At 35.7% G+C, this 254,339-nt stretch overlaps 1 protein-coding gene across 1 annotated transcript; it reads left to right on the top strand.

The window, feature by feature from the left end:
- The first annotated feature begins 36,673 nt into the window (after nucleotides 1-36,673).
- On the top strand, nucleotides 36,674-232,081 carry LOC128640692 (mucin-12-like). Its single transcript, XM_053693121.1, has 101 exons — nucleotides 36,674-36,713; nucleotides 36,888-36,939; nucleotides 37,237-37,303; nucleotides 37,850-38,114; nucleotides 39,232-39,283; nucleotides 39,582-39,648; nucleotides 40,193-40,457; nucleotides 41,574-41,625; nucleotides 41,923-41,989; nucleotides 42,534-42,798; nucleotides 43,914-43,965; nucleotides 44,263-44,329; nucleotides 44,872-45,136; nucleotides 46,252-46,303; nucleotides 46,601-46,667; nucleotides 47,210-47,474; nucleotides 48,563-48,614; nucleotides 48,912-48,978; nucleotides 49,524-49,788; nucleotides 50,905-50,956; nucleotides 51,254-51,320; nucleotides 51,865-52,129; nucleotides 53,246-53,297; nucleotides 53,595-53,661; nucleotides 54,206-54,470; nucleotides 55,586-55,637; nucleotides 55,935-56,001; nucleotides 56,912-57,176; nucleotides 58,294-58,345; nucleotides 58,643-58,709; nucleotides 59,256-59,520; nucleotides 60,637-60,688; nucleotides 60,986-61,052; nucleotides 61,597-61,861; nucleotides 62,868-62,919; nucleotides 63,217-63,283; nucleotides 63,831-64,095; nucleotides 65,456-65,507; nucleotides 65,790-65,856; nucleotides 65,968-66,232; nucleotides 72,496-72,547; nucleotides 91,080-91,146; nucleotides 91,262-91,526; nucleotides 95,746-95,797; nucleotides 96,150-96,216; nucleotides 96,336-96,576; nucleotides 108,529-108,580; nucleotides 108,875-108,941; nucleotides 109,055-109,295; nucleotides 111,528-111,579; nucleotides 111,781-111,847; nucleotides 112,218-112,476; nucleotides 117,451-117,502; nucleotides 117,608-117,674; nucleotides 117,757-124,903; nucleotides 132,182-132,233; nucleotides 132,326-132,392; nucleotides 146,256-146,508; nucleotides 147,034-147,085; nucleotides 147,213-147,279; nucleotides 150,054-150,312; nucleotides 151,830-151,881; nucleotides 151,975-152,041; nucleotides 156,655-156,916; nucleotides 159,654-159,705; nucleotides 159,781-159,847; nucleotides 159,968-160,190; nucleotides 160,807-160,833; nucleotides 162,598-162,633; nucleotides 164,119-164,170; nucleotides 164,300-164,366; nucleotides 164,490-164,715; nucleotides 166,265-166,291; nucleotides 168,112-168,147; nucleotides 168,692-168,743; nucleotides 168,872-168,938; nucleotides 169,062-169,287; nucleotides 182,924-182,959; nucleotides 183,902-183,953; nucleotides 184,567-184,633; nucleotides 184,742-184,970; nucleotides 185,060-185,089; nucleotides 191,178-191,213; nucleotides 192,477-192,528; nucleotides 194,024-194,090; nucleotides 194,194-194,422; nucleotides 203,139-203,171; nucleotides 204,174-204,203; nucleotides 204,417-204,449; nucleotides 205,784-205,816; nucleotides 206,979-207,008; nucleotides 207,222-207,254; nucleotides 208,992-209,021; nucleotides 212,492-212,524; nucleotides 213,270-213,321; nucleotides 217,406-217,472; nucleotides 217,562-217,787; nucleotides 217,886-217,912; nucleotides 220,421-220,486; nucleotides 229,176-229,202; nucleotides 231,866-232,081. Exons 1-101 carry the CDS (start codon nucleotides 36,674-36,676, stop codon nucleotides 231,886-231,888), a joined length of 17,610 nt encoding a protein of 5,869 aa, XP_053549096.1. The 3' UTR covers nucleotides 231,889-232,081.
- Nucleotides 232,082-254,339: the final 22,258 nt, after the last annotated feature.

Genomic DNA, 254,339 nt, shown 5'->3' with positions numbered 1-254,339 from the left:
ATATTAAGCTCTTTACTTCAAAATTGAATCCGACATATATATTAACTTTTGTGCTGAACACTTACAGGTAACTTGTCTTTATATAAAGAGTATATAAATCCAAAAAAGACACCATGATAAAAACAACTTTTCAAATATTGTAGATCCTAAAAGTAATGCAAACATTTTCAAAACATGATTTAAAACTGGAAAACTGATTAAATGACTTCTACAGACAAAAAAAGGTTCAATGTACAAAACTGTAGAAATATCTACATTTCTAACCTTCATTTAGTCTAATCATTTTAAAATTTAAGTTATATAAGACGCCTTTTCTTGTTATTCTAGTTCAATCTCCATGTGACATGGCAGCCAGACATATACCTGATCCAGTTGCAATGTAAGTTATTTTTGTTAAGTCTTTCTTTCTAAGAAAAAAGATTATTAAATAAAAACAATACTCTAATAGATTTATTTTAGAAGTGAAATATTTTGGCATAAAATTAAGTTAAAGTAACCAAAATGATGATATTAAAATTAAATTTTCTATTATCATATAGGTTGCAAAATGTTATTAAAGAAAGTTTGTGAATTTTAAAAATATTTAAAGATATTTTAATATTAAATGTTTTAAATACGTTATATTGTGGTGATCATTGAAATTGACAACACAGTTCACTTTTCTTCTTTAGAGTCATGTGCCCAGCAGATGTCTGAAAAACAAAGGTCAAGTTTGGGGAACTAATATCTACACCGACGTAAGAAAAAATCCTGAATCACTAAACCAAATTAAATTTAGTTCTTTACAAGTCATGGTAAACTCTCCCCCTTTTTAATAACAGATTCTGAATTTTATTGACATTTTAGATGGAGTTTTAGTCATCAATTGTAATAAATGTACTATAATCTTTTGTAAATATAGATATGATATTTAAATTTAATGCGCTCCACCGCCTACTTTAAAAGTACATTTTTTTTGTGAGCTAAAACTTTGATTTCTTCTCCAATCAGTGCACTAGCTACAAAAAAATGCCATATTGAGACCGCTGACTGACAACAATTCAAACCATAGCTTTCAGAAAAATTTAATTTTGAAGTAGATGGCGGAGCAAGGGGCATTTGAATTTCATATCTAAATTAAAAAAGCAAGTTTAGCGCATCTTCATTACAACTATGAATGAAACTCCATCTAAAATATCATTAACATTCCAGATCAGATTTTAAAACAAGGCGAGTTTACCATCACTTTAACAACAGAAGATAGTTCTCACTTTATGAGTATTATTTTTCCATAGGACTCATCAATTTGCCGAGCTGGAATCCATTTAGGAGTAATCACAGATGAAGGAGGAGCTATGATAATGGAGAAAAAGCCAGGTCAAGACAGCTATGAGGAATCAATAAGAAATGGAGTGAAAACAACTAGATGGACGTTGGACTGCTTCATTTGTACTCCGTACATTAAGATTCAACACCAAGCAAGAAACCAGAATCTTCTGAAGAAGTTCCTGATGTCCCAACTACATCACTCAACAACCACCCTCACTCTGCCATCAGGTATTTTTCATTAGATCTATGGTGTTGATTGAAAAGTAGATTGAATGTATTTATTAAATAATCTCCTCATGTAGCACCTTAAAAAAGCCTTCACAACTAAGACCACAAAAGTTGATGTTCCTTTAATTCAGTCCTACTTTAGTTTCTCTTTTAATAATAAGATTAGTTACACAGGCTTGATTGAAATTTACTAAAATATTTATGATCTTATTTGTTATTTTTGTGTTGCTGTTTTGTTTTTATTGGAAATAGAAGTCATTTAAGCTCACTCCCAATGTTTAAAAATACAAATATGAATATGGTTATTGAAGTATTTTAGCTAATTGAAAGTTCATTGTATAATTTCTATTAAATAAAAACAAACTGCCTTTAATAGCATGTAATGTAGGAATGCTCAATATACTTTTACAAAGAAAACTATAGATTTATCAAGACAGCCACAAAGATTTTCTATACGTTAATACTAATGAATTTAGAAAATCTGAAACTCACATAAATAGCTATTGGAAAATTATGGTTTAGAATATTGATATTAAATTGTGCCTTTGCAGTATTCATGGGGTGTTAACATGTTTTGAATGCATTTGAAAACCTTTTATGGATTTGGACTGTTAATAATCAACATCCTTGATCTATTTAAAAAGTGATCCTCCTATGTCCTAAGCTTGATGAATATTGGGTCAAAGTTTTCAATCATATAGAACTCGTCCTGGGGAAACCCCTACAGAACAGCCCAAGCGCGCTTTTATACCTTTCATTGCCCGAACTACCTTGCAAAGCAAACAGGGCCCTATTGCTGGTTATGCTCAATGGAGCCAAACTACTGATCCCCAAACACTGGAAATCCAGCACCACGCCATCCTTCCAGGAATGGCAAGCTCAAGTAGACACACTTCTATACCTAGAGAGATACCATCACCTCCGACAAGGGACCGTAGACACACACGAGATGATGCTGGAGAGCTGGGCAGCACATAAATGACATAAATGACATACATAAATGACATGAATGACGGACAGAGTGAGACAGGACAGACTGCATCTTAGCCCCCCGACCCCCCCCCTCCTCCCCCACGCCGTCTTCCTCTCCACCCTCCCCCGTCACCTCTCCCCCCCCCCACAGGTCAAACGCAAGCGAGCCTTAAACAACACTAAACAGTGGGCACACAACATGAAGCAGTCCTGACCCGCACAAACCTCTTTAATCGGCCCAATGAAGACAGGACCCCCCCCTTTCCCCCCCTTTTTTGCTTCCTCTTACCTTTCATCAGCTGGTGACCCTATTATATGCTTGCATAACTTGGTGGGAAAAAACATCGAGCACTAGGGACGCAGCACTGATGGACTCTTGGACTCTTATCACTTAAGTGCTCATTGAACTGTGCTCTAACCCCTTGGCTATTACAGACCACCTATCAGTGAACTGATTAACAATCCCGCAAGCCCGGGGGCACCAGCGCTAATGTCATATATTTCTTATCTTCTAATATCTTAAACAACTTTGTAACTACATTTACTTTGGAACGACTGGAAAGCTTGTAAACATTTGAATTTTCTTTAATAAAGCTCTTTTGAAAACAAAAACAAAAAAAAAAAACAAAAAAAAGTGATCCTCCTTTTTTCATGCTGCGTTTCTTTCAAAAAAATACCCAGAACATGTTAATACTCAAATGTTTTCACAAGCTAACTTCAACTGGTAATCAACACGAGATGTTTCCCTGATTTAATAAAGTAAATTCAAAATATTAAGCTCTTTACTTCAAAATTGAATCAGACATAACATTAACTTTTGTGTTGAACACTTACAGGTATCTTGTCTTTACATAAAGATGTATATAAATCCAAGTAAAGACACCATGATAAAAACAACTTTTCAAATATTGTAGATCCTAAAAGTAATGCAAACATTTTCAAAACATGATTTAAACTGGAAAACTGGTTAAATTACTTCTTTTTTTTTAAATATAATTTTTATTGCAGTTTACAATTACAGAAAAAAAAAAGAAACATGAGCAAGGAACAGCATTCATGAAGCAAGTAATACAATAATCAGTAGTCTCACAAAAACCATATTGACAATATACAGACTCTTTTGTTTCTTACTCTGTAAAAAACCTAAACCTAAAAAAAAAAAAAAAAAAAAGAAAAAAAAAAAAAAAAAAAAGGGAGTAACTCCCTAGCTCTCTACCCCCATCCTCAGAAAAAATGTTGTCTCCAAAATTCGGGATATCTATCTGAGAGTATCAGTTGTAAAAAGTCCGGTGACTTACGAAAATATCCTAGTAGCTGTAGTTGAACCTCTCTAGGCTGGCCCATGATTACTTTGTCCCATTTTTGTAGATAGTTTTTTAATTTTTTTTCCTCGAATATTAGTGGATCATATTGTTCTATCACCATTTGGTGTTGAATATTACCTACCACAGACGCTATAGTAGGGGCATTCTTGTTCTTCCATACTTTTAAAATCAATTGTCTAACTAATAAAATTACAGTATTAATCAGGGATTTATTCTGAGTCTGGTCATGGACCAGAAAAAAGATAGATAGCGGGCTGAGCAATACCTTATCGGGCAAAAATCTATTTAACCAGTATTCCACTTGTTTCCATAGTTTAGTGATTTTTGGACATGTATAAAAAGCATGGAATAGGTCAGCCAGGGGAAATTTGCATCTATAACATGCCATCTCCCCTTTCCATTTACCCATTCTGCTGGGGGTTAGGTAGGCTCTATTCAAGAGTTTCAGGTGTGATTCTCTTATTGCCATGTTATTAGAAAAGTTGTTTATCCTATTTAAGCTTATTTGGAAGAGGTCTGAATCTATTTCAGGAATGTCTAGTTTCCAAATACAGACAAGACTGTCTACCCTTGCCTCTGCCTCCTTAAGTATTAGTAGTCTATAAATGGGTGCAATGGAGTGATCCCCTCTAGAGAATCTTCTAATAATAGTATCCAATGGACCTAATTTCCAGCAGTCTCCTCCCGGATTTTTCTGATTGTAATAAAAGTGTCTAATCTGTAGATATGCAAAGAAAGATCTCCTATCTAAATTAAACTCGTTACTTAAGGATTCAAATGTTCTTATATGGTTGGAGACCGGATCTACCATTTGAATCAGGTAGTTCAGATTATCTGCTGACCATTTTCTAAAGGCCGCAGATGTACAGCCACTTTCAAATTCCGGATTTCCTCTGATAGGTAAGAATTTGGAGAGTATGATTTACCTCCAGAGACTTACAAATCTTATGCCATGCTATAATTACATTGTTTATTGTATATTTTAATGTAGGTTCTGGTAGCTTTATATGGTGGGAGACGTGTAACAGTGCTTTGAGAGCATAGGGAAATATTATGTTCTCCTCTATCTCCCTGCTAGTGACATAGTTGGCTGTGTTAGCCAATCCAAGGCGATCCTAGCAAAACATGCCAGATTATAATTTACCAGGTTCGGAAAAGCGAATCCTCCCATATCTTTAGGATGCATTAATCTCGAAAGTGCAATTCGCGTTTTTTTGGGAGCCCAGAGAAAGCGAGAGCAAGCTGAGTTAAATTTTTGTATGTCTCCCTTACGTATAAATGTAGGAATGTTTTGTATAACAAATAAAATTTTGGGAAGTGTTCGCATTTTAATTAGTGCTATCCTTGCCGAAAGTGTAAGGGGGAGTCTACTCCAATTCTGCATCTCGGCTAGACATTTCTTCCATATATAGAGAAAAATTTATATCATACCAATCTTCTGGATTTCTCGAGAGATTTATTCCTAGATATTTGATATATTTATCAGTTAATTTAAAGGGATTCTCTAGAAGACTATTTTTATTTTTAATTATCCATAGGATCTCAGATTTATTAAGATTTATTTTATACCCAGCAAATTTACTAAATCTCTAGAGTGTCTACTAGACTGGAATATTTTTGCTTGAGTTCCTTATGAAAAATAAATGTCGTCAGCATATAGTGATAGTACCACCTTATACTGTTTGATCTTAATGCCCTCCAATATTTCTCTACTCTTGATAGCAAGGGGTTCAATAGCTAGATCAAACAGTAAGGGTGAAAGGGGACATCCCTGTCTTGTTCCTTTACAAAGAGTTATAGGGGGAGAGAGTATTATTTATGCTAAGGTATGAGATTGGATTCTGATATAATATGGAGATATAATTATAAAAATTGCCTTTAAATCCAAAATTATTTAGGGTGGTTAATAAATGATCCCATAGGACAGAGTCAAAGGCTTTTTCTGCATCAACCGTTAATATAGCGAAATCTTGTTTTGTGCCTGACCCTGTCCTATGGGATGATAGTATATATTCAATTATCGTCATAACTTTTCTTATATTTTTCTGCGCCGTTCTACCTGGAATAAACCCAGTTTGATCTGGGTGAATAACGTCTCCTATGATCTTTTTTAAGCGACAGCTAATATATTTGCCAAGATTTTATAGTCGCTATTAAGAAGCGAGATTGGTCTATATGAATCCATAGAATTAGGGTCCTTATCCTTTTTTAGGATAAGAGTAATATTAGATGCAGTAAAGGTTTGAGCGGGCTTAAGATGTAAAAGAAAGTAGTTATTGAATAGCTTGGTCAAAGTTGGGGCTATCTCCTCCAAAAGTATTTTATAAAATTCGATCGGCAATTGATCAGGACCTGGAGCTTTCCCTAGGACTGACTCGTTAACGGCCTTAAGCACCTCCTCTAATGTGATCTGATTGTTCATTTCGGTCAGCTGAGCATCAGATATTTTTGGGATTTTAATACTATTCCAGAACCTGTTTTTTGCCTCCTGATTGACTTTAACAGGGGAGTATATCTTTTGAAAAAATGAATAAAATTGCCTAATAATATCCTTTGGAGCTGTATATTTTTTATCCTCCGCTATAATTGACCCTATGTAATTATTTTTTTTCTTACTTTTGGAGATATTTGCGAGCATTTTTGCTGATTTTGGGGAGAAGGTGCCATATGTGGCTTTATATTTGGCATCTTCTTGTAACTGATTTTGGATTAGGAATACTTCCCTTTCTTTTTTAGCCTTCTGATAGATAGTCCAGTTATCGCTATTTGGGCTGTCGATATATTTTATAAATTTATTTTTAAGATAATTCGTTAATTGAAGTTCCCTAGCTCTTAGCTTTCTTTTTCTCTTAACCATATAAGCCTTTATCTCGCCTCTGAGAAAGGCCTTAGCGGCCTCCCAGAATATTTCTGTTTTAGAATATTCGTTATTTAATAGCATAGTCCCTCCATTTTTGAATTAACCAATTTCTGAAATGCATATTAGTACATAAAGGAGGGAAAAAAAACTTGGCATATAGACTGTCTCTTTTATTCCCCAACTGGATAGACATAGAAATAATGGCATGGTCTGATAGAACTATGTTTTTAATATCTGTCTTAATTTCTAAATGTAAGAGCCTTTCCGTCACCAAAAACATATCTATTCTCGAAAATGTACGAAATGTTTTAGATTCACATGTAAACATTTTATCGTCCGGGTGTTGGATTCTCCATATATCCCTTAATTTAAGACCTTTTAGAAAGGAGGTCAGTATCTTGGCTTCTTTCCTAGATCTATATGAACCACTAGTCCTCAGTCTATCCAGTTGGGGACGAAAACACTATTGAAGTCCCCACCTATAATTATTGAGCGTCTATTGATTTAATTAATTTTGAATATAATCTATCCCAAAAATCTGGCTTACATTCGTTTGGTGCATATAAATTGCATAGCACATAGCGGCAGTCATTGATCTCTATTTCTAAAATTAGATATCTACCCTCCACATCTCTTTCTTGGGATATTAGCTGGAAGTCTAAATCCTTACTGAAAATACATGCCACTCCTCTCTTTCTTTTTACTGCTGGGGTTGCAATCACCTCCCCAATCCAACCTATTCTGAGTTTCTCTGCTCACATAAATAGCTATTGGAAAATTATGGTTTAGACTATTGATATTAAATTGTGCCTTTGCAGTATTCATGGGGTGTTAACATGTTGTGAATGCATTTGAAAACCTTATATGGATTTGGACTGTTAATAATCAACATCATTGATCTATTTAAAAAGTGATCCTCCTTTTTTCATGCTGCGTTTCTTTAAAAAAAATACCCAGAATATGTTAATACTCAATTTTTTTCACAAGCTAACTTCAACTGGTAATCAACACGAGATGTTTCCCTGATTTAATAAAGTAAATTCAAAAATATTAAGCTTTTTACTTCAAAATTGAATCAGACATAACATTAACTTTTGTGTTGAACACTTACAGGTATCTTGTCTTTACATAAAGATGTATATAAATCCAAGTAAAGACACCATGATAAAAACAACTTTTCAAATATTGTAGATCCTAAAAGTAATGCAAACATTTTCAAAACATGATTTAAACTGGAAAACTGGTTAAATGACTTCTACAGACAAAAAAAGTTTTCAATGTACAGAAACTGTAGAAATATCTACATTTCTCACCTTCATTTAGTCTAATCATTTTAAAATGTAAGTTATATAAGACGCCTTTTCTTGTTATTCTAGTTCAATCTCCATGTGACATGGCAGCCAGACAGATACCTGATCCAGTTGCAATGTAAGTTATTTTTGTTAAGTCTTTTCTTTCTAAGAAAAAAGATTATAAATAAACACAATACTCTAATAGATTTATTTTAGAAGTGAAATATGTTTGGCATAAAATTAAGTTAAAGTAACCAAAATGATGATATTAAAATTCAAATTTTCTATTATCATTTAGGTTGCAAAATGTTATTAAAGAAAGTTTGTGAATTTTAAAAATATTTAAAGATAATATTAATAGTAAATGTTTTAAATATGTTGATATTTGTGGTGATCATTGAAATTGACAACACAGTTCACTTTTCTTCTTTAGAGTCATGTGCCCAGCAGGATGTCTGAACAACAAAGGCCAAGTTTGGGGAACTAATATCTACACAGACGTAAGAAAAAAATCCTGAATCACTAAACCAGATTAAATTTAGTTCTTTACAAGTCATGGTAAACTCTCCCCTTTTTAAAAACAGATTCAGAATTTTATTGACATTTTAGATGGAGTTTTAGTCATCAATTGTAATAAAGATGCACTATAATCTTTTTTTAAATAGAGATATGATATTTAAATTTAATGCGCTCCGCCGCCTACTTTAAAAGTACATTTTTTGTGAGCTAAAACTTTGATTTGTTCTCCAATCAGTGCACTAGCTGCAAAAAAAAGTGCCATATTGGGAGACCGCTGACTGACAACAATTCAAACCATAAGCTTTCAGAAAAATTTAATTTTGAAGTAGATGGCGGAGCAAGGGGCATTTGAATTTCATATCTAAATTAAAAAGCAAGTTATAGCGCATCTTCATTACAACTAATGAATGAAACTCCATCTAAAATATCACTAACATTCCAGATCAGATTTTAAAACAAGGCGAGTTTACCATCACTTTAACAACAGAAGATATGTTCTCACTTTATGAGTATTATTTTTCCATAGGACTCATCAATTTGCCGAGCTGGAATCCATTTAGGAGTAATCACAGATGAAGGAGGAGCTATGATAATGGAGAAAAAGCCAGGTCAAGACAGCTATGAGGAATCTATAAGAAATGGAGTGAAAACAACTAGGTATGGACGTTGGACTGCTTCATTTGTACTCCGTACATTAGATTCAACACCAAGCAAGAAACCAGAATCTTCTGAAGAAGTTCCTGATGTACCAATTACATCTACTCAACAACCACCCTCACGTCTGCCATCAGGTATTTTTCATTAGATCTATGGTGTTGATTGAAAAGCAGATTGAATGTATTTATTAAATAATCTCCCATGTAGCACCATAAAAAAAGCCTTCACACCTAAAGACCACAAAAGTTGATGTTCCTTTTATTCCAGTCCTACTTTAGTTCTCTTTTAAACTAATAAGATTAGTTACACAGGCTTGATTGAAATTTACTAAAATATTTATGATCTTATTTGTTATTTGTGTGTTGCTGTTTTGTTTTATTTGGAAATAGAAGTCATTTAAGCTCACTCCCAATGTTTAAAAATACAAATATGAGATATGGTAATTGAAGTATTTTATGCTAATTGAAAGTTCATTGTATAATTTCTATTAAATAAAAACAAACTGCCTTTAATAGCATGTAATGTTGGAATTCTCAATATACTTTTACAAAGAAAACTATAGATTAATCAAGACAGCTGATTTTCTATACGTTAATACTAATGAATTTTGAAAATCTGAAAACTCACATAAATAGCTATTGGAAAATTATGGTTTAGAATATTGATATTAAATTGTGCCTTTGCAGTATTCATGGGGTGTTAACATGTTGTGAATGCATTTGAAAACCTTTTATGGATTTGGACTGTTAATAATCAACATCCTTGATCTATTTAAAAAGTGATCCTCCTTTTTTCATGCTGCGTTTCTTTAAAAAAAATACCCAGAACATGTTAATACTCAAATGTTTTCACAAGCTAACTTCAACTGGTAATCAACACGAGATGTTTCCCTGATTTAATAAAGTAAATTCAAAAATATTAAGCTCTTTACTTCAAAATTGAATCAGACATAACATTAACTTTTGTGTTGAACACTTACAGGTATCTTGTCTTTACATAAAGATGTATATAAATCCAAGTAAAGACACCATGATAAAAACAACTTTTCAAATTTTGTAGATCCTAAAAGTAATGCAAACATTTTCAAAACATGATTTAAACTGGAAAACTGGTTAAATGACTTCAGAAGACAAAAAAAGTTTTCAATGTACAGAAACTGTAGAAATATCTACATTTCTCACCTTCATTTAGTCTAATCATTTTAAAATGTAAGTTATATAAGACGCCTTTTCTTGTTATTCTAGTTCAATCTCCATGTGACATGGCAGCCAGACAGATACCTGATCCAGTTGCAATGTAAGTTATTTTTGTTAAGTCTTTTCTTTCTAAGAAAAAAGATTATAAATAAAAACAATACTCTAATAGATTTATTTTAGAAGTGAAATATGTTTGGCATAAAATTAAGTTAAAGTAACCAAAATGATGATATTAAAATTCAAATTTTCTATTATCATATAGGTTGCAAAATGTTATTAAAGAAAGTTTGTGAATTTTAAAAATATTTAAAGATAATATTAATAGTAAATGTTTTAAATATGTTGATATTTGTGGTGATCATTGAAATTGACAACACAGTTCACTTTTCTTCTTTAGAGTCATGTGCCCAGCAGGATGTCTGAACAACAAAGGCCAAGTTTGGGGAACTAATATCTACACAGACGTAAGAAAAAAATCCTGAATCACTAAACCAGATTAAATTTAGTTCTTTACAAGTCATGGTAAACTCTCCCCTTTTTAAAAACAGATTCAGAATTTTATTGACATTTTAGATGGAGTTTTAGTCATCAATTGTAATAAAGATGCACTATAATCTTTTTTTAAATATAGATATGATATTTAAATTTAATGCGCTCCGCCGCCTACTTTAAAAGTACATTTTTTGTGAGCTAAAACTTTGATTTGTTCTCCAATCAGTGCACTAGCTACAAAAAAAAGTGCCATATTGGGAGACCGCTGACTGACAACAATTCAAACCATAAGCTTTCAGAAAAATTTAATTTTGAAGTAGATGGCGGAGCAAGGGGCATTTGAATTTCATATCTAAATTAAAAAGCAAGTTATAGCGCATCTTCATTACAACTAATGAATGAAACTCCATCTAAAATATCACTAACATTCCAGATCAGATTTTAAAACAAGGCGAGTTTACCATCACTTTAACAACAGAAGATATGTTCTCACTTTATGAGTATTATTTTTCCATAGGACTCATCAATTTGCCGAGCTGGAATCCATTTAGGAGTAATCACAGATGAAGGAGGAGCTATGATAATGGAGAAAAAGCCAGGTCAAGACAGCTATGAGGAATCTATAAGAAATGGAGTGAAAACAACTAGGTATGGACGTTGGACTGCTTCATTTGTACTCCGTACATTAGATTCAACACCAAGCAAGAAACCAGAATCTTCTGAAGAAGTTCCTGATGTACCAACTACATCTACTCAACAACCACCCTCACGTCTGCCATCAGGTATTTTTCATTAGATCTATGGTGTTGATTGAAAAGCGGATTGAATGTATTTATTAAATAATCTCCCATGTAGCACCATAAAAAAGCCTTCACACCTAAAGACCACAAAAGTTGATGTTCCTTTAATTCCAGTCCTACTTTAGTTCTCTTTTAAACTAATAAGATTAGTTACACAGGCTTGATTGAAATTTACTAAAATATTTTTGATCGTTTTTGTTATTTTTGTGTTGCTGTTTTGTTTTATTTGGAAATAGAAGTCATTTAAGCTCACTCCCAATGTTTAAAAATACAAATATGAGATATGGTAATTGACGTATTTTATGCTAATTGAAAGTTCATTGTATAATTTCTTTTACATAAAAACAAACTGCCTTTAATAGCATGTAATATAGGAATGCTCAATATACTTTTACAAAGAAAACTATAGATTTATCAAGACAGCCACAAAGATTTTCTATACGTTAATACTAATGAATTTAGAAAATCTGAAAACTCACATAAATAGCTATTGGAAAATTATGGTTTAGAATATTGATATTAAATTGTGCCTTTGCAGTATTCATGGGGTGTTAACATGTTGTGTATGCATTTGAAAACCTTTTATGGATTTGGACTGTTAATAATCAACATCCTTGATCTATTTAAAAAGTGATCCTCCTTTTTTCATGCTGCGTTTCTTTAAAAAAAATACCCAGAACATGTTAATACTCAAATGTTTTCACAAGCTAACTTCAACTGGTAATCAACACGAGATGTTTCCCTTATTTAATAAAGTAAATTCAAAAATATTAAGCTCTTTACTTCAAAATTGAATCAGACATAACATTAACTTTTGTGTTGAACCCTTACAGGTATCTTGTCTTTACATAAAGATGTATATAAATCCAAGTAAAGACACCATGATAAAAACAACTTTTCAAATATTGTAGATCCTAAAAGTAATGCAAACATTTTCAAAACACGATTTAAACTGGAAAACTGGTTAAATGACTTCTACAGAAAAAAAAAGTTTTCAATGTACAGAAACTGTAGAAATATCTACATTTCTAACCTTCATTTAGTCTAATCATTTTAAAATTTAAGATATATAAGACGCCTTTTCTTGTTATTCTAGTTCAATCTCCATGTGACATGGCAGCCAGACAGATACCTGATCCAGTTGCAATGTAAGTTATTTTTGTTAAGTCTTTTCTTTCTAAGAAAAAAGATTATAAATAAACACAATACTCTAATAGATTTATTTTAAAAGTGAAATATGTTTGGCATAAAATTAAGTTAAAGTAACCAAAATGATGATATTAAAATTCAAATTTTCTATTATCATATAGGTTGCAAAATGTTATTAAAGAAAGTTTGTGAATTTTAAAAATATTTAAAGATAATATTAATAGTAAATGTTTTAAATATGTTGATATTTGTGGTGATCATTGAAATTGACAACACAGTTCACTTTTCTTCTTTAGAGTCATGTGCCCAGCAGGATGTCTGAAAAACAAAGGCCAAGTTTGGGGAACTAATATCTACACAGACGTAAGAAAAAAATCCTGAATCACTAAACCAGATTAAATTTAGTTCTTTACAAGTCATGGTAAACTCTCCCCTTTTTAAAAACAGATTCAGAATTTTATTGACATTTTAGATGGAGTTTTAGTCATCAATTGTAATAAAGATGCACTATAATCTTTTTTTAAATATAGATATGATATTTAAATTTAATGCGCTCCGCCGCCTACTTTAAAAGTACATTTTTTGTGAGCTAAAACTTTGATTTGTTCTCCAATCAGTGCACTAGCTACAAAAAAAAGTGCCATATTGGGAGACCGCTGACTGACAACAATTCAAACCATAAGCTTTCAGAAAAATTTAATTTTGAAGTAGATGGCGGAGCAAGGGGCATTTGAATTTCATATCTAAATTAAAAAGCAAGTTATAGCGCATCTTCATTACAACTAATGAATGAAACTCCATCTAAAATATCACTAGCATTCCAGATCAGATTTTAAAACAAGGCGAGTTTACCATCACTTTAACAACAGAAGATATGTTCTCACTTTATGAGTATTATTTTTCCATAGGACTCATCAATTTGCCGAGCTGGAATCCATTTAGGAGTAATCACAGATGAAGGAGGAGCTATGATAATGGAGAAAAAGCCAGGTCAAGACAGCTATGAGGAATCTATAAGAAATGGAGTGAAAACAACTAGGTATGGACGTTGGACTGCTTCATTTGTACTCCGTACATTAGATTCAACACCAAGCAAGAAACCAGAATCTTCTGAAGAAGTTCCTGATGTACCAACTACATCTACTCAACAACCACCCTCACGTCTGCCATCAGGTATTTTTCATTAGATCTATGGTGTTGATTAAAAAGCAGATTGAATGTATTTATTAAATAATCTCCCATGTAGCACCATAAAAAAGCCTTCACACCTAAAGACCACAAAAGTTGATGTTCCTTTTATTCCAGTCCTACTTTAGTTCTCTTTTAAACTAATAAGATTAGTTACACAGGCTTGATTGAAATTTACTAAAATATTTATGATCTTATTTGTTATTTGTGTGTTGCTGTTTTGTTTTATTTGGAAATAGAAGTCATTTAAGCTCACTCCCAATGTTTAAAAATACAAATATGAGATATGGTAATTGAAGTATTTTATGATAATTGAAAGTTCATTGTATAATTTCTATTAAATAAAAACAAACTGCCTTTAATAGCATGTAATGTTGGAATTCTCAATATACTTTTACAAAGAAAACTATAGATTAATCAAGACAGCTGATTTTCTATACGTTAATACTAATGAATTTAGAAAATCTGAAAACTCACATAAATAGCTATTGGAAAATTATGGTTTAGACTATTGATATTAAATTGTGCCTTTGCAGTATTCATGGGGTGTTAACATGTTGTGAATGCATTTGAAAACCTTATATGGATTTGGACTGTTAATAATCAACATCATTGATCTATTTAAAAAGTGATCCTCCTTTTTTCATGCTGCGTTTCTTTAAAAAAAATACCCAGAACATGTTAATACTCAAATGTTTTCACAAGCTAACTTCAACTGGTAATCAACACGAGATGTTTCCCTGATTTAATAAAGTAAATTCAAAAATATTAAGCTCTTTACTTCAAAATTGAATCAGACATAACATTAACTTTTGTGTTGAACACATACAGGTATCTTGTCTTTACATAAAGATGTATATAAATCCAAGTAAAGACACCATGATAAAAACAACTTTTCAAATTTTGTAGATCCTAAAAGTAATGCAAACATTTTCAAAACATGATTTAAACTGGAAAACTGGTTAAATGACTTCAGAAGACAAAAAAAGTTTTCAATGTACAGAAACTGTAGAAATATCTACATTTCTCACCTTCATTTAGTCTAATCATTTTAAAATTTAAGATATATAAGACGTCTTTTCTTGTTATTCTAGTTCAATCTCCATGTGACATGGCAGCCAGACAGATACCTGATCCAGTTGCAATGTAAGTTATTTTTGTTAAGTCTTTTCTTTCTAAGAAAAAAGATTATAAATAAACACAATACTCTAATAGATTTATTTTAAAAGTGAAATATGTTTGGCATAAAATTAAGTTAAAGTAACCAAAATGATGATATTAAAATTCAAATTTTCTATTATCATATAGGTTGCAAAATGTTATTAAAGAAAGTTTGTGAATTTTAAAAATATTTAAAGATAATATTAATAGTAAATGTTTTAAATATGTTGATATTTGTGGTGATCATTGAAATTGACAACACAGTTCACTTTTCTTCTTTAGAGTCATGTGCCCAGCAGGATGTCTGAAAAACAAAGGCCAAGTTTGGGGAACTAATATCTACACAGACGTAAGAAAAAAATCCTGAATCACTAAACCAGATTAAATTTAGTTCTTTATAAGTTATGGTAAACTCTCCCCTTTTTAAAAACAGATTCAGAATTTTATTGACATTTTAGATGGAGTTTTAGTCATCAATTGTAATAAAGATGCACTATAATCTTTTTTTAAATATAGATATGATATTTAAATTTAATGCGCTCCGCCGCCTACTTTAAAAGTACATTTTTTGTGAGCTAAAACTTTGATTTGTTCTCCAATCAGTGCACTAGCTGCAAAAAAAAGTGCCATATTGGGAGACCGCTGACTGACAACAATTCAAACCATAAGCTTTCAGAAAAATTTAATTTTGAAGTAGATGGCGGAGCAAGGGGCATTTGAATTTCATATCTAAATTAAAAAGCAAGTTATAGCGCATCTTCATTACAACTAATGAATGAAACTCCATCTAAAATATCATTAACATTCCAGATCAGATTTTAAAACAAGGCGAGTTTACCATCACTTTAACAACAGAAGATATGTTCTCACTTTATGAGTATTATTTTTCCATAGGACTCATCAATTTGCCGAGCTGGAATCCATTTAGGAGTAATCACAGATGAAGGAGGAGCTATGATAATGGAGAAAAAGCCAGGTCAAGACAGCTATGAGGAATCTATAAGAAATGGAGTGAAAACAACTAGGTATGGACGTTGGACTGCTTCATTTGTACTCCGTACATTAGATTCAACACCAAGCAAGAAACCAGAATCTTCTGAAGAAGTTCCTGATGTACCAACTACATCTACTCAACAACCACCCTCACGTCTGCCATCAGGTATTTTTCATTAGATCTATGGTGTTGATTGAAAAGCGGATTGAATGTATTTATTAAATAATCTCCCATGTAGCACCATAAAAAAGCCTTCACACCTAAAGACCACAAAAGTTGATGTTCCTTTTATTCCAGTCCTACTTTAGTTCTCTTTTAAACTAATAAGATTAGTTACACAGGCTTGATTGAAATTTACTAAAATATTTATGATCTTATTTGTTATTTTTGTGTTGCTGTTTTGTTTTATTTGGAAATAGAAGTCATTTAAGCTCACTCCCAATGTTTAAAAATACAAATATGAGATATGGTAATTGAAGTATTTTATGCTAATTGAAAGTTCATTGTATAATTTCTATTAAATAAAAACAAACTGCCTTTAATAGCATGTAATGTTGGAATTCTCAATATACTTTTACAAAGAAAACTATAGATTAATCAAGACAGCTGATTTTCTATACGTTAATACTAATGAATTTAGAAAATCTGAAAACTCACATAAATAGCTATTGGAAAATTATGGTTTAGAATATTGATATTAAATTGTGCCTTTGCAGTATTCATGGGGTGTTAACATGTTGTGAATGCATTTGAAAACCTTTTATGGATTTGGACTGTTAATAATCAACATCCTTGATCTATTTAAAAAGTGATCCTCCTTTTTTCATGCTGCGTTTCTTTAAAAAAAATACCCAGAACATGTTAATACTCAAATGTTTTCACAAGCTAACTTCAACTGGTAATCAACACGAGATGTTTCCCTGATTTAATAAAGTAAATTCAAAAATATTAAGCTCTTTACTTCAAAATTGAATCAGACATAACATTAACTTTTGTGTTGAACACTTACAGGTATTTTGTCTTTACATAAAGATGTATATAAATCCAAGTAAAGACACCATGATAAAAACAACTTTTCAAATTTTGTAGATACTAAAAGTAATGCAAACATTTTCAAAAAATTATTTAAACTGGAAAACTGGTTAAATGACTTCTACAGACAAAAAAAGGTTTCAATGTACAGAAACTGTAGAAATATCTACATTTCTCACCTTCGTTTAGTCTAATCATTTTAAAATTTAAGATATATAAGACGCCTTTTCTTGTTATTCTAGTTCAATCTCCATGTGACATGGCAGCCAGACAGATACCTGATCCAGTTGCAATGTAAGTTATTTTTGTTAAGTCTTTTCTTTCTAAGAAAAAAGATTATAAATAAAAACAATACTCTAATAGATTTATTTTAGAAGTGAAATATGTTTGGCATAAAATTAAGTTAAAGTAACCAAAATGATGATATTAAAATTCAAATTTTCTATTATCATATAGGTTGCAAAATGTTATTAAAGAAAGTTTGTGAATTTTAAAAATATTTAAAGATATTATTAATAGTAAATGTTTTAAATATGTTGATAGTTGTGGTGATCATTGAAATTGACAACACAGTTCACTTTTCTTCTTTAGAGTCATGTGCCCAGCAGGATGTCTGAAAAACAAAGGCCAAGTTTGGGGAACTAATATCTACACAGACGTAAGAAAAAAATCCTGAATCACTAAACCAGATTAAATTTAGTTCTTTATAAGTTATGGTAAACTCTCCCCTTTTTAAAAACAGATTCAGAATTTTATTGACATTTTAGATGGAGTTTTAGTCATCAATTGTAATAAAGATGCACTATAATCTTTTTTTAAATATAGATATGATATTTAAATTTAATGCGCTCCGCCGCCTACTTTAAAAGTACATTTTTTGTGAGCTAAAACTTTGATTTGTTCTCCAATCAGTGCACTAGCTACAAAAAAAGTGCCATATTGGGAGACCGCTGACTGACAACAATTCAAACCATAAGCTTTCAGAAAAATTTAATTTTGAAGTAGATGGCGGAGCAAGGGGCATTTGAATTTCATATCTAAATTAAAAAGCAAGTTATAGCGCATCTTCATTACAACTAATGAATGAAACTCCATCTAAAATATCACTAACATTCCAGATCAGATTTTAAAACAAGGCGAGTTTACCATCACTTTAACAACAGAAGATATGTTCTCACTTTATGAGTATTATTTTTCCATAGGACTCATCAATTTGCCGAGCTGGAATCCATTTAGGAGTAATCACAGATGAAGGAGGAGCTATGATAATGGAGAAAAAGCCAGGTCAAGACAGCTATGAGGAATCTATAAGAAATGGAGTGAAAACAACTAGGTATGGACGTTGGACTGCTTCATTTGTACTCCGTACATTAGATTCAACACCAAGCAAGAAACCAGAATCTTCTGAAGAAGTTCCTGATGTACCAACTACATCTACTCAACAACCACCCTCACGTCTGCCATCAGGTATTTTTCATTAGATCTATGGTGTTGATTGAAAAGCGGATTGAATGTATTTATTAAATAATCTCCCATGTAGCACCATAAAAAAGCCTTCACACCTAAAGACCACAAAAGTTGATGTTCCTTTAATTCCAGTCCTACTTTAGTTCTCTTTTAAACTAATAAGATTAGTTACACAGGCTTGATTGAAATTTACTAAAATATTTTTGATCGTTTTTGTTATTTTTGTGTTGCTGTTTTGTTTTATTTGGAAATAGAAGTCATTTAAGCTCACTCCCAATGTTTAAAAATACAAATATGAGATATGGTAATTGACGTATTTTATGCTAATTGAAAGTTCATTGTATAATTTCTATTACATAAAAACAAACTGCCTTTAATAGCATGTAATATAGGAATGCTCAATATACTTTTACAAAGAAAACTATAGATTTATCAAGACAGCCACAAAGATTTTCTATACGTTAATACTAATGAATTTAGAAAATCTGAAAACTCACATAAATAGCTATTGGAAAATTATGGTTTAGAATATTGATATTAAATTGTGCCTTTGCAGTATTCATGGGGTGTTAACATGTTGTGTATGCATTTGAAAACCTTTTATGGATTTGGACTGTTAATAATCAACATCCTTGATCTATTTAAAAAGTGATCCTCCTTTTTTCATGCTGCGTTTCTTTAAAAAAAATACCCAGAACATGTTAATACTCAAATGTTTTCACAAGCTAACTTCAACTGGTAATCAACACGAGATGTTTCCCTGATTTAATAAAGTAAATTCAAAAATATTAAGCTCTTTACTTCAAAATTGAATCAGACATAACATTAACTTTTGTGTTGAACACTTACAGGTATCTTGTCTTTACATAAAGATGTATATAAATCCAAGTAAAGACACCATGATAAAAACAACTTTTCAAATATTGTAGATCCTAAAAGTAATGCAAACATTTTCAAAACATGATTTAAACTGGAAAACTGGTTAAATGACTTCTACAGACAAAAAAAGTTTTCAATGTACAGAAACTGTAGAAATATCTACATTTCTCACCTTCATTTAGTCTAATCATTTTAAAATTTAAGATATATAAGACGCCTTTTCTTGTTATTCTAGTTCAATCTCCATGTGACATGGCAGCCAGACAGATACCTGATCCAGTTGCAATGTAAGTTATTTTTGTTAAGTCTTTTCTTTCTAAGAAAAAAGATTATAAATAAACACAATACTCTAATAGATTTATTTTAGAAGTGAAATATGTTTGGCATAAAATTAAGTTAAAGTAACCAAAATGATGATATTAAAATTCAAATTTTCTATTATCATATAGGTTGCAAAATGTTATTAAAGAAAGTTTGTGAATTTTAAAAATATTTAAAGATAATATTAATAGTAAATGTTTTAAATATGTTGATATTTGTGGTGATCATTGAAATTGACAACACAGTTCACTTTTCTTCTTTAGAGTCATGTGCCCAGCAGGATGTCTGAAAAACAAAGGCCAAGTTTGGGGAACTAATATCTACACAGACGTAAGAAAAAAATCCTGAATCACTAAACCAGATTAAATTTAGTTCTTTATAAGTTATGGTAAACTCTCCCCTTTTTAAAAACAGATTCAGAATTTTATTGACATTTTAGATGGAGTTTTAGTCATCAATTGTAATAAAGATGCACTATAATCTTTTTTTAAATATAGATATGATATTTAAATTTAATGCGCTCCGCCGCCTACTTTAAAAGTACATTTTTTGTGAGCTAAAACTTTGATTTGTTCTCCAATCAGTGCACTAGCTGCAAAAAAAAGTGCCATATTGGGAGACCGCTGACTGACAACAATTCAAACCATAAGCTTTCAGAAAAATTTAATTTTGAAGTAGATGGCGGAGCAAGGGGCATTTGAATTTCATATCTAAATTAAAAAGCAAGTTATAGCGCATCTTCATTACAACTAATGAATGAAACTCCATCTAAAATATCACTAACATTCCAGATCAGATTTTAAAACAAGGCGAGTTTACCATCACTTTAACAACAGAAGATATGTTCTCACTTTATGAGTATTATTTTTCCATAGGACTCATCAATTTGCCGAGCTGGAATCCATTTAGGAGTAATCACAGATGAAGGAGGAGCTATGATAATGGAGAAAAAGCCAGGTCAAGACAGCTATGAGGAATCTATAAGAAATGGAGTGAAAACAACTAGGTATGGACGTTGGACTGCTTCATTTGTACTGCCGTACATTAGATTCAACACCAAGCAAGAAACCAGAATCTTCTGAAGAAGTTCCTGATGTACCAACTACATCTACTCAACAACCACCCTCACGTCTGTCATCAGGTATTTTTCATTAGATCTATGGTGTTGATTGAAAAGCAGATTGAATGTATTTATTAAATAATCTCCCATGTAGCACCATAAAAAAAGCCTTCACACCTAAAGACCACAAAAGTTGATGTTCCTTTTATTCCAGTCCTACTTTAGTTCTCTTTTAAACTAATAAGATTAGTTACACAGGCTTGATTGAAATTTACTAAAATATTTATGATCTTATTTGTTATTTGTGTGTTGCTGTTTTGTTTTATTTGGAAATAGAAGTCATTTAAGCTCACTCCCAATGTTTAAAAATACAAATATGAGATATGGTAATTGAAGTATTTTATGATAATTGAAAGTTCATTGTATAATTTCTATTAAATAAAAACAAACTGCCTTTAATAGCATGTAATGTTGGAATTCTCAATATACTTTTACAAAGAAAACTATAGATTAATCAAGACAGCTGATTTTCTATACGTTAATACTAATGAATTTAGAAAATCTGAAAACTCACATAAATAGCTATTGGAAAATTATGGTTTAGACTATTGATATTAAATTGTGCCTTTGCAGTATTCATGGGGTGTTAACATGTTGTGAATGCATTTGAAAACCTTATATGGATTTGGACTGTTAATAATCAACATCCTTGATCTATTTAAAAAGTGATCCTCCTTTTTTCATGCTGCGTTTCTTTAAAAAAAATACCCAGAACATGTTAATACTCAAATGTTTTCACAAGCTAACTTCAACTGGTAATCAACACGAGATGTTTCCCTGATTTAATAAAGTAAATTCAAAAATATTAAGCTTTTTACTTCAAAATTGAATCAGACATAACATTAACTTTTGTGTTGAACACTTACAGGTATCTTGTCTTTACATAAAGATGTATATAAATCCAAGTAAAGACACCATGATAAAAACAACTTTTCAAATATTGTAGATCCTAAAAGTAATGCAAACATTTTCAAAACATGATTTAAACTGGAAAACTGGTTAAATGACTTCTACAGACAAAAAAAGTTTTCAATGTACAGAAACTGTAGAAATATCTACATTTCTCACCTTCATTTAGTCTAATCATTTTAAAATGTAAGTTATATAAGACGCCTTTTCTTGTTATTCTAGTTCAATCTCCATGTGACATGGCAGCCAGACAGATACCTGATCCAGTTGCAATGTAAGTTATTTTTGTTAAGTCTTTTCTTTCTAAGAAAAAAGATTATAAATAAAAACAATACTCTAATAGATTTATTTTAGAAGTGAAATATGTTTGGCATAAAATTAAGTTAAAGTAACCAAAATGATGATATTAAAATTCAAATTTTCTATTATCATATAGGTTGCAAAATGTTATTAAAGAAAGTTTGTGAATTTTAAAAATAATTAAAGATATTATTAATAGTAAATGTTTTAAATATGTTGATATTTGTGGTGATCATTGAAATTGACAACACAGTTCACTTTTCTTCTTTAGAGTCATGTGCCCAGCAGGATGTCTGAAAAACAAAGGCCAAGTTTGGGGAACTAATATCTACACAGACGTAAGAAAAAAATCCTGAATCACTAAACCAGATTAAATTTAGTTCTTTACAAGTCATGATAAACTCTCCCCTTTTTAAAAACAGATTCAGAATTTTATTGACATTTTAGATGGAGTTTTCGTCATCAATTGTAATAAAGATGCACTATAATCTTTTTGTAAATATAGATATGATATTTAAATTTAATGCGCTCCGCCGCCTACTTTAAAAGTACATTTTTTGTGAGCTAAAACTTTGATTTGTTCTCCAATCAGTGCACTAGCTACAAAAAAAGTGCCATATTGGGAGACCGCTGACTGACAACAATTCAAACCATAAGCTTTCAGAAAAATTTAATTTTGAAGTAGATGGCGGAGCAAGGGGCATTTGAATTTCATATCTAAATTAAAAAGCAAGTTATAGCGCATCTTCATTACAACTAATGAATGAAACTCCATCTAAAATATCATTAACATTCCAGATCAGATTTTAAAACAAGGCGAGTTTACCATCACTTTAACAACAGAAGATATGTTCTCACTTTATGAGTATTATTTTTCCATAGGACTCATCAATTTGCCGAGCTGGAATCCATTTAGGAGTAATCACAGATGAAGGAGGAGCTATGATAATGGAGAAAAAGCCAGGTCAAGACAGCTATGAGGAATCTATAAGAAATGGAGTGAAAACAACTAGGTATGGACGTTGGACTGCTTCATTTGTACTGCGTACATTAGATTCAACACCAAGCAAGAAACCAGAATCTTCTGAAGAAGTTCCTGATGTCCCAACTACATCTACTCAACAACCACCCTCACGTCTGCCATCAGGTATTTTTCATTAGATCTATGGTGTTGATTAAAAAGCAGATTGAATGTATTTATTAAATAATCTCCCATGTAGCACCATAAAAAAGCCTTCACACCTAAAGACCACAAAAGTTGATGTTCCTTTTATTCCAGTCCTACTTTAGTTCTCTTTTAAACTAATAAGATTAGTTACACAGGCTTGATTGAAATTTACTAAAATATTTATGATCTTATTTGTTATTTGTGTGTTGCTGTTTTGTTTTATTTGGAAATAGAAGTCATTTAAGCTCACTCCCAATGTTTAAAAATACAAATATGAGATATGGTAATTGAAGTATTTTATGCTAATTGAAAGTTCATTGTATAATTTCTATTAAATAAAAACAAACTGCCTTTAATGGCATGTAATGTTGGAATTCTCAATATACTTTTACAAAGAAAACTATAGATTAATCAAGACAGCAAGATTTTCTATACGTTAATACTAATGAATTTAGAAAATCTGAAAACTCACATAAATAGCTATTGGAAAATTATGGTTTAGAATATTGATATTAAATTGTGCCTTTGCAGTATTCATGGGGTGTTAACATGTTGTGTATGCATTTGAAAACCTTTTATGGATTTGGACTGTTAATAATCAACATCCTTGATCTATTTAAAAAGTGATCCTCCTTTTTTCATGCTGCGTTTCTTTAAAAAAAATACCCAGAACATGTTAATACTCAAATGTTTTCACAAGCTAACTTCAACTGGTAATCAACACGAGATGTTTCCCTGATTTAATAAAGTAAATTCAAAAATATTAAGCTCTTTACTTCAAAATTGAATCAGACATAACATTAACTTTTGTGTTGAACACTTACAGGTATCTTGTCTTTACATAAAGATGTTTATAAATCCAAGTAAAGACACCATGATAAAAACAACTTTTCAAATATTGTAGATCCTAAAAGTAATGCAAACATTTTCAAAACATGATTTAAACTGGAAAACTGGTTAAATGACTTCTACAGCAAAAAAAAGTTTTCAATGTACAGAAACTGTAGAAATATCTACATTTCTCACCTTCATTTAGTCTAATCATTTTAAAATGTAAGTTATATAAGACGCCTTTTCTTGTTATTCTAGTTCAATCTCCATGTGACATGGCAGCCAGACAGATACCTGATCCAGTTGCAATGTAAGTTATTTTTGTTAAGTCTTTTCTTTCTAAGAAAAAAGATTATAAATAAACACAATACTCTAATAGATTTATTTTAAAAGTGAAATATGTTTGGCATAAAATTAAGTTAAAGTAACCAAAATGATGATATTAAAATTCAAATTTTCTATTATCATATAGGTTGCAAAATGTTATTAAAGAAAGTTTGTGAATTTTAAAAATATTTAAAGATAATATTAATAGTAAATTTTTTAAATATGTTGATATTTGTGGTGATCATTGAAATTGACAACACAGTTCACTTTTCTTCTTTAGAGTCATGTGCCCAGCAGGATGTCTGAAAAACAAAGGCCAAGTTTGGGGAACTAATATCTACACAGACGTAAGAAAAAAATCCTGAATCACTAAACCAGATTAAATTTAGTTCTTTATAAGTCATGTTAAACTCTCCCCTTTTTAAAAACAGATTCAGAATTTTATTGACATTTTAGATGGAGTTTTAGTCATCAATTGTAATAAAGATGCACTATAATCTTTTTTTAAATATAGATATGATATTTAAATTTAATGCGCTCCGCCGCCTACTTTAAAAGTACATTTTTTGTGAGCTAAAACTTTGATTTGTTCTCCAATCAGTGCACTAGCTACAAAAAAAAGTGCCATATTGGGAGACCGCTGACTGACAACAATTCAAACCATAAGCTTTCAGAAAAATTTAATTTTGAAGTAGATGGCGGAGCAAGGGGCATTTGAATTTCATATCTAAATTAAAAAGCAAGTTATAGCGCATCTTCATTACAACTAATGAATGAAACTCCATCTAAAATATCACTAACATTCCAGATCAGATTTTAAAACAAGGCGAGTTTACCATCACTTTAACAACAGAAGATATGTTCTCACTTTATGAGTATTATTTTTCCATAGGACTCATCAATTTGCCGAGCTGGAATCCATTTAGGAGTAATCACAGATGAAGGAGGAGCTATGATAATGGAGAAAAAGCCAGGTCAAGACAGCTATGAGGAATCTATAAGAAATGGAGTGAAAACAACTAGGTATGGACGTTGGACTGCTTCATTTGTACTGCGTACATTAGATTCAACACCAAGCAAGAAACCAGAATCTTCTGAAGAAGTTCCTGATGTCCCAACTACATCTACTCAACAACCACCCTCACGTCTGCCATCAGGTATTTTTCATTAGATCTATGGTGTTGATTGAAAAGCAGATTGAATGTATTTATTAAATAATCTCCCATGTAGCACCATAAAAAAGCCTTCACACCTAAAGACCACAAAAGTTGATGTTCCTTTTATTCCAGTCCTACTTTAGTTCTCTTTTAAACTAATAAGATTAGTTACACAGGCTTGATTGAAATTTACTAAAATATTTATGATCTTTTTTGTTATTTTTGTGTTGCTGTTTGGTTTTATTTGGAAATAGAAGTCATTTAAGCTCACTCCCAATGTTTAAAAATACAAATATGAGATATGGTAATTGACGTATTTTATGCTAATTGAAAGTTCATTGTATAATTTCTATTACATAAAAACAAACTGCCTTTAATAGCTTGTAATGTAGGAATTCTCAATATACTTTTACAAAGAAAACTATAGATTAATCAAGACAGCTGATTTTCTATACGTTAATACTAATGAATTTAGAAAATCTGAAAACTCACATAAATAGCTATTGGAAAATTAGGGTTTAGAATATTGATATTAAATTGTGCCTTTGCAGTATTCATGGGGTGTTAACATGTTGTGAATGCATTTGAAAACCTTATATGGATTTGGACTGTTAATAATCAACATCCTTGATCTATTTAAAAAGTGATCCTCCTTTTTTCATGCTGCGTTTCTTTAAAAAAAATACCCAGAACATGTTAATACTCAAATGTTTTCACAAGCTAACTTCAACTGGTAATCAACACGAGATGTTTCCCTGATTTAATAAAGTAAATTCAAAAATATTAAGCTCTTTACTTCAAAATTGAATCAGACATAACATTAACTTTTGTGTTGAACACTTACAGGTATCTTGTCTTTACATAAAGATGTTTATAAATCCAAGTAAAGACACCATGATAAAAACAACTTTTCAAATATTGTAGATCCTAAAAGTAATGCAAACATTTTCAAAACATGATTTAAACTGGAAAACTGGTTAAATGACTTCTACAGACAAAAAAAGTTTTCAATGTACAGAAACTGTAGAAATATCTACATTTCTCACCTTCATTTAGTCTAATCATTTTAAAATTTAAGTTATATAAGACGCCTTTTCTTGTTATTCTAGTTCAATCTCCATGTGACATGGCAGCCAGACAGATACCTGATCCAGTTGCAATGTAAGTTATTTTTGTTAAGTCTTTTCTTTCTAAGAAAAAAGATTATAAATAAACACAATACTCTAATAGATTTATTTTAGAAGTGAAATATGTTTGGCATAAAATTAAGTTAAAGTAACCAAAATGATGATATTAAAATTCAAATTTTCTATTATCATATAGGTTGCAAAATGTTATTAAAGAAAGTTTGTGAATTTTAAAAATATTTAAAGATATTATTAATAGTAAATGTTTTAAATATGTTGATATTTGTGGTGATCATTGAAATTAACAACACAGTTCACTTTTCTTCTTTAGAGTCATGTGCCCAGCAGGATGTCTGAAAAACAAAGGCCAAGTTTGGGGAACTAATATCTACACAGACGTAAGAAAAAAATCCTGAATCACTAAACCAGATTAAATTTAGTTCTTTACAAGTCATGGTAAACTCTCCCCTTTTTAAAAACAGATTCAGAATGTTATTGACATTTTAGATGGAGTTTTAGTCATCAATTGTAATAAAGATGCACTATAATCTTTTTTTAAATATAGATATGATATTTAAATTTAATGCGCTCCGCCGCCTACTTTAAAAGTACATTTTTTTGTGAGCTAAAACTTTGATTTGTTCTCCAATCAGTGCACTAGCTACAAAAAAAGTGCCATATTGGGAGACCGCTGACTGACAACAATTCAAACCATAAGCTTTCAGAAAAATGTAATTGTGAAGTAGATGGCGGAGCAAAGGGCATTTGAATTTCATATCTAAATTAAAAAGCAAGTTATAGCACATTTTCATTACAACTAATGAATGAAACTCCATCTAAAATATCACTAACATTCCAGATCAGATTTTAAAACAAGGCGAGTTTACCATCACTTTAACAACAGAAGATATGTTCTCACTTTATGAGTATTATTTTTCCATAGGACTCATCAATTTGCCGAGCTGGAATCCATTTAGGAGTAATCACAGATGAAGGAGGAGCTATGATAATGGAGAAAAAGCCAGGTCAAGACAGCTATGAGGAATCTATAAGAAATGGAGTGAAAACAACTAGGTATGGACGTTGGACTGCTTCATTTGTACTGCGTACATTAGATTCAACACCAAGCAAGAAACCAGAATCTTCTGAAGAAGTTCCTGATGTCCCAACTACATCTACTCAACAACCACCCTCACGTCTGCCATCAGGTATTTTTCATTAGATCTATGGTGTTGATTGAAAAGCAGATTGAATGTATTTATTAAATAATCTCCCATGTAGCACCATAAAAAAAGCCTTCACACCTAAAGACCACAAAAGTTGATGTTCCTTTTATTCCAGTCCTACTTTAGTTCTCTTTTAAACTAATAACATTAGTTACACAGGCTTGGTTGAAATTTACTAAAATATTTATGATCTTATTTGTTATTTGTGTGTTGCTGTTTTGTTTTATTTGGAAATAGAAGTCATTTAAGCTCACTCCCAATGTTCAAAAATACAAATATGAGATATGGTAATTGAAGTATTTTATGCTAATTGAAAGTTCATTGTATAATTTCTATTAAATAAAAACAAACTGCCTTTAATAGCATGTAATGTAGGAATGCTCAATACACTTTTACAAAGAAAACTATAGATTAATCAAGACAGCTGATTTTCTATACGTTAATACTAATGAATTTAGAAAATCTGAAAACTCACATAAATAGCTATTGGAAAATTATGGTTTAGAATATTGATATTAAATTGTGCCTTTGCAGTATTCATGGGGTGTTAACATGTTGTGAATGCATTTGAAAACCTTATATGGATTTGGACTGTTAATAATCAACATCCTTGATCTATTTAAAAAGTTATCCTCCTTTTTCATGCTGCGTTTCTTTAAAAAAAATACCCAGAACATGTTAATACTCAAATGTTTTCACAAGCTAACTTCAACTGGTAATCAACACGAGATGTTTCCCTGATTTAATAAAGTAAATTCAAAAATATTAAGCTCTTTACTTCAAAATTGAATCCGACATAATATTAACTTTTGTGCTGAACACTTACAGGTAACTTGTCTTTATATAAAGATGTATATAAATCCAAGTAAAGACACCATGATAAAAACAACTTTTCAAATATTGTAGATCCTAAAAGTAATGCAAACATTTTCAAAACATGATTTAAACTGGAAAACTGGTTAAATGACTTCTACAGACAAAAAAAGGTTTCAATGTACAAAAACTGTAGAAATATCTACATTTCTAACCTTCATTTAGTCTAATCATTTTAAAATTTAAGTTATATAAGACGCCTTTTCTTGTTATTCTAGTTCAATCTCCATGTGACATGGCAGCCAGACAGATACCTGATCCAGTTGCAATGTAAGTTATTTTTGTTAAGTCTTTTCTTTCTAAGAAAAAAGATTATAAATAAAAACAATACTCTAATAGATTTATTTTAGAAGTGAAATATGTTTGGCATAAAATTAAGTTAAAGTAACCAAAATGATGATATTAAAATTCAAATTTTCTATTATCATATAGGTTGCAAAATGTTATTAAAGAAAGTTTGTGAATTTTAAAAATATTTAAAGATATTATTAATATTAAATGTTTTAAATACGTTGATATTTGTGGTGATCATTGAAATTGACAACACAGTTCACTTTTCTTCTTTAGAGTCATGTGCCCAGCAGGATGTCTGAAAAACAAAGGTCAAGTTTGGGGAACTAATATCTACACCGACGTAAGAAAAAAATCCTGAATCACTAAACCAAATTAAATTTAGTTCTTTACAAGTCATGGTAAACTCTCCCCTTTTTAATAACAGATTCTGAATTTTATTGACATTTTAGATGGAGTTTTAGTCATCAATTGTAATAAAGATGTACTATAATCTTTTTGTAAATATAGATATGATATTTAAATTTAATGCGCTCCACCGCCTACTTTAAAAGTACATTTTTTTGTGAGCTAAAACTTTGATTTCTTCTCCAATCAGTGCACTAGCTACAAAAAAAGTGCCATATTGGGAGACCGCTGACTGACAACAATTCAAACCATAAGCTTTCAGAAAAATTTAATTTTGAAGTAGATGGCGGAGCAAGGGGCATTTGAATTTCATATCTAAATTAAAAAGCAAGTTATAGCGCATCTTCATTACAACTAATGAATGAAACTCCATCTAAAATATCATTAACATTCCAGATCAGATTTTAAAACAAGGCGAGTTTACCATCACTTTAACAACAGAAGATATGTTCTCACTTTATGAGTATTATTTTTCCATAGGACTCATCAATTTGCCGAGCTGGAATCCATTTAGGAGTAATCACAGATGAAGGAGGAGCTATGATAATGGAGAAAAAGCCAGGTCAAGACAGCTATGAGGAATCAATAAGAAATGGAGTGAAAACAACTAGGTATGGACGTTGGACTGCTTCATTTGTACTCCGTACATTAGATTCAACACCAAGCAAGAAACCAGAATCTTCTGAAGAAGTTCCTGATGTCCCAACTACATCTACTCAACAACCACCCTCACGTCTGCCATCAGGTATTTTTCATTAGATCTATGGTGTTGATTGAAAAGCAGATTGAATGTATTTATTAAATAATCTCCCATGTAGCACCTTAAAAAAAGCCTTCACAACTAAAGACCACAAAAGTTGATGTTCCTTTAATTCCAGTCCTACTTTAGTTCTCTTTTAAGCTAATAAGATTAGTTACACAGGCTTGATTGAAATTTACTAAAATATTTATGATCTTATTTGTTATTTTTGTGTTGCTGTTTTGTTTTATTTGGAAATAGAAGTCATTTAAGCTCACTCCCAATGTTTAAAAATACAAATATGAGATATGGTTATTGAAGTATTTTATGCTAATTGAAAGTTCATTGTATAATTTCTATTAAATAAAAACAAACTGCCTTTAATAGCATGTAATGTAGGAATGCTCAATATACTTTTACAAAGAAAACTATAGATTTATCAAGACAGCCACAAAGATTTTCTATACGTTAATACTAATGAATTTAGAAAATCTGAAAACTCACATAAATAGCTATTGGAAAATTATGGTTTAGAATATTGATATTAAATTGTGCCTTTGCAGTATTCATGGGGTGTTAACATGTTTTGAATGCATTTGAAAACCTTTTATGGATTTGGACTGTTAATAATCAACATCCTTGATCTATTTAAAAAGTGATCCTCCTATGTCCTAAGCTTGATGAATATTGGGTCAAAGTTTTCAATCATATAGAACTCGTCCTGGGGAAACCCCTACAGAACAGCCCAAGCGCGCTTTTATACCTTTCATTGCCCGAACTACCTTGCAAAGCAAACAGGGCCCTATTGCTGGTTATGCTCAATGGAGCCAAACTACTGATCCCCAAACACTGGAAATCCAGCACCACGCCATCCTTCCAGGAATGGCAAGCTCAAGTAGACACACTTCTATACCTAGAGAGATACCATCACCTCCGACAAGGGACCGTAGACACACACGAGATGATGCTGGAGAGCTGGGCAGCACATAAATGACATAAATGACATACATAAATGACATGAATGACGGACAGAGTGAGACAGGACAGACTGCATCTTAGCCCCCCGACCCCCCCCCCTCCTCCCCCACGCCGTCTTCCTCTCCACCCTCCCCCGTCACCTCTCCCCCCCCCCCCACAGGTCAAACGCAAGCGAGCCTTAAACAACACTAAACAGTGGGCACACAACATGAAGCAGTCCTGACCCGCACAAACCTCTTTAATCGGCCCAATGAAGACAGGACCCCCCCCTTTCCCCCCCCTTTTTTGCTTCCTCTTACCTTTCATCAGCTGGTGACCCTATTATATGCTTGCATAACTTGGTGGGAAAAAACATCGAGCACTAGGGACGCAGCACTGATGGACTCTTGGACTCTTATCACTTAAGTGCTCATTGAACTGTGCTCTAACCCCTTGGCTATTACAGACCACCTATCAGTGAACTGATTAACAATCCCGCAAGCCCGGGGGCACCAGCGCTAATGTCATATATTTCTTATCTTCTAATATCTTAAACAACTTTGTAACTACATTTACTTTGGAACGACTGGAAAGCTTGTAAACATTTGAATTTTCTTTAATAAAGCTCTTTTGAAAACAAAAAAAAAAAAAACAAAAAAAAAAAAGTGATCCTCCTTTTTTCATGCTGCGTTTCTTTCAAAAAAATACCCAGAACATGTTAATACTCAAATGTTTTCACAAGCTAACTTCAACTGGTAATCAACATGAGATGTTTCCCTGATTTAATAAAGTAAATTCAAAAATATTAAGCTCTTTACTTCAAAATTGAATCAGACATAACATTAACTTTTGTGTTGAACACTTACAGGTATCTTGTCTTTACATAAAGATGTATATAAATCCAAGTAAAGACACCATGATAAAAACAACTTTTCAAATATTGTAGATCCTAAAAGTAATGCAAACATTTTCAAAACATGATTTAAACTGGAAAACTGGTTAAATTACTTCTTTTTTTTTAAATATAATTTTTATAGCGGTTTACAATTACAGAAAGAAAAAAGAAACATGAGCAAGGAACAGCATTCATGAAGCAAAGTAATACAATAATCATAGTAGTCTCACAAAAACCATATTGACAATATACAGACTCTTTTGTTTCTTACTCTGTAAAAAACCTAAACCTAAAAAAAAAAAAAAGAGAGAGAGAGAAGAAAAAAAAAAAAAAAAGGGAGTAACTCCCTAGCTCTCTACCCCCATCCTCAGAAAATATGTTGTCTCCAAAATTCGGGATATCTATCTGAGAGTATCAGTTGTAAAAAGTGCGGTGACTTACGAAAATATCCTAGTATCTGTAGTTGAACCTCTCTAGGCTGGCCCATGATTACTTTGTCCCATTTTTGTAGATAGTTTTTTAATTTGTTTTCCTCGAATATTAGTGGATCATATTGTTCTATCACCATTTGGTGTTGAATATTACCTACCACAGACGCTATAGTAGGGGCATTCTTGTTCTTCCATACTTTTAAAATCAATTGTCTAACTAATAAAATTACAGTATTAATCAGGGATTTATTCTGAGTCTGGTCATGGACCAGAAAAAAGATAGATAGAGGGCTAAGCAATACCTTATCGGGCAAAAATCTATTTAGCCAGTATTCCACTTGTTTCCATAGTTTAGTGATTTTTGGACATGTATAAAAAGCATGGAATAGGTCAGCCAGGGGAAAATTGCATCTATAACATGCCATCTCCCCTTTCCATTTACCCATTCTGCTGGGGGTTAGGTAGGCTCTATTCAAGAGTTTCAGGTGTGATTCTCTTATTGCCATGTTATTAGAAAAGTTGTTTATCCTATTTAAACTTATTTGAAAGAGGTCTGAATCTATTTCCGGAATGTCTAGTTTCCAAATACAGACAAGACTGTCTACCCTTGCCTCTGCCTCCTTAAGTATTAGTAGTCTATAAATGGGTGCAATGGAGTGATCCCCTCTAGAGAATCTTCTAATAATAGTATCCAATGGACCTAATTTCCAGCAGTCTCCTCCCGGAATTTTCTGATTATAATAAAAGTGTCTAATCTGTAGATATGCAAAGAAAGATCTCCTCTCTAAGTTAAACTCGTTACTTAAGGATTCAAATGTTCTTATATGGTTGGAGACCGGATCTACCATTTGAATCAGGTAGTTCAGATTATCTGCTGACCATTTTCTAAAGGCCGCAGATGTACAGCCACTTTCAAATTCTGGATTTCCTCTGATAGGTAGGAATTTGGAGAGAGTATGATTTACCTCCAGTGACTTACAAATCTTATGCCATGCTATAATTACATTGTTTATTGTATATTTTAATGTAGGTTCTGGTAGCTTTATATGATGGGAGACGTGTAACAGTGCTTTAAGAGCATATGGAAATATTATGTTCTCCTCTATCTCCCTGCTAGTGACATAATTGGCTGTAGTTAGTCAATCCAGGGCGATCCTAGCAAAACATGCCAGATTATAATTTACCAGGTTCGGAAAAGCGAATCCTCCCATATCTTTAGGATGCATTAATCTCGAAAGTGCAATTCGCGTTTTTTTGGGAGCCCAAAGAAAGCGAGAGCAAGCTGAGTTAAATTTTTGTATGTCTCCCTTACGTATAAATGTGGGAATGTTTTGTATAACAAATAAAATTTTGGGAAGTGTTCGCATTTTAATTAGTGCTATCCTTGCCGAAAGTGTAAGGGGGAGTCTACTCCAATTCTGCATCTCGTCTAGACATTTCTTCCATATATAAGAGAAATTTATATCATACCAATCTTCTGGATTTCTCGAGAGATTTATTCCTAGATATTTGATATATTTATCAGTTAATTTAAAGGGATTCTCTAGAAGACTATTTTTATTTTTAATTATCCATAGGATCTCAGATTTATTAAGATTTATTTTATACCCAGCGAATTTACTAAACTCTACTAGAGTGTCTACTAGAACTGGAATATTTTTGCTTGAGTTCCTTATGAAAAATAAGATGTCGTCGGCATATAGTGATAGTACCACCTTATACTGTTTGATCTTAATGCCCTCCAATATTTCTCTACTCTTGATAGCAAGGGGTTCAATAGCTAGATCAAACAGTAAAGGTGAAAGGGTACATCCCTGTCTTGTTCCTTTACAAAGAGTTATAGGGGGAGTAGAGAGTATTATTTATGCTAAGGTATGAGATTGGATTCTGATATAATATGGAGATATAATTATAAAAATTGCCTTTAAATCCAAAATTATTTAAGGTGGTTAATAAATGATCCCATAGGACAGAGTCAAAGGCTTTTTCTGCATCAACCGTTAATATAGCGAAATCTTGTTTTGTGCCTGACCCTGTCCTATGGGATGCTAGTATATATTCAATTATCGTCATAACTTTTCTTATATTTTTCTGCGCCGTTCTACCTGGAATAAACCCAGTTTGATCTGGGTGAATAACGTCTCCTATGATCTTTTTTAAGCGAACAGCTAATATATTTCCCAAGATTTTATAGTCGCTATTAAGAAGCGAGATTGGTCTATATGAATCCATCGAATTAGGGTCCTTATCCTTTTTTAGGATAAGAGTAATATTAGATGCAGTAAAGGTTTGTGCGGGCTTAAGATGTAAAAGAAAGTAGTTATTGAAAAGCTTGGTCAAAGTTGGGGCTATCTCCTCCAAAAGTATTTTATAAAATTCGATCGGCAATTGATCAGGACATGGAGCTTTCCCTAGGACTGACTCATAACGGCCTTAAGCACCTCCTCTAATGTGATCTGATTGTTCATTTCGGTCAGCTGAGCATCAGATATTTTTGGGATTTTAATACTATTCCAGAACCTGTTTTTTGCCTCCTGATTGACTTTAACAGGGGAGTATATCTTTTGAAAAAATGAATAGAATTGCCTAATATCCTTTGGAGCTGTATATTTTTTATCCTCCGCTATAATAGACCCTATGTAATTATTTTTTTTCTTACTTTTGGAGATATTTGCAAGCATTTTTGCTGATTTTGGGGAGAAGGTGCCATATGTGGCTTTATATTTGGCATCTTCTTGTAACTGATTTTGGATTAAAAATACTTCCCTTTCTTTTTTAGCCTTCTGATAGATAGTCCAGTTATCACTATTTGGGCTGTCGATATATTTTATAAATTTATTTTTAAGATAATTTGTTAATTGAAGTTCCCTAGCTCTTAGCTTTCTTTTTCTCTTAACCATATAAGCCTTTATCTCGCCTCTAAGAAAGGCCTTAGCGGCCTCCCAGAATATTTCTGTTTTAGGAGAATATTCATTATTTAGAGTAGCATAGTCCCTCCATTTTTGAATTAACCAATTTCTGAAATGCATATTAGAGTACATAAAGGAGTGGAAAAAAAACTTGGCATATAGGCTGTCTCTTTTATTCCCCAACTGGATAGACATAGAAATAATGGCATGGTCTGATAGAACTATGTTTTTAATATCTGTCTTAATTTCTAAATGTAAGAGCCTTTCCGTCACCAAAAACATATCTATTCTCGAAAAAGTACAAAATGTTTTAGATTCACATGTAAACATTTTATCATCCGGGTGTTGGATTCTCCATATATCCCTTAATTGAAGACCTTTTAGAATGGAAGTCAGTATCTTAGCTTCTTTCCTAGATCTATATGAACCACTAGTCCTCAGTCTATCCAGTTGGGGAACGAAAACACTATTGAAGTCCCCACCTACAATTAGTTGAGCGTCTATTGATTTAATTAATTTTGAATATAATCTAACCCAGAAATCTGGCTTACATTCGTTTGGTGCATATAAATTGCATAGCACATAGCGGCAGTCATTGATCTCTATTTCTAAAATTAGATATCTACCCTCCAAATCTCTTTCTTGGGATATTAGCTGGAAGTCTAAATCCTTACTGAAAATACATGCCACTCCTCTCTTTCTTTTTACTGCTGGGGTTGCAATCACCTCCCCAATCCAAACTATTCTGAGTTTCTCTGCTCACATAAATAGTTATTGGAAAATTATGGTTTAGAATATTGATATTAAATTGTGCCTTTGCAGTATTCATGGGGTGTTAATGTGTTGTGAATGCATTTGAAAACCTTATATGGATTTGGACTGTTAATAATCAACATCCTTGATCTATTTAAAAAGTGATCCTCCTTTTTTCATGCTGTGTTTCTTTAAAAAAAATACCCAGAACATGTTAATACTCAAATGTTTTCACAAGCTAACCTCAACTGGTAATCAACACAAGATGTTTCCCTGATTTAATAAAGTAAATTTAAAAATATTAAGCTCTTTACTTCAAAATTAAATCAGACATAACAATAAATTTTGTGTTGAACACTTACAGGTATCTTGTCTTTACATAAAGATGTATATAAATCCAAGTAAAGACACCATGATAAAAACAACTTTTTCAAATATTGTAGATCCTAAAAGTAATGCAAACATTTTCAAAACATTATTTAAACTGGAAAACTGGTTAAATGACTTCTACAGACAAAAAAGTTTCAATGAACAGAAACTGTAGAAATATCTACATTTCTAACCTTCATTTAGTCTAATCATTTTAAAATTTAAGTTATATAAGACGCCTTTTCTTGTTATTCTAGTTCAATCTCCATGTGACATGGCAGCCAGACAGATACCTGATCCAGTTGCAATGTAAGTTATTTTTGTTAAGTCTTTTCTTTCTAAGAAAAAAGATTATAAATAAACACAATACTCTAATAGATTTATTTTAGAAGTGAAATATGTTTGGCATAAAATTAAGTTAAAGTAACCAAAATGATGATATTAAAATTCAAATTTTCTATTATTATATAGGTTGCAAAATGTTATTAAAGAAAGTTTGTAAATTTTAAAAATATTTGAAGATATTATTAATAGTAAATGTTTTAAATATGTTGATATTTGTGGTGATCATTGAAATTGACAACACAGTTCACTTTTCTTCTTTAGAGTCATGTGCCCAGCAGGATGTCTGAAAAACAAAGGCAAAGTTTGGGGAACTAATATCTACACAGACGTAAGAAAAAAATCCTGAATCACTAAACCAGATTAAATTTAGTTCTTTACAAGTGATGGTAAACTCTCCCCTTTTTAAAAACAGATTCAGAATTTTATTGACATTTTAGATGGAGTTTTAGTCATCAATTGTAATAAAGATGCACTATAATCTTTTTTTAAATATAGATATGATATTTAAATTTAATGCGCTCTGCCTGCCTACTTTAAAAGTACATTTTTTTGTGAGCTAAAACTTTGATTTGTTCTCCAATCAGTGCACTTGCTAAAAAAAAAGTGCCATATTGGGAGACCGCTGACTGACAACAATTCAAACCATAAGCTTTCAGAAAAATTTAATTTTGAAGTAGATGGCGGAGCAAGGGGCATTTGAATTTCATATCTAAATTAAAAAGCTATTTGTAGCGCATCTTCATTACAACTATTGAATGAAACTCCATCTAAAATATCATTAACATTCCAGATCAGATTTTAAAACAAGGCGAGTTTACCATCACTTTAACAACAGAAGATATGTTCTCACTTTATGAGTATTATTTGTCCATAGGACTCATCAATTTGCAGAGCTGGAATCCATTTAGGAGTAATCACAGATGAAGGAGGAGCTATGATAATGGAGAAAAAGCCAGGTCAAGACAGCTATGAGGAATCTATAAGAAATGGAGTGAAAACAACTAGGTATGGAAGTTGGACTGCTTCATTTGTACTCCGTACATTAGATTCAACACCAAGCAAGAAACCAGAATCTTCTGAAGAAGTTCCTGATGTCCCAACTACATCTACTCAACAACCACCCTCACGTCTGCCATCAGGTATTTTTCATTAGATCTATGGTGTTGATTGAAAAGCAGATTGAATGTATTTATTAAATAATCTCCCATTTAGCACCATAAAAAAAAGCCTTCACACCTAAAGACCACAAATGTTGATGTTCCTTTAATTCCAGTCCTACTTTAGTTCTCTTTTAAACTAATAAGATTAGTTACACAGGCTTGATTGAAATTTACTAAAACATTTATGATCTTATTTGTTATTTCTGTGTTGCTGTTTTGTTTTATTTGGAAATAGAAGTCATTTAAGCTCACTCCCAATGTTTAAAAATACAAATATGAGATATGGTAATTGAAGTATTTTATGCTAATTGAAAGTTCATTGTATAATTCCTATTAAATAAAAACAAACTGCCTTTAATAGCATGTAATGTAGGAATGCTCAATATACTTTTACAAAGAAAACTATAGATTAATCAAGACAGCCACAAAGATTTTCTATACGTTAATACTAATGAATTTAGAAAATCTGAAAACTCACATAAATAGTTATTGGAAAATTATGGTTTAGAATATTGATATTAAATTGTGCCTTTGCAGTATTCATGGGGTGTTAACACGTTGTGAATGTATTTGAAAACCTTATATGGATTTGGACTGTTAATAATCAACATCCTTGATCTATTTAAAAAGTGATCCTCCTTTTTTCATGCTGCGTTTCTTTCAAAAAAATACCCAGAACATGTTAATACTCAAATGTTTTCACAAGCTAACTTCAACTGGTAATCAACAAGAGATGTTTCCCTGATATAATAACGTAAATTCAAAAATATTAAGCACTTTACTTCAAAATTAAATCAGACATAACATTAACTTTTGTGTTGAACACTTACAGGTATCTTGTCTTTACATAAAATTGTATAAAAATCCAAGTAAAGACACCATGATAAAAACAACTTTTTCAAATATTGTAGATCCTAAAAGTAATGCAAACATTTTCAAAACATTATTTAAACTGGAAAACTGGTTAAATGACTTCTACAGACAAAAAAAGTTTTCAATGTACAGAAACTGTAGAAATATCTACGTTTCTAACCTTCATTTAGTCTAATCATTTTAAAATTTAAGTTATATAAGATGCCTTTTCTTGATATTCTAGTTCAATCTCCATGTGACATGGCAGCCAGACAGATACCTGATCCAGTTGCAATGTAAGTTATTTTTGTTAAGTCTTTTCTTTCTAAGAAAAAAATATTATAAATAAAAACAATACTCTAATAGATTTATTTTAGAAGTGAAATATGTTTGGCATAAAATTAAGTTAATGTAACCAAAATGATGATATTAAAATTCAAATTTTCTATTATCATATAGGTTGCAAAATGTTATTAAAGAAAGTTGGTCAATTTTAAAAGAGTTTAAAGATATTATTAATAGTAAATGTTTTAAATATGTTGATATTTGTGGTGATCATTGAAATTGACAACACAGTTCACTTTTCTTCTTTAGAGTCATGTGCCCAGCAGGATGTCTGAAAAACAAAGGCCAAGTTTGGGGAACTAATATCTACACAGACGTAAGAAAAAAATCCAGAATCACTAAACCAGATTAAATTTAGTTCTTTACAAGTTATGGTAAACTCTCCCCTTTTTAAAAACAGATTCAGAATTTTATTGACATTTTAGATGGAGTTTTAGTCATCAATTGTAATAAAGATGCACTATAATCTTTTTTTAAATATAGATATGATATTTAAATTTAATGCGCTCCGCCGCCTACTTTAAAAGTACATTTTTCTGTGAGCTAAACTTTGATTTGTTCTCCAATCAGTGCACTAGCTACAAAAAAAGTGCCATATTGGGAGACTGCTGACTGACAACAATTCAAACCATAAGCTTTAAGAAAAATTTAATTTTGAAGTAGATGGTAGAGCAAGGGGCATTTGAATTTCATATCTAAATTAAAAAGCAAGTTATAGCGCATCTTCATTACAACTAATGAATGAAACTCCATCTAAAATATCACTAACATTCCAGATCAGATTTTAAAACAAGGCGAGTTTACCATCACTTTAACAACAGAAGATATGTTCTCCCTTTATGAGTATTATTTTTCCATAGGACTCATCAATTTGCAGAGCTGGAATCCATTTAGGAGTAATCACAGATGAAGGAGGCGCTATGATAATGGAGAAAAAGCCAGGTCAAGACAACTATGAGGAATCTATAAGAAATGGAGTGAAAACAACTAGGTATGGACATTGGACTGCTTCATTTGTACTCCGTACATTAGATTCATCACCAAGCAAGAAACCAGAATCTTCTGAAGAAGTTCCTGATGTCCCAACTACATCTACTCAACAACCACCCTCACGTCTGCCATCAGGTATTTTTCATTAGATCTATGGTGTTGATTGAAAAGCAGATTGAATGTATTTATTAAATAATCTCCCATGTAGCACCATAAGAAAAGCCTTCACACCTAAAGACCACAAAAGTTGATGTTCCTTTAATTCCAGTCCTACTATAGTTCTCTTTTAAACTAATAAGATTAGTTACACAGGCTTGATTGAAATTTACTAAAATATTTATGATCTTATTTGTTATTTTTGTGTTGCTGTTTTGTTTTATTTGGAAATAGAAGTCATTTAAGCTCACTTCCAATGTTTAAAAATACAAATATGAGATATGGTAATTGAAGTATTTTATGCTAATTGAAAGTTCATTGTATAATTCCTATTAAATAAAAACAAACTGCCTTTAATAGCATGTAATGTAGGAATGCTCAATATACTTTTACAAAGAAAACTATAGATTAATCAAGACAGCCACAAAGATTTTCTATACGTTAATACTAATGAATTTAGAAAATCTGAAAACTCACATAAATAGTTATTGGAAAATTATGGTTTAGAATATTGATATTAAATTGTGCCTTTGCAGTATTCATGGGGTGTTAATGTGTTGTGAATGCATTTGAAAACCTTATATGGATTTGGACTGTTAATAATCAACATACTTGATCTATTTAAAAAGTGATCCTCCTTTTTTCATGCTGCGTTTCTTTAAAAAAAATACCCAGAACATGTTAATACTCAAATGTTTTCACAAGCTAACTTCAACTGGTAATTAACACGAGATGTTTCCCTGATTTAATAAAGTAAATTCAAAAATATTAAGCTCTTTACTTCAAAATTGAAGCAGACATAACATTAACTTTTGTGTTGAACACATACAGGTATCTTGTCTTTACATAAAGATGTATATAAATCCAAGTAAAGACACCATGATAAAAACAACTTTTTCAAATATTGTAGATCCTAAAAGTAATGCAAACATTTTCAAAACATTATTTAAACTGGAAAATTGGTTAAATGACTTCTACAGACAAAAAAGTTTTCAATGTACAGAAACTGTAGAAATATCTACATTTCTAACCTTCATTTAGTCTAATCATTTTAAAAATTTAAGTTATATAAGACGCCTTTTCTTGATATTCTAGTTCAATCTCCATGTGACATGGCAGCCAGACAGATACCTGATCCAGTTGCAATGTAAGTTATTTTTGTTAAGTCTTTTCTTTCTAAGAAAAAAGATTATAAATAAAAACAATACTCTAATAAATTTATTTTAGAAGTGATATATGTTTGGCATAAAATTAAGTTAAAGTAACCAAAATGATGATATCAAAATTAAAATTTTCTATTATCATATAGGTTGCAAAATGTTATTAAAGAAAGTTGGTCAATTTTAAAAGTATTTAAAGATATTATTAATATTAAATGTTTTAAATATGTTGATATTTGTGGTGATCATTGAAATTGACAACACAGTTCACTTTTCTTCTTTAGAGTCATGTGCCCCGCAGGATGTCTGAAAAACAAAGGCCAAGTTTGGGGAACTAATATCTACACAGACGTAAGAAAAAAATCCTGAATCACTAAACCAGATTAAATTTAGTTCTTTACAAGTCATGGTAAACTCTCCCCTTTTTAAAAACAGATTCAGAATTTTATTGACATTTTAGATGGAGTTTTAGTCATCAATTGTAATAAAGATGTACTATAATCTTTTTGTAAATATAGATATGATATTTAAATTTAATGCGCTTCACCGCCTACTTTAAAAGTACATTTTTCTGTGAGCTAAACTTTGATTTGTTCTCCAATCAGTGCACTAGCTACAAAAAAAGTGCCATATTGGGAGACTGCTGACTGACAACAATTCAAACCATAAGCTTTAAGAAAAATTTAATTTTGAAGTAGATGGTAGAGCAAGGGGCATTTGAATTTCATATCTAAATTAAAAAGCAAGTTATAGCGCATCTTCATTACAACTAATGAATGAAACTCCATCTAAAATATCACTAACATTCCAGATCAGATTTTAAAACAAGGGGAGTTTACCATCACTTTAACAACAGAAGATATGTTCTCCCTTTATGAGTATTATTTTTCCATAGGACTCATCAATTTGCCGAGCTGGAATCCATTTAGGAGTAATCACAGATGAAGGAGGAGCTATGATAATGGAGAAAAAGCCAGGTCAAGACAACTATGAGGAATCTATAAGAAATGGAGTGAAAACAACTAGGTATGGACATTGGACTGCTTCATTTGTACTCCGTACATTAGATTCATCACCAAGCAAGAAACCAGAATCTTCTGAAGAAGTTCCTGATGTCCCAACTACATCTACTCAACAACCACCCTCACGTCTGCCATCAGGTATTTTTCATTAGATCTATGGTGTTGATTGAAAAGCAAATTGAATGTATTTATTAAATAATCTCCCATGTAGCACCATAAGAAAAGCCTTCACACCTAAAGACCACAAAAGTTGATGTTCCTTTAATTCCAGTCCTACTATAGTTCTCTTTTAAACTAATAAGATTAGTTACACAGGCTTGATTGAAATTTACTAAAATATTTATGATCTTATTTGTTATTTTTGTGTTGCTGTTTTGTTTTATTTGGAAATAGAAGTCATTTAAGCTCACTCCCAATGTTTAAAAATACAAATATGAGATATGGTAATTGAAGTATTTTATGCTAATTGAAAGTTCATTGTATAATTCCTATTAAATAAAAACAAACTGCCTTTAATAGCATGTAATGTAGGAATGCTCAATATACTTTTACAAAGAAAACTATAGATTAATCAAGACAGCCACAAAGATTTTCTATACGTTAATACTAATGAATTTAGAAAATCTGAAAACTCACATAAATAGTTATTGGAAAATTATGGTTTAGAATATTGATATTAAATTGTGCCTTTGCAGTATTCATGGGGTGTTAATGTGTTGTGAATGCATTTGAAAACCTTATATGGATTTGGACTGTTAATAATCAACATACTTGATCTATTTAAAAAGTGATCCTCCTTTTTTCATGCTGCGTTTCTTTAAAAAAAAACCCAGAACATGTTAATACTCAAATGTTTTCACAAGCTAACTTCAACTGGTAATCAACACGAGATGTTTCCCTGATTTAATAAAGTAAATTCAAAAATATTAAGCTCTTTACTTCAAAATTGAAGCAGACATAACATTAACTTTTGTGTTGAACACATACAGGTATCTTGTCTTTACATAAAGATGTATATAAATCCAAGTAAAGACACCATGATAAAAACAACTTTTTCAAATATTGTAGATCCTAAAAGTAATGCAAACATTTTCAAAACATTATTTAAACTGGAAAATTGGTTAAATGACTTCTACAGACAAAAAAGTTTTCAATGTACAGAAACTGTAGAAATATCTACATTTCTAACCTTCATTTAGTCTAATCATTTTAAAAATTTAAGTTATATAAGACGCCTTTTCTTGATATTCTAGTTCAATCTCCATGTGACATGGCAGCCAGACAGATACCTGATCCAGTTGCAATGTAAGTTATTTTTGTTAAGTCTTTTCTTTCTAAGAAAAAAGATTATAAATAAAAACAATACTCTAATAGATTTATTTTAGAAGTGATATATGTTTGGCATAAAATTAAGTTAAAGTAACCAAAATGATGATATCAAAATTCAAATTTTCTATTATCATATAGGTTGCAAAATGTTATTAAAGAAAGTTGGTCAATTTTAAAAGTATTTAAAGATATTATTAATATTAAATGTTTTAAATATGTTGATATTTGTGGTGATCATTGAAATTGACAACACAGTTCACTTTTCTTCTTTAGAGTCATGTGCCCAGCAGGATGTCTGAAAAACAAAGGCCAAGTTTGGGGAACTAATATCTACACAGACGTAAGAAAAAAATCCTGAATCACTAAACCAGATTAAATTTAGTTCTTTACAAGTCATGGTAAACTCTCCCCTTTTTAAAAACAGATTCAGAATTTTATTGACATTTTAGATGGAGTTTAATCATCAATTGTAATAAAGATGCACTATAATCTTTTTTTAAATATAGATATGATATTTAACTTTAATGCGCTCCGCCGCCTACTTTAAAAGTACATTTTTCTGTGAGCTAAAACTTTGATTTGTTCTCCAATCAGTGCACTAGCTACAAAAAAAGTGCCATATTGGGAGACCGCTGACTGACAACAATTCAAACCATAAGCTTTCAGAAAATTTAATTTTGAAGTAGATGGTGGAGCAAGGGGCATTTGAATTTAATATCTAAATTAAAAGCAAGTTATAGAGCATCTTCATTACAACTAATGAATAAAACTCCATCTAAAATATCACTAACATTCCAGATCAGATTTTAAAACAAGGCAAGTTTACCATCACTTTAACAACAGAAGATATGTTCTCACTTTATGAGTATTATTTTTCCATAGGACTCATCAATTTGCCGAGCTGGAATCCATTTAGGAGTAATCACAGATGAAGGAGGAGCTATGATAATGGAGAAAAAGCCAGGTCAAGACAACTATGAGGAATCTATAAGAAATGGAGTGAAAACAACTAGGTATGGACGTTGGACTTCTTCATTTGTACTCCGTACATTAGATTCATCACCAAGCAAGAAACCAGAATCTTCTGAAGAAGTTCCTGATGTCTCAACTACATCTACTCAACAACCACCCTCACGTCTGCCGTCAGGTATTTTTCATTAGATCTATGGTGTTGATTGAAAAGCAGATTGAATGTATTTATTAAATAATCTCCCATGTAGCACCATAAAAAAAGCCTTCACACCTAAAGACCACAAAAGTTGATGTTCCTTTAATTCCAGTCCTACTTTATTTCTCTTTTAAACTAATAAGATTAGTTACACAGGCTTGATTGAAATTTACTAAAATATTTATGATCTTATTATTTATTTTTGTGTTGCTGTTTTGTTTTATTTGGAAATAGAAGTCATTTAAGCTCACTCCCAATGTTTAAAAATACAAATATGAGATATGGTAATTGAAGTATTTTATGCTAATTGAAAGTTCATTGTATAATTCCTATTAAATAAAAACAAACTGCCTTTAATAGCATGTAATGTAGGATTGCTCAATATACTTTTACAAAGAAAACTATAGATTAATCAAGACAGCCACAAAGATTTTCTATACGTTATACTAATGAATTTAGAAAATCTGAAAACTCACATAAATAGTTATTGGAAAATTATGGTTTAGAATATTGATATTAAATTGTGCCTTTGCAGTATTCATGGGGTGTTAATGTGTTGTGAATGCATTTGAAAACCTTATATGGATTTGGACTGTTAATAATCAACATACTTGATCTATTTAAAAAGTGATCCTCCTTTTTTCATGCTGCGTTTCTTTAAAAAAAAAACCCAGAACATGTTAATACTCAAATGTTTTCACAAGCTAACTTCAACTGGTAATCAACACGAGATGTTTCCCTGATTTAATAAAGTAAATTCAAAAATATTAAGCTCTTTACTTCAAAATTGAAGCAGACATAACATTAACTTTTGTGTTGAACACATACAGGTATCTTGTCTTTACATAAAGATGTATATAAATCCAAGTAAAGACACCATGATAAAAACAACTTTTTCAAATATTGTAGATCCTAAAAGTAATGCAAACATTTTCAAAACATTATTTAAACTGGAAAATTGGTTAAATGACTTCTACAGACAAAAAAGTTTTCAATGTACAGAAACTGTAGAAATATCTACATTTCTAACCTTCATTTAGTCTAATCATTTTAAAAATTTAAGTTATATAAGACGCCTTTTCTTGATATTCTAGTTCAATCTCCATGTGACATGGCAGCCAGACAGATACCTGATCCAGTTGCAATGTAAGTTATTTTTGTTAAGTCTTTTCTTTCTAAGAAAAAAGATTATAAATAAAAACAATACTCTAATAGATTTATTTTAGAAGTGATATATGTTTGGCATAAAATTAAGTTAAAGTAACCAAAATGATGATATCAAAATTCAAATTTTCTATTATCATATAGGTTGCAAAATGTTATTAAAGAAAGTTGGTCAATTTTAAAAGTATTTAAAGATATTATTAATATTAAATGTTTTAAATATGTTGATATTTGTGGTGATCATTGAAATTGACAACACAGTTCACTTTTCTTCTTTAGAGTCATGTGCCCCGCAGGATGTCTGAAAAACAAAGGCCAAGTTTGGGGAACTAATATCTACACAGATGTAAGAAAAAATCCCCGAATCACTAAACCAGATTAAATTTAGTTCTTTACAAGTCATGGTAAACTCTCCCCTTTTTAAAAACAGATTCAGAATTTTATTGACATTTTAGATGGAGTTTAATCATCAATTGTAATAAAGATGCACTATAATCTTTTTTTAAATATAGATATGATATTTAACTTTAATGCGCTCCGCCGCCTACTTTAAAAGTACATTTTTCTGTGAGCTAAAACTTTGATTTGTTCTCCAATCAGTGCACTAGCTACAAAAAAAGTGCCATATTGGGAGACCGCTGACTGACAACAATTCATACCATAAGCTTTCAGAAAATTTAATTTTGAAGTAGATGGTGGAGCAAGGGGCATTTGAATTTAATATCTAAATTAAAAGCAAGTTATAGAGCATCTTCATTACAACTAATGAATAAAACTCCATCTAAAATATCACTAACATTCCAGATCAGATTTTAAAACAAGGCAAGTTTACCATCACTTTAACAACAGAAGATATGTTCTCACTTTATGAGTATTATTTTTCCATAGGACTCATCAATTTGCCGAGCTGGAATCCATTTAGGAGTAATCACAGATGAAGGAGGAGCTATGATAATGGAGAAAAAGCCAGGTCAAGACAACTATGAGGAATCTATAAGAAATGGAGTGAAAACAACTAGGTATGGACGTTGGACTTCTTCATTTGTACTCCGTACATTAGATTCATCACCAAGCAAGAAACCAGAATCTTCTGAAGAAGTTCCTGATGTCCCAACTACATCTACTCAACAACCACCCTCACGTCTGCCATCAGGTATTTTTCATTAGATCTATGGTGTTGATTGAAAAGCAGATTGAATGTATTTATTAAATAATCTCCCATGTAGCACCATAAAAAAAGCCTTCACACCTAAAGACCACAAAAGTTGATGTTCCTTTAATTCCAGTCCTACTTTATTTCTCTTTTAAACTAATAAGATTAGTTACACAGGCTTGATTGAAATTTACTAAAATATTTATGATCTTATTATTTATTTTTGTGTTGCTGTTTTGTTTTATTTGGAAATAGAAGTCATTTAAGCTCACTTCCAATGTTTAAAAATACAAATATGAGATATGGTAATTGAAGTATTTTATGCTAATTGAAAGTTCATTGTATAATTCCTATTAAATAAAAACAAACTGCCTTTAATAGCATGTAATGTAGGATTGCTCAATATACTTTTACAAAGAAAACTATAGATTAATCAAGACAGCCACAAAGATTTTCTATACGTTATACTAATGAATTTAGAAAATCTGAAAACTCACATAAATAGTTATTGGAAAATTATGGTTTAGAATATTGATATTAAATTGTGCCTTTGCAGTATTCATGGGGTGTTAACACGTTGTGAATGCATTTGAAAACCTTATATGGATTTGGACTGTTAATAATCAACATCCTTGATCTATTTAAAAAGTGATCCTCCTTTTTTCATGCTGCGTTTCTTTCAAAAAAATACCCATAATATGTTAATACTCAAATGTTTTCACAAGCTAACTTCAACTGGTAATCAACACGAGATGTTTCCCTGATTTAATAACATAAATTCAAAAATATTAAGCTCTTTACTTCTAAAATTAAATCAGACATAACATTAACTTTTGTGTTGAACACTTAGAGGTATCTTGTCTTTACATAAAGATGTATATAAATCCAAGTAAAGACACCATGATAAAAACATTGATGCAAACATTTTCAAAACATTATTTAAACTGGAAAACTGGTTAAATGACTTCTACAGACAAAAAAAGTTTTCAATGTACAGAAACTGTAGAAATATCTACGTTTCTAACCTTCATTTAGTCTAATCATTTTAAAATTTAAGTTATATAAGACGCCTTTTCTTGTTATTCTAGTTCAATCTCCATGTGACATGGCAGCCAGACAGATACCTGATCCAGTTGCAATGTAAGTTATTTTTGTTAAGTCTTTTCTTTCTAAGAAAAAAGATTATAAATAAAAACAATACTCTAATAGATTTATTTTTGAAGTGAAATATGTTTGGCATAAAATTAAATTAAAGTAACCAAAATGACGACATTAAAATTCAAATTTTATATTATCATATAGGTTGCAAAATGTTATTAAAGAACGTTGGTCAATTTTAAAAGTATTTAAAGATATTATTAATAGTAAATGTTTTAAATATGTTGATATTTGTGGTGATCATTGAAATTGACAACACAGTTCACTTTTCTTCTTTAGAGTCATGTGCCCCGCAGGATGTCTGAAAAACAAAGGCCAAGTTTGGGGAACTAATATCTACACAGACGTAAGAAAAAAAATCCTGAATCACTAAACCAGATTAAATTTAGTTCTTTACAAGTCATGGTAAACTCTCCCCTTTTTAAAAACAGATTCAGAATTTTATTGACATTTTAGATGGAGTTTTAGTCATCAATTGTAATAAAGATGCACTATAATCTTTTTTTAAATATAGATATGATATTTAAATTTAATGCACTCCGCCGCCTACTTTAAAAGTACATTTTTCTGTGAGCTAAAACTTTGATTTGTTCTCCAATCAGTGCACTAGCTACAAAAAAAGTGCCATATTGGGAGACCGCTGACTGACAACAATTCAAACCATAAGCTTTCAGAAAATTTAATTTTAAAGTAGATGGTGGAGCAAGGGGCATTTGAATTTAATATCTAAATTAAAAAGCAAGTTATAGAGCATCTTCATTACAACTAATGAATGAAACTCCATCTAAAATATCACTAACATTCCAGATCAGATTTTAAAACAAGGCGAGTTTACCATCACTTTAACAACAGAAGATATGTTCTCACTTTATGAGTATTATTTTTCCATAGGACTCATCAATTTGCAGAGCTGGAATCCATTTAGGAGTAATCACAGATGAAGGAGGAGCTATGATAATGGAGAAAAAGCCAGGTCAAGACAACTATGAGGAATCTATAAGAAATGGAGTGAAAACAACTAGGTATGGACGTTGGACTGCTTCATTTGTACTCCGTACATTAGATTCATCACCAAGCAAGAAACCAGAATCTTCTGAAGAAGTTCCTGATGTCCCAACTACATCTACTCAACAACCACCCTCACGTCTGCCATCAGGTATTTTTCATTAGATCTATGGTGTTGATTGAAAAGCAGATTGAATGTATTTATTAAATAATCTCCCATGTAGCACCATAAAAAAAGCCTTCACACCTAAAGACCACAAAAGTTGATGTTCCTTTAATTCCAGTCCTACTTTAGTTCTCTTTTAAACTAATAAGATTAGTTACACAGGCTTGATTGAAATTTTCTAAAATATTTATGATCTTATTATTTATTTTTGTGTTGCTGTTTTGTTTTATTTGGAAATAGAAGTCATTTAAGCTCACTCCCAATGTTTAAAAATACAAATATGAGATATTGTAATTGAAGTATTTTATGCTAATTGAAAGTTCATTGTATAATTCCTATTAAATAAAAACAAACTGCCTTTAATAGCATGTAATGTAGGAATGCTCAATATACTTTTACAAAGAAAACTATAGATTAATCAAGACAGCCACAAAGATTTTCTATACGTTAATACTAATGAATTTAGAAAATCTGAAAACTCACATAAATAGTTATTGGAAAATTATGGTTTAGAATATTGATATTAAATTGTGCCTTTGCAGTATTCATGGGGTGTTAACACGTTGTGAATGCATTTGAAAACCTTATATGGATTTGGACTGTTAATAATCAACATCCTTGATCTATTTAAAAAGTGATCCTCCTTTTTTCATGCTGCGTTTCTTTCAAAAAAATACCCATAACATGTTAATACTCAAATGTTTTCACAAGGTAACTTCAACTGGTAATCAACACGAGATGTTTCCCTGATTTAATAACATCAATTCAAAAATATTAAGCTCTTTACTTCAAAATTAAATCAGACATAACATTAACTTTTGTGTTGAACACTTACAGGTATCTTTTCTTTACATAAAGATGTATATAAATCCAAGTAAAGACACCATGATAAAAACAACTTTTTCAAATATTGTAGATCCTAAAAGTAATGCAAACATTTTCAAAACATTATTTAAACTGGAAAACTGGTTAAATGACTTCTACAGACAAAAAAAGTTTTCAATGTACAGAAACTGTAGAAATATCTATGTTTCTAACCTTCATTTAGTCTAATCATTTTAAAATTTAAGTTATATAAGACGCCTTTTCTTGTTATTCTAGTTCAATCTCCATGTGACATGGCAGCCAGACAGATACCTGATCCAGTTGCAATGTAAGTTATTTTTGTTAAGTCTTTTCTTTCTAAGAAAAAAGATTATAAATAAAAACAATACTCTAATAGATTTATTTTAGAAGTGAAATATGTTTGGCACAAAATTAAGTTAAAGTAACCAAAATGATGATATTAAAATTCAAATTTTCTATTATCATATAGGTTGCAAAATGTTATTAAAGAAAGTTAGTCAATTTTAAAAGTACTTAAAGATATTATTAATAGTAAATGTTTTAAATATGTTGATATTTGTGGTGATCATTGAAATTGACAACACAGTTCACTTTTCTTCTTTAGAGTCATGTGCCCAGCAGGATGTCTGAAAAACAAAGGCCAAGTTTGGGGAACTAATATCTACACAGATGTAAGAAAAAATCCCCGAATCACTAAACCAGATTAAATTTAGTTATTTAGAAGTTATGGTAAACTCTCCCCTTTTAAAAAACAGATTCAGAATTTTATTGACATTTTAGATGGAGTTTTAGTCATCAATTGTAATAAAGATGCACTATAATCTTTTTTTAAATATAGATATGATATTTAAATTTAATGCGCTCCGCCGCCTACTTTAAAAGTACATTTATCTGTGAGCTAAAACTTTGATTTGTTCTCCAATCAGTGCACTAGCTACAAAAAAGTGCCATATTGGGAGACTGCTGACTGACAACAATTCAAACCATAAGCTTTCAGAAAAATTTAATTTTGAAGTAGATGGTAGAGCAAGGGGCATTTGAATTTCATATCTAAATTAAAAAGCAAGTTATAGCGCATCTTCATTACAACTAATGAATGAAACTCCATCTAAAATATCACTAACATTCCAGATCAGATTTTAAAACAAGGCGAGTTTACCATCACTTTAACAACAGAAGATATGTTCTCACTTTATGAGTATTATTTTTCCATAGGACTCATCAATTTGCCGAGCTGGTATCCATTTAGGAGTAATCACAGATGAAGGAGGAGCTATGATAATGGAGAAAAAGCCAGGTCAAGACAGCTATGAGGAATCTATAAGAAATGGAGTGAAAACAACTAGGTATGGACGTTGGACTGCTTCATTTGTACTCCGTACATTAGATCCATCACCAAGCAAGAAACCAGAATCTTCTGAAGAAGTTCCTGATGTCCCAACTACATCTACTCAACAACCACCCTCACGTCTGCCATCAGGTATTTTTCATTAGATCTATGGTGTTGATTGAAAAGCAGATTGAATGTATTTATTAAATAATCTCCCATGTAGCACCATAAGAAAAGCCTTAACACCTAAAGACCACAAAAGTTGATGTTCCTATAATTCCAGTCCTACTTTAGTTCTCTTTTAAACTAATAAGATTAGTTACACAGGCTTGATTGAAATTTACTAAAATATTTATGATCTTATTTGTTATTTTTGTGTTGCTGTTTTGTTTTATTTGGAAATAGAAGTCATTTAAACTCACTCCCAATGTTTAAAAATACAAATATGAGATATGGTAATTGAAGTATTTTATGCTAATTGAAAGTTCATTGTATAATTCCTATTAAATAAAAACAAACTGCCTTTAATAGCATGTAATGTAGGAATGCTCAATATACTTTTACAAAGAAAACTATAGATTAATCAAGACAGCCACAAAGATTTTCTATACGTTAATACTAATGAATTTAGAAAATCTGAAAACTCACATAAATAGTTATTGGAAAATTATGGTTTAGAATATTGATATTAAATTGTGCCTTTGCAGTATTCATGGGGTGTTAACGTGTTGTGAATGTATTTGATAACCTTATATGGATTTGGACTGTTAATAATCAACATCCTTGATCTATTTAAAAAGTGATCCTCCTTTTTTCATGCTGCGTTTCTTTCAAAAAAATACCCATAACATGTTAATACTCAAATGTTTTCACAAGCTAACTTCAACTGGTAATCAACACGAGATGTTTCCCTGATATAATAACGTAAATTCAAAAATATTAAGCTCTTTACTTCAAACTTAAATCAGACATAACATTAACTTTTGTGTTGAACACTTACAGGTATCTTGTCTTTACATAAAATTGTATATAAATCCAAGTAAAGACACCATGATAAAAACAACTTTTTCAAATATTGTAGATCCTAAAAGTAATGCAAACATTTTCAAAACATTATTTAAACTGGAAAACTGGTTAAATGACTTCTACAGACAAAACAAGTTTTCAATGTACAGAAACTGTAGAAATATCTACGTTTCTAACCTTCATTTAGTCTAATCATTTTAAAATTTAAGTTATATAAGACGCCTTTTCTTGATATTCTAGTTCAATCTCCATGTGACATGGCAGCCAGACAGATACCTGATCCAGTTGCAATGTAAGTTATTTTTGTTAAGTCTTTTCTTTCTAAGAAAAAAGATTATAAATAAAAACAATACTCTAATAGATTTATTTTAGAAGTGAAATATGTTTGGCATAAAATTAAGTTAATGTAACCAAAATGATGATATTAAAATTCAAATTTTCTATTATCATATAGGTTGCAAAATGTTATTAAAGAAAGTTGGTCAATTTTAAAAGAGTTTAAAGATATTATTAATAGTAAATGTTTTAAATATGTTGATATTTGTGGTGATCATTGAAATTGACAACACAGTTCACTTTTCTTCTTTAGAGTCATGTGCCCAGCAGGATGTCTGAAAAACAAAGGCCAAGTTTGGGGAACTAATATCTACACAGACGTAAGAAAAAAATCCAGAATCACTAAACCAGATTAAATTTAGTTCTTTACAAGTCATGGTAAACTCTCCCCTTTTTAAAAACAGATTCAGAATTTTATTGACATTTTAGATGGAGTTTTAGTCATCAATTGTAATAAAGATGCACTATAATCTTTTTTTAAATATAGATATGATATTTAAATTTAATGCGCTCCGCCGCCTACTTTAAAAGTACATTTTTCTGTGAGCTAAACTTTGATTTGTTCTCCAATCAGTGCACTAGCTACAAAAAAAGTGCCATATTGGGAGACTGCTGACTGACAACAATTCAAACCATAAGCTTTCAGAAAAATTTTATTTTGAAGTAGATGGTAGAGCAAGGGGCATTTGAATTTCATATCTAAATTAAAAAGCAAGTTATAGCGCATCTTCATTACAACTAATGAATGAAACTCCATCTAAAATATCACTAACATTCCAGATCAGATTTTAAAACAAGGCGAGTTTACCATCACTTTAACAACAGAAGATATGTTCTCACTTTATGAGTATTATTTTTCCATAGGACTCATCAATTTGCCGAGCTGGAATCCATTTAGGAGTAATCACAGATGAAGGAGGAGCTATGATAATGGAGAAAAAGCCTGGTCAAGACAACTATGAGGAATCTATAAGAAATGGAGTGAAAACAACTAGGTATGGACATTGGACTGCTTCATTTGTACTTCGTACATTAGATTCATCACCAAGCAAGAAACCAGAATCTTCTGAAGAAGTTCCTGATGTCCCAACTACATCTACTCAACAACCACCCTCACGTCTGCCATCAGGTATTTTTCATTAGATCTATGGTGTTGATTGAAAAGCAGATTGAATGTATTTATTAAATAATCTCCCATGTAGCACCATAAGAAAAGCCTTCACACCTAAAGACCACAAAAGTTGATGTTCCTTTAATTCCAGTCCTACTATAGTTCTCTTTTAAACTAATAAGATTAGTTACACAGGCTTGATTGAAATTTACTAAAATATTTATGATCTTATTTGTTATTTTTGTGTTGCTGTTTTGTTTTATTTGGAAATAGAAGTCATTTAAGCTCACTCCCAATGTTTAAAAATACAAATATGAGATATGGTAATTGAAGTATTTTATGCTAATTGAAAGTTCATTGTATAATTCCTATTAAATAAAAACAAACTGCCTTTAATAGCATGTAATGTAGGAATGCTCAATATACTTTTACAAAGAAAACTATAGATTAATCAAGACAGCCACAAAGATTTTCTATACGTTAATACTAATGAATTTAGAAAATCTGAAAACTCACATAAATAGTTATTGGAAAATTATGGTTTAGAATATTGATATTAAATTGTGCCTTTGCAGTATTCATGGGGTGTTAACATGTTGTGAATGCATTTGAAAACCTTATATGGATTTGGACTGTTAATAATCAACATCCTTGATCTATTTAAAAAGTGATCCTCCTTTTTTCATGCTGCGTTTCTTTAAAAAAAATACCCAGAACATGTTAATACTCAAATGTTTTCACAAGCTAACTTCAACTGGTAATCAACACGAGATGTTTCCCTGATTAATAAAGTAAATTCAAAAATATTAAGCTCTTTACTTCAAAACTGAATCAGACATAACATTAACTTTTGTGTTGAACACTTACAGGTATCTTGTCTTTACATAAAGATGTATATAAATCCAAGTAAAGACACCATGATAAAAACAACTTTTTCAAATATTGTAGATCCTAAAAGTAATGCAAACATTTTCAAAACATTATTTAAACTGGAAAATTGGTTAAATGACTTCTACAGACAAAAAAAGTTTTCAATGTACAGAAACTGTAGAAATATCTACATTTCTAACCTTCATTTAGTCTAATCATTTTAAAATTTAAGTTATATAAGACGCCTTTTCTTGATATTCTAGTTCAATCTCCATGTGACATGGCAGCCAGACAGATACCTGATCCAGTTGCAATGTAAGTTATTTTTGTTAAGTCTTTTCTTTCTAAGAAAAAAGATTATAAATAAAAACAATACTCTAATAGATTTATTTTAGAAGTGAAATATGTTTGGCATAAAATTAAGTTAAAGTAACCAAAATGATGATATTAAAATTCAAATTTTCTATTATCATATAGGTTGCAAAATGTTATTAAAGAAAGTTGGTCAATTTTAAAAGTATTTAAAGATATTATTAATAATCAATGTTTTAAACATGTTGATATTTGTGGTGATCATTGAAATTCACAACACAGTTCACTTTTCGTCTTTAGAGTCATGTGCCCAGCAGGATGTCTGAAAAATAAAGGCCAAGTTTGGGGAACTAATATCTACACAGACGTAAGAAAAAATCCTGAATCCCTAAACCAGATTAAATTTAGTTCTTTACAAGTCATGGTAAACTCTCCCCTTTTTAAAAACAGATTCAGAATTTTATTGACATTTTAGATGGAGTTTAGCAGGCCCATTTATCAAGCTCCGTATGGAGCTTGAAGGGCCGTGTTTATGGCGAGTCTTCAGACTCGCCAGAAACACAACTTATGAAGCAGCGGTCAAAAGACCGCTGCTCCAAAAACCAGTCCGCCTGCTCTGAACAGGCGGACAGGAATCGCCAGACATCAACCCGATCGAATACGATCGGGTTGATTGACAGCTCCCTGCTGGCGGCCGATTGGCCGCGAGTCAGCAGGGGGCGGCGTTGCACCAGCAGCTCTTGTGAGCTGCTGGTGCAATGTTAAATGCGGAGAGCGTATTGATCTCCGCATTTAGCGAGGTCTTGCGGACCTGATCAGGTCCGCAAGACCTTTGATAAATGGGCCTGTTAGTCATCAATTGTAATAAAGATGCACTATAATCTTTTTTTAAATATAGATATGATATTTAAATTTAATGCGCTCCGCCGCCTACTTTAAAAGTACATTTTTCTGTGAGCTAAAACTTTGATTTGTTCTCCAATCAGTGCACTAGCTACAAAAAAAAGTGCCATATTGGGAGACCGCTGACTGACAACAATTCAAACCATAAGCTTTCGGAAAAATGTAATTTTGAAGTTGATGGTGGAGCAAGGGGCATTTGAATGTCATATCTAAATTAAAAAGCAAGTTATAGCGCATCTTCATTACAACTAATGAATGAAACTCCATCTAAAATATCACTAACATTCCAGATCAGATTTTAAAACAAGGTGAGTTTACCATCACTTTAACAACAGAAGATATGTTCTCACTTTATGAGTATTATTTTTCCATAGGACTCATCAATTTGCCGAGCTGGAATCCATTTAGGAGTAATCACAGATGAAGGAGGAGCTATGATAATGGAGAAAAAGCCAGGTCAAGACAACTATGAGGAATCTATAAGAAATGGAGTGAAAACAACTAGGTTTGGACGTTGGACTGCTTCATTTGTACTCCGTACATTAGATTCATCACCACGCAAGAAACCAGAATCTTCTGAAAAAGTTCCTGATGTCCCAACTACATCTACTCAACAACCACCCTCACGTCTGCCATCAGGTATTTTTCATTAGATCTATGGTGTTGATTGAAAAGCAGATTGAATGTATTTATTAAATAATCTCCTATGTAGCACCATAAAAAAAGCCTCCACACCTAAAGACCACAAAAGTTGATGTTCCTTTAATTCCAATCCTACTTTAGTTCTCTTTTAAACTAATAAGATTAGTTACACAGGCTTGATTGAAATTTACTAAAATATTTATGATCTTATTTGTTATTTTTGTGTTGCTGTTTTGTTTTATTTGGAAATAGAAGTCATTTAAGCTCACTCCCAATGTTTAAAAATACAAATATGAGATATGGTAATTGAAGTATTTTATGCTAATTGAAAGTTCATTGTATAATTCCTATTAAATAAAAACAAACTGCCTTTAATAGCATGTAATGTAGGAATGCTCAATATACTTTTACAAAGAAAACTATAGATTAATCAAGACATCCACAAAGATTTTCTATACGTTAATACTAATGAATTTAGAAAATCTGAAAACTCACATAAATTGTTATTGGAAAATTATGGTTTAGAATATTGATATTAAATTGTGCCTTTGCAGTATTCATGGGGTGTTAACGTGTTGTGAATGCATTTGAAAACCTTATATGGATTTGGACTGTTAATAATCAACATTCTAGATCTATTTAAAAAGGGATCCTCCTTTTTTTCATGCTGCGTTTCTTTAAAAAAAATACCCAGAACATGTTAATACTCAAATGTTTTCACAAGCTAACTTCAACTGGTAATCAACACGAGATGTTTCCCTGATTCAATAAAGTAAATTCAAAAATATTAAGCTCTTTACTTCAAAACTGAATCAGACATAACATTAACTTTTGTGTTGAACACTTACAGGTATCTTGTCTTTACATAAAGATGTATATAAATCCAAGTAAAGACGCCATGATAGAAACAACTTTTTCAAATATTGTACATCCTAAAAGTAATGCAAACATTTTTAAAACATTATTTAAACTGGAAAACTGGTTAAATGACTTCTACAGACAAAAAAAGTTTTCAATGTACAGAAACTGTAGAAATATCTTTATTTCTAACCTTCATTTAGTCTAATCATTTAAAAATTTAAGTTATATAAGACGCCTTTTCTTGTTATTCTAGTTCAATCTCCATGTGACATGGCAGCCAGACAGATACCTGATCCAGTTGCAATGTAAGTTATTTTTGTTAAGTCTTTTCTTTCTAAGAAAAAAGATTATAAATAAAAACAATACTCTAATAGATTTATTTTAGAAGTGAAATATGTTTGGCATAAAATTAAGTTAAAGTAACCAAAATGATGATATTAAAATTCAAATTTTCTATTATCATATAGGTTGCAAAATGTTATTAAAGAAAGTTGGTCAATTTTAAAAGTATTTAAAGATATTATTAATAATAAATGTTTTAAACATGTTGATATTTGTGGTGATCATTGAAATTGACAACACAGTTCACTTTTCGTCTTTAGAGTCATGTGCCCAGCAGGATGTCTGAAAAATAAAGGCCAAGTTTGGGGAACTAATATCTACACAGACGTAAGAAAAAATCCTGAATCCCTAAACCAGATTAAATTTAGTTCTTTACAAGTCATGGTAAACTCTCCCCTTTTTAAAAACAGATTCAGAATTTTATTGACATTTTAGATGGAGTTTTAGTCATCAATTGTAATAAAGATGCACTATAATCTTTTTTTAAATATAGATATGATATTTAAATTTAATGCGCTCCGCCGCCTACTTTAAAAGTACATTTTTTTGTGAGCTAAAACTTTGATTTGTTCTCCAATCAGTGCACTAGTTACAAAAAAAAAGTGCCATATTGGGAGACTGCTGACTGACAACAATTCAAACCATAAGCTTTCGGAAAAATGTAATTTTGAAGTAGATGGTGGAGCAAGGGGCATTTGAATTTCATATCTAAATTAAAAAGCAAGTTATAGCGCATCTTCATTACAACTAATGAATGAAACTCCATCTAAAATATCACTAACATTCCAGATCAGATTTTAAAACAAGGCGAGTTTACCATCACTTTAACAACAGAAGATATGTTCTCACTTTATGAGTATTATTTTTCCATAGGACTCATCAATTTGCCGAGCTGGAATCCATTTAGGAGTAATCACAGATGAAGGAGGAGCTATGATAATGGAGAAAAAGCCAGGTCAAGACAACTATGAGGAATCTATAAGAAATGGAGTGAAAACAACTAGGTTTGGACGTTGGACTGCTTCATTTGTACTCCGTACATTAGATTCATCACCAAGCAAGAAACCAGAATCTTCTGAAAAAGTTCCTGATGTCCCAGCTACATCTACTCAACAACCACCCTCACGTCTGCCATCAGGTATTTTTCATTAGATCTATGGTGTTGATTGAAAAGCAGATTGAATGTATTTATTAAATAATCTCCTATGTAGCACCATAAAAAAAGCCTCCACACCTAAAGACCACAAAAGTTGATGTTCCTTTTATTCCAGTCCTACTTTAGTTCTATTTTAAACTAATAAGATTAGTTACAAAGGCTTGATTGAAATTTACTAAAATATTTATGATCTTATTTGTTATTTTTGTGTTGCTGTTTGGTTTTATTTGGAAATAGAAAACATTTAAGCTAACTCCAAATGTTTAAAAATACAAATATGAGATATGGTAATTGAAGTATTTTATGCTAATTGAAAGTTCATTGTATAATTTCTATTAAATAAAAACAAACTGCCTTTAATAGCATGTAATGTAGGAATGCTCAATATACTTTTACAAAGAAAACTATAGATTAATCAAGACAGCCACAAAGATTTTCTATACGTTAATACTAATGAATTTAGAAAAACTGAAAACTCACATAAATAGTTATTGGAAAATGATGGTTTAGAATATTGATATTAAATTGTGCATTTGCAGTATTCATGGGGTGTTAACATGTTGTGAATGCATTTGAAAACCTTATATGGATTTGGACTGTTAATAATCAACATCCTTGATCTATTTAAAAAGTGATCCTCCTTTTTTCATGCTGCGTTTCTTTCAAAAAAATACCCAGAACATGTTAATACTCAAATGTTTTCACAAGCTAACTTCAACTGGTAATCAACACAAGATGTTTCCCTGATTTAATAACGTAAATTCAAAAATATTAAGCTCTTTACTTCAAAATTAAATCAGACATAACATTAACTTTTGTGTTGAACACTTACAGGTATCTTGTCTTTACATAAAATTGTATATAAATCCAAGTAAAGACACCATGATAAAAACAACTTTTTCAAATATTGTAGATCCTAAAAGTAATGCAAACATTTTCAAAACATTATTTAAACTGGAAAACTGGTTAAATGACTTCTACAGACAAAAAAAGTTTTCAATGTACAGAAACTGTAGAAATATCTACGTTTCTAACCTTCATTTAGTCTAATCATTTTAAAATGTAAGTTATATAAGACGCCTTTTCTTGATATTCTAGTTCATTCTCCATGTGACATGGCAGCCAGACAGATACCTGATCCAGTTGCAATGTAAGTTATTTTTGTTAAGTCTTTTCTTTCTAAGAAAAAATATTATAAATAAAAACAATACTCTAATAGATTTATTTTAGAAGTGAAATATGTTTGGCATAAAATTAAGTTAATGTAACCAAAATGATGATATTAAAATTCAAATTTTCTATTATCATATAGGTTGCAAAATGTTATTAAAGAAAGTTGGTCAATTTTAAAAGAGTTTAAAGATATTATTAATAGTAAATGTTTTAAATATGTTGATATTTGTGGTGATCATTGAAATTGACAACACAGTTCACTTTTCTTCTTTAGAGTCATGTGCCCAGCAGGATGTCTGAAAAACAAAGGCCAAGTTTGGGGAACTAATATCTACACAGACGTAAGAAAAAAATCCAGAATAACTAAACCAGATTAAATTTAGTTCTTTACAAGTCATGGTAAACTCTCCCCTTTTTAAAAACAGATTCAGAATTTTATTGACATTTTAGATGGAGTTTTAGTCATCAATTGTAATAAAGATGCACTATAATCTTTTTTTAAATATAGATATGATATTTAAATTTAATGTGCTCCGCCGCCTACTTTAAAAGTACATTTTTCTGTGAGCTAAAACTTTGATTTGTTCTCCAATCAGTGCACTAGCTACAAAAAAAGTGCCATATTGGGAAACCGCTGACTGACAACAATTCAAACCATAAGCTTTCAGAAAATTTAATTTTGAAGTAGATAGTGGAGCAAGGGGCATTTGAATTTAATATCTAAATTAAAAAGCAAGTTATAGAGCATCTTCATTACAACTAATGAATGAAACTCCATCTAAAATATCACTAACATTCCAGATCAGATTTTAAAACAAGGCAAGTTTACCATCACTTTAACAACAGAAGATATGTTCTCACTTTATGAGTATTATTTTTCCATAGGACTCATCAATTTGCCGAGCTGGAATCCATTTAGGAGTAATCACAGATGAAGGAGGAGCTATGATAATGGAGAAAAAGCCAGGTCAAGACAACTATGAGGAATCTATAAGAAATGGAGTGAAAACAACTAGGTATGGACGTTGGACTGCTTCATTTGTACTCCGTACATTAGATTCATCACCAAGCAAGAAACCAGAATCTTCTGAAGAAGTTCCTGATGTCCCAACTACATCTACTCAACAACCACCCTCACGTCTGCCATCAGGTATTTTTCATTAGATCTATGGTGTTGATTGAAAAGCAGATTGAATGTATTTATTAAATAATCTCCCATGTAGCACCATAAAAAAGCCTTCACACCTAAAGACCACAAAAGTTGATGTTCCTTTAATTCCAGTCCTATTATAGTTCTCTTTTAAACTAATAAGATTAGTTACACAGGCTTGATTGAAATTTACTAAAATATTTATGATCTTATTATTTATTTTTGTGTTGCTGTTTTGTTTTATTTGGAAATAGAAGTAATTTAAGCTCACTCCCAATGTTTAAAAATACAAATATGAGATATGGTAATTGAAGTATTTTATTCTAATTGAAAGTTCATTGTATAATTCCTATTAAATAAAAACAAACTGCCTTTAATAGCATGTAATGTAGGAATGCTCAATATACTTTTACAAAGAAAACTATAGATTAATCAAGACAGCCACAAAGATTTTCTATACGTTAATACTAATGAATTTAGAAAATCTGAAAACTCACATAAATAGTTATTGGAAAATTATGCTTTAGAATATTGATATTAAATTGTGCCTTTACAGTATTCATGGGGTGTTAACGTGTTGTGAATGCATTTGAAAACCTTATATGGATTTGGACTGTTAATAATCAACATCCTTGATCTATTTAAAAAGTGATCCTCCTTTTTTCATGCTGCGTTTCTTTAAAAAAAATACCCAGAACATGTTAATACTCAAATGTTTTCACAAGCTAACTTCAACTGGTAATCAACACGAGATGTTTCCCTGATTTAATAAAGTAAATTCAAATATATTAAGCTCTTTACTTTAAAATTGAATCAGACATAACATTAACTTTTGTGTTGAACACTTAGAGGTATCTTGTCTTTACATAAAGATGTATATAAATCCAAGTAAAGACACCATGATAAAAACAACTTTTTCAAATATTGTAGATCCTAAAAGTAATGCAAACATTTTCAAAACATTATTTAAACTGGAAAATTGGTTAAATGACTTCTGTTATTCTAGTTCAATCTCCATGTGACATGGCAGCCAGACAGATACCTGATCCAGTTGCAATGTAAGTTATTTTTGTTAAGTCTTTTCTTTCTAAGAAAAAGGATTATAAATATAAACAATACTCTAATAGATTTATTTTAGAAGTGAAATATGTTTGGCATAAAATTAAGTTAAAGTAACCAAAATGATGATATTAAAATTCAAATTTTCTATTATCATATAGGTTGCAAAATGTTATTAAAGAAAGTTGGTCACTTTTAAAAGTATTTAAAGATATTATTAATAGTAAATGTTTTAAATATGTTGATATTTGTGGTGATCATTGAAATTGACAACACAGTTCACTTTTCTTCTTTAGAGTCATGTGCCCAGCAGGATGTCTGAAAAACAAAGGCCAAGTTTGGGGAACTAATATCTACACAGACGTAAGAAAAAAATCCCGAATCACTAAACCAGATTAAATTTAGTTCTTTACAAGTCATGGTAAACTCTCCCCTTTTTAAAAACAGATTCAGAATTTTATTGACATTTTAGATGGAGTTTTAGTCATCAATTGTAATAAAGATGCACTATAATCTTTTTTTAAATATAGATATGATATTTAAATTTCCTGTGCTCCGCCGCCTGCTTTAAAAGTACATTTTTCTGTGAGCTAAAAGTTGTTTTTTGTTCTCCAATCAGTGCACTAGCTACAAAAAAAAGTGCCATATTGGGAGACCGCTGACTGACAACAATTCAAACCATAGGCCTTCAGAAAAATTTACTTTTGAAGTAGATGGTGGAGCAAGGGGCATTTGAATTACATATCTAACTTAAAAAGAAAGTTATAGCGCATCTTCATTACAACTATTGAATGAAACTCCATCTAAAATATCACTAACATTCCAGATCAGATTTTAAAACGAGGCGAGTTTACCATAACTTTAACAACAGAAGACATGTTCTCACTTTATGAGTATTATTTTTTCATAGGACTCATCAATTTGCGGAGCTGGAATCCACTCAGGAGTAATCACAGATGAAGGAGGAGCTATGATTATGGAGAAAAAGCCAGGTCAAGACAACTATGAGGAATCTATAAGAAATGGAGTGAAAACAACTAGGTATGGACGTTGGACTGCTTCATTTGTACTCCGTACATTAGATTCATCACCAACCAAGAAAGCAGAATCTTCTGAAGAAGTTCCTGATGTCCCAACTACATCTACTCAGCTGCCACCCTCACGTCTGCCATCAGGTATTTTTAATTGGATCTATGGTGTCGATTGAAAGCAAATTGAGTGTATTTATTAAATAATCCTACATGTGGCACTTTGAAAAAAGTCTTTAGACATAAAGAAAACAAGAGTTGATGTTCCTTTAATTTCAGTCCTACGTTAGTTCTCTTATAAAATAATAAGCTTAGTTAGAAAAGCTTGATTGAAATCTCCTGGGAATTTTTTGACCTTGTTTGTTATTTGTGTGTTGATGTTTTGTTTTATTTGGAATTAGAAGTCATTTAAGCTCACTCCCAATGTTCAAAAATACAAATATGAGATATGGTAATTAAATTGATTTTTTATGCAAATTAAAAGTTCATTGTATAATTTCTATTAAAACAACAAACTGTCTTTAATTGCAAGTAATGTAGGAATGCTAATTATTCTTTTACAAAGAAAACTATAGATTAATCAAGACAACCATAACAAAATTCTTCATATTAATGCTAATACATTTAGAAAATCTGAAAACCCACATAAACAGCTATTGGAAAATTGTGTCTTTACAGAATTCAAGGGGTGTTAACATGTTGTGAATACATTTGAAAACCTTATATGGATTTGGACTAATTTTAATTAACATCTTTGATCTATTTAAAAACGTTTTCCTTTTTTTAATGCTGCATTTCTTTAAATAATACCCAGAACATGTTAATACTCAAATGTTTTCACAAGCTAACTTCAACTGGTTATAAGCACAAGATTGTTCCCTGATTTAATAAAGAAAGTAAACTCAAAACTATTAACTTGTTTACATCAAAACTGAATCAAACATAGCATTAACTTTTGTGTTGAACACTTACAGGTATCTTGTCTTTACATAAAGAATCATATAAATCCAAGTAAAGACATCATGATAAAAATAAAGAAATTATTTTTGTAGATCTTGAAAGTAATACAAACATTTTCAAAATATTATTTAAACTGAAAAACTGGGAGGTGGAAAACTGAGGATTAGTATTTGATATTTTGTATTCTAGTCTACAGGTGCTACTTAGATAGTCGTCTACAATATTGTGCTTTACTTTATTTTACATTTCTGTACCTATTTGCTCATATGTCATTTCACTTTTATGAAACATATTGCCCGTTTATTTTTGTTATTTCACAATGGGATTCCTGTATGTTTATTTTTAATCCTCAATAAAAAAATATTAATAAAAAAAATAAACTGAAAAACTCTTCAAATGATTTCTACAAATAAGATTTTTGAACACTCTAAAAAAGTTTTCAATGTACAGAAACTGTTGAAATATATTGTAATCTACATTTCTAACCTGCATTTATTGTAATTATTTTAAAATATGTTATATAAGACGCCTTTTCATGTTATTCTAGTTCCATCTCCATGTGACATGGCAGCCAGACAGATACCTGATCCAGTTGCAATGTAAGTTATTTTTCGTAAGTCTTTTCTTTCTAAGAAAAATTATATTAAATAAAAACAATACTCTTATAGATTTATTTTAAAAGTGAAATATGTTTGGCATAAAATTAAGTTAAAGTAAACAAAATGATGCTGTTACAAATTTAAATCTTCTATAATCATTATTAAATTAAATAGGTCGATTTTAAAAGTATTCAAAGATATTATTAATAGAAAATATTTTAAATATTTTCACATTTGTGGTGATCATAGAAAATGACAACGCAGTTTATTTTTCTTCTTTAGAGTCATGTGCCCAGCAGGATGTCTGAAAAACAAAGGACAAGTTTGGGGAACTAATATCTACAAAGACGTAAGAGACAATCCCAATTCAGTTAACCACTTTAGAAACTCTTACCACTCATGACCTGAGCATAAACAACAGAAGACATGTTCTCACTTTGTCAGTATTATTTTCCCATAGGACTCATCAATTTGCCGAGCTGGAATCCACTCAGGAGTAATCACAGATGAAGGAGGAGCTATAATAATTGAGAAGAAGCCAGGTGAAGACAACTATGAGGAATCTATAAGAAATGGAGTGAAAACAACTAGGTATGGACGTTGGACTGCTTCATTTGTACTCCGTACATTAGATTCATCACCAAGCAAGAAACCAGAATCTTCTGAAGAAGTTCCCAATGTCCCAACTACATCTACTCAACAACCACCCTCACGTCTGCCATCAGGTATTTTTCATTGAATCTGTGGTGTTGATTGAAAAACAGATTGGATGTTTTTATTAAATAATCTCCCATGTGGCACTATAAAAAAGTCTTTAGACATAAAGACCACAAGAGTTTATGTACCTTTAATTCCAGTCCTACTTTAGTTCTCTTATAAAATAATAAGATTAGTTACACAGGCTTGATTGAAATCTCCTGGAAATTTTATGAACTTAAATATGTAAATATGAGATATGGTAATTAACCCCTTAATGACCACAGCACTTTTCCATTTTCTGTCCGTTTGGGACCAAGGCTATTTTTACATTTTTGTGGTGTTTGTGTTTAGCTGTAATTTTCCTCTTATTCATTTACTGTACCCACACATATTATATACCGTTTTTCTCGCCATTAAATGGACTTTCTAAAGATACCATTATTTTTATCATATCTTATAATTTACTATAAACAAATTATAAAATATGAGGAAAAATTAAAAAAAATAAACACTTTTTCTAACTTTGACCCCCAAAATCAGTTACATATCTACAACCACCAAAAAACACCTATGCTAAATAGTTTCTAAATTTTGTCCTGAGTTTAGAAATACCCAATGTTTACATGTTCTTTGCTTTTTTTGCCAGTTATAGGGCCATAAATACAAGTAGCACTTTGCTATTTCCAAACCATTTTTTTTTTTCAAAATTAGCGCTAGTTACATTAGAACACTGATATCTTTTAGGAATCTCTGAATATTCATTGACATGTATATATTTTTTTTTAGTAGACAACCCAAAGTATTGATCTAGGCCCATTTTGGTATATTTTATGCCACCATTTCACCGCCAAATGCGATCAAATAAAAAAAATCGTTCACTTTTTCACAAATTTTTTCACAAACTTTAGGTTTCTCACTGAAATTATTTACAAACAGCTTGTGCAATTATGGCACAAATGGTTGTAAATTCTTCTCTGGGATCCCCTTTGTTCAGAAATAGCAGACTTATATGGCTTTGGTGTTGCTTTTTGGTAATTAGAATGCCACTAAATGCCACTGCGCACCACACGTGTATTATGCCCAGCAGTGTAGGGGTTAATTAGGGAGCATGTAGGGAGCTTTTTGGGGTAATTTTAGCTTTAGTGTAGTGTAGTAGACAACCCCAAGTATTGATCTAGGCCCATTTTGGTATATTTCATGCCACCATTTCACCGCCAAATGCGATCAAATAAAAAAAAAAGTTAAATTTTTCACAATTTTAGGTTTCTCACTGAAATCATTTACAAACAGCTTGTGCAGTTATGGCACAAATGGTTGTAAATGCTTCTCTGGGATCCCCTTTGTTCAGAAATAGCATATTTGGCATATATGGCTTTGGCGTTGCTTTTTGGTATTTAGAAGGCCGCTAAATGCCGCTGCGCATCACACGTGTATTATGGCTAGCAGTGATGGGGTTAATTAGGTAGCTTGTAGGGAGCTTGCAGGGTTAATATTAGATTTAATGTAGAGCTCAGCCTCCCACCTGAAACATCAGACCCCCTGATCCCTCCCAAACAGCTCTCTTCCCTCCCCCACCCCACAATTGTCCCCGCCATCTTAAGTACTGGCAGAAAGTCTGCCAGTACTAAAATAAAATCTATATATTTTTTTTATTATTATTTTTAAGCATATTTACATATGCTGCTGTTTACGATCCCCCCTTAGCCCCCAACCTCACTGATCCCCCCCAAACAGCTCTATAACCCTCCCACTCTAACTTAATGGGCGCCATCTTGGGTACTGGCAGCTGTCTGCCAGTACCCAGTTTAGAAGAAAAAATGGGTTTTTTTTTACATTTGTTAAACGTTTCTGTAGTGTAGCTTCCCCCCACACAAAACCAACCCCCCACCCCTCAACGATCACTTTTTGTGCTTTTGCACAAACAAGATTAGGCCACTTTTATTAAAACATTTTCCGTAGTGTAGCGGTTCCCACCTGCTCCCGCCACCCTCCGTGCGCGCCCCCGACGGTCCCGCCCCCGATCCCGCCCCCATGACGTCACGCGGCACACCGATGGCCGCCCACCCGCCTCCGAAGTCGGCTCCCACCCACCAACGAAACCGGCCATCGATGTCCGGTGCAGAGAGGGCCACAGAGTGGCTCTCTCTGCATCGGATGGCCATGTGAGGTTATTGCAGGATGCCTCCATATCGAGGCATCACTGCAATAACCGGAAAGCAGCTGGAAGCGAGCAGGATCGCTTCCAGCTCCTTTCCACACCGAGGACGTGCAGGGTACGTCCTCAGGCGTTAACTGCCTTTTTTTGAGGATGTACCCTGCACGTCCTCGGTCATTAAGGGGTTAAAGTGTTTTTTATGCTAATTAAATGTTTATTGTATAATTTCTATAAAATAAAAATGAACTGCCTTTAATAGCATGTAACGTATGAATGCTCAATATACTTTTACAAATAAAACTATAGATTAATCAAGACAGCCATAAAAAAAATCTGCACAATAATGCTTATAAATTAAAAAAATCTGAAAACTCACATAAACAGCTATTGGAAAATTATGGTTTACAATATTGATATTAAATTGTTCCTTTGCAGTATTCAAAGGGTGTTAACATGTGAATGCATTTGAAAACCTTATATGGATTTGGACTTTTATTAATCAACATCCTTGATCTATTTAAAAACGTTTTCCTTTTTTTTTCATGCTGCATTTCTTTAAAAAATACCCAGAACATATTATTACTGAAATGTTTTCACAAACTAACTTCAACTGGTAATAAACAGGAGATTTTTTCCTTAATTTAATAAAGAAAGTATATTGAAACATATTAAGGCCTAGATTTAGAGTTTGGCGGTAGCCGTGAAAACCAGCGTTAGAGGCTCCTAACGCTGGTTTTAGGCTACCGCCGGTATTTGGAGTCAGTCAAAAAAGGGTCTAACGCTCACTTTTCAGCCGCGACTTTTCCATACCGCAGATCCCCTTACGTCAATTGTATCCTATCTTTTCAATGGGATCTTTCTAACTCCGGTATTTAGAGTCGTGGCTGAAGTGGGCGTTAGAAATCTAACGACTAAACTCCAGCCGCAGAAAAAAGTCAGGAGTTAAGAGCTTTTTGGGCTAACGCCGGTTCATAAAGCTCTTAACTACTGTACTCTAAAGTACACTAACACCCATAAACTACCTATGTACCCCTAAACCGAGGTCCCCCCACATCGCCGCCACTCGATTAAATTTTTTTAACCCCTAATCTGCCGACCGCCACCTACGTTATACTTATGTACCCCTAATCTGCTGCCCCTAACACCGCCGACCCCTGTATTATATTTATTAACCCCTAACCTGCCCCCCACAACGTCGCCGCCAGCTACCTAAATAATTAACCCCTAATCTGCCGACCGCAAAGCGCCGCCACCTACATTATAGCTATGTTCCCCTAATCTGCTGCCCCTAACACCGCCGACCCCTAAATTATATTTATTAACCCCTAATCTGCCGCCCTCAATGTCGCCTCCACCTGCCTACACTTATTAACCCCTAATCTGCCGAGCGGACCGCACCGCTATTATTATAAAGTTATTAACCCCTAATCCGCCTCACTAACCCTATAATAAATAGTATTAACCCCTAATCTGCCCTCCCTAACATCGCCGACACCTAACTTAAATTATTAACCCCTAATCTGCCGACCGGAGCTCACCGCTATTCTAATAAATGTATTAACCCCTAAAGCTAAGTCTAACCCTAACACTAACACCCCCCTAAATTAAATATAATTTAAATCTAACGAAATTAATTAACTCTTCTTAAATAAATTATTCATATTTAAAGCTAAATACTTACCTGTAAAAAAAAACCTAATATAGCTACAATATAAATTATAATTATATTATAGCTATTTTAGGATTTATATTTATTTTACAGGTAACTTTGTATTTATTTTAACCAGGTACAATAGCTATTAAATAGTTAAGAACTATTTAATAGTTACCTAGTTAAAATAATTACAAATTTACCTGTAAAATAAATCCTAACCTAAGTTACAATTAAACCTAACACTACACTAGCAATAAATAAATGAAATAAAATACCTACAATTACCTACAATTAAACCTAACACTACACTATCAATAAATACATTAAATACAATTCCTACAAATAACTACAATGAAATAAACTAACTAAAGTACAAAAAATAAAAAAGAACTAAGTTACAAAAAATAAAAAAATATTTACAAACATAAGAAAAATATTTACAAACATAAGAAAAATATTACAACAATTTTAAACTAATTACACCTACTCTAAGCCCCCTAATAAAATAACAAAGCCCCCCAAAATAACAAAATGCCCTACCCTATTCTAAATTACTAAAGTTCAAAGCTCTTTTACCTTACCAGCCCTGAACAGGGCCCTTTGCGGGGCATGCCCCAAGAAGTTCAGCTCTTTTGCCTGTAAAAAAAAACATACAATACCCCCCCCCAACATTACAACCCACCACCCACATACCCCTAATCTAACCCAAACCCCCCTTAAATAAACCTTACACTAAGCCCCTGAAGATCTTCCTACCTTATCTTCACCATACCAGGTTCACCGATCCGTCCTGAAGAGCTCCTCCGATGTCCTGATCCAAGCCCAAGCGGGGGGCTGAAGAGGTCCATGATCCGGCTGAAGTCTTCATCCAAGCGGGAGCTGAAGAGGTCCATGATCCGGATGAAGTCTTCATCCAAGCGGGAGCTGAAGAGGTCCATGATCCGGATGAAGTCTTCTATCAACGGCATCGTCAATCTTCTTTCTTCGGGAGACATCATCTTCCATCCGACGCGGAACATCCTCTTCTCCCGACGCCTACTAGCCGAATGACGGTTCCTTTAAGGGACGTTATCCAAGATGGCGTCCCTCGAATTCCGATTGGCTGATAGGATTCTATCAGCCAATCGGAATTAAGGTAGGAATATTCTGATTGGCTGATGGAATCAGCCAATCAGAATCAAGTTCAATCCGATTGGCTGATCCGATCAGCCAATCAGATTGAGCTCGCATTTAGCTTTAAATAGGAATAATTTATTTAATAAGAGTTAATTAATTTCGTTAGATTTAAATTATATTTAATTTAGGGGGGTGTTAGTGTTAGGGTTAGACTTAGCTTTAGGGGTTAATACATTTATTAGAATAGCGGTGAGCTCTGGTCGGCAGATTAGGGGTTAATGTTTGAAGTTAGGTGTTGGCGATGTTAGGGAGGGCAGATTAGGGGTTAATACTATTTATTATAGGGTTAGTGAGGCGGATTAGGGGTTAATAACTTTATTATAGTAGCGGTGCGGTCCGCTCGGCAGATTAGGGGTTAATAAGTGTAGGCAGGTGGAGGCGACGTTGTGGGGGGCAGATTAGGGGTTAATAAATATAATATAGGGGTCGGCGGTGTTAGGGGCAGCAGATTAGGGGTACATAAGGATAATGTAAGTAGCGGCGGTTTACGGAGCGGCAGATTAGGGGTTAAAAATAATATGCAGGGGTCAGCGATAGCGGGGGTTGCAGAATAGGGGTTAATAAGTGTAAGGTTAGGGGTGTTGAGACTCGGGGTACATGTTAGGGTGTTAGGTGCAGACGTAGGAAGTGTTTCCCCATAGCAAAAAATGGGGCTGCGTTAGGAGCTGAACGTGGCTTTTTTGCAGGTGTTAGGTTTTTTTTTTCAGCTCAAACAGCCCCATTGTTTTCTATGGGGGAATCGTGCACGAGCACGTTTTTGAGGCTGGCCGCGTCCGTAAGCAACTCTGGAATCGAGAGTTGCAGTTGCGTTAAAAATGCTCTACGCTCCTTTTTTGGAGCCTAACGCAGCCATTCTGTGGACTCTCAATACCAGAGTTATTTTAAAGGTGCGGCCAGAAAAAAGCCGGCGTTAGCTACGCGGGTCGTTACCGACAAAACTCTAAATCTAGCCGTAAGTTCTTTACATCAAAACTCAACCAGTCATAATATTAACTTTTGTGTTGAACACTTACAGGTATCTTGTCTTTACCTAAAGATTTATATAAATCAAATTAAACACACCATGATAAAAAAAACCATTTTGATTTATTGTAGATCCTGAAAGTAAAACAAAATATTTCAAAACATTATTTAAACTGGAAAACTGGTTAAATGATTTCTACAGATTAGATTTTTGAAAACTTAAAAATAATTTCAATGTACAGAAACTGTAGAAATGTATTATAAGATACATTTCTAACCTGCATTTATTGTAATCATTTTAAAATGTAAGTTATATAAGACGCCTTTTCTTGTTATTCTAGTTCAATCTCCATGTGACATGGTAGCCAGACAGATACCTGATCCAGTTGCAATGTAAGTTACTTTTCTTAAGTCTTTTCTTTTTAAGAAAATGTATATTAAATAAAAACATAGAAACATAGATATTGACGGCCCAGCAAGTCTGCCCGATATTTCCTAAAAGTATAAACTTATCTATATTTTAGGATAGGGTTATGCTTGTCCCAGGCATTCTTAAAGTCCCCCACAGTGTTTGTCATTACAACCTCTTGTGGGAGTTTATTCTATGAATCAAATACCCTCTCTGTAAAGAAGCTTCCGCAAATGACTCCTAAATATACTACCCTTCAGCTTTACATCATGACCCCTTGTTCTTGAATTTTCCTTTTTATGTATAATACTCACAGCCTCGGTTTTACTAACCCCTTTAATAAACTTTAAAGTTGCTATTATATAACGTCTTTCTATTCTCTCCTCTAAGTTATACATATTAGGTCATTGAGCCTCTCCTGGTAGATTTTATTTTTTAGACCATGTACCATTTTGGTAGCCATCCTTTGCACAGATTCAAGTTTGTTTTTATCCTTCTGAAGATATGGCCTCCAGAACTGCACACAATAGTCACGATGAGGCCTAACTTTAATCTGTAAATTGCCATAGGAACCTTAATATTTCTTCTGCAAATACCTTTACCAATACATCCAAACATCCTGCTGGCCTTACTCGCTGCAGAACTACATTGTTTACTAAATTTTAAATAATCTGAAATAGTCATTCCCAACTACCGTTCCTCATTTGTAACAGTCAGTAAAGTGTCATTGAGTCTTTAACATTTTGATTTTTCCTCTCTAAATGCATAATTTTACACTTTGTTCTTTTTCTTCCCTAAATGCATAATACTTTGCTCGTCAGAAACATAAGTTAAGAAGCAGCGGTCATAAGACAATGTTAAATGCCAACAGCGTATGCTGTCTGCATTTAGCGATGCCGGGCGGACATGATTCGCTACAGCGAATCCTGTCCGCCCAGCATTTGAGAAATCTGCCACTTTGTTTTTTGTCCTTAAAGGGACAGTCTACACCCTATCATAATTTTTACCCACCTGCTCAAACACATTAAACAAGTGTCCTGAACCTGGTCAATGGTACACCAGCTAGAAAGCAAGAACTGTAATTGTAAAAACGTTTATTTTTAAATCAGTTTAAAATGGCCACCAAGCTCCACCCACCTCTTTCCCTATCCTTTCTTATGTGTATTAACCTCTAATCACCATCGACTCCTAAATAATTTCTCATACACGCACATATTAAATTGCATATGAGCAGTTAAAGGGACATAATACTCATATGCTAAATTACTTGAAACTGATGCAGTATAACTGTAAAAAGCTGACAAGAAAATATCACCTGAGCATCTCTATGTAAAAAAGGAAGATATTTTACCTCACAATCTCCTCAGCTCAGCAGAGTAAGTTCTGTGTAAAAAGTTATACTCAGCTGCTCCCAGCTGCAGGTAAAAAATAAATAAAAAATGAAGAAATGAACAGCAGCCAATCAGCATCAGCAGTGCTGAGGTCATGAACTCTTTTACTGTGATCTCATGAGATTTCATTGTAAACGGAATAGGGAAATAATATGAGAGTGCACGATGTGCATCCTTTCAGCTGTCCCAGGACGGACACACTAATATGCTGCTTAGAAATCCTTTACAATGGGATGTGGCTACTGAGGAACTTTTGAGGTAAAATATCTTTCTTTTTTACATAGAGATGTTCAGGAGATATTTTCTAGTCAGCTTTTTACAGCTATGCTGCATCACTTTCAAGTGTTTAAACATTTGGGTATCATGGCCCTTTAAGCCATTCCAGTGTTGCAGCCTAATCAGTCCCTACTAATGCTTTAGGTTGTAACTATCGTTCTGGGTGATGATCATGAGCACTGCTTTGCATAGCCCTTAATTTGCATTGCGGTATGTTATTGAAATTCATTTAAAAATAATTTTTAAGTATTATTTATTTTGTATACTTTATTTATATAATACTATATTTAAAATAATTTAATTAGTACTTCCTCATATTGTGCTTCACGCAGCATTTTTATTCTGCCTTTCTGCGTGGCTGCATTATCATCATCTCCTCCATATTACGTTTAGCAGGGCATATTTGATTCCTATTTGCTATATTGGTCTCTGCTCCTCATGCCCGTTACATATTCTTGTTAAAATTCTGTAAAATTTCTATTCTATCTGCTCACATTGATCGTCATTTGCTAATTATAAAATTATCATACAATATTACATGAAGTTTATAATACTAACGCTCAACACAATCAGACTAATTAATAAGACTTAATAATTTTCAACTGCTTTAATAACTCATGTTTTAAGACTACTGAGATTCAAGTAGGTGTGTGAAAGCAATAATAATAATTATTATTATTATTATTTTTTTTTTCTTAACAGTGTTACACTAGACAACAGTTTAAAATTATGTAAAGTAAAAACTTTGTACTAGCTATTGGTCTCCCCTTGTGTAGCTTGCAGATCCTTGATGGGTGTTTTTTTTTTTTTTTTTGCTGATTCATATCAGACAAAACATTTATTAAAGATATTCATATTCAAAATCTGGCAAACATTAGTAAATAGCTCTAAAAGAGTCTAAAAGAAGTCTGTTTTTACATTCAAAGAAATTATGGGTAATTTAAATTTGCATATTTAAATGTTTGCATCTATTCACTCTAAAAAGTCTCCTCAAGTACAATAAAGAGTGAATAGATATATAATTATATTAACCTTTTAACGCCGTTATGCCGTTCTATTCCGTCATATTTACACTGGGCTTTAAAGCCGTTATGACGGAATAGAACGTCATAACAAATGGCTGTCCTGAAGCCTTCTGTGCTTCAAGGACTTGATCGCGGTCTGGAGGGCGTTCCTAGGGTTGTAGGGATGCCCCCCAGATGCGATCCAATAATTGAAATCTCGCGATCGTATGCACGATCGCGTAGTTTCAATTTGTCTACATCGGAACAGGTGTTCCGATGTAGACACTTTAACCCTGTCATGAAAGGGTTAAGTCATATAAACTTTTTATTCAACCTGCTCACAATGATCATTACTTGCTAATTATAAACTATGTCTTGAATGTAAAAAAAGCCCTTCAAAATTGTCATACCATATTTTATTTACATTAAATTTGTAACAATATTTTTATATTTGTGAGTAAATCACATCGGATTGAGTAGAGGAAGAAATAAAACTTTGCACTGCTTTAATATCTCTAATGTTTGAAAACAACTGAGATAATAGTATGTGTTAAGCATTTTGTTTTTTTTCTATCACTGCTTTACTAGAGAGAAGTTTTAACCTCTTAAGGACATATGATGGCATTTTTCCATCATAAACCAATTGAGCAAACTGAAAGCTGTGTCCTTAAAGGATTAAATTATTTGAGATAAAAACTTTCTACTAGTTATTGGTCTCCTCTTGTGTAGCTTGCAGCTCCTTTATGGATTTTTTTTAAATCTATTTTGGTGATTCATATAATACAAAACATTTATTAAGGATATTCAAAATCTGCCAAACATTAGCAAATAGCTCTAAAAGGGTCTAAAAGGGGCCTGTTTTTTTCATGCAAAGTATTTATGGGTAATTTAAATTTGCATATTCAAATGTATGCATCTATTGACTCTAAAAAGTCTCCTCAAGTACAATAAAGAGTGAATAGATATATAACTATATTAACGTATAAAATATTTTTTTTGTGAAATGTTTATTCCACCTGCATTGCTCACAATGATGGTCACTTACTAATTATAAAAATATGTCTTGAAACAGTAAGCTTTTCAAAAGTTTCATGTCATACACTATTACATGAAGATTGTAATGCTGCTGACTAGCGCTGTTCAAAATTTTTGTACTTGCTAGTGAATCACGATCAGATGTAGTAGTAAGACTTAACAATTTTGCAACACTTTAAAAACTTTTGCTTTATAACAACTGAGATTTAAAATATGTGTTAACCTCTTAAGGACATATGACGGAATTTTTCCGTCATAAAACAATTGAGCAAACTGAAAGCTGTGTCCTTGAAGGGTTAAAGCATTTTTTTTTTTCTATCACTGTTACAGTAGAGAACAGTTTTTAATGATGTAAAAACTTTGTACTAGTTATTGGTCTCTCCTTGTGTAAGCTTGTAGATCCTTTCTGGATTTTTTTTTATATATTTTGGTGATTCCTATCAGACAAAACATTTATTAAGGATATTCATATTGAAAATCTGGCAAACATTAGCAACTAGCTCTAAAAGAGTCTGTTTTTACATAGAAAGAATTTATGGGTAATTTAAATTTGCATATTCAAATGCATACATCTATTCATTCTAAAAAGTCTCCTCAAGTAAAATAGTTAATAGATATATAATTATATTTACTCATACAAATATTTTCTTCAACTTGTTTATAATGATCATCACTTGCTAGTTATAAAAGTATGTTTTGAATGCAGTAAGTCCTTCAAAATTATTACGTTAAAGGGACACTGAACCCAATTTTTTTCTTTCATGATTCAGATAGAGCATGCAATTTTAATCAACTTTCTAATGTATTCATATTATCAATTTTTCTTTGTTCTGTTGCTATCTTTATTTTAAAAGGAAGAAATTAAAGCTTTGGAGCTGGCCTATTTTTTGTTCAGTACCCTGGATAGGGCTTGTTGATTGGTGCCTGCATTTAGCCAACCAATCAGCAAGCGCAACCCAAGTTCTCAACCTAAAATGGGCCGGCTCCAAAGCTTTTATTCCTGCTTTATCAAATAAAGATAGCAAGAGAACGAAGAAAAATTGATAATAGAAGTGAATTAGAAAGCTGATTAAAATTGCATGCTCTATCTGAATCATGAAAGAACAAATTTGGGTTTAGTATCCCTTTAAGTTTGTAATGCTGACTAGCACTCCAAAATATTTTTGTACTTGTCAGGGAATCACGATCAGATTGAGTAGAATAAGATTTACTCCTGCACTGCTTTAATATATCTTATGTTTTAAAACAACTGAGATAAAAGTATATGTTACAGCATTTTTTTTCTAACATTGTAATACTAGAGATCAGTTTTAAATTATGTGAGGTAAAAACGTTGTACTAGCTATTGGTCTCCTCTTGTGTAGCTTGCAGATCCTTTATGGATTTTTTTTTTTTAAATCTATTTTGATGATTCATATCATACAAAACATTTATTAAGGATATTCATATTCAAAATCTGGCAAACATTAGCAAAATAGCTCTAAAAGGGTCTAAAAAGAGACTGTTTTTACATGCAAAGTATTTATGGGTAATAGATACATAACTATATTTACTCATATAAGCTTAGTATTCATCAACCTGTTCACAATGATCACCACTCGCTAATTATAAAAGTATGTCTTGGATGCAGTAAGCCCTTCAAAATTATTACATAAAGTTTGTAATACTTACTAGCGCTCCACAATATTTTTGTACTTGTGAGTGAATAACAATCAGATTGAGTAGAATAAGACTTACTCCTGCACTGCTTTAATATATCTTATGTTTTAAAACAACTGAGATAAAAGTATGTGATGCAACAATTTTTTTTTTCTAATGTTATATTTCAGATCAGTTTTAAATTATGCAAGGCAAAAACTTTGTACTAGCTATTGGTCTCCTCTTGTGTAGCTTGCAGATCCTTTATGGATTTATTTTTTTTTAAATCTATTTTGGTGATTCATATCATACAAAACATTTATTAATGATATTCATATTCAAAATCTGGCAAACATTAGCAAATAGCTATAAAAGAGTCTAAAAAGAGCCGTTTTTTTTCATGTAAACTATATATGGGTAATTTAAATTTGCATATTCAAATATATGAATCTATTGACTCTAAAAAGTCTCCTCAAGTACAATAAAGAGTGAATAGATATAATTATATTTATTCTATAAACTTGGTATTTATCAACTTGTTCATAATGATAATCACTTGCTAATTATAAAAGTATGATATGCATGCAATAAACCCTTCAAAATTATTATATAAAGTTTGTAAAACGTACTAGCGCTGTACAATATTTTTGTACTTACAAATTACAATCACTTTGAGTAAATTATTCCTGCACTGCTTTAATGTCTCTTATGTTTTACAACTGAGATATAAGTACGTGTTAAAGCATTATGTTTGTTTCTAATACTATTACACTAGAGAACAATTTATACTAGCTATTGGTCTCCTCTTGTGTAGCTTGCAGATCCTTTATGGATTTTTTTTTTATTATTTTAAATCTGTTTTGGTGATTCATATCATATAAAACATTTATTAAGGATATTCAAAATCTAGCAAACATTATAGCTCTAAAAGAGTCTAAAAAGAGCCTGTTTTTACATGCAAAGTATTTATGGGTAATTTAAATTTGCATATTGAAAATGTATGCATCTTTTCACTCTAGTTCAATAAAGAATGAATAGATATATAATTATATTAACTCCTACGTAGTTCTTTAAGCTCTAATGTCTTTTGTTTTAAAATAGAATGAATGATGGTTAAAGTTTAACTCAACAGTGAAAGATTGGTATGTTTGCTGAAGTGTTTATTCCTCACATCTATCTAAGGTTTCATTTTAATGAATAAAGTCTTGGATTATTGCAAACTAATTTATCTATAAATATTTAACCATATAGCTGTCAAAATATGTTGGGGTAGATTATACAAAACCTTGTTGCTGGTTTTTCCCTTTTTAGTTTGTAGATCTTTTCCAAACTGATTTTTTTTTAGTGCTTCATGTCACTCAAAACATTTATTGATCAAATATGTTATTGCTGCTAAATATTGGTCTCCCCATTTAGATTTTTTTTCAATTTGAGACAGTGCTTTATATGATCCAGAACTTTTAATAAACATTGAGTCAGCCTCCAATTTTGAAATTAATGTTGCTAATCCTTATATATCTGCTCACATTTTATTCTGCTTGAGGAGACTTTTAGAATGGATAGAGACTAGAAATCATTTGCATAAGTTTTAAATATGCAAATTAAAACTACCCAGAGATGCTTTGCATGTAACAACAGGCTCTACTAAACAGACTTTTTTTTCTGCTAAATATTGGTCTCCCCCTTTAGATTCGCTCTAAAAAAATGTTTTAGTTATATTTTAGGGATTCATATCAATCAGAACATTTATTAAGCATTATAATCAGCTCACAAATTTGAAAATATCAAATAGCTTTAAAAGTCTGTTTAGTAGGGCATATTTTTACTTGCAAAGCCTCTGTGGATAGTTTTTATTTGCATATTTATATTCAGTCTTAGTCTCCTCAAGTAAAATAAAGAGTGAATTAGATAAACTTCACATCTTTGAAATGTGAACTTATACTTTTGTATAATGCTGTAGCGTATATTGTTATATTAAATGACCATTAGTTCAGATTTCATTAAATGTATTGGACTGTATTATTATTATTTGCTCTATGTTTTACATATGTTTTATATTTCCTTGCTTTGTAAATTGTAAACATTTATTTTTCAATAAAAAAGACCATTAGTTGATTAATATATAGAATTTCAGAAGCTATCAATACTGAAAATGGATTGTTGCTAAAATAGAATTAGTTTTGAATACCTCACCTTCTTGCTATAGCATCACGCTTCATAGTACTGTACATGCTATGATATCTAAACATGATTAAAGGGACACTGAACCCAAATTTTTTCTTTCGTGATTCAGATAGATCAGGCAATTTTAAGCAACTTTCTAATTTACTCCGATCAATTTTAATTTTATCAATTTTTCTTTGTTCTCTTGCTATCTTTATTTGAAAAATAAGGCATCTAATCTTTATTCTTGGTTCAGAACTCTGGACAGCACTTTTTTATTGGTGGATGAATTTATCCACCAATCGGCAATGACAACCCAGGTTGTTCACCAAAAATGGGCCGGCATCTAAACTTACATTCTTGCATTTCTAATAAAGATACCAAGAGACTAAAGAAAATTTGATAATAGGAGAAAATTAGAAAGTTGCTTAAAATGTCATGGTCTATCTGAATCATGAAAGAAAACATTTATGTTCAGTGTCCCTTTAAGAAATCCGCAATTATCACAGTATAAGAAAAAGTAACATTGTGTGTATACGGAAATGGAAAAGGAAATAAATATATATATATATATATATATATATATATATATATATCAATCTATAAGCTATCAATCCCTGACTTAACTGGTAAAATAATTGAAACTACAGTAGTATACAAACTTGCTACTAGATATGATTTCCTCCTATTTAGCTTATAGATCCTCTCCAAAATTTTGTTTTTTATTTTGGTGTTTCATATCACCCTGAACATTTTTTGAGGATATTCAGATCCTAAAACTAAAAATGTATCAAATAGGTCTAAAAGAATCTGTTAAGTACAGCCTGTTATTATGTGCAAAGCATTTTTGGGTAGTTTCATTTGCATATTAAAATTTATGCTAATATATCTGCTATCTTTTCATTCTAACGGTCTCTTCAAGTACAAATAAAGAGTGAGCAGATATATAATTTATATCATCTTATATTTTTAATTTATGTTGGTGTGGATAATAGGTAAGGAATAACAACTTGTTGGTGAATAGTAGATTAAGGTTTATATAAGATTAAAATGAAAGATTAGCTATTGTTAAGTGTAATGATGTTATATCTAATATACAGATGGCCCTCGTTTTACAACAGTTTAATTTACACCGTTTCAGAATAACAACCTTTTTTTCCAGTCATGTGACTGCTATTGAAAAGCATTGAGAAGCAGTGCATTGATTAAAATAGCCAGTAGGTGGAGCTGTCAGTTTAACCAGACCTTAGCTATCGAGCAGATTTCAAAGGAACAAGATCTTCCTGTCTATAAATCAGTCCAGATTGGAATGCATAGAAAGAACTGTTTGCAAGTGATGTCTGTGTTGTGTGATTATTTTATTAGGTTTATAATGCTGTTTAGCAAATGTTTTTAATCATTTAACTTAGTTTAATTATATATGCTGCGTTGTGTAATTATTTTATTAGGTTTATAATGCTGTTTAGTCTTCATTTCAAAGCTTTAAAAATAATGTTTTAGGTGTTACTTATGACAATTTTGAGAGGGGCCTGGAACCTATCTCCCTCACTTCCCATTGACTTATATTATAAACTGGGTTTCAATTTACAACGGTTTCGATTTACAACCATTCCTTCTGGAACCTAACCCCGGCGTAAACTGAGGGCTTCCTGTACACCATTTCCTAGATAGTTTGCATTATAGTTATTCCAGGACCTGATTTAGAGCAAGGAAAGTGATGCTCTGCATTTAGGAGGGTTTTTGCAGCACTGGTGCCAATTGTATTTGTTTAATGTTTATTTATTTTTTGGCATGCTGCCATTTAAAAAAAAAATTGAGGCATTTTTATGCAATCATGTAATTGATTGTACTATTATTCTCCAATCAATCAGCTCGTTGCATGAATAATAACTTGTAATCAGTGTTTGACCGATGAATAACGAGTGACCACTGAGCAACATATGGATGACGCTGAGTTATCTGTAAATATTTAGTGACCGATAAAAAAATGAATGACCACATATTGACCTATGACCACTGATTAAACCAGAATGGTCATCACTGAGTAATCATTGACCACTGAGTTACTACTAAGTGAACAATTGAGTGACCTGTGACCATTGAGTGACCACTTAGTTACCAGTGATAACTGAATGACCACTGAGTGGCCAGTTACCATTGAGTGACCACAGAGTGACCAGTGACTACTCAGTGACCAGTTACCACTGAATGACCACTGAATGATCATTGAGTGACCTTTTACCACTTATTGACCACTGAGTGACCATTGACCACTGAGTGACCTTTGACCACTGATTTACCACTAAGTAATCATTGAGTGACTGGTGACCACTGAGTGACCAGTGATAACTAAATGACCACGGAGTGACTGGTAGCCATTGAGTGACCACAGAGTGACTTATTTACTCATTGACCATTTAGAAACCAATAACCAATGAGTGAACAGTGACCACTGAGTGACCTTTCACCACTAAGTTATCACTGAGTGACCAGTGACTACTGAGAGACCGGTGATAACTGAATGACCTCTGATTGACAGATAACCATTGACTACAGAGTGACTAAATTTTACTCTTACTAGATTGAGGTTTCTATAAGATTAAAGTGAAAGATTAAGCAGCTGTTGCTAAGTGTAATGATGTTATGTCTAATAACTGAATGACCTCTGATTGACAGATAACCATTGACTACAGAGTGACTGAATTTTACTCTGTCACAATAGAGTGACTAGTATTTACTTAGTGACCACTGAGTGACCGATAACCACTTAGTGATATATATATATATATATATATATATATATATATATATATATAAAATGTCCAAATAGGAATTGCACTCCTTGTCAACAGCATTGCATCTGCCAGGGTGCATATGCCAGAAAAAATACAAGTTGGGAGGGAAAATGGCTAATTGGGCCCAATTTGGACATTTCCTTTTAGGGGTGTACTCACTTTTGTTGCCAATGGTTTAGATTTAATGGCTGTGTGTTGAGTTATTTTGAGGGGACAGCAAATTTACACTGTTATACAGGCTGTACACTCACTACTTTACATTGTAGCAAAGTGGCATTTCTTCAGTGTTGTCACATGAAAAGATATAATAAAATATTTACAAAAATGTGAGGGGTGTACTCACTTTTGTGAGATACTGTATGTGTGTGTATATATATATGTGTATATATGTGTGTATATATATATATATATATATATATATCCACACACACATACAGTATCTCACAAAAGTATATACACATAAATATTTAAACAAGTGTATGTATGTATATCTATGTTAAAGCCCTTTGCCTGTTTTTTTTTCTGAGACCATATTTCTTTGAGCCCTTATAACTTTTTTGTGCAATATTTTTTGTGAATCATTTTTATGAGATGGTGTTATTATAAGTGTAACTGTACTTTGTAATGTCATTTTTATGTGTTTTGTGCAACTTTTTAGTTTCGCAAAACAGTTAACCAGACCTCTGAGGTCGCGGTAATCATAGTGTAAATCGTGAATGCCCTCAAGTGTTATCATTTACTTTAAAATTGTAATACAAGCGCAATTTAAGTTGCTTGCAAACGAGTGCGAAAACACAATATCGCTTGCGCAAAAACAATAGTGCTCCAACCATAATCTGGTCTTATATGAAGGGAAGGTGCAGATATGTGTGTGCCTGCTAGGGATGGGCGAATGTTTCGCAACATTCGAAAAACGGCACGAATTTTAACACATTCGTTCGTTCGAATCGAATTTCGAATGTTTACATAACATTCTAACATTCGATTTTCGAATATTCGGTTTCGAATTTTACGATTACATTCGAAAATATTCGAATTTGAAAAATTCGAATTTAGATTGTAATAGTATTTCTAATGCTTTTTCTTTAAATGTAATATTCGAATTATGCAATATTCGAATTCGAAAAATTCGAATTTAGATTGTAATAGTATTTCTAATGCTTTTTCTTTAAATGTAATATTCGAATTATGCAATATTCGAATTCGAAAAATTCGAATTTAGATTGTAATAGTATTTCTAATGCTTTTTCTTTAAATGTAATATTCGAATTATGCAATACGTGTATTCGAATTCGAAAAATTCGAATTTAGATTGTAATAGTATTTCTAATGCTTTTTCTTTAAATGTAATATTCGAATTATGCAATACGTGTATTCGAATTCGAAAAATTCGAATTTAGATTGTAATAGTATTTCTAATGCTTTTTCTTTAAATGTAATATTCGAATTATGCAATATTCGAATTCGAAAAATTTGAATTTAGATTGTAATAGTATTTCTAATGCTTTTTCTTTAAATGTAATATTCGAATTATGCAATATTCGAATTCGAAAAATTCGAATTTAGATTGTAATAGTATTTCTAATGCTTTTTCTTTAAATGTAATATTCGAATTATGCAATACGTGTATTCGAATTCGAAAAATTCGAATTTAGATTGTAATAGTATTTCTAATGCTTTTTCTTTAAATGTAATATTCGAATTATGCAATATTCGAATTCGAAAAATTCGAATTTAGATTGTAATAGTATTTCTAATGCTTTTTCTTTAAATGTAATATTCGAATTATGCAATATTCGAATTCGAAAAATTCGAATTTAGATTGTAATAGTATTTCTAATGCTTTTTCTTTAAATGTAATATTCGAATTATGCAATACGTGTATTCGAATTTGAAAAATTCGAATTTAGGTTGTAATAGTATTTCTAATGCTTTTTCTTTAAATGTAATATTCGAATTATGCAATATTCGAATTCGAAAAATTCGAATTTAGATTGTAATAGTATTTCTAATGCTTTTTCTTTAAATGTAATATTCGAATTATGCAATACGTGTATTCGAATTCGAAAAATTCGAATTTAGATTGTAATAGTATTTCTAATGCTTTTTCTTTAAATGTAATATTCGAATTATGCAATATTCGAATTCGAAAAATTCGAATTTAGATTGTAATAGTATTTCTAATGCTTTTTCTTTAAATGTAATATTCGAATTATGCAATATTCGAATTCGAAAAATTCGAATTTAGATTGTAATAGTATTTCTAATGCTTTTTCTTTAAATGTAATATTCGAATTATGCAATACGTGTATTCGAATTTGAAAAATTCGAATTTAGGTTGTAATAGTATTTCTAATGCTTTTTCTTTAAATGTAATATTCGAATTATGCAATATTCGAATTCGAAAAATTCGAATTTAGATTGTAATAGTATTTCTAATGCTTTTTCTTTAAATGTAATATTCGAATTATGCAATACGTGTATTCGAATTCGAAAAAATTCGAATTTAGATTGTAATAGTATTTCTAATGCTTTTTCTTTAAATGTAATATTCGAATTATGCAATACGTGTATTCGAATTCGAAAAATTCGAATTTAGGTTGTAATAGTATTTCTAATGCTTTTTCTTTAAATGTAATATTCGAATTATGCAATATTCGAATTCGAAAAATTCGAATTTAGATTGTAATAGTATTTCTAATGCTTTTTCTTTAAATATAATATTCGAATTATGCAATACGTGTATTCGAATTCGAAAAATTCGAATTTAGATTGTAATAGTATTTCTAATGCTTTTAAATGTAATATTCGAATTATGCAATATTCGAATTCGAAAAATTCGAATTTATATTCGAATTCGAAAAATTCGAATTTATATTCGAATTCGAAAAATTCGAATTTATATTCGAATTCGAAAAATTCGAATTTATATTCGAATTCGAAAAATTCGAATTTATATTCGAATTCGAAAAATTCGAATTTCGAATGTAGACATTCGATATAATTATAAACATTCGAATTCGAAAGTGACATTCGAAAACTGTAAATAACATTCGATTTTCGAATTTTTAAGAATATTCGTTCTTATCGACATTCGAATTTAGAATTCGAATTTCGGTAATAACATTCGTTCTACATTCGAAATTCGAAAATTTGCACATTCGCCCATCCCTAGTGCCTGCACAGACCATGAGATCAGGACAACAGTGATTTATAACATTCATAAGTAATGAGGAGCTAAACATTATTAGACTTTATTAATAATAACATAAATCAATAACTGAGTAAGATACATTTTTTTACCATGAGAATATAAAGATTATTTATATTTTAATTATCACTTGCAGTAGGTAAAAAAATCACAATTAAAAAGTAAACAGAAAGACACAAAAACTATCACTATTTGCAGGAAATGATGCCGGTCCGCCTGCAATAAATGTCCCCTGCATTTCTGGCTGAGAAAAAAAACACTGCATAAGTGCAATTTGAAATAGCTAACTGAAAAATATTAAACGTGCACTACTAAACTGTCATTCAAGAAAAAAGCTAACTGGACAAGAAGAAAGCTGTGGGCGGAGCTTGGTGACCATTTTCAGTTACAAACAAACGATTATTATTTAAAAGTTTCATATACTTCTTACAAGCTTATAGTAGTGGCACCCTTTGCAAGATGCTTGTCTGGTATGCAACAATAAGTTATAAAGAATAAATATTTGGTCTAGACTGTCCCTTTAATTGTTTGTCTTTATGTAAGTCATAGTTCTTTCTTTTAAGAGACTTTTCATTAATTTTCCTACTACTAAAGTTAAACTAACTGGCCTGTAGTTACCAGGGGGTCGATCCGATAAAAATCGTCGCCCGCAAAAGTCGGCGACGCCAATATTTGCGCGGGTTTGGTACCCTATATACGGCGTAACCTAGAAGTTACGCGCGTATATTTCTGCCGTCGCCCGTAGTTTTTTGGGCCATAGGCAGGTATACCAAACCCGAGCAGTTTGGTATCCAATATACAGCGTAAGGACTTACGTGGCGAAAATGGAGAAATCTTACTCCATTTTCACCTCGCCACAAAAAGCAGCCGTAAGAAGCCTTATGCTGACTATTGGAGCCCCGTAACTCCCTAAACTGGCTGCTAAATAAACCTAACACCTAACGCATGCGCAATCTCTATCTCCCTGTCAACCGCGATCTGCTAAATAAAACCTAACACCTAACGCATGCGCAATGTCTATCTCCCTGTCAACCGCGATCCCCCGCCGCAATCCCTAATAAAGTATTTAACCCCTAAACCGCCGCCATCTACATAAACTAACCCCCTACTGTGAGCCCCTAAAACCGCCACCATCTAACTGATCTATCCCCTAATGTGAACCCCTTACACCGCCGCCATCTATATTAAAATTATTAACCCCTAATTTAATCTACCTACCCCGCCGCCAGCTATATTATCTATATTAACCCTAAGTATATTATAGTTAATATAGTTATTACATTATATATATTAACTATATTAACCCTAATTATATTAGGGTTAATATAGTTAATATAGTTACTATAGTATTTATATATAGTATTTATATAAACTATATTAACTAACCCTAACACCCCTAACTAAATTCTTATTAAATAAATCTAATTCATATTATAAACTAAAATATTCCTATTTAAATCTAAATACTTACCTATAAAATAAACTCTAAGATAGCTACACTATAATTAATAATTACATTATAGCTATGTTAGGGTTTATATTTATTTTACAGGTAAATTGTTAATTATTTTAACTAGGTATAATAGCTATTAAATAGTTATTAACTATTTAATAGCTACCTAGTTAAAATAATTACCCAATTACCTGTAAAATAAATCCTAACCTAAGTTACAAATACACCTACACTATCAATAAATTAAATAAACTACAAATATCTATCTAAAAATACAATTAAATAAACTAAACTAAATTACAAAAAAAAACCCCACTAAATTACAAAAAATAAAAAAAGATTACAAGATTTTTAAGCTAATTACACCTATTCTAAGCCCCCTAATAAAATAATAAAGCCCCCCAAAATAAAAAAATTCCCTACCCTATTCTAAATTAAAAAAAGTTCAAAGCTCTTTTACCTTACCAGCCCTTAAAAGGGCCTTTTGTGGGGGCATGCCCCAAAGAAAACTGCTCTTTTGCCTGAAAAAAAAAACACAATACCACCCCCCAACATTACAACCCACCACCCACATACCCCTAATCTAACCCAAACCCCCCTTAAATAAACCTAACACTACCCCCCTGAAGATCTCCCTACCTTGTATTCACCCAGCCGGGCCGAACTCCTCATCCGATCCGGGCGATGTCTTCCAGCAAGCGGCAGTGAAGTCTTCTTCCATCCGGGCGATGTCTTGAAGCAAGCGGCAGAGAGTCTTCTTCCATCGGCGATGTCTTCAAGCAAATCGGCATCTTCAATCTTCTTTCTTCGCTCCTCCGCCGCGGAGCATCCATCCGGCACGACGACTTCCCGACGAATGAGGTTCCTTTAAATGACGTCATCCAAGATGGCGTCCGTTGAATTCCGATTGGCTGATAGGATTCTATCAGCCAATCGGAATTAAGGTAGAAAAATCTGATTGGCTGATTGAATCGATTGATCGCCATTCCGCACTTTAAGTGTTAGTTTTTTTTCTCACAGGCTCTCCCCATTGATGGCTATGGGGAAAGCGTGCACGAGCGTGTATTTTCAGCCCTTGGATTTTGTGCGGTATGGAGCTGATCGCCACCATATCGCACACACAAGGTGGCTTTTTAGAAACTTGTAATGGCAGCGCTATGGAGGGTGAAATAGAGCAACTTTTGTTGCGTTTGATTTGCACCCTATATAGCGCAAAACTTGTAATCTAGGCGTAATTTAATTACTAAGCCCCCTAACCTAACACCCCCTAAATTAACCCCAAATTACATAAAATACTAAATTACAATTGAAATAAAAAATTCTAACAGTACTTTTAAAAAAAAACTAAGATTAAATTAAATTACAGGTAGCCCTCAGTTTACGCCGGGGTTAGGTTCCAGAAGGAATGGTTGTAAATCGAAACCGTTGTAAATTGAAACCCAGTTTATAATGTAAGTCAATGGGAAGTGAGGGAGATAGGTTCCAGGCCCCTCTCAAAATTGTCATAAGTAACACCTAATACATTATTTTTAAAGCTTTGAAATGAATACTTTAAATGCTAAACAACATTATAAACCTAATAAAATAATCACACAGCACAGAATATATAAATAAACTAAGTTAAATGAACAAAAACATTTGCTAAACAGCATTATAACCTAATAAAATAATCACACAACACAGACTTCACTTGCATTTTTCTGCAAACAGTTCTTTCTATGCATTCCAATCTGGACTGATTTATAGACAGGAAGATCTTGTTCCTTTGAAATCTGCTTGATAGTTCAGGTCTGGTTAAACTGATTAATTTCAGCCTGCTTGGCTTTGCTGCAACACAAGCGGACAGCTCCACCTACTGGCTATTTTAATAAATGCACTGCTTCTCAATGCTTTTCAATAGCAGTCACATGACTGGAAAAAAAGGTTGTTATTCTGAAACGCTGTAAATTGAACCGTTGTAAAATGAGGGCCACCTGTAATCTAAAATTACAAAAAATAATAAAGTCTTACATTACAGAAAATAATAAACCAAATTATCAAAAATAAAAAATTAAACCTAATCCCTATGAAAATAAAAAAGCCCCTCTAAAATAAAAACACCCCCTAAACAAATACTAAACTACCAATAGCCCTTAAAAGGGCTTTTTGTAGGGAATTGACCTAAGTTAAACAGCTCTTTTACCTGTAAAAAAAAAAAAAAAATCCCCTAACAGTAAAAAAAAAAACTCAAAATAAAAAATACTAACACTAAAAAACCTAAGCTACCCATTGCCCCTAAAATGGCATTTGTATGGGCATTGTCCTTAAAAGGGCATTCAGCTCTTTTACCGCCCAATAAAATCCCTAATCTATAAAATATCAAAAATTTAAAAATTAAAAAAAGCCTAAATCTAAGCCCCAGATAGGTACTGACGGTTTCTAAAGTCCGGCGGGGAAGTCTTCTTCCAAGCTGCGACATCTTCTTACATCGCAGCGACCTCTTCTATTGCCTGATTTGAACAGCCAATAGGATTTCAGTAGCTATCATCCTATTGGCTGATTTGAATTTAAAGATTCAAATCAGCCAATAGGAATGCAAGGTATGCTATATTTAAACGCGTAACTTAAATTCAATATTCAGTTTACGACTGTGATTGTACGAAGAGGATCCTCCACACTCCATGGCTCCTCGGTCGCCGGTGTTCAGTTCTGCGGTCGTCGGTCTTCAGTTCCTCTGTAACCGGTCTTCAATTCTGCGGTCCTGGATGAAGATAGAAGAGGTTGTCGCGATGGAAGAAGATGTCGCCTCTTGGAAGAAGACTTCACCGCCGAACTTCAGGAACCATGAGTACCTATGTGGGGGTTAGACTTAAGCTTTTTTAAAATTTATTTTTATGTTTTTATTTGCGTTATTGGTAGTTTAGTTTAGATTAGGGGGTGTTTTTATTTTGGGGGGGCTTTTTTATTTTCATAGGGATTAGGTTTAATTTATTTATTTTTGATAATTTGGTTTATTATTTTCTGTAATGTTAGACTTTTTTGTAATTTTAGATTAATTTAAACTTTGTTTTTTTATTTTAAAAGTAATGTTAGGTTTTTTATTTTAATTGTAATTTAGTATTTTTTAATTTTAGGTAATTGTGGTTAATGTAGGGGGTGTTAGGTTAGGGGGTTTAGTAATTTTCTATTATTATATTATATATTATAAACAGTTCCCATAGACCACAATGTAAAGGCACTTTTCAGTGTCATTTTTTTCAACACTCCCACCAATTTTAAAGCCCCAAAGCTGTCTAGTGCAGCTATTTTTATAAAAAAATGCTACGTTTTTTTTAAATAAAAAACTATAATGCCCTCTATTTTGAGGGTATTTGGGCACTTTTAGAAAATTAACCAGAGATCTAATCTCTGGTTAATTTTCAGAGCGCAAATTGCTACCGCGAGCTTGCAGTAGCAATAACCAGCCACTTGTAATGGCACTCCACTTGTAATCTAGTCCTAAATATTTTAAATATTTTCATATTTGTGGAGATCATTGAAAATGACAACACAGTTCATTTTTCTTCTTTAGAGTCATGTGCCCAGCAGGATGTCTGAAAAACAAAGGACAAGTTTGGGGAACTAATATCTACACTGACGTAAGAGACAATCCCAATTCAGTTAACCGCATTAGATTTAGATCATTGCGAGTCATGATTTGAGTATAAACAAAAGAAGACATGCTCTCACTTTATGAGTATTATTTTTCCATAGGACTCATCAATTTGCCGAGCTGGAATCCATTTAGGAGTAATCACAGATGAAGGAGGAGCTATGATAATCGAGAAAAAGCCAGGTCAAGACAGCTATGAGGAATCTATAAGAAATGGAGTGAAAACAACTAGGTATGGACGTTGGACTGCTTCATTTGTACTCCGTACATTAGATTCATCACCAAGCAAGAAACCAGAATCTTCTGAAGAAGTTCCTGATATCCCAACTACATCTACTCAACAACCACCCTCACGTCTGCCATCAGGTATTTTTCATTGAATCTGTGGTGTCGATTGAAAAGCATTACCCATTTATCACCTATAAATGCTATCTTGCATATCATACCTATGTTTATAGCACTGAGGAATCTTTTGGTGCTCTACAAATAACTGATAATAATATGTATTTATTTTATAATCTTTCAAGGGTTAGAATTGTAAGAATTCAAAATGTACAATTAAAAAAAATACTTTTTATTCTGTTATCAAATTTAATCTTTTGCCATCCTTTGTTGAAAAGCAGATCGGCTCAGGAGCCTGCATATTTTTTGGGCACTGTGTTGCAGTGTTATACGTTCTTACAAAACTGCTGACATATGTCCAGAAATGTGCACACTGCTTACCTAGGGATTCTCTTCAACAACGAGAATCTGCAGGGGGCGGAATTGCACAAGCAGTTCTGGTGAACTGCTTGTGCAATGATAAATGCCGACAGCGTATGCTTATCATGTCGGACAGACATTGGTAAATCTACCCCCCGTATCTTCAAAAATGCAAACATGAGAGATAGTAAATGCAGTATTGTTTATGCTAAATAAAACATAAGAGCAACTATTGTGTCTATTAACATTGAAGATAAGCTAAAATTGATTTTCAGGAGGTTAAGGCTATTTAGTTTTTGTTTTTAGTTGTTTTTTTGATGGATTGAAATACCTGTATTAAATTGTCTACATATGCAAGGTATAGGATATTTATTATTGCACTGTTCCTGTGCAGTCTTAAAGGGGCACACTAAAGTCAAAAATAAACTTTCATGATTCAGATGGAGCATGTAGTTTTAGAGGCTTTCCAATTGTCTTCTATTATCAAACTTCAAACTCTATTTACACTTCTTCACTGGGTAAACTCATCAAACAGCTATGGCTTCAACGATCACCTCTATGCTGATGATACCCAGATCTACCTTTCCACCCCTGCACTTTCTCCTTCTGTCAATTCTCACATCAGCGACTGCTTATCTGGCATTTCCTCCTGGATGGCCTCTTACCACCTAAAAATAAACATGTCCAAGACCAAACTACTTCTAATCCCCCCCCCCCTCTAACTCTTCTCCAGTTTCTAATTTTTCCATCACTGTTGGTGGCACCACTATCTCCCCATCACCCCAAGTCTGCTGCCTCAGAGTCACACTTGACTCAAATCTGTCCTTCATTCCCCATATCCAATTGCTCTCTTCATCCTGCCGCAACCACCTATGGAATATCTCAAAAATTTGTCTGTTTTTGAGTGCTGAAACTACTAAACAGCTTATCTGCTCCCTGATAATTTCCTGACTTGACTACTGTAATAACTTACTATCTGGCCTCCCACTCTCCCGCCTCTCTCCCCTTCAATCCGTCCTAAATACATAAGGTTAATCCACCTCTCTCGATGCTCAGTTTCTGCTGCACCTCTCTGTGAGTTCCTTCACTGACTCCCCATTCACGGCAGAATTAAATTCAAAATTCTCACCCTGACCTACAAAGCCCTCACCAATGCTGCCCCACCCTACCTGTCCTCACTCATCAACATATATACTCCAGCCCGCCCCCTAAGATCCAACAATGACCTGCTTCTTGCGTACTCTACCATCACCTCCTCTCATGCTAGACTACAGGACTTCTCTTGTGCGGCACCAACCCTCTGGAACGCACTTCCTCGAGCTGTCAGACTTGCCCCTAACCTCTCCTCCTTTAAACGTTCCCTAAAGACCTTTTTGTTCAGGGAAGCTTATCACCCACCTCATTAACAAATTAACTTCAATTACCTAACAGTTGCCCTCATCTATCTCATCACTAATATCATTCTCACCTTTGCAGTGCCCACCTCCTGTTTCCCATCCTCCTACCCATCTAGATTGTAAGTTCCCACGGGAATAGGGCCCTTTATTCCCCCTGTATTTGTCTGTAAAATGTTGTCTATTATTGTATTGTTTCTCCATTGTACTTTTATCCTTGTACCCATGGGCAGCGCTGCAGAATCTGCTGGCGCTTTATAAATAATGAATAATAATAATAAAACTGTGCCAAGTGTCTAAAATGTGGGTACACTTTAACCATGAGTATAATCTTGAAAATGTTATAAAGGTATTAATACACCTACACAAAATAGTACATTGACACACTCTCTCCCTCTCTAATCACACATGCTTTACTCTCGCTATTACACACAATCTCTCTCTATCTCTCTCTCACACACAAACAGACACTGTCTCTCACACACATCCCCCCTCACTCTCCCACTCTTCCCTCTCTTACACTCCACTCCTTTCACACATACTTTCTTTCTCCCTCTCTCGCACACACTCCTCTCCTTTTTTACTCCTCTCTCTTACACACCCGATCTTACACACATTCTCTGTCACACACACACACTCTCCACACTCTTTATCACACTCCTCCCCATCTCTCTCACACTCTTCTCTTTCTTACACTCTCCCCCATCTTTCTCCAACTCCCCTTCACTAAGGCACTCCCTCTCTTTATCTCTCTCCCCCTCACTCAAACTCTCTTCCACTCAAACAAATCATCTCTCTCTCTCGTATACAGTCCCTCACACTCTCTCTTTCTTACAACTCTCTCACCTCTCACACACACACACACCTCTCTTTCTCACACACACTCCCACTGACTCAGCCACAGACACACACACTCACTTGCTTTGTCTTTCTCACACACACATGCTATCTCATGCACTCTGTCCACAAACTAACAAAGTCTCACACACAAATTATAATATAGTATAAATGTTTATAATACAGTGCAATAATTGCTGTATACAAACTGTTGGGCTGCATGCATAGAGAGATTTCTTTCACTTTGAAAAGTATTAATTTTTACTAATATTTTTTTACTAAAGATACTTGCCTATATTAACTATTGATAACAAGCTTTCCTTTATTACTAAATAGAGTTTATTTAATATTTGAAATTCCCCTAATGTTTAGCAAGCTAATCACATATAACAGAAAAATGTCTCACAGAAACTTATTTCCCTTTTACTGCATGTAGATTTTCTGTTTCATTTACTAAAATATTTCAAAGAATTCTAAACAATAAATCTAGAGAATTTGCTTATGATTTAGTCAATCAACCAATAATGTAACAGAACCTGAGAATTTTGTTTCAATAAGGATTTCTAAGTATTAGCAGATAACTTTAAAGGACATTATAGACAAAAATGAAAATACAATAATTTGATAGAGAAATATGTATAGCGAAAATTTGCCATTGACACTTAATAAAAAATGTGCTGCTGAATTAGTTAAAAATGAGCATAAAGTTTCCTGATTTTAGCAGCCTTGATAAGCTTTGAATACAGCCATAATACACCCCCCACACACACACACACACAGCCGGTGTTCTGTCGAGAACTCCAATTCGTCAAAAACTCCAATCTGACGTCACTTCCGGTGACTCTTTTATTTTAATATCTGTTTTGCCTCTGTCTGGGGGGCCACCGCAGACCCTTTGGCATACACCCCAAGTAAACCTTGGGGATTGAGGTTTACAAGGGGGGCTTCGTCCCCCTTGAACCCCCAGGCAGAGGCAAAATAGATAGTGAAGATAGGCGATTACAGGGCCTATCTGATTGGTTGTGAATCCTGTGACTCACTGGACACGGCCAACAAGATGTATGGAAATACCGGAAGTGACGTCAGATTGGAGTTTTCAACAGAACACCTGCTCTTTACACACTGTTTATAGATAGCTATAAAAGCAGTCTATAGCACTGGCTGTTTACTAAGGCAAAGATAAGAATTTGTCGGTTCCCTTCTCCCCTCCCCAGCCTAGCAATTCTGCCGCTCCAAGGCTCATATAAGTAATAACTTAGAAGCTGCTCTCTTTGTTTCTGGGAAGGAAACCGGGATGTTCTTTTTCCCTAGGAGACCAAGTGAAAAGGAAGATTGCTGGGGAATCAGGGGCTTGTGCTGGGGCTTCTCAGCAGCTTGTCTGTCCCATCAGTGGGTTTTACCTCCGATTTATTACTTATACGGACCATGGAGCGGAAGCATTGCTAGTCTGGGGAGGGGTAAAGAGAACCAGAAAAATTCTTATCTTTGTTCTTGTATAAAACCATACAAAAATACTATAATCTGCATTTAGTTTAATCATATTTTGAAATTAAATCTCCAACAAATTGTACCGCACTAAACATAATATTTACTTTCTGTGTTCTGTATTTTAACATTTAAGATATGTGAAAAGTTTTCATGTCTTATTATAGTTCAGTCTCCATGTGACACATCAGCCAGGCAGATACCTGATCCAGTGGCAATGTAAGTTATTTTAGCGCTGCGGAATCTGTTGGCGCTCTACAAATAACCGATAATAATAATAATAATTTTTAAAAGGGTCTTCTTTGGGGCAGATACTTCTTATAATAGAAACAACTGTAATAGATACATTTTTGAAAAGTGAAATAAATATAACAGGAAAATAAGTTAAATTACCTAAAATAATGTTTTTAAAATTCCATAAATGCATTATCATTTTGGTTGCAAAAAATGTTTCAATGTGGTCATTTTTAAACGTTTTTAAAGATATCATTTTAATAAAAAATCTTTTTTAAAGTTTTCATATTTGTGGGGATCAATCACAAATACAACACTGTGCAATTTTCTTCTTTAGAGTTATATGCCCAGCAGAATGTCTGAATAAGAAAGGAAAAGTTTCGGGAACTAACATCTACACAGATGTAAGAGAAAAGCTAAATGTTTTCAGCTACTTTGGTGAATTATGATTTAACCATAAACAGTACATGGACATACACTTCAGGAGACATGTACTCACTTTATAAGTTTTATTTTCCCATAGGACTCATCAATTTGCCGTGCTGGAATCCATTTAGGATTAATCACAGATGAAGGAGGAGCTATGATACTGGAGAAAAAGCCAGGTCAAGACAGCTATGATGAATCTGAAAGAAATGGAGTGAAAACCACTAAGTATGGACAATGGACTGGTTCATTTATACTCCGTTCAATAGAGTTACCTCCAAGCAAAAAAACAGAATCTTCTTCAGAAGGTCAGCAGCAACCCACACGTCTGCCATCAGGTATTTTCATTGAATATGTGGTGTGTATTGATTGATTTATAAAATTGCATAAAATTCTATGGAATTTTTATTTGAATTGCATCAATTTATATTATAGATGAAGATAAAAAAAACTATATTCAAGCCTCTTAAACTGGCACCAACAAAATGTAATCATTTAGCTGCCATGTTTTACTGTTGTGTTGACCATAAACGCTTATATTTTTCTTAGTAGTAGGATTATATAAATACCCATGAGGACACTGTGAAACAACTGTTTCTTATAGATTGTTGTCATCTTTAACTAGATTTCCTGTTTTTATTATTTGTGTAATTTGAGTAGGTTTACTAATTTATACATTGGCCTCTATTTAACAAAGTCTAGCGGACTTGATCCGACAGTGCGGATCAGGTCCGCCAGACCTCGCTGAATACGGAGAGCAATACGCTCGCCGTATTCAGCATTGCACCAGCAGCTCACAAGAGCTGCTGGTGCAACGACGCTCCCTGCAGACTCGCAGCCAATGGGCCGCCAGCAGGGGGGTGTCAATCAACCCGATTGTACCTGATCGGGTTGAATTCCGGCGATGTCTGTCCGCCTGCTCGGAGCAGGCGGACAAGGTTATGGAGCAGCGGTCTTTGTGACCGCTGCTTCATAACTGCTGTTTCTGGCGAGTCTGAAGACTCGCCAGAAACACGGGCCCACAAGCTCACTACGGAGCTTGTTAAATGGGCGCCATTAGCTCAACCTATTGACTGGAATAATTTAGAAAATGAATCAGAAGATCACATATGTGTTAACTCAGAATTCTGTTAAATTGATAAATAAGCACTCTTCTTCAATGCTCAAAATAATTTAAAATTATTTACAAACATTAATTAATCTGTTCATCTGGTTTCTACCTATTAAACCTTTGAACATTAAATGCCAGATTATGAGTGGCACATTAACAGTTATGCGCAAGCAAAAAGGGGTTTATCATGAGTGTTTGTGCGTGTCAGGTTTATCGCTCATATTAGAAAGTAAATGCGTTCACTTGAGCACTAGAATGATTGCTGTGTCCTTAAGAGCTCTGGTTAGCCGTTTCATGAAACAAATATATACAGTACATATAGTACCAAATACCATCATATATATAGAAATATATATTTCTGAATAAATAGAACATATTCATCTATGTGAAGAACATTGGAATATGAAATATGAAATATTTGTTTCCTAAGATATGGTGAGTCCACGGCTTGAGTAATTACTGTTGGAAATATCACTCCTGGCCAGCAGGAGGTGGCAAAGAGCACCACAGTTAAATTATATCTCCCTTACCCACAACCCCCAGTCATTCTCTTTGTCTTCGGTGCATGGAGGAGGTGAATTTTAGGTGTCTGAAGAAAATTTTTGATTTAATCTACAAGCAAGTTTTGGGGTATAGCCGTATTCCACGTCATTCCTTGCAGTCGGGTACTGGAGGCTTTAAAGCAGTTAGGAACTTGTAAAGAGGTACTTACTTCGTTTTCCTAACAGTTGCTGCCCTAGTTTAAAAAGCCAGAGTTGGCTACCCTGTTCTTATTTTTTGGTGTCTTCTCATACCTTGTAACTGTCTACATGCCAGACAGCGGAGCAGGTAAGTAGTTTTTCTTCCAGTTGGGGAGACCATGCACTTAACAAATTAAAAGACACTGCTTTTTTATTGGGAGATACATAATCCTGTTGTATGGGTTACACTGGGGCACTGTAGCATGTGTGAGACTAACATTTAAACTCTTTTAAAAAGAAAGGGTAACATGTTTTTATTAGTCTTTATTTTCTGACATATATTTACTTGATAAAACAATACAAGTTTAAACTGAAAGTAAGGCTGAATTTCCTATCCGGTTTGAAAAACTGGTTATTTCTGGTACTCAGTGTACCAGGAAGCTATTTTTAGTGTCTCTCTGTGTCGCAGCAGTAAATTGAGCTCGGCAGGTCACATGACCGGCTTTACTTCATAACGTTTTTGAGGAAAAAGTTGTTTTTCTCCATTTCTGGGTGATCCGGTCTTAATTGGTAGCGGTAAGGCACCTCAGTAATTGAGGTGTGGGGTTGCCTGAGGGGTATTTTAAAAGTTTATTTAATGTTTATTAAATGTTTTTTCCTTGGCTTATTTTAATTGAATAATAAAATCTTTTAAACTTATCTGTACAAGTTTATTTACTGCTTCACAGCATGTCTGATATGGAGCAAGAGCCTGCTCTCAGGAATTCATGCTTATTATCTTTAGATGCACAAATTGCAGCTCCTATGCAATTTTGTTCTTCATGTGTCAAGAAAACCTTGCAAAATAAAGGTAACATTTTTGAGCCTAATGTCTCTCAGGAGGATGCTGTTAAAATAATACCTCAGCTTTTTCCTGCTACGTCCCTAGCCTCAATGGTGTCACATACCCAGGTGGAGTTTATTTAAAAGCAAAAATTGCTGCCCAGGTATCTTCAGCTGTATCTGTGGTATTAGCTGCCATTACCAGATTACAGGGAAAACACAAGAGGAAATCTAGAAATTCAGAAAGTAAGGTGCCTGTCCTCAGTTCTGCTTCCCAAGTTGCCCTTTCTCATGAGTCTGATGAGGAAGATACATCGGGACTTTCTGAGGGTGAAATCTCAGATTCGGACAGTATAATTCCTTCTTCTGAGACTGAGGTGGTATCCTTAAGATTTAAGTTTGAACACCTTCGTGTATTGTTAAAGGAGATTTTAGCTACTTTAGATGACTATGATACCCCTGTCGTTGTCACTCCTAAGAAATCTAGTATACTTAATAGTTTCTTTGATGAACCTTCCACTTCGGAGGTTTTTCCTGTGCCGGATCATGCTAAGGAGATTATCTCACAGGAATGGGAGAAACCAGGGGTGTCTTTTTCCTCATCTCCCATTTTTAAGAAAATGTTTCCTGTCAAGGACTCCATTAATGTACACAAAGTTGAAGGGGCCATTTCCACTTTGGCTAAGAGAACCACTATTCCTATTGAGGATAGCTGTTCTTTTAAGAATCTGATGGACAAGAAGCTGGAGGCTTATTTGAAAAAGATTTATGTTAATCAAGGTCTCCAAAGGCAACCTGCGGTGTGTATTGCCACCGTGACTAGTGTGGCATCTTATTGGTTCAACGCCTTGTCTGATTCTCTTCTAATAGAGAATTCCTTGGATGAAATTAAAGATAGGATTAAACCTCTTAAATTGGCCAATTCCGTTATTGAAGATGCCATTTTAAAAGTTGTTAGACTAGGAGCTAAAACTTCTAGTTTCGCTGTCCTAGCCCGCAGGGCGTTATGGTTGAAATCCTGGTCTGCAGAGGTTTCCTCTAAAGTCAAGCTTCTGGCGATTCCTTACAAGGGCAAAACCTTGTTTGGACCCAGTTTGGCAGAAATTATCTCTGATATTAAGGGTGGAAAAGGGTCTTTTCGGGGAACTTCCGGGCAGCGGCCATGTTCAGTCGCACTGCTGTTTGCTGCTACAGCTTTTCCTTGAAAAATCCTGAAATTCACATATCAGCTCATTGATCCGTTTAATTTTTTACTTGAACTACCTTGTGATTTGATCTCTGCACCTACTGAACTCAGTTTTGTAAGGATAGCTGCGGGCATCGGCGCCCGGAGCCATTGTACCATCTTGGCCTACTCTATATCCCCCGGCGGGGCGCCTTTGGCCCTGTCGTTACGCTGCACTTAATGTGCTTTTTTACATAGCATTCAACTAAATCATGCTGACTTCAAGCTCTTTTATAGAAGCTCAATACGGACATGGAGTGTGCTACTAATATTTTAGAAGCTCTGTGCAACTTACTGTCGGCTCATCATGTTGCCCTGGAAAAAACCCTGGACTTAACATTTCACCCTGAGGGTCTACAGACATCCCAGCAACTAACTAGCGGCAGTCCTGTTTTAGAGGTGCATCTAACTGATGGCGCTTTGGGGCCCCAGCGCTATCTAGCTACCTTGATCCACCATGATAAGAAACAGGCACCTCCTTACACGAAACCTACATCAGGAGACAACGCGAATAGGAGGACCGAATGGGACTCTGTCAATAGAACAGCTTGGGTGCGGATCAGCAGAGATGCCACAGCGGAGACCCAGTCAGCCTTCCTACCTACTGGGGAGGCTGCAAGCACAGACCCAACTGAAAAAGCACCCAACGAACAAGAGGAGACACGACTACATAACACATACCCCTCAGAGACTTGGCAGCTTACAAGGATCCCTCGATGCATAGACCTGCTGATGCTGTTCAAGCGGGAGGCTGGCCAAGAGTGGGGACGCTGCCCTTGGGTTACCACATCTTCATGGCTTATACTCTTGACGACCCTGCAGCTGACTGAACATACTGACTCTCTAAAGGAGACTCGCACTGGAGTTGGCTAGATCTGTGACTCGGACCGGAGTCGGCTAGACTTAGAACTTATCATGAGTAAATAGACTTATACTGCAAACTTTATTTCTATTTACAGTTTGAGAATTCCGTTCTTATAACTCTTTATATAAATACTGTGTGATACAATCTAAATGTTTTAGCAGTCTTTTGACCCTGTTATTGCTTTTCCTCCAAGTTCATATAGGTGTTATTCTCTTTATGATTGTATTATTGTTAGTGTAGGCATACAGTTCTGCTCGCACCGTTTTAAAGACTTCCCCACAAAAGCTTAACTGGCTATATCTCGCTACCTTAGGTCATGGCTTTACTTGCTCAGTGCAGTCACTTAGAATGGCAGAACGAGAGATTCTCTTATTGCTTAGCAAGCTGTACCCCGCCTGTAAAGTTAACAAACCACAGCTTTATGCCACAATAAATAAATGCAGGTACCGTAGTGTAAGTCACTTTCTATAGCCAAACAATTTTCAAGGTGGGCGTTATCCAAATACTTCTCACACTGTTGTTAACTCACTGCGCAGTGGTGTGCTGTCTGCGGCCGAGGTAGGACATCATGTGCATAGCTCTATAACTAACCCTTAAGTAACGGTCTATTTTTACCTCGCTTTCTAACAGATTTGAAGTTGCGCATTCAGACAGTGCCTATAAATCCCTGAGATTACATTATAATTTCTCTGTTGGGGCTAATTCGTTTCATTACTATAATGATAATGAGGTATACTCCCCTTGCAGGCTCTAAGGTAACCGCTACAAATTAGTGTTGAGTAATGTCTGTGATACTTATTCTTTAACTCTAGTTCACAAAATGTCCTGAGACTATTTATTTTTCCAGGTTGGTCAGCGCAGGCAATTTCAATTTCTATTATGGTATATACTACTAGCATGTAATTTCAAAAAGCCTAAATTTCAAGCCCATATATATATATATATATATATATATATATATTTATATCTCATTTTCAGTTTTATTTTTATATACCTCATAAAACAGGAAAAATGAAGTTCCTCATTTGGGACCCAAAAGTGGCCCCCTATAGTCCATGGTAGTCTTCTATAGCTCTTTTTTTGTTTCTTATTTTGTGAGGTCCAAAAGTGGCCTATTTTGTTATACAGAAGGCTTATAGTTTAACAGGCATATTTGATGTTCAATATTATCCCTAATCAATACTCTATAATGTTGATGTGGTTATGTAACATTGATTTCTTTTTTCTTGTATTGAATGAACTGAAAAACATTGCTTGTATGCCGTGAATTGAACTTCAATAAAAATTAAAAAGAAAAAAAAAAAGAAAAGGGTCTTTTCTACCTCAAGATAAGAAGAATAGGCCTAAAGGACGTCAGAGTAATTTTTGTTCCTTTCGTAACTTTTTCTTCCAGGCAGGAACAATCCAAGTCTTCTTAGAAACCCAATCAGTCTTGGAAGAAGGGGAAACAATCAAAGAAACCCTGAGAGTTAAAAACATCAAAAGTGAATTTATTTAAAAACACAGTTTAAAATCAGCTCATGCTTGATATAGTATAATCTCTAGCATAGAAGAAACCTGATGAAATGGTTATCACCGAGAAATGCGTTGCATGGTTTCTCCACATCTATTCTAGAGACAGTGATGTATTATGGCCTAGGCCAACAAGGCCGGTGCCTAGGGCAGCAGATTCGGGAGGGGCAGCACATCTGTCCTATCCTTTCTCTAAAAGCCAGCACACAGTACAGTGAGCTATAAAGTGCAGGCTTTTACAGAGGCACATGGGCTGATTAAGGTCACTCTTCACAGGCAGTGCTCCTTTAAACCGTTGCTTCATTTAGAGTCACATGCATTTTTGCAGTGGAAGCGTTCTTGGTGAGAAACTTGACCGTGGATATGCTTCCAAGGTGAGGCTGGAAGTGAAGACCTTGGGCTGATATGCTGCCTCCCCTTATTATCTGTGGTGGGTCTGCCAGCGCAGTGCTTATTGCAGGTCTTAGCAGCTAACAGACTGGATGCGTCTGTGCACTGCTTAGATCAGCTTGTGATGTATAATTATAAACTCTCAGTGCTAATGTATGTTAGCTACTAGCTGCATTCATGAACCCATGGAGTAAATAGGAAACAGACACTTAAAAAGTTTCTTTACTTGAATAATGGTAATTACTGTATGTTGTTGCATGTAAAGGGCAGTGATTGTTTCAAAGTGTATTCTTCTTTCCCTCCATTCCTCTCTCCCTTCTTTCACTTTCTCCCTCCCTTCCTCCCTCAACTCACTCCCTCCCTTGACTCACTCCCTTCTTTCCCTCCCTCCCTTCTTTCTCTAAACTCCCTCACTTGCTCCCTTCTTTCACTCCTTTCTTTCCCTCACCACTTCTCTCTTCTCTCTCTCTCTCTCTCTTCCTCCCTTCCTGCTTTGCTTTTCCTACATTTTTCCACTCCCCTTCTTTTCTCTCCCTTCTCTCAGGAAGAAAATGGTATGAGATGCATGAAATTCAACCCACCTGTATGCAAGTGTTTTGCTAGCCCATTTTCTTTTTAATTCTTGTTAAAAAAAAAACTAAAAAAAAACATTATACACAATGACCCCCCAAAAAGTGGAAAAAAGGGCTAAAACCTTTGGGGGGGGGGCAGCAGAATTTTGAGTGCCTAGGGCAGCACAAAACATAAATACGCCACTGGCTAGAGATTATACTATATCAAGCATGAGCTGTTTTTAAACTGTGTTTTTAAATTAATTAATTTTTGATGTTTTTAACTCTCAGTGCTTAGTATTATTCTCTGAGCTTACGCTACCTATAGGGTGTATCTCTTCCATGTGGCTATTTGGCCTCTGTTCCTGAGTTCCTGTGGTCCTGAACTGTGGGGAATCGTTTGAATGGTGCTCAGCTAGCTGGACTGTTGTAGAAATCCAGCCCGCTCCTATGGGCATAACTGAATGCCTTTTCCGAATGTGAGTACCCTGTGTGTATTCCCTCTGTTTGTCACACACATTGTACTATTGATTTGCACATGTGGCGCCTCTTTCTGTTTAATATTTTATCGTAGATCTTCCATCCCTGATGAAGTAAGAGAGCTGCCTATTCACCTTCTACATCAAGTTCACCACTTTCTGGATATCGTTAAAGCTTTGAATTGGAACTATAAGTATATAACTAATTGACTTTGTACGCTTCCTATCCCAGTATACATTATATGGGAGAGTGGGAAATTAAGAACAATATTTTAACATTATTGTACAGATATTATTTGTATTTTCCATTTTACATTGTGTCTACATTGCCGTGAGCGCCTCCTAGAGGATTTATATCTATATATTATCCTGTTGCTTTAGAGATATATATTAATCAAAGAAACCCGCAGCTGATTCTAAATCAGCATGAAGGGTTTGCCCCTGATCCAGGATCGGATCAGGTGGGGGGCAGACTTTCTCAGTTCTCTCAAGCCTGGATACGAGATCTCCCAGATCCCTGAATTGTGGACATAGTATCCCAGGGTTACAAATTGGAATTCAAGACTTTTCCTCCCAGAGGCAGATTCATTCTCTCAAGATTATCTGGAGACCAGATAAACAGAGAGGCATTCTTGAAATGTATACAACATCTTTCCTCCATGGGAGTGATAGTTCCAGTTTCAGTGCAGGAACAGGGTCTCGGGTTCTACTCCAACCTATTTGTGGTTCCCAAAAAAGAGGGAACTTTCCGTCCCATTTTAGACTTGAAGTGTCTAAACAAGTTTCTCAAAGTTCCATCCTTCAATATGGAGACTATACTCACCATTCTTCCTTTAGTACTAGAGGGTCAGTTCATGACAACCATAGACCTAAAGGATGCTTATCTTCATGTTCCTATTCACAGGGACCATCACAGATTCCTGAGATTTGCCTTTCTGGACAAACATTTCCAGTTCGTGACCCTTCCATTTGGCCTAGCCACAGCTCCCAGAATTTTCTGGGGGCTTTTTATGGCAGTTATCCGTTCTCGTGGAATTGCTGTGGCACCCTACCTGGATGACATATTGATTCAGGCGCTATCTTTTCAACAAGCTAAATCTCACACAGAGATATTGTTGTCTTTTCTTCATTCCCACGGATGGAATGTGAATCTGGAAAAAAACTCCCTTTCCCCTGCTACAAGAATAGTGTTCTTAGAGACCATAATAGATTCTCTATTGATGAAGATTTTTCTGAAAGAGGTCAGGAAAAACAAAATCATTTCCTCTTGCCTCTCTTTTCAGGCTACTGCTCATCCTTCAGTGGCTCAATGTATGGAGGTAATTGGTCTGATGGTGGCTTCCATGGTCATCATTCCTTTTGCTCGATTCCATTTGAGAGCTCTCCAGTTGTGCATGCTCAGACAATGGAATGGCAACAATGCGGATCTATCTAAGAGAATAGAGTTAGATCAGTCGTCAAGGGATTCTCTACCATGGTGGATTTCTCAGGAACATCTGTGTCAGGACACATGCTTTCGGAGACCTTCCTGGGTGATCGTGACCACGGACGCAAGCTGTCTGGAACTCATTAAAAGCTCAGGGCCTTTGAAATCCGGAGGAGTCTGCTCTTCCCATCAACATCTTGGAGTTGAGGGCAATTTACAATGCTGTATTGGCTTGGCCTCAGTTGTCATCAGTTTATCAGGTTCCAGTCAGACAACATAACCTCTGTGGCTTACATCAATCACCAGGGAGGAACTTAAGGTTTCCTTAGAACGATCGGAACAGCCAATAGAATGCAACCTCAATCTGATTGGCTGATTGGATCAGCCAATCGGATTGAACTTGAATCACGTCACTTAAAGGAACCTTCATTCCTCGGGAGTCGCCGGAAGAAGAGGATGGATCCGCGTCGGCTGCTTCAAGATGGTCCCGCTCCGCGCCGGATGGAAGAAGATAGAAGACACCGCCTGGATGAACATGTCTACCGGTCCGGATGTCCTCTTCTTGCCAGATAGGATGAAGACTTTGGACCCTCTTCTGGACCTCTTCTTGCCGAATAAGATGAAGATTTCGGACCCTCTTCTGGATGGATCGGTGATACCCGGCGTGGTGAAGATAAGGTAGGGAGATCTTCAGGGGCTTAGTGTTAGGTTTTTTAAGGGGTGTTTGGGTTAGATTAGGGGTATGTGTATGGTGGGTTGTAATGTTGGGGGGTGTATTGTATGGTTTTTTTAAATGCAAAAGAGCTGTTTTCTTTGGGGGATGCCCCGCAAAAGGCCCTTTTAAGGGCTGGTAAGGTAAAAGAGCTGTTAATTTTTTATTTTAGAATAGGGTAGGGCATTTTTTTATTTTGGGGGGCTTTGTTATTTTTTTAAGGGGCTTAGAGTAGGTGTAATTAGTTTAAAATTCTTGTAATCTTTTTTTATTTTTTGTAATTTAGTGTTTGGGTTTTTTTGTAATTTAGTTTAGTTGATTTAATTGTAGATAATTGTAGATAGTTTAGTTAATTAATTTATTGATAGTGTAGTGTTTAATTGTAACTTAGGTTAGGATTTATTTTACAGGTAATTTTGTACTTATTTTAACTAGGTAGCTATTAAATAGTTATTAACTATTTAATAGCTATTGTACCTAGTTAAAATAAATACAAAGTTGCCTGTAAAATAAATATAAATCCTAAAATAGCTACAATATAATTATTTGTTATATTGTAGCTATATTAGGGTTTATTTTACAGGTAAGTATTTAGCTTTAAATAGGATTAATTTATTTAATAAGATTTATTTTATTTCGTTAGATTTAAATTAAATTTAACTTAGGGGGGTGTTAGGGTTAGACTTAGCTTTAGGGGTTAATACATTTATTATAGTGGCGGTGAGGTCCAGTCGGCAGATTAGGGGTTAATAAGTGTAGTTAGGTAGCGCCGATGTTGGAGGGGCAGATTAGGGGTTAATAAATATAATATAGGGTTCGGCGATGTTAGGGGCAGCAGATTAGGGGTATATAGCTATAATGTAGGTTGCGGCGGTGTACGGAGCGGCAGATTAGGGGTTAATAATAATATGCAGGGGTCAGCGATAGCGGGGGCGGCAGATTAGGGGTTAATACGTGTAAGGTTAGGGGTGTTTAAACTCGGGGTTCATGTTAGGGTGTTAGGTGCAGACTTAGGAAGTGTTTCCCCATAGGAAACAATGGGGCTGCGTTAGGAGCTGAACGCTGCTTTTTTGCAGGTGTTAGGTTTTTTTTTTCAGCTCAAACTGCCCCATTGTTTCCTATGGGGATATCGTGCACGAGCGCGTTTTTGAAGCTGGCTGCGTCCGTAAGCAACGCTGGTATTTAGAGTTGCAGTGGCGGTAAATTATGCTCTACGCTCCGTTTTTGGAGCCTAACGCAGCCCTTCAGAGAACGCTAAATACCAGCGTTGTTTAAAAGGTGCGGGGGGGGGGAGAAACATGCGTAGCTAACGTACCCCTTCTAACGCAAAACTCTAAATCTAGGTGTTAGGTCGTTTCTAATACAAATATCAATCAGGAAATTGTTGTTCCCTCTCTGTGTCCTAATTCTTCTTCTTCCAAAGAATGTTTGTTACACAATTTGGATGTTGTACGTGCTCATAAATTCTACTTACAGGCGACTAAGGATTTCGCCAGTCCTCTGCTCTCTTTGTCTGTTTCTACTGCTCAGAAAGCTACTGCTACTACTCTTTATTTTTGGTTACAAAGTATAATTCGTTTGGCTTATGAGACTGCAGGACAGCAGCCTCCTGAGAGAATTATGGCTCATTCCACAAGAGCTGGTTCCTCTTTCCTCTTCTTGGGCTTTCAAAAATGAAGCTTCTGTGGAACAAATTTGCAAGGCTGCAACTAGGTCTTCTCTACTTACTTTTTCCAAAATTTACAAATTTGATACTTTTGCCTCGGCTGAGGCTTTTTTTGGGAGAAAGGTTCTTCAAGCGGCTGTGCCTTCTGTTTAGGACTGCCTGTCTTGCCCCTCCCTATTTATTTGTGTCCTCTAGCTTGGGTATTGGTTCCCAACAGTAATTACTCAAGCCGTGGACTCACCATATCTTAGAAAAGAAAAACTAAATTTATGCTTACCTGATAAATTTATTTCCAGATATGGTGAGTTCACGGCCCCACCCTTTATTTTAAGACAGTTGTTATTTTGACTATAACATCAGGCACCTCTACTCCTTGTGTAACTCCTTTTTCTCCATTTCCCTTCAGTCGAATGACTGGGGGTTGTGGGTAAGGGAGTGATACTTAACAGTTTAATTGTGGTGCTCTTTGCCTCCTCCTGCTGGCCAGGAGTGACATTCCCAACAGTAATTACTCAAGCCGTGGACTCACCATATCCAGAAAAAAATACATTTATTAGGTAAGCATACATTTAGTTTTTTCATGTCGGGTTAGCGCACTTGAGAATATGCAATTGGGTTTGTGCACAAGTAAAATAAAATCCCACTTTTTTGCTCCATTGACTTGGAGGGGGGGTACGTTATTGCAGGTGTGATATTTTTGGCTTTTTACATGCATCGGGTTAGCACAAGAGCAAAAACAGTTTTCTTTCAACTTGAGCTCGAGTGGGAGCCTTAAAACCCGCTCCACTTGTAATCTCCATTTTTTTCATTGCCAAAATCATAAAAATGTATTCTTTCATGTGTTCTTCTAGTTCAGTCTCCATGTGACACGTCAGCCAGGCAGATACCTGATCCAATTGCAATGTAAGTTATTTTTAAAAGACTCTTCTTTGTGGCAGATACTTCTAAGTATTAATAGGAAAAACTGTAATATCTACATTTAAAAGTGAAAAAAAATATAACAGGAAAATAAGTTAAACTAACTAAAATAATGTTTTTTAAAATCCCATAAATGCAATATCATATTGACTGCAAAAAAAGTTTAGCTGTGGTCATTTTTAAACTTATTTCAAGATATCATTTTTATAGAAAATCTTTTAAAGTTTTCATATTTGTGAGGATCATTCACAAATATAACTGTGCAATTTTCTTCTTTAGAGTCATATGCCCAGCAGGATGTCTGAATAAGAAAGGAAAAGTTACTGGAACTAACATCTACACAGATGTAAGGGAAAAGCTACATTTGTTCAGCCACTTTGGGTTTATAATTTAACCATAAACAGCACATGGGCACTTAAGGAGACAGGTACTCACTTTATACATTTTATTTTCCCATAGGACTCATCAATTTGTCGTGCTGGAATCCATTTAGGATTAATCACAGATGAAGGAGGAGCTATGATACTGGAGAAGAAGCCAGGTCAAGACAACTATGATGAATCTGAAAGAAATGGAGTGAAAACCACTAAGTATGGACAATGGACTGGTTCATTTATACTCAGTTCAATAGAGTTACCTCCAACCAAGAAACCAGAATCTTCTTCAGAAGCTCAGCAGCAACCATCACATCTGCCATCAGGTATTTTCATTGAATATGTGGTGTGTATTGATTGATTTATAAAATTGCATTGTTAATTGAATTGCATTAATTTATATTTGGCTAAATTACGAGTGGAGCGGTAACTCCGCTAGACTTCTGCTCTTTGCGTGTGTCAGATTGAGTATGTATTATAAAGTTCAAAGTAAATCTTTTTCGCTTGCACGCTAACCCCACTTATGCAAAAGAGCAGAAGTTACAATATTGTGGCCACATTAACGTACTCTCCAATAGACTTAAATGAAGAGAGAAAAGTGAAATAAAACACTAATACTTGTGCACTAACCAGAATCGCCATAAGCCCCCTACTCTAATAACCCCTAAACCATCAAATAGCCCACCACATAGTCCCCACTACACTATTAACCCCTAACCCACAGCATAGCCCACCGCAAAGTTCTCTTTACTCTATTAACCCCTACACACCCCTACATCGCAAAAAAAAACACTACTCTATTAACCCCTAAACCATCATACCCCCTTTGCAAAATACCCACTAACATCTAAACCCCCTGACCAGCTAACTCCCCCTAACCTAACACTCCCTATGTTACCCCATAAAAAAATAACCTTACCTGAAAAAAAAACTAACAATACTTTTAAAAATAAAATAACTAATCTTACCTGACAAAAAAACTAACCTTACCTTAAAAAACAAAATAACTATAACTTAAATAATTGATGCTCACTATTTTAAATTTGCTAATAAGCCAGATAAAATGTTAGACAATAAACTTAAAGCGATAACTAGAACTTCTACTATTCCCCAAATTCAAAAACTTAATGGTCAGAAAACCAATCACCCTCTGGAAACAGCAAACACTTTTACCAGATTTTACCAGAAACGTTATCAACTCAATAATACTTGATGACTCTAAGCTCAAAGTGGAACTGGCACAGTTCCTTGAGGGTTGTCAGCTACCTAAACTTTGATCTGATTATCCTTTAAATGTTAAACACTCCTATTACAACTCAAAGTGTCCTATATGGTATTAAAAACCTAAAGCTCCTGGCCCAGACGGCTACACAGAAATCATCTATAAAACCTTTAGTGATATTTTAGCTCCTCAATTATCTAGGATCTTCAATCATATTGTGGAATGGAATGAGGTCCACAAGAGCTCTTATCAGCAATAATTATATTTATTCCCAAACCAGGGAAAAACAAACAACATTGTAAAAATTGTAGACCTATTTAACTCATTAATCCTGACATCAAATTATTTAGAAAGATCCTAGATGACAAATTAAATTGTCTTATGTCATATCACATGTCATTGTACAACCAGATGAAGTTGGCTTTTTTACAGGGAGAGAAGCTCCAGAAAATATCAGGATAACTATTGACCTGATAAATTATGCCTCAGTTGCGAAAATGCCCTCTTTGCTCCTAGCCTTGGATGCAGAAAAGGCATTTGATAGGTTAAATTGGAATTTATTGTTTGGTATCCTACGGGCCATGTGTATAATTTTTCAAAGCTATTTTGGCAATCCATTCCCCCCCCCCCCCCCCCCCCCAAGAGCTTTTTTTAAAATGCAGGATATCAGTCAGATACAATTATGATTAAAAACAAGACTGTCCGCTGTCACCATTACTTTTTGCCTTTTGCATTGAACCTCTTGCAGCCAAAATTACACATTGCCAAGATATTTCCAGGATAAAACTTGGTCTGCCATGTTTTACTGTTGTACTGAAGGAAGGCTTACCTATGAGAAGACTTTCATATAGATTTTTGTCATAATTAACTAGATTTTCCTGTTTTTATTGTTTGTGTAGTTTGAGTAGGTTTACTAATTTATAGATTGGCTCATCTTATGGAATGGAATAACTTGAAAAATTAGCGAAATATCACCTCCACTTATATATGTGTTCACTTAGAATATTGCTAGATTTGAATGGAGTTAAAGTGCTAAATAAGCACTCTTCTTCCATTCTCAAAATAATTTTTACAATTTTAAAAACATTAACTAAACTTGAAAATGGTTTCTTCCTATCGGACATTTAAAAATCGAGTGTTTTCACTGCATAAATCATAAATATGTATTATAATTTACATTTAGTTTAATCGCCATTGCCCAAATGATAGAATTAAACCAATTACATGTGTTTATATTGTTAACCAGTTCATCATTCATGTCAAAATAATCATATTCAATTAATTAATTGCTCTGTATATTAACATGTTCAGCAAATACTTTCATGTGTTTTTCTAGTTCAAGCTCTATGTGAAATGGCAGCCAATCAGATACCCGATGAAGTTGCAATGTAAGTTATTTTTTTAAAAGTATCTTCTTTGTGACGCATACTTTTAAGAAAAGATAGCAAAAGCTCTAATACACATATTTTAACGTTGACACATGCTTCAAATGAAGATAAGATAACATAAATATGTTTTATCATAAGCATTTGAATATTAAGAGCATTTTGTTTAACGTTTAACGTTAATTGTTTAATTTTAATTTTTAGAGTCAAATGCCCAGCAGGATGTCTGAATAAGGATGGAAATGTTTGGGGAACTAACATCTTCACAGATGTAAGAAAAAATCTTAGTTTATTTAGCTACATTTGGGTTTATCTCTAGGTGACTTATGAGTTAACCAGAAAAATCATGTTGACATATATTTAAAGACACATGTTCTCACTTTAGGTCTGATGATCTAAAGCTCTCCTCTCAGGTGAGATGATGGTGATGGTCTTTATCAGTATGGAAAGGTCCCTTATAGAATTTTAGAAACACAAATTATACCTTGAAAGATGTTTATCTCACTATGCAGGATTCTCCATGTGAAGGAAAGACTCCTATAATACAATATACAGTCTTTAAGAAATCTTTAAGAATTTGTGTGATTTTTCTCCAAAGTGTCAAGTTTTTACTCTACTTTATAAATATTATTTTTCAATAGGACTCATCAATTTGCAGAGCTGGAATCCACTCAGGATTAATCACAAATAAAGGAGGTCCTATGATAATGGAGAAGAAGCCAGGTCAAGAAACCTATGAAGAATCTGAGAGAAATGGCGTGAAAACAACTAAGTTTGGATGTTGGAATGCTTCATTTGTACTCCATTCATTACGACCTAACAAGAAACCAGAATCTTCTGAAGATGTTCCGGATGTTCCAACTGCATCTCCCCAGGAGCCACCCTCACATCTACCGTCAGGTATTTTTCATTGGATCTGACGTGTGGATTGAGTGTTCTAAAATGAATTTCTATTTAAATTAATTTTAAATGTATTTATTTAATTCATTGTAAAATATTGAAGGTTATTTCATTTGTGTTTTACATATGCTGATGTTATTTAAAGGCAACAAAAATACTACATTTCTGTAGTATTGCAATAAAGTCACATTTTAAACATGGGAGAAAAGTTTTCTTCTATTGTTTTCCAGTGGCCAGTTCCTCCCACCACTTCCTAATATCAAGTATTGGCTTTGGATTTGGTAGTGGAGAAGACATAGAAATTTTTTGTAGTAACCTTTTTAAAAGCTCCACATTAGGAACAACAAGCTACTGCTGTGATCACAGTGACTTGCTTGTGCAGGTTGGAGTATAAACTTCCGATTCTTTTACAAATTGGAGAACCCACGTTGTTGAGTTAAATTACAAAAAGAAAGTGCCAAATAAATTATAAATGTATATTGCCGTTTTTATTATGCATAAAGAAGAATTTTATTTTACAATCCCAGAGTGTTTAATGACTTTTTGATATAGAAAGATTGACATACGTTTTTTGAAATGCTTTCTAACACATCAACATAATTATAATTTAGTGATGCAGTGTAAAATCATAAAACTGGTAGTGTTCCATGTTTCCAGTAAAAGTACATAGTAGATGAGGTTATTAGAATGGAAACATAAAGTTCAACCATCATAAAATATATTGCAACTTTTTTGCTGGCGTTAATCTTTGGTTTAAACAAGTGATGCTACATGCTAACATGGAAGCCCATGCTTGGGTATCTACAGAATGTTTCCCAGGGGGTGGGAATATACCTATAAATATGTCCATACATATATATATATAGTTGGGCATAAGGGGCAATCATATATTCCAGATGAAGGGCCTTTACCATTTCTGCCTGACCCCTTTTTGAATGTTCATGATCCACAGATCTATTTAGTTTGTGGGATAGTCATGGTTTGGGAACTGTGTCCTCTAACCTCCGTCCATAACCAATTTATGTAAAACAGGGTCATTCATTAAACCGCTCCCCGAAGTGCTAATTTCTGCTTTGGCCTGTCCAGTCATATCCAGCTCTGCTTAGGGCTGTACTTACTCTACCTACTTACTCACCGCATTGATCCGCCATGTTGACTGCACAGATTCCACCCCATTCCACCCTCATACTTCACCCTTAGCCTCCTGGTCCTGACAGCTTAGCTGTGGGCAATCCCCATCCAATTCATAATAATTATTGTGCAAACAAAACATGTGGCAGCTCAGGTGATTTTGTTTTGCTTGTTATTTTTGTAAGCTTTTCAAATCCATTAGAGAATCTGCAGTATGAATAAGTAAAGTCTCTAGTAAAGACTTTTCAATAACAGAAAAATTGATAATAGGAGTAAATTAGAAAGTTGTTTCAAATGTCTTCTCTATCTGAATAATGAAAGAAAAAAAAATGGGTTTCATATCCATTTAATGTAAAAACAATTATATTTTATATCATAAAAATTCTTTCCTCCATTCTCTCTGCTTAGCTTCTCCATTCTAAAACTTAAAAGAAAACAACATATGCACAATTTTGATACTGAAACACATAACTGATATCACCAATCACAGTCTTCGCCTAAAGGGATAGTAAACCCCAAAAATGTTATTGTTTAAAAAGATAGATAATCCTTTTATTTACCATTCCCCAGTTTTGCATAACCAACACTGTTATAGAACTATACTTGTTACCTCTGTGATTACCTTGTATCTAAGCTTCTGCTGACTGCCTCCTTATCTCAGATCTTTTAACAGACTTGAATTTCAGGCAATTAGTGCTGACTCTTAAATAACTTTACGTGCGTGAGCACAGTGTTATCTATATGAAACACATGAACTAACGCCCTCTATCTGTGAAAAACTGTCAAATGCAGAGGTGGCATTCAAGGGATTAGAAATTAGCATATGAGCCTACCTAGTTTTAGATTTCAACTAAGAATAACAAGAGAACAAAGCAAATGTGATGATTAAAGTAAATTAGAAAGTTGTCTAAAATTACATGCCCTATCTGATACATGAAAGTTTAATTTGGACTTTACTATCCCTTTAACAACAACTTACCCTCTAATGATAAAGAGCACAAAGGACAGAAATCTTTTTCTTCTCACAAAAAAAATGTAACCCACAAAAAATAAAGAAATAAGGAGCATTGCAAGATTTTCAAGATTATTTCAACAGAATAAACAAATATGCTATCAAAGTGAAAGCAAAGTATTGGAGCTAACCAATTAACATTGATAATAATTGCCTAATGTTTTTATGACTTTTTTTTTTAATTAAACCGGTAATATCAATTAATTAAATTAATACCATTAATAGCATTTTCCTAAATATTATAATTAACATTGCTTAAACGTCCATTTTAAATCATTATTAAATATTCTGATCATATTTTACCTGTGCTCAAATTTCATAATTTAAACATGTGATTTCAAATATATTTGTAACTTTTTATTTCAAATAAAGTCTATTAAAGGAACATGAACCCCAGCATTTTCTTTAATGATTCAGATAGAGCAGAGATGGCGAACCATTTTGAGCCCAAGGGTTGCCATATTGCTGCTTTTAAAGGAGGACACATATGAAAAACTCATATGTCAGGGCTCTTATAACGTAACATTATTTCAAACCATTTCTTAAAACCGCCCCTGACATATGTATTTTTCAAATATCTCCTCCTTTAAAGCATCAATATGGCAACCCCACGCAAGTGCCCAAACTTAAACACAAAAGCAAGTTATTTATCTCAAAGTAACAACACAGCAATTAAACCCGAATACGGAGGTTTGTTTGTTTTTTTTATTTTAGAAAAACACTTCATACAACTGTCTGAGCTGATTAACTGCTTTTGTCTCAAAAGAACACACAATAAAGATGTTTCAATAATACAAACAGTTATTATTGAAAAAACTTGACCAATTCCCTGGCTAATTCACCACAATTCACATTTAAAGGGACAGTCAACCATAGAATTGTTATTGTTTTAAAAGATAGATAATCCCTTTATTACCCATTCCCCAGTTTTGCATAACCAACACAGTTATATTAATATACTTTTTACCTCTGTGATTACCTTGTATCTAGGAACCTTCTTCCAGCCCCCTGATCACATGACTGTGACTGTTTATTATCTATTGTCTTAAATTTAGCATTGTTTTGTGCATATGCTGTCGGCATTTAACATTGCACAAGCAGTTCACCAGAACTGCTTGTGCAATGCTGCCCCCTGCAGACGCGGCCAATCTAGCCACTAGCAGGGGGTGTCAATCAGCCCGATCGTATAGGATCGTGCGGATTGCAGACCGCAGCCTCAGAGGCAGCAGCGGTCTTTAACTGCTGTTTCCGGCGAGCCTGAGCTTGATCATTTGGCCCCATAGTATCTTACATGCTATATAAAAAGACACAACTTTTATTTTATATGTTGTCTTTCTTTCCTATATTGCGTTACTGCTGCACACTTAAAGGGACACTAAACCCAATTTTTTTTCTTTCATGATTCAGATAGAGCAGCAATTTTAAGCAACTTTTTAATTTACTCCTATTATAATTTTTTCTTTGTTCTTTTGCAATCTTTATTTGAAAAAGCAGGAATGTAAGGTTAGGAGCTGACCCATTTCTGGATCAGCACCTGGGTAGCACTTGTTGATTGGTGGCTATATTTACCCACATGTAAAAAAGCAGGGACTTAAGCTCAGGAGTGTGCACATGTCTGGATCAGTATATGACAGCAGTGTTGCAAGAGTGTCATCCATTTGCAAGAGCACTAGATGGTAGCACTATTTCCTGCCATGTAGTTCTCCAGACACCTACCTAGAAATATCTTCAACAAAGAATAACATTTGAATAAAGCAAATTCGCTAATAGAAGCAAATTAAAAAAATATTTAAAACTGTATGCTGTGTCTGAATCACAAAATACATATTTGGGGTTCATATCCCTTTAAATACAAGTGTCAGTTAACGAACTAAACAAAATAATGACATTGATTGGAGAGGTAGTGCAGTGTCCCTAGAAGGCTGGACCCATCTTAGCTGAGACCCCTATAGTTACACCTTAAGGAGCCGATTTATGAAGATGCGGGCGGACATTATCTGCTGTAGCGGATCATGTCTGCCGACATCGCTAAATGCCCGGCATTTAACATTGCACAAGCATTTCTAGTGAAATGCTTGTGCAATGCCGCCCCCTGCAGATTCGCGGGCAATAAGCCGCTAGCAGGGGTATCAATCATCCCGATCGTATCCGATTAGGATGGTTGCTGTCCGCCGACTCAGAGGTAGCAGATAAGTTAACTTAACTTATGTTTCCGGCAAGCCTAAATTCTCGGTTGGAAACTGCTGCATTTGCAGCATGTTAAATCGGCCCCTATGCATGAACAGCCATGGTGAAGGACCAAAATATCCAACTTAGGTTTTTAACAGGTCCCTGGTGCAGTATTTGAAATGTTTTGCAAAAAGCTGCAGGAAAAGTATTTTGTGGAGTGTAATACTGCTATTGCATTGTCATGTATAAGGAGTCTTACTGTGCCCCAAACTATTTTAAAAAAACTTTTTATAAATGGTTTGTCTCAGATGTTTCAAATAGAATAGAATGTAGTAGAATTTCAAATCCCCACGGTTATATTATAAACACTTTTTTAAGTGATGGAGAATCTTAGACTTATATCTGCCAAAGTCATGTCTGTTTAATATTTAAACAAATTACTTTTAATGTGTTTTCTATGGTTTATTCCTGAAAAAAACTGACCTGAAATGGTTCATCAGTGGAAATAGTTTATCAGTGAGAATTATATATTACAAACTGTGTTGCATATATTCAAAAGAACAGCAGAGTAATTTGATTTATTAATCCAAAAGGGAATATACAAATACACATATAAAAAATTGTCAAACACATTTATTAACCTCTCCTGTTTACTATTTCAGCAAAAGTAGATTGCTCCTCATCTGCAGAGGCATTAACTACACCGATTACAATGTAAGTTCAAATGTTTTAGGATATTTTTTTAATTAGGAAAATTCCATATGCAAATTTTTAATTAGCAAAGTTGCTGAAACTATTTCTGTTCCTTTTTTTTTTTAGAGTTATATGCCCTCCAGGATGCCGAAATGAAAAAGGAAATGTGTGGGGATTTAAGATCTATACAGATGTAAGAATCATATCCCATCAACACCTTGTTATAAGCTAATACCAAAAAACATCTTTTAATAATTTTATTTTTCTGTCTTTAGCACTCTTCTGTTTGTCGAGCTGCAATTCAGGCTGGAATGTTGCCTGATGGTGGAGGATCAGTTGTTGTGCGTAAGATACCAGGACAAAGTAGCTATGAAACAGCTGACAAAAATGGAATAAAATCAGATGGTTATGGGGCCTGGACTGGGTCATTTGCATTCCTTTCTCCAACTGTTGTATCCCCAACTGCAAGTCCCCAGTATGTTACAAGCGATAGACTGGATTCAAATGCTCTCCAACAACCTACAAGCAATGTACATGATTCAGGCTCTCCCCAACAGCCTGTAAGCAACCTACCTAATTCAAAATCACCTCAACAGCCAACAAGCAATGAGTCTGATTTAAGCTCTCCCAAACAGCCTACAAGGAATGTTCCTGGTTCAAAATCACCCCAACAGCCTTCAAGCAATGAGCCTCAATTAAAGTATCCCCAACAACTTCCAAGCAATATACCCGATTATAGATCACCACAACAACCTGCAACTAATATACCTGGTTCACAATCACCCCACCAACCTTTAAGCAATGAACCTGATTTAAGCTATCCAGGACAACCTACAATCAATGTCCCTGATGCAAGATCCCCCCATCAGCCTTCAAACAATATTCCAGGTTCAAAAACTTCCCAAAACCATGTAAGCAATATACCTGGTTCACAATCACCCCAACAATCACCCCAACAACCTTTAAGCAGTGAACCTGATTTAAGCTATCCTGGACAACCTACAATCAATGTCCCTGATTCAAGATCCCCCCAGCAGCCTTTAAACAATATTCCAGGTTCAAAAACTCCCCAAAAACATGTAACCAATATACCTGGTTCACAATCACCCCAGAAGCCTTCAAACAATGAACCTGATTTAAGCTATCCCCGTCAGCCTACACGAATTGTACCTGATTCACAATCTCAAGAGCCTACATTTGATGAACCTGATTCAAGCTCTGCCCAACAGCCTTACACCAAGGTACCTGGCTCAAGATCACCCCAACAGCCTACAATAAATATACCTGGTTCACGATCTCCTCAGCAGCCAATAGGCAAGGTACCTGATTCAAAATCACCAAAGCAGCCTACAAACAATGTACCTGGTTCAAAATATCCCCAACAACCTACAGGCAAGGTATCTAATTCAGGAACACCCCAAAACCCTACAAGGACTACACCTGGTTCACAATCACCTCAACAACCTACAGACAGTGAACCTGATTTGAGAAATCCTCGACAGCCTACAAGCTATCCCCGAAAACCAACAACATTTGTACCTGATTCCCAATCCCCACAAGAGCCTACATTTGATGAACCTGATTCAAGCTCTGCCCAACAGCCTTACACCAAGGTACCTGGCTCAAGATCACCACAACAGCCTACAATAAATATACCTGGTTCACAATCTCCTCAGCAGCCAATAGGCAAGGTCCCCGATTCAAAATCACCAAAGCAGCCTATAAACAATGTACCTGGTTCAAAATATCCCCAACAACCTACAGGCAAGGTATCTAATTCAGGAACACCCCAAAACCCTACAAGGACTACACCTGGTTCACAATCACGTCAACAACCTACAGACAGTGAACCTGATTTGAGAAATCCTCGACAGCCTACAAGCTATCCCCGAAAACCAACAACATTTGTACCTGATTCCCAATCCCCACAAGAGCCTACATTTGATGAACCTGATTCAAGCTCTGCCCAACAGCCTTACACCAAGGTACCTGGCTCAAGATCACCACAACAGCCTACAATAAATATATCTGGTTCACGATCTCCTCAGCAGCCAATAGGCAAGGTCCCCGATTCAAAATCACCAAAGCAGCCTACAAACAATGTACCTGGTTCAAAATATCCCCAACAACCTACAGGCAAGGTATCTAATTCAGGAACACCCCAAAACCCTACAAGGACTACACCTGGTTCACAATCACCTCAACAACCTAAAGACAGTGAACCTGATTTGAGAAATCCTCGACAGCCTACAAGCTATCCCCGTCAGCCTACACGAATTGTACCTGATTCACAATCTCAAGAACCTACATTTGATGAACCTGATTCAAGGTCTGCCCAACAGCCTTACACCAAGGTACCTGGCTCAAGATCACCCCAACAGCCTACAATAAATATACCTGGTTCACGATCTCCTCAGCAGCCAATAGGCAAGGTACCTGATTCAAAATCACCAAAGCAGCCTACAAACAATGTACCTGGTTCAAAATATCCCCAACAACCTACAGGCAAGGTATCTAATTCAGGAACACCCCAAAACCCTACAAGGACTACACCTGGTTCACAATCACCTCAACAACCTACAGACAGTGAACCTGATTTGAGAAATCCTCGACAGCCTACAAGCTATCCCCGAAAACCAACAACATTTGTACCTGATTCCCAATCCCCACAAGAGCCTACATTTGATGAACCTGATTCAAGCTCTGCCCAACAGCCTTACACCAAGGTACCTGGCTCAAGATCACCACAACAGCCTACAATAAATATACCTGGTTCACGATCTCCTCAGCAGCCAATAGGCAAGGTCCCCGATTCAAAATCACCAAAGCAGCCTACAAACAATGTACCTGGTTCAAAATATCCCCAACAACCTACAGGCAAGGTATCTAATTCAGGAACACCCCAAAACCCTACAAGGACTACACCTGGTTCACAATCACCTCAACAACCTACAGAAAGTGAACCTGATTTGAGAAATCCTCGACAGCCTACAAGCTATCCCCGAAAAAAAACAACAACATTTGTACCTGATTCCCAATCCCCACAAGAGCCTACATTTGATGAACCTGATTTAAGCTCTGCCCAACAACCTTCAACTAAGGTACCTGGCTCAAGATCACCCCAACAGCAGAAAAACAATATACCTGGTTCAGAATCTTCTCAGCAGTCAGTAAGCAAGGTACCTGGTTCACGATTACCCCAAAAACCTACAAACAATGTACCTGGTTCAAAATCTCCCCAACAACCAACAGGCAAGGTTCCTAAGTCAGGAACACCCCAACAGCCTACAAGCAATATACCTGGTTCACGATCACCTCAACAACCTACAAGCAGGGAACATGATTTAAGCTATCCCCGACAACCTACTAGCTATGTACCAGGTTCCCAAACACCCCAGCAGCCTTCAAACAATAATCCTGATTTAAGCTATCACCGGCAGCCTACAAGAATTGTACCTTATTCACAATCCCCAGAAGAGCCTAGAGACGATGAACCTGATGATTCAAGCTCTGCCCAACTGCCTTCAACCAAGGTACCTGGTTCAAGATCACCCCAAAAGCCTACAGTAAATGTACCTGGTTCAAAATCTCCCCAACAACCTACAGGCAAGGCACCTATTTCAGGAACACCTCAAAAGCCTACAAGGACTACACCTGGTTCTCAATCACCCCAACAACCTACAAGCAGTGAACCTGATTTGAGCTATCCTCGACAGCCTACAAGGTATGTACCAGGCTCCCGATCACCCAAACAACCTACAAGCAGTGAACCTGATTTGAGCTATGCTCGGCAGCCTTCAAACAAGGAACGTTATTTAAACTATCCCCGACAGCCTACAAGACTTGTACCTGAGTCACAATCCTCAAAAGAGCCTACAAACGATGAACCTGATTCAAGCTCTCCCCAACTGCCTTTGACTAAGGTACCAGGTTTAAGACCACCCCAACAGCCTACAGGTAGTGAACCAGATTTGAGCTATCCTCGACAGCCTACAAGGTATGTACCAGGCTCCCGATCGCCCCAACAACCTACAAGCAGTGAACCTGATTTGAGCTATGCTCGACAGCCTACAAGGTATGAACCAGGTTCGCGATCACCCCAGCAGCCTTCAAACAAAGAACGTGATTTAAACTATCCTCGACAGCCTACAAGACTTGTACCTGATTCACTATCCTCAAAAGAGCCTACAAAAGATGAACCTGATACAAGCTCTCCCCAACTGCCTTCGACAAAGGTACCTGGTTCAAGACCACCCCAACAGCCTACAATAAATACACCTGGTTCACAATCTCCTCAGCAGCCAATAGGCAGGGTACCTGATTCAAAATCACCTAAGCAGCCTACAAACAATGTACCTGGTTCAAACTCTCCCCAACAACCTACAGGCAAGGTATATAATTCAGGAACACCCCAAAAGCCTACAAGGACTACACCTAGTTCAAAATCACCCCAACAACCTACAGGCAGTGAACCTAATTTGAGCTATCCTCGACAGCCTACAAGGTATGTACCAGGTTCACAATCACCCCAGCAGCCTTCAAACAAGGAACGTGATTTAAGCTATCCCAGACAACCTACAAGAATTGTACCTAATTCACAATCCCCAAAAGAGCCTACAAACGATAAACCTGATTCAAGCTCTCCCCAACTGCCTTCAACTAATGTACCTGGTTCAAGACCACCCCAACAGCCTACAATAAATACACCTGGTTCACAATCTCCTAAGCAGCCAATAGGCAAGGTACCTGATTCAAAATCACCCAAGCAGCCTACAAACAATGTACCAGGTTCAAACTCTCCCCAACAACCTACAGGCAAGGTATCTAATTCAGGAACACCCCAAAAGCCTAACAGGACTACACCTGGTTCAAAATCACCCCAACAACCTACAGGCAGTGAACCTGATTTGAGCTATCCTCGTAAGCCTACTAGGTATGTACCAGGTTCACAATCACCCCAGCAGCCTTCAAACAAGGAACGTGATTTAAGCTATCCCAGACAACCTACAAGATTTGTACCTGATTCACAATCCCCAGATGAGCAAACAGATGATGAACCTGATTCAAGCTCTCCCCAACTGCCTTCGACCAAGGTACCTGGTTCAAGACCACCCCAACAGCCTATAATAAATAGTCCTGGTTCTCAATCTCCTCAGCAGCCAATAGGCAAGGTACCTGATTCAAGATCACCTAAGCAGCCAATAAACAATGTACCTGGTTCAAAATCTCCCCAACAACCTACAGGCAAGGTATCTAATTCAGGAACACCCCAAAAGCCTACAAGCACTACACCTGGTTCACAATCACCCCAACAATCTACAAGCAGTGAACCTGATTTGAGCTATCCTCGACAGCCTACAAGGTATGTACCAGGTTCCCGATCACTGCAACAACCTACAAGCAGTGAACCTGATTTGAGATATCCTCAGCAGCCTACAAGCTATGTACCAGATTCACGATCACCCCAGCAGCCTTCAAGTAATGAACCTGATTTAAGCTATCCCCAGCAGCCTTCAAGGATTTTACCTGATTCACAATCCCCACAAGATCCTACAATTAATGAACCTGATTCAAGCTCTGCTCAACAGCCTGCAATCAAGGTACCTAGCTCAAGATCACCCCAACAGCCCACAATCAATAGACCTGGTTCACAAGCTTCTCAGCAGCCAGTAGGCAAGGTATCTGATTCAAGATCACCCAAGCAGCCTACAAACAATGTACCAGGTTCACGGTCTCCTCTGCAGCCAATAGGCAAGGTACCTGGTTCAGAATCATCCCAACAACCAACAAACAGTGAACCTGATTTAAGCTATCCCCGACAACCGACAAGAATTGTACCTGATTCACAATCCCCGCAAGAGCCTACAATTGATGAACCTGATTCAAGATCACCCAAACAGCCTACAATTAATATACCTGGTTCACAATCTCTTCGGCAGCCAATAAGCAACTTACCTAATTCGAGATCACCCAAGCAGCCTACAAACAATGTAACTGGTTCAAAATCTCCCCAACAACCTACAGGCAAGGTACCTAATTCAGAAACATCCCAAGAGCCTACAAGCAATACACCTAGTTTACAATCACCCCAACAACCTACAAGCAGTGAACCTGATCTGAGCTATCCTCAACAGCCTACAAGCTTTGTTTTAAGTTCACAATCACCCAAGCAGCCCTCAAGCAATGATCCCGATTCAAGCTATCCCCAACAGCCTACAAGAATTTTACCTGATTCACAATCCCCACAAGAGCCTACATTTGACGAACCTGATTCAAGCTCTGCCCAACAGCCTTCAACCAAGGTACCTGGCTCAAGATCACCCCAACAGCCCACAACAGATATACCTGGTTCACGGTCTCCTCAGCAGCCAATAGGCAAGGTAGCTGGTTCAGGATCACCTCAACAAGCTACAAGCAGTAAACCTGATTTTAGCTATCCCCCCCAATCGACAACAGTTGTACCTGATTCACAATCCCCACAAGAGCCTACATTTGAGGAACCTGATTCAAGCTCTGCCCAACAGCCTTCAACCAAGGTACCTGGCTCAAGATCACCCCAACAGCCTACAATCAATAGACCTGGTTCACAATCTCCTCAGCAGCAAGTAGGCAAGGTATCTGATTCAATATCACCCAAGCAGCATACAAACAATGTACCTGGTTCAAAATCTCCCCAACAACCTTCAGGCAAGGTACCTAACTCAGGAACACCTCAACAGTCTACAAGCAATACACCAGGTTCCCAATCACCCCAAAAACCTAAAAGCAAAGAACCTGATTCACAATCCCCACAAGAGCCTACATTTGATGAACCTGGTTCAAGTACTGCTCAACAGCCCACAAACAATGAACCTGATTTAAGCTATACCAGACAGCCTACAAGCAGTTTACCTGGTTCAAGCAGTCCCCAACAGCCTACAACCGATGTACCTGATTCAAGATTACCCCAGCAGCCTACAAGCAATATGCCTGGTTCACTGTTTCCTCAGCAGCCTATAGGCAAGGTACCTGATTCAATATCACCCCAGCAACCTAGAAACAGTGTACCTGGTTCAACATCTCTTGAGCAGCCTACAGGCAAGGCACCTAATTCAGGAAGACCCCAACAGCATATAAACAATGTACCTGGTTCAGGATTACCCCAACAGCCTTTAAGCAATGATCCTGATTTAAGCTATCCCCAACTGCCTACAGAAATAGTACCTGATTCACAATCCCCACAAGAGTCTACAATTGATGTACCTGATCCACAATTGTCCCAAAATCCTACAAGCAATGTACCTGGTTCACAATTACTGCAACAACATTCAATCAATGAACCTGGTTTAAGCTTTCCCCAACAGCTTACAAGCAGTGTACCTGGTTCAAGGTCACCCCAAGACCCTTCACGCAATGTTCCTGATTCACAGACAATACCAAAAGGTAATAACATTTTAAAAGGATATTTTAAAGTAAAAAAGTTAAAGTTATCATCTAATTTATTTCAGTGTTTAAAATATTATTTGACGTTAAAACAGTAATACGTATAAATATGGCTATAAATGGTACAAAACAATTACCAAAAATAGAGACCGGGTGGCGCTCTCAAACAAAAAATAAAAACAATGACAATGTTCAATAAAGTAACAAATAAGTCCTCCAAAAATCCTGACTAGTCCAGGCTGCTCTTTTTCCAGATGTGGTCAGTCTCTTGGCACTAGGGTAATCTGTAGAATAGGAAGGAAAAAACACAAAGGCGGCGAATGGCCTAGTACAGTCAGGATACTAGATAAGATGGAAACAAAATCACTACTCACATGTGGGAAAGCACCAAAGAGGCGCTTATAAAGCAGGCTGGAGCTTCGCAGTAGTCCAGATGACTGTATACAGGCAATGCCGGTCCACTAGCAGGGTTAAAATGTAGTACTCAGGGGGTGTAGATGATCCCTGCAGCAAGAGAACACAGAATCTCTTTGCTTAGCACAGCAAGGCCAACAAACCTTATAAGTGATAGAGTACACTTACATACGTGTAGCACCAGATAGGTGTTATATATGCAGGCTGGAACTTCTCAGCCGCCCAGCAAACTGCACTCCAGCAAACAGCTCACAAAAATCTCATAAACAGGATAAAAGGCAATCCCAGGATAAAAGCAAGTGCATATAAAAAATATAATTTATTAAAAACAGCAACGCGTTTCTCAGTCAAATTCAGGCTGTTTCTTATTAGTCTGAAGAAACAGTCTATGTTCTCTCGCTGTTCTACACCCCCCCTGAGTACTACATTCTAACCCTGCTAGTAGACCAGCATTGCCAGTATACAGTCTTCTAGGCTACTGCGAAGCTCCAGCCTGCTTTATAAGCGCCTCTTTGCTTTTCCACATACGGGTAGTGATTTTGTCTCCATCTTATCTGGTATCATGACTGCACTAGGCCATTTGGTGCCTTTGTGCTTTTTCTTCCTATTATACCTAAAAATATGTGCCTGTTTGCTATATAACTAATTTAGGGCAAGATTACGGGTGGCACGCTAAGAGATACACGCAAGCAAAAAGGGGTTTTATGCGAGTGTTTGCACGCATCGGATGTATCGTAAGTTAAAAGTAAATGCAATCGCTTGAGCACAATTGAAGTTAATGTGCATCGGGCTACTGCGTTCTCAAAGCTCTGGCTAACTATTTTGCAAAACAAAAGTGTCACAAAACACATCAAGAATACAAAATACAGTTACACTCATAATAACAGTATCTAATAAAAATTATTTTAAAAAAATAATGGGGGAAAAAGTTTATAATTGCTCAAAGAAATGAGGTCTCGGGTGTTTATATATACAGTATATGTTTATATGTGTGTACATACAGTATGTATTTAAGTATTTATATGTGTATGTATGTATTTACAGATATATATACAAATCTAAACACATAAATACATATATACACACATAAAGACATATGTACACACAAATAGACATATATATAATTGCATTGGAGCCCTTTGCAGTTAAGTAGATGAAAACATGAAAAAGCATATTTATGCAATATTCATATTCAGTAAAGTGTTTTACTGTGTATTTACTGTAATTATGTCACTTTCCAAAGTTCTGCACATAGCAGAATGCTAGTGGAAAGCATAATTGTGCGTGTAACGTCTTAAGGGTTATGCTGCCTGACTGGAATGTGAAGCTGTTCAGTGTGTGAGTTTGCAACATTTGTTGCAATGTGTGGGGTGGGGACTCTTACCTGTTTAAATGTGCATGGATGCTGGGAGATTTCCTCTTTCTTGTCTGCAACTGCTGGAGAAAGGTTTTTTCCCCGCCCATCCCTCCCTTGTTGTTAACATGTTTAATCTTTGTTTCAGGGTAAAGGGGGCGGCACTGAGGGACGGCTGCCATTAGGGTGGTTGGAGGACTTTGGCAGGGGCATGCCTAATCAGGCTAGCTTATCTTAAGTCCAAAGTGGTAATTTTTGGCTTCACATCATGGACGTTTGTTGTGCGTCTTGCGTCTAAATGATGACCGTTACAGGTATGGAGCAACTTGTTGTGTAGGTAGGAATCACCAGCTGGCATGGCGGGGTCCCGGCCGAATAATTTTTATGGTTTCCGCGAGAGTGTGGTCGAGCTAATGGGAGGGGCATGATGTTGCAAGTCGCAGCTTGTAACGCCTCTCCCCGCGGGCCTGCTGACCTAGAAACCCCTTGTGGATGATTCCAGCCTCTGAAGGGCAATGCTCGGCAGGAGCATTGCGACAACCGATCCGGGCCGGTGACCTCACCACGCTTGCTGTAGATACTAGGTTATGGTTAGCTTTAGGATATAGCTTAGCCTCAGATGCCGCCACCTCTTCGATAAGCCTTAAGCTTTATAAGTTAAATAAGTTTAGAGTTTGCCTGGTTTTGTTTAATAAACGCGACCTTGCTTCACGGTCTTATACCTCCAATACATGTGTCTGTGTCTTTATTGGGAAAGGTGGGAATGAAGTCATGGCGATTTGACCCTTATATGTTTTATGTATTTATAAATAGATATTCCCATATATACAGTATGTATATATATATATATATATATATATAAAACTCTCACCATAATGGCAACTGCCAGGGTGCCAGCGGTTAAATATATCAAGTAGGAGAAGGCACTCATTGGTCTTTTCAAGTGTACTTTATTTCAAAAGTGTGACATTTCGGGGACACACTCCCCTTCCTCAGATAAGAGGAAGGGGAGTCCCCCCCCCCCCCCGAAATGTCATGCTTTTGAAATAAAGTACACTTGAAAAGACCAGTGAGTTCCTTCTCCTACTTGAGATATATATATATATATATATATATATATATATATATATATATATATATATATATATATACAGTATATATATATATAAATCTCAGAAATTAGGAGCGCACTTGCCGGGTCTTAAACAAGATATTATTTATTCATACTGTATGAATAAATAATATCTTGTTTAAGACCCGGCGAGTGCGCTCCTAATTTCTGAGATTTCTATGCATTTGATTGAATGCACCCCGGGCAGCTTTAATCCTTGAAAGTGTGTGCAGTGCCCTACGGACATTGAGTGTATATATATATATATATATATATATATATATATATATATATATATATATAGTGGATATAAAAAGTCTACACACCCCTGTTAAAATGACAGGTTTCTGTGATGTAAAAAAATGAGACAAAGATAAATCATTTCAGAACTTTTTCCACCTTTAATGTGACCTATAAACTGTACAACTCAATTGAAAAACAAACTGAAATCTTTTAGGTAAAGGAAAAAAAATTTAAAAAAATAATATGGTTGCATAAGTGTGCACACCCTTAAACTAATACTTTATTGAAGCACCTTTTGATTTTATTACAGCACTCAGTCTTTTTGGGTATGAGTTTTTCAGCATGGCACATTTTGACTTGGCAAGATTTGCCCACTCTTCTTTGCAAAAACACTCTAAATCTGTCAAAATGCGAGGGCATCTCCTGTGCACAGCCCTCTTCAGATCACCCCACAGATTTTGAATTGGATTCAGGTCTGGGCTCTGGCTGGGCCATACCAAAACCTTAATCTTCTTCTGGTGAAGCCATACCTTTGTTGATTTGGATGTATGCTTTGGGTCGTTGTCATGCTGAAAGATGAAGTTCCTCTTCATGTTCAGCTTTCTAGCAGAAGCCTGAAGGTTTTGTGCCAATATTGTCTGGTATTTGAAACTTTTCATTATTCCCTCTACCTTGACTAAGGCCCCAGTTCCAGCTGAAGAAAAACAGCCCCAAAGCATGATGCTGCCACCACCATGCTTCGCTGTGGGTATGGTGTTCTTTTGGTGATATGCAGTGTTGTTTTTGCGCCAAACATATCTTTTGGAATTATGGCCAAAAAGTTAAACTTTGGTTTCATCAGACCAGAACACCTTTTGCAACATGCTTTTGGGAAACTTCAGATGTGTTTTTGCAAAATTTAGCCGGGCTTGGATTTTTTTTTGTAAGAAAAGGCTTCCGTCTTGCCACTCTACCCCATAGCCCAGACATAGGAAGAATACGGGCGATTGTTGTCACATGTACCACACAGCCAGTACTTGCCAGATATTCCTGCAGCTCCTTTAATGTTGCTGTAGGCCTCTTGGCAGCCTCCGAGACCAGTTTTCTTCTCATCTTTTCATCAATTTTGGAGGGACGTCCAGTTCTTGGTAATGTCACTGTTGCACCATATTTTCTTCACTTGATGATGACTGTCTTCACTGTGTTCCATGGTATATCTAATGCCTTGGAAATTCTTTTGTACCCTTCTCCTGACTGATACCTTTTAATAATGAGATCCCTCTGATGTTTTAGAAGCTCTCTGCGGACCATGGCTTTTGCTGTAGGATGCAACTAACAGCTGAACTTTATTTGGGGTTAATCAGAGGCACTTTAAATGATGACAGGTGTGTACTGACTCATATTTAACATGATTTTGAATGTGATTGCTTAATTCTGAACACAGCTACATCCCCAGTTATAAAAGGGTGTTCACACTTATGCAACCATATTATTTTAGTTTTTTATTTTTATTTCCCTTTACCTAAAATATTTCAGTTTGTTTTTCAATTGAGTTGTACAGTTTATAGGTCACATTAAAGGTGGAAAAAGTTCTGAAATGATTAATCTTTGTCTCATTTTTTTACATCACAAAAACCTGACATTTTAACTGGGGTGTGTAGACTTTTTATATCCACTGTGTATATATATATATATATATATATATATATATATATATATATATATATATATATATTTATATATACATATATATGTATATATCTATACCTACATATAATCATATATATATATATATATATATATATATATATATATATATATAGAGAGAGAGAGAGAGAGAGAGAGAGAGAGAGATAGATAGATAGATATAGGTATATATAGTACCAAAATACAATCATATATACAGTATATATATATATATATATATATATATGTGTGTGTGTATAATATGAATAATTATGACATATGAATAAATAGAACATATTCTGCTATTTGAAGAACATTGGAATGTAAAATATTCATATTTTAATGTCAGGTTAGCGCACATTAGAATTAGAATGCAATAGGGTTTGCACGTGAGTAGGGTTAGGTTTTTTCCACTTTTTTGATCCTTTGTCTTCTTTGCGGAATACGTTAACGTGATTGATTCGAAGTTCAGCTTATTGCGTGCATCGGGTTAGCGCAAGAGTGAAAACATTTTACTTTCAATTTGTAATACGAGCGCTACCCGACAAGCGCAGAAACCTTACTTCTAACAAAGTTAGTGCGTAATCGGGAGCGTTAAATACCGATCTTCTTGTAATCTGGCCATGTGTTTTTACAAGTCTAACAAAAGAAACAAGAATCTATTGTTAAAAGAATGGTCGGGGGGCTTTCATATGACCAGACATTATCGGATTGTACTGATGCATGTAACCAGTTTGATAATCGAATGTTCGTTATGTTTCTTTGTATTTTACAACTACAAAGAAAAATTAAAGGGACAGTTTATCAGTTTACCTTTTCCTCTACTTTAATTTCTTTCAAGTGATCCATTTTACCTGCTGGAGTGTATTAAAATGTTTATTAATAGCTCATTTTACTTTATTTCTGCTTTTGAAATAACTGCTTTTTCCTGTGCAATCCCTACCTATTCTGAATGTTTTCTTTGAGTGCTAAGCACTTTCCCACCTGGGTGCTAAGATTTTTACATTTTTTAACAATTTATTTTTAACTTTTTTATTAGACGATTACCTTTCCAATGGTGGGTATTGGGGGTCTGTAGCTGCTTAGATACCTGAGATACAGGCTTCTAAGCAGCATGCCCCCTGCTTCTATACTTAACATTGTTAAGTATAAATAAAGTTGCACAGTGACGTCATCACGTTATTGCGCGTGATGTCACCACGCAAAACGGGAAGCCCCAGCAATGCCTGTCACTCTACAGGCACGATCGCCGGTGTAAGAGCGGGTGGGAGCCCCCAGATCTCCCTCAAGGTGGGAGAGTGCTAGTGACGGCTCAGAGCCGTCATTAACACTCAAAGGGTTAAAGGGATATGAAACCCAAAAGGTTTATATTTCTTATTTTTCATGATTCAAATTGGGCATGTGATTTCAAACAAGTTTCCAATTTACTTCTTTTATCCAATTTGCTTCATTTTCTGGGTATCTTTTTTTGAAGCGGCAGCAATGCACTACTGAGAACTCTCTGAAGACATTTGGAGAGCCAATAAAAAGAGGCATTTTTGTGCAGCCACCAATCAGCATCAAGCTCCCAGTAATGCATTGCTGGTCCTGAGCCTACCTAGATATGGTTTCCAACTAAGGATACCAAGAGAATGAAGCAGTTTAGCTAATAGAAGCAAATTGGAAAGTTGTTTGAAATCCCATGTCTGAATCATGAAAGAAAAAATGTGTTTCCTATCCCTTTAACTATATGTTAAAGAAATCCTGTGTAAACATAGCCAGCAGAAACAAATTACACTCTTAGTAAGAGGTAGAAGAGATAAGCAATACAATTTTACTTTTTAATTGTTCTGCATATTGGGCTTTGGTTTACAGAGATAATATAAAGAAGCATGTGTATGTACAGAACAGGGATAAACTAAGGATATCTGATTTCCCTTTAAGCTCAACCCATTTTGATGGGTTATGGTTTCAAACAACAAAAACTGACATTTCAAATTCAAAATAAACATAAAAGAGCATTTTTCATACATATTATACTCTGCAGCTGGTATAACAAGTCTCTGGAAAAAACATTAAAGGGACATGAAACCTATTATTTTTCTTTCATGATATAGAAAGAGCATGCAATTTTAAACAACTTTCTAATTTACTTCTATTATCTAATTTGTTTTATTCTCTTGATATTCTTTGCTGATAGCATATCTAGATAGGCTTAGTAGCTGCTGATTAGTTGCTGCACTTAGAAGCCTCATGTGATTGGCTCATCCATGTGCATTGCTTTTTCTTCAACTAAGGATATCTAGAAAATTAAGCAAAATAAATAATAGAAGTAAATTGGACAGTTGTTTAAATTTGTATTCTCTTTCTGAATCATGAAAGAAAAATTGGGGGTTTAGTGTCCCTTTAAGGTAAAAACTATTTTACAGTATACTGTCCCTTTAATTAAATATATAAAAAAAAAAAATAGAATTAGGGCAGTAATGTTCAAATATTTCTATTTTTTCTCCAGTTACAGCGTTGTGTTCCTCAGTTGCAACTCATTTAACTGCTCCAGTTACAATGTAAGTATGGTAATTCAAACAGAGGAAAATTCAGCAAAATACTAACAAGCATGTTCCGTTAAATACATTTTTATCTTACTTTTTTATTTTAGAGTTTCCTGTCCAGCAAAATGTCTAAGTGGCTCAGGAAGTGTGTGGGGATCTGACACATACACTGATGTAAGCATGGGTCTTCAAATATTTTAAAAACTTGAAACATTTGATAAATAGATCAAAAACATTTTTTTAAAAGGACACTGAACACATTGTAACATTTCCATTGTCTTGCTACAAAGTAACACATCAGCTAAGTTTAAACATTTTTAAAACAAATTAACATTGTGTCCAACCACCACTTTTATTTGGATGGGAAGATAACACTAGCCACTGTTATTATGTTAGTATTTATTGTATTTTTTTTCAGTTGTTATAGTCTGAAGCCAATTAGGGAACGATATGCAGCAGGGTTAGAGATGAGAAGTCAGCAGGGTGCGTTTCCAAAAATTAGAATTAGAAAATCCATTCCTGAAGCCACTAGGTGAGGTCTATGTGTACAAAGGGATAGTGAGAAAAATAATAGCCAGGCATAAAATTATCACAATGCACAATTGTTGGCCCATTGTAGCTTTTCCTACTAAATCCATATAAAGAGCATGGGTGTGTGACTTCAGTGTACTGGCTAAACCCCAAGGCATTAGTGCAGTTTGCCCGATGGGCTGACGTGGTCTGGTCTTTTGAACTATCATTTTATAATTCACATCATGGCCTCTAGTTATCAAGCCGTCAACCTCAAATACGCTGGAATTCCGCAGCATATTTGTGGCGAGGCTGATTCGCCTTAGTTATCAAAGGCTAGAGACCGGCAAAAGTAGAATTTTGTGACGTAAACTTCGATCCGCCGGACTCAGTCCGACACAGAACGATTCTTACGTCACTCCAGATGTTCCGCACACAAGTGCGGCACAATCTGACTACTTTTGCTAGTTATCAAAAAACTAGCAGGTACGCTCGGCACTTTTCCAGCCCAGCGTACCTGGTTTTCAAACCACCACCCTGGAGGCGGCGGATCCCATAGGAATCAATGGGGGTTTGACCATAGCGAAAGTACAAGTTCGCTGCTGCCAGACATCCCATTGATTCCTATGGGAGATGTCTACACCTAACACCCTAACATGTACCCCGAGTCTAAACACCACTAATCTGTCCCCCCTACACCGCCGCAACTAAATAAATGTATTACACCCTAAACTGCCGCTCCCGGAGCCCACTGCAAGCTACTCTATACATATTAACCCCTAAACCTCTGCTCCCGGAGCCCACCGCAACTATAATATATGTATTAACCCCTAAACCGCCGCTCCCGGACCCTGCCACAACCTATATTAAATGTATTAACCCCTAATCTGCCCCCCCTACACCGTCGCCACCTATAATACATTTATTAACCCCTATCCTGCCCCCCACTACACCGCCGCCACTGTAATAAATTTATTAACCCCTAAACCTAAGTCTAACACTAACCCTAACACCCCCCCTAAATATTAATTAAATAAATCTAAATAATATTTCTATTATGAACTAAATTAATCCTATTTAAAACTAAATACTTACCTTTAAAATAAACCCTAATATAGCTACAATATAAATAATAATTATATTGTAGCTATCTTAGGATTTATTTTTATTTTACAGGCATCTTTCAATTTATTTTAACTAGGTACAATAGCTATTAAATAGTTATTAACTATTTAATAGCTTACCTAGCTAAAATAAAGAGAAATTTACCTGTAAAATAAAAACTAACCTAAGTTACAATTACACCTAACACTACACTATACTTTAATAAATGATTCCTATTTAAAACTAAATACCTGTAAAATAAACCCTAAGATAGCTACAATGTAATTAATAATTACATTGTAGCTATTTTAGGAATTATATTTATTTTACAGGTAACTTTGTATTTATTTTAGCTAGTTAGAATAGTTATTAAATAGTTATTAACTATTTAATAACTACCTAGCTAAAAGAAATACAAAATTACCTGTAAAATAAATCCTAACCTAAGTTACAATTAAACCTAACACTACACTATCATTAAATAAATTAAATAAATTAACTACAAATAACTACAATTAAATACAATTACATAAACTAACTAAAGTTACAAAAAATAAAAAAATAGGTTACAAACATTTAAAAAATATTACAACAATTTTAAGCTACTCACACCTAATCTAAGCCCCCTAATAAAATAACAAACCCTGATAATAAAAAAATGCCCTACCCTATTCTAAATTAAAAAAGTTCAAAGCTCTTTTACCTTACCAGCCCTTAAAAGGGCCATTTGTGGGGCATGCCCCAAAGAATTCAGCTCTTTTGCCTGTAAAAGAAAAATACAAAAACCCCCCCAACATTAAAACCCACCACCCACATACCCCTAATCTAACCCAAACCCCCCTTAAAATAACCTAACACTAATCCCCTGAAGATCATCCTACCTTGAGTTGTCTTCACTCAGCCGAGCAGCGATGGAACCGAAGAGGAGACCCGGAGCGGCAGAAGTTATCCTCCAAGCGGCGCTGAAGAAATCTTCCATCCGATGAAGTGATCCTCCAAGCGGCGCTGAAGAAGTCTTCCATCTGGGCGATGTCATCTTCCAAGAGGCGCTGAAGAAGTCTTCTATCCGGGCGATGTCATCTTCCAAGCAGGGTCTTCAATCTTCATCCCGCCGACGCGGAACATCCTTCTTTCCCGACGGACTACCGATGAATGAAGGCTCCTTTAAGGGACGTCATCCAAGATGGCGTCCCTTCAATTCCGATTGGCTGATAGGATTCTATCAGCCAATCGAAATTAAGGTAGGAAAAATCTGATTGGCTGATTGAATCAGCCAATCAGATTCAAGTTCAATCCGATTGGCTGATCCAATCAGCCAATCAGATTGAGCTCGCATTCTATTGGCTGATCGGAACAGCCAATAGAATGCAAGCCCAATCTGATTGGCTGATTGGATCAGCCAGTCGGATTGAACTTGAATCTGATTGGCTGATTCAATCAGCCAATCAGATTTTTCCTACCTTAATTCCGATTGGCTGATAGAATCCTATCAGCCAATCGGAATTGAAGGGACGCCATCTTGGATGACGTCCCTTAAAGGAGCCTTCATTCGTCGGTAGTCCGTCGGGAAAAAAAGGATGTTCCGCGTCGGCGGGATGAAGATTGAAGACCCCGCTTGGAAGATGACATCGCCCGGATAGAAGACTTCTTCAGCGCCTCTTGGAAGATGACATCGCCCGGATGGAAGACTTCTTCAGCGCCGCTTGGAGGATCACTTCATCGGATGGAAGATTTCTTCAGCGCCGCTTGGAGGATAACTTCTGCCGCTCCGGGTCTCCTCTTCGGTTCCATCGCTGCTCGGCTGAGTGAAGACGACTCAAGGTAGGATGATCTTCAGGGGATTAGTGTTAGGTTATTTTAAGGGGGGTTTGGGTTAGATTAGGGGTATGTGGGTGGTGGGTTTTAATGTTGGGGGGGTTGTATTTTTCTTTTACAGGCAAAAGAGCAGAGTTCTTTGGGGCATGCCCCACAAATGGCCCTTTTAAGGGCTGGTAAGGTAAAAGAGCTTTGAACTTTTTTAATTTAGAATAGGGTAGGGCATTTTTTTATTTTGGGGGGGTTTGTTATTTTATTAGGGGGCTTAGATTAGGTGTAAGTAGCTTAAAATTGTTGTAATATTTTTAAAATGTTTGTAACTTATTTTTTTTATTTTTTGTAACTTAGCTTTTTTTATTTTTTGTACTTTAGTTAGTTTATGTAATTGTATTTAATTGTAGTTATTTGTAGGTAATTTATTTAATTAATTTAATGATAGTGTAGTGTTAGGTTTAATTGTAACTTAGGATATATTTTACAGGTTATTTTGTATTTCTTTTAGCTAGGTAGTTATTAAATAGTTAATAACTATTTAATAACTATTCTAACTAGCTAAAATAAATACAAAGTTACCTGTAAAATAAATATAAATCCTAAGATAGCTACAATGTAATTATTATTTATATTGTAGCTATCTTAGGGTTTATTTTACAGGTAAATATTTAGTTTTAAATAGGAATAATTTATTAAAGTATAGTGTAGTGTTAGGTGTAATTGTAACTTAGGTTAGTTTTTATTTTACAGCTTAATTTCTCTTTATTTTAGCTAGGTAGGTATTAAATAGTTAATAACTATTTAATAGCTATTGTACCTAGTTAAAATAAATTGAAATTTGCCTGTAAAATAAAAATAAATCCTAAGATAGCTACAATATAATTATTATTTATATTGTAGCTATATTAGGCTTTATTTTAAAGGTAAGTATTTAGTTTTAAATAGGATTAATTTAGTTCATAATAGAAATATTATTTAGATTAATTTAATTAATATTTAAGTTAGGGGGGTGTTAGGGTTAGTGTTAGACTTAGGTTTAGGGGTTAATAATTTTATTACAGTGGCGGCGGTGTAGTGGGGGGCAGGATAGGGGTTAATAAATTTATTATAGGTGGCGACGGTGTAGGGGGGGCAGGATAGGGGTTAATAAATTTAATATAGGTTGCGGCGGGGTCAGGGGGCGGCGGTTTAGGGGTTAAACTATTTATTTTGTTGCGGCGAGGTGCGGGATCAGCAGGATAGCGGTTAATAACTTTATTATAGAGGGCGAGGGTATAGGGGGGGGCAGGATAGGGGTTACTAGGTATAATGTAGGTGGCAGCGGTGTCCGGGAGCGGCGGTTTAGGGGTTAATACATTTATAAGAGTTGCGGCGGGGTCTAGGAGCGGTGGTTTAGAGGTTAATACATTTATAGCAGTTGCGGCGGGGTCTAGTAGCGGCGGTTTAGGGGTTAGTAACTTTATTTAGTTGCGGGGGGCTCCGGGGGCGCTGGTATAGGGGGTAGAACAGTGTAGTTAGTGTGGGTGCTTAGTGACAGGCTAGCAATAAAGCTGTAAAAAAGCCGAAGAGCAGTGAGATCGGATGAGTGATAACTCTCACAGTCCGCTGCTCATCGCCCCGTACTTGGTGTGCAGCTTTTTGACAGCTTTTTTGATAACTTAGGCAAATTTTTGCAGGTCCGCGGTGGCGATGTGAGGCGAGCTTAGGCGGCGAAGACAGGTAAAATAGACACGTTGATAACTACCCCCCCATGTCTTTTTAGCGTGTGGATCCCTAAAAACACTTTTTAGTCAATTTTGTTACTTCATATGACCCAAAATATATATTGAGGATACTCAGCTCCTAAATCCTCAAATGTGGCCAAATACACCTAAAAGAATCTGTTAAATTGAACTGTTTTACATGGCAAGCATTTCTGTGACTATTGAAAGTGCTTAAAGGGACATGAAATGATTCACATAGAGAATACAATTTTAAACAACTTTCCAATTTACTTCTATTATTTAATTTGCTTCCTTCTCTTGTTGTTGAAAGGTTTATCTAGGTAAGCTCAGGAGCAGCAGAGAACCTAGGTTCTAGCTGTTGATTGGTGGCTGCATATATATATTGATTGTGATTGGCTCACCCATGTGTTCGGTTAGAAACCAGTAGTGCATTACTGCTTCTTCAACAAATGATTCCAAGAGAAAGAAACAGATTAGCTAATAGAAGTAAATTAGAAAGTTGTTTGAAATTGTATTCTCTATCTGAATCATGAAAGAAAATTTGTGGGTTTCATGTCCCTTTAAGTCTCATGAATTAGATTGAAGAGCGAGTAGATATATATTTTTTACTAACTCCACATAGTGCCAAGTTCATGCTACAGTTTGTACTTTACTATTTGGCTGGTGTGACTGCCCAACCAGGTGACTAAAGACAGATCAAAATAACTGGTGCATTTTGAGAATCCACAAATTGTCCAAACTTCATGTGGGTTAACCCCTTAATGACCGAGGACGTGCAGGGTACGTCCTCAGAAAAAAGGCAGTTAATGCCTGAGAACGTACCCTGCACGTCCTCGGTGTGGAAAGCAGCTGGAAGCGATCCTGCTCGCTTCCAGCTGCTTTCCGGTTATTGCAGTGATGCCTCGATATGGAGGCATCCTGCAATAACCTTAGATGGCCATCCGATGCAGAGAGAGCCACTCTGTGGCCCTCTCTGCACCGGACATCGATGGCCGGTATCGTTGGTGGGTGGGAGCCGGTGTGGGAGGTGGGTGGCGGCCATCGATGGCCCTTGTCATGTGGAGGGGGGGCGGGATCGTGGGCGTGCAAGTCCGGGCGCGCGCGGGGGCGCGCGCACGTGCACGAGGGGGCGCGCGGGGGGGCGCGCCGGGGCAGGGACCGGGTGGGGACCGCTGCACTACAGAAAAAAATGTGTCCCAAAATAAAAGTGGGACAAGTAATTTTAAAAAAAAACACCTTATTCGGTATTTAGGTGGTGGGGGGTGGTCGGGGGGGGGGGGGGGGGGGGGGGGGGTGGGGGGAAATAACAAAAAATAAAAATTAAATAAATATTTGATTGTGAAAAATGGGTACTGGCAGACAGCTGCCAGTACCCAAGATGGCCCCCAATAAGGCAGAGGGGGAGGCTTAGAGAGCTGTTTTGGGGGGGATCAGGGAGGTTGGGGGCTAAGGGGGATCCTAAACACAGCATATGTAAATATGCTTTTTTTTTTTTTCTTTTTAAAAAAAAAAAAATCTTTTATTTTAGTACTGGCAGACTTTCTGCCAGTACTTAAGATGGCGGGGACAATAGTGGGGTGGGGGAGGGAAGGGAGCTGTTTGGGAGGGATCAGGGGGTGGGATGTGTCAGGTGGGAGGCTGAACTCTACACTAAAGCTAAAATTAACCCTGCAAGCTCCCTACACACTACCTAATTAACCCCTTCACTGCTAGCCATAATACACGTGTGATGCGCAGCAGCATTTAGCGACTTTCTAATTACCAAAAAGCAACGCCAAAGTCATATATGTCTGCTATTTCTGAACAAAGGGCATCCCAGAGAAGCATTTACAACCATTTGTGCCATAATTGCACAAGCTGTTTGTAAATAATTTCAGTGAGAAACCTAAAATTGTGAAAAAATTAACGTTTTTTTTAATTTGATCGCATTTGGCGGTGAAATGGTGGCATGAAATATACCAAAATGGGCCTATATCAATACTTGGGGTTGTCTACTACACTACACTAAAGCTAAAATTAACCCTAGAAGCTCCCTACATGCTCCCTAATTAACCCCTTCACTGCTGGGCATAATACGCGTATTTTGCGCAGGGGCATTTAGCAGCCTTCTAATTACCAAAAAGCAAAGCCAAAGCCATATATGTCTGCTATTTCTGAACAAAGGGGATCCCAGAGAAGCATTTACAACCATTTATGCTATAATTGCATAAGTTGTTTGTAAATAATTTCAGTGAGAAACCTAAAGTTTGTGAAAATATTTGTGAAAAAGTGAAAAAAAATTTTTATTTGATCGCATTTGGCGGTGAAATGGTGGCATGAAATATACCAAAATGGGCCTAGATCAATACTTTGGGATGTCTTCTAAAAAAAAATATATACATGTCAATGGATATTCAGGGATTCCTGAAAGATATTAGTGTTCCAATGTAACTAGCGCTAATTTTGAAAAAAAGTGGTTTGGAAATAGCAAAGTGCTACTTGTATTTATGGCCCTATAACTTGCAAAAAAAGCAAAGAACATGTAAACATTGGGTATTTCTAAACTCAGGACAAAATTTAGAAACTATTTAGCATGGGTGTTTTTTGGTGGTTGTAGATGTGTAACAGATTTTGGGGGTCAAAGTTAGAAAAAATGTGTTTTTTTCCATTTTTTCCTCATATTTTATAATGTTTTTTATAGTAAATTATAAGATATGATGAAAATTATGGTATCTTTTGAAAGTCAATTTAATGGCGAGAAAAACGGTATATAATATGTGTGGGTACAGTAAATGAGTAAGAGGAAAATTACAGCTAAACACAAACACCGCAAAAATGTAAAAATAGCCTTGGTCCCAAACGGACAGAAAATGGAAAAGTGCTGCGGTCATTAAGGGGTTAATAATGGTGTGATAAGTGCAGAGGAATTGATGGTGTCTAGATACAGTAGAATGGAGTTTTAAAGCCTGTAATACATGTAACATTTTTACTAGGTATTTATTTCCCCTTATTTAGCTTGCAGGCCTCAAAAAAACATTTTTTGTCCATCTTGATACTTCATATGACCGAAAATATTTAAACAACTTTCTAATTTACTTTTATTATCAATTGTTTTTCGTTCTCTTGGTATCTTTTGTTGTAAAGCAGAGATGTATGCTTAGAAGCCAGCCCATTTCTGGAACACTATATTATCCATTTGTGAAATAGAAAAAAGATACTCAGTTCACACTGAAAGAACAGTAATAGTAGGAATCACAGATGTGTCACCAAAGGCTAATGATGATTCCGGTGATCCAACCAAAGGGCAGCTCTTCACAAGAACGGATGATCTGGGTAACAAAGGAAAAGAAAAAGAAGTCACTCCAATTTTGTATTATCTTTGGAGTAAGATCCCTCCAACCACATACATTTAAAATTTGAATTGATGTTTGATTCATTAGAATCTTAAGCTGATAGCTCAAAGGGATAGCCCACATAACTTTAAACTGTCATGAATCAGATACATCAGAAATTAAAATCACGGCCCCGATCCGATATGCAGTGTAGCCCGCAAAAGCCGGCGACGCCAAATATTGCGCTGGTTTGGTATATCACATATACGGCGTAACATAGAAGTTATGCTCATATATTTCTGCCTTCGGCCGTAGTTTTTTGGCCCATAGACAGGTATACCAAACCAGCGCAGTTTGGTATCCAATATACAGCGTAAGGACTTACGTGGCGAAAATGGAGAAATCATACTCCATTTTCACCTTGCCACAAATTGCAGGCGTAGTAAGCCTTACGCTGTGTATTGGAGCCCCGTAACTCCCTAAACTAGCTGCAAAATAAAACCTAACACCTAACGCATGCGCAATGTCTATCTACCTGTCAACCGCGAACTACAAAATAAAACCTAACACCTAACGCATGCGCAATGTCTATCTACCTGTCAACCGCGATCCCCCGCCGCAATCCCTAATAAAGTATTTAACCCCTAAACCGCCACTCCCGGACCCCGTCGCCACCTACATTTAAATTATTAACCCCTAATGTAATCCCCCTACACCACCGCCATCTATATTCAAATTATTACCCCCTAATGTGAGCCCCCTACACTGCCGCCACCTATTTAAACTATATTACCCCCTAATGTGAGCCCCCTACACCGCCGCCACTTATTTAAACTATATTACCCCCTAATGTGAGCCCCCTACACCGCTGCCACTTATTTAAACTATATTGCCCCCTAATGTGAGCCCACTACACCGCTGCCACCTAGTTAAACTATATAAACCCCTATTATGATCCCCCTACACCGCCGCCATCTATATTAAAATTATTAACCCCTAATCTAATCCCCCTATACCGCCGCCACCTATATTAAATTAATTAACCCCTAAAATACTAAAATTTCCCTACCACTAAACCTAAGTCTAACCCTACCGCCACCTATATTAAATATATTAACCCCTAATATAATACCCCTACACCGCCGCCACCTATAATAAATGTATTAACCCCTAATCTAATCCCCCTACACCGCCGCCACCTATATTAACTATATTAACCCTAATTATATTAGGGTTAATATAGTTATTATATCATATATTAACTATATTAACCCTATCTAACTCTAACACCACTAACTTAATTATTATTAAAATAAATCTAAATAATATTAATAATATTAACTAAAATATTCCTATTTAAAACTAAATACTTACCTATAAAATAAACCCTAAGATAGCTACAATGTAATTAATAATTACATTGTAGCTATTTTAGGGTTTATACTTATTTTACAGATAACTTATTTTAACTAGGTACAATAGCTATTAAATAGTTAATAACTATTTAATAGCTACCTTGTTAAAATAATTACCAAATTACCTGTAAAGTAAATCCTAACCTAAGTTACAAATACACCTACACTATCAATAAATTAATTAAATAAACTACAATTATCTCAACTAAAATATAATTAAATACACTAAACTAAATTACAAAAAAAAAACAAACACTAAATTACAAAAAATAAAAAAATGTTACAAGAATTTTAAGTGTACTCGGTCCGGTATGAGAGTGCAGTTCTCTTCCGTGTTTTGTATATATATATATATATATATATATATATATATATATATATATATATATATATATACACAGTCTGGAAAATTAGGAGCTTCCCAGCTAGCTCTCATATGACGTCAGTAGTGTCCTAGGTATCTCTCCAACACAGAATATAATGGGAACGAAGCAAATTTGATAATAGAAATGGATAATAGAATATAAACTTTTTTTAAATTGTGTGCTCTGTCTGAAATGCCTGGGTTACTTATCCCTTTAAAGACTCTGTTAAATAGAGCTATTTCACATGCAAGGTATCTCTTGAACTTTTTATTTGCATATTCAAAATTATGCAAATTACTTGTTGTTTACTGAAGTAGAATGAGGAGTGAGCAGATAAATAATTTATATTAACTTCACATATGTTTAAGCTCCCAGTACAACTTCTATCTGGGTGGTATGACTGGTGGTCCCCAACTAAACAGTGACCACAGACACAGTAATGTGACTAGTGCTCACTTAGGGGCGATTATCTAAAGGTCTCTTGGCTGGGGAGATTGTTTAAGAATGTTCATCGCCAGTTCTTCTATTTCCCTTGTGGAATTATATAAAGCTGCTTTTTACCCTGAAAACAGGGTGTCTTGCTAAGGGACTTATACTGCATTTACATATGGGCAGGAGATGCATACATTACAAAAGTGCATAATTAAAATTGTAATTTAAAAATGATACAAAAAGAAAATTTGAACCATTCACAAAAAATAAACAGAAAACGTATTGTCATGGTACATCAAAAATCGTATTTTATCAAAAACTTAAAATGTGTATGTAAATTACTCAGGAATAAATTGTATTAAACATGCAAAGCATAAATCGTAATTTAAATATAATGGATGTGCAAAAAAAAAAAAAAAGACATTTGTACTTATACGTACAGCAGTGTATTTAGGATTGTGATTTTACAAATTCTGATTATGCATTCACAGTTTCTGTGTAACTTTAACCAATTAGGTTCATACTTTGTATATTTATGTGTATCTTTTACAGATTACATTGCACTTTGCATTTAAATTAAAATTGAAAAACTGTCAGCTTCAGTTTCCCGGAGTGCTTTGTTATGTTATATGGGGCAGATAATCAAACATTATTTAGCTTGGAGAGAGATTATAGTGAAAACTTCACAGGGGCTAAACTCACTGATTTTTCTAAGGAAGGGGGAGAAACCTGGAAGTCCCAGAGAGATGAGAGATGCCTACAATAGAAATTAATGTAGCTCTCTGGGATACAAAATTTCACATGGGAGAGAGGTAATACACTCAGAAATATACAAAGTATGATCCTAATTTGTTAAAGAAACATAGAAACTTTCAAAACTTAATCAGAATTTGGGAAATCCCTGCTGCATCTAAATCTAAATGTATTAAAATATAAAAGAGAAAGTGCAAAGCTTAAATGCAATAATGCTAAAGGACTCAATATGGAAAGTATAGTAATATAAAATACAATGCACAAAGTGTAAGTGTAATAAAACTCTCATATCTTGCAGTGCTATATTGCACTTGGAATGTCTCTCCACATACATAAAAGAGAGAGATCTTACAGTGCTGGGGAGTTCCGGCCTTTTAAACATTCAGTGAGTTCAGATCCTGTGAAGCCTGAACTACAAATTCTCTCCAAGTTGGAGAAGCCTTTGTATATCAGGGCCTGAGACTCGTGATTTCTCAGTGACCAGTTCGATGATCGCTGAAGGATCTATCAGTGATAGCTCCATGATCGCTGAAGGATCAATGACCATGGAGTGACAATTGACTATGGAGGGACTGTAGACCACTGTCAGTGACCATTGAGTGACCGGTGTTTATAAAGTGATCACTGGGAGACCCCTAAGTGACCAGTAACAACTCATTGATCTCTGAGTTACAGGCAACATCGGAGTGACCATCAAGTGACCACTAAACATAAATTGAGTAGTGACCACTAAATGAACCCTGAGTGACTGGTGACCATTGAGTGACAGCTGAGTAACAGGTAACCATTGAGAGACCAATGACCATTGAGTGACCATTGATCACTGAATGACTAGGGATCACTGAGTGACATTTGACCACTGAGTGACCACAGACCACTGAGTGACCACAGACCACTGAGTGACCTTTGACTATGAGTTACCAGAGATCACGAGTGACTGGGGATCACTGAGTGACTGGGTATTATTGAGTTACCAAGCCAATCCTCAACGCTGGAAAATATAGAAAAAAGAACCGCAAATAGAGGATCAAAGGCAGACACATGAGTAAATGAATGTATGAATAAGAACAAATGTGCACATATAAATTTAAATTAAAATAGGTTTAACTATTTCATCAGATGAGCTATTCAAATTACACTTCGTGATATAGGAACACATCGGCCAAAAAGACCCGTAAAATCGGGTTCCAAACAAGGGCATAAATATATAAATGTGCAAAATAAATGCACACATACACATACATACACACATGCATATATATACAAATACATATGCACATGCATACATACCCGCATACCTATACAAACCTTCACCACCCATCCTTTCATTCCCATGTAAATATCCTTGATCAAATAAGTGATAAATTCATCAATTTCATTCAATTCACCATTAATCCTAGATATCAACAAAAACCGAGAATAAATTTAAAAAATTCAATCCACATAATAGCTTATATCCCATTCTTTATTCATGCCAGATGGCATTTTTGTTTTTAACATGAATATCCAATAAAGTTCTTTCTTCTGCAAGATCTTATTTCTATTGCCAACTCTAGGTGTATTGAGTTACCACTAAGTGACCAGTAACAACTTAAAAAATATTTATAGTTTGGGGGCCAATTTTGAGAATTCAGGCAGATATGCTTTACCAAATGGGCTCTAAACCCATTGCTGTAACATTTCTAAAAATCATCTCTAAGAAGTGTTGTGCACAGCTGCAAATAGTGTTCTAATTGCCAAAACATGTCTGGTAATTCTAATTTTTATATGACTGAACTTGTGTGTAAATAATTTCAGTGAGAAACAAAATGTTGTGAAAAACATTATGATTGACAAAAGGGTCCGACTGACAAAAGGGTCCATTTTGAGAATTTGGGCAGTACTGCTATACCAAATGAGAGTTACCCCATTGCATCATTTTAGAACATGAAATATGAAGCAGCAAATTATCAAAACTGATAAATATATATATACATGGTGGGTATTGGTTGCATCAGAAGATGCCAATGAAATTTGTCCTTTTTTTCTAAAGTAAGAACGTTATAGGATTTTGTGGAATGTGATCATTCGTCTTTTTATATATTATTTTTTTACTTTTTTGGAACTTTACAATATGTTCTTTAATTCTGTAAAAAAAAATAGCTAGTTGAAACTGCAACCCGTAAAAGCTCTTGTTATGTTGAAAAATAATATGATTTTCATAGGTAAACCAAGAAAAACAAGGACAAAAATGTTAAAAATTCACTGGTATTTTGGACATGTTTTTCTCTGAAATCTCTTGGCGGTAGCAAAAGGGTTGTAGTAGTGAGCATTGGGTACTGAGTATTGAGAAATTGTGACATTAACCCATCTTTGACAGAAAGATAAAGACAGAGAGAGAGACATAGATAGAGACATAGATACAGAGATAGATAGATAGATAGAGATACAGATAGATAGATAGATAGATAGATAGATAGATAGATAGATATAGAAAGAGATAGATAGATAGATAGATAGATAGATAGATAGATAGATAGATAGATACAGATAGATAGATAAATAGATAGATACAGATAGATAGATAGATAGATACAGACGGATAGATCTTAAATTCTGTTTTATCTGCTTTCAGGATTCTTCCATTTGCAGGGCTGCAATCCATGCAGGAAGATTAACCGATCACTATGGGACAGTAGTGGTGGAGTTGAAACCAGGAAAAGACAGTTATGAGGCTTCTATAAGAAACGGCATAGAATCGTTTGTGCGAGACAGCTGGACTAGATCCTTTACATTCATTTCACCAATTATGGATTCAACTTCAACAAGCCCTGTACTTACTATAAATCCGACACCTTCTGTAACTTTCACTTCTAACCTGCCAAAAGGTAGTCTATGTTTAATATAGATCTTCTTGTGCAGCAATATTTTTATGAGAATTTTTTTTACCAAAAGGTTTGTGGTTATTCGTGCTCAGTAATATTCTAACATGATAACCTATGTTTTTGTCTGTCCAGAAACATACTGCATGACTTTCAAAAACAAATCAACTGTTAAATCCCAACATATCCTGGATGGATACTATATGAGACTGGGAGGCTGTGGGCTGGGTCATGGAAAAGTGTGGGTGGAGTCATGACAACCCAGGGGATGGAGTCAGGATGGGGAGATTTGTAGTTATTTTATTAGCGGTGGTGGGTGAGAAGCGGGAGGGTTGGCCGTGCTGTAAATTGATCAATCAAGTGGCATAAATTTGTGAAACCAGGACATCCATAGAAAGAGAGTGTGATGGGATCAGGACAAAGAAAAAGTTCTTCATATAAAATTGTTAAGACAGTATCAACATATTTACATCTAGAATTAATATAACATTAGAAATATACCTTATTTTTTTTTATTATTTTTGTTTTCAGTTACAGCTTTGTGTTCTTCCACCGCGGACTATTTAACGAAACCAATTACAGAGTAAGCATTTTCAAAAATAAATAACTAAATAACCAAATAGATGTTTGCACTGGAAACAGATAATTAAGCCATTTCTAAAAAAAATTAAACACCGTTAAAGCATTGTGGGTGGGTTTTTTTCTTTTAGAGTTATGTGCCCTGCAGGATGTCTCGATGAATCAGGAAATGTGTGGGGATCTCGTGTTTACACAGATGTAAGTTAAATGGAAAGTACATCCACTATTTGTAATAAATTATCTTTAGACTTGCATGCTCTATCTGAATCAAGAAAGAAAAAATTTGGGTTCAGTGTCCCTTTAATAGACGTGGATTTTGATCTGGATGTATGCAAAAAATTACAAAGTTCGCTGTGTACTTTGCATTTATTTGCAATTACAAAAAGAATAAATAAATGAACAAATGAAAGGTTTTTCTGCAGGCTGGAAAGGGGTCATATTTTGTTTTACACAATTCAATAGCAATCCAGCAATGTCATTATCCAAGCTCATGTTGTTCTGGAAAATCCTACCCCATTAAAAAGAAATACATTAAAAATTAATCTATTTGTGCTGCTGCTGCTGGTTTGTAGCAGTGGCACTACCTGGAGTTCCCTATAGTAAATAAGGGGTTAACAAATTTCCATTAACAAACAAATAATGTTGTCAACATTCATCTGAACTGAACAACCCAATGAGCTAATCTCAGACAAAAATAAAGAATTATTTTTTCAGTGACAAAGTATTCATTCGAAATGAACAATTTTTGTCTGTGCAAATTTCTAATCATTATTATTTTAGAAGAGGGCAAATATTAAACAAAAAAATAGATAACCACTAAGAGGAGAATGACTACATCTTAGTTACTTGAAGCAGGATGCACCTGTAAAATAGTAAGTTCCCCATTTAATAAAGCCGAGACGGATCGCAGAAAGCGGGCAGCATTAAGCTGCCATATTTAACATTGCACAAGTGTGTGCTTGTGCAATGCTGCCCCTGCTCACTTAGCCCAATGGTGTGCAAGTAAAGGCTTTCAATTACCCCGCCAAACGTGTCAGGGTTGATTTTAATTGGCCAGCTAAGAGCTGGCGTAAATGTTAGGTAACAGCAGTCTAATTCCCGCTGTTTCCTACCTATCGGCTGCAGGCCTGCAGCGAAAGGCCTCCAAAGCAGCTTTATAAACTGAGCCGTAAATATCAATACAGATTGTAGCCCACTGGTTGAGTAATGGTAGAGCAAACACTAACAGAACACCCTAGATTAGGGCTATTACTGGTTGCAATACATTGTACATAAAGAGAATCAAATTGTAATCAGGCAAGCAAAGTCATCAACAACACCGGCAACAATAGATCCTTGAGTATTCCAGAAGAGTTGCCAAGGTCAGGCAGCCATCTAGTAAACAAGTCATTGCTAGGTAACCACATTACATGACAGCACCCAGGATGTGCTTTCTCTTAGAGATATGGCATGCTGATCGCAATCTAGAAACACACCAATATTTTTATATGAAATAAAAGATAGAGGCACTCAACTGGTTTAGTTGGTCACAAGAACACATGACTTGAGTCTAGGGTAGGCACATTGTAAGTAATGGCAGAATTTGTGGCCAGTTTTGGGTCTAAAATATATCATATGGCTAAGGGTGGTCTACCAGATCTCTTTGTCTATAGCAGCACAAAACCTAAACAAACTAGAGGCATAGCCTCCTTTTGGACAAATCCCCCCCTTTTCACAAAGGGGAATTCTCCTGACCCATATCAGTCTGCTCCCCTAAAACAGGATAACTCAACCAATGAATACAAGGTAATTCTCCTTAATACGTGATACATCCTAAGAATGTAAAATGTAAAGTGTAAAAGAAAAAGTGAAAGAATATCAAAGGTAAAGTGTAAAAGAAAAAGTAAAAGAATATCAAAGGTAAAGTGTAAAAGAAAAAGTAAAAGAATATCAAAGGTAAAGTGTAAAAGAAAAAGTAAAAGAATATCAAAGGTAAAGTGTAAAAGAAAAAGTAAAAGAATATCAAAGGTAAAGTGTAAAAGAAAAAGTAAAAGAATATAAACTGTAAAGTGTAAAAGAAAAAGTAAAAGAATATAAACTGTAAAGTGTAAAAGAAAAAGTAAAAGAATATAAACTGTAAAGTGTAAAAGAAAAAGTAAAATAATATAAACTGTAAAGTGTAAAAGAAAAAGTAAAAGAATATCAAAGGTAAAGTGTAAAAGAAAAAGTAAAAGAATATCAAAGGTAAAGTGTAAAAGAAAAAGTAAAAGAATATCAAAGGTAAAGTGTAAAAGAAAAAGTAAAAGAATATCAAAGGTAAAGTGTAAAAGAAAAAGTAAAAGAATATCAAAGGTAAAGTGTAAAAGAAAAAGTAAAAGAATATAAACTGTAAAGTGTAAAAGAAAAAGTAAAAGAATATCAAAGGTAAAGTGTAAAAGAAAAAGTAAAAGAATATCAAAGGTAAAGTGTAAAAGAAAAAGTAAAAGAATATCAAAGGTAAAGTGTAAAAGAAAAAGTAAAAGAATATCAAAGGTAAAGTGTAAAAGAAAAAGTAAAAGAATATAAACTGTAAAGTGTAAAAGAAAAAGTAAAAGAATATAAACTGTAAAGTGTAAATGAATATTAAAGTAAAATAAAACTTTATTTGCGTATGATAAAGCAACAATTAAATATGTATGTTTTCATGAAAAATATTCAGTAAAAGCTGTATTCGTGAACAGGGAAATAACGGAAACAATAGAGGACAGGATAGATGCATTTTACTATAACATTATTTTTTATGTATTTTATATAATAAGAATAATAATAATAACTAGTATTTATATAGCAGCTCACTCACTAAGTGGCTAAATGGAGCTAATTATTAAAAACAATAATGTTTGGTTGTACAAACAGAACTACTAATTAAAAACAATGCAACACACTTGTGTCCCCACAATGATTCTGGCAGTTTCATCAGGGATATCAGCTCTATCTTTGTTGTCTTTCATTAGGATTCATCCATTTGCCGAGCTGCAATTCACGCAGGAGAAATTACTGATGATGGAGGATGTGTTTTTGTGGAATTGAAACCAGGACAGGACAGTTATGAAGCATCTACAAATAATGGAGTGAAGTCATCTGATCATGAATCGTGGACTGGTTCATTTGTATTTACTTCAGCACCTGCTGAACAACCTACGGAAAAACCAAAGCATACTAAGAGACCTCCAGTTGATATCCCCCCACCACCCGTTTCCAGCGTAACAAAAGGTGCTTTTCTATAGAAAACTATTTCTTCTTTATGGTAAAATCAACCTTAAAACTCATAACTGTGTAAGATATTTAGGGGCCGATTTATCAATCTCCGTATGGAGCTTGATGCCCCTTGTTTCTAAAGACCGCTGCTTCATAACTTGTCCTCCTGCTCTGAGGCCGCGGACAGAAATCAACCCGATCGAATATGATCAGGTTGATTGACACCCACTGCTAGCGGCCGATTAGCCCCAAATCTGCAGTGGGTGGCATTGCACCAGCAGTTCACAAGAACTGCTGGTGCAATGATAAATGCCGAAAGCGTATGCTGTCGGCATTTATCATTGTGCAGCGGACATGATACGCTACATTGTATCATGTCTGCTCACACTTACATAAATAGGCCCCTTAGTCCGGAACAATAATAATGTAATAGGTATCTGTATTCATCAAATAACAATTTTTTGTTAAAGTTTAGACTCGCAAACACATAACTAATAGCACTTTTAACTAATTAATGCATCAACAAATCAATAGAATTAGTTTATTCAGCGGCGTAACTATAGGGGTCTCAGAGGTCTCAATTGAGACAAGGACCACACTTTTTAGGGGCCCTGCAGTCAGTAGTGGCATAACTACACCTCCATCATGTCCGCCCCTCTGTGTGCTCTCCTCGAGACCAGTCACAGTTTCAGAAATGTTTATGGACTTGACTTTACAATATGGTGGCTTGGTTTACAATATGGCCGCCACAGTGTTGCTGTACAGAAAAACCTACATTTGTACATGAAAGCTGCACATATGTTCTGAGGGGCCCCACCACAGCCTTCACTCTGGTGCCCAGCAAGGTCTAGTTATGAGTTTATTTATGTAGTTATTCATTAAAAGGATAATATATGTATTTTTATATATTTTTTATACTTGATTATGCCTTTGACTAATGAAACAATGAATCAACTAATTTTGGTTGATTTGTTAATTAGTAGATTAGTGACATGAAACCCAACAATTTTCTTCCGTGATTCAGACAAAGCACACAGTTCTAGAAAAGTTTGCTATTTACTTCTATTACCAAATGTACTTCAATCTCATGGTATTCTTTGTTGAAGAGATACTTAGGTAGATGCCTAGTGCACTACATGGCAGGTAATAGTGCTGCCATCTAGTGTTCCTGGAAATGTATAACATTCTTGTAAAACTGCTGCTAAATAGTGCTGCACACATGTGCATACTCCTTACGTGCTTTATCTGAATTATGAAAGAAAAAAAATTGGGTTTCATGTCCCTGTAAAAGTGCCATTTATTTAAAATCTCAAATTAATCAAAATGAGTTATTCTGATAATTTGTCTGCAATCTAATGCACATTTATTTATACAAATGTAATCATTCATATTGCAATTAAGCCTATTCATTTGCTAATTACAGATGCAGTTCATACAAGCACCCACAAGCTTTCAAAAGGCAAAAAACACACAAAATATATTTGAAATTATAACTCTTTGCAACTTTTTTTGAATTTTTTTTTCTCTTTTAGTTACAGCGTTGTGTTCTTCCACTGCCATCCACCTGATTGCACCAATTACAGAGTAAGCATTTCCAAAGAAAGAGATCAGTGGAAAAAAATACAGGGCAACATATCTTTAATTCCTGAATTATTATTTCTCTTCTTTTTTTTGCAGTGTTGCATGTCCAGCGGAATGCTTAAATGCCTTAGGAAATGTGTGGGGGACTGAAATCTACACAGATGTAAGAAAAATTCTCAGTTACAAAAATAAAATATGAACATATATATATATATATATATAAGGGACATTTCAGACAATCAAAATTCATATTAGAAGTACCTTGTATGACTCATTCTCATTCCAGAGAATCAAACCCACCCCTCCCCCACACACACACATTTTATGATTTTCAGATATATTCATACCACTTGTGTGGGGTCTGTTTGACAATAGTATTCCAATTTTTACTTCTAAAATGGCTACTAAATGGTACATGGTCTGCAAAGAAAGGCTCGGTGACCTAATATGTATTGCTTAGATGAGGGAAAGAGATGAAATGATAATTACAAAATGAACAAGGGGTCATAATCTCAAATTGAAGGGTAGTAGGTTAAGGAGTAATTTGCATAAGCACTTCTTCATAGAAAGGGTGACTGATTCATGGAATAAACTTCCATTAGAGGTTAGGATAAATACTGTGGGGGACTTCAAGAATGCCAGGGATAAGCATAAAGCTATCCTACAAACTTCACAAGTTTACAATTTTAGGAAATTTTGGGCAGATTTTTAAGGCTTATGGTTCTTAATTGCTGTCAAAGTGCCATATTATAAGAGGCACGCTAAATGTAGTGCACAAGCGATATCAGCTTGTATTGTGCGCCGTAAAGAGCGCTTGTATTACAAGTGAAAGTAAACAGCTTAGCTCGAGCACAATTGCGGTTTGCGCTTGTCAGGTTAGCACATCTGAAAAGCTAACATTAAGGGTAGGGGTAAAAAAATATTATTAAAAACGTATAAGGGTTTAAAGGTATATGGTAAATGACAAGGTGTTTGACTGCAAAGGCCTCCAACATATATATACATACATATACATGTCTAAATATGTGCATGTATGTACATATATATATGTATATATATATACATGTCTATTTATGTATTTATATATGTATATACATACATATAAACACTTATAAATACATCTGTACACATGTATACACATATATAAACACTCTGGGGCCCTTTCCACTCAAATACCTAAAAATATGACAAATATTTTTTATTCATCTTTAATATTTCATTTTGTGTTTAACTGTGTATATACTGTAAATATTTTACATTACAAAGTTCTGCACATAGGGGAATATGGTGTATGTGTTTTTAAGTACCTTTACCTGTATATATTCAGATATATATACATGTATAGATATATTTTTCAAAATAATAATCATAATCATAGTATGTATTTAATAATAAATATAACGGGGGCGGAGCTAGTTTCGTAGCAGAGAGGTCACATAAGATAACAGCTCCGATAGAAAATAATATAAATCTAACTGCTCGACCACTCAGTTTAACTCAAATTAATACCTAATGTGTGGCTAGCTCCAGAGACACCCACCAGCGGGTTTTAGCCTCAAATAGTCACCCCAAGGTGACGACAGCCTGTAACCTCCATGGAGATCTGTGTGGAAGCAACCTGGAAGCGGCCTATGCAGCGGTTAATCAGCCTGAGATGGAATGTATGGAGTACTCCATACACAGAATTGAAATAGCTACCTCGGTAGCGGAGATACGGACCCACTTCGGGTTTCTAGACAGACGAAGGATAACTGTAATTATTTGAGGCTGGTTTCTCCTAGTACACGAGATGACTACTACCAAATACATCCTGAGGGAACTCTGTACTTTGCTGGACGCATGCCAGGAGGCCTGTGAGAAAGCCCTATCAAACAAGTTCAACCCCATTACTACTGATATCCCAGCTGACATCCTCCTTGGGAGCCTTGAAGTATGGTATGAGGACTATAATGGTGCTCTAGAAGAGCTGTTACACATCGACCGGCAGAAGCAAGATATGGGGCATATTACCGATACATGGAGTGATCTGACCTCATGGGATGCGGCCGCCCCCAGAGAGCAGATGCCAGACTAAACAGTATGCAGAGCCGAAGATCTGACTGATAAATACGGCGATACATTGAAGGATTCAGCACACCTATATGCCATACCAGAGTCAGATGTGAAGGGCCTAAACTACGTGACCGTTGTCAGTCCCATACTTGTTTGGCCAGCAACCAAAGAAGCCAACACCAAGCGTCTACCCAAAGACGTGACAAAATGGCTTTACTACTAAAAAGTTATCCCCAGGAGGCAAAAAAAACAGAACTACAAATACAGAGGAGCCTTTCTCTCATCCTCTTGAGACTAGTGATCAGAAAAGCTGGCGTGGGGTAGGACACTGAGTTCCACTAAGTAGAGACTTTATCATACAGATACTGTGGTTCCTCTTCTCATTTCTGATTTAAGTTGTAGTTAATCAGCACTTCTAAGTTAACCTTATTCACTTGATACATATACTAGTTAATATGATCATTATATGCCTGTGAGTTCATAGATTATTTTTCAGATATTTTTGCCTTCATTAGAATACTTCTATAGTGAGGTAGCGTGTTATCTTGGCAAAAGCTTTGCTAGGAGATGTTATAAAGAAATATCTTAGTAAATTATATATAAGTATTTAGTTGTGAATATTAAGGCAGATGTTGAATACTCCTCCCAGGTTTGATAATCTACAATAAGTCGTTTCATCAATGATGTCTGAGATATTTATTCTGATATACCCCTTGGCGGACTGAGTTAGGGTGTAGATAGCAATTTTCCCCACTAGATGGGAGTAAAGGATTAAATATAGATTTATATGTGCAACAGAACTTATTTGGCTTTCTCTATGTTTAAGGGTGACTTTGATGGACATGATATCTCCTTATAAAGACACAAAGTGACCCCAATAAATCCTAATATATGCTTCTTCTAATCAGCAATCTGCTGCAGCCATATTTTCTTACACTATTTAAATCTTAATATCATATATTACCAGTCCCAACAAATTATAGTTTTCTTCTATTTTTTTTAATCTACCCTTTATCCCCTTATACTTGATATTACTATTCCCAACTACTTATATCCTCAGTATTCATGGCCATTAATTAAAATGGGAAATAGCCATATATAAATATAAAAGAGGTTAAAAACTGATTATACGGGTTAATTATTTACATATCATTATGCTTATGTCTAAGCGTGTTATATTTTATTTCTATACTATATGGTACAAGACGTGTATTGTGGAAATTTCCTACCATTGTGCTACCAAAGCTCAAAATACTGTATCATGATTACATTGCAACCTTACCTCTGTTTGTATATTGCATAACCTCAATAAAAACATATATTAAAAAATAATAATTAAAAAAAATCGTAACGAAATTCTTTACCAAAAAAAATAAATAAATAAATATAACATTTTCTTCTATGTGAAGAATATGCAATTCAGGTTTAGTGATATAGGTCTAATTTGGTATCGAGTTAGCACACTTGAAGATAGTAATATTAAGGTGCACTATGTGAATTTTAGCTATAAAAATAATGTAAAATTATTTTAAAATTAATAGAGGTTCAAATATAATTCTAAAAAAAAATATCCTAATGATTTTTTAGACATTTTTTGAACCTCTTTAATCATTTTTAATAATTATTATTAATATTTTTTTACATTATTTTTATATTTTTTCTGAAGTGCATGGGGAGAATACGTTAACGCAGTAGCGATATTGGAAGTACATTTTTTAACACATGTTGACTTTCAAGAGCACGCTAACATTTTACTTTGGACTTTTAATTCGAGCGCTACCCAGCACGCGCAAAAAGTTAAATTCTAGCAAAGTTAATGCTCTTGAGGGAGCATTAATTACCGCTCCACTTGTAATCTGGCCAAAAAAAGTTTCAGTTTTATGTTTTCACCATTTTTTTACTATTCATATGTCACACTCTGGACCTGTTTAAAAATATTTTTAAGCTTCTTTTGGAGTTGTAGTTATTGCCTGTTTCCGCAGATTTTTTAAATATTAAAGTTTTTGCACATGCTCAATTCGCCTTTCTTTTTTTTTATAAAAAGTTTAAATTATAGTTCAAATCCCATTTTTAAATAATATAATAATACACCTTATACTTAAATTAAATAAAATTATCTAAATATTCGCATATTATTGCAATGCACTGTTCAGAGGTTTAAATATATTATTCATAATTACTCTAAATGGAGCAAAGTTATTCATAGCACAAATCATGAACTGTGAAAAGCCTTGTGAAAACCCCCACATCTGTTTCTATGTATTTATTTATTTATCTATTTATTTTGTGTGTGTTAAAATAGATTTTGTTTTTATATAATTTTCTAATTTAATGGGACATGAAACCAAAACATTTTCTTTAGTGATTCACACAGAGCATACAATTTAAAAAAAAACATTCTTGCAAAAATACCATACAGTGCTCCAGACACGTGCCTGCTCCTAAGCTTACGTCCCTGCTTTTCAACAAGGGATACAAAGAGTACAATGAAAATTTGATAATAGAAGTAAATTGAAAAGTTGTTTAAAATTGGTTTCATGTCCCTTTAATCAATTTTTAAATGTCTAATTCTTATTGATTAAAATTGCTTGGAAATAGATTTTTTTTTTAAAAAGGCCAGATTAGCATATGAATTTAATCTGACTGGAATGCAGACTATATTTGTATTGCTTCAAAAGAAATGACATTTCTCTAAAAATATTGCCTTTTTTGCATTTTCACTAGAGTTCATCCATTTGCGGAGCAGCGATACATTCAGGTAGATTGCAAAACAAAGTAGGAGGACTTGTTAAGGTGGTGAAAATGCCTGGACAGGGCAGATATGAAGGTTCTAACAAGAATGGAGTGACATCATATGACCATGAAGAATGGACTGGATCTTTTGCATTCCTGTCACCAGCTCTGGACCTGTCTGCCACAGGCTCTGAACCTGCTACAGAACAATCAACTCAAAATACCTACGAGCCCTCTTCCAACATTCCAATAGGTAATGTGTAGGGAATTCACTCAACTTGGTTGCACTTTAAAGAGACATTAAAGTCATTTGTTTTCTTTCTTACATATACATACTAGACATATTTAGACATGTTGAGCAAAAGATAGTAGTGGTTTGGCCAACTACAAAAGTGTATACTAGATAGCACTCCTCACCATTCAGACCACATGAGAATAAAAGATCTAAATCTTTATTGTTCTGTGTATATTGTGTTGATTATGGTTTACACTTGTAAGCATACAGTACATGAATGACCCAACAGTATGGGAACACAGAAAGGTATACAAAATAAATTGTATTAATTAATATTAAAAAAGGGGGGGAAACACAATTAAAAACAAATAGTGGAAACACATTAATGGAGCACCAATGTGGTACTAGTGGGATAACTGAGGATATTATACCTTCAAAATATTCCAGACCCAAATAGTGGCTCAATATTGTTGCTGTCGAATGAGAGTCACACTTCACTAAAATTATATGACTCTTTCCAAAAAGAAAGTGAGAGAGACAAATAATAATTCAAGTTCTTTAAGATTATATCTCACCACAAAAACATTTAAGTAGTGATGATTCTGAGATAAAATCTTATTAGACAACTATATACTGGTCTGTAGTTGCAATAAATGCACACTGTGTGATTATTCAACTTAATATTAATACTATCTTGTCCCACTAGGAAGTGATGGCTTAATATATATAGTCGTAAGGATCAGATACTACATACTGATAACCTTGTGTATGAAAGAGTATATTGTTTGGCTCAAATGTCAAAATAAATTTTTGATCGGTAGTTTGAGTTCACCGTTACTTATGTTGTTATTATATTATATTAATAGTACTCCGGTCACTAGCTGCAAGTGCAGGATATTAGTATCAAATAAACTAAGTATATTGTGACAGCAATGTATCAAATGGTAAATGTAGATTCAGGGTATCGATATCAAGTATGTTGCAACTAATGCAAATGGTGTGCCTTTGCACCTGAGACCTAGGGGCCTATATATCAAACTCCGTATGGATCTTGAAGGCCCGTGTTTCTGGCGAGCCTTCAGGCTCACCAGAAACACAAGTTATAAAGCAGCGGTCTAAAGACCGCTGCTCCATGACCTGTCCGCCTGCTCTGAGGCGGAGGACAGAAATCAACCCGATCGAATACGATCCGGTTGATTGACACCCCCTGCTAGTGGCTGATTGGCCGCAAATCTGCAGAGGGTGGCATTGCACCAGCAGTTCACAAGAACTGCTGGTGCAGTGATAAATGCCGACAGCGTATGCTGTCGGCATTTATCGATGTGCGGCGGACATGATACGCTACATCGTATCATGTCCGTCCGCACTATCATAAATAGATCCCCTCATATCTTTGAGCCCTTATAACTTTAGTATGCAATATTTTTTAAATAATTTTTAATAGACGGTGTAATTATGAGGTACTTTGTAATGTATTTTTGATAGGGCCCATAGAGAATGTATTCCTGTCTTATTTTTTTTCTTTTTACTTTATTGATACAGTCACAGTGAATAAAGCAAAAGGAAGTTGTTCTCTTCTCTCTCTCTCTCCTCTCCCTCTTTCTGTCTCTCTCACCTCTATCCCTCTCTTTTTTCTCTCTCTCGCTCTCTCCTCTATATCTCTTGTCTTTCTCTCTCTCTCTCTCTCTCTCTCTCTCCTCTTTCTCTCTCTCTCCTCTTTCTCTCTCCTATTTCCTTCTCTCTCTCTCCTCTTTCTCTCTCGTTCCTCTTCGTCTCTCTCTCTCTTTCTCCTCTTTCTCTCTCTTTCTCTCTCTCCTCTCTCTCATCTCCCTCTTTCTGTCTCTCTCTCTCCTCTATCTCTCTCCTCTTTCTCTCTCGTTCCTCTTCCTCTCTCTCTCTTTCTCCTCTTTCTCTCTCTTTCTCTCTCTCTCTCTCTCTCTCTCTCTCTCCTCTTTCTCTCTCTCTCCTCTATCTCTCTCCTATTTCCTTCTCTCTCTCTCCTCTTTCTCTCTCGTTCCTCTTCCTCTCTCTCTCTATCTCCTCTTTCTCTCTCTCCTCTCTCTCATCTCCCTCTTTCTGTCTCTCTCTCCTCTATCTCTCTCCTCTTTCTCTCTCGTTCCTCTTCCTCTCTCTCTCTTTCTCCTCTTTCTCTCTCTTTCTCTCTCTCCTCTCTCTCATCTCCCTCTTTCTCTCTCTCTCTCCCTTTATCTCTCTCCTCTCTCTCTTTCTGTCTCTCTCTCTCCCTTTATCTCTCTCCTCTCCCTCTTTCTGCCTCTCTCTCCCTTTATCTCTTTCCTCTTTCTCTCTCTCTCCTCTCTCTCCTCACTCTCTCTCCACTATCTCTTTCATATTTCTCTCTCTCTTTCTCTCTCTCTCTCTCTCTCTCCTCTCTCTCTCCTCTCTCTCTCCCCTTTCTCTCTCTCCTATCCCTCTTTCTTTCTCTCTCCTCTCTCTCCTCTCTCTGTCTCTCCTCTGTCTCTCCCCTCTCCCTCTTTCTTTCTCTCTCCTCTATCTCTCTCCCCTTTCTCTCTCTCCATATTTTTCTCGTTGTCTCCCTCTTTCTACTTAAAAAGAGAAAAATTTTGTTGTGTTCTTCCATGGTATGACCAGTACAGTTCCAGAGTAATTTTGTTACATTGGAGCTTCACAGGAGGAACTAAGGACGTTTAGCTGTAGATCCTTCAAAAATGATTGGAGTTCTGTAAATGAGTTGCATGGGAGAATTCTGAATCTTTCCTGGTTTTTTTCCATTCAGCTACAGCTTTGTGTTCATCTGATGCAACCCATCTACCCGCACCATTTACACAGTAAGTATATCTACACTTAAATTTTACTCTGTAAAAAGTCTAATCATTAATGAAAAAAATCTGCCTTTTTTCTAGGGTTATTTGTCCAGCAGGATGTCTGTCTGAACAAGGAAATGTCTGGGGAACCGATACATATACAGATGTAAGAATTATATGTTCTTCCTTATAGTTGTATGTCATTATAAATTGTTTTAAACCAGATATTACAATTTCTTTCCTATATGGTGGGAGTTTTTCTCAGTTTAAGACATTTTTTTCCTAGGATTCTTCTATTTGTCGAGCGGCAATTCATGCAGGAATGTTGACTGATGAAGGAGGAATAGCATTTGTCAAAAAAATACCAGGGCAGAGTCACTATGAAGCCTCTGCCAGGAATGGAATAAAAGCATCTGACTTTGAGGAGTGGACGGGATCGTTTATTTTTAAATCCTCTCCTGATGTAGAACCAACTGAAAGTCAATTGCCAACGTCAACCTTAGCAAAAGGTAAATTCAACTTAGTGTTGCCGATAACATTAAAGGGTCAGTAAAATCAAAGTTAAACTTTCACGTTTCAGATAGAACATGCATTTTTAAACGACTCACTTCCATTATCAAATTTGCTTTGTTCTTTTGATATCCTTTATTGAAACACATATCTAGGTAGGCTCAGGAGCCTCTTGTTATTAGCTCACTCAGAACTAGATTACAAGTCATGAGGTATGGCTTTTCTGCGCACGATATGGTCTTTGCGTGCGGAATAGTCATTGATTTGGTATTACAAGTTGCGCATTGTCTTTGCCGTGCGCAATATGGTCTTTACCGCAACGATCCATTCTGCACTCAAAGACCTGTAGTAATGTGTTTCGCCAAACAAAAAGGTTTCACCAAACACATCAAAAATACTTTACAAAGTACACCTTCACCCATAAACTACACTATTAACCCTTAAACTGCCATCCCCCGCATCGCAAAAACTAAATAAACAATACAAAGTGTACACAAGTTAATCTGGTGAAACTCTTTTCAACTTCCATTTTGCTGTGCTTTTACATAATTCCATATTCTCCATATTCTACAAAAGCTCAAAGTCACTCTAATTTCCTAAATATTATGTTCACAGACTCTGATGTCAGCCGCCATGGATTAGGTAATTTTCTATATTTTATTTTTTGCTACAACTATCGTCTATCGCTCTATCTATCTTTCTGTCTATCTATCTATCTATTTGTCTGTCTACCTGTGCATCATCTTTCTGTCTATCAATCAATCAATCAATCAATCATATATCTATCAATTATCTATCTTTCTATCTATTTATCTATCTATCAATCTCTCTCTCTCTCTCTCTCTCTCTATATATATATATATATATATATATATATATATATATACGCTGATTGGAGTAGCCGTGTTAGTCCAGAGATTTAGATATCAAAATATCAAGAGTATTGCATTGAACAATGATACTTTTTTATTGGACTAACTATACATTTATAAGTTGACAAGCTTTCGAAAGAGTTCCTTCCTTTATCAAGTCTAAAGCAATATTGCCAGTAAAGCAGTATTGCTTTAGACTTGATAAAGGAAGGAACTCTTCCGAAAGCTTGTCAACTTATAAATGTATAGTTAGTCCAATAAAAAAGTATCATTGTTCAATGTAATACTCTTGTTATTTTGATATATATATATAAGGAAATGAGTGTCTAGCGCCATAACTGATGTCACTATCGTGTTCCCGTTTGGACTATTTTCCTGTCTGACCGAGGGAAGAATCAGACCTTTTATTTTTCATTAAAAGTGTGATATTTTCCTTTCTCTACATTCTCATACCTAATATTGTATTTGTTTTTATCATCTTGCTCTCATTTGGGACCCACAGCATTAACACAAATATGGACGCACAGTAGTTCCCTACTGAGCTATTTATAAACCTCAAATAAATGAGGAATATAAAGATGAGCACTTTTTTATGTTTTTTAATCCAAAGCAATATTACAGTTCTACACTACATATTATTTTCTAGTGTGTCTTTTATTTCCCCCATCTTGCCTAGTTAAACTTAGCACTTTCCCGCACACATCTACAAGCAAGATCTATCTATTGTCATTTCCTCTATTATCTATCTGTCAATCATCTGTCTGTCTTTCTTTCTATCTGTCAATCATCTGTCTATCTATCTTTCTATTTGTCTATATATATTTGATTAGTTAAATGATCAATCAAATATAAAAGGGACATACCTATCATCAAAAGTCCTTATGATCGATTGTTCTATGGTGAACCACTATATACACTATTAACCATTATTTAAAGGGACAGTCTACACCAGAATTTTTATTGTTTCAAAAGATAGATAATCCCTTTAGTACCCATTCCCCAGTTTTGCATAACAAACACAGTTATATTAATATACTTTTTAACTCTGTGATTATCTTGTATCTAAGCCTCTGTAAACTGCCCCTTTATTTCAGTTCTTTTGACAGACTTGCAGTTTAGCCAATCAGTGCCTGCTCCCAGATAACTTCACATGCATGAGCACAGTGTTATCTATACAAAAAACGTGAACTAACACCCTCTAGTGGTGAAAAACTGTTAAAATGCATTCTGAAAAGAGGTGGCCTTCAAGGTCTAAGAAATTAACATATGAACCTCCTAGGTTAAGTTTTCAACTAAGAATACCAAGAGAACAAAGCAAAATTGGTGATAAAAGTAAATTGGAAAATTGTTTAAAACTACATGCTCTATCTGAATCATGAAAGTTTATTTTGGCCTAGACTGTACCTTTAAGTATAAATTTGTAGCTGTTCCCCTTATCATTACCATTGCACACACAATCAACTTGTGTAAGCATTTTATGTGATTTTATTTATTATAAAAAAAATGTAATTGTGTTCAACTACTCTCCCTCCAGCTTGGCAAACCACATGGGAGTCCAAAGCACCAAAAGGTAAATCTTAGCCCAATGTTACTTCTGCTGTTCAATCACAATGTCTTCATTATACTATACGCAACAAGCATGTATGTATGTGTAGGCTTACCAGAAGTCCCACTTTTACTGGGATTGTCCCGGTTTGGAGGCGCTGTCCCAGTGTCCCACCCAGTTGTTCATTCTGTCCCAGTAGGGTTGCCACCTCCAGGTTTCAAATCATGTGTCCGGGTTTTAGCCCTCCTGAAACCCAGACACATTATTCAAAATGACTGGACTGTGGCTCTCCAGCATAGCTGGATGCTGCCTGGTACTTTGTTACATACAGCCCTGCTTAGCTTAACGTTTGTGTCCTTCAAAGTTTACATTTAGTAATACAGGCTGAGTGAGCAGCATAGGTTTTTTTTAATTTTGTAGTACTACTTGGTTTATTTTTCTAAGAATTTAACCCCCCCCCCCCCCAACCCCTGGTGACATCACCGATGATACACCTTTAGGGGAATCATATGGGTATGAATAGGAAGTACAGACAGGCAGGATTTTTGGCCTGGATCTTGCTTTACTTCATGCAGAATAGCATTTTGGCTATAATCTTCCTGCATTATCGTATAGAGTAGCCTCTTAAACAGCTTTAGCAGATACGTGTTTCTTTTTTACTTTCATTCAATGTTGTATTTATGCCTTATCAGTATTTGGCTCTGTTCCTTAATTAGACACATAAAACACATATTACACTGCAGATATTAAATTATGAAAGTGATAATTATGCTTGATGTTTGGCATTATTTAGCATCTGAGATTTAGATTAATGATTTATTTGCCATGACAACGTAATGGTGCCTTTTTCACTAGGGGGTGGTGTTATGGTCTATTTAAACTGTGTGATTCACTTGTTTGACTGAGGAAGGGTAGAGTATCCACGAAACATTACACACATAAAAGCTACTACTTTAAAAGGATCGGAAATTGCCACACACCCTTGACCACACCCCCACTGGCACCGCACCAGGTGGTCCCAGTTTCACCTCTAAAAATTATGGTAAGCCTATGTATGTGTATGTGTACAAATCTAGATTTATTCAATGTAATAATGTAATTCAGATAGAAAATACAATTTTAAACAACTTTCCAATATACTTCCATTGTCTAATTTGCTTAGTTCTCCTGGTATCCTTTGGTGAAAATGATACCTTGGTAGGCGCAGGAGCTGGTGATTGGTGGCTGCACATATATGTCTCTTGTCATTGGCTTACTGATATGTTCAGCTAGTTCCCAGTAGTGCATTGCTGCACTTTCAATAAAGGACACCAAGAAAATAAAGCAAATTGGATAATAGAAATAAATTGGAAAGTATTTTAAAAATGTGTGTTCTATCTGAATCAAGAAATAAAAAATGTGGGTTTCATGTCCCTTTAGGAAGAGTATGCATGTATAAAATATGGACACAGTGATGGTTACAAACCTCTGAAACAAATGGGTTAAAAGATTTAAAAATGTCTTTCACAGTGACAGCTAAGTGCTCATGGAAAGGGAAAGATTTACCTGCTCCAATCACATTGTAAGTAAAAGTTAAAATGGAATATTTCATATTATTTTATTTTATTTGTTTGGTTGGTTTTTTTTGTGAAAAGAAAACTTATCTGTGATTATACAGTCACATTTAAAAGAGCACTCTTTTTCTATTTAGAGTTATTTGTCCAGCAGGATGTCTGACTGATAGAGCGACAGTATGGGGCTCTGAGACCTATGCAGAAGTAAGCACAATTATTAATAAATAGCTCTCTCTACTTACTTGTCTTCATATGAAATAAAAAATAGGCATTCAAATAGAAAATAGAGATGATTTTTGTTTCTTTTTATAAATGATTTATCATTAGGAGTCCTCAGTTTGCGAAGCTGCTATACATGCTGGTATAGTGACCAACAATGGGGGTCCGGCTATTGTTCAAAAGACACCAGGACAAACACAATATGTAGATGCTACCAAGAATAGAATAATTGCAAGAAGTCACGGTGAATCGTCTGGTTCATTTGTGTTCAGATCTCAACTTGATTTCCCAAGTATTACGTTTACAGACGTAGATGTCAGCTCCCAGGGCTTAGGTACGTTTATATATATATATATAGTATATAAAATAACGAAAAAATGGTTATACACATATGCACACACACAGTCATACTCACATACCTTTATGCAGTCAATCCAGTATCTCCAGATATCCTACACAATCTATTCCCTATCAATAGCGTAATTACCATATTACTCCTCAATACCTTATTACTATATCATTTGCCTCAGTCTTTTAATGACCCCACAACACCGTACACTGAGATCCTTTGTGTCTATTGGTTCCTTGCACTGTTTATAAACATATCTAGCGCATTTTAGTCTTTTATCACTATCATTAAATTGGTAGTTTCTCATCTGATCTGTTTATGTTCATTAAATCCAAAAGCTCATTTTCTTACAGTTTGATCATCCTGAATTGGGAACTTGGCCTCACTGTCCCTCTTTCTTCTAAATCCCAGTTTATCTCCAAGAAATGTATGACAGTCCAAACAACTAACTCTTTTTAAAGTCCTCCTGATAAGGTTTAATCTCCACCCAGGAACTGGAATATTTATAGAGAAAGTGGTGGGTGGAAAAGTTGGTTAGATCTCCCAAACCATTATTGTTGGTAATAAATCTCTTCTCTCTCATTCTGCATTAGATTTAAATATCTTTCTAACATGACTATTTTCTTAATACAATATTTCAATGTTTTTTTTTCCTTTATGTGCTGGTTATTTGGCTTTCATTAGTTGTATTTTTTATTAATTATAGTGCCATTTATTAGTAAACGTGAAAAATATATTTTTTCATGGATATTTGTCAAACTCATGCTCGGTCTAATCAGTTATTCTTGCTGTATAATGATCAGTTTAATAAACAATCATATTCGGATTATGATCTATCATATAAGATAAGTCTACATCTCCTGATGTAGAACCCACTGAAAGTCAATTGCCAACGTCAACCTTAGCAAAAGGTAAATTCAACTTAGTGTTGTCGATAACATTAAAGGGTCAGTAAAATCAAAGTTAAACTTTCACGTTTCAGATAGAACATGCATTTTTAAACAACTTTTCAATTCACTTCCATTATCTAATTTGCTTTGTTCTTTTGATATCCTTTATTGAAAAACATATCTAGGTAGGCTCAGGAGCCTCTTGTTATTAGCTCACTCAGAACTAGATTACAAGTCATGAGGTATGGCTTTTCTGCGCACGATATGGTCTTTACGTGCGGAATGGTCATTGATTTGGTATTACAAGTTGCGCGTTGTCTTTGCCGTGCGCAATATGGTCTTTACCGCAACGATCCATTCTGCACTCAAAGACCTGTAGTAATGTGTTTCGCGAAACAAAAACGTTTCACCAAACACATCAAAAATACTTTACAAAGTACACCTTCACCCATAAACTACACTATTAACCCTTAAACTGCCATCCCCCCGCATCGCAAAAACTAAATAAACAATACAGTGTAGACAAGTTAATCTGGTGAAACTCTTTTCAACTTCCATTTTGCTGTGTTTTTACATAATTCCATATTCTCCATATTCTACAAAAGCTCAAAGTCATTCTAATTTCCTAAATATTATGTTCACAGACTCTGATGTCAGCCGCCATGGATTAGGTAATTTTCTATATTTTATTTTTTGTTACAACTATCGTCTATCGCTCTATCTATCTTTCTGTCTATCTATCTATTTGTCTGTCTACCTGTCCATCATCTTTCAATCAATCAATCAATCATATATCTATCATCTATCTTTCTATCTATTTATCTATCTATCAATCTCTCTCTCTCTATAAATATATTTATGGTGGTCTGAGGACGGGGGAGACCCCGAAAACATTTACCATTAAAACGGATTTGTAAACGGCGAGTGCCTTCTCTGGTATTTTGGTTATGTGAGTGTTTGGAAGTGCACCCCGGCAGCTGAAAGTGAAAGTGTGCTGGTTCCCTGCTTGTATACTTATATGTATATATATATATATATATATAGTTCATCAAAAAAAGAAGTATACGATCCACGCCAAGGTAAAGTAAAACTTGACTTTTATTCGTATGTTAAAATAATTACAACGATGGAGGAATCGGCAGCTTTGCAGAGTAGACGCAGCACTGGGCTTACGCGTTTCGGCTGTTAAGCCGTAGTCATAGCCTATAGTGCTGTGTTTGCTACTGCTATTTAAAATAAAGACACATTATATATATATATATATATATATATATATATATATATATTTATACGCTGATTGGAGTAGCCGTGTTAGTCCAGAGATTTAGATATCAAAATATCAAGAGTATTGCATTGAACAATGATACTTTTTTATTGGACTAACTATACATTTATAAGTTGACAACCTTTCGGAAGAGTTCCTTCCTTTATCAAGTCTAAAGCAATATTGCCAGTAAAGCAGTATTGCTTTAGACTTGATAAAGGAAGGAACTCTTCCGAAAGCTTGTCAACTTATAAATGTATAGTTAGTCCAATAAAAAAGTATCATTGTTCAATGTAATACTCTTGTTATTTTGATATATATATATAAGGAAATGAGTGTCTAGCGCCATAACTGATGTCACTATCGTGTTCCCGTTTGGACTATTTTCCTGTCTGACCGAGGGAAGAATCAAACCTTTTATTTTTCATTAAAAGTGTGATATTTTCCTTTCTCTACAGTCTCATACCTAATATTGTATTTGTTTTTATCATCTTGCTCTCATTTGGGACCCACAGCATTAACACAGATATGGACGTACAGTAGTTCCCCACTGAGCTATTTATAAACCTCAAATAAATGAGGAATATAAAGATGAGCACTTTTTTATGTTTTTTAATCCAAAGCAATATTACAGTTCTACACTACATATTATTTTCTAGTGTGTCTTTTATTTCCCCCATCTTGCCTAGTTAAACTTAGCACTTTCCCGCACACATCTACAAGCAAGATCTATCTATTGTCATTTCCTCTATTATCTATCTGTCAATCATCTGTCTGTCTATCTTTCTATCTGTCAATCATCTGTCTGTCTATCTTTCTATCTGTCTATCATCTGTCTGTCTATCTTTCTATCTATCATCTGTCTGTCTATCTTTCTATCTGTCTATCATCTGTCTGTCTATCTTTCTATCTGTCTATCATCTGTCTGTCTATCTTTCTATCTGTCTATCATCTGTCTGTCTATCTTTCTATCTGTCAATCATCTGTCTGTCTATCTTTCTATCTATCTATCATCTGTCTGTCTATCTTTCTATTTGTCTATCTATATTTGATTAGTTAAATGATCAATCAAATATAAAAGGGACAGACCTATCATCAAAAGTCCTTATGATCGATTGTACTATGGTGAACCACTATATACACTATCAACTTGTGTTGCTTAAGCATTTTATGTGATTTTATTTATTATAAAAGCAATGTAATTGTGTTCAACTACTCTCCCTCCAGCTTGGCAAACCACATGGGAGTCCAAAGCACCAAAAGGTAAATCTTAGCCCAATGTTACTTCTGCTGTTCAATCACAATGTCTTCATTATACTATACGCAACAAGCATGTATGTATGTGTATGTGTACAAATCTAGATTTATTCAATGTAATAATGTATTTCTGATAGAAAATACAATTTTAAACAACTTTCCAATATACTTCCATTGTCTAATTTGCTTAGTTCTCCTGGTATCCTTTGGTGAAAATGATACCTTGGTAGGCGCAGGAGCTGGGAGCTAGCTGCTGATTGGTGGCTGCACATATATGTCTATTGTCATTGGCTTACTGATATGTTCAGCTAGTTCCCAGTAGTGCATTGCTGCACTTTCAATAAAGGACACCAAGAAAATAAAGCAAATTGGATAATTAGAAATAAATTGGAAAGTAGTTTAAAAATGTGTGTTTTATCTGAATCAAGAAATAAAAAATGTGGGTTTCATGTCCCTTTAGGAAGAGTATGCATGTATAAAATATAGACACAGTGATGGTTACAAACCTCTGAAACAAATGGGTTAAAAGATTTAAAAATGTCTTTCACAGTGACAGCTAAGTGCTCATGGAAAGGGAAAGATTTACCTGCTCCAGTCACATTGTAAGTAAAAGTTAAAATGGAATATTTCATATTATTTTATTTTATTTGTTTGGTTGGTTTTTTTGTGAAAAGAAAACTTATCTGTGATTATACAGTCACATTTAAAAGAGCACTCTTTTTCTCTTTAGAGTTATTTGTCCAGCGGGATGTCTGACTGATAGAGCGACAGTATGGGGCTCTGAGACCTATGCAGAAGTAAGCACAATTATTAATAAATAGCTCTCTCTACTTACTTGTCTTCATATGAAATAAAAAATAGGCATTAAAATAGAAAATAGAGATGATTTTTGTTTCTTTTTATAAATGATTTATCATTAGGAGTCCTCAGTTTGCGAAGCTGCTATACATGCTGGTATAGTGACCAACAATGGGGGTCCGGCTATTGTTCAAAAGACACCAGGACAAACACAATATGTAGATGCTACCAAGAATAGAATAATTGCAAGAAGTCACGGTGAATCGTCTGGTTCATTTGTGTTCAGATCTCAACTTGATTTCCCAAGTATTACGTTTACAGACGTAGATGTCAGCTCCCAGGGCTTAGGTAAGTTTATATATATATATTATATAAAATAACGAAAAAATGGTTATACACATATGCACACACACAGTCATACTCACATACCTTTATGCAGTCAATCCAGTATCTCCAGATATCCTACACAATCTATTCCCTATCAATAGCGTAATTACCATATTACTCCTCAATACCTTATTACTATATCATTTGCCTCAGTCTTTTAATGACCCCACAACACCGTACACTGAGATCCTTTGTGTCTATTGGTTCCTTGCACTGTTTATAAACATATCTAGCGCATTTTAGTCTTTTATCACTATCATTAAATTGGTAGTTTCTCATCTGATCTGTTTGTTTATGTTCATTAAATCCAAAAGCTCATTTTCTTCTGTTAAGTGTGATCAGTCCACGGGTCATCATTACTTCTGGGATATTAACTGCTCCCCTACAGGAAGTGCAAGAGGATTCACCCAGCAGAGCTGCATATAGCTCCTCCCCTCTACGTCACTCCCAGTCATTCTCTTGCACCCAGCAACTAGATAGGTCGTGTGAGAGGACTATGGTGATTATACTTAGTTTTATATCTTCAATCAAAAGTTTGTTATTTTAAAATAGCACCGGAGTGTGTTATTACCTCTCTGGCAGAGTTTGAGGAAGAATCTACCAGAGTTTTGCTATGATTTTAGCCGGAGTAGTTAAGATCATATTGCTGTTCTCGGCCATCTGAGGAGTGAGGTAAACTTCAGATCAGGGGACAGCGGGCAGATGAATCTGCATAGAGGTATGTAGCAGTTTTTATTTTCTGACAATGGAATTGATGAGAAAATCCTGCCATACCGATATAATGTCATGTATGTATACTTTACACTTCAGTATTCTGGGAGAATGGTACTTCACTAGAATTACACTGTAAGAAAGACATAAAGCTGTTTAATAACTAGAGATTATGTTTAACGTTTTTGCTGGAATGTAAAATCGTTTTCATTTGCTGAGGTACTGTGTGAATAAATGTTTGGGCACTATTTTTCCACTTGGCAGTTGCTTAAATCTGTTTTTTCTGTCAGTTTCTGTTCTCCCTCACTGCTGTGTGTGTGGGGGAGGGGCACTTTTACTATGCATCAAATATTTCAGTCAGCAACTCATTGTATTCCCTGCATGATCCGGTTCATCTCTACAGAGCTCAGGGGTCTTCAAAACTTATTTTGAGGGAGGTATTTTCTCTCAGCAGAGCTGTGAGAATTATAGTTTGACTGAAATAAAAACTTTTATTCTGTAATTTGTTTCCTGCTTTCAGAAATTGTTATCTTTGCTAATGGGATTAAACCTTTGCTAAAGTTGTGTTGTTTACAAGGATTGAGGCTATAACTGTTTCAATTTATTAATTTTTAACTGTCATAGATCTTCTGTGCTTCTTAAAGGCACAGTACGTTTTAATATTATTCTATTTGAATTGTATTTCCAAGTTGCAAGTTTATTTGCTAGTGTGTTAAACATGTCTGATTCAGAGGATGATACCTGTGTCATTTGTTGCAATGCCAAAGTGGAGCCCAATAGAAATTTATGTACTAACTGTATTGATGCTACTTTAAATAAAAATCAATCTGTACAAATTGAACAAATTTCACCAAACAACGAGGGGAGAGTTATGCCGACTAACTCGCCTCACGTGTCAGTACCTACATCTCCCGCTCAGAGGGAGGTGCGTGATATTGTAGCGCCGAGTACAGCTGGGCGGCCATTACAAATCACATTACAGGATATGGCTACTGTTATGACTGAAGTTTTGGCTAAATTACCAGAACTAAAAGGTAAGCGTGATCACTCTGGGGTGAGAACAGAGTGCGCTGATAATATTAGGGCCATGTCAGACACTGCGTCACAGGTGGCAGAACATGAGGACGGAGAACTTCATTCTGTGGGTGACGGTTCTGATCCAAACAGACTGGATTCAGATATTTCAAATTTTAAATTTAAACTGGAAAACCTCCGTGTATTACTAGGGGAGGTGTTAGCGGCTCTGAATGATTGTAACACAGTTGCAATACCAGAGAAAATGTGTAGGTTGGATAAATATTTTGCGGTACCGACGAGTACTGAGGTTTTTCCTATACCTAAGAGACTTACTGAAATTGTTACTAAGGAGTGGGATAGACCCGGTGTGCCGTTCTCACCCCCTCCGATATTTAGAAAAATGTTTCCAATAGACGCCACCACAAGGGACTTATGGCAAACGGTCCCTAAGGTGGAGGGAGCAGTTTCTACTTTAGCTAAGCGTACCACTATCCCGGTGGAGGATAGCTGTGCTTTTTCAGATCCAATGGATAAAAAGTTAGAGGGTTACCTTAAGAAAATGTTTGTTCAACAAGGTTTTATATTGCAACCCCTTGCATGCATTGCGCCGATCACGGCTGCAGCGGCATTCTGGATTGAGTCTCTGGAAGAGAACATTGGTTCAGCTACTCTGGACGACATTACGGACAGGCTTAGAGTCCTTAAACTAGCTAATTCATTCATTTCGGAGGCCGTAGTACATCTTACTAAACTTACGGCGAAGAATTCAGGATTCGCCATTCAGGCACGCAGGGCGCTGTGGCTAAAATCCTGGTCAGCTGATGTTACTTCTAAGTCTAAATTGCTTAATATACCTTTCAAAGGGCAGACCTTATTCGGGCCCGGGTTGAAAGAGATTATCGCTGACATTACAGGAGGTAAAGGCCATGCCCTGCCTCAGGACAAAGCCAAAGCCAAGACTAGACAGTCTAGTTTTCGTTCCTTTCGTAATTTCAAAGCAGGAGCAGCATCAACTTCCTCTGCACCAAAACAGGAAGGAGCTGTTGCTCGCTACAGACAAGGCTGGAAACCTAACCAGTCCTGGAACAAGGGCAAGCAGACTAGGAAACCTGCTGCTGCCCCCAAAACAGCATGAATTGAGGGCCCCCGATCCGGGATCGGATCTAGTGGGGGGCAGACTTTCTCTCTTCGCCCAGGCTTGGGCAAGAGATGTTCAGGATCCCTGGGCGCTAGAGATAATATCTCAGGGATACCTTCTGGACTTCAAATACTCTCCTCCAAGAGAGAGATTTCATCTGTCAAGATTGTCAACAATCCAGACAAAGAAAGAGGCTTTTCTACGCTGCGTACAAGAGCTCTTGTTAATGGGAGTAATCCATCCAGTTCCACGATCGGAACAGGGACAGGGGTTTTACTCAAATCTGTTTGTGGTTCCCAAAAAAGAGGGAACTTTCAGACCAATCCTGGACTTAAAGATCCTAAACAAATTCCTAAGATTTCCATCGTTCAAGATGGAGACTATTCGGACAATTTTACCTATGATCCAAGAGGGTCAGTACATGACCACTGTAGATTTAAAAGATGCTTACCTGCACATACCGATTCACAAAGATCATTACCGGTACCTAAGGTTTGCCTTCCTAGACAGGCATTACCAGTTTGTGGCTCTTCCATTCGGATTGGCTACAGCGCCAAGAATCTTCACAAAGGTTCTGGGTGCTCTTCTGGCGGTACTAAGACCGCGGGGAATCTCGGTAGCTCCATACCTAGACGACATTCTGATACAAGCTTCAAGCTTTCAAACTGCCAAATCTCATACAGAGTTAGTGCTGGCATTTCTAAGGTCACATGGATGGAAGGTGAACGAAAAGAAAAGTTCACTCGTTCCACTCACAAGAGTTCCCTTCCTGGGGACTCTTATAGATTCTGTAGAAATGAAGATTTACCTGACAGAGGACAGGCTATCAAGACTTCAAAGTGCTTGCCGCACTCTTCATTCCATTCAACACCCGTCAGTGGCTCAATATATGGAGGTAATCGGCTTAATGGTAGCGGCAATGGACATAGTACCCTTTGCACGCTTACACCTCAGACCACTGCAACTGTGCATGCTAGGTCAGTGGAATGGGGATTACTCAGACTTATCCCCTTCTCTGAATCTGGATCAAGAGACCAGAAATTCTCTTCTATGGTGGCTTTCTCGGCCACACCTGTCCAGGGGGATGCCATTCAGCAGACCAGACTGGACAATTGTAACAACAGACGCCAGCCTTCTAGGTTGGGGTGCCGTCTGGAATTCCCTGAAGGCTCAGGGACTATGGAGTCAGGAGGAGAGTCTCCTGCCAATAAACATTCTGGAATTGAGAGCAGTTCTCAATGCCCTCCTGGCTTGGCCCCAGTTGACAACTCGGGGGTTCATCAGGTTTCAGTCGGACAACATCACGACTGTAGCTTACATCAACCATCAGGGAGGGACAAGAAGCTCCCTAGCTATGATGGAAGTATCAAAGATAATTCGCTGGGCAGAGTCTCACTCTTGCCACCTGTCAGCAATCCACATCCCGGGAGTGGAGAACTGGGAGGCGGATTTCTTAAGTCGTCAGACTTTTCATCCGGGGGAGTGGGAACTTCATCCAGAGGTCTTTGCCCAAATACTTCGACGTTGGGGCAAACCAGAGATAGATCTCATGGCGTCTCGACAGAACGCCAAGCTTCCTCGTTACGGGTCCAGATCCAGGGATCCAGGAGCAGTCCTGATAGATGCTCTGACAGCACCTTGGGACTTCAGGATGGCTTACGTGTTTCCACCCTTCACGTTGCTTCCTCGATTGATAGCCAGAATCAAACAAGAGAGAGCATCAGTGATTCTAATAGCACCTGCGTGGCCACGCAGGACTTGGTATGCAGACCTGGTGGACATGTCATCCTGTCCGCCTTGGTCTCTACCTCTGAAACAGGACCTTCTGATACAGGGTCCCTTCAAACATCAAAATCTAACTTCTCTGAAGCTGACTGCTTGGAAATTGAACGCTTAATTTTATCAAGACGTGGGTTTTCTGAGTCAGTTATTAGTACCTTAATACAGACTAGGAAACCTGTTACCAGAAAGATTTACCATAAGATATGGCGTAAATACCTACATTGGTGTGAATCCAAAGGTTACTCTTGGAGTAAGGTTAGGATTCCTAGGATATTGTCTTTTCTACAAGAAGGTTTAGAAAAGGGTTTATCTGCTAGTTCATTAAAGGGACAGATCTCAGCTCTGTCCATTCTGTTACACAAACGTCTGTCAGAAGTTCCTGACGTCCAGGCTTTTTGTCAGGCTTTGGCCAGGATTAAGCCTGTGTTTAAAACTGTTGCTCCACCATGGAGTTTAAACCTTGTTCTTAATGTTTTACAGGGCGTTCCGTTTGAACCCCTTCATTCCATTGATATAAAGTTGTTATCTTGGAAAGTTCTATTTTTAATGGCTATTTCCTCGGCTCGAAGAGTCTCTGAATTATCAGCCTTACATTGTGATTCTCCTTATTTGATTTTTCATTCGGATAAGGTAGTCCTGCGTACTAAACCTGGGTTCTTACCTAAGGTAGTTACTAACAGGAATATCAATCAAGAGATTGTTGTTCCTTCTTTATGCCCAAATCCTTCTTCAAAGAAGGAACGTCTACTGCACAACCTGGATGTAGTCCGGGCTCTAAAATTTTACTTGCAGGCAACTAAGGAATTCCGACAAACGTCTTCTCTGTTTGTCATTTACTCTGGGCAGAGGAGAGGTCAAAAAGCTTCCGCTACCTCTCTTTCTTTTTGGCTTCGTAGCATAATTCGTTTAGCTTATGAGACTGCTGGACAGCAGCCCCCTGAAAGAATTACAGCTCATTCTACTAGAGCTGTGGCTTCCACTTGGGCCTTCAAGAATGAGGCCTCTGTTGAACAGATTTGCAAGGCTGCAACTTGGTCTTCGCTTCATACTTTTTCCAAATTTTACAAATTTGACACCTTTGCTTCATCGGAGGCTATTTTTGGGAGAAAGGTTCTTCAGGCAGTGGTTCCTTCTGTATAAAGAGTCTGCCTATCCCTCCCGTCATCCGTGTACTTTTGCTTTGGTATTGGTATCCCAGAAGTAATGATGACCCGTGGACTGATCACACTTAACAGAAGAAAACATAATTTATGCTTACCTGATAAATTCCTTTCTTCTGTAGTGTGATCAGTCCACGGCCCGCCCTGTTTTTAAGGCAGGTAAATATTTTTTAATTTATACTCCAGTCACCACTTCACCCTTGGCTTTTCCTTTCTCGTTGGTCCTTGGTCGAATGACTGGGAGTGACGTAGAGGGGAGGAGCTATATGCAGCTCTGCTGGGTGAATCCTCTTGCACTTCCTGTAGGGGAGCAGTTAATATCCCAGAAGTAATGATGACCCGTGGACTGATCACACTACAGAAGAAAGGAATTTATCAGGTAAGCATAAATTATGTTTTCTTACACTTTGATCCTCCTGAATTGGGAACTTGGCCTCACTGTCCCTCTTTCTTCTAAATCCCAGTTTATCTCCAAGAAATGTATGACAGTCCAAACAACTAACTCTTTTTAAAGTCCTCCTGATAAGGTTTATTTTCCACCCAGGAACTGGGATATTTATAGAGAAAGTGGTGGGTGGAAAAGTTGGTTAGATCTCCCAAACCATTATTGCTGGTAATAAATTTCTTCTCTCTCATTCTGCATTAGATTTAAATATCTAACATGACTATTTCCTTAGTACAATATGTCAATGTTTTGTCCTTTATGTGCTGGTTATTTGGCTTTCATTAGTTGTATTTTTTATTAATTATAGTGCCATTTATTAGTAAACGTGAAAAATATATTTTTTCATGGAAATTTGTCAAACTCATGCTCAGAGGCGTAACTAGAAACCACAGGGCCCAGGTGCAAGAATGTAAGAAGGGCCCCACCCCCACCCCGCCACCCCCCCAAAAAAAAGTGAATTTGATATATATCTTTTTTATATATATATAATTAAAACACAGAAAAAATGTGAATCAGATTACATGTATGCAAACGGAGGTACCCTGTGCCCTGGTTCCACAAACATACACAAATACATGCATAAATACACACACAGTCACATGCATACACACATACATAAACACCAATGGGTAAAACAGAAACACTAACACCTGTATTCAGAGACACTAGTGAAGCATCATGTCACACTCACATTATATCAGTGCAGGCAGTGGCAGGTCAACGTTTTTTTTTTTTTTTTTTAAGTTGTGCCCCCACCCTTGGGGGCCCAGTGGCAATTGCGATCCTCTGCACCCCCTGTAGTTTCGCCCCTGCTCATGCTCGGTCTAATCAGTTTAATAAACAATCATATTCGGATTATGATCTATCATATAAGATAAGTCACTTAAAGGGACAGGAAACCCTCACATTTTCTTTCATGATTTGGATAAAACATACAATTTAAAACAACTTTCCAATTTACTTCTATTATCAAATTTGCTTTATTCTTTTTTATCCTTTGGTGAAGGAACAACATTGCACTACTGGCAGCTAGCTGAACACAACTAGTTAGCCAATGACAAGAGACAAATGTGTGCAGGCACCAATCAGCAGCTAACTCCCCACTAGTGTAGGATATGCACATATTCTTTTTCAACAAAGGATACCAAGAGAACGAAGCACATTTGAAAATAGAAGTTAATTTAAAATTGTCTTAAAATTACAAGCTCTATCTGAATCATGCAAGTTTAATTTTGTTGTTCTTGTCCCTTTCATCACATACAAAACGGACAGACTTATGATCACAAGTCCTTATGATGGATTGTACTATGGTGAACCTCTAGATGCACAATTATCTGTTGCTGACTTTGCATTCGTTGCTTTCCCCTAGTCACTATTATAGCACATCCAAGCAGCTTCCATAGCTTATGCATTTGATTTGATTTTATGTCTAAACAATATATATATAATGGTGTTTTCTTTCATGTAATTAACAAGAGTCCATGAGCTAGTGACGTATGGGATATACATTCCTACCAGGAGGGGCAAAGTTTCCCAAACCTTAAAATGCCTATAAATACACCCCTCACCACACCCACAAATCAGTTTTTACAAACTTTGCCTCCAAGGGAGGTGGTGAAGTAAGTTTGTGCTAGATTCTACGTTGATATGCGCTCCGCAGCAAGTTGGAGCCCGGTTTTCCTCTCAGCGTGCAGTGAATGTCAGAGGGATGTGAGGAGAGTATTGCCTATTGAATGCAGTGATCTCCTTCTACGGGGTCTATTTCATAAGGTTCTCTGTTATCGGTCGTAGAGATTCATCTCTTACCTCCCTTTTCAGATCGACGATATACTCTTATATTTACCATTTCCTCTACTGATTCTCGTTTCAGTACTGGTTTGGCTTTCTACAAACATGTAGATGAGTGTCCTGGGGTAAGTAAGTCTTATTTTCTGTGACACTCTAAGCTATGGTTGGGCACTTTATTTATAAGTTCTAAATATATGTATTCAAACATTTATTTGCCTTGACTCAGAATGTTCAACTTTCCTTATTTCCAGACAGTCAGTTTCATATTTGGGATTATGCTTTAAATTATCATATTTTTCTTACCTCAAAAATTTGACTTTTTTCCCTGTGGGCTGTTAGGCTCGCGGGGGCTGAAAATGCTTCATTTTATTGCGTCATTCTTGGCGCGGACTTTTTTGGCGCAAAAATTCTTTTCCGTTTCCGGCGTCATACGTGTCGCCGGAAGTTGCGTCATTTTTTGACGTTATTTTGCGCCAAAAATGTCGGCGTTCCGGATGTGGCGTCATTTTTGGCGCCAAAAGCATTTAGGCGCCAAATAATGTGGGCGTCTTATTTGGCGCCAAAAAATATGGGCGTCGCTTTTGTCTCCACATTATTTCAGTCTCATTTTTCATTTGCTTCTGGTTGCTAGAAGCTTGATGTTTGGCATTTTTTTCCCATTCCTGAAACTGTCTTATAAGGAATTTGATCTATTTTGCTTTATATGTTGTTTTTTCTCTTACATATTGCAAGATGTCTCACGTTGCATCTGAGCCAGAAGATACTACAGGAAAACCACTGCCTGCTGGATCTACCAAAGCTAAGTGTATCTGCTGTAAACTTTTGGTAGCTATTCCTCCAGCTGTTGTTTGTAATAATTGTCATGACAAACTTGTTAAAGCAGATAATATTTCCTTTAGTGATGTACCATTGCCTGTTGCAGTTCCCTCAACATCTAAGGTGCAGAATGTTCCTGATAACATAAGAGATTTTGTTTCTGAATCCATAAAGAAGGCTTTGTCTGTTATTTCTCCTTCTAGTAAACGTAAAAAGTCTTTTAAATCTTCTCTCTCTACAGATGAATTTTTAAATGAACACCATCATTCTGATTCTTTGGACTCTTCTGGTTCAGAGGATTCTATCTCAGAGATTGATGCTGATAAATCTTCATATTTATTTAAGATGGAATTTATTCGCTCTTTACTTAAAGAAGTACTAATTGCTTTAGAAATAGAGGATTCTAGTCCTCTTGATACTAATTCTATACGTTTGGATAAGGTTTTTAAAGCTCCTGCGGTTATTCCAGAAGTCTTTCCTGTTCCTAATGCTATTTCTGCAGTAATTGCTAAGGAATGGGATAAATTGGGTAATTCATTTACTCCTTCTAAACGTTTTAAGCAATTATATCCTGTTCCGTCTGACAGGTTAGAATTTTGGGACAAAATCCCTAAAGTTGATGGGGCTATTTCTACCCTTGCTAAACGTACTACCATTCCTACGTCAGATGGTACCTCGTTTAAGGATCCTTTAGATAGAAAAATTGAATCTTTTCTAAGAAAAGCTTATCTATGTTCAGGTAATCTTCTTAGACCTGCTATATCATTGGCTGATGTTGCTGCAGCTTCAACTTTTTGGTTGGAAACTCTAGCGCAACAAGTAACAAATCGTGATTCTCATGATATTATTATTCTTCTCCAGCATGCTAATAATTTCATCTGTGATGCCATTTTTGATATTATTAGAGTTGATGTTAGATTTATGTCTCTGGCTATCTTAGCCAGAAGAGCTTTATGGCTTAAGACCTGGAATGCTGATATGGCTTCTAAATCAACTCTACTTTCCATTTCTTTCCAGGGAAACAAATTATTTGGTTCTCAGTTGGATTCTATTATTTCAACTGTTACTGGTGGGAAAGGAACTTTTTTACCACAGGATAAAAAGTCTAAAGGTAAAAACAGGGCTAACAATCGTTTTCGTTCCTTTCGTTTCAACAAAGAACAAAAGCCTGATCCTTCGTCCTCAGGAGCAGTTTCAGTTTGGAAACCATCTCCAGTCTGGAATAAATCCAAGCCTGCTAGAAAGGCAAAGCCTGCTTCTAAGTTCACATGAAGGTACGGCCCTCATTCCAGTTCAGCTGGTAGGGGGCAGGTTACGTTTTTTCAAAGAAATTTGGATCAATTCTGTTCACAATCTTTGGATTCAGAACATTGTTTCAGAAGGGTACAGAATTGGTTTCAAGATGAGACCTCCTGCAAAGAGATTTTTTCTTTCCCATGTCCCAGTAAATCCAGTGAAAGCTCAAGCATTTCTGAATTGTGTTTCAGATCTAGAGTTGGCTGGAGTAATTATGCCAGTTCCAGTTCCGGAACAGGGGATGGGGTTTTATTCAAATCTCTTCATTGTACCAAAGAAGGAGAACTCCTTCAGACCAGTTCTGGATCTAAAATTATTGAATCGTTATGTAAGGATACCAACGTTCAAGATGGTAACTGTAAGGACTATATTGCCTTTTGTTCAGCAAGGGAATTATATGTCCACAATAGATTTACAGGATGCATATCTGCATATTCCGATTCATCCAGATCATTATCAGTTCCTGAGATTCTCTTTTCTAGACAAGCATTACCAATTTGTGGCTCTACCGTTTGGCCTTGCTACAGCTCCAAGAATTTTCACAAAGATTCTCGGTGCCCTTCTGTCTGTAATCAGAGAACAGGGTATTGTGGTATTTCCTTATTTGGACGATATCTTGGTACTTGCTCCGTCTTTACATTTAGCAGAGTCTCATACGAATCGACTTGTGTTGTTTCTTCAAGATCATGGTTGGAGGATCAATTTACCAAAAAGTTCTTTGATTCCTCAAACAAGGGTAACCTTTCTGGGTTTCCAGATAGATTCAGTGTCCATGACTTTGTCTTTAACAGACAAGAGACGTCTAAAATTGATTACAGCCTGTCGAAACCTTCAGTCTCAATCATTCCCTTCGGTAGCCTTATGCATGGAAATTCTAGGTCTTATGACTGCTGCATCGGACGCGATCCCCTTTGCTCGTTTTCACATGCGACCTCTTCAGCTCTGTATGCTGAACCAATGGTGCAGGGATTACACGAAGATATATCAATTAATATCTTTAAAACCGATTGTTCGGCACTCTCTAACGTGGTGGACAGATCACCTTCGTTTAATTCAGGGGGCTTCTTTTGTTCTTCCAACCTGGACTGTAATTTCAACAGATGCAAGTCTCACAGGTTGGGGAGCTGTGTGGGGATCTCTGACGGCACAAGGAGTTTGGGAATCTCAGGAGGTGAGATTACCGATCAATATCTTGGAACTCCGTGCAGTTTTCAGAGCTCTTCAGTTTTGGCCTCTTCTGAAGAGAGAATCGTTCATTTGTTTTCAGACAGACAATGTCACAACTGTGGCATACATCAATCATCAAGGAGGGACTCACAGTCCTCTGGCTATGAAAGAAGTATCTCGAATTTTGGTTTGGGCGGAATCCAGCTCCTGTCTAATCTCTGCGGTTCATATCCCAGGTATAGACAATTGGGAAGCGGATTATCTCAGTCGCCAAACGTTGCATCCGGGCGAATGGTCTCTTCACCCAGAGGTATTTCTTCAGATTGTTCAAATGTGGGGGCTCCCAGAGATAGATCTGATGGCCTCTCATCTAAACAAGAAACTTCCCAGGTATCTGTCCAGATCCCGGGATCCTCAGGCGGAGGCAGTGGATGCATTATCACTTCCTTGGAAGTATCATCCTGCCTATATCTTTCCGCCTCTAGTTCTTCTTCCAAGAGTAATCTCCAAGATTCTGAGGGAATGCTCGTTTGTTCTGCTAATAGCTCCAGCATGGCCTCACAGGTTTTGGTATGCGGATCTTGTCCGGATGGCATCTTGCCAACCATGGACTCTTCCGTTAAGACCAGACCTTCTGTTACAAGGTCCTTTTTTCCATCCGGATCTGAAATCCTTAAATTTAAAGGTATGGAGATTGAACGCTTGATTCTTGGTCATAGAGGTTTCTCTGACTCCGTGATTAATACTATGTTACAGGCTCGTAAATCTGTATCTCGAGAGATATATTATAGAGTCTGGAAGACTTATATTTCTTGGTGTCTTTCTCGTCATTTTTCTTGGCATTCTTTTAGAATACCGAGAATTTTACAGTTTCTTCAGGATGGTTTAGATAAGGGTTTGTCCGCAAGTTCTTTGAAAGGACAAATCTCCGCTCTTTCTGTTCTTTTTCACAGAAAGATTGCTATTCTTCCTGATATTCATTGTTTTGTACAAGCTTTGGTTCGTATAAAACCTGTCATTAAGTCAATTTCTCCTCCTTGGAGTTTGAATTTGGTTCTGGGAGCTCTTCAAGCTCCTCCGTTTGAACCTATGCATTCATTGGACATTAAACTACTTTCTTGGAAAGTTTTGTTCCTTTTGGCCATCTCTTCTGCTAGAAGAGTTTCTGAATTATCTGCTCTTTCTTGTGAGTCTCCTTTTCTGATTTTTCATCAGGATAAGGCGGTGTTGCGAACTTCTTTTGAATTTTTACCTAAAGTTGTGAATTCCAACAACATTAGTAGAGAAATTGTGGTTCCTTCATTATGTCCTAATCCTAAGAATTCTAAGGAGAGATCATTGCATTCTTTGGATGTTGTTAGAGCTTTGAAATATTATGTTGAAGCTACGAAATCTTTCCGTAAGACTTCTAGTCTATTTGTTATCTTTTCCGGTTCTAGGAAAGGCCAGAAAGCTTCTGCCATTTCTTTGGCATCTTGGTTGAAATCTTTAATTCATCTTGCCTATGTTGAGTCGGGTAAAATTCCGCCTCAGAGAATTACAGCTCATTCTACTAGGTCAGTATCTACTTCCTGGGCGTTTAGGAATGAAGCTTCGGTTGACCAGATCTGCAAAGCAGCAACTTGGTCCTCTTTGCATACTTTTACTAAATTCTACCATTTTGATGTATTTTCTTCTTCTGAAGCAGTTTTTGGTAGAAAAGTTCTTCAGGCAGCGGTTTCAGTTTGAATCTTCTGCTTATGTTTTTTGTTAAACTTTATTTTGGGTGTGGATTATTTTCAGCAGGAATTGGCTGTCTTTATTTTATCCCTCCCTCTCTAGTGACTCTTGTGTGGAAAGATCCACATCTTGGGTAGTCATTATCCCATACGTCACTAGCTCATGGACTCTTGTTAATTACATGAAAGAAAACATAATTTATGTAAGAACTTACCTGATAAATTCATTTCTTTCATATTAACAAGAGTCCATGAGGCCCACCCTTTTTTGTGGTGGTTATGATTTTTTTGTATAAAGCACAATTATTCCAATTCCTTATTTTTTATGCTTCGCACTTTTTTTCTTATCACCCCACTTCTTGGCTATTCGTTAAACTGATTTGTGGGTGTGGTGAGGGGTGTATTTATAGGCATTTTAAGGTTTGGGAAACTTTGCCCCTCCTGGTAGGAATGTATATCCCATACGTCACTAGCTCATGGACTCTTGTTAATATGAAAGAAATGAATTTATCAGGTAAGTTCTTACATAAATTATGTTTTTTATCTACTCTCCCTCCAGCCGGACAAACCACACAGGAGTCCAAAGTACCAAAAGGTAAATCTAAGCATTCTGTTACTTCTAATATTCTAATAGATGAAGCACAATGTCTTCAAACATGTGTGCATGTGTGTGTGTTTGTGTGCATGTGTGTGTATGAGCATGTGCATGCATGAATGTGTGTGCACGTGTGTGTGTGCATGTGTGTGTGCATGTGTGTGTTTGTGTGCATGGGTGTGTATGAGCATGTGCATGCATGAATGTGTGTACACGTGTGTGTGTGTGTGTGTGTATGTGTGGGTATGTGTGTTTGTGTGCATGTATTTGTATGCACATGTGCGTGCATGCATGTGTGTATGTATGTGTGGGTGTTTGTGTGCATGCGTGTGTATGCACATGTGCATGCATGTAGGTGAGGTTTGGGGGTTTGTGTGCCTGTGTGTGTATGAACATCTACGTGCATGAATGTGTGTGCATGTGTGTGTGTGTGTATGTGTGGGTATGTGTGTTTGTGTGCATGCGTGTGTATGCACATGTGCATGCATGTAGGTGAGGTTTGGGGGTTTGTGTGCCTGTGTGTGTATGAACATCTACGTGCATGAATGTGTGTGCACGTGTGTGTGTGTGTATGTGTGGGTATGTGTGTTTGTGTGCATGTATTTGTATGCACATGTGCGTGCATGCATGTGTGTATGTGTGGGTATGTGTGTTTGTGTCCATGCATGTATGTATGTGTGGGTATGTGTGTTTGTGTCCATGCATGTATGTATGTGTGGGTATGTGTGTTTGTGTCCATGCATGTATGGATGTGTGGGTATGTGTGTTTATGTCCATGCATGTATGTATGTGTGGGTATGTGTGTTTATGTCCATGCATGTATGTATGTGTGGGTATGTGTGTTTGTGTCCATGCATGTATGTATGTGTGGGTTTTTGTGTGCATGCGTGTGTAAAGGTATTTCAGTATAAAAATATAATCTTATTTTCTTCTGTATTATAGTATCTGCAGACTGTTCAATGGCAGGGAAGGACTTGTCTGCACTAGTTACATTGTAAGTATGGCCATAGCACCAGGATACTGTGAACAAAAAGCATTTGCCAAAGTCATGGACATTTTTTAACAATTCATAGTTTTAGCAAGGAACATTTTTTCTTCAGATATACAGCTATTACATCTGGTCCGATCCAAATGCCGAAGATGGTGGCCGCAAGCTGCATTGCGCAGTATTCGGAGCCGGATTTATTCTTGTACAAATCAAGATCTTAGTGTGTTGCACTTTCACAAGAATAAGTCCGGCTTCACAAATTGCTGAATGCGGCTTGCGGACTCCATCTGCGGCATTTTGGAACGGGCCAAAATCGCTGAATGCATGTCTAGTATATATGGTATGATTAAGGGTGGGTTGCCTGAAACATCACTTATTTTTAATTAACCTAATTAAACAACAAAGTTTTATTGGATTGAGGAGTGTTGCTACCTTACTTGTGAAAACAAAGTATATATTATAAGCCATATGCTGAAAGTAACATAAATGGCTTAATACTTTTTTTCTTTCCATTATGAGTATTATTTAAATTGATATTAAATTCTAAAACAAATGCGCCATCATTTAATTATTTTACAATCATTATAATAAAAGGTGATTGTTACTTCTTTCAATATAGAGTCACCTGCCTTGAAGGATGCCTAAATGAGAAAGGAGAGGTTTGGGGAACTGAAATCTACACAGATGTAAGAACCAATAGCCAATGTGCATTGTAGGACATTTCAGAGTTCTACAAGAATATGTCGTCTGTCAATCATTCTTGAAATATCCTTTGCTTGCATTTTCTTTATTAGGCTTCTTCCATTTGCCGAGCTGCCATTCACGCGGGAAGAATAGGTAACGACGGGGGTGAAATAAAAGTAAAGAAAAAGCCAGGACAGAACAGTTATGAAGAATCACATAGAAATGGGGTGAAAACAAAGAGTATGGGTGAATGGTCTGGCTCATTTGCATTCATCTCCTCATATGAATACCAGATTACTACAACATTTTCAGAAACATCATACAAAGATGGACCCACTGGTATACATCTCAATATATTTTAACTTACAGTATATGTCGCTTTTACTTGCAACTCATTAAGAAATCATTTGTTTCTCCTTTTGTAACAGAAATTACATGGGGCTCCGAACCATCTACAGGTAATATTTTATTTATAGATTTTTATTTGTGATGTTTTAGCAGAATTGTTAAAGGGACATGAAACTCAAACCTTTTCTTTCATTATTCAGCCAGAACATGTGATTTTAAACAACTTTTCAAATTACGTATTTCAATGATCTAATTTGCTTCAATTTGCTTATCTAATCCAGCTAAAAAACATAGCAACCTTTCGGCTAAATTACGAGTTTTGCGTTATACTGAAAAAGCAGCGTTATCAGGTTATAACTCTGCTTTTTCACTACCGCTGCTATTACGAGTCTTGCAGATTTAGGGGCACCGCACACTTTTTTGGCCTTGCCTCAAATCAACTTACGCAATTTGCGCATAGTCTATTTTCAATGGGACTTCCATAGCGCCGGTATTACGAGCTTGTCCTGGGAGGCCAAAAAGTGAGCAGTACACCCTATACCGTCAAGATTCGTACCGCATTTTAAAGTCAGTAGTTATGAGTTTTACACTACAAAGCTGTAGAATAAAACTCACAACTAAAGTGCTAAAAAGTACACTAACACCCATAAACTACCAATTAACCCCTAAACCGAGGCCCTCTCGCATCGCAAACACTAAAATTAAATTATTAACCCCTAATCTGCCGCTCCGGACATCGCCGCCACTATAATAAACATATTAACCCCTAAACTGCCGCACTCCCGCCTCGCAAACACAATTTAAATATTATTAACGCCTAATCTGCTGTCCCTAACACTGACGCCACCTACCTACATTTATTAACCCCTAATATGCCGCCCCCAACGTCGCCGCCACTATATTAAATTTATTAACCCCTAAATCTAAGTCTAACCCTAACATCCCCTAACTTAAATATAATTAAAATAAATCTAAATAAAACATACTATTAATAACTAAATAATTCCTATGTAAAACTAAATACTTACCTATAAAATAAACCCTAAGCTAGCTACAATATAACTAATAGTTACATTGTAGCTAACTTATGGTTTATTTTTATTTTACAGGCAAGTTTGTATTTATTTTAACTCGGTAGAATAGTTACTAAATAGTTATTAACTATTTAATAACTACCTAGCTAAAATAAATACACATTTTAAATAAAACCTAACCTATGTTACACTAACACCTAACCTAACCCTACAATTAATTAAATTCCCTAAATTAAATACAATTAACTAAATTCAAAACAATTAGCCAAATTACAAAAAAAATATTACAAGATCTTTAAACTAATTAACCTAATCTAATAGCCCTATCAAAATAAAAAAGCCCACCCAAAATAAAAAAAAACCCTAGCCTAAACTAAACTACCAATAGCCCTTAAAAAGGCCTTTTGCGGGGCATTGCCCCAAAGAAATCAGCTCTTTTACCTGTAACACAACCCCCCCAACAGTAAAACCTACCACCCACACAACCAACCCCCCAAATAAAAGCCTAACTAAAAAAAAACCTAAGCTCCCCATTGCCCTGAAAAGGGCATTTGGATGGGCATTGCCCTTAAAAGGGCAGTTAGCTCTATTGCGGCCTAAACCAAAAATAAAACCCACCCAATACACCCTTAAAAAATCCTAACACTAACCCCCGAAGATCCACTTACCGGGAGAAGTCTTCATCCAAGCGGCAAAATGTCCTCAATGAAGCAGGCAGAAGTGGTCTTCCAGACGGGCAGAAGTGGTTGGCGACAATGGGAGCGGCAGATTAGGGGTTAATAAGTGTAGGTAGGTTGCGGTGACATTGGGGGTGGGAGATTAGGGGTTAATAAATATAATGTAGGTGTCGGCGATGGCCAGGAGCAACAGATTAGGGGTTAATAATATTTAACTAATGTTTGTAATGCGGGAGTGCGGCGGTTTAGGGGTTAATATGTTTATTCTAGTGGCAGTGATGTCTGGTGCGGCATATTAGGGGTTAATAAATATAATGTAGGTGTCAGCGATGTCGGGGGCGTTAGATTAGGGGTTAATAAGTGTACGATTAGGGGTGTTTAGACTCTGGGGTCATTTTAGGGTGTTAGGTGTAAACATAACTTTAGTTTCCCCATAGGAATCAATGAGGCTGCGTTACTGAGATTTACGCTGCTTTTTTGCAGGTGTTTTTTTAGCCGGCTCTCCCCATTGATGTCTATGGGGAAATCGTGCACAAGCACGTACAACCATCTCACTGCTGACTTAAGCAGCGCTGGTATTGGAGTGCGGTATGTAGCACAATTTTGCTCTACGCTCACTTTTTGCCTTTTAACGCCGGGTTTGTAAAAACCTGTAATACCAGCGCTGTAGGTAAGTGAGTGGTGACAATAAAGTGCAAGTTAGTACAGCACCCCTAATAACGCAAAACTCGTAATCTGGCCGATTGTTTCTACAAAATTCTGTCCTGCATAAGAAAAGTCCCACTCAGGAGCACAGGAATTGACTTGTCATTGGTACTTCAGCTGCTATTCCTGATTGGCTCACCAGCAGTGCCCTGCTCATGACATACAATGCCTACAAGCGGATTTTACCTATGTGTTTAACGCACAAATTCTATGTACTAATAAATTGCATCAAAATGTCCCTTTAAGATCATGGGGATTTATGTATATTATTTCTGTTATAATCTTTTTTTAGCTGGAAAATAATCTATTCCAAAATTTAGTATTTTATAGATCAGAACTTGACATTATCTGTACTATGTGGCAAAGCTCATTAACTGTTTTGTAGGCAGGGCCATGTCAGTAGGGGGGTGACAGGTGGATAGTGGGCGATGTCAGGTTGTTTTATGGGCATATCTGGGTGGTTTATAGGTGGGATTAATGGAGATTCTGCAAATAGGGATATATCAATGTCTCAGAGCTCAAAATTAGGGACTGTCCCTCTTAAATAGGGACAGTCCGTCCCCAACACTCAACTGAAACTGCCCTCACCAAGGTTACTAACGATCTCCTTTCTGCTAAAAACAAAGGCTACTACTCTATACTCATCTTACTTGACCTATCTGCTGCCTTTGACACTGTTGACCATCCCCTTCTCCTACGGTCTCTCAGTTCTCTTGGTCTCTGTTACACTGCCCTCTCCTGGATTCACTCTTATCTCTCTAACAGATCCTTCTCAGTCTCTTTTGCTGGTGACTCCTCCTCTCTATTGTCCCTGTCTGTTGGAGTACCTCAAGGCTCTGTCCTGGGTCCTCTACTCTTCTCTATCTACACTTCTTCACTGGGTAAACTTATCAACAGCTATGGCTTCAGCTATCACCTCTATGCTGATGATACAAAGATCTACCTTTCCACCCCTGCACTCTCTCCTGTCAACTCTCACATCAGCGACTGCTTATCTGGCATTTCCTCCTGGATGGCCTCTCACCACCTAAAAATAAATATGTCCAAGACCGAACTACTTCTAATTCCCCCCTCTAGCTCCACTCCAATCTCTAATTTTTCTATCACTGTTGGCGGCACCACTATCTCCCCATCACCCCAAGTCCGCTGCCTCTGAGTCACGCTTGACTCAAATCTGTCCTTCATTCCCCACATCCAACTGCTCTCGTCATCCTGCCGCAACCACCTACTCAACATCTCCAAAATTCGCCCGTTTCTGAGTGCTGAAACTACCAAACAGCTCATCCACTCCCTGGTAATTTCCCGACTTGACTACTGTAACAACTTACTAACTGGCCTCCCTCACTCCCGCCTCTCTCCAATCTGTCCTAAATGCATCTGCCAGACTAATCCACCTCTCTCGACGCTCTGTTTCTGCTGCGCCTCTCTGTGAGTCCCTTCACTGGCTCCCCATTCACAACAGAGTTAAATTCAAAATTCTCACCCTGACCTACAAAGCCCTCACCAATGCTGCCCCACCCTACCTGTCCTCACTCATCAACAAATATACTCCTGCCCGTCCCCTAAGATCCAACAATGACCTGCTTCTTGCGTCCTCTACCATCACCTCCTCTCATTCTAGACTACAGGACTTCTCTCGTGCGGCACCAACCCTCTGGAACGCACTTCCTCGAGATGTCAGACTTGCCCCTAACCTCTCCTCCTTTAAACGTTCCCTAAAGACCTTTCTGTTCATGGAAGCTTATCACCCGACTTAACAAACTAACTTCAATTAACTAACAGTTGCCCTCTACAGGGAGTGCAGAATTATTAGGCAAGTTGTATTTTTGAGGATTAATTTTATTATTGAACAACAACCATGTTCTCAATGAACCCAAAAAAACTCATTAATATCAAAGCTGAATAGTTTTGGAAGTAGTTTTTAGTTTGTTTTTAGTTATAGCTATTTAGGGGGATATCTGTGTGTGCAGGTGACTATTACTGTGCATAATTATTAGGCAACTTAACAAAAAACAAATATATACCCATTTCAATTATTTATTTTTACCAGTGAAACCAATATAACATCTCAACATTCACAAATATACATTTCTGACATTCAAAAACAAAACAAAAACAAATCAGTGACCAATATAGCCACCTTTCTTTGCAGGGACACTCAAAAGCCTGCCATCCATGGGTTCTGTCAGTGTTTTGATCTGTTCACCATCAACATTGCGTGCAGCAGCAACCACAGCCTCCCAGACACTGTTCAGAGAGGTGTACTGTTTTCCCTCCTTGTAAATCTCACATTTGATGATGGACCACAGGTTCTCAATGGGGTTCAGATCAGGTGAACAAGGAAGCCATGTCATTAGATTTTCTTCTTTTATACCCTTCTTGCCAGCCACGCTGTGGAGTACTTGGACGCGTGTGATGGAGCATTGTCCTGCATGAAAATCATGTTTTTCTTGAAGGATGCAGACTTCTTCCTGTACCACTGCTTGAAGAAGGTGTCTTCTAGAAACTGGCAGTAGGACTGGGAGTTGAGCTTGACTCCATCCTCAACCCGAAAAGGCCCCACAAGCTCATCTTTGATGATACCAGCCCAAACCAGTACTCCACCTCCACCTTGCTGGCGTCTGAGTCGGACTGGAGCTCTCTGCCCTTTACCAATCCAGCCACGGGCCCATCCATCTGGCCCATCAAGACTCACTCTCATTTCATCAGTCCATAAAACCTTAGAAAAATCAGTCTTGAGATATTTCTTGGCCCAGTCTTGACGTTTCAGCTTGTGTGTCTTGTTCAGTGGTGGTCGTCTTTCAGCCTTTCTTACCTTGGCCATGTCTCTGAGTATTGCACACCTTGTGCTTTTGGGCACTCCAGTGATGTTGCAGCTCTGAAATATGGCCAAACTGGTGGCAAGTGGCATCTTGGCAGCTGCACGCTTGACTTTTCTCAGTTCATGGGCAGTTATTTTGCGCCTTTGTTTTTCCACACGCTTCTTGCGACCCTGTTGACTATTTTGAATGAAACGCTTGATTGTTCGAAGATCAAGCTTCAGAAGCTTTGCAATTTTAAGAGTGCTGCATCCCTCTGCAAGATATCTCACTATTTTTGACTTTTCTGAGCCTGTCAAGTCCTTCTTTTGAACCATTTTGCCAAAGGAAAGGAAGTTGCCTAATAATTATGCACACCTGATATAGGGTGTTGATGTCATTAGACCACACCCCTTCTCATTACAGAGATGCACATCACCTAATATGCTTAATTGGTAGTAGGCTTTCGAGCCTATACAGCTTGGAGTAAGACAACATGCATAAAGAGGATGATGTGGTCAAAATACTCATTTGCCTAATAATTCTGCACACAGTGTATCTCCTCACTAATATCATTCTCAACTCTGCAGTCCCCACCTCCTGTTTCCAATCCTCCTACCCATCTAGATTGTAAGTTCCCACAGGAACAGGGTCCTCAATTTCCCCTGTATTTGTCTGTAAAATTTTGTGTCTTATCGTATTGTTTCTCCACTGTACTGTTATCCTTGTACCCATTGGCAGCGCTGCGGAATCTGTCGGCGCTTTATAAATAAAGAATAATAATAATAATAGTTGTGAGGCCAGCTAAATTACTTTCATAAAATGTCTGATCTGTCATATTTTGTGATGATTTCTAAAAATTGGAATTTAAAACCTTACTAATTTACTATCATTATAAATGTCAAATTACTTGTGATTGTTTTATTTTTTTGTATTCCGTATGCATTACCTGCTATATAAGGATGTTTAATGTATGTTTTTCAGTTGTAGAAGAAGCATGGGATTCTGAAGCTAAACCAGGTAAATAAAAAAAGGAGCACATTTTTTTTCAACATAAATATAAGAATAATTCTAAGTATTTCAAATCCATAACACTGTTATTGTGTGGTTTTCAAGTGGTTTTGCCATACACAAACCTCCCAACCGTCCTGGAACTACTGTCATACCCACAGCTTCCCTGGTCAGGACAAATGCCTTGGTATCCACAGACCACCCTGGTGCTGACCACGGCCACAACATGTCCCAACTCCGCCCAACTGACCTACATCATGACCCCTCCCACCTATGGAACACTACCACGGCCCTGCCCCTTTTATACATGTTGTAAAATCATGGCAACATTGAATGAATTTTTGAGAAATGCATAATCATATACACATATACATCTATTACAGTCCATAAGAAAAAAACAACACCATTATTTTGGCATTTTCAAATTCAAAACACAAAAAACACCAGTGGGCCTCTGCTCTTAAAGGACCACTAAAAACAGTAGAATTTAATAACTGAAAAATACACAATAAAAGACCATACAATAGCAATTGCTTTGAATTTGAAATGAGCCGTAGAATATTTTATGCACATATAAACAAATAAATACATATGTTCATATTTACACACACACACACACATATATATATATATATATATATATATATATATATATATATATATTTGCAGCGGAGCCCTTTGCAGATAAGTAGCTGGTAAAGAAATTCCCTTCTGTTGCTATGGGTTACATTTATGAAGTTGCGAATGCAGTTTAGGGGGTCAATTTATTAAAGTCTGGCGGACATGATACGCTGTAGTGTAATATGTCTGCCAGACATCGCTGAATGCGGACAGCATACACTGTCCATATTCAGCATTGCACAAGCAGTTCTAGTGAACTGCTTGTGCAATACCGCCCCCTGCAGATCGTATAGGATCAGGCAGATTGATGTACGCAGTCTCAGAGGTGGCGTATGAGTTAAGGAGCAGCGGTCTATAGACCGCTGCTTTTTAACTCCTGTTTACGGCGAGCCTAAAGGCTTGCGCAGAAACAGGGTGAATTGGCCCAATTCGACGAATAATAAATTGACCCCTTGGAGTCCTTGTGCTGTAGGCTCACTCAAATAAGCCTGCAAGCACTAAGAATGGGCATTCTGAACATTTGTTATGAAACTAATGCTGAATATGGCTGACGCCAGTGGCATTCAACTATTTTCAGAGCCAGATCTGGATTTGCACACTGTGGCTTCTATAGTCAACTGTTTTTTTGTTTTTGTTTTTTCTTCATAATAGTGCCTGTATCCTGTACCATGGTAGGAAGAGATTTGCCTGGGCCAGTTACAATGTAAGTATGATCTTATCCTTCATCTGCTTAAAGGGACAGTATACACCTATTTTCATTTAACTGCATGTAATGGATACTACTATAAAGAGTAATATGCACAGATACTGATCTAAACATCCAGTATAAAACCGTTTAAAAACTTATTTAGATGCTCCCAGTTTAGCTCTGTTGAAAAGGTTAGCTGGAACACCAAGTGCAAGCAAAAATAGCAGACCCGCTCCCCTTCCTCTGCATATGAAAAGACTCATTACACAAACAGCAGCAAGCTGGAGTAGGTATACATTAGTATTCTCCTAAAACTTTGGGGCTTGGTTAGGAGTCTGAAAATCTGCGCAATGTTATTTAAAAATAAGCAAAACTATACATTTAAAAAAAAAACAAAAAAAAAACGTATGGGCTATATAAATGGATTATCTACAAAACATTTATGCAAAGAAAAATCTAGTGTATAATGTCCCTTTAAGCATAGGGCCCAATTATCTAAAACTTCCCACACTGGCCAGACTATCTAAGAAGTCTCATCAGTACTGGGCGATCCCATAAATGATTTTAGAAAGGCAATATTTAGCTTGAGAGATATTTAAATATTTATAGTAGTAGTGGATGTGAAAAAGAGACACATATGTTAAAATATAATGCTCAAAAAATGTCCCCAAAGATTTTATGTGATTTCTCTCCATACCATTGAGTTTTTGATCATCAGTCCCATAGACTTAAGTTATTGTTTTCTGGATTTTTTATTTAGAAAATTTACATTGTTTTACAGTCCAGAGAAATATCCCTTGAAAAGCATTTGAAGTATTATGGATTAGATTTATTACAAAGCATTTTCACTAGCATAATTAAATATTTCTGGAAATTCAGTTTTGAGTTTTAAGTTTAAATACCTGTCGTTTTTCAAAATTGAATACAAACATATAAACATTCCGGTTAAAGGGACACAAAACCCAAATTTTTTGTAAATTAGAAAGTTGCTTAAATTTGCATGCTCTGTCTGAATCATGAAAGAAGAAAAATGGGTTTTGTGTCCTTTTAAGAATGATTAATTATTCTATTACCAACATTACAGTTAAAGGGACAGTAAACACTTTGAGATGGTAATATAAAATGTATATATACTTTCATTATTTATTTTTTTACCTTTTACTGTAATTCCATTCTGAAATTGTGAGCTTTTCAGTTCCTGTTAGAAATGGAAATGGAATATTACACAGCCATTGACTGCACACTCTAGTGACCTATTTATAACTGTACCTAATTGGCCACAGCAGAGAAAGTAACCTAAGTTACAACATGGCAGCTCCCATTGTTTTATAGACACTAAAACTTATTTTGTCACTATTTAAACAGCTAATGAAACTTTAAAAAAAAATGCATCTACATATTATTCACAGACTAACCTTTTCTTTGAATGCATCATTCTATCTAGTTTTTTTATTGTTTAATGTCCCTTTAATATAAAAAGTTATTTCTTTGATTTTTTTTTTCTATTTAGAATTACTTGTCCTGAGGGATGCCTTAGTCAGAAAGGAGAGGTTTGGGGATCTGATGTCTACACGGATGTAAGTCTCTAGCACATTTGTACGTCAGATATTTATTACTGTGGAGACTATAAACTATCATCTTTATTAAAATTATTATTTAAAATATTTTTTTCACTATTAGGATTCTTCCATTTGCCGCGCTGCCATCCATTCAGGGTGCATTGATAATAAAGGAGGCCAAGCGATAGTGCAGAAAAAAGCTGGAGAAAAGAGCTATGTGGAATCCAATAGGAATGGTGTGAAAACAAGAAAGAAGGGGGAATGGTCTGAGTCATTTGGATTTATTTCATCATTTGAATATCAAACTATTTCAAAACATACAAAGTCCTTCCATAATTTCGGTCCAGCAGGTAACTCTCTCTTATTTCTAGAACTATTTATGTTATGTAGTTTGCAATTCTCTTATTATTAATTTGTTTAATAGATATAAGATGGGATTCTAGTTTATCTAAAGGTAATTTTGTTTCTGAATTATTTCTGATATTCAGATATTTGGTACACATATCTAAAGAAAGCAGGATATTACATTTATATAATTCATAAATTAGCTCAGAGCAGGCGGACAGGGTTATGGAGCTCGCCAGAAACACGGGCCCTCAAGCTCCATTCGGCGCTTGATAAATGGGCCCCCAAGTTTGCAATGCATGCGCTCTTTCTAATAACAATCCAAATTCTTGATACTTGAGAGACATTTACTGAGACATTTTACACTTATCAAATTTCACACCTAAAAACGTATGTATATATATACTGTATGCTATATAGTTTACTTATATATTGTTTTAAAAATATTTAGACATTTGTTTGTAAGCTATTATGTGATTTCTTTCAAAATTGCTACAGATTTCAAATGGGAATCTGAACCACCAACAGGTCATTTTTAAAGGGACAGTCTACACCAGAATTGTTATTGTTTTAAAAGATAGATAATCCCTTTATTATCCAGTCCCCAGTTTTGCATAACCAACACAGTTATAATAATATACTTTTAACCTCTGTGATTATCTTGTATCTAAGCCTCTGCAAACTGCCCCTTTTTCCAGTTCTTTTGACAGATTTGCAGTCTAGCCAATCAGTGCCTGCTCCCAGATTACTTCACGTGCACGAGCACAGTGTTATCTATATGAAATACGTGAACTAACACCCTCTAGTGGTGAAAAACTGTTAAAATGCAATCTGAAAGAGGTGGGCTTCAAGGTCTAAGAAATTAGCATATGAACCTCCTAGGTTAAGCTTTCAACTAAGAATACCAAGAGAACAAAGAAAAATTGGTGATAAAAGTAAATTGGAAAATTGTTTAAAATTACATGCTCTATCTGAATCATGAAAGTTTATTTTGGCCTAGACTGTCCCTTTAAATAATTTTTAGACATTTTCTTAAATGTCTAAATGTTATTTGTTTAAATTCAGCCTATTTTATAGTTGAAATGTATATATATATATAATTCAACATTTATTCAAATCCAGTAGTATATGTGCAGACATATATTGTAAATATATATATTAATATACACACACAAAAGCAACTTACATTATTTCCTTAGTTCTTAGTTACATGCAAAAAAAGAAGGTCAATTCTGATTTCATATCACTTTTAATGGATATTTGGGGGCCGATTTACTATGCAGCGTATGCTGCAGTTTCCGTGCGAACCTTCAGGAAACAAGAGTTAAGGAGCAGAGGTCCTAAAACCGCTGCTCCTTGACTTGTCAGTCACCTCTGAGGGGGCAGACAGCAATCATCCTGATCAGATACGATTGGGATGACTGACACCCCCTGCTAGCGGCCAATGTGCAGGGGGCATTGCACATGCATTTCACTACAGCGGATCATGTCCGCCCGCACATTCATAAATCGGCCCCTAAAACTTTGTGTTTCTTCCAATGAGTTTACTCATATAGGGCCAGATTACGAGTTAAGCACAAACGTTTGCACGCAAATGATATTGGGTTTTCGAATTTGTTTGTGCACAAGTTAAATTGCATTTTTATTACAAGTTACAAGTAAATGCAAATGCGTGAGCCCAAACGTTATTTAAGCTAGAATGATTACCGCATCCTCAGAGCTCTGGTTAACTGTTTTGTGGGGGGGGGAAAGTGTCACAAAATACATCAAAAATATATTACAAAGCACAGTTACACTCATAATACCAGTATCTAATAAAAATTATTACCAAAACTTATTGCACACAAAAGTCATAAAGGCTCAAAGTTATGAGATCTCAGGTATTAGGGAAAAAAAGACAGACAAAGGGCTTTAACATAGAGACATACATATACATATATAAATATGCATATGTATGTATATAAATATATATATTTATGTCTACTATTTATGTATACATATGTATTTATATGTGTATTTATGTATTTACAAAACATATATACACATATAAATACATATGTACACACATATAGAAGTGCATTGAAGCCCTTTGCAGTTAAAGGGACATGCCACCCACATTTTTTCTTTTATGATTTAGAAAGATAATGCAATGTTAAACATCTTTCTAATTTACTTATATTATCTAATTTGTTTTATTCTCTTGATATTCTTTGATGAAAAGCATATCTAGATATGCTCACTAGCTGCTGATTGGTTGCTGCACATAGTAGCATCATGTGATTGGCTCACCATGTACATTGCTTTTTCTTCAAATAAGGATATTTAAAAAATTAAGCAAAATAAATTATGGAAGTAAATTGGAATGTTGTTTAAATGTCTATTCTCTATCTGAATCATGAAAGAAAGATTTTTGGTTTAGTGGCCCTTTAAGTACATGAAAACATGTAAAAGTATTTATGCAACATTCATATTTAATAAATATTTTAACTATGTATTTACTGTAAATATTTCACATTCCAATGTCCTTCACATGGGGGAATAGGTTCTAATTATTTTTAAATAGATATTCCTATATATATCTATATATATATCTATACCTATATATAATCATCTATATATAGATAGATATATATTTTACCAAAAAACCCCATCATATATATATATATATTTATATATATATATATATATATATATATATATATATATATATATTTTAGCGCACTATGGGGCCGATTTATTTAAGTACGAATAGACATTATACAATGTATCGTGCAATCAGCCGCTAGCAGGGGGTGTCAATCACCCCCTGATTGGAACAGCCAATAAAATGCAAGCTCAATCTGATTGGCTGATGGATCAGCCAATCCGATTGAACTTGAATCTGATTGGCTGATTGGGTTAGGGTTAGACTTAGCTTTAGGGGTTAATACATTTATTAGAGTAGCGGCGAGGTCCGGTCGGCAGATTAGGGGTTAATAAGTGTAGGTAAGGTAGCGGCGACGTTGGGGGGGGCAGATTAGGGGTTAATAAATATAATATAGGGGTCGGCGATGTTAGGGGCAGCAGATTAGGGGTACATAGGTATAATGTAGGTTGCGGCGGTGTCTGGAGCGGCAGATTAGGGATTAATAGTGTAATGCAGGTGTCAGCGATAGCGGGGGCGGCAGATTAGGGGTTAATAAGTGTAAGGTTAGGGGTGTTTAGACTCGGGGGTTCATGTTAGGGTGTTAGGTGCAGACTTAGAAAGTGTTTCCCCATAGGAAACAATGGAGCTGCGTTGGGAGCTGAACGCTGCTTTTTTGCAGGTGTTAGTTTTTTTTTCAGCCCAAACTGCCCCATTGTTTCCTATGGGGGAATCGTGCACATGTTACCAATCACAGGGATCATCACCAGTTTCTCAGGTTTGCCTTTCTGGACAAGCTTTTCCAGTTTATTGCCCTTCTGTTTGGTCTTGCCACAGCTCCCAGAATATTCACAAAGGTCCTGGGAGCCCTATTGGCAATGATCAGATCCAAGGGAATTTCAGTGGCACCTTATCTAGACGACATCTTGGTTCAGGCATCATCTTTTCAGCTAGCAAAATCTCATACAGAGATGTTGTTGTCTTTTCTACGTTCCCACGGGTGGAAAGTGAATCTGGAAAAGAGTTCTCTAGTTCCATCTACAAGAGTGTGTTTCCTAGGAACCATCATAGATTCCTTGTACATGAAGATTTTTCTGATGGATGTCAGAAAATCCAAACTTCTTGCTGCTTGCCTTTCTCTCCAGTCTGCTTTTCATCCAACAGTGGCTCAATGCATGGAGGTGATTGGTCTGATGGTGGCTTCCATGGACATGATTCCTTTTGCTCAGTTCCATCTGCGATGTATCCCAGAGTCTTGGGGCACTTGCTTCCTGAGACCTTCCTGGGTGATTGTGACTATGGACGCCATCCTGTCAGGCTGGGGAGCTGTTTGGGGTTCTCTAAAAGCTCAGGACCTGTGGTCTCAGGAAAAGTCTTCTCTTCCTATAAACATCTTGGAGTTAAGGGCAATCTTCAATGCCCTGTCTGCATGGCCTCAATTATCTTTAGTCCAGTTTAACAGATTCCAGTCGGACAACATCACCTCAGTGGCTTACATCAACCACCAGGGAGGGACTCGGAGTTCCTTGGCCATGAAGGAGATGAAGCTTACGATCGTCTCCTATCTGCCATCCACATTCCAGATGTGGACAATTGGCGGTCATTGATACTATGTTTCAGGCTCGCAAATCCGTTACTCGCAAGATTTACCATAAGGTATGGCGTAAATATATTTATTATTGCGAATCTAAGGGTTTCTCCTGGAGCCGGGTACGGATTCCCCGTTTTTTATCTTTTCTTTAGGATGGCCTGGAGAAAGGTTTGTCAGTCAGTACTCTGAAGGGTCAGATTTCTGCATTATCTATCCTTTTGCACAAACATCTGGCAGATTTACCAGATGTTCAAGCTTTTGTACAGGCCCTGGTCCGAATCAGGCCAATGTTTAAACCTGTTGCTCCTCCTTGGAGCCTTAATCTAGTTCTTAAAGTTTTGCAGCAGGCTCAGTTTGAGCTGATGCATGTTGTTGATATCCAATTGTTATCTTGGAAGGTTTTGTTTCTTCTTGCTATTTCTATCGCTCACAGAGTTTCTGAGCATTCTGCTCTGCAGTGTGATTCCCCGTACCTTATCTTTCATGCACATAAGGCAGTCCTTTGTACTAAATTGTGTTTTCTCCCTAAGGTGGTGTCGGATCAAAACATTAATCAGGGAATTGTAGTTCCTTCTTTTTGTCCTAATCCATCTTCTCATAAGCAACGTCTTTTGCATAACTTGGATGATTAGGCTATCTTCTGCCCTGTTTGTTGTTTTCTCTGGAAAGCGTAAAGGTCAGAAGGCCACTTGTACTACTCTTTCCCTCTGGTTAAGAAGTATGATTCGTTTGGCTTATGAGACTGCTGGACAGCAGCCTCCTGAGAGAATTACGGCTCATTACACTAGGGCTGTCTCTTCTTCTTGGGCTTTCAAAAATGAAGTTTCTGTGGAACAAATTTGCAAACAGCAACATGGTCATCTTTGCATACTTTTTCCAAATTCTAAAAATGTGATACTTTTGCCTCCGCTGAGGCTTCTTTTGGGAGAAAGGTTCTTCAAGCGGTGGTGTCTTCTGTTTAGATCCTCTTGCCTTTTTTCTCCCTCCCTATTCATTCTGTGTCCTCTAGCTTGGGTATTAGTTCCCACTAGTAATTGGAATGACGTTGTGGACTCTCCATGTCATAAGAAAGAAAACAAAATTTATGCTTACCTGATAAATTTATTTATTTCCGGACATGGAGAGTCCACAACCCCACCCTCTTTTGAATTATAATTCGGCAGTTTTTTTAGTAAGGCTCAGGCACCTTTTTCACCCTTGTGTTTCTTCTTTTTCCATTTTCCTTCGTCTGAATGGATTATGGGTAAGGAATGTTACACTTAACAGCTTTGCTGGGGCGCTCTTTGCCTCCTTCTGCTGGCCAGGAGTTGAATTTCCCACTAGTAATTGGAATGACGTAGTGGACTCTCCATGTCCGGAAAGAAAGAAATTTATCAGGTAAGCATAAATTTTGTTTTTCAACCTATTAATGCATGATTTATTTTCAAAATTATTACAGTTATTAAGTGGGAGTCCAAACCACAAACTGGTAATTTTTTTAATTCACTTTTAGGCATTTGTTTTAAATGATAAGGGAAAATATATCTTATCCATAAAGTTTAAGTTATCACTCTTCTTGTTTATTGGAAATTTGAGCTTTGTACTCATGTCAACCTGTTGCATGTAAGAGCAGCTAGAAATATTGGTGCATTTAACAACATTTTACATTTTTGGAGGATTTTTAATTTAAAGGGACAGTTTACTCAAACATTTTATCCCCTTTAATTTGTTCCCAATGACCCACTTTACCTGCTAGAGTGTATGTAATTGTTTACAAGTATTTCCATTAACCTTATATTGGCATTTGAATTAGTTGATTTAGCCTGTGGTATCCCCACCCATCCTGAAAGTATTTGGCCTCAAGGCCAAGCTGTGTTAACACAGCCAGTAGAAGAAATTACACTCCCAGTGGGTTATAGAAGAGATAAGGTAATAAAATGTTAATTTTCCATTGTCCTATTGGTGATTGGTTTATGGACAGATATAAGATAAAGAAGCATGTATATATATACACGCTGTGATGAAGTAATGAGATCTGATTATACCTACAGATATAAGATAAAGAAGCAGGTATATGTACACAATGTGATACAGTAATGAGATCTGATTATACCTACAGATATAAGATAAAGACACATGTATATGTACACAATGTGATACAGTAATGAGATCTGATTATACCTACAGATATAAAATAAAGACACATGTATATGTACACAATGTGATACAGTAATGAGATCTGATTACACCTACAGATATAAGATAAAGACACATGTATATGTACACAATGTGATAAAGTAATGAGATCTGATTCTAACTACAGATAAAAGATAAAGAAGCATGTACATGTACACAATGTGATAAAGTAATGAGATCTGATTATACCTACAGATATAAATAAAGAAGCAAGTATATGTACACAATGTGATACAGTAATGAGATCTGATTATACCTATAGATATAAGATAAAAACACATGTATATGTACACAATGTGATAAAGTAATGAGATATGATTATACCTATAGATATAAGATAAAGACACATGTATATGTACACAATGTGATAAAGTAATGATCTGATTATACCTACAGATATAAGATAAAGAAGCAGGTATATGTACACAATGTGATACAGTAATGAGATCTGATTATACCTACAGATATAAGATAAAGAAGCAGGTATATGTACACAATGTGATAAAGTAATGAGATCTGATTATACCTACAGATATAAGATAAAGAAGCAGGTATATGTACACAATGTGATACAGTAATGAGATCTGATTATACCTACAGATATAAGATAAAGACACATGTATATGTACACAATGTGATACAGTAATGAGATCTGATTATACCTACAGATATAAAATAAAGACACATGTATATGTAGACAGTGTGATAAAGTAATGAGATCTGATTATACCTACAGATATAAGATAAAGACACATGTATATGTACACAATGTGATAAAGTAATGAAATCTGATTATACCTACAGATATAAGATAAAGACACATGTATATGTACACAATGTGATACAGTAATGAGATCTGATTACACCTACAGATATAAGATACAGAAGCAGGTATATGTACACAAAGTGATACAGTAATGAGATCTGATTATACCTACAGATATAAGATAAAGAAGCATGTACATGTACACAATGTGATAAAGTAATGAGATCTGATTATACCTACAGATATAAATAAAGAATCAAGTATATGTACACAATGTGATACAGTAATGAGATCTGATTATACCTATAGATATAAGATAAAAACACATGTATATGTACACAATGTGATAAAGTAATGAGATCTAATTATACATTCAAGCTCAACCCATTTTATTAGGTTGTGGCTTCAGAACACAACATCAGCTAATTCATTTACACAAATTAGCCTTAAAAAGCAAATCTCATACATTTTATACTCTGCAGTTGGTAAAAAAAAGTAATTGGAAACACATTAAGGGAAAAACAATTTTATAGTATACTGTCCCTTTAAGTTTTACATTTCCAATAAATATGAGTTTAGACCAGGCATTTCCTTCTTTTTTCTCATTTCAGTTGCAGGTAAGTAGCTAAGATTACTTGAATCAAGAATTTTCTCTATATAAACTACACAAACACTTATGTTAGATGAGCTGTCAGCCTCTATGTAATTGGTAATATCTGAATGAGCTATTTTACATGACAGTTAAAAAAACTAAATGACTAACTTGGGCTCGATTTATCAAGCAAGGGCAGACAGGGGCGGACATATTCTCCCCTGTCCGCCCCAGCTCTCCTCTGGCGGGCAGCAATCCGCTGCCGGAATTTTAGATTGCACAAGAGCGATATTTTGCGCTCACGTGCAATCCTGCAGTCAAAGGAAGGAGAACGGCTTGATTAATCGAGCCCCTTGTATGTTATTGCTATTTGATCCTGTTAACTTCAACATACTAGTAAGGTCCTTTACATAACTAGATCACATAGAGAAGAATACGGTTAATGCATTATAGATATATATTAAATATATTCACAAGGAAAGTCTATCATGTGAGTGTGTTTGTTTTAATAAAGCAACAATATTATAACAAATAAATAAAAGTTATGCTTTAAACAAAACACACCTGAGAACTCATACAGAGCACATGGTACTATAAAGTATATGCTTTAAACAAAACACACCTGAGAACTCATACAGAGCACATGGTACTATAAAGTATATGCTTTAAACAAAACACACCTGAGAACTCATACAGAGCACATGGTACTATAAAGTATATGCTTTCAGTAGCTTACTAAACTGAACAAGGGTAGATAATTGGCTTTTGTCTTTTTAGGAATCTTCAAACCATTTCTTTAATATTCTTAAAGACATAGGCAATACATGTGTAAAACATACATTAGACTGAGATAGGACATTACAATATTATTGAGTTGATTACATTCAGTGTACAGCAACTGATGTGCTCACAAACATGTGATATATTGTATATTGCTTCCAGCCCCTAACATATGATTGTTTTTCACATTTCAGGAGAAATTAAATGGGAATCCAGACCACCCACAGGTAATATGTTAAATGTAGCAGAAACTCCCAAAATATCAAAATAAAGTGCAACAGTGTTTCTTCTGTTCAAGAAAATGTTTGTGTGTTTGTGTGTCTATAGATTACAAACATGTATGCACGTATTATTTATATAACTTGTATGCACTTATTTATATAATATGTATGCACTTATTTATATAATATGTATGCACTTATTTATATAATATGTATGCACTTAGTTATATAATATCTATGCACTTATTTATATAATATGTATGCACTTAGTTATATATGTATGCACTTATTTATATAATATGTATGCACTTATTTATATATGTATGCACTTATTTATATAATATGTATGCAATTATTTATATAATATGTATGCACTTATTTATATATGTATGCACTTATTTATATAATATGTATGCATTTATTTATATAATATGTATGCACTTATTATTTATATAACATGTATCCACTTATTATTTATATAACATATATGCACTTATTATTTATATAACCTGTATGCACTTATTTATATAATATGCATGCACTTATGATTTATATAACATGTATGCACTTATTTATATAATATGTATGCACTTATTTATATAACATGTATGCACTTATTTATATAATATGTATGCATTTATTTATATAATATGTATGCATTTATTTATATAATATGTTTACACTTATAATTTATATAACATATGTATGCAATTATTATTTATATAACGTACATGCACTTATTATTTATATAAAGTATGCACTTATTATTTATATAACATGTATGCACTTATTTATATAATATGTATGCACTTATTATTTAAATAACCAATGCACTTATTATTTAAATAACGTATGCAATTATTATTTATATAACATGTATGCACTTATTATTTATATAACGTATGCACGTATTATTTATATAACATGTATGTCCTTATTATTTATATAACATGTATGCACTTATTCTTTATATATAAAGTATGCACAATATTTTTCACTTTCCAACAGAAATAAAATGGGAGTCTAAATTACCAACAGGTAATAAGTTGTTTTGTCTTTCTCTATTTCTCTTTATTAAAACTTAGCAGAACAAAGATATAAGCAATAAATGTGTAATATAACTTTAGACTAAGGTAGGATATCCCAGTATTAGTAAGTTGGTCCATTTCAGTTTAATACGATGTTCACACATCAGTGCAATATTGTATATTGTTTTCACGCCATGATTTATTTTTATTTTTTTTATTTTAGGAGAAATGAAATGGGAATCAAACCCACCTCAAGGTAAAAAAGGTAAAATGTTACCATATTAATGCATTTTTAGAAGTGTTGTTAAACCTATTGGCCTCTATTTAACAAAGTCTGGCGTACCTGATCCGACAGTGCGGATCAGGTCCGATAGACCTCGCTGAATACGGCAAGCAATACGCTCTCCGTATTCAGCATTGCACCCGCAGCTCACAAGAGCTGCTGGTGCAACACCGCCCCCTGCTGACTTGCAGCCAATGGGCCGCCAGCAGGGAGGTGTCAATCAACCCGATCGTACTCGATCGGGTTGATTTCCGGCGATGTCTGTCCACCTGCTCAGGAATTTTAGATTGCACAAGAGCGATATTTTGCGCTCACGTGCAATCCTGCAGTCAAAGGAAGGAGAACGGCTTGAATAATCGAGCCCCTTGTATGTTATTGTTATTTGATCCTGTTAACTTCAACATACTAGTAAGGTCCTTTACATAACTAGATCACATAGAGAAGAATACGGTTAATGCATTATAGATACATATTAAATATATTCACAAGGAAAGTCTATCAAGTGAGTGTGTTTGTTTTAATAAAGCAACAATATTATAACAAATAAATAAAAGTTATACTTTAAACAAAACACACCTGAAAACTCATACAGAGCACATGGTACTATAAAGTATATGCTTTAAACAAAACACACCAGAGAACTCATACAGAGCACATGGTACTATAAAGTATATGCTTTCAGTAGCTTACTAAACTGAACAAGGGTAGATAATTGGCTTTTGTCTTTTTAGGAATCTTCAAACCATTTCTTTAATATTCTTAAAGACATAGGCAATACATGTGTAAAACATACATTAGACTGAGATAGGACATTACAATATTATTGAGTTGATCACATTCGCAGGCCCATTTATCAAGCTCCGTATGGAGCTTGAAGGGCCGTGTTTCTGGCGAGTCTTCAGACTCGCCAGAAACACAAGTTATGAAGCAGCGGTCTAAAGACCGCTGCTTCATAACCCTGTCCGCCTGCTCTGAGCAGGCGGACAGGAACCGCCGGAAATCAACCCGATCGAATACGATCGGGTTGATTGACAGCTCCCTGCTGGCGGCCGATTGGCCGCGAGTCAGCAGGGGGCGGCGTTGCACCAGCAGCTCTTGTGAGCTGCTGGTGCAATGTTAAATGTGGAGAGCGTATTGCTCTCCGCATTTAGCGAGGTCTTGCGGACCTGATCCGCAGTGTCGGATCAGGTCCGCAAGCCCTTTGATAAATGGGCCCCTTAGTGTACAGCAACTGATGTGCTCACAAACATGTGATATATTGTATATTACTTCCAGCCCCTAACATATGATTTTTTTTCACATTTCAGGAGAAATTAAATGGGAATCCAGATCACCCACAGGTAATATGTTAAATGTAGCAGAAACTCCCAAAATATCACAATAAAGTGCAACAGTGTTTCTTCTGTTCAAGAAAATGTGTGTGTGTTTGTGTGTCTATAGATTACAAACATGTATGCACTTATTATTTATATAACTTGTATGCACTTATTTATATAATATGTATGCACTTATTTATATAATATGTATGCACTTATTTATATAATATGTATGCACTTATTTATATAATATGTATGCACTTAGTTTTATAATATGTATGCACTTATTTATATATGTATGCACTTATTTATATAATATGTATGCAATTATTTATATAATATGTATGCACTTATTTATATATGTATGCACTTATTTATATAATATGTATGCATTTATTTATATAATATGTATACACTTATTATTTATATAACATGTATCCACTTATTATTTATATAACATATATGCACTTATTATTTATATAACATATATGCACTTATTATTTATATAACATATATGCACTTATTATTTATATAACATATATGCACTTATTATTTATATAACATATATGCACTTATTATTTATATAACATGTATGCACTTATTTATATAATATGTATGCACTTATGATTTATATAACATGTATGCACTTATTTATATAATATGTATGCACTTATTTATATAACATGTATGCACTTATTTATATAATATGTATGCATTTATTTATATAATATGTATGCATTTATTTATATATGTATGCACTTATAATTTATATAACATATGTATGCACTTATTATTTATATAACATGTATGCACTTATTATTTATATAAAGTAGGCACTTATTATTTATATAACATGTATGTACTTATTATTTATATAACATGTATGCACTTATTATTTATATAACATGTATGCACTTATTTATATAATATGTATCCATTTATTATTTATATAACCTATGCACTTATTATTTAAATAACGTATGCAATTATTATTTATATAACATGTATGTACTAATTATTTATATAATGTATGCACTTATTATTTATATAACATGTATGCACTTATTATTTATATAACGTATGCACGTATTATTTATATAACATGTATGTCCTTATTATTTATATAACATGTATGCACTTATTCTTTATATATAACGTATGCACAATATTTTTCACTTTCCAACAGAAATAAAATGGGAGTCTAAATTACCAACAGGTAATAAGTTGTTTTGTCTTTCTCTATTTCTCTTTATTAAAACTTAGCAGAACAAAGATATAAGCAATAAATGTGTAATATAACTTTAGACTAAGGTAGGATATCCCAGTATTAGTAAGTTGGTCCATTTCAGTTTAATACGATGTTCACACATCAGTGCAATATTGTATATTGTTTTCACGCCATGATTTATTTATTTATTTTTTATTTTAGGAGAAATGAAATGGGAATCAAACCCACCTCAAGGTAAAAAAGGTAAAATGTTACCATATTAATGCATTTTTAGAAGTGTTGTTAAACCTATTGGCCTCTATTTAACAAAGTCTGGTGGACCTGATCTCCGTATTCAGCATTGCACCAGCAGCCCACAAGAGCTGCTGGTGCAACGCCGCCCCCTGCTGACTCGTGGCCAATGGGCCGCCAGCAGGGAGGTGTCAATCAACCCGATCGTACTCGATTGGGTTGATTTTTCGGCGATGTCTGTCCGCCTGCTCAGAGCAGGCGGACAGGTTATGGAGCAGCGGTCTTTGTGACTGCTGCTTCATAACTGCTGTTTCTGGCGAGTCTGAAGACTCGCCAGAAACACGGGCCATCAAGCTCCATTCAGAGCTTCATAGATAAGGCCCCATTGTGCTTATTTGCCGCAATTTAGCTCATTAAAACTATTTTCCATAAGATATATATTTAAATATCCAAGGCTACAATAAAATATGGTAATAACAGGGGCATCAACATTTTTGGTAGGAGCCTAAGAGGCCCATTTATCAAGCTCCGAATGAAGCTTGAGGGCCCGTGTTTCTGGCGAGTCTTCAGACTCGCCAGAAACAGCAGTTATGAAGCAGCGGTCTAAAGACCGCTGCTCCATAACCCTGTCCGCCTGCTCTGAGCAGGCGGACAGGAATCGCCACAATTCAACCCGATCGAGTACTATCGGGTTGATTGACACCCCCTGCTGGTGGCCCATCTATTGTGGTGAAGCTTTGTCACACATAGGGTTAATGACACTTAGACAGTGTATTGGTAATGGTTATTAGCATTAGGTCAAAGTTTTATTTTGGGTTAATGCCGTGAAAACCCTGTCATTGGCAGTTAGGGTTAACAGCATTGGCATAGGGTCATTAATAGGGTTAATTGAGGTGTGGTGGGCTAGCACAGTGCTGGGTACAGTTAACTGTTGTGAGTGGAGGACAAGCATTTTATTTTAATAGTCTATTTTAGTTATTTCCTAATAAAGATTAAAATATATTTACCCAGGTGGCCCTTGGTTTACGTCGGTTCAATTTGCGCCGTTTCAGAATAACAACCTTTTTTTCAGTCATGTGACTGCTATTGAAAAGCATTGAGAAAGCAGTGCATTGATTAAAATAGGCAGTAGGTGGCACTGTCCGCTTGTGTTGCAGCAAAGCTATGCAAGCTTAGCACACAAGGAGGCTGGAATTTATTCAGTGTAGCTAGACATGAGCTATCGAGCAGCTATTAAAGGAACACTATCTTCCTGTCTATAAATCATTCCAGATTTGAATGCATAGAAGGAACTGTTTGCAGAAAAATGCAAGTAAAGTCTGTGTTGTGTGATTATTTTATAAGGTTTATAATGCTGTTTAGCAAATGTTTTTGTTAATTATATATTATGTGTTGTGTGATTATTTTATTAGGTTTATAATGCTGTTTAGTATTTAGTCTTCATTTCAAAGCTTTAAAAATAAAATATTAGGTGTTACTTATGACAATTTTGAGAGGGGCCTGGAATCTAACTCCCTCACTTACATTATAAACTGAGTTTCAATTTACAACGGTTTTGATTTACAACCATTCCTTCTGGAACCTAACCCCGGCGTACACTGAGGGCTACCTGTATTGTACCCTTTGTGTTCCACTATATTCAAAGTGGTATTATCCCAGTAGTTTTGTCTAAAAATAATTGTTACATTATTTATATGATTTTGTGCTTGCAATTGACAACATATTTTTCACTTTTAACAGAAATAAAATGGGAGTCTAAAATACCAACAGGTAAAGCCATCATTTACTATTGTATTTGTAATAGTCTTAAAAAGCATTTGTTTAATATTTTTGCAAGGATTTTGCATAATAAAACATAGACAATAAGGGTCAGATTACGAGTTGAGCGCTAACAGTTACGCGTGAGTGAAAAGGGGTTTATTGCAAGTGTTCTTCGCGAATTGGGTTTTTCGCTCGTATTACAAACTGAAAGTAAGAGTGATTGTTTAGCGCAACCTCAAAACTCTGATTAACTGTTTCACAAAACAAAAAGTGTCACATAACACAATATTATAAAAAAAATATATTGCACAAAAAAGTTATAAGGGCTCAAAGATATGAGGGGGCCAATTTATCAAGGGCAGCATGACCCCTGATGCCCCTGTTTTCGCGTGAGCCTTCAGGCTCACCGGAAACAGCAGTTATGAAGCAGCGGTCTTAAGACCGCTGCTCCTTAACTCATGCGCTTCCTTTGAGGCTGCAGTCTGCAATCCGCCCGATCCTATACGATTGGGCTGATTGACACCCCCTGCTAGCACCCTCTGCAGGGGGCGGCATTGCACCAGCAGTTCACAAGAACTGCTTGTGCAATGATAAATGCTGACAGCGTATGCTGTCGGCATTCATCGAAGTCTGTCGGACATGATACGCTACAGCATATCATGTCGGACAGACAATGAAAAATCGGCCCGAGGTATCAAGAGTTAGGAAAAAAAAGGCAGACAAAGGGCTTTAACATAGAGATACACACAGCATCTCACTAAAGTGAGTACACCCCTCACATTTTTGTAAATATTCTATATCTTTTCATGTGACAACAATGAAGAAGTGACACTTTGCTATAATGTAAGAACAAATCAGTAGAGAACTGAAGAGCAGAGTACAAATATAGCACTCACAACGTTTGATTAATATGGGATTGGTGTCAGGCAAAAAATGAAGAAAATAAAACGTAACTTTTATTAAATTTTACTTAATACAAAAACAATTACTAGTAGGATTTGTTCTTATGTTTCAATACCGGTAACTATATGTATAGGTCTCTGGTATTACCAGAGAGTTAATACCCCAGCATTCTAGTACCTATTAGAAGTACCTACTCCTATGCTATAATAGTGGTAATCCAAAGGTATAGGTCTCTGACATAGATGAAGAGATATTAATGCGCCAATATTGGTAACTCCAGGTCCAGGTCTCTGACTTTGCTAGAGTGTAAATGACTACTTACTAGTGGAATTTGTTCCTAATCTCCAATATCGGTAATACAAGGTATAGGTCTCTGATATTACCAGATAATAAACATCCTAAGATCCTAATACCTATTAGCAGCATCCATTCTTATGTATAAATAGTGGCAATTAAAAGGTATAGGTTTCTGGCATAATCGGAGAGATATTTGACTGCTCACCATAAGTATCCACTCCTATGCCCCTAATGATTGTTCACTAGTGGAACCTGTTCCTATACTTTAATATCGGCAATCCAAGTATAGCTCTCTCATATTACCAGCAAGTTATCATCCCAGTATCCTAGTACCCATTAGAAGTACCTATTCCTATGCCACAATAGTGGTAAGATATAGATTTCTGGCATTTCTATGCCTCAATACAGGCTAATCCAAGGTATACGTTTCTGATAGTGCGAGGATCAATAGATTTTCCTAGCAAATTTTCACCTTATATCTTCTTTGAGACGCTGTCATTTTGAGATTGTGTTATAGACAGCAACTGTCAGGATCATTTAATTCTAAGATACTATCTTGATCCTGCAATTCTTTATTTCAATTCAATCTCTAATAATCTCTTTTGTTGGGTAAGGATCTGCAATTTTAAATCACGTACTTACCCTTGTTTTTGTATTAAGTAATATTTAATAAAAGTTATGTTTTATTTTATTCATTTTTTTGCCTTAAACCAATCCACATATTAATCAACTGTTGTGAGTGCTATAGTTGTACTCTGCTCTTCAGTTCTCTACTGATTTGTTCTTAAATTCTTGTAAGTACAAGCACCGACCCCTAAGAAATAGTTACCATTGAGTAATAACACATAAGAAATAGTTACCATTGAGTAATAACACATAAGAAATAGTTACCATTGAGTAATAACACATAAGAAATAGTTACCATTGAGTAATAACACATAAGAAATAGTTACCATTGAGTAATAACACATAAGAAATAGTTACCATTGAGTAATAACACATAAGAAATAGTTACCATTGAGTAATAACACATAAGAAATAGTTACCATTGAGTAATAACACATAAGAAATAGTTACCATTGAGTAATAACACATAAGAAATAGTTACCATTGAGTAATAACACATATGGGAAGGTTTGTTCATTTATCTCGATAAGTAGTGCCATTGGTTTTCCTGCTTCACTTTGCTATAATGTAAAGTTGTAAGTGTACAGCCTGTATAACAGTGTAAATTTGCTGTATCCTGAAAATAACTCAACACACAGCCATTAATGTCTAAACTATTGGCAACAAAAGTGAGTACACCCCTAATATGTGATATTAGAATATGTGATGCACAAGTAGGGTGTTAGGGTTTTTTCCACTTTTTTGCTCCATTGACTTCTATGGGGGAATACGTTATCACGCATGTGATTTTGTAAGTTTGTCTTTTTACGCTCGTAAGGCTAGTGCGCAAGCGAAAACTGTTTACTTTCAAATTTTAATACGAGCGCAATCCCGACGCAAGCAAAAACCTTACTTCTAGCGGAGTTAATGCTTGAGCATGAGCATTAAATAACGCGCCACTTGTAACCTGGAGCGCAATTTGTAAAACAGAAATTAAAGGGACATAATACTCATATGCTAAATCACTTGAAACTGATGCAGTATAACTGTAAAAAGCTGACAGGAAAATATCACCTGAGCTTCTCTATGTAAAAAAGGAAGATATTTTACTTCACAATCTCCTCAGCTCACCAGAGTAAGTTCTGTGTAAAAAGTTATACTTCACCTGCTCCCAGCTGCAGGTAAAAATAAAATAAAAAATGAAGAAATGAACAGCAGCCAATCAGCATCAGCAGTGCTGAGGTCATGAACTCTTACTGTGATCTCATGAGATTTGACTTAACTCTCATGAGATTTCATAGTAAGCTTCCTTTACCTGATTGATGAAATAATATGAGAGTGCACAATGCTCATCCCCTAAGATGTCCCAGGACAGACACACTAAAATGCTGCTTAGAAATCCTTTACAATGGGATGTGGCTACTGAGGAACTTTTGAGGTAAAATATCTTTCTTTTTTACATAGAGATGTTCAGGTGATATTTTCTAGTCAGCTTTTTACAGCTATGCTGCATCACTTTCAAGTGTTTAAACATTTGTGTATTATGGCCCTTTAAGCATGAAAGTAGCATCACAAATGAATTAGTTGATCGCGTACAGAGCATTATACTGCACAAAGCGGTTCTGAAGTGTTTTTTTCAAGCTACCAACATCTGGTTGTTTTTCATATTTTAGGAGAAACTAAATGGGAATCCAATGCACCAACAGGTAATATATAATAATGCATTCTTTCTAGAGCTGTTAGACCTATTGGGTTTTTTCACCAGGATTTAGGAAACTATTAGCTGTTATATAATTGTGTTTAATTGAATGACTTTGTACATGACCAGTTGATTGAAATAAAAAAACATATTTGTTTGCTGAAGTGAGTGGCAATTTAGCTGGTACTGCGTTACTTAATTGTGCATTTTTAAGAGAAATCAAACAAAAAATTGAAATACACTCATATCAGTAAAACCACTTTAAGTAAAGCTAGAACGGTTTCAGTGCTACCTTTGATTGTACATTGAGCATATGTACATATGCTTTGTGCACATTTATTCAAACACCGCACCTGTTCAGATTGCAATTGGTGGCATGCATCCATCAGTAACAATGTAAAATGAGTCATTGCCAGCACAATATATGCTCACTGAGCAGAGGAAGTGCTTGAAAACAAGTGGATGAGGAATATCTACATATGCTTCATGAACACTAAAAGGTCATTTGTTATAGAAGTATTTTTGCTGATACGTGTGTGATCTTTTATTATAATATTATTATTATTATATCATGATACTCATATTTATTGCATGGATCCTATGGAACAATTAGCGTATAACCTCTGTATGGGTTATTGCATTGTATACATTGTATGGGATAGAAAACAAAAAGATTTTCTCACTAAAGCAAATAGTTATTTATTTGTCCTGACAGGAGAGTATGTAACATTTCATTTATTTTTCCCTAACAGTTTCAGTAACTTGCTCTTCAACAGCGAAGGAATTATCTGCACAAATAACAATGTACGTATTTTTTTTTCAACAATACCAGAAAATACTCACAAACAATGCCACTCAAAGCAAGCAAAAGCATAGGGGGAAATTTATAAAGGTGCAAGATGGAGGCTCGCATACGTTACCGCTGCTTCCTTACCTGTACGCCAGCTCTTAAATCGAAATCTAAAATCCCCTTGGACAAGTCAGAGTGGGGTGATTGACAGCTCCTGCTGTTGCACGATTGGCTGTGCGCTGGCAAGGGGCGGCATTGCACTAGCAACAGCTGGTGCAATGATAAATGCGGGCAGCGTATTGCTGGACGCTATACCGGGCAGACAGGTTCGCTGGAGCTTGTTAAATGCCGGCCATAGTTTCAACAGTTCCAAAGTGTAGGATTTGAAAAGTCAAAAACACTTTGACAAAATTGTGCCTATGCAAGGTATAGGGGCCTATTTAATAAAGTGCGGGCGGACATGATCCAATATTGCGGATCATGTCCGCCGCACATCGATAAATGCTGAATTTATCATAAATCAGCATTTATCATTGCAATGCCGCTCCCTGCAGATTCGCGGCCAATCCACCGCTAGCAGGGGATGTCAATCAATCCGATCGTATTTGATCGGGTTGATTTGTGGCGATGTCTGTCCGCCGCCTCAGAGCCAGGTTATGAAGCAGCGGTCTTTAGACCTCTGCTTCATAACTTGTGTTTCTGGCTAGCCTTGGTGAAAATTTATTCAATTTGCTTTGTTCTCATGGTATTCCTTGTTGAAGAGATATCTAAATAGGTAGCATGCACTTGTCGGTAGCACTACATGACAGGAAGTAGTGCTGCCATCTAGTGCTCTTGCTAATGTATGAAATTCTTGCAAAACTGATGCCACATAGTGCTGCAGAGACGAGCACGCTCCCGAGTTTACCTTCCTGCTTTTCAACAAAGGATACCAAGAAGATAAACAAAATCTGATAATAGAAATAAATTGTAAATTTGTTTAAAATTGTATGTTGTATCTGAATCTTGAAAGAAAAATGTTGGGTTTTATTTCCCTTTAACCCTTTTTATCTTATGTATGACACATAAATGCAAGTTTGTTTGTAAGGATATATATACAAATAATTAAAAAAAACTTTCCGGTGGCGTGTCCGAGCAGCGGCCATGGCAAGTCTCACATTTTAAAAGCTCCTGGCTCAAGACTAATAACCCATCAGTAATCTACTCTATCAACTTGCCATCCATGTCCCTAAATTAGGGGGAACGTTAAGCAGTCTTCACCCAACTGGATGGCAACACTCTTTTGGTAAAATGCTCTCGCCAGAGCCCTAAATCAGAGGAACAAAAGTCTAATTGGTGGCCTACCTTCCAGTTATTCACCAACCCCCCCCCCCGGTCTGCCGGGTAAAGCAGTCTTAATCATACGGCTCAACGCATTTATCTACACACATAGTTCCCTGTCTTCCCCTTAGAATATGGAGGAATTTCATCAACAGATGCGAGTTTTACTCCAAGAGCTTGAGAGGAAGATGCTTAACGGCTATGATTCCCTTCTAATGGCGCTAAGAGATCTGTATACAGGATACTGACTACGAACCTTCGGCAGTAGAGGAAAAGATTTCCCATTCATATAGCACTCTCTCTCTCTCAACCGAATGTGAGATCCAGAAACACAGAGGTAACTTGCATTAGCAACTCTGAGGATCCCCGAGAAATAGAGAAGCACTCACTCCTAATATATGCCCCAGCAGAGAGGGATGCAGCCGATCCCTCCGAGCAGTGGGACTGGGGTTTACAGCAACAAGAGTTTACTTCATTTCCATACGAGCTACAGGAAAATTTTGCAAGATATGACTCAGCATGGTGGATAGTTCAGATAAAGGCTATGCTCACTGAGATACCGGCATCCTGACGCAGTATATGGTTACCCCTCTCATTGCCTACTCCCAGCTTGATGGAGATAGAGCCGCCACCACTTTACGCTCATTCCCGGCTTTCACAGTTTACCGGAACATCAGACAGCTCCTGAGGTGCACCCTGTTGGGACAGATTGAATCCCCACAGAGAATCGGAGTGGGTTAAACCAACTAGAGCTTGCCTACAGCTGGGTGACTCACATTTGAGTCACTCTGAAGGGACGTGTTAAAGAGATAGTATGCACACTAAGCTCCTCACACAGGGGAACTCTAGCGGACATTATTTACAATGCTAATAATCTTAAATTGTACATTTTAGCGAGTGACACCACCTTGAAAGCTGGGCGAGTCTTCTGAAACAACTAACTTTTAAGTTCTGCAGCTATGCATTTGAACTAGAAATCCTGATATACTGCATATAATATAGAGCCCTCCAATTATGTTGTAGGGATGTGCTATAACGAAGACCAGCTCACTTTGTACCTCAGTTCCCTTATAGCTGATGTGTCCATCACACGTGCTTTTCGCTTTACGTATTATAGTGAGTTGTATTGCTTATATAGGTGCTTTCCTTTTACAAAAACGTATTTGTATGATCCGTAAGACTGCATTTGAACTTATATTGCGCACCTTGATATGCTGAATACAATGTAGAGAATGTAGACCATGTCTCATTTCTCTTATAGTATGCTGTCCTACAAGCTGCTTCCCAGTCATATTTAAATGTTAACTACAATCCATATCCCCAGTACGCTTGCTATGCTCCATTTGTCCTGTAACTATCTTTATCCATATGGGAACTATCTGGCCTATTCCCTCTATAACTGGAGACATTAGCCCTTACTGAGTCAGCTACACAATTACTATAGTTATTGTAATAGACCCGCTAACTACAACGCTTGTTCTTATATATTACTTTATAACAAAGAAGATTGTTTACAACACACAGCTATGTTACAGTCAAGGCGATCCGTTTACCAAACTACTACTATTATATCTTAAGTATTAGATTGCATATACACAAGTGCATCAATACGTGTTGTCCCCTCAAAATACCCTTTTTACTATTCATAGTACTCTATATCTGATTCACATAAGTCAGAGACACTAGAGGCTGAGCTACGTTATCTTTGCTTTCAGTCAGATTGAGGGGGCCTACTTTGGATATATACTGTATACTCTCACTTCTAACAAAGGTGCTTACATGAAATAAGGCTCTCCATGATCTGTAACTATAAATATCCTCTGACTTATCATACGATGCCCTTAATTCATCTTACTAAATAGCCATATATTGGAATCTAGACAGGAAGACAGAGAATTTACTTATGTTATCTACACGCTTTATGCTTGTTATATTTATTTAATAGTTATGTCACTTTGCCTCTTTTTAGTAATGTTGACCAGCCTATCATTTCATTCATTGAAAGTTGCCGAAAAGCCACTCACAATCAACACTATTATACTATTCCCTAATTTCAGTTACCTGTGCCACAACTATTCACATATAATTAGCATCAGTAATTCTCCTAATATACTCCTATCAACCTTGTTATCTCCATGTTACTTACAACTTACCACCATCCTTGTAGAAGATGGCGATTTTGTTTATTTATGTATTCATATTCTATACGTTTCATTAGCATTTAGCAGGTCCAAATTCCCTTCCCTCAGCCGGCGAGGGCGGGAAGGATTTTAATTACTAGTTTGAATATTTAACATTATACTTTATACCGTATCCTAGGTCAGCTAATATGTGTATATTCCACATACTTCAGTGGTATCCATTACTTAATGCCAACTAATTGTCTTATTCTAATGTGCTAATTACCAAGCGGTGTTTACCTGCTGATTATTAAATTGTACCTATATTTTCAAATCTATTAAGTGTAATTTGACCCATTAGGGTCTCTAATATGACTATCATACTTCACCACTATTACCTATATCAAAGGGCGCATAAGCGGCCAGCTAACTAGCCATTCATATAAACCATCAAAAGTATAAAATAGAGGTTTCAGAAGTTTATGTTATAGCAATCATCTATGCATTCTTCTTTTATCCCTGTATTGTGTTCCATGAACAGTGTTATTTATGCTCTTTTTATTTTTTTGCACAAAACCTCAATAAAAGATTATTTTAAAAAAACACTTTCCATACACAATGAATACAAAATGATTTGTTACTTTCATGCTTCTTTTAGCGTTGCCTGCCCCAAAGGATGTATTAGTGAGGACAGAGATGTTTGGGGAACTGATGTCTACACGGACGTAAGTTTAAAGATCAGTTGTATCTTGTAGGGACTGTTAACGTATTGAAGACAAAATACATTAATGTCTTGTGGTTTCTACACATTCAGGTCTCTTCTATTTGCCGAGCTGCTATCCACGCTGGAAAACTTAATGATGCTGGAAAGGTTGCAGTGCAGAAGATGCCCGGACAGAGCAGTTATAGGGAATCCACTAGGAATGGAGTGAAAACAAAGAGTATGGGCGCATGGTCTGGAGCTTTTATGTTCAGCCCATCATTTCAGTTTAAAACTTCGTCATATTCAGAATCAACATCTTACAGTTTCCCACAAACAGGTAACAGACAGACAGACAGGATGGATATATAAATACTGCCAAGTATATATAAACTTCTGTACAGTTTACTGACATATTTGTTTTCTAATCTGCTGCAGGAATGACATGGCAGTCCCCACCATCAGGTATTTTTAACTTTACCTTTTTAGTGGAACAATCCTGGCAATTATAAGTTACCTAGAGGCATGGGGCACTTTTCAAATATGTCCCATAATTCCTCTTTAATGTTGCTGTAATCTCCAAAAAAGGTGTTAAAGGGACATGAAACTTAAGTTTTTTTTTCTTTTATAATTGAGATAGAACATACAATTTAAACAACGTTTTAATTTACTGCTATTATCTAATTGCTTCATTCTCTTGGTATATTTTGTTAAAATGCATACCTAGGTAGGCTCGGGAGCAGCAATTGCACTTCTGTGAGCTAGCTACTGATTGGGGGCTGCACACATTTGCCTTTGGCCATTGGTTCACTTGATCAGTACAGCTAGCTCCCAGTAGTACATGACTGCTCCCGCAACAAAGGATACCAAGAGAATTAAAAGGACACCCGGGTCAAATTAAATTTTCATGATTCAGATACAGCATGTAATTTTAAACAACTTTCCAATTTACTTCCATTAAAAAAAAATGTGCACAGTTTTTAATATTTACACTTTTTGAGTCACCAGCTCCTACTGAGCATGTGCAAGAATTCACAGACTATACGTACATGCATTTGTGATTGGCTGATGGCTGTCACATGATACAGGAGGAGTGGAAATAGACATAACTTTGAAATTTGTTAGAAAAAAAATCTACTACTCATTTGAAATTCAAAGTAAATGCCATTGCATTGTCTTGTTATCTTGCATTTGTTGATTATGCAAATCTACTTTGTTTTACTGGTCCTTTAAGCAAATTTGATAATAGAAGCAAGTTGGAAATTTGTTAAAGATCATATGCTGTGTCTGAATTGTTAAAAAAAATGAGGGTCTCATCTTCCTTTAAGGATAGGAAAGGGTAAATGATGGATAGTTGTACAGGGTGGTGGATGGATAGATGGATGATGGAAGGGCCGATTGTGTGTAAGAATGAAACTGAACTTTACCATTGTGTACAGAATCTAAAAGTACAGCCCAAATATATAAGTGCCCTCAAAAAATGTAAAGTCCACTGTGAAAATTAGTGAGTGAAATATAATACACTTTATTTGAAATAAAGACTATTCCAATTGGGTTTCCAGATACCCAATATGATAATTACTAAATTGTGAGTTGTGTGTATATATTTAGGTACTGAAATAGTTTAGCTGATGCTATCAGAGATATCACTGTAACATAAAATATCCACCTAAACTTGTATTAATATTATTAATATGGGATGGAAGATACTTGTTCCCTGTACCAGTCCTGTTTTATTAGAATTTTGCCTAGTTACATGATGAGGAGACAGGCAGACAGACAGACAGACAGGCAGACAGACAGACAGACAGTCAGACAGACAGACAGACAGACAGACAGACAGATAGATAGATAGATAGATAGATAGATAGATAGATAGATAGATAGATAGATAATAGGCAGACATAGTTAGATGTATAAAAGAGAGACATAGGGGTAGATTTATCAATGTGCGGGCTAACATGATCCGCTGTAGCGATCATGTCTGCCGCACATCGATAAATGCCGACAGTATGCGCTGTCGGCATTTATCATTGCACAAGCATTTCGAGTGTGTCGGAAAGTACGGGGGTAGATAGCCGCATGCGCTGCTAGGTTAATCTACCCCATATCATTAAATGTGCTCACATAAATGTAACAGATCTGCAATCCGGATTAAGAGTATATATAAAAATGTATAAGGTTTAGGTGTAATCTAAATAAAATAAAAATGATTATCCTGATTACCATGAATTTGAACTGGCATCACAAACCGCATAATTTATTCACAGCTGTAACTGTCATTATTTCTGTGCTAGAAATAATCAGTAGTCGGTGCCAGAAAGGATGAAGTTGAATACATTTTATCTTGTGTTTCCTTAAAGGGACACTAAACCGAAATTTTTTCTTTGATGATTCAGAATGCAATTTTAAGCAACTTTTTAATATACTTCAATTATCAATTTTTCAAAGCTTAGGAGCCAGCCCATTTTTGGATCAGAAACTGGGTTATGCTTGCTTATTGGTGGCTAAATGTATCCACCAATAAGCAAGCGCTATCCAGGGTGCTGAACCTAAAATGGGCTGGCTCCTAAGCTTTGCATTACTGATTTTTGAATAAAGATAGCAAGAGAACGAAGAAAAATTGATAATAGGAGTAAATTCAAAATTTGCTTACAATTGCATGCTCTGTCTGAATCATGAAAGAAAAAAAAATGGGTTTCATATCCCTTTAATTTCTCAGTTTAGAAGGTTTATTTGTATATAAATGTATATATTCAACATTGATCAATCTCCTGCTTTCCTATGGTAGGCCCTTCAAAAGAATCAAATGGCAATCAGCACTTATCTCCATTACCATACAAAAAAACTGGTTTCAACCACGTACCTTTAAATAATTGTTTAAATCATTCATTTTACGACATTGTCATTGAACGTACTTGTGTTTGTTAGATTATGATCAAGTAACTTCTTTTTTGTCAATATTTTCTAAAGAATCAAATGGTAATCGCCAGATGCCTTCATTCAACTTCAAAGAAACTGGTTCCAACCATGGAAAAGGTAATATTCGCTTTTAAACATTATTGTCTCTATCGCAAAAATAGTGTCTGTAAATAATTCTTCATGTTAAACTATGATCAAGTAAGCTTCTGCTTTTCTGATAATAGGCTCAGCAATGACCTCTAAAGTATCACATGGTAATAAATTGCTCAAATTTTTATTTTATTTTTAAAAAAGATTAAAGGGACACTAAACCCAATTTTTTTATTTCATGATTCAGATAGAGCAGCAATTTTAAGCAACTTTCTAATTTACTTCTATTATCAATTTTTCTTCATTCTATTGATATCTTTATTTGAAAAACAGGAATGAAAGCTTAAGAGCAGGCCCATTTTAGGTTTAGCACCCTGGATAGCGCTTGCTTATTGGTGGTTACATTTAACCACAGATAAGCAAGCGTAACCCAGGTTCTGAACCAAAAATAGGCCAGCTCCTATGCTTTACATTCCTTCTTTTTAAATAAAGATAGCAAGAGAATGAAGAAAAAATTATAATAGGAGTAAATTACAAAGTTTAAAATTACAAAGCTGCTCTATCTGAATCAGGAAAGAAAAAAATTGGGGTTAGTGTCACTTTAAGCCATATAACAGTATCTATTAAACAGAACCAAATGGAAAAGTTTGAAAAAAGTGAATCATTTTAGAGAAAATGCAAAGTACAATTCATTGCAAAATTATTGTCCTTAGTAGAAGCTAATGTCAGTGGGATCCATAGCATCACATGGTAATCATCTATGAATCGTCTCCTTTTTACAAGCATTAAGCAGGGGCGAAACTATATTTTACCGCCCAGGGAACTAGACTGAGACTAGTTGACTGGTGGCAATTTGAAGCCCTGGCTATAAGCATCAATGTATTTGATTTTTATTTTTATATATTAATATACATTTTCTGAAAGATGAAGAAACATATAGATATAATGTAGTGATAGTAATATTATTATTATTATTAAAGGGACAGTAAACTCAAAATTACATTTTTAGCATTCATATGGAGCATGTATCTTTAAATAACTTTCCAATTTACTTCTGTTCTTAAATTTATTTATGCTATATTGGGGTACTTTGCTTAAAGGGACAGTATACACCAATTTTCATTTAACTGCATCTACTAGACACTACTATAAATAATAATATGCACAGATCCTGATATAAAAATCCAGTATAAAACCGTTTAAACACTTACTTAAAAGATCCCAGTTTAGCATTGTTGATGAGGTAGTCTGGGACACCCACTGAAACGGGCTACGTAAACAAAAAGAGCAGTCACTCCCCCCCCCTTCCCCCTTCCCTGCATATGAAAAGACAGATAACATAAACAGGAGCCTGCATGAGTCTGTAAACACGCGTATACATCTGGCACTGTGGGGCTTGGTTAGGAGTCTAAAAATCAGCACAACGTTCTTAAAAAAATAAGCAAAACTATACATTTTTATAAAAACACTACCAGATGGGCTATATAAATGGATCATCTACAAAACATTTCTGCAAAGAAAAATCTAGTGTACAGTGTCCCTTTAAATGCATACATAGGTAGGCTCAGGAGCAGCAATGCCCTACTGGGAGCTAGCTGGTGATAGGTTGTCGCACTCGTATGCCTCTTTTTCATTGACTCACCTAACGTGTTCATATAGCTCCCAGTAGTGTATTGCCTACCTAGGTTTACTCTACAACAAAGGATATCACGAAAAAATAAAAACATTTGATAACAGCCATAGTGTTTTAAGTCTGGCTGAATTCATCTGGAGGGGGGCCATGGGGGAATCCAGGAATGCCGGTTACGTCACTACACCCCAGAGATCCTGAAGTGCCAGTCTGCAGGAAGAAGCTTAAGGGAGCTAGATGGGGGGAACAAGTTTTCAAACCCCTCAATCTCAGCTCCTTTAAAGCCTAGAAACCCTCAAAATTTAAAAAACCACAAATATAAACTTACGATAGGCTATCAAAAAGGCTATATAAATCCTATAAATCCCCTTTAACCCCTTAATGACCAGCATTGTACCCTGTATGTTGCTGGTTTTTCTATGGGGGTGCCATTTTAAATAGCGCGCTATCGCTCACCATCGGTGAGACCAAACTATTTTAGCAAGCGATCCGAAAGGAGGGAAAGACCAGCGCTATTATAGGCATACAATCCCTTAAAGACCAGTGACGTACAGGGTAGCGGTTAAAGACCTTATACAAGTTTTGATCACTGTGATAATCATAAAAGTGATCACACAACATAAATAAATAGTAATTACCTGGCATGAATAAATGTGTTGAGTAGATGCCGATGACAGCCCCTATGTACACATCAAAAGGATATAAGTTAACTCAAAGCCCTTCTTTTGACTATAGAGCTTTGGGGGGAAAAACAGACACACAACATTGTTTGCTACCTTGTTTATTGAAATCGGATTACATATTTTTAATGAGGAGAACTCTAGATACTTATAACAGGCCATCAAAAAATCTCAGAGAACCCTAAGACCCTTTGTTTTAAAACCTAATATACAGACTAAACCTACTTCCCCCCTCCTCGCCCTCGCACCTGTAGAAATTTGCACACTGTAGACCCTCCCCAACTCTCCAACCTTATTCAAATGTGCCTCCCCCACACTTCAACGATATCCTGCCCTGACCTTGCCATAACCCACTACAACAATACCCTATCCTGTGCACTTGACACTCTCACTCCTCCCCAACTTTGCAAAGCCCCATGTCGTCAGCTCCAGCCCTGGCACTCCCAGCAAACACGCCACCTGCAAAAATGCTCCAGCACTGCTGAACATGCCTGGAGGAAATCCCGCTCTGAACCTGATTTCATGCACTATAAGTTCATTCTTCACTCTTACACCTCTGCCCTTCACCTAGCTAAGCAAACCTGCTTCTCGTCTCCTATATCCACTCACTCCTCAAACCCTAAAAGACTCTTCTCCATTTTCAAATCTCTCCTCTACCCACCTGCACCTCCCCCCTCATCTGCATTCAGTGCTCAAGACCTGGCTAACTACTTTTTCAATAAAACACTTACCATTCGAAGAAACATCCCAACACAAGCCTGCAATCTCCCAACTTCCCTCCCAGTCACCCCCTCTGCCGCTCTCTGCACCTTCCTCCCAACCACTGAGTGTGAAGTGGCTTCCCTATTGTCTTCCTCACACCTCACTACCTGCCCACTCGACCCTATCCCTTCACATCTAATACCTTCTCTGTCTCCCACCCTCACTCCGGCTCTTACTCATATATTCAACCTATCCCTTTCTACTGGCTCATTCCCTGCCTCCTTCAAACATGCAAAGGTCACCCCCATCCTCAAAAAACCCTCACTTGACCCTAACGCTCCTGCAAACTACCGCCCCATATCACTGCTCCCGCTAGCTTCAAAAATCCTTGAAAAACTAGCTTTTGATCGCCTAACCAACTTCCTGTCCTCTAACTCATTGCTCGACCCCCTGCAATCTGGCTTCTGTCCCCAACACTCAACTGAGACTGCCCTCACCATGGTTACTAACAACCTCCTTTCTGCTAAAAACAAAGGCTACTACTCTATACTCATCTTACTTGACCTCTCTGCTGCCTTTGACACTGTTGACCATCCCCTTCTCCTATGGACTCTCAGCTCACTTGGGCTCTTTGACACTGAACTCTCCTGGATTCACTCTTATCTCTCTAACAGATCCTTCTCCATCTCTTTTGCTGGTGACTCCTCCTCTCCATTGCCTCTGTCCGTTGGAGTACCTCAAGGCTCTGTCCTGGGTCCTCTACTCTTCTCTATTTACACTTCTTCACTGGGTAAACTTATCAACAGCTATGGCTTCAACTACCACCTCTATGCTGATGATACCCAGATCTACCTTTCCACCCCTACACTCTCTCCTTCTGTACATTCTAACATCAGTGACTGCTTATCTGGCATTTCCTCCTGGATGGCCTCTCACCACCTAAAAATAAACATGTCCAAAACCGAACTACTTCTAATTCCCCCCTCTAACTCTACTCCAGTTTCTAATTTTTCGATCACTGTTGGCGGAACCACTATCTCCCCATCATCCCAAGTCCGCTGCCTCAGAGTCACACTTGACTCAAATCTGTCCTTCATTCCCCACATCCAATTGCTTTCTTCATCCTGCTGCAACCACCTACGCAATATCTCCAAAATTTGTCAGTTTCTGAGTGCTGGAATTACTAAACAGCTAATCCACTCCCTGGTAATTTCCTGACTTGACTAATGTAATAACCTACTAACTGGCCTCCCTCTCTCCCATCTCACTACCCTTCAATCCATCCTAAATGCATCTGCAAGGCTAATCCACCTCTCTCAACGCTCTGTTTTTGCTGCACCTCTCTGTGAGTCCCTTCACTGGCTCCCCATTCACAGCAGAATCAAATTCAAAATTCTCACCCTGACCTACAAAGCCCTCACCACTCATCAACAAATATACTCCAGCCCGCCCCCTAAGATCCAACAATGACCTGCTTCTTGCGTCCTCTACCATCACCTCCTCTCATGCTAGACTACAGGGCTTCTCTCGTGTGGCACCAACCCTCTGGAACGCACTTCCTCATGCTGTCAGACTTGCCCCTAACCTCTCCTCCTTTAAACGTTCCCTAAATACCTTTTTGTTCAGGGAAGCTTATCACCCGACTCATTAACAAATTAACTTCACTTACCTAACAGTTGCCCTCATCTATCTCCTCACTAATATCATTCTCACCTTTACAGTCCCCACCTCCTGTTTCCCATGCTCCTACCCATCTAGATTGTAAGTTCCCACAGGAATAGTGCCCTCAATTCCCCCTGTATTTGTATGTAAAATGTTGTCTCTTATTGTATTGTTTCTCCGTTGTACTTTTATCTTGTACCCATGGGCAGCGCTGCAGAATCTGTTGGCGCTTTATAAATAAATAATAATAATAAAAAACTAGAAGCCTCTCTTTAAAATAAAGCACATATAGAAGTTTTAATGACCAGTTGATCACTGTGGTAATAGTGACCACCTGCTGTGAGTAAATGTGCATTTATTTGAGTAGAGGCCCCTGTGTGCAGATCAGAGTTATATAACTATACTTATATATAACCTTTATTTTTATATATATATAAAGGTTCTAATTGATATGAGGATAATCCCTTCTGTTTTCAAGTATAGAGTTTAGAAAAAAACATGCACACAGTTGCATACAACCTTGTTTATTTAGATTTGAATAAAAATATACATTTTTACATATTTTGTTCTACAGTTCCGTATGTCATGATATAAACATAAAATAATGATATAGGGGTAGATTTATCATTGTGCAGACAGACATGATCCGCTATAGCCAATCATGTCCGCCGCACATCGATAAATGCCAACAGAATACGCTGTCAGCATTTATCATTGCACCAGTAGTTCTTGTGAACTGCTGGTGCAATACCGCCCGGCCACTAGCAGGGGGTGTCGATCAGCCCGATCTTATTCGATTGGGCTGATTTCGGTCCACCGCCTCAGAGGTGGTGGACGAGTTAAGGAGCAGCGGTCTTAGGCGGAACTGAAGCGGAGTGGGTCAGAAGCAGCATCCGCTGCTTCATAAATGGACCCCATAGTCTGAATCTATTGGTTCTGCTATATATATATAATATGTGTGGGTTTCTCACTGAACAATGTCCTAAAGTAGGGCTTACAGTGATATGAAACTCAAAATATTTCTTTCATGATTCAGATAGAGCAGCAATTTTAAACAACTTTCTATTTTACTTCTATTATCAAACGCCTAGATTACGAGTTCTGCGTTAGGGTTTAAAAGCAGCGTTAAGGGGTCCTAACGCTGCTTTTTAACGTCCGCTGGTATTACGAGTCAGGCAGGAAAGGGTCTACCGTTCACTTTCTATCCACGACTCGAGGCTACTGCAAATCCCCTTATGTCAATTGCGTATCCTATCTTTTCTATGGGATTTGCCTAACGCTGGTATTACGAGTCTTGGAAGAAGTGAGCGGTAGAGCCTCTACCGACAAGACTCCAACCGCATAAAAAAGTCAGTAGTTAAGAGTTTTATGGGCTAACGCCGGAACATAAAGCTCTTAACTACTGTGCTATAAAGTACACTAACACCCATAGACATGAACCCCTAAACCGAGGCCCCCCCACATCGCAAACCCTATAATAAAAAAATTTAACCCCTAATCTGCCGACCGGACATCGCCGCCACCTACATTATAGCTATGAATCCCTAATCTGCTTCCCCTAACATCGCCGACACCTATATTATATTTATTACCCCCTAATCTGCCCCCCCCCCATGTCGCCGCCACCTACCTACACTTATTAACCCCTAATCTGCCGACCGGACATCGCCGCCACTATAATAAATGTATTAACCCCTAAACCGCAGCACTCCCGCCTCGCAAACACTATAATAAATTTTATTAACCCCTAATCTGCCCCCCCTAACATCGCAGCCACCTACCTACAATTATTAACCCCTAATCTGCCGCCCCCAACATCACCACTACTATAATAAAGTTATTAACCCCTAAACCTAAGTCTAACCCTAACACCCCCATAATTTAAATTAAACAAACTAAATTTAATAACATTAAATAAATTATTCCTATTTAAAACTAAATACTTACCTATAAAATAAACCCTAATATAGCTACAATATAACTAATAGTTACATTGTAGCTATTTTAGGATTTATATTTATTTTACAGGCAACTTTGTATTTATTTTAACTAGGTACAATAGCTATTAAATAGTTGTTAACTATTTACTAGCTACCTAGTTAAAATAATTACAAAATTACCTGTAAAATAAATCCTAACCTAAGTTACAAATACACCTAACACTACACTATCATTAAACTAATTAAATAAATTACCTACAATTATCTAAACTAAAATACAATTCATTAAACTAAACTATAATACAAAAAGACACTAAATTACAGAAAATTAAAAAAAATTACAAGAAGTTTAAACTAATTACACCTAATCTAAGCCCCCTAATAAAATAAAAAAGCCCCCCAAAATAATAAAATGCCCTACCCTATACTAAATTATAAAGTAATCAGCTCTTTTACCAGCCCTTAAAAGGGCTTTTTGCGGGGCATTGCCCCAAAGTAATAAGCTCTTTTACCTGCAAATAAAAATACAATACCTCCCCCCCAACATTACAACCCAGCACCCACATACCCCTACTCTAAAACCCACCCAAACCCCCCTTTAAAAAACCTAACACTAACCCCCTGAAGATCTCCCTACCTTGAGTCGTCTTCACTCAGCCGAGCCGAATTCTTCATCCAAGCGGGGCAGAAGAGGTCCTCCATCCGGTTGAAGTCTTCATCCAAGCGGGGCAGAAGAGGTCCTCCATCCGGTTGAAGTCTTCATCCAAGCGGGGCAGAAGAGGTCTTCCATCCGATTGAAGTCTTCATCCAAGCGGAATCTTCTATCTTCATCTATCCGGAGCGGAGCGGCAGCATCCTGAAGACCTCCAATCAGCCAATCGGATTGACCTCGCATTCTATTGGCTGATCGGACGTTGGGGGGGGGGGAGATTAGGGGTTAATAAATATAATATAGGTGTTGGCGATGTTAGGGACAGCAGATTAGGGGTTCATAGCTATAATGTAGGTTGGTGGGGTTAATAAATATAATATAGGTGTTGGCGATGTTAGGGACAGCAGATTAGGGGTTCATAGCTATAATGCAGGTTGCGGCGGTGTCCGGAGCGGCAGATTAGGGGTTAATAGTATAATGCTGGTGTCAGCGATAGCGGGGGCGGCAGATTAGGGGTTAATAAGTGTAAGGTTAGGGGTGTTTAGACTCGGGGTTCATGTTAGGGTGTTAGGTGTAGACTTAGAGAGTGTTTCCCCATAGGAAACAATGGGGCTGCGTTAGGAGCTGAACGCTGCCTTTTTGCAGGCGTTAGGTTTTTTTTCAGCCAGCTCAGCCCCATTGTTTCCCATGGGGATATCGTGCACGAGCACGTTTTTCCAGCTTACCGCTACCGTAAGCAACGCTGGTATTGAGGGTTGAAGTGGAGCTAAATTATGCTCAACGCTCCCTTTTCTGAGGCTAACGCAGCCATTCAGACAACTCGTAATACCAGTCTTAAGGGTGCGCTGGAAAAAAAATGCTTGTTAGCACCACGGGTCTTTACCAACAAAACTCGTAATCTAGGCAAATGTTTCTTCATTATCTTGGTATCTTTGTTGAAGAGCAGGGACGTAAGCTTAGGAGCCAGCCCATTTCTGAAGCACTATATGGCAGCAGTTTTGTAAAAATGTTATCCATTTGCAAAAAGCACTAGATGCCAGCACTATTTCCTGCCATATAGAGCTTCAGACACCTACCTAGGTATCTCTTCAACACAGAATAACATGCGAACAAAGAAAATTTGATAATAGAAGTAAATGGGGGGGGGGGGCGGGGAATTAAATTATATGCTCTGTCTGAATCACAAAATAATTTTTTTGGGTTTCATATCCTTTAAATGTCAGCGGCATCTAAAAGCTGCAATACAGCTCAGCAAAGGGGTGGAATTGGCTCAATAGTTAAAAGGATAGAAGTAAAGTTGATTAAAATGACATGGTCTAGTTGAATTATAATAATTTAATTTTCACATGACTGTGCCTGTAATACTAAATACAGTGGAAAATAATAGTAAAAATGTATGTAAAAAATACTATCAACAGCAAAAACTAATTGTTTGTTTTCCACATTCTAGGTGTGCCAGTGGTCACCAAAACAAAAGGTGCTCATCTATAATCCTTTTGATTTTTACATGATTCTAACAATATATGCTGATGTTTTTTATAGTAGGCGTGGGCACAATATACTTGATATGCTAGAAAAAGTGAAAACAATTTTAAAAAAAGTAGAAAATAGAGAAAAGCTTTCAAAAAATAAAGACAACATTTTTTTAAAGAAAGTAGTAAAATAACTATTTAGGGCAACTGATAATGATGCTAAAAGATCTGAGACCAAAAGTTAACCCTTTCCCGCTGGTAGGACGTCACATGCCGTCCTAACGGCGCTGGGCTTTAGCGCCGGTAGGACGGCATGGAACATCCTAGCCGTTTGTCTGTACTGAAGCCATAACGGCTTCCTAACTGGGATTGCGGGCTGGAGGGCGTGCCTAGCACTCCCCCCTGACCCAATCCCATTATTGCTTTTTTTTTTTCTTTTTAAATTCTAATATAAATCTTTTGTATGCTATGCGATCAATACAGTCTACACTATGCATGGCTAACCTATGGCATGAGTGCAAAAAGTAGCACTTATATTTAATTTTCTCTAAAGACCAAGGCCCCTTTACAAATTAATACATTTTATTTAAGTTTCAAATATTCCTGTATCATCTCATACACAAAACATATATTGTGAATCCTTTAGAAAAAAAATATATTAAAGGGCCATAATACACAAATGTTTAAACACTTGAAAGTGATGCAGCATAGCTGTAAAAAGCTGTCTAGAAAATATCACCTGAACATCTCTATGTAAAAAAGAAAGATATTTTACCTCAAAAGTTCCTCAGTAGCCACCTCCCATTGTAAAGGATTTTTAAGCAGCATTTTAGTGTGTCTGTCCTAGGACAGCAGAAGGGATGAGCATTGTGCACTCTCATCTTATTTCACCAATCAGGTAAAGGAAGCTTACTATGAAATCTCATGAGAGTTAAGTCAAATCTCATGAGATCACAGTAAAAGAGTTCATGACCTCAGCACTGCTGATGCTGATTGGCTGCTGTTCATTTCTTCATTTGTTTTAATTTTTTTACCTGCAGCTGGGAGCAGCTGAGTATAACTTTTTACACAGAACTTACTCTGCTGAGCTGAGGAAATTGTGAGGTAAAATATCTTCCTTTTTTACATAGAGATGCTCAGGTGATATTTTCCTGTCAGCTTTTTACAGTTATGCTGCATCAGTTTCAAGTAATTTAGCATATGAGTATTATGTCCCTTTAAATAAAAATGCAAATATAAATAAAAAAGTGGATTTATTTCTCTAACCACACTTCACTATATAAGCAAATGAATGTACAGTATAGTCCGATCACACTGTAATACAGGGTTTAAATAAATAATTAAAGCTTTGCTACAGTGCTGCTCTAGATTAGGATATGGCTGTGAACCAATGAAAAGCAAGCATACTAATGTATGCTCTAGTCATTGGCTGCATACTATACTGCATGGTTTTAACAGAGGTTAAACACGTAATAATGAAAGGGAACTGTTTTAAAAATAATGGGCCAGATTACAAGTGGAGCGGTAACAGTTACGTGCAAGCGATAAGGGGTTTATCGCAGGTGTTTGAGCGCGTTGCCAACATAGTCCCACTCCTACAAGAAATGGTCCAGAATCCAAGGCACCAAATACTGGCTAATATTGACAGTCTATCATCAGATTAATCAGATCAGCTCTTCTTTAAAAATTCTCAAAGAACTGTAAAAACAAACAAAAAGGACTTGTAGTCACAATTTACCAAGCACTGCACCACGCAAGTGCTAAATGCGCAATCTGGGTAGATTAGAAACCTCCCAGTTAGTTCAATCCAGGATCCCCAGTTTTCCAAGACACTGTTAAAGTGAAGCACAAACACCCTTCAATGGCACAGTATGGCTGATCACACTTTGCACTCCAAATACTCCAACACTCTGAGGGCGCAGTCTACAGCTGGCTCACTCACAATAGTTCCACAAAAGTCAAATATGTGTTATAAAATAAACAAAACTTCACTGCAATAAAAATCCCCAAAACTTCAATGGGGTATTTAGGTACTGAAGTTTACAAGTTGAAAGTAAACATGATCGCTATAGCGCAGTCGCGATTTACAGTAAAATAATTACCGCGTCCTCAGAGCTCTGGTTAACTGTTTTCGCAAAACAAAAAAGTGCTACAAAACACATCAAAAATACATCACAAAGTACAGTTATAATAATAACACACTCTAATAAAAATTATGAAAAGAAAATATTGCACACAAAAGTTATAAGGACTCAAAGATATCAGGTCTCAGGTGTCAGAAAAATATGCTTCAAAGGGCTTTAGCGATACATACATATACATGTCTAGCAATGTATATGCATGTATTTAATATATATATATACTTCAAAATGAAATGCACTCACAGGAACTTTTTGGTGAAATATATCCAAAATGTAATTAACGTTTCGGAGATATACAAATCCCCTTCATCAGAGGTAAATGTAAAAGCATATTTATGCAATATTCATATTTAACAATGTGTTATACTGCGTATTTAATGTAAATATTTCACAATTCTATGTTCTGCACATAGCAGAATATGTTCTAAGTATTTCTATATAGATATTCCTATAGCTATGTATATATCTATACCTATATATAATTATCTATATATACAGGCTTATTTGTTTGTTTGTTTTGTTTTTAGGTCCTTTTCCTTTGAAAGGTTGATGAATTCAGATCCTGAACTGCCATGCGCAAAAGGGACCAACTTCATAGAGAGAAGACAAAATATAGTATATTCCTGCCTTTAATGTGTCTGCAGTCTAATAAACAGTCTGTAAAGAATCTGTGTATTTTTCATCAATATGACAATACAGACGTAAGACAGCAATACATAATAAAAGCAGTTAATTGAAGTAAACATCTCAGTTTCATGTGTATATGTTGTTATCTCTGATGACTCTTTGGTATACAATATTTGTGTTTCTTAAAAACTATCTCTGGTAATTGGTTTATCCTTGCATCATATTTTTTCTGCATCCCATTTTGGCCTAGAACCTAATCCCAAGTGTCTACAATGTTCTAAGTATTTGCCCAAGAACTTAATCCTAAATTTCTACAATGTTCTAATTATTTGCCAAATAACCTAATCCTAAAGGGTCTATTTATGTAGGTGCAGACAGACATGATCCGCTATAGCGAATCATGTCCGCCACATATCGATAAATGCAGACAGCATACACTGTCGGCATTTATCTTTGCACCAGCAATTCTTGTGAACTGCTGGTGCAATACCGCCCCCTGCAGATTCGCGGCCAATCAATGTTCTAAGTATTTGCCCTAGAACCTAATCCCAAGTGTCTACGATGTTCTAAGTATTTGCCTTAGAACCTTATCCCAAGTGTCTACAATGTTCTAAGTATTTGCCTTAGAACATAATCCCAAGTGCCTACGATGTTCTAAATATTTGCCTTCGAACCTAATCCTAAATGTCTACGATGTTCTAAGTATTTGCTAAAGAACCCAATCCTAAATGTCTACAATGTTCTAAGTATCTGCCCTAGAACCTAATCCTAAATGGCTACAATGTTCTAAGTATTTGACCAAGAACCTAATCCTAAATTTCTGCAATGTTCTAAGTATTTGCCCAAGAACCTAATCCCAAGTGTCTACGATGTTCTAAGTATTTGCCTTAGAACCTTATCCCAAGTGTCTACGATGTTCTAAGTATTTGCCTTAGAACATAATCCCAAGTGCCTACGATGTTCTAAGTATTTGCCTTAGAACCTAATCCCAAGTGTCTACGATGTTCTAAGTATTTGCCTTCGAACCTAATCCTAAATGTCTACGATGTTCTAAGTATTTGCTAAAGAACCCAATCCTAAATGTCTACAATGTTCTAAGTATTTGCCCTAGAACCTAATCCTAAATGGCTACAATGTTTTAAGTATTTGACCAAGAACCTAATCCTAAATTTCTGCAATGTTCTAAGTATTTGCCCAAGAACCTAATCCTAAATGTCTACAATGTTCTAAATATTTGCCTTAGAACCTAATCCCAAGTGTCTACAATGTTCTAAATATTTGCCCTAGAACCTAATCCCAAGTGTCTACAATGTTCTAAATATTTACTCTAGAACCAAATCCCAAGTGCCTACAATGTTCTAAGTATTTGCCTTAGAACCTAATCCCAAGTGTCTACAATGTTCTAAATATTTGCCCTAGAACCTAATCCCAAGTGTCTACAATTTCTAAATATTTACTCTAGAACCAAATCCCAAGTGCCTACAATGTTCTAAGTATTTGCCTTAGAACCTAATCCCAAGTGTCTACAATGTTCTAAATATTTGCCCTAGAACTTAATCCCAAATGTCTACAATGTTCTAAGTATTTGCCCTAGAACCCAATCCCAAGAGTCTATGATGTTCTAAGTATTTGCCCTAGAACCTAATCCCATGGGGTCGATTTATTATATGGCAGGTGGACATGATTCGCCGTAGCGAATCATTTCCTCTACGACATCGATAAATGCTGACAGCATATGCTGTCGGCATTTATCATTGCACAAGAATTTCTTGTTAAATGCTTGTTCATTACCGCCCCCTGCACATTCGCGGCCAATCGGCCGCTAGCAGGGGGTGTCAATCATCCCAATGGTTCTTGTTGTATACTTTGTTGAAGAGTATACATAGGTAGGCTCAGAATCTGCTGATTGGTGGCTGCACATATAAGCCTCTTGGCATTGGCTTTCAATTAGCTAACAATAGTGCATTGTTGCTCCGTCCACAAAGGATACCAAGAGAATGAAGCAAATTTGATAATAGGAGTAAATTTGAAAGTTGTTTAAAATTGTATGCTCTATGTGAATCATGAATGAAAAATGTTAACATTGCACAAGCATTTATTGTGAAATGCTTGTGCAATGCCACCCTTTGCACATTCGTGGCCAATTAGTGGCCAATCCGATCGGGATGATTGCTGTCCGCCACCTCTGAGTTAAGGAGCAGCGGTCTTATGACCGCTGTTTCTTAACTTTTGTTAAGAAGGTTCGTGCAAAAACAGCTGCATGTTGAATCGGCCCCTAAGTGCTATTGCATTGTCTTTTTATCATGTGTTTGTTGATTATGAAAATTGATGATATACCTAAGTGTTAAAGTTTAGTTTCTATAAAGTACTCTAGATTCTATAAAGCAGTGGGTGCTGCCATGTTTGAACAAGTTTTATATTTATCTCTTCTGCTGAGAACAATTAGGAAAGATATAAAAGCCAGGCAATTAAGTAGAGTTTGTGTAAACAGATCTGTGTAGGATCCCACATTACCTTGTTTGTATTAGTCTATTGTATAGCCTGTTTTATATCTGTTCCTAATTGTTTGCAGCAGGACAGTAAGATGAGCTTAAAACTTAAGTTTAGACATGGCGGCGTCCATTACTTTATAGAATCGCAGTGGAATTTAAAAAACAACAATTTTCAGAGTTAAACTACATTTTATATTACAATCTCTTGATATCCCTTTGATGTTAGTTTACTGATTAAGAGAGCAATGAACCTATAATAAAAGGGGCTGCCTTGAAAATATAAGTGCTCGCTATCAAAATGGTGGAGGTGAAGGGACCAGTGTCCACGTAAAAACACATTGGGGCAAAGCCATAAAAACAAAAAACACAAACAATGTGCATTGCAGAGAGATATATAAAAGATAGTATGACCCCCCCTTATGCCCTGATGTGTTGTAATTATTGAATCGCCTCCTCACATGTTAAAACAAATCCATTCTTCAATAAGTTTAATTTCCTTTTGTTCAGTAAATCTCAAATCCGTTTGCGTTAACCCCTTCCTGCCCTTAGGTCGTTCTATGCCGTCCAAACCGCACTTTTTAACTTATTTGTTTACATCGGAACTTTTTAAACAAATAAGTCTGGGCGGGAAGAGGTTAAACAAGCTTTCCTCAGGGGAGTTTTTTAAAAAAAAAATTCCAACTGTACCGAATCTTGAACGTTTCATTTTCACCTCCATGTCCCTTTAAAGGGACATTAAACCCAAACAAATTATCTCATGATTCAGACAAAGAATACAATTTTAAACAACATTCCAATTTACTTCTATTATCTAATTTGCTTCATTCTTTAGATATCCTTCGTTAAAGAAATAGCAATGCACACAGGTGAGCCAATCACATGAGGCATCTATGTGCAGTCACCAATCAGAAGCTGCTGAGCCTATCTAGATATGCTTTTCAGAAAAGAATATCAAGAAAATGAAGCAAATTAGATAATAGAAATAAATTAGAAAGTTGTTTAAAATGGTATTCTCCACCTGAATCATGAAAGGAAAAATTTGGGATTAATGTCCCTTTAAGGATACATATAAAAACACAGTATCATCATAAGTCTCCAGACAAATCTATATCTTCCAAAGAAATATGTCCAACAGCTGTCCACAAAAATCCAGAACATATGTGAAGGCAAATCATGAAATTGTACAAATGCTTTTCTAAGGCTCTATGTTCTCATCTAGAAAAATAATACACCAAATAGTGTAATACTATAAAGAAGCTGTGCTTAGACAAATGGGTCGGGATTTATCGTTTCACCAGCAGTTCTTGTGAACTGCTGGTGCAATACCGCCCCCTGCAGATTCACGGCCAATCGGCCGCTAGCAGGGGGTGTCAGTCAACCTGATCGTATCCGATCGGGTTGATTTCTGTCCGCCGCCTCAGAGCAGGTAGAAAGGTTATGGAGCAGCGGTATTTAGACCGTTGTTTCATAACTTCTGTTTCCAGGCTCGCCGGAAACACAGAGCATCATGCTCCGTACAGAGCTTGATAAATTGACCCCATAGACTATGCTATGTCTTGAAAACAAATATAACTCGTCTCCCATGAGATGTGCAGTACCTATCTGCAGATGATCTATACATACAGATATATAGATATATAAATATATAAATACACACAGAGAATATATAGACAGATTTATCACTGTCAGAAGGACATGGTTTACAGGTAATGATCCTGTCTGTCTGGGATCACAACTTGTGGGCACCATTTGCTGACCATATTTATCACTGCATGAACATCCGCTCCTGCAACGCTGCTCTCCTGCTTTTGAACAACCAATTGCTCAAGAGCAGGGCTTGTCAATCATACCAATCGGATCAGTCTGGGGTGATTTTAAAATGCTCCTTGAAAACCCACCTATAGAGTCTTACCATCTCTCCTCTGATTTTCATCCTAACCAAAATAATTATTGAACTGCCTGACTCTGCTGCAACTACAATCCATGTGACAAGCTACCCCAAACCTTATGTCTCTGCACCCCTAATCTGTAGACTGTAAGATCTCCAGAGCAGGGCCCTCTTCCTCCTGTACTAGATCTGTTTAGTCTGTTACGTATTTGTATCTTATCAAAATTCTTGATATTGTATACCCCTATCTCTGAACCCAGCACTACGGAATTTTGTGGCGCTTTATAAATAAATGATAATAATGATAATAATAATAATAATCTGCCACGTCAAAAGTGTTAGAGAGGGTTGAGGAGGCGGCGGTTTAAACGCTGCTTTATAAATATTAGTTGCAAGCGTAAATGAAGGAGCGTGCAACCAATAGGGGTATTCGCCCTTGGGTAAATCTAGCCTATAGCATTAATAAAATAAAAGCATAAAAAAGCATTAATTTTGCTGATTGCATACATTTGAGATATTACACAGATCTTGTGTGACTATTACATTAACAAGTAGTAAGACGTCAGCTTTCTGTATGTCAGTTTCGATTCTCTGGTTGGCTACCAAATTAAAATAACGTTGCATGTTGCCTTTCTTGCAATGTAACTCTATTATTCCCATTTATGAAAAGTGCTGCAATATTAAAAAAGTAAAAAAAAAAGGTACTAGATATGAGGAAGTGAATCCTACTGTAGTTTAAGAAAATCATTCAAACTAGTAACTTTTTAAAATACTTCTAGACAAGTGTAATCATGTGATACATGTATTTAAAGGGATATGAAACAGTGCTCCTTTAGTAAGAAAAATATATATATTAAAGGGACACTAAACCCAATTTTTTACTTTAATGATTCAGATAGAGCAGGCAATTTTAAGCAACTTTCTAATTTACTTCTATCAATTTTTTCGTTCTCTTGCTATCTTTATTTAAAAAGCAGGAATGTAAGCTTAAGAGCCGGCCCATTTTTGGTTCAGACCCTGGATAGAGCTTGCTTATTGATGACTACATTTAGTCACCAATAAGCAAGCATAACCCAGGTTCTCAACCAAAAATGGACAGGCTCTTAAGCTTTACATTCCTACTTTTTAAATAAATATAGCAAGATTGATAATAAGGGGTCAATTTATTAAAGTCTGGCGGACATGATCCGCTGTAGCATATCATGTCCGCCAGAGGTCACTGAATGCGGACAGCATACGCTGTCCGTATTCAGCATTGCACAAGCAGTTCTAGTGAACTGCTTGTGCAATGCCGCCCCCTGCAGATTCGCGGCCAATCGGCCTCTAGCAGGGGGTGTCAATCAGCCCGATCGTATGTAATCGGGTGGATTGCTATACGCAGCCTCAGAGGTGGCGTATGAGTTAAGGAGCAGCGGTCTATAGGCTCGCACGGAAACAGGGTGAATTGGCCCAATTCGGCCAATAATAAATTGACCCCTAAGAGTAAATTAGAAAGTTGCTCAAAATTGCATGCTCTATCTGAATCATTAAAACAAATTGGGTTTAGTGTCCCTTTAAGTCAAAGTAAACATAAAAAGAAACGGAATGTGTTAAAAACAGCCTACTTGTTTCTGTGCAAAAATAGCACTTGGAAATTCTCAGTGTAGCCAAATTCTCAGATGCATGATTAGCTAGTGCGTGTGTCAGAGGAAAAGCTCATTCTTTTGTGTTCCATTAGAGACCACAGCCCACGTGTGAGGCAGAGACAGGAAGTAATGGACCCTGCATACATTAAAATAAATACTATATATTGTAATGGTTTCTATTTAGTGCTTTTGTATTACAAAAATAAAACAGACTGTTTTATATCTCTTTAAAATGTTGTGTACAATATCTTATTTTTTTTTTTACATTTATTAGAAACGAATTAATGTATTTCCTGCCATTTAGTGCTCCAGACACCTACCTGGGTATCTTGTCAACAAATAATTCCACGAGAACAAAGTAAATTTGATATTAGAAGTAAACTAATTTCTTTTTTTTTTATCGTATCCTCTGTCTGAATCACAAAAGAAAATGAGGTTTTATATCCCTATTCGTTTTCTTTGAGTGTGTGCAATTTTCACTCCTTTTATTAAAGGGACAACTATCTTTTTGTTGTTTTGTTAAATAATTTTTCTGGGTTTGCATAATTTAGTATTAAACTATTATTGCTATAAATTAATTGTTTGATCAGTGACCGACACTTATTTGTTTAATTTTTCATACAAAAATTAAAGTTTAAGCTATAATATAATTATCCTAAGTGACTTAAAATAATATATTCCACAACCGAATGACACATATATATTACATAAATTTGTTATGTCAACAAAACAACTTGTTTTATGAGATTACAAGAAAATAAGTTATCTCAAGATAAGTCAGAAAAACAAAATGCATGGCCTCTTCCGTAGAAGCATTGTGTATATGTAATTACTATTTTTTTTTCAAATATTGATGTATTTATTTTAAATCTGCAGTCTACTGTTTATATATATGACTTTACTGTACCTTTTAATTTATTCTATATAATAAAAGGCCAGGTATGTTTGTCAGATGCAGTCATGCGCAGTAGAGTCTGCGCGAGGACAAACATACCTGGCCTTTAACCAACCAACTTCAGATCAGATCAGCCGTTGCGGGGGGCGTGGTTGTGGGCGTGGTCAGGTGGAGTGGATGTGGTGAGGGGGCATGGCCGGTGGGAGTGCCGCAATGGTAGCATGGCCAGACGTGTCCGGACCGGGAGTGGGCGTGGCCATGGCCAAACAAGAGTGGGTGTGGCCTGAGAGCGACAAAGAGTGGGGAGAGATAGAGGGGGCAAAAGAGAGGGGGATGAGGGGGCAAAATAGAGGGGGAGAGAGAGCTAAAGAGAGGGGGGAGAGAAAGAGAGCAAAAGAGAGGGGGATAGAGAGTTAAAGAGAGGGAAGAGAATGCAAAAGAAAGGGGAGAAAGAGCAAAAGAGAGGGGGAGAGAGAGAGGGGGGAGAAAGCAAAAGAAAGGGAAGAGAGAGCAAAATAGAGGGGGGAGAGCAAAAGAGAAAAGGGAAAGAGACCAAAGGAAAAGGGGTAGAGAGAGCAAAGGAGAGGGGGGAGGGAGAGCAAAGGAGAGGGGTGAGAGAGAGCAAAGGAGAGAGGGGAGAGCAAAAGAGAGTGGGAAGAGAGAGAGCAAAGGAGAGGGGGGGAGAGAGAGCAAAGGAGAGGGGGAGGGAGAGAAAAAGGGAGGGAGGAGAGAGAGAAAATGAGAGGGCGGAGAGAGAGCAAAGGAGAGGGGGAGAGAGAGCAAAAGAGAGGGGAGAGAGAGCAAAATATGTGGGTGAGAGAAAGCAAAAGAGAGGGGGGAGAGAGCAAAAGAGGGGGGAGAGAGAGCAAAAGAGGGGGGGAGAGAGAGCAAAAGAGGGGGGGAGAGAGAAAAAGAGAGGGGGGAGAGAGCAAAAGAGAGGGGGGAGAGAAAGAGAGCAAAAGAAAGGGGGAGAGAGAAAGAGAGCAAAAGAGAGGGGGAGAGAGAGCTAAAGAGAGGGGGAGAGAGCAAAGGAGAGGGGGGAGAGAGAGCAAAGGAGAGGGGGAGAGAGAGCAAAAGGAGAGGGGGGGAGGGAGAGCAAAAGAGAGGGGGAGGGAGAGCAAAAGAGAGAGGGGAGAGAGATCAAAGTAGAGGGGGGAGAGAGAGCAAAGTAGAGGGGGAGAGAGAGCAAAGGAGAGGGGGGGAGAGAGAAAAGGAGAGGGGGGAGAGCAAAGGAGAGGGGGGGAGAGAGCAAAGGAGAGGGGGTAGAGAGAGCAAAGGAGAGGGGGTAGAGAGAGCAAAGGAGAGGGGGGAGAGAGAGCAAAGGAGAGAGTAGAGAACAAAAGAGAGGGGAGGAGAGAGCAAAAGAAAGGGGGAGAGAGAGCAAAAAGGAGAGGGGAGAGAGAGCAAAAGAGGGGGGAAAGAGAGCAAAATGGGTGGGAGAGAGAAAGCAAAAGAGGGGGGAGAGAGAAAGCAAAAGAGGGGGGAGAGAGAACAAAAGAGAGGGGGGAGAGAGAGAGAGAGAGAGAGCAAAAGAAAGGGGGAGAGAGAGAGCAAAAGAGAGGGGGGAGAGAGAGCAAAAGAGAGGGGGGAGAGAGAGCAAAAGAGATCACAAAGAGAGGGGAGAGAGAGCGCAAAAGAGAGGGGGAGAGAGAGCAAAAGAGAGGAGGCGAGAGAACAAAAGAGAGGGGGAAGAGAGAGAGCAAGGGGTGGGACCGCTGTACTACAAAAAATGGCCCGTGTGCACGGGCTTTAGGTCTAGTTTTTTAATAAAGAATTAACACTTATTTATACTGTTACAAGATTGTCATTTTAAACCTACACACCCTACAAACCTTTTTCCTTTTGCCTTTTTCGTGTGTAACCCAAATGAAATGTAAACTTTGCTTGAACTTTTGTTTTACAATCTCGTGTAGCTAAAATTGTACTAGTAGCCAAATGTGTATTTGTTATAGGTGAGTCATAATTCACATGCATAAAATTCTACATAGATAGCAAACAAAAAGCATTAAAAACGTAATTAGTTTTTAGTTCATATTATTTAAATAAAAACATAATAATATTAGATTGAAAAGCACCAGACAGGAAAAAGTGACCTTGTTCTCTGGGTCATAATAAAAGCAAAACAAGATTGGGCTTCCAAAGAACTGACGTAATTTATTAGACTAAATAAAGAATTTAAGGCTAGATTACAAGTGGAGCACTAAAATATTGCACGCCTGCAAACGGGCAAATTTGCTCGTTTGCGGGCGCGCAATAATTAATCAGCCATTGCAAGTGGCTGGTTATTGCTATTGCAAGCTCGCGGTAGCAATTAGCGCTTATAAAATTAACCAGATATCAAATCTCTGGTTAATTTTATAAATCTGACCCAAATGCCCCCAAAATACTGTCTAGTTTAGTTTATAAAAAAATGAAGATGGCAGTATCTTTATTTTTTAATAAAATTACTGCACTAGGCAGTATTTTGGGGCTAAAGTTGCGGGAGTGGGCGTTGGGGTGTTAGAAAAAAAAAACGGCACTTAAAAGTGTCTTTACATTGCGGTCTTTGGGAACTGTGTGTTCCCTGTAAATATATATGTATAGGCTTATACATATATCTATGTATGTGTTAATATGTTGTTTATCAGCATATACATACTGTATATATTTATATGGTGCTAAAGTTCTGATGCCGTCTCTAATGGCATCAGAATGAGGCTCCCATAGGAGCCTATTGAAGCGCGTTCTCGTGAGCGCAATGCTTCCCAGCGATGCGAACACAAGGTAGCATTTGCATTGCTGTTAACTTGTAATACCAGCTCACATTAGCGTGTGCCAGTATTATACAGTGGAGCGCAAATATCGCTTTCCTTAAAACGATATTTAGCAATCTGGCCTATAGTGTTTAAAAGAACATGAACAAGAATATAAGATAGGTTTTTTTTTTTTTTTTTTTTTTAAACAAGCTTTATTAAGTAAATATGCTGTACAAAATACAGAATGAACTCAGATACGTACATATGCAAATAAATAATTATTAAAGGCAAGGATAGACCTGCAAATGTGATTCGAATGCTGAAGACAATCTTAAAGGGACAGTCAAGTCCAAAAAAAACTTTCATGATTTACATAGGTCATGTAATTTTAAACAACTTCCCAATTTACTTTTATAACTCATTTTGCTTTGTTCTCTTGGTATTCTTAGTTCAAAGCTAAAACTAGGAGGTTCATATGCTAATTTCTTAGACCTTGAAGACTGCCTCTAATCTGAATACATTTTGACCACTAGAGGGCATTAGTTCATGTGTTTCATATAGATAACATTGAGCTCATGAACGTGAAGTGACCTAGGAATGAGCACTGATTGGCTAAGATGCAAGTCTGTCAAAAGAACTGAAATAAGTGGGAAGTCAGCAGAAGCTTAGATACAAGTTTATTACAGAGGTAAAACGTGTATGCAAAACTGGGGAATAGGTAATAAAGGGATTATCGTTTTTTTAAACAACAACAATTCTGGTGTTGACTGTCCCTTTAAGATTCAGTCCACTCCTGATTGTTTATGATGATACAAGTCTGCAACAGCTATCCTAGGTGAGTTGAACCAAATGGGCTCAAGATGAATCAGTCTTGATGCCCTATAGTTTTATACAGATGAAAAACTTCGGCAGATGTGTATTAAACCTCGCAAGAGCCCATTGAATGAGGTTAAAGCTTGTCGATTTTAATTACCTTAATTAACTTTTGTTCTTTTGTTTTTGTTACTTACAGATATATGAATAACATGAGAACCACAGTGAAAAGATATACTTTCACAACTTAATAATATAGCATACAACACAGGTTCCTAAGTAAGAAAATGATTAGGAAGAGAAAGAGGAAATAAGAAAAAGCGTAGAAAGAAGAAGGGGGGAATTCCACTTCATAAGAAAAGGGGGAGGGGGGAGGAGGGGGTTAGCTGCTTTCTACAACCCTGAGTGAAAATCTCAGTGTATGTAGTTTCTTAAGTAAATTACTTACTATGAGATAGGTAACCATTCCATATCTCCACCACTTCTTGAAATGTATCCATTGGCTCTGTCTTCAGAAAATGGTATCTTTCTAACTGTAATAGTTCCAAAACCTGGGTGTGCCAATCTTTTGGTGTAGGGATAGTGTTAGATTTCCACAGCCTAGGGATACGTTTTTTAGCACTATTGAGCATAATCATCAATACATCAAACATCAATAGTGTAAATGTCAGTTTGTGCTGGATTTTGGGGATTGCAAGGAACAGAATAAGTTGTGGACTGGAGAAAATGTTTATCCCTGTCATTTTGTATATAGTCTTAAAGATTTCATTCCAAAAAGAGCTCAGGAGTGGGCATGTCCACCAGATGTGTAACATAGAGTCAGTCTGAGAACATCCCCTCCAGCACTTATTACTAATCATCAGATTAGTTTTATGTAGGCGCACTGGGGTGAGGTACCATCTTCCACAAAACTTAAAATGAACCTCCTGCATAGCCGCTGAGGAAGAATCAGCCCTAGCTAGCCTAAATGATTGTAACCATTGTTTGTAGTGTAAATCCTCTCCAAATTCCCTGCTCTATGCCCATGTATAGGAAGTCATCCATAAATCACTAGGTAGTAGCAGGAGTTAGTATAATTTTGAAATTAGATTACTAGGGATCGCAACACTGACACATAGGAGCTTGAACAGTGTGAGATCTCTATTCATTTTGGTTTCGTGTTTGTGTGTTGTAATATAGTGGATTAATTGGTGACGTGTAAACCATGATGAAAATATTTTCCTATCCCATTCTTGGAGTTTAGATATAGGAACTATTTGGCCCTGTACTAATGTGAAATGCAAGACTCCATCTCTGATTTTATATTTGGTTCTTGAAGTAAGGCCAACAGTTGAATAAGGTAGATTAGGGTTCTCTCTAATAGGCAGCATTGGTGAATAGGGTGTAGATATATGAGTACTTGTAGCCACAACTCTGTCCCACTCCCGCAGCACTTCCACCACCAAAGGGAACATAGCTATGACGTGTGGGCGTTCTTTACGAGGGATCCAAACCAGGGTTCCCATGTTTCCTTTTTCAAATATGTGGTTATCCAGTTGGACCCATGCCTTCTGATCTGAATTGTGGCCCCACTCGACTACTCTCTGCATAAGGACAGCTCTCCTATATAATTGCAGGTCTGGAACTCCCAGTCCACCTCTAACTCTAGGGAGGCACATAGTATGTCTACGCACTCTGTTTCATTTCCCCTGCCATATGAATTTTTCTATAAGATTTTGTAAATGTGGAATATGTTCAGAGGGGAGCGGGATGGGGAGTGTCTAAAAAAGATATAATAAGCGTGGGAGGATATTAATTTTTTATAATGTTAACCCTCCCCAACCATGAGACTGTTTTATTTTTCCAGGATGCAAGGTCTTTGGAAATTTCATCCTTCAGGAATAGAGAATTGTAGTTGTAAATATCCTTCAGTCTAGGAGACAAAAAGATTCCCAGATACTTAAGTTTATCACGTGTTATTTTAAATTGGTATGTCGCTTTGAGGTGGTCAATGTCATGTTTGGGAGAGGAAACATTAAGTAATTCTGATTTTGATAAATTGAGATGAAAATTTTAAACTTTTCCGTATAAGTTGAGTTCTTGCAGGAGTTCCGGGAGTGTCTCTGAGATATTAGTAAGGATAAACAAAATGTCATCAACATACATTGCCTGTTTGTGCTCTACACCCTTGATACAAATACCAGTTATTTTATTATTAAGTCTGATTGTTTTGGGCAAAGACCTCAATTGAGAGGATACACAGTAGTGGGGAAAGTGGACAGCCTTGACGAGTACCGTTGGAGATTGTGAAAGAGTCCGATAGAACCCCATTTCCCCGAACCCTAGCGTTTGGATGAGAATACAAAGAGAATACCATGTCCAGGAAGGGAGAGCCAAAGTCCATACACTTCATTGCCTCTCTTAAAAATTGCCAGTTCACTCTATCAAAAGCTTTTTCAGCATCTGTTGAAAAAAGTGAGAGTGGAACAGAGTGAGATTTTGCATATGAGACAAGTTGTAATATACGTAGAGTGTTGTCCTTGGCCTCCCTTTCTGGTACAAAGCCCACTTGATCAGTGGAGATAAGTCTAGGGAGAAATGTATTAAGACAGTTCACCAGGGCTTTGGCCAAAATCTTCACATCAGTATTTAGAAGGGATATTGGTCTGAAGTTTTGGGGTCAGTCTGGGGATTTCGCCATCTTGGGTAGAACTGTTATATGGGCTTCTAGCATGCCTGGGGGTAATGTTTTAGTCTCTGTCAGTTCATTAAATAATGCAAGGAGATGGGGGACGAGTATAGATTTGTAGAGCTTATAGTATTTTATGGTAAAACCATCAGGACCAGGGCTTCTACCGGTAGGGATGTCTAGCTTGAGCTATTTCCTCCTCAGTAAGAGGTGAGTCTAGATACTCTGAATACTCTTTGTTTAGTTTGCGCAACAGAAGGTTTTTAAGGTATGTCTGGAATCTGATTGGCGTATCGTCTATGTTATGTCCTACAGAATTATGGGAAGATGGCGAGGTATTGTGTAAATTATAGAGATATTTATACTATTTTTTAGAGGGAATTTGGTATGCCTTTACTATCTTTATTTTCAGTGTTGTCAGGGTTTTTGCGGTAGTTAATGTATGATTTGAATTGTTTGCGTTTTATTGTGCGTTCTAGAAGTCTACCCGGTTTGTTACCCTGATCGTAGTAATATTGCTTTAAATGTATAGCTTTTTGTTGTTGGTCCTCTGTTAGCACTTTTTTTAAATCATTGTGGGCCTTTGTTAAAGAGTCAGATATCTGTGGATTTGATGGGCTCTTTGTGTTTTTTTCTAATTGAAGGATAGTGGAGTGGAGTTGTTCATACTGTAATCTACGATCTTTTAATGTTTTGGCTCTATGTTTTATTATCTCCCCTCTAATAACACACTTATGTGCCTCCCAATTGTTGGTTTTAAATTTTGGGTATGGGTGTTGATGGTAAAAAATTCAACTTTACTATTACTTATCTGGGTGAAGATAAATGGATCTGACAATATATTCTCCATACATAATCGACCACTGGTGTCTCTGGCCAAAGTACACTGCATGAGACTGGTGCATGATCAGTCCAAGTAATAGGACCTATTTCACATTTGGGGACTAAAGTGAGACCATGCAAATCTGTGAACCAATAATCTATCCGCGAGTATTTTTTATGTGCATTTGAATAAAATGTATAATCCTGATTCGCGGGGTGTAAGGTACGCGTGTAGATTATGAAGACTTGATCACTTTTATTTTGTGTTTGGAGACACTGGAAGTGTTGTTAGATGTATCCAGTGATGGATTTCGCGGAACATTGAAGTCCCCACCCATAAACAGGATCACTTTCAAATAATCTAAAAGCATACCTGATATTCTTCTGAAGAATGCATGTTGGTCTTTATTGGGAGAGTAAAGGTTGAGTAGAGTAATGGGGCGGACAAATATACCTTAACGTTAACAAGATATACCTTCCAGCCGGATCTTTAACCACTTGAGAGACTTGAAGAGAGACCACAATGCCCACCCCATTTTTTTTCTTAGGCCCTGATGCAAAATATGCTGTGGAATATCTACTATGTGACCACCTGGATTATTTGCCTTTCTAGAAGTGTGTCTCCTGCATAAAAATAATTTTGCTATTCAGTTTAGACAGTTCTCGCACAGCGATAGATTGTTGACCGGGATTATTCCTTGGCATTAATTGTTGTAAAGGTTATAGAGTGCTCCATGGGTTTTAGTTTAGATGTGTGCATTTTGAGGGAGAAGGAAACAAAAAAGAAAAAAAAGGGGGGGGGAGGGAAGAAGGAAGGATAAGAGATGAGAGGTTAGTAGAGACTAAAAAAGAAATAGAATTTAGACAATAAAAATTAGGTTAGTGAAATGAAGTAACACCTAGATGGAGTACAAAAAGTAAGTAGTAAAGTATAAGTTTGACGCCTACTCTAAGGCTATCTAAGAAAAGAATTTAGAAGAGATAAGGTAAAGGAACCTCGTTATTGTACAACTAGAGAAAGAACAGTGGGGAAAGTGTCCCCGTGACTTAAAAGGGCGTTTCAAAATTTATTTAGAAGATAGAGGTTTGTGTCAATGGCCCGGACACTTCCACTCCCTTGACACATTAAACATGATATGCCTTACCCTAGACCTATAGGCTATAGGGTATGTGAGTTTTTGGCAGTTCAGATGGGGACTATTAAGTATGATTAAACTTGGGTTAAAGTTGTTTATAACAAAGAAATAAGTATACAGGAGAAATATATATAGTTGGTTGTTAGGTATATGGAAAGATAATGCATCAGGTTAGATGTGTGGTGGATGTAATTCAGTGCTATTGTGATAAATACTTAACTCTTGTGAAGCTCTAGAATGTGTGCCATGTATAACATATTAAGCTATAATTATAACATGTTACCTTTTATAAAATACATAGGTATTAACGAGACACTATAAACCATGTAATCATTTTGCAATACAAGCTCAAATTCTTAATATAATTAAACATTATATTGGGTGAGTAAATGAATCAATTATGAATCTCATCCCAACCTCCAAATAATCATAACAATTTGCTACAATACAAATTCCAATTCTCAACAAAATAACATTAAATGACAAGTAGGTAAATGAATCAAGTGTGATGCTCAATGCATCTATTACCTGACCCCAAGTCCAATATAAACTGTCACCAGGAAGTTTGGTAAAAATTAGGTTTCGTCCTGAAGTAAAGGTGGTGTGCTATCTGCTGCTAAACTAGCTATAAGAGGCTGTGGTGTGACCACATCTGAGCAGGGTTGTTGGACTTCAATATCAAGTTGAGTGCAAAAGTTCTCCAAGTCTGATTCTGTGCAATATGTTGCCGATTTGTTATCTTTTGAAGCTATTATGCAGACTGAGAAGCCCCAGCGGTAGGGAATTTTCTTGGACTGTAGAACTGAAGTAATGTGGGATAGAGACCTCCTCCTCTGTAATGTAGTTGGACTAAGGTCACTAAAAATTTGTATTGGTAATCCTGCATGATGGATTAGATGTTTAGCTCGGGCACATTGCAGGATTTCATCTTTATCCTTAAAATTTAGGAGCTTAAGAACAACATCTCTTGGCGGAGCCTTAATTGGAGGCTTGGGGTGTAAGGCCCTATGGGCTCTTTCAATTTGGATATCGGGGGAGCTCGGAGTTCCTTGCAATGTCCTGAAGAGGTCTTGTAAGTAGCCGTTTAAGGCTGTAGGGGATATTGATTCAGGAACACCTCTTATCCTGAGGTTGTTTCGTCGACTCCTGTTATCCAGATCTTCAAATTTTTCATTTAGTTGATGGATCATGTCATCTTATGTAGATAATTTAGTAGTGAGGTGTTCTATAGACTCTTTAGTCGCATCCTGGTCTTCCTTAACTTGGGTAACCCTGGTGTTTAAATTAGATATATCTTTATGAAGATCGCTGTACCACAACTGATTTAATGTACTCTTTAGAGCATAGATATTGCAGGTCCTTCTTGGTAACATAATTAGATGGAGGGTTTTCTGTACTATGGATCTGTGCAGTGGTTGATTGTTGCACGCTGCCTGTGGCAGCTTTAGTAGAGGTATTGTGTGATTCCATAGGCCTCAGATATTGGTTCAGCTTTCCTGAAGAGGAACTTTTATCCAATTTACTGAGTTTCTTGTTGGGCATTACCAATTTGTCTGTGGTTTGTAGGTTGAAAAAAAAAGTGACAGTTAATACCCCTCTTCAGGAGTATATGTGTAATATAGGAAAGGAATCCTGGTAGATGGTGTGACTCTCTGCAGTATTAAACGAGAATCACATTAATATGAGAGTGAGTAGGATTATAGAAACATCCAGAAAGTGTATTTCTCTAGAAATTAAATATAAGCTGTGAAGATGCTGAAATTAGATACCTCTACCATTCATACCAATAGTCATAGATAAAGATTAATGCCCTGGTTGAGGCTATTACTATTTAATGAGGCAGTTTTTATATATGTTTATTTTCAGATCAGCAGTAGTTGGCCAATTAGAGAAGGCAAGTTATCGTTTACATGTAAGCTGAGTGAGGTCCCTGCTCGTTATTCCCCTAACGAGGTATATGAGGCTGTACACTGGATCAACCTGCGACAGCCAGATAAGGGAGTACAGGTTGGCAGGATTTACTTACTTCGAGCTCAAGAAATGATCCGGGAGATAGGCCTGGATGCCTTACTGACCGATCCTCTTGCTGGGTGCGCGCCAAGCGCTGCAGCGATCTCCTGTGAATCAAATCTCTCTTTTTGCGGTCAGGTCATTCCTCCTCCCTCACCACGGCAGATGCTCTTCTATTTGTACTACCTAGTGGGTAATGCTGCCGACCGGGATTGTAGCAAGGTTGCGATGTCGTTGGCGGTATTCCCGTTGCTCTGTATAGCATTAGACCTCAGGCCTGTCAGTCACTGGGTGCTTTGTGTCAACTTAATAAGAGCCTGGGTTAGGTGATAGAGTCCCACCTCTGATTCCAAGGTATGTTGGATGATAAGGCCTACCGTGGCTACATGTCTTGATATCCCCTTATGTCCAGCATAGGGCCAAAGAGCTAACTTAAAGTACGGCCATGTCCCTGTGTGGGGTAGCTCCACAATCCCCAGAATATAAGATAGTTTTTATAAAGATCAACTGAATATGTACAACACAAAGCTGGCAAAAGGGCATGGAAAGTGTATATTTGATAACAGCCAAGCAATTAAAGGAACATGAAACCCAAATGTTTTCTTTCATTATTCAGATATAACATACAATTTTAAGCAACTTTCACTTCTATTATCATATAGCACGCTACATGCAGTTAAATGGTGCGGTCAAGAATGCTGTGATTGGACCGTGAGCCTGTGACGCACTAGTTAAAAAAAACAGCTGCGCAGAAGAGGCTGGCTTTGCTTACTATGTAAGTATAGTTTTAGCAATCAAATAAGATATATATATTTTTTTTCTTATGTTACATCTTGCACAATGTTTACTGTCCCTGTAATTACTTTGGGTATCCTTTGTTGAAGGAGCAGCAATACACTACTGAATACATAGGTTGACCCAATAACGAGAAGAATATATATACAGCCAAAGAGGATATATAGATAGATAGATAGATAGATAGATAGATAGATAGATAGATAGAAATTAGATAGATAACATACATAGATACAAATGAGATAGATAAGATAGATAGATTGACAAATGAGATAGATAATGTACAAATTAGATAGATAGATAGATACAAATTAGATAGATATAGACAAATTAGATAGATTAGATAGATAGACAGACAGAGACAGCAGTAGCAGACCTACACTTCAGAGGACACTGGTGCAATGTATAATTATTTTAAGGATAGATAGACAGACAGACAGGCAGATATAGATAGATAATGACATAATATAGATAGATAGACAGACGGATAGACAGACAGATAGATATAGATAGATAATGACATAATATAGATAGATAGATAAATAGACAGACAGACGGATAGACAGATAGATAAAAAGGAGTTTGCAAAATTATTTGACTTCTGATTTAGTAGAAATTGCATTACACAGGGTTGCCACCTCATAGATAGATAGATAGATAGATAGATAGATAGATAGATAGATAGATAGATAGATAGATAGATAGATAGATAGACAGACAGACAGACGGATAGACAGATAGATAAAAAGGAGTTTGCAAAATTATTTGACTTCTGATTTAGTAGAAATTGCATTACACAGGGTTGCCACCTCATAGATAGATAGATAAATAGACAGACAGACGGATAGACAGATAGATAAAAAGGAGTTTGCAAAATTATTTGACTTCTGATTTAGTAGAAATTGCATTACACAGGGTTGCCACCTCAGCTATGTTTTCCAGGACACTTATGAGTTACACATGCTGCAGTTTGTGCAGAAGGAACGTGAATTGCACCCCTGGTCAGCACAAAAATAGTGATCCTGGACAGCACTATTTATGTTCCGAGGTGGCAACCCTAGCATTACATTATCCTTTATTTTGTTAAGCCTATTCAATAACAAATGGTTTAAAAAGAATTGCTGATATTTTCAACTAAGTGTTCAATAGTGTTAAGATCTGAAGATTTCTCAGTTATGAAAAGGTAGACTATTTAGACTGCATAAGGAAGAGAAACTATACACAGAACATGTGCATTATCTTGTGAACGGTTTTATTTATATACAAAGCTGATCACATAGTTCATACTCAGCAACCACAGTTTATATTGGTTCATCGTGGAATTTCCACTACATCAAAAAAAAATTATTTTTTATTATTACATTTTTATTGAGAACAACAGTGAATACATACAAGTAATATACGGTACAAATTCATATCACATCAACATTGTGACTATAATATGTACCATCAAGATCAGAGTCCTCGTATTTTTCTCCACTATATATTAGCATAGGTCGCTCTTAGACCTTTGGAAAATAGATAATATGTGATTAGGGGTTACATTAAACATATATAGAAATATACAAAAGAAAAAGTTGCATCTTCATCATGACGGCTATTATTACGGTTAAATGATATATAAATAGAGATGCAGAGGCTACACTGGACACGCCTGTAATGTAACTTGGTTTACCTTATATAAAAGATATAAGCACACATACTATGAAGTTTGTTTACTGTGGAGATCATGGACACATTAAGTAGCTGATATGAGCTTTACCCAGGTGCATAATGTTATAAAACATCAATAAAACATTTATTTCAGACTTCACATGGATAAGATCTAGGTAGAAAACCTTGTTTGCCTGCGCCCTGTACGGAAATCCTTTAAGGATCAGCTAAGTGGACTAATCATGAGAGTGTTGAAACTGGTGAATACTATCTGGCTAGCATATGTTGGTAGTTGGACCTATTGCTTTGGTGAGTTGATTCTCTGAGTTGCTCAAAGTGAGTCGGGGAACCCTAATAACAGGCGATTAGACATTTTATGTATCATATTCTACACATTGCTGGGCTCCTTACTATTGTGAATATATAGTTTTATGTTAAAGTCAGATGCTATATGTTGTAAATGAAGCCTGTCTTCCTCTCTACAGCTCCGGCCGCAAGCCGCAGAGTCTGGAAAAATTGTCTGGGATACATTAGCCTCAACTCTATTACCTTAATGATCAGAAAGGAGAAATCGCATATTATGAGCAACATTGTGCATCTATAAGTAAAAGCGCGCTGAACAGAGTATAGTGGAGCTCAACTAGATTTCAGTGTGGAGCCACGGCAAACATCTATGTTTAAGGTATATTTTTATCATTGCCTTTTCTGCAGGTGGAGTTAAATGCATTGAGCTGCTTGATCCTATCTACAAGAAGCAAGAAGGGATAAGACCTGGTGGAAACCTGGGGGTCTCATAACTTAGCTTTGGCGCAAGGGAACCAGCGCAAAGGGAGTCCTGATGAACCTATAGCAATCGCTCCTCTAAAGTGATTTGGCAGCTGCGGGTGCCTCTGTATAAAAAAGAAAGTCTCCGGTGGGCAGCTACAGAGATCATAGGTATGAAGAGAGGCAACAAACTTTTATGATGCCTGTTCTCCTGCTTCAGCTTCCTGAGGGTCCCCCCTGAAACCCCTGGCTGGCAAAAAGTATGTTGTTGATTGCTGCTGTTCCCCTGGTGCATAGAATGGAGCTGAGATCCCAGACGTTACTGGGTTTGTCCCCCCGTGGACTTTTGTACACGCGCTACTTTGCATCTCCTGAATCGCTGTGTCATGTAGCAGGTAGCTTGGTAGAGTTTCCCTGGTTTCTCTACGCTCTTCTTGCTTAAGGGTCCCTGTCAATAGAGGTGTCTCCTGAATTCCTTCTATGGCCTTGGATGTGTCTTGAATTAGTACTGGGTCTTGCGGAGCCATCTCAAAAAGACGCATGCATAACGCTTCAAATCTGCGCCAGTGTTTATTGCTGAAGAATTCTTGGTAATCAGTGTCTCCAATGGCTGGCTATGTGCTCTTTTTATACCTCCAATTTTAGTAGAAATGATATGTAAGCCCAGATAGTTGTGTTGGCTTATCCAGCTGTAGCTAGGAACCTCGGATTACCAAGAGGATGGTGTTGCCTAGTAAGTACCGCCGCTCTAGGCCTTCGTAGTCTGTTTTCTCACTGCAGCATCACAAATACAGCTCAATATATGAAATGATATTCACCACAATGTGGTGGGAAAATTCATGATTCAGAGATGAAGATTTAGCTGTGAGATTACGGAGCATTGTAAGAGATTCCAGTGGAGCTCAAAAAAGTGTGACCGTTCCCGGTCGCTGTTCAGACCCCCCCCACTACATCAACATTTTTTTATCAAAACTTCCAGAATGAATTCAGATTTAGGATGGATTATTTTACTAGATTTATGCAGCAGAGTGATCAAGCCTGGTATGGAAATGTCAAAAGGATAAATAACAAACTACTGAAATCTGATAACATCTGAGGTTGAAATGGCTGATGTATGGAATGTGTATGGAATGTGTAGTGTATGTACAGTACATATACACTGGGCAAATGTGCCTACCCTGTATAGGTAGTACACTATTGACAATATGCTTCTAGTGGTGTTTCAGTCACATTACTGTGCTTCATGGGGTGGGAATAGGGGTCCCTCCGATGCCATAACATAGAGGGGCAAGATCATCCTTATTTATATAAGGGAAATCTCCTCCTTACAATAAGTGGTTGTGAGTGCATCAAGCTGGCAGGTGATTATTAAAAATACCCCACAGAAATGGTCCTATATTTAGGGTCATGTTTGGGCAGGAGTAATATTTGGCATCCATGAATTGTCACCCCTGTCAAAAAAAATCAGAAATGTGTACAGTCTTCATACTGATCTATGTAATTGTTTATATTCAGAAAAATAATTAAATATTTTTGTACCTACTACTTTACAATTGTACCTTTTTATTAGAAAACATATGCATATAGAATCATTAATGCTGGTGCTTTTGGGAGGTAATTGTGAAACTGTAAATTATCTATCACAATCTTGGGAAGAAGGTTTCATATATTTGATATACTATGTGCAATTTAAAAAAAATGCACAACTGTTTTTTAGATTCTAGTAAGGTTTTAAATTCAACTGAGTGCAAAAGTTTGAAAACTGATTCATCAAAGAGGTGAGAGCAGGTACAGCTCTCAAAGGTTTAATAAAGGGACACTGAACCCCAAAAATGTTATTTCGTGATTCAGATAGAGCAGGCAATTTTAAGCAACTTTCTAATTTACTCCTATTATCTTTTTTTTTTTTTAAATTATCTTGGTATCTTTATTTGAAAAGCAAGAATGTAAGTTTAACATTGTTATATTAATATATTTTATAACAGTTAAACATGTTCTGTCTGTTTCTAAACCACTGCAGACAGCCTCTTGTCACATGCTTTTTTATTAGCTTTTCACAACAGAGAAGTGCTAATTT

Source organism: Bombina bombina, chromosome 10 (assembly GCF_027579735.1).
Source record: "Bombina bombina isolate aBomBom1 chromosome 10, aBomBom1.pri, whole genome shotgun sequence".
Taxonomy (NCBI): domain Eukaryota; kingdom Metazoa; phylum Chordata; class Amphibia; order Anura; family Bombinatoridae; genus Bombina; species Bombina bombina.
Note: the sequence above shows the minus strand (reverse complement) of the source record. Positions and strands in the feature narration are given on the sequence as shown.

What these genes read in the sequence shown, in the direction of transcription:
- LOC128640692 (XM_053693121.1), top strand. Translation starts at nt 36,674, where the DNA reads ATGATAAAAACAACTTTTTCAAATATTGTAGATCCTAAAA. An exon ending in ACCCTCACATCTACCGTCAG is followed by an intron (nt 112,477 to 117,450) that starts GTATTTTTCATT and finishes TTACTATTTCAG; the next exon opens with CAAAAGTAGATTGCTCCTCA. An exon ending in GAACCGATACATATACAGAT is followed by an intron (nt 159,848 to 159,967) that starts GTAAGAATTATA and finishes TTTTTTTCCTAG; the next exon opens with GATTCTTCTATTTGTCGAGC.